The sequence below is a fragment of the Pipistrellus hanaki genome, assembly GCF_964339955.1.
Source record: "Pipistrellus hanaki genome assembly, chromosome: 16".
Lineage (NCBI taxonomy): Eukaryota > Metazoa > Chordata > Mammalia > Chiroptera > Vespertilionidae > Pipistrellus > Pipistrellus hanaki.
This window is the reverse complement of record NC_140518.1, coordinates 4043843-4292980: the sequence shown is the minus strand read 5'-3', so window position 1 is coordinate 4292980 and position 249138 is coordinate 4043843. Positions and strand designations below refer to the sequence as shown.

General features: G+C 53.8%; 6 protein-coding genes and 1 long non-coding RNA gene across 18 annotated transcripts; 4 read left to right on the top strand and 3 right to left on the bottom strand.

Moving 5' to 3' along the window:
- Nucleotides 1-18558: 18558 nt before the first annotated feature.
- Nucleotides 18559-162158, bottom strand: SLC39A11 (solute carrier family 39 member 11). Its single transcript, XM_084862166.1, has 10 exons — nucleotides 162059-162158; nucleotides 159316-159434; nucleotides 156668-156706; nucleotides 135460-135618; nucleotides 108270-108411; nucleotides 68252-68422; nucleotides 49383-49452; nucleotides 21233-21331; nucleotides 20902-21060; nucleotides 18559-20221 (listed from the first exon to the last, which is right to left on the bottom strand). Exons 2-10 carry the CDS (start codon nucleotides 159421-159423, stop codon nucleotides 20143-20145), a joined length of 1026 nt encoding a protein of 341 aa, XP_084718292.1. The 5' UTR covers nucleotides 159424-159434; nucleotides 162059-162158; the 3' UTR covers nucleotides 18559-20142.
- Nucleotides 162159-186457: 24299 nt separating this feature from the next.
- Nucleotides 186458-192881, top strand: SSTR2 (somatostatin receptor 2). 2 transcript variants are annotated; one of them, XM_084862152.1, is made up of 3 exons: nucleotides 186458-187018; nucleotides 191111-192194; nucleotides 192683-192881. In XM_084862152.1, exons 2-3 carry the CDS (start codon nucleotides 191202-191204, stop codon nucleotides 192686-192688), a joined length of 999 nt encoding a protein of 332 aa, XP_084718278.1. In that variant the 5' UTR covers nucleotides 186458-187018; nucleotides 191111-191201; the 3' UTR covers nucleotides 192689-192881. The 2 variants fall into 2 exon arrangements, with proteins under 2 accessions (XP_084718278.1, XP_084718277.1); XM_084862151.1 differs by having other exon boundaries at nucleotides 191111-192881.
- A 9472-nt stretch (nucleotides 192882-202353) lies between these two features.
- COG1 (component of oligomeric golgi complex 1) lies at nucleotides 202354-213752 on the top strand. 2 transcript variants are annotated; one of them, XM_084862130.1, is made up of 15 exons: nucleotides 202354-202724; nucleotides 205717-205958; nucleotides 206100-206281; nucleotides 206394-206564; nucleotides 207409-207565; nucleotides 208070-208280; nucleotides 208580-209365; nucleotides 209843-209989; nucleotides 210438-210599; nucleotides 211273-211400; nucleotides 211837-211945; nucleotides 212284-212393; nucleotides 212474-212549; nucleotides 212996-213029; nucleotides 213571-213752. In XM_084862130.1, the coding sequence occupies exons 1-14, from the start codon at nucleotides 202410-202412 to the stop codon at nucleotides 213008-213010; spliced, it is 2811 nt and encodes a 936-aa protein (XP_084718256.1). In that variant the 5' UTR covers nucleotides 202354-202409; the 3' UTR covers nucleotides 213011-213029; nucleotides 213571-213752. The 2 variants fall into 2 exon arrangements, with proteins under 2 accessions (XP_084718256.1, XP_084718255.1); XM_084862129.1 differs by lacking the exon at nucleotides 212996-213029.
- VCF1 (VCP nuclear cofactor family member 1) lies at nucleotides 212654-230832 on the bottom strand. Of its 3 annotated transcripts, XM_084862167.1 has the most exons (4): nucleotides 230544-230808; nucleotides 226056-226155; nucleotides 218126-218185; nucleotides 212654-214986 (listed from the first exon to the last, which is right to left on the bottom strand). In XM_084862167.1, the coding sequence occupies exons 1-4, from the start codon at nucleotides 230765-230767 to the stop codon at nucleotides 214747-214749; spliced, it is 624 nt and encodes a 207-aa protein (XP_084718293.1). In that variant the 5' UTR covers nucleotides 230768-230808; the 3' UTR covers nucleotides 212654-214746. The 3 variants fall into 3 exon arrangements, with proteins under 3 accessions (XP_084718293.1, XP_084718294.1, XP_084718295.1); XM_084862168.1 differs by lacking the exon at nucleotides 218126-218185 and having other exon boundaries at nucleotides 230544-230832; XM_084862169.1 differs by lacking the exons at nucleotides 218126-218185; nucleotides 226056-226155 and having other exon boundaries at nucleotides 212654-215019; nucleotides 230544-230811.
- LOC311610664 lies at nucleotides 218122-225942 on the top strand. Its single transcript, XR_014793005.1, has 2 exons — nucleotides 218122-218183; nucleotides 223547-225942. It is a non-coding gene; the product is annotated as an uncharacterized lncRNA (long non-coding RNA).
- Nucleotides 230833-230917: 85 nt separating the features above from the next.
- On the top strand, nucleotides 230918-241496 carry MTNAP1 (mitochondrial nucleoid associated protein 1). 8 transcript variants are annotated; one of them, XM_084862136.1, is made up of 6 exons: nucleotides 230918-231025; nucleotides 231671-231750; nucleotides 233097-234638; nucleotides 239753-239860; nucleotides 240396-240500; nucleotides 241350-241496. In XM_084862136.1, exons 3-6 carry the CDS (start codon nucleotides 233123-233125, stop codon nucleotides 241373-241375), a joined length of 1755 nt encoding a protein of 584 aa, XP_084718262.1. In that variant the 5' UTR covers nucleotides 230918-231025; nucleotides 231671-231750; nucleotides 233097-233122; the 3' UTR covers nucleotides 241376-241496. The 8 variants fall into 8 exon arrangements, with proteins under 8 accessions (XP_084718262.1, XP_084718260.1, XP_084718261.1 ...); XM_084862134.1 differs by having other exon boundaries at nucleotides 230920-231025; nucleotides 231639-231750; XM_084862135.1 differs by lacking the exon at nucleotides 230918-231025 and adding an exon at nucleotides 231099-231188 and having other exon boundaries at nucleotides 231639-231750.
- A 2066-nt stretch (nucleotides 241497-243562) lies between these two features.
- On the bottom strand, nucleotides 243563-248929 carry CPSF4L (cleavage and polyadenylation specific factor 4 like; the record flags this gene model as incomplete). Its single annotated transcript, XM_084862170.1, has 5 exons — nucleotides 243563-243660; nucleotides 244201-244296; nucleotides 247264-247416; nucleotides 248328-248378; nucleotides 248827-248929. 5 exons carry the CDS (start codon nucleotides 248927-248929, stop codon nucleotides 243563-243565), a joined length of 501 nt encoding a protein of 166 aa, XP_084718296.1.
- Between the last annotated feature and the right edge of the window lie 209 nt (nucleotides 248930-249138).

Sequence of the window (249138 nt, the reverse complement as noted above, 5' to 3'; positions counted from 1 at the left end):
CTCCACAAACCAGTCGCCACCGTGAGACCCTCCTGGATTAAAATTCTGGTTCGATGTTTCTCTATCTTCGATGTTGCTAAAGCTCTCCCTCTCTTGTCCTCTCCCTCAAAAACAAATCAATGAAGACATATGAAACAATTAAAAAGTAAAAATAAAATAAAAATTTAAAAAAAAAAAAAAAAAAAAAAGGCAAGCCCGGCCGGTGTGGCAATTTGGATCGAGCATTGTTCCATGAACCAAGAGGTTGCTGGTATGATTCCTGGTCTGGGCATATGCCCAGGCTGCCGGCTCCATGCCCCAGTATGGAGCATGCAGGAGGCAGCCAATGGGTGTTTCTTTATCATCGATGTCTCTCTCTCTCTCTCTCTCTCTCTCTCTCTCTCTCTTTCTCTCTCTCTCCCTTTTTGTTTCTCAAAAAAAAAAAAAAAAATCAGGAACATTCTGGAGCTGCCACCGCCCTATTGCAGGTTCCGTTTCTGCAGCCGCCGCCTCATTCATTCACCCCCCAGCACCCGCAACACCCACACACACTGGGAGCAGGAAGGCGACAGAAGTCCTCCCTCAAGGAATTCACAGACCAGTGAGAGGGGGAGGGGCACCTGGTCACTGTGTGGATGTCAGACTGTGGAGACCTGGGACACCTAGCCCTGCCTGGGGACATCAGTCAGGGCATCCTGAGGGTGAGTCTGTGCTGAGTCTGCAGGGGGAGTGGGTAGAGAATAACAACCTAAAAGACACACACACCCAAACCACCACCACCCACAAAGGAGGGCAGAGAGCTGTGTGTGTGTAGGAAACATTGAGGGTATAAAAGAAGGAGAGGGGTCTGGAAGGCGTGGCTCAATGGTTGGGCGTCTACCTATGAACCAGGAGGCCATGGTTCGATTCCTAGTCAGGGTGCATGCCCGGGTTGCAGGCTCAATCCCCGGTGTGGGGTGTGCAGGAGGCAGCCAATCAGTAATTCTCTCTCATCATTGATGTTTCTCTCTCCCTCCCTCTCCCTTCCTCTCTGGCATCAATAAAAGTATCTGTTTAAATGCTATCAGGTAATGAAAGTGAGGGCCTCACCACCAGGAAGTCTAGAAAGGGCCAGCCAGGCCTCAGACTTCCGGCACATCCTGAGTGTGAGCGCTCACAGGTGAGAGCTCAGTGGAGCCTGGGACTCTCTCTTCTTCGCCTCATGAGACGGTGGCTTCCTCTCCAGCAAGCTTGCTTCTCAGCAAAAGATGAGAACGAGAGTCCGTGGAGCACGGACTGGGGGCCCTGTGCCCAGCACCAAAGCAGCGGATGCTCACAGGACCCCTGATGCTCACAGGACCCCTGAGAGGTGGGAAGTGAGATGCCGGATGCTTTCACTCCACCTCAGCCCAGGCCGTCTAGGAGCGAGCATCTTCCCCGCGCACAGTTGCTGCCTCGCCCAATACTCCCTGGCCACCGCCACCCCTGTGGGCCATTCTAGAAAGCGCTGCCTCCTTTCTGGGGCAGCTCTGCCTCCTGCTCTGTCTCGCATGCACCTGGGCCTGTTCCCTCCTCACAGGAGCATCTCAGATGGGCCCGGGGAGTAATCCTCCAAGGACAACCCCAAAACAAACATCCATCCTTTCCAGCCTTACGTTGGCATCGTGTGGGGTGCTGGGGGGGGGGGGGGGGGGACCGGGGTGCATGGGGGGGCCAGAGTTTGGGATGTGCACAGGTTCATCGGAAGCCCTCCCAGCGTGGGCAGGAAGCTCTGTCATGCAAATATCCTCAAAAGCACAGGTCCAGGTGGGCCCACTCTCACCTGAGAGGCCCTCCCTTCTCGACTGGGCCATTTCCTCCATTGCTGGGAGCCAGCCGGCGGGAGGGTGGGAGCTGATGGGAGGGTGGGAGCTGGTGGGAGGGTGGGAGATGGTGGGAGGGTAGGAGATGGTGGGAGGGAGGGAGACGGTGGGAGGGTGGGAGATGGTGGGAAGGAGGGAGGGAGGGAGATGCTGGGAGGGAGGGAGCTGTCGGGAGGGAGGGAGATGGTGGGAGGGTAGGAGATGGTGGGAAGGAGGGAGGGAGGGAGATGCTGGGAGGGTGGGAGACGGTGAGAGGGTGGGAGACAGTGGGAGGGTGGGAGCTGGCGGGAGGGAGGGAGCTGGCGGGAGGGTGGGAGCTGGCGGGAGGGAGGGAGCTGGCGGGAGGGAGGGAGCTGGCGGGAGGGAGGGAGCTGGCGGGAGGGAGGGAGCTGGCGGGAGGGTGGGAGCTGGCGGGAGGGAGGGAGCTGGCGGGAGGGAGGGAGCTGGCGGGAGGGAGGGAGCTGGCGGGAGGGAGGGAGCTGGCGGGAGGGAGGGAGCTGGCGGGAGGGAGGGAGATGGTGGGAGGGTAGGAGATGGTGGGTTGAGCAGGGCTGGGAAAATGCCCGGGCCCCTCCCTCAGCCTCCCCCGCCCACCCCCAGCAAGGAGGAGGCTCACAGCGCTGCCCGAACACTGAGGCTTTGTCTGCGGGACCGCAGCCTCCTGGTTACCTCATCAGTGCTTCTCCTCCTCCTCCTTCCCTGGAGGTGGGAGCAGGAGGGGCAGAGAGGGGCAGAGAGGAGGCCCAGCACACCCATGCCTGTCCCCCACCCCATGAGGCAGAGCCATTATCACCCTCCCTCGCTCCCTGCTTGAACGCTGGCTGAGGGAGGCTGAAGAACTTGACGGAGGTCATGTGGTGAGGAGAAGCCGACCGGTCTTTGAACCTGGTCCAGCTACTCCGATGGCACCACCTGTGGGTTTTCCCTCCACGTCCGCGGGCCCTCGCAGGCCAGCCCTCAACCCGGCGGGGAGGGGCCTGCCCACTGCAAACTCCACACGGTCACAGCCGGGATTTCAACCGGAAAGCACTCCCCATTTCACGTCACAAACTGACCTTTAACCTACCTATCTTCAAAAATTATCCAGGAACTGCGACACCCAACTAGACGTACAGCAAGAAAAGAGATCGAATTAGTAATAAAAATAATAAAAGCCTCCCACAGAGAAAACCCTGGGACCAGATGGCTTCACGCATGAACGCCACTCCACATTCAGAAGAATTAACAGTCATCTTTCACAAAAGCTTCCCCAAAAATATAGAGGAGGAGGCACCACTGCCGGATGCATTCTGTGAGGCCGGTATTCCTCTGGTACCCAGCAATACCCAGTACCGCCTTGTTGCCAAGACAAGACAGACACAGAAAATTACCCATCCACATCCCTGATGAAGGCAGATGCAAAAATCCTCGACACAAATCCGGTAGCAGCTGGAAAGATCAAACACCATGGCCAACTGGGATTGATCCCAGGAATGCAAAGCTGATGTCACATAAGAAAATCAGCCACAGGAACGTACCAGATTACCCAATGTACGTGTTTGCTTACCTGATCCCTTCTGTCTGTTACAGGGGGGACATGCCCCGTGGCGTTTGGGGAGCCCCGGAGTGTCTGCATGGTGGTTCGCTTGTTGCTGGTTTTCAGTAAGTCAGGAGCATTCGTTTGCCTGGTGGCCTCCGTCCTTTGAGAATAGCGCTCCTCCCGCCACATGAAGAAGCAGATGGACGGTGGGAGCAGAGAGCTAACAGGCAGAGAGGAGGCTCCACGTGTGCTCGGGAGATGGACCCGTCTCATTCTTCCATTTGGGGGTTCCCTGTTGCCCCAGAATCCTTCAGCTCAACTCCCCTTCGGGTCCATGCCAGTTCCATCTGGGGGCCTATCACTTGCAATTAGAAGTTCAGGTCCCAAACCACGAGGCAGAGGGCGTGATAAAGAGAGCCACTGCAGCTCTAGCTGGTGTGGCTCAGTGGATAGAGTGTCAGCCTGCAGACGGAAAGGTCCCCAGTTCGATTCCGGTCAAGGGTACATGCTGGAGATGGGGGCTCAATCACCAGGAGGGGGTGTGCAGGAGGCAGCCGATCAATGATTCTCTCTCATCATTGATGTTCCTATCTCTTTCCCTACCTCTCTGAAATCAATAAATATATATATATATATTAAAGAACCTTCTTATTGAGAGAGAGAGAGAGAGAGAAAGAGAGAGAGAGAGAGAGAGAGAGAGAGAGAGAGAGAGAGAGAGAGAGAGAGAGAGAGAAATCGCGCATGCCATGGCAAGTTTTTATGAGACAGAAAAGCAATCGGTGTGCATATGGTCAATGATACTGTCCTGGCGATGAGGGTCAGTTGGCTGGAGTATCATCCCCTACACCAAAAGGTCAAAGGTTCAATTCCAAGTCAGGGGTTCAGTCGTTGGTCTGGGCGTGTGTGAGAGGCAGCTAATCGAAGTTCCTACTCTCTTCCTCTCCCTCCTTCTCTTCCTCTCTCTAAAATCAGGAGAGGATTTTAAAAAATAAATAAATAAATAAATAAAAATAAGAGTGCTGCTTAGCAACGATCTTCCAGCTACATTTCTCTACGTTTTGGCGGGAGACGTCTCAGTAAACCCAGGCACTCGGGGTTGGGAAGAGATGCCGAGAGGGTTACTGGATTCTCAGAGGAACCAGCAAACAAGCAGCCTGGTGTGACTCCGCACAGGGAGAGGGACCAGGGCCCCCAGACGGCCCGAGGTGGCCCCTCGGCCCTCAGCTCCTTGGCATCTACCCCTCGGCGAAAAAGCACCCCGCCAGGGTCTGAGGAGCCAGCCCCCAGGTCCATGGAATCGGCGGGAAGAGTCTGGAAGTCTTAAGTCCCTGTTAATGGGGGGAAGGAGGGGAAGGATGGGGGAGGGCTGTCACAAGTGCAGTGATTGAGTGTCTGTCTCTTTCTTCCTCTCTCCCTCCCTCGCCCGCTCGCTCCCTCCCATCACCCTGCCTCCTGCACAAGGAACTATTGAGAAGGAACAGAACAAACGCTCCCTTATGCGGCTCCTCCAGCGGCTCCGGGTCTGTCCGAGACAGCTGCCTGCAGCACGCAATGGTTACTCATTACCCCGCTCCCCTGCAGGAAAAGGAGCAAACTTAACAGACCCGAACTAACCCCGGGCCCCCATGCTCCGGCCGTAAATAAATAAACAAGTCAGGTGTACGGGGACTCCGCTCAGGGATGGGGGAGGTGGGGAAGGGGAGGCAGTGCAAGCGGCCTGATGGGATAAAAAAAAAAAAAACAACCAACAACCCAGAGTTTCTAGAAGGGGAGGAGGAGGGGCGGGGGACGGAGGAAGGAGAACTCCCTCTGGAGCAAGGACAGAGGGGCGTTTGTGCTGCCGGCTTGTCCTCCGCCTGCAGAGTGGACCCGGTCCCCGCAGGCCGCTCACAGGCCCTGCAGAGAAGGCGGACGCGGATGGGGAGAGAGAAGGAGAGTCTCACTCCTGCAGCCCCCAGGCCCCAGCCCTCCGGGGCAGGGCTTGCTCCTGGAAAGGACCCTGCTAGAGGCGGGGACCCGGGGACACAGGGCAGGGGGCTGCCTCCCTCTGACCTTCCAAGCCAGCGCTTTGGCCCGCGGCCATCACAGGTCCCGCTGGACGGGTGGACAGGGAGAGGTGGGTGCAGGGGGCCGAGGGACTAGGCCAGCGGTCGGCAAACTCATCCGTCCACAGAGCCACATAGCAACAGCACAGCGAGTGACATTTCTTTGGAGAGCCACATTTTTTCAACTTCAACTTCTTCTAACGCCACTTCTTCAAAATAGACTCGCCCAGGCCATGGTATTTTTTGGAAGAGCCACACTCAAGGGACCAAAGAGCCGCATGTGGCTCACGAGCCGCAGTTTGCAAACCATGGGCCTAGGAGGCTAGGCGACAGGCCCATCTGCAGATGTAAACAGACCCCTACGAGGGGTTCTAACCAGGGGTGAGCGCTCCTCCCCAAGGCACGGGCAAGGCAGGAGACTCTGGGTTGTGGCGGCTGGGGTGGGGTGGTGCGGGCCTGTGGTGGGTAGAAGCCAGGATTCTGCTAAACATGCGGCGACGTACAGGACAGCCCCCCACGCCAGAGTGACCCAGCCCCACACGTGGCCATGTCCAAGATCTGTGTGGGAGCCACCGCGAACACTGCCGATGGCACCAGTCCAGGCTCCACAAATGCCCCCGCCTTCCGCGGTGAGGCAGCGAGGAAAGTCCTGGCCCCACCCAAGCATAGTGCACTGGCCTCCCTCTGACCACCCAGGGACAGGGCCCGCAGCAAGAGACACCACGGAGCAGGGGGCACCCACCGAGCCCGCGTTCCTTGGTCACGGCCGGATCCTTTCGCAGGCTGAGCGGGTGGTTTTGGTACCACGGGGTGTGGGCACCTATGCCTCTGGCTCAGAATCTCTGCCAACGCTGGCAGGCTGGGGGCATGCAGCCGAGGTCCCCAGTCACGGTCCCCAGCCCACGGCGAAGTTTAATGGGCGCTGTCAGGCGTGGGAGCCTGCGCTCCCAGAAGGACCCCCTGCAGAGACGGCGCCTGCCCGGGCTGCGGCCACGTGTGCGGTGAGTGTGCACTGAGAGTGCACTGAGTGTGCACTGAGTGTGCACTGAGTGTGCACTGAGTGTGCGGTGAGTGCGCGGTGAGTGTGCACTGAGTGTGCGGTGAGTGTGCGGTGAGTGTGCGGTGAGTGCGCGGTGAGTGTGCGGTGAGTGTGCAGTGAGTGTGCGGTGAGTGTGCGGTGAGTGTGCAGTGAGTGTGCACTGAGAGTGCACTGAGTGTGCACTGAGAGTGCACTGAGAGTGCACTGAGAGTGCACTGAGTGTGCACTGAGTGTGCACTGAGTGTGTGGTGAGTGCGCGGTGAGTGTGCGGTGAGTGTGCGGTGAGTGTGCAGTGAGTGTGCACTGAGTGTGCAGTGAGTGTGCGGTGAGTGTGCAGTGAGTGTGCACTGAGAGTGCACTGAGTGTGCACTGAGAGTGCACTGAGTGTGCACTGAGTGTGCACTGAGTGTGCGGTGAGTGTGTGGTGAGTGCGCGGTGAGTGTGCAGTGAGTGTGCGGTGAGTGTGCGGTGAGTGTGCAGTGAGTGTGCAGTGAGTGTGCGGTGAGTGTGCGGTGAGTGTGCACTGAGTGTGCGGTGAGTGTGCAATGAGTGTGCGGTGAGTGTGCACTGAGTGTGCGGTGAGTGTGCGGTGAGTGTGCAGTGAGTGTGCACTGAGTGTGCAGTGAGTGTGCGGTGAGTGTGCAGTGAGTGTGCACTGAGAGTGCACTGAGTGTGCACTGAGTGTGCACTGAGAGTGCACTGAGTGTGCACTGAGTGTGCACTGAGTGTGCGGTGAGTGCGCGGTGAGTGTGCGGTGAGTGCGCGGTGAGTGTGCGGTGAGTGTGCGGTGAGTGTGCGGTGAGTGTGCACTGAGTGTGCAGTGAGTGTGCGGTGAGTGTGCAGTGAGTGTGCACTGAGAGTGCACTGAGTGTGCACTGAGAGTGCACTGAGTGTGCACTGAGTGTGCACTGAGTGTGCGGTGAGTGTGTGGTGAGTGCGCGGTGAGTGTGCAGTGAGTGTGCGGTGAGTGTGCGGTGAGTGCGCGGTGAGTGTGCAGTGAGTGTGCGGTGAGTGTGCAGTGAGTGTGCACTGAGTGTGCAGTGAGTGTGCGGTGAGTGTGCGGTGAGTGTGCACTGAGTGTGCGGTGAGTGTGCAATGAGTGTGCGGTGAGTGTGCACTGAGTGTGCGGTGAGTGTGCGGTGAGTGTGCACTGAGTGTGCGGTGAGTGTGAAATGAGTGTGCAGTGAGTGTGAAGCTGGCTTGGGGGGCGGCTATGGCCCCCGGGCTGCTCCAGAAAGGCCAGCTGCTGTGGGGAGAGGAACCTGCCATCTGGTCATGGTCTGCTGCAGTCCTGCCAGTTCCTCAAAGGTACCTGTGGGTGGGAGAGGGGGATGTGTGCGCATGTGTGTGGCATGGGTGTGCGGGGCATGTGTGGTGTGTAAGTGCATGTGTGGTGTCTGCATATATACATGCACACGTGTGATTGTGCACGTGTGACATGTGTGCTGCATACACGTGATATGTGACATATATGGTGTCTTGTGTGCATGTGTGTGGTGTATGATTGTGTCGGTGTGTGGTGAGTGCATGTGGCAGATGTGCAGCAGGTGTGATGTGTAAGTGCATGTGTGATGTGTGCGCCTGCATACTTGTACATGTATGTGTGTGGTGTGTGCGTGTATGTGGCATGTGTGTGGCCACACCAGCTGATTAATGCCACAAGAGGACCAAGGAAGACTCCAGAGTTCAGACTGTGCTAAAACATCTGACTGGTGGCACTTGGGGAGACTGGGCACCTGGGCCTAGAGGCTCCTAGAAGAGGTGAGTTCAATTCCAGTCTCTGCTGTGGAGCTCTGGGCGTGAGCATGGTGTATGACCTCTGCCGGACTCGGTCCTCATCTCTACAAACGGACAAGGTCAGCGCCCCCTGTGGTGACAGGGTGGTGACCTCTGGGGGCACCCCTGCTCGGTACACAGGGGCAGTTCTTCCTGGAGTCCAGCCTAGCCCTGCCTGCTCCACCCTTCCCCCAGGGACTCAGTCCCTCTGGCTGACCACCCGGAGTGTCAGGCCTCACACTGCACCATCCCCGTCCACCTGGCCCACAGGAGCCGTCACCCGCTGCCCCTCGAGGACCCCGGCCTTCTGCGGCGCCCAGCGGACTGTGAAGAACCGGCTGGGGCTCCCCCTCCGCTGCAGGGAGCCAGCCTCCCAGGGGCCCGGGTGCCTGATGACAAGGTTATTGCCACAATAAACCCCGATGGCCACTATCAACACCCTATCCGCCTCCCTGCCCTCCGCTGCCGGTGTGCCAAAGCGCCCCTCCCGCTCTCATTGTTGGCTCTCCGCTAGCTTATCTGCTGCTGGAGACAGAAGTCTTGGGCTTAATCGTGGCAAATTAATTATTGAACTCCACGGCCAAGCTCCTCCCCACTGGGATCACGCCCACCAAGGCCCAGGCAGGATCCATGGCCATCGTCACAGACCGCAGCGGGGACCACGCTCAGTCCCTCTGAGCGAGTGATTTTGGAGTCTTGGAGAGGGGCTCGGGGCCACAGCATGACCCCCCTCCTCCATGGAGCCTCTCCCAACCCTTCCATCGTCCCCTTCCATCCGTCCGTCCGTCCGTCCGTCTGTGATACTCCGTGAAAGCCGTCTTTATAACCACACCGCTGCATCACTCCGCCTTCCCTGTAAACCAGTAAGCGGTGCCGGCCACGGAACTCGTCGGCTTATTCCCACAGAGTCACGTTAGCCCTGCTCCTGGCTCAGAGCAGGGGCCTAATCAGTGGAATGAACACAGACCAGCATCTGCTCCAACTCAGTCTAACAGCGGTTTTCAACCTTTCTGACGTGGAGACCCTTTAATACAGCTCATGGTGTGGTGACCCTCCAACCATAAAATTATTTTCGTTGCTACTTCATAGCTGTAATGTTGTTCCTGTTAATGAATCATAATGACCCACAGGTTGGGAACCTAAGGGTCGCCTAAGACCATCGGAAAACACAGATATTTACATTACGATTCATTAACAGTAGCAACATTACAGCTATAAAGCAGCAACGAAAATAGTTTTATGGTTGGGGGTCACCACACCACGAGGAACTGTAGTAAAGGGTCTTGGCATTAGAAAGGCTGACTTACCCGTACCAGTGGGCGTCTAACTTACCCGTACCAGCGGGTGTCTAACCAGTACCAGCGGGTGTCTGCACAACAGCCCACACAACTCCCCCACTGAACCACCACTGATCACACTTGTGTCAGGCGCTGCGTGAACCACTTCCTCCTAAGGATTCCAGAGGTCGCCATCCATCTCTGGGTTACAGATGAGGAAGGAGACGAAGGCATAAGGAGGTGAAGACCTCAGTGAGGGACACACCAAGACGCACACGCAGACTGCGCCCACCCACACTCCTGCGCATGGCATCCTGCTGCTCCCTGAGCGGAGGTTGCCTAAACCCAGGCCCGAACCCTCCACCCTCCTGTGATCTGGGCCTTCAGGAGAGTCCCTGAGCCGATGTACCGGAGCCAGACGCCAGGCCTGCCCTGACTGCAGACTCACTGGCTGTGTGACCTGGGGCAAGCTGGCTGACCTCTCTGGGCCTCAGTTTCCCCGTGTAGGAATGATTCCTGAACTCCCAGCAATCACTGGGAAGGTGATCAAGGGAGCCCCCTAGAGGCAGGAGATGCCATTACAGGTTACTTGGCATTTTTCAGGGATTGCTGAGTCAAATGAGTGGGGAATGTGACCAAGCTCTACTAACTGGAAGGTACACACACACACACACACACACACACACACACGGGAGAGGGGCAGGGAATGGGGACCCCATCTGGCACATCAGTTAAGTGGTGAGTGAACTGATGGGGAAAAGAAACTATAAAGCACCTATGGTTTCCCCAGCTTCCCTCAGAGTCCCGGCTCGGAGGGCTGGACCGCCACTCCTGAATCCCCGTCCCGGATCCTTTCCTCTTCCGAGGGCATCGGGAGGGCAAACACCTTCTGATCGGAATGTTTTCCCAAATACTCGGCATCTGGAAGGACCTGCTACAAAGGCCCCCTCTGTGTAGCCGGGAAATGGGCTGGCAATAAAACAGCCCAGATCCTGCGGAGCTGGGAATGGCGGAGGGAGGGAGGGAGGTGGGCGGACGAGGCCAGGGCGACGGAGGAGAACGTGTGAGAGCAAGGTCAGCGGGAGGTGTGCCCGCTGGTGTAAAACAGCGCATGATGGCCAGCACTTACCTAGGCTTCCTCTGTGCGGGGCGGGGGGAAGGAGGGTGTGGGAGGAGGGGTGTTCTAAGCGCTTTATTTACATAAGAGAACATCTAAGAGACGGTCAGAGAGGGAGACAGCTGTCTGAGAGGGTGTGCGGTGTGCTATACGGAGACCGGACGAAGCAGAGGGCGGTGGGCAGACGGAGGAATCCACACCGCAGCCAGGGCACAGTTTCACCCCTGGACAGGGTGATTGCTGTCAGAACGTGAAGAGGGGACCGCAGCGTCCCAGCTCTCTCTCTGCCCGGCTCAGCTCCCAGGCCCCCGGGTCGTGTGCTCGGAAGGCAGGCACGGATGCGCTGGCAGAAGCTTCCAGTCCTTTCCTCCAGCAGGTGGCTGTGCCTGTGTGTGTGAGCGTGCGCGCCCATGGGGGTGACAGGGACCCGTGGTAACAGACCGGGGATGCGGGGTCCTTCCCGCCCAGCCTGTCCTAAAGGAGCAGCGCTAGCCCTGGTGATTCCTGAAGATTCTTGCCTTGTGGCAGCATCACCCCAATCTCGGCCTCCATCTTCATTCTCAGGGCCTCCTGGCTCTTCATGCTCCATTCTGTCTGCTATATAAACACGCTCCTTGGAGCAGGGCCGCTCTGATCCAATCTGACCTCATCTCCATCCCACCTGCGGGACATACAAAGGCCCTATATGGTCACATTCGAAGGTTCTGGGTTGACTTGAGTTTGGGGGGACACCATTTAACTCACTCCAGACAGGAACATAATTCATGGGGCTGCGAGGGCTCCATAGTAGAAGAACAGAAGGGCGGGAGTATGCTTAATTTCATTAAAAATGTTACCATGGGGTTCGACTTATAAAGCTTTATTCATCTGGTGTGTAATAAGAATAAAATTTTATTTTTTAAAATATATTTTATTGGGAGGAAGGAAGAGGGAAAGAGAGTTAGAAATGCCGATGAAAGAGAAACATGGATCAGCTGCCTCCTGCACACCCCCTACTGAGGATGTGCCCGCAACCAAGGTACATGCCCTTGACCGGAATCGAACCCGGGACCTTTCAGTTCGCAGGCCGACGCTCTATCCACTGAGCCAAACCGGTTTTGGCAAAAATAAAATTTAAATTTTTTTTTTAAATGGGTTGTAGCACTTCCGACAACAACCCAGAAGGCATCGGGAAACGCCCCCTGCTGGGGCGGGTCCAGCTGGGAGGCGTGAAATGGCCCCCCCAGGCGCCCACATGGAGCTCAGCCAGGAGTGCTCTCTCAGCCGCGGCCCAACCTCGTCCCAATCTGCCTTCCCTGGTGAGGAGGCCCAGTGCCCCCACCGCCCCCCAAGCTGAACAGGGCAAGTCGCCAGGACAGGACCCCCTTTGCCATCCCTCACGGGACGCTGTTCTCAGGAGCAGAGCTCAGGGGGAAGAAGAGCCACTGGGCCGCCCCTCTCCGCACATCTGCCCCTCCACACCGGGCCCCGGGGAACCCAGCCAAGATCTTCATCGCCGGCACCGCTCCGGCACGCCGGGTGTGTGATACACCTGTCTCCACCGCCAGGCAAATGAGCGGCTCCGCAGGCAGAGGCCTGCCCCGCCAAACAATGCGGCCCTTGTCCCCGCCCAGGGCTGGGGATCAGCGGGGAAGCCACATCCATCAGCGCTTGTCAGGCCCTGGCTGCACACAATGCGCGTATGATCCACCTTCCCCAGCCCAGCCCCAGGCTCCGGGCAGGCTGCGCTCCTGACACGCAAAGTGTCAGTCAACCTGCTCAGCCCGGGGTGGGGACCCGGGGGGGGGGGGGGGCGGGGGGACCCTGGGCTCCCATTCCGAAAAGCCAACCGGAACCAGAGAAGGTGTCCCTGAAACTCTGACACATACTTTCTTAAAACCGGCCCCGAGAGCTGCTTAAAAAAAAAAAAATCCTTTCTCACATTGGCACCGGGCTCTTCTGGCTCCGTGGGCGAACACGAGGGGCACGTGTGCAGGGCACGCCCCTGGTTCACCGGCCCGCCGCTTACAGTGTTTCCCAAACTTCTCCTGATGAGAATCACCTGGTGGAGAATTTTTGGGAACATATAGGTAAAATTGTATACTTAACTTAGTGCCCTGTTGTATACAATTTTACCTATATGTTCCCAAAAATTCTAGTTTAGCACTTCTTAGTTGGGATTCAGGAATCTGTGTTTTAACAACTCCACCAGGTGATTCTCATCATGGGAGAAGTTTGGGGAACCCTGGTTAGAGGGCTGAGCCCGCCTGAGAAGAGGCGGGATGGAAGCAGAAACTCCCAAAGGAGGTTTGCGACAAATGGGTGTCCTAGGACCGTGGTCGGCAAACTGCGGCTCGCGAGCCACATGCGGCTCTTTGGCCCCTTGAGTGCGGCTCTTCTACAAAATACCACTGCCTGGGCGAGTCCATTTTGATAAAGTGGCATTAGAGAAAGTTTAAGTTTAAAAAATGTGGCTCTCAAAAGGAATTTCAATCGTTGTGCTGTTGGTATTTGGCTCTGTGGGCTGATGAGCTTGCTGACCCCTGGGCTAGGAGAACCCAGAAGTGGCCTCTATGGATGCTGCCATGTTATGTGCATTTCTTTCTTTTTTTAAGAAACATCAATGATGAGGGAGAATCATGGGCCAGCTGCCTCCTGCACGCCCCACACTGGGGATCAAGTTTGCAACCCAGGCCTGTGCCCTGACTGGGGATCAAACTGTGACCTCCTGGTTCATAGGGTGACCTTCAACTATTGAACCACACCAACCGGCCACATGTGTATTCCTTAACAAGTCATGCAAACCATTCCTGGCTGCCCTATTCTGCCCGGTCAGGCCCCTCCCATCCCCGCCTCCACTGACAGGACCACCAGTCACCCAGCACCAGGGAGGGGACGGGAGAAAGGAGCAGGCTCGGGGGGTCTGCTGTCCCTCCAGGGTGGGGCCGCTGGCACCCGCGGCCTCAGCCATGGGTACAAGCACATTCAGAGCTGTGATTCCTGCCGGTTCCGTCTCCTTCCCTGGATTCCCCTCCCCATGCTCACCCCACAGGCGTCTTTGTGGGAATGAAACGAGCTAATGAATGAGTTTGGAGAAAAGCACAAATTCCCTTAGTGATGCAGGATATTTGAGCTGAAGAATATCAGGTAAGATGTTATCTTTTTTTTTTTTCACCGAAGGCCATGGCTCAGTTTAAAGGGAATGAGTTGCGTGCAACATTTAAAGTAAATTACATAATGCCACTTTTTTTTTCTTCTTGGCGTAACAATGTCTTTTCCTTTTTGAGATGTGTACTGACCTGCTTATGAATAAAATGATGCTTCCCCCCCCCCCCAAAAAAATAATAATGAGGAAGAGGGAGGTGAGAGGGCCACGTTGGCAGGGGTTGGGGACTGTGGGAACTGGGTGATGCGTACATGGGGGTTCACGCACCATTCTGTCAACGTGAGTGCGGGTCCGAAATCCTCCGGAATAAAAAGTGGAACAGAAATAACTGTCAGGAACCAAAACAGAATTTATGTCTGCACTGTAATGGCTGTGATCATATCTGGCCTTGCTTTTCACATAGATTCGGTTTTGTGTGTTGTTGTTTTTTTAACCAGACAGTAAAAAGGGTGAGTAAGCACCTGCCGGAGTCAGAGACTAAACCATTCACCACTTGGGCAGGATGCCAGGGCAGCTTGCGTGACACTGACTCCCCGTGAACTTGTACAGGTTTGTCAGGATGGACATCGGGGACCGGAGCCAGTTCCTAAACTCGGGGCACACCGCCATCAAAGCTGTAGGGATGGTTTAAGAGAAGAATGTCAGACACTCCGGGACCAGGAGCAGAGCAGGCTGGCTGGCATCAATCATCCTGAGTCCCCAGTCCTCCAGCAAGCTCAGGCCATTCTCTTCTCAGGAGAATGTTATTAACTGGTACGTTGCTCAAGCAAATGCTATCCCCTGAGGCTTTTCCTCTTGCTACTTTTTACTTATTTTTTTTAAATATATATTTTTATTGATTTCAGAGATGGAAAGAGAGAAACATCAATGATGAGAATCATTGATTGGCTTCCTCCTGCACACCTCCTACTGGGGATTGAGCCCACAACCTGGGTATATGCCCTTGACTGGAATCGAACCTGGAACCCTTCAGTTCCCAGGCCCACACTCCATCCACTGAGTCAAACCTGCCAAGGCTATTTAAAAAATATATATATATTTTAAATTTTGTTTTTATTGATTTCAGGGAAGAAGAGCGAGGGAGAGAAAGACAGAAACATCAATGATGAGAGAGAATCATTGATTGGCTGCCTCCTGCCCGTCCCCTACTGGGAGATGGAGCCCACAGCCTGGGAATGTGCCTTTGACCGAGAATCGAACCGAGACCTCCTAGTTCAGAGGGCGACGGTCAACCACTGAGCCACGCCAGCCAGGCCTGCCCTGACTGCTTTTGTTCTTAGAGATCAGAGAGGTGATATCAGAAAGAACCAGTTCGATCTTGGAATCCTAACAGCCCCATCGGAGTGCGTGTTATCTTCCCGTCTGCTTGGCAAGGCCTGAGCTTCTCAAATCACGTGAGCACCCACCGCCCTGGGCTGGCACCAACCCTCTCGGTACCTATGTGAGGACCAGCCTCTCTGTGAAGGTCAGTGCTGACCAACGCATGGGGCAGGGGCGACCCAGGAAGTCACAGCAAAGAGCATCAGGCGCTATGGGTGATAAACACAGGAGCCCAACAGGTGGGACCAGCCTCCCAGACCAGGAAACGGGAGAAAATGGGATCTGAGCTGGAGCTGGGAGGAGCCTGGGCATGGGTGGTGCTGGCAGCCCCAGCAGGGAAGGGCGTGTTTGCCCCAGAGCCTGTGCCCTACTTGTCGGCCGCACTTTACCAAACCGCAAAGCCCTGCCCGACGCGCCCCTGCCAAGGCTGATTGCAATCCGCCTCGCTATCGGCGCTGTCATCTCCTCCGAGACACGGAGTCAGGGCCTCATCCACGGGCCTCATCTCATCCTGCCTTTTCCCAGAGCCCTCGGCCTCCGGGTGCCAGCGGTGCCAGCCTATATCCCCATTCCTTCCTTCCCTCCTTCTCCCTCAGCGCCCCTCTGACCCCAACCCAAACCTCCCACCCACTGTCCCCCTTATCTTTCTCTGCCCGGAAGTGAATATTCAGGAGGACGGAGCCCACGGAGGCAAAGATCTAACCCCGACCTTCCCTGTAACCTCCGTGGCTGCCTCACCCAGCCAAACTGCCACTGTGCCCGGGGCCTGGACCCACAGGGGCTGAGAGGCGGCTCCGGGTGGAGCTGTGAGGAGGAGGATGGGAAACTGGCATCAGTTTAGAAAAAGAGGGTTTTATTTTCCAGCACCTGCCAGCCTGATAGGTCTGCCAAGGGCTTTACAGTTGCTAAGGATTCTACATTAAACACACACACACACACACACACCACACACACACACACACACACACACACACACACACACACCTGCACCACCCCTCCTGCCAAACAGACGGAACTTACTGGGTGAGCAGCCAGCTCTTAGGAAGGAGGATGAGACGGTTCAGGAACCCTTTGTTTCCAGAGCGTTCTCTGTTCTCATCGCCGCCCGACCACCTGAAACATCTCCCTTTCACTAAAGGCCGGGTCCCAAAGCCAGGGAGCTAAGCCTTGACTTGGACCTACAAGATGTGTGTTGTTGTTTTTCATACACAAGGCGGGCGATCAGACAACTTTTGGATAGATAGGTATGTGTTTTTTTAAAAAAAAATTCTTGGGTCCAGCCCGCATGGCTCAGTGGATGAGCATCAGCCTATAAACCAGGAGGACCCGGTTCCATTCCCGGTCGGGGCACATGTCCAGGTGGCGGGGTCCGTCCCCAGTGTGGGGCATGCTGATCAGTGATTCTCGTCATTGATGTTTTTTGTTTTGTTTTGTTTTGGTTTAATATATTTTATTGATTTTGTACAGAGAGGAAGGGAGAGAGAGAGAGAGAGTTAGAAACATTGATGAGAGAGAGTCATCGATCAGCTGCCTCTTGCACACCCCCTACTGGGGATATGCCCGCAACCAAGGTACATGCCCTTGACCGGAATCGAACCCGGGTCCCTTCAGTCTCCAAGCCGGCGCTCTATCCATTGAGCCAAACCAGTTTCGGCTCATCATTGATGTTTCTCTCTCTCTCTCCTCCTTTCCTCTCTGAAATCAATTATATATATATATATAATTTTTTTTAAGCAGATGGGAAATAGAAGGATGAGGGTGGGACAGACTCAGGGGCGCTGCTGGCCACAGCTCTCATTGGCGGTGGGGGCGGGGGGTGAGGAGAGTGGGGGGTGGAGCCAGCCTCCCTCTGGGAGGAGGATGATGATGCCCCACTAGAGCGCAGGGCGGGCGGCGTTGTGAGTTGCCTCCCCGCTTCTCCCAGCGCCGCGGCGGCTGCGCTGTTAGGAGGATGACCAACCATAAAGTGAATTCACCGCGGACGATGCGGAAGCTGTGGAGGAGCCGCCCCACCCGGGGGGACCAGAAGCAGACTTACCTTAAAGCCCGCCCCGTCCGAAGAACGGAGCCTAAGTCTGTGGGGTTTTCCCCCAAAGGGCGCTCCTGAAACCCTTCACTTCACATCCCCAAAGCCCGCCTGGGAGGGACGGCTGGGAGCCCCGAAAAGCCGGGGTCCTTTGGTGGCATCAGGCGGGCCTGACCTTAGCCAAGGGGGTTACGGAGGATGAGGGGGGAAGGTAAGGGGGGAAGATGCGGGTGTGTCCCTCTCAGGCGGCCCTTGGGCGCTGCACGTTGCGTGCAAAGCTCAGGGCACCTTTGGGAGCCCCGCCCCACCCGGCCCCGCCCTCCTGGGCTCTGAGAGGCTCCTCCACCCTGGAGTGTGGCAGGCGCAGGCAGTCCGGCCTCACAGGCCTAGGTACCAGGCCGCCCCGCCCCCCGCTCCAGCCAGGCAGTGGGCCACACTGGGGCCCTGTGGCTGGGCTCAGCGTGTGTGGCCAGAGTGGTGGGTGAGGTGGGTGAGGTCGGGGAGGGGGGTGGGGGCAGACCCACATGAGCGGGAAGGGTAGGTGGAAATGAGTGTGGTCACAGCGCGATGCCAAAGGGGAAAGGAACAGCCCCTGGTCCCATTGCTCCCAACGTCCACTCACATTTCTTGGGGGTGGAGGGGTGGCCGGGCGCTGCCTGGGGAGAGCTCTGGGGAGGAGGATGGAAGCCGGTTTGTGCACCCTGGCCGCCTGGGCAGGTAAGACTTCCCGCCAGCCCTCACCTTCCTCCCCAGTCAGGGGGTTAACGGCATGGCAGTGGAGGAGGGTTGAGGGAGGTGGTGCGGGTGGTCAGTGTGGGGTTCATGTGCATGGGGTAGAGGGCGCGCGGCAGTGCTTTGAGGGGTGTGTCTTCAGCATCTGGGGGACCAGTTCTGGGGGCCATGGCAGCTGAACCAAGCTGAGTTTGATATGTGATGGGGCCTTGGTGACCCCAGTCCTCTAGCTTTCTTGGATGGAACCGATTTTCCTAAGCCTGGCTGCCCTGTGGGTGCTGGGAGCTCCCTGCCCCCCAGCCTTCCACCGAGTCCCTTGTCTGGTCCGCTGGTGTCTGACGGATTCTGTAACCAGGACTCCCACTCCCTTTGTCCTCCGAGTGCTTTCCTTGGCTTCTGCGGGTGTCGGGCAGGGAGGATGTCAGGACTAATGTTTCATTTTATTTTTTAAAATATATTTTTGTTGATTTCAGAGAGGAAAGGAGAGAGAGAGAGAGAGAAACATCAATGATGAGAGAGAACCATTGATCAGCTGTCTCCTGCCCGCCCCTTATTGGGGATGGAGCCCCCACCCGGGCATGTGCCCTGACCCCGGGAATCGAACCGGGACTTCCTGGTTCATAGGTCGGTGTGAAACCACTGAGCCACAGCGGCTGGGCAGCACCGACGTTCTAGTTGGCTCTTCCACTGACCACCCTGGGAAGAGGCGGCGTTGAGAAGGAATGAGCACAGCCCGGGTCGTCCACACAGAATCCCTTTATTGGCCTGAATCACAGTTATGAGGTCTGGTCCGTCAGAAAGAAGCATCGTGTAGAAAATGACATACGAAGACACCAGCGCACACACACACCCCGGCCACCAGAGCACGTCCTCTCGCCCCTCAGACCCCTGGACGTGTCTTCCGTCTGATCATCGGGGCTTCGGGAGAACGGACACTGACTGGTCCCCGGAGGTTGGCCTCTGGGCGTTCCTTCACCTCGGAAGCAATGGGACATGTAAACGCAGAGGGCAGGGCAGGCGTGGACAACACGCCACCTGGCCGCCGGCCGCCGGGGCCGCCTGCCGTGTCCTCGGGAGAGGCCCGCCCCCCACGGTCCCGTGGGCGCCTGTGACCCATGAGGACGGCGGCCCCTCGCCATGTGCAGAGGCAGCCATGTGCTCACCCCCGCTGGAGAAGCCGCGCGTACGGGGGAGAAGACTGGCTGCTAGTCCAGTTCAAGTCACTGGTTAGGGTCACGTCAGAGACTAGCTGAAACTTGCTTTAAACAGGGAACTGTAAAAATATTCTCTGTTCTTCCCCCCCGTCCTTCCTTTCTCGTTCTGAGCGCTCGGGCCGAACTCCAGCAAAGCTCTCCAGGCTTCGGGCTCCGGGTCAGGTTCCAGGGGACCGATGGCTGGCGGAGTGGGACTCCCCGCAGAGGCCTCAGGCCTGCCCCGCACCTACGTGGGTGCGAGTGGCTCCGCCCACATGTAAACGAAGGGCTGGAGTCCCCGCGGCTGGCGGGTGTCCCGAATCGCTTAGGAAAAGGGAGGCTCTACATGGATCAACATGAATGGCATGGGGACTCGGAAACCATGGCAACTACGGTGCGCGGGGAACACAGGTCTCCGACCAAAGCTACAGCCTCTTCTTTTCACAGGCTGTGTTCGCAGCTGTCGCAATTCCCCGACTCCTTCAATTTCAAAAAGTCTATTTTTGTAGGGGGGCGGGGGAGGGGGGAGAGAGAAAGAGAGAGAGAGAGAGAGAGAGGGAGGGAGAGGAGAGAGAGACTAGCTGATCCTCTCCCCTGTCTGTGCCCCCAGCCCGTTCAGGGTCTCCCTCAGGGAGGCCGGGAAGGGATGTTCCTCCCGGGGCCGCTGGGCCTGTGGGAGGAGGAGGTGGCTCTGTCCGCGATGCTCCAGCCCCAGGTCGGGAGGACAGAGGAGAGGTGTCCTGGCCGCTCTGCTCCGCGTCGCCAGGCGCACGTGCTCGGAGCCTTCTCCCTGGGAGCGTGCCTCCGCAGGTGACCTTGGAGCAGGCCCTGGAGTCTGGTGAGAGCGCCCGGAGGTTCGAGAGCAGACCCGTCCCTGAGCTGCAGTCCCACTCAGAGGCCAACCGGGAGTCCCGCTGACCCCTGGGAATTCCACAAATAACACCAGTCTCCCCTTCGGGAGACAAGGACAGACCGTTTTTGATCAGAATCAATGGGGTAAGGAGATGAGGAGGAGGGAAAGCAAACAGGTTCGGACGGGAAGGAGGAGTCCGTGCTCCCGCGGAAGCCAGGCGTGTCCGTGTCCGTGTCCGTGTCCTTGTGCAGCCTTTCCTGGGCTCAAGGGCAGCTCGGCGCTAGCCCAGGCCCACGTCCAGTGACATCATCACCACAAACCCCAGGATGGAGGCCCAGGACGCCAGCTTCCCGTTCCCGCTAGGAGGGAAGGAGAGGAGAAACGTGAGGCCGCGGTGCCCCCTGGGGGCCACCCCCCACGCAGGACGCATGGGCCAGCTCGGACAGAGAGCACCCCACAGTCAACGATGGGACCGACCAACACTGACAACGGACACTGCCCGCTGACACCGAGCTAGGCCATCGGAGAAACTCCTGTCCGCAGCAGGGACAACCATGGAACCGGTATGTCCACGCTACTGGCGGGGAAACCAAGGCACAGGGACGTTAAAGAACCTGCCAAGAGTCGCCCGTTGCAGCTCTGGAATCCATGCTCCAGTGATGCATGGTGGCCAGGAAGCTCCTGGAGATCTTATGCAACCTGACCGTGAACCACCTCCAAACCATCCCGCCATGAAAAGCAAAATAAACAGAGAGGAAGCCCCTGACGCCTGGTCTGTAGCCAGACAGCGAGGCCTTGGAAGCCCACCTCCCTCCAGTTCCAGGCCCGAGCATCTAGAGAAGGTGGCAGGAAGGGAGGGAGAAAAAGAGGAGGGGCGGGGGCGGGGGCGGGGGCGGGGGCGGGGGCGGGGGCAGGGGCAGGGGAAGGAGCAGGGGCAGGGGCAGGGACAGGGACAGGGGAAGGAGCAGGGGCAGGGGCAGGGGCAGGGGCAGTGGAAGGAGCAGGGACAAGGACCAATGGGGAAGGGCAGCTCTCCCACCTGATCTGCGCCTCGGGGATGATGTCGTCCATGACCACATAGACCATGGCGCCCGCAGCGAAGGCCAGGGCGTAGGGCAGGAGGGGCTCGGCCAGAACCACGGCGAAGGCCCCAAAGAGCCCGGCCAGGGGCTCCACCATGCCGCTCAGCTGCCCGTACCTGAGGGAGGACAGACACGCACCGGTGGGCACACGTGGCTACACACAGAGGTCCTGCCAGGTCCTCGGCGTTCCACCAGAAGCGTCGGATTCCCTTCCGGGTCAGAGGGGTCGCCTGGCAGAAAGAAGCGGCTGGGACCCCGGCCTGGGACCGGACGCTCGGGCGCACTCACCAGAAGGCCCTCCAGGTGGAGAAGCCAGCCCCTCGCAGGGGGAGGCTGACCGCCAGACCCTCGGGGAAGTTCTGGATGCCGATGCCAATGGCCAAGTTCCTGAAAGACCAAGAAGACCCGTGAAGGGGCGTCCGGAACCACACGCCCCGCAGGCAGGGCCCCGGCCTGGGCCCAGGGACTCCTCTGCTGCCAGCGACCCAGAGGCGAGCTGGGGCAGCAGAGGAATGAGGAAGGATAGGGCCCGGGGTTGGAGGAGGGCACAGGAGAGGGAGGGGTGTCATGGATATGCCACCCCTCCCTGCTGCCCGAGTGTTAGGATGGCCCCAGTTCCGCCATGTTAACTATATAGCTCTGCCCAGATCATCCAACGTTCCCAGCTCAGGTCCTGGTCACGTGGAAGGAGCCCCTGGAGCCCCCAGGATGGTCGCTGTGACCCCGTGGACTGATGGTTGCTGCGACTTAGAGGCTAGCACACTCAGGTTCCTTCCCCTCAGTGCCTGGGGGTGGATAGATCACATTTTACGGAGAAGCAGCTTCAGAAGTGGGACGTGAGAGTCCCGACGCAGAAGCGGACAGCGGCCCGGACGGCCTGGGTCTGGGCTCCGCTTCCCCACGGGCTCCCCGTGCGGGTCTGGACCAGGCACCACGCATCCTGGGGCCCCGGGGGTGCTCCCCGCAGTCCTCCCTCCTCCCGCCTCTGCAGGACACGGAGCTGTGCGAGCTGGCCAGCTGGTCGGAGCCAGGCCTTGAGAGCCGGCTTCCTGCGCAGACCAGCCATCGGAGTGCAGAGGGAGGGAGCCCGGGAGGAGACGGACGGGCGCCAATGCAGCGTGCGACCTGGGACAGAGGCACGCGCCTGGGTGAGGAGCCCGCTCCTGCGCACTGGGGGCTCAGAGAAGGGAAAGCGCTGGCCGGTCTGAAGGCAGCGGGAAGGCGGAGCCTGGGCATCGACCCCCGCCGCACAGGTCCGTGGGCAGCCCCTCTGCGGAGGACCCCTCTGAGCACCACAGAGCTCCCGGGCGCGAGAAGAGGTGCCACTTGGCAGGTGCTGCTAGGCACGTGGCCCGGAGGGTGGGGGAGGATTAGGGAGAAAAAGAAGCTCCATCTGCTGTCACTTGTCTTTCCGGCCCATTGGCTCACGTCTGTCCCTCTGCTGCCGGCGGGGATCCACCCGTCAGCTCAGCGACAGGGGGGCACTCCCCCTTCCTCTTGCCCGCTCACCCGCCAGGCTCCTGGGCCGGGGACGCCCTGGCTGCCTGGACGGTCCCGTTAGGCCAGCTCTGGCCACGGCCCCCAGTCCTACCCCCCGGGCAAAGAGCACTGGGGACCGTCCTGAGTCTAACCTTTTTACTTGCAGGCTGGCACCTCAGCTTGTGTTTTCTTTCATCCCCCGGCCCATACACACGTTTCACCGGGGCTCGGAGCCCCAGTCACACACACACACACAGACACACACACACACACACACACACAGACACACACACGGAGGCTCTGGGGTCAATGTTTTCTAAGAGACCCTCTGACCTGGGGGCCGCCCGCCAGGCGAGGAGACACTGAGGAGGAGACCGGCCCTCGCTGAGCCTGGGCCTGATGAACATGGAGCTCTTTTAACGAATTCTCATCCCGTCTCCTGCCGACAGCTTCACGCTTCCCCTCTACACTCACCACCCGCTCAGCAGTGGTGGCGTCTGCAGAGTTATTACTGGTTCTCTAACAAAGGAAGCGTCTGGTGTCCGGGACGAAGGTCACGCCCTGAGGACACCTGTTCACGACATGCAGTGGACAGACAAGAAGACACGTGTTCACGTGGCCCATGGCATGTCCGAGAAGGGCCCTGGCTATGCCGCCGTCTGCTGGCCTCTCTCCTGTGCTCCCGGATCCCTGAGCTCCCTCAGGTCCACCCACCTTATCTCAGACAGCTCTCTCTCTGTTTACTTCTTTTTATTTTAAAATATATTTTTATTGACTTCAGAGAAGAAGGGAGAGGGGGAGAGAGAGAGAGAAACATCCTGAGAGAGAATCACTGATAGGCTGCCTCCTGCACACCGCACACTGGGGATCAAGTCCACAACCCGGGCATGTGCCCTGACCAGGGATCGAACCGTGACCTCCTGGTTCGTAGGTTGATGCTCAACACTGAGCCACGCCAGCCGGGCTCTCTCCATTTATTTCTGCGCGAGGAGAGGCTCAGGCAGGTTCTGACCACCCCCACGACCCATGGGCCACCTCACAGGAAACGACTGTGAGCATTTTAGACTCGGAGGGCCACCGGGTCTCTGTGGCTACTCCTCAGCTCTGCCTTTGCAGTGGGAGAGCAGCCAGTACGTAAGTGAGGGAGTGGGGCTGTGTCCCTTTAAAACTTTATTTACAAAACCAGGTGGTGGACGGAGTAGGCCCGGAGGCTGTGGTTGCTGGTCTCTGCCCTCACATCTCAGCAGCTGCAGAAAGATCTGATCAGGACCCACCACGCCATGAGTGTCTTCCCGTGAGCAAGGTCAAGGGGTCTGACCAGATCTGGGGCCTCGTCGGGCGTGGAAACAGCACTCGGTGGCTCGCTGTCCACGGCCGCCACCTGGCTTCCTGTCCTCATGCCTTACCACAGCCTGACCTTGGAGAGCCGCCAGCCCAATGTCACCAGCGAGTCAAGGTGGGGCTCCCCGGCCACAGTCCTCGCCCTGACGGGGCGCTGCTGCGGCCGGCCGCCGGGCGGGCGGGGGAAGCCTCGCCACATCCTGCCGGAGCCACCGTCCTGATAAGCGGCACAGAAGCGCCATTCTTCTGTCCCGGCACGCCTGGCTGCCCTGCCCTGCCCGGCCGGCACGGGGCGTCCAGCCCAGCCGGGGCCCGCCCTTGGGGTGCTGCCAGGCCGCTCTAGGGTGCTGCCTCGCCGGGTGGTCACGGGCTCTCTTCTGGGGGCTCCTGGCTCCATCAGCCCCGACAGCGAGGGCTGGACCATGGCTTTTCCATCCTCTCCACCTCCACAGATATCCCTTAACACACACGCTTACACATACACATGCACATACACATACACACATACACGCACCCAGCGAGGGCTGGATCATGGCTTTTCATCCTCTCCACCTTCACAGATATCCCTTAACACACACACACACACACACACACACACACACACACACTCACTGGGGCCCCTTGCTCTGCTCCATGCTGTGCATCTGTTAGGGGTGACCCCCTGGAAGGGCTCAGTCCCCCCACACCCTTTGCGCCCCATCCCACTGGCCTCAACTCCGGGCCATGAATTAAACCCAGAGCTCCCAGCCCTGGCTACACACGCCGGTCACCAGGGACCGAAGACGTCACCAAGGGGATGAGGATGAGGATGAGGATGGTGCTGCACCTGCCCCGACTCAGGGCCCCTTCCTGCCATTCCAGGAAACGAACTTAGTCCCCGAGTGAGTGCTGCTTGAGTTTTGTGATGGGAACTCGGGTGCCCAGGTTTGCCCGGGACACTGGGCACTCCGTGGTGAGTCCCGGAGTCCCCCTCGGTCGCCCCGGGGGCACCCAGGAGCCCGGGACATGCAGAGGGAACGCTGGGCCGGGATTCTAATTTGCCACAGAGGACGCTCGCACCATCCTGGAAGCCACGCAGACGCTGTTAAAAGAGGTCCCGCCCACTTTACGTGTGGCCACAGCGTGGCCCGCTCCTGCACCCCCACGTGCTTTCTGCCGCATCATCCCATTTTACAGACGGGAAAGGTGGTGCCCGGGGAGGTTCAGTGACTTGTCCCAAGGTCACCCAGCCACGAAGTGACAGTGGGGACTCTTAACCACGACTCTCTAGCTTCGGCTCCCAGGGCTTGGCACAGAGCCGTCACGCCGTCCCAGAGAGCCGGCCACCGGCTCGCACCCCCCTCGGATAGGCAGCGCTGCCTCGGCCCGCTCAGCCAGGGAGCGGAGGGCCCGGCCCCTTGGGGGCAAGGAGAGCCGAGGGAGAATGGGAACCAGAAGCCCCAGGGTCCACGGGGTTGGGCACCTCCCCTACCCAGGGCTTTTCCGCATGGCACTCCTGGCATTCGGGGCCGGTCCCTCTTTGTCCTGGGGGGGAAGCTTAGCAGCATCTTCGGCTCCACCCACTAGACACACACACACACCCAGCGAGGGCGGGCCCATGACTTTTCCATCCTCTCCACTTTCACAGATATCCTTAACATGCACACACACACACACACACACACACACACACATACACACACACTCACTGGGGCCCCTTGACTGCCCCTTGCCAGTCGCCTCCTTCCAGCTGACAAGGCCCACGAGGTCTCGTGGGGTAAAACCGCCCCTGGCTGAGAACCCCCCCCCCCCGGCCAGGCTAAGCAACAGCGCAGGTGACTTTGCTCTCTGGGCAAACATCCAAACTCCAGAAACTTCCCCTCCAGGCAAGGAAGACATCGCTCTCACGCAGCTCTCCGAGAATTTCCAGGCTCCGGGGAGCTGGGCCTGCCGGGTAGCTTGGCTGTGGCAAGACCGGGTCCTGGGGGTCAAGGTCAACACAACCATCTGCTCCCTCACTCTGAAGGCCGCAGCCTCGGAACCCCAGCACTGCGCACTCCGGGGCTCCTCGCACGTCCTGTCTGCGAACGGCGCCCCCTGGAGCTGTGCAACAGGACACTCCTGCTCGAACCCCAGCCGCAGAGTACTGCTCCGCGCAGGGTCAGCTCTGGGGCCAGCTCTGGGGTAGGAGGTGAGGAGCCCCGGGGAGGTGCTGGACAGCATCCTGGTTCCTCAGAGAACTGGCGAGTGGGCGTCCCTGCGCGCAGGCCCGCTCTCCGGGCTGTGTTCTCGGGCCGGGGGATGGCGAAAGGAGACAGCGTGCTCCGGGCGGGCCGCTCACCGCCTTCAGATCCTCCCTGCGGACGGGCCTGCGTGTGCTTTCTTGCGTGGCGGGCCCCGACACACTGTTTTGATTGTTATCGTGCTGCCGTGAAAGGCCCGATTGTTGGGGCTTGGCGATGACATCACCGGCTACCCACTTGGCGGCCCGGGGAGGCGTCTGATGAGCCGGCAGGTGGGAAGGGGCTGGACGTCCCCCGAAGGGCGGCCCGCCCCACCTGCTCAGCGGGGCCGGCCTGGCACGCAAGGGATCCTCCCCCGGCCCACAGGCGGGAGAGAGGAGATGACCCGCGGGCTCCCTCAGGGTCTGCCACCCTCCCTCCGAGTGGGCGGGGCCGCCCAGGAAGGCACAGGGCGGGTGTGTCTGAGGGTGAGTCAGGCCCTCGCTGCTGCCTCCCCCTGCAGAGAGGTGGAGAGCCTGGCTCCCAGGTACGCCTGGATCTGACTCCCATGGGGTGTCCTGGGGGCCTCTGTCTCCTCGGTTCCCCCTGGCAGCCCCGGGGTGAGACTGCCTGTGTGATGGACAAGGCCCCGGGGGGTGTCTACCCGAGAGCAACGTGCTTCCTGCGTGCGCAGCTGTGAGAAGACGCACACTAGGAGGTCAGGGAAGCGCTGTTCGTGTTAGCTAAGCAAATGCCCGCAGACCGACAAATGAATAAACTGCGTTCCATTCGCACAATGGAACCCCGTGTCCAGCGATGAGAGTGAATGAGGCCCCTCAGAGACACAATTCCGAGTGAAACAGATACAGCAGGCACCGTGGTGTGACTCTTCACACAGAGGCCCGAGGAGGCAGGGCTAAGCTACGCCCCCCGTCCACTGGCTGAGATGCATGCCCATGGCCCATGGCAACAACTTGCTGGTTATTTCTCTGTAAGGTATTTGGCATTTTAAAAAATATATTTTTATTGCTTTTAAAGAGAAAGGAAGGGAAAGGGAGAGAGAGATAGAAACATCAATGATGAGTGAAAATCACTGACCGGCTCCCTCCTGCACACTGCCCTGGGGACCGACCCCGCAAACCAGCATGTGCCCTGCCAGGAATTGAACCGGGACCTCCTGGTTCATAGGTCAAAGCTGAACCTCTGAGCCACACCGACCGACCGGGCAAGGTATTCGGCATTTTAAAAACAATGCCTTTGAGCAGACAAGGAATCTCTAAAGGTGGGAATCAGGTCCTGCCTGGGGAAGAAATAACTTGCCCTTGTCTCTTAAGGAAGGTGTCTTACTGCAGCTGAATGCCGAGCAGAGAAGGGCTCAGACCCTAAGGGTTGTACCTGGTGAATTTTCAGAAACCCGACCCATTTCACAAAACTCACACCCAGATCAAAAAACGGAACCTGGCTGGTGGCCCCAGAGCCCCACCCAGGGCCTCCTGCTCCTCCCTGCCCTGCAGGGCCCTGTCCCGGGGACACCCCCCCCTCACTTCTCAGGCACAGGGGGCCGTGCCTGCCTGGAGCTCACACAGCCAGCCGAGGGTCACGGCAGGGGTGCATGAGGAGGGCTTTGCGTTCTCATCGCCTGCACACTGGCCTGTGGGTGGTTTCCCCTTAGACCACAGGTTTGGCGTTCTGCGTAGGGCATGTACTCAGGATCCCTAAGCTCGCTCCTTCCCCTTCCCCCGACATCTTCTTTCACCCCAGCTCCTTCTTTGCTGAGCGCCACAGCCCGTCCATCTGCAGAATCGACGCTTCAGGGGCAGGGGCTGCCACAAAAACATTTCCTTCTCCAGCAAAATACCACTGCCAACCACCGGAAAATTCCCCGGCACTTTCTTCTGAAGAGCATTAAGTGCCGTCATAAACACTTACTGCTGCCCTCATGCAGGAGGCATGCGTGCCTTCCCCTGGGCGGAGGGAGCCACAGGCCGGCAGAGGGCGGGGGAGGGAGAGCACAGCCAGACCCCTCCCCACAGCTCTCCCCGCCAAACCACGGGAGGCGGGAGGAGGACTGTGAGCTGTGGGGCCATCCTCGGTGGCTACTCCCTCCATCACGCCTCCGCAATCCGACGGGATCCTGTGGATCTCACCTCAAAAGGGGCCCAGCCTGGCCGGCGTGGCTCAGGGGATGAGCACTGTTGACCTATGAACCAGGAGGTCACAGTTCAATTCCGGTCAGGCCACATGCCTAGGTTGTGGGCTCGATCCCAATTTTGGAGTGATTCTCTCTCATCACTAATATTTCTCTCTCTTTCTTCCTCTCCCTTCCTCTCTCTGAAATCAATAAAAACGTGTGTGTGTGTGTGTGTGTGTGTGTGTGTGTGTGTGTCTTTTAAATTGGTCCAGAATCCAGGCGTTCCCTAGCTCCTCCCTCGCCCCGGGCAAGTGGGAGCCTCCCCATCTCCCGCCTGCTTCTCCGTGAAGGCCTCCTGGCCCGTCTCCTGGCTTCTCGCCTTGCCCTGTGGTCTATTGTCGGCACAGCTGTCCTGTCCGCCGTGCTGCTTCTGTGCTCATGGCCTTCCCCTGGCCGGCAGTGACCTCCGGTCCCGCCCTCAGGCCTCCATGCTCTCCCATGAACACTGCTGTCCCTCCCACCAGAGGGCATTTCCCCCGGAGCAGTCCTTCTGGGTTCTGTGTGGCTTGCTTCTTCCCCTCTTTCAAGACTAGGCTGGGTCATGGAAGACACGGGGACTGCCGTCTGTCCCCCTGGACCATGTGCTCTGGGGGGAGGAGGTGCCCAAGCAACAAGGAGCCGAAGCCTCTAGCCAATGGCCATGGGAGGCACCACCTTGGGGGGGGGGCGGGTCCTCCAGCCCCAGTCGGGCCTTCAGATGATGGCCTCCCTGGCTGATCTCCAGAGAGACCCTGAGCAGGGGCCCTCCGCAGAGCCGTGCGTGAGCTCCTCTCCCACAAACAACGTGAGGGAATGCTTACTGGTTGAGGCCATTGAACTTTGAGCTCTTTTGTCCTATGACAGGTGACTAAGATAGTCATTTTCTCAATGAAATCTGCCCTCTCTCACTTAGCTAGAATGGTAAGCCACCACCGCAGTGCCATCCCCCTTAACCCTTAGTTTCATCTCCCCCCTCCCTGCTCTTCCTCCACCTCCCCATTTACCTCCCCCTTCTGTTCTTTTATAGCAATTCCTAAGTGCCAACCTACTATATAAAGTGCCCATTTTCGTGTTTATTGCTCATTCTTTCCCCATCAGAACAAGCTAGGAATCTTTGTTTTCTCACCAACGTGGCTCAGGCACCTGGAGGAAGGCCAGGCGCACAGGGCGCTGGAACTCCGGGAATTCCAGCAAAGCTGGTGTCTTCCCTGCTCCCAGCTGCGGGCCGTCCGTCAGCGGGGAGCATTCACACACCCCGGGGCTCAGTGTCCTCGGCTGTGGAATCAGGAGGTTCAAGGAGCTCGCTGGGATCCCCACACAACGAGCCCATTGTAGCCTCGCCAGATTCCCGGGGCAGGAGACAGGCCCTGCCTTTGCCAGAGCGCATTTCCCCGCCGTGCACATCTGGAACGCCTGAACACAGGACCGCCACACGGCGCACATCTGGACAGCATAAAGCCACCGCTCCGGGAGGAAACGCCGAAACGGCCGCTCTGCGGAAAGCGGGGGGCGGGCCACACGAGGCGGGGTGAAAGGCCCCTTTCTTTTCCACCCGCAAAACCACCTCTGGGCCCGATCGGAGAGGCGGGGGGCCTAGCTGCTGAGCGACACACGCCCCCAGCAGCCCTGGACGGCAGCCCGGGGCCCATCGCTCTCTGCCTGGCTCCCGGCCAACGCAAAACTCACCGGATGCTCCCCCCACGCCCTTAGAGAAGGAACTGCACCTCCCTTTGCCCCCGGGGCACGTGGGCCGAGTTCAAAGCCGCACCACCTGCTCCTCCTCCTGCAGGAGCTCTGGGCTCTGCTGAGAAGCCTCGGCTGTTGGCTTGCGTGAGACCTCACGTGCTCCCTTCCTCCTGAGCTGGGGGGAGAGCGGCCCGTCTGTCTGCAGTCTGTCCGTCTGCAGTCTGTCTGTCTGCAGTCTGTTGTCTACATGCCCCTGGGCTCCCAGGGCAGAGAAGAACGCTACTCCTTTGCAAATGAAACACGTTTCAGGGGCTCTGAACACGCTGCTATCTCTACAGCGAGAAAGGATAGGCCACCAGGAGGGCGAGAGCGTGCAGGGGAATGGGGGGGTTCTACGGAAAATGGGGTGCTACCCACTGGCAGCCTCTCGGCCAGTGATGCCACCGGCGTGACGGCTGAGGCTCCTTGGAGCGCAAGAAGGTGGGTGGAGACCCCGGGCCTTCCTTCCTCGTCATTCCCTAGACCTCTTCTCAGGATGCAGGTGAGGCGGCAGAGCGAGACACAGGAAGGCAGGGCCTCAGAGCCCCTACAGCCTTCCCTGGAGGCACACACTGTTTCTAAAACACAAACACAACGCCAGCACAACACAACACAACTAAAACGCCTGCCTGCCCGCCTGCCCCTCTGCGGGACCAGCACCTGCGAGGGGGACGCTTGCTCGGTCTCTGCATGAGCTTTTCCACGTTTATTCTGCACCGACGGCGGGCGGTCCGGGAAGGGGTGGGCGCTCGACCCTCCGACTGAACATCTACCCCGTGACCAGGTCATCGGCGGCCCCTGCGTAAGGCCCGGGCTGCCCTCCATTCCCATTCGGTGCAAGCAGCTGTTGTCAAGAGACCCAGGCTGGCCTCCCGTGGAGCGAGGGCTCGGTGGGTCCTGGCTGGCAGGAAGGACTCGAGGAGGGGCAGACACTCCCCATGATCGCTTCTCGTCTGCAGCTCCATCATAGTATAAGGACAGAATCTTCACCAACAGCCGTCAGCCCTCCTGCTGAGGCGGAGGAGCATCGGGTGGAAATCCTATCGAGGTCAATATGTTGCCAAGAACCCAAAGAGCAGCCGAGAGTGAGACAAGCTAGGAGAGGCCAAGCCCCCCGAGAGCGCCCAGAGAATCTGCACCCCACCCCAGCATTCTCTCAGAGACGACGGAGCCCAGGGTTCCTTGCGGTGTTCTGGCAGATTGGGGCGCTTCCCAGGCTAAAGCGGGGGGTCCCCCTGCCCAACGGTTCTAACACTGCAATCTGACTGCTGCTGGGGCCCTTCTGGTCCCGCGGGTAGTGCGATTGGAGGGCTCAGCAGATTGCACAATCAGGCTTTCGAGGGCAAATGTTTGCAGTGACTCACAAGGAGGGTTTGCTGCTCTTGTTAGGCCCCCGAGGACCCACAGGGCTATTTCCCGGGCTCGTTAACAGCTCAAGGTGATCCGCAGGCGACACCCAAAGGATCTGTCAGGATCCCGGACAGCTCACCAGGCAGAGCCTGGGTTCCATGACCCGCCCCCCTGCACTCACGGTGCCAGAGGTCACGCCACCACATCTCGGTAAAGTTGATGGTGTGAGCGTCCGGCTCGTGGCCTGGAGGCCATGCCCGGGCCTGTGGGACAGGCAGACGGTTTGTGAGCCAGTAACACATCGTAAAAGTGCGCGGCAAGTGCCACGGAGCCAACCAGCCAGGACAGGAGACCTTCCCCTCTGAGCAGAGAGGCGGACAGCCGTCACCTGCACAGCCCGGCATGACGGTGGCGCAGGGGACCCCTGGGACTTCCCTCCGGGCCCGAGAGAGCTCCTGCCGCCCGGGGCTGCGGCCTCAGCCCCAGGGCCTGACTGTGTCAGCCCGTCTACTGCAGGGGCCTCAGCCCAGGCCACCTGGGATTCCGACGACACTCTAAACGCATGCCACCTTCTATCCAATAAAGCCATGGGTAAAAGCATGACATTTAAAACAGACGGGAGCCACGCCTGGCTGTACACCCCCACCGTGGAAAGGAAAGGTGCGAGCTCCGAGGGAGACGGTCTGAGACTGTGAGCGGGGCAGGCACGGCCCGTGGGGTGGAGGGTGAGGAGGAAAAGGGGCAGCAGGCAGCGCTGGGGACGCGGGCAAGAGGACAGCAGCTTGTCACCGTGAATAAACGGCTAAGTGCAGGAGGGGAAGCAGAGGCTCAGCTGTTTGTGTGGGAAATAATTGATAGTTAATAAATAGCAACGCAAGAATAAGCTCTATCCCGTCTGTACTCGTAGCTGGAAACCTCCTTCTGCCCCACCCTGGCTGTTATTTACATAAATATTTAAAATATTCTAATAATACCTTACTAAAGAGTATCTTAATGATGCCTTAAAAATACTTTAATGCCTTTTAAAATAATATTTATACCTTTTAAAATGCATTTTAATACCTTTTAAAGTATTTTAATACCTTTTAAAATATTTAAAAACTTTTAATAATGCCTTTTACTAAGCAAGTATATGCTCAGGCTGAGCTACATACTCCCTACAGTCTGTTGCTGAACCTCCAGAGTCTTTGCCAAGGGGTACGATCATTCCACTTTTACAGGAGCAGAAGCGGAGGCTCTGGGAGGCTGGGGTAAACCCCAAGACCAGCTGAGTCCCAGAGGGCACGGAGCCTGAGTGTGCCCTGCTGTCACACAGCAGAGGCGTGTGTGTAAGGACCTCGTGGCCTGCACTGAGCTCTGCTTTCTCAGAGGAGACCAGCTGGCCCAGAAGTGCTGGCGGGACACCCACTCGGGGGCCACCCAGCTCTAGAGAAGAATATCCACCCCGTCAGCATTCCGAGGCTTTTATCGGATGCCAAACGTCTTCCTATAAAGCCAATGTCTGGATCCAGGTTGAATTAGCAAGTCCCCCCATGAAAATGGGGAGAAGCAAAAAGGAAACCAGGAATGTTAACATTCCAAGGTGTCCCCCTGATCAGGGCCGCCTCTCCCCGCCCCCCCCCACCCCCCCGCCCCGGGGTACCCCACCCCCACGTCCTCTCTGCCCAGGAGGATGTGGGAGGAGCACCTGGCTCTCCCCAGGCCCCACGTCCCCAAAGCCGCTCTGGCCTGGGACCATCCTCCCCTCCTCCTCGCCCCCTCCTCCCGCTAATCAAAACAGACGTGGAGCCTGGCAGAGCTGCCCGCAGAGAGCGCGTTACCCAGTCAGCTGCCTCGATGCCAGGTGGGCCTTGGCTGGGAACGAGCTTGCGAGCCTCGTAAACGTTGTCCAAGTCTTCTATTTTAAAATTAGATCAATAAGCCGTCCGTGCCTTGGGTGGTCCCAGCGCAGCAAGCATCTTGCTTTCCGGGGGGAGGTGGGGGGGCGGGGGCAGACGCCTCATTATCTCGGGAAAACCGCACTCAGCAGCAGAGTCCGCGGCCCTTGTCCCCCCACCCTGAGCAAAGGGGCTCCGGTCTCTCCTGCCCCCGCAGTGTCAGTCATCTCCCCGGAGATGGGCACGCGGTCCCCCTGCTCAAGAACACTCCATGGCTCCCCTCTCTGCAGCAGGCGTGGCAAGCTGGCCGTGGCCGGACCGCCCCCCCCCCCCCCCGCCCCCGTCCTGTTTGGGCAGATAGAGAGTTACCGGAGCCCAGACCCCAGGCCACACAGGGGTTGTTTACGGCTGCTTCGGAGCTGCAAGGGCAGAGCTGAGGAGCTGCTACAGAGTCTAAAAGCTTACGGTCTGGCTCTTTGGAGAGAAAGATGAGGCTCGATGAGCCCTCATTTGGAAAAGGGGTCTCTGAGGATGTAACTGGGGGTCTGAACAGGACACCCTCCCCTGTTATCCCGGAGGGCTCCTCACCAATGGCGGGAGTCCTCACACGGGACGGACAGAGGAGACAGGCAGAGCAGGAGGCTTGGGGACGACGGAGGCAGATGGGCCTTATGCTGCTGATGCCCACAAGGCTCGGGGCTACCGAGGCCGGAAGAGGCGGAAGGACTCTCCCTCAGTGTCGCACTGCAGGCCCCAGACCCGGGAGAGAATCTTCCCTGTGGTTTTAAGCCGCCCAGTTTGGGATAATTTGTAAAAGCAGCCACAAGACACACATACAGAGGGGAGTGGGCATCTGTAACACCTGCACGCCGGGCGGGCGTGGCGAGACAGACCCCGGTGTGGGGCGGAGAGTCTGCGAGGGGAGACACTTGCTAATTAAGCCAAGAGCAAAGTATATGTATTTAGGAAACAGGCTGGCTGGTGGGATGAGAGTCAGTGGGGGCGGGGTGGGGCGGAGGGGAGGGAGGCAGGGCCTCTCAGGGGCGCTGGCATGTCCACTGGGGGCTCCGGGACGGGAGGGGCACGGGCTCAGGCCTGCACCTGGCCCTCCCCTGGATCTGAGCCTGGCCTCTGCTTCTTCCTTCCATCTGCCCCCACCCCACGCCCCACTCACCGACGACCTTTCTAGAGCAGAAAACAGTCGCCGTTGCCAAGGTGCCTGCCCGGTGAGCCGCAGGACGGGAGCTGGCTGCTATTAATGCCCATTCTCCGATCGGAGGCCCGGGGTGGGGGGCAGGGGACACTGCAAGGTTACATCAAGGTCAGGCTCCCAGGTCGGCTCCCCTTTCTGCTGAGCTTCCGGGAAACTCCTCGCTGTCCTTGTATAATTTTGTAAAATTAACTTTTAAAATATGTTCTTATTGGTTTCAGAGAGGAAAGAAGAGCGGGGAGAGAAGGGGGGGGGGGGAAGGAAACATCAATGATGAGAGAGAATCATCCATCAGCTGCCTACTGGAGATGGAGCCCACAACCCGGGCATGTGCCCTGACCGAGAATCAAACCGTGACCTTCTGGTTTATAGGTCGGTGCTCAACCACTGAGCAACACCGGCCTGGCCTTGTCGTCTGTCTTGTTTAGAAGCCTCCAGCGGGTGCCCACTGCCTCACACAAAACCCCGCCTCCTTAGAGGAGTGGGCAGTGCCCCTAAGTCTCTGATTTCCGCCTCAACTTCCCTCTAACCCACTGCCACCGCCCCTCAGGGGCCTTCCAGCCCACCATACGGGCCTGCTCGCCTTTTAGGCACGATGACCACGCTGCAAGGGACCTGGAAGGTGACTGTCATCACGGCCCTCTCTCGGCGAGGCCTGCTCTGCGTTCTGCACTGTGTACACGCTTTAAACATGTCGAAGCATAGAACGACGACAGCCCCAGAGACACGGTCTGGCCATGCGTTCCGTGCCCAGGACTTAGGACCTGGCCAGGGGCACTGCAGCAGGACTTAGACTCAGGGCCTTGGCCCAGGCTGGCGATGCCCACTGCGCCCAGGGTGCCCACTCTACTTCGCCCACGGCCTTTCGTTCCTCTCTGCGGATAACAATCGCATCAGCTTTCATGCAGCCTGCTGTGGTGTTGCCAAGCCCTTCGGTAGGTGTCACTTTACGGCTAAAACGTCCCCGATCACCCCCGGATGGAGGCGCCTCCCTTCAATCTGCTCCCAGGCAGGACCCACGGCGTGAGGTTGGGGGAGAGGGGAGCCAGGGAGAGGCCCCCAAATCCGAGCGACCGGAACAATGAGTGAGTTATCCCACAGGGCAAACCCCCCTCAGGTCACCTCGGCTAAGCTCTCCCTGGAAGGAACACGGGGATGGGGGTGGGGGGTGAGGGAGGGAGACACGCCCCAGAGCAGAACCCACCTTCCCCCGACCCCAGGGGCTCGGCAAACGCCCTTCTGTCTGGTTTGACCTCTGCGTGGCCCTCGGGATGGAGGGGAAGACCCGGCACAGGCCGCCAAGGCCCCGGCCGCCACCCCGGGCCCGCGGTTTATTAGCCGACGGGAGCCACACAGCGCCCTTATCACAGGCGCAGCTTTGTCCAGAGACAATGTTGCCTTTCAGACGGGGTTCCGCCCCGGACAGCGGATTTATAAACTGAACTGCTGACCGGGAACAGAAGCCCGGCTGCAAAGACTACACGCCTTGTTCTCCGTGGGCCCGGGCAGTGGTGTCCTGATAAGATAAACACAGATAATGAGCCGGGAGGGGCGCGAGGGTGTGTACATAAACGTATACACATCCCCATCGTCTCCACGTCTGCGTGCAGGGAGCACAGGCTGGGGGTGGGGGCTGCTCCTCAGATCAGAAGGAGGAGAAGCCTGACCCGTGTGGCTCAGTGGTTGAGCATCGGCCTATGAACCAGGAGGTCACGGTTCCATTCCCAGTCAGGGCACATACCCAGATTGCGGGCTCGATCCCCGGTGTGGGTGTGCAAGAGGCAGTTGATCGATGATGATTCTTTCTCATCATTGATGTTCCCCCCCTCTGTCCCCCTTTCTCTCTGACATCAATGAAAGCATTTTCTTTAAAAAGAAAAAAAGAAGAAAAAAACACATTTTTTTTTCTGGGTATCTTTCCAGAAAGGAAGCTGAATGTCATCCTAAGATGTTCCTTTGGTCTCTCTGAACAGCTCAGAAATACACTGACGTGGTCACCTCTAAAAGGTGGCCCTGGGCCTGCCCCCCGGCCCCAACCCCGGGTGCCCATGTCGGGTAAGCAGGGCTCCTAATGTCGAAGCCGGCAATGACGAGTTTGTGATAACTGTCTTTTGTTTGTGTGTATGTTTACAAGTATCTACAATAATAAAAGGATAATATGCTCATTAGACCGGACGTCCTTCTGGACAAAGCCGGGCTGCGAGGAAAGCCCGGGTCCCGGGTGCCGGAGGGAAGCCCGGGTCCCGGGTGCCGGAGGAAAGCCGGTGCCGGCAGCCAGAGGAAGGAAGACCCACTCGCGCACGGATTTCACGCATCAGGCCTCTAGTCCACAATGAAAGCAGGAAGGGAGGGAGGAAGGGAACATTAGACTGGGTGATTACTGGAGCTGGGTGGTGGGCACATGCCTTTCATTGCTGTAGCGTTCTCCTTCCTGTATTTCTGCACAAAATGTTCCATGGTAAAAGGAGAGACTGGCTGAGAGGCAATGGCTTCAAACCCCCTCCTCTCATCCATCCATGCATCCATCCATCCATCCAACAAATGCTGCTTGTATCACATGCTGTCCTAGGTGCTGGGAACGGTGTCGGGCAGGACAGACGGGGTCCCTGGCCCCCAACGCTGACATTATCCCCGTAGTTCAAACAGTCGGCCCATATGAACACCGGGCCGGGCTGCCTCATCCATGAGGGCACCTCCGGGGTTTGGACTTGGGGGAAGAAGAGGGCGCAGTACTGGGCTGGCCTCTGAGATTCCATCCAGTCTGTTCCTCCCGAAACCCCAGAGCAGGAGGGAGGAGAGGAACCCCAGAAGTGCGAGCCGGGACCTGCTTGTCCGTGTCCGTCACTAACACAGCCGCCCCCCAGACTGGAAGGTATTTCCAGGGAGGGCCCGGCCCGCCACGCACCTCGGGGCACACAGCTGCTTTGCAGGTCTCTGGGGTCGGGGACCAGGGCGAGGCTGGTCTTCGAGGCCAGTGCTGGGAACACGGCCAGCGAGGGGCCGGGGACAAAGCCCCCGTGCTGCCCTCCGCTGTGTGAACTGCGCTGCATGTCGCGTCCTGATTGGGGGGGGGGGGGGGGGGGGGAGGGGGGCGGGGAGGCGGAGGAAACCCTGTCGCAGCGTTCAGGCTGATACTTGTGTTCACCCTCAGAAGGCCGAGACTGCATTCTGAGCTCCAGGGTGCGGGCTGTGACCTTACTCCGGACAATGGGTGCAATTCCATCCCTGGAGCCAGTAAGGGACTCAAGGGGGGAGTATGTGATATACGTTTGTCTAAGCAGACCCCAGGGGAGCAATGGAGAAGAGACGGCCTGTCTCTGTTGGGCTTGAACCTGGGAGGACAGAGAGCTGGAGCCGTCAGCGCGGAGCCGGCCATTGTGCCGCCACAGAGAACCTGCGGGTCGAGCCTACACTGAAGACGGCAGAGCTGAGGGAAAGCAAGCAGAGGCCCGATGAGAGGATCTGGGCCTCTGGATCCAGCCGTGCCTGAAGCCAGCTCCCTGGGCTCTTCAGCTCTGTTTAGCCTGGGACAGTGGGAACTGTGGTTCTGTTTCTTACACGTGTTTATACATGAAGATTATCTCATTACAACGGCTGCAAAAGGCCACTATGCCCGTCAGAAACAGAGAGAGGAAAAGGTGGGCCCCTATCTCTGAGCCTTGACCTCCGAGGTGAATGTGCGCTTCAGGCTAGTGTGGGCCATGTGGTCGGCTTCCCGGACACGGTATCGCTGAGCACAGCAGATCACCTGCGAATACCGCGGCGCGTTCACGGAACGTGCTCTCCTGTGTGAGTCCCTGTGGAGCCGCACGGACGCGCATTCGGTCACACAGTGCCTGACCCGCCACGTGGGGGCCTGCGTGACAGACCCGGCGGGTGAGAGTGGGCACGTCGGCCCTTCTTCCTCACCTGAGGGTCAGCATCGAGGTGCGGCCTCCCGGTGGACAGAGGGCTCCAGGCTCAGCGGCCAAGGCTGGGCCAGGCAGAAAGCCGGGGCCTGGGCCGCCGGTTCCTTCCTCACCGATTCCTGATTGGAACCCCCCCGCACGCAGTACAAATCACGCAAGTATCCGGATGATCCTCTTCTCCACAGACAGTTCCCTGAGCTCACAGCCCTGAGTTCAGGAGCCCTCGGCGGTTTTCTGTGGCCGGAGCCGCCTGGTCCCGTGCCAGCCCGGGGAAGTGCCCTCTCCGCGGGAGGCACCCGGCAGCCGGGGCCCAGGTGTCCGTGAGCGGCTGGGACTGGCACCTGGGTCTCGGCGGTGGGGCACCACCCTGTTCGTTTCCCTGTGGATTGAATGACTCAGGCCTCGCCCGTCCACTTCCCCGAAACAACGTAGACGCGTCCGGAAACCCGAATCCCCGCGGTCTGCCTGGACCGGTTTCTATTTGCGGAGAAGGAGGGTCCGCCTGTGGCGAGGTGTGCAGAAGTCACGGCGCCCTGGGGTTGGGTTCACTGCCGTCCCCGGGACCCAAGTTCCCCGTGGAATCCTTTCGATCCCCTTGGGAGCTCCCGATGGGACACGGGGTGGGGGAGGGGGAGGGGGGTCTTGCTAAAGCTGCTGTGTTTTTAAACCATCCTCAGCTCCCGGAGAACCAGAGACACATCGCAGGCTTAAAGGGCAGCGGCAAAACAAACCGTTGCTGAGCCTGTTGGTAAACAGACCAGAGAAGACGAGCGCGTCAGCTTGTTGGCTCTTGCCTGTCAGACGGAGCCTAATGCCACGCCGTGTCTGCTGCCCTCCACCCAGGGCCCAAGCCCGAGCTTGCTTCACGTCTGTTTACAGCAAGGCTCACGGGAGGGGAGGGAACACGCCCGCAGACCAGCGCCGCTCACCCTGAGAGGTGCGATGGTCCCTGCAGAGACCGCCCAGCCCAGCGACCCTGCAGGGAGGACCTGGGCAGCGTGTCTTAAAGCTCCCGGTGATTCCCAAGTGCAGGGAGGTTGGGCACCGCTGCCCGAGAGCTACACTATCCGACAGGGCAGCCTCGAGCCACACGTGGCTACTGAGCACCTGCAACGTGGGAAATCCAAACTAGATGGGCTACCAATGGGAAATACACACCACGCTTCCAAGAATTAGCATAAAGAATAGAATGCAAAGCATATCAATGCCTATTTTATGATATATATCTATATAAATATAGATGTATATATATATTTATATAGATACATATAGATATGTATATAGATATACACACATATGTATTTGTAAAAGAACATTTTTATTGATTTCAGAGAGGAAGGGAGAGGAAGAGGGAGAGAGAGGGATAGATAGAAACATCAATGATGAGAAAGAATCATTGATCGGCTGCCTTCTGCATGCCCCCTAGTGGGGATCAAGCCTGCAACCCAGGCATGGCCCTTGGCCAGAATCGAACCCGAGACCCTTCAGTCCGAATGGATAGAGCTATGGGGTAGATCAGAAATCAGTAAGGAATCAAGAAAGAGAAAGACAGAAGAAAAACCTACACTTCTTCAAGCACCTCTTAAGACCTCATCATTTCCCTTTATAAGGAGCACAAATCCCCAGTCGGCCCCCTGGCACAACCACACCACACCCACACCACACCCACAGGGACACGCATGCATCATCAGTAACTCATGGCTCACTGTCTTCCCACCAAAGAGAACGTGATTGGGGAGGCCGAGGCTAAGCCGTAGCTGTTAACTGCCAAGTAAAAGTCAAAGTTCAACCAGGAAGCTTCTTTATATCCATTGTACTCGAGCATGGCAAAATATCCCCCAAGTGTAACCAACAATAAAGGTTCATCATCAAGAAGCAAGTCAACAGAAGGTAAAAATGGACGCATAATCAATGACAGTTTTTGCAGAACAGCAACTACAAGATGATAATCTTGTACGAGACATGATGCTCAATTTGCTTGCTACATCCAGAGCACTAGACCAGTCTGCTGCCCCCCTGCCCGGTGCCCAAACCAGACACAGACATTGCAAGAAAACAAGACGAAAGGCCAATACCTCCTATGAATGGAGGTGCAAAACTTCTCAATCAAGTTCTAGCAACTAAATCCAGCAACCTACCAAATAATAATAATGATAATAAAAGATCCTAAATCATAGCCAAGGGGGATCCAACACTGGAATGCAAGGTTGGTTTACCATCTGAAAACCCGTGCAATATTCCCCATCAACATATAAAAGATAAAAGCCACACAATTGTCTCAATAGATGCAGGGGAAGCATGTGACAGAACTCAACACCCGTTCCTGACGAACACCCTCCACCAGCAGAAACAACGGGAAACGTGCCTGACTGATGGAAGAAGCATCCATGAGAAGCTCACAGCTAACCTCCGGCCTCCTACTGACGGTGAGAGGCCAGAGAGAGATGAGGAACGGAACAAGGTGCCTTCCTCTCGTTATCCTGGAGGTTCCCACCAACAATTCGGTGTGAAAAGTAAAACGTGGCGTCTAGATTGGAAAGGAAGAAGTTAAAACCAAAACTCTTTGACGATAACATGAGTTTCAGCATAGAAAATCCCAAGGAATCCACAAAAGAAATTATTAGAGCTAACACATGAGTTCAGCAAGGCTTCAGGGTACAAGATAAATATAACCACCTTCCCCCCCAAAAAAAATCAACTGCATTTCTACATACGAACAATGAGCAATCCGAAAAGGAAATGAAGGAAACAACTCTACTTGTAATAGCGTTTGAAAACACACACACACACACACACACACACACACACACACAGCATGGACTAAATTAAGCCCAGGAGGCGGAAGACTTATACGTGGCAAACCCCAGAACATTACGAAAGGGGTGCCTCCCCCAACCTAGAGCGGCATGGGGCTTGGGAAGCATTCATTCCCTCCAGAAGGGACACGGAAACTGGGTGGGGGGTCCCCTCTTCTCTACTTTCCTTCCAGATCCGTGGTTCTCCCGCCCGGGGGCCTGACCCTGAGGTCCGAGGGGCAGACCTGGGCTCAGGTATGGTCCCCCAACCCCAGGCTCAGGTATAGTCCCCCCCTCTCCATCTGCCGGCCCTCTCCCACGCCGCCTGCGACGTGGGCCTTGCCCAGGCCAGCTGAGCAGCTGCTGGGGATGTTAACCCAATGCGGGAAAGGACGGTGGAGGGCAGCAGCTGGCTGAGAGGGGGCTGAGGGCCCTTAGCCGAGGAGAAGGCTCTGGGCCTCAGCGGTCGGTTCCCAAGGGCCACGCTGGGTCAGGTGGCATTTTGACTGCGGGGCCTGGGCGGGCGGGCACGGTCTGAGGTGCGTGAACACTTACTGCCACTTGTCTCCTGCCTAAAACCGAGGCTCCCTGAGGTCTCTCCCGGTGGAATGCAAAGTTATAAAAATCCTTCCGCTGACGGGCTTAGGCCTTTGTCACAAGGCCTGGTGGGCTTCTCCCTTCCCCAAGGGGTCCCTGAGCGCCCCGTGGGCCCTCCGACTCCCCGGCCCGCGGGCTGGCAGGCTGGCGGGCATGAGGCAATGGGACCGGGGGGGTGGGGTGGGGGGGCAGGTGCAGCCACAGCTGGTGCAGGAGGGCCGGGCCCCGGGTTCTGCACAGAATTGAAACCTGACGACCTGGCTGATGGAATTACCCCGAAGAAAGGAAATTTGTCTTTTAAGAACAAGCGAGAGGCTGATGACTGAAGTCCCAAAGAATTCTGTGGTTGAAGCTTTTTTTTCCCCTCTCGGTTGTTTGTTTTCTGGCACAATCTGTCTCTGTTTCGGAGCCGAGGGCCCGCCGCGGTGACAAAGGCCTCTTTCTTAGGACAGTTTAATGGCTCCGACGCGGGACAGCGCTGCCGCTCCCGGGCCGGCGTCTGCAGGCGGCCGCGGGAGGAGGAGCAGCCAGGGCTTCTCTCCCGCTCGGTCCACACTGAACACAGAGCGACGTGGGGGTGGGAGGCCGGGGGGCGGGGGGGGAGGGTATGGAGGAGAGAAGAAGGAACAACGAAACCTCCACCTCCTCCTGAAATACAAAATGAAAGGATGGGAAAACAGCGTGTGTCAGGATAGGAAAGAAGGTGGATTCCACAGTGATGCTCAGGGCTCGGGGTCCATGTGGGGGGAGATGAAGGAAGCCACGCCGGAGGGCGGGGGGAGAGGGGGAGGCTGGAGACCTTACTGTGAGTTCACTGTGGCCGCAGGAACAAGGGACCGCCAGCTGGGAGGCCGGGACAACAGAGACGGAGCCTCAGCGTTCCGGAGGCTGGAAGTCCAGTATCCAGGGGCCAGGGGGCGGGCTCCGGGGAAGGCCCCCACCTCACCGCCCGCTCCCGGGGGCAGCTGGCAGCCCTCCAACCTCCGCCTGTCCCGCCGGGGCGGGAGGTCCCTCCCTCCGTGTGTCCGTGTGTCTGTCGCACGGCATTGTCCCCTGTGAGTGTGTCTGTTCTCCTGGACGCATCAGGACACCGGCCACAGGGATGTAGGACCCGCCTGCTCCAGCACGACCTCACCTCCTGGTTACATCCGCGGAGACCCTGCCGCCCAGGGGCCGGCCGGGGTCAGGACTCCAACGTGCCTTTCTGGGGCGGGGTGATTCAACCGCAACACCTTCGTGCTAAAAACCCGGGCTCCTGCTCGGCCAACCGCCCCGTCTTCCCCCACCTGCAGCCCAGGCCGCTCTGGCTCTGGCGCTCTCCCCTCCCGATGACCCGGCCTGTCCGTCCGTCCATCCATCTGCTCCCCAGGAGCGTGAGGCCCCAACAGTGGCCGCCGGACCATCTCCACCCTGTCTCTCAGGAGATCGGCCCTCCCTGCCCTCTATCTCACCCATTCACGGGCAACGCATCGGAGGGACCTCAGGTAAACCCCGACTCCGGGGGGCAGAGGCCAAAGCGAGGCCTGGAAACAGCCTGAATGGCAGCTTTCCCAGCAGCCTTCCCCGGCTCCCCGCGAAGCAGACACCCCCAGCCCCCGGGCCACGCCCGGGCTCCTCAGGGCCTGCGCTCCCTGCCGTGGGCTGCCCGTCACAGCCATGCAGGAGGGTGGCGAGGGCAGCGATGGAACCCGGGAGAGAAGGGCGTGTGCGGCCCCCGGCGCCGGGAAAGCCACAGAGGAGCCTCACTCCCTCTCACAGGGCCCGCGGGGCCGAGCCTCCCCCGCGGCTCCGGCTGAACAGAGCCACCTTGTGCGGAGATGCGTCCCCTGCCAAGATGTCAGGCCCTGTCGCCAGGGACTTGGGTGGGGGCGGCCGGACAGCATGGCGGAGGGAGGTGGGGGCCCAGCATAAACACCCCCTTGTGCGGCTGACGGGGGAGGGGGAGTGAGGCGGGGTTCCCCATACAGAGGAGGCAGGATTCGAGGCCTCTCTGTCCCTCTGCTGGTGGAGAGTGCTTCCTGCCCCTCCTCCGCCCGCTTCCCCTCAGCCCCTCCTCTCTGCAGGGCACGCACGCTCTGTGCTCTTCTCCGACGCCGGGAGATAAATGAGATGGTGATGGACACTGTTAAGTGCTGAATTCAGTGATGGGTGAAACACCGGGGTCAAAAGAGCTGGAACGGGAAGATGCTACTTTTTTGAAAACGCACAGAGCATTTTTACAAACTTGTATACATTGAGTGGCCAGATTATGATGATCTCTGAACGCATAATAATCTGGTCACTCAGTGTATAGCCTATATAATAAAAGGCTGATATGCAAATTGTCCCCTCAACCAGGAGTTCGATCAGCAGGCAGGACGGCCAAATGCTCATGTCCCCTACTCTCCCCCTGGCCAGACTGGCCGGACCCCACCCATGCACAAATTCATGTACCGTCATAACAATCTGGCCACTCAGTGTATACACATGCACAGTCCTGAGCACCTGCAGGTTTGACTTCTGGGTAAGTCCCACACTGTCTCCACTGCCTTCTGCACCTACCTTTGTCATTCATCCTAAGTCACCTACCAAGCGATGACACAGAACTACCACGTGGTGGCGCTGTGTGCCAACCACTGTTTGCCTGCCAACACTCCCGACTCCCACCATCCCTTAATGATGCAGGGGAAGGCCACGGGTGCGTGGGACGACTGGAAAGAGACTTCAGAGGAGCTGCCTACAGACCAAATCCCAAGCAAGGTAGTCTGATGGGTTCAAGAGAAGGGCTTGTTTGCATACAATACGAGAGCTCAATCTGCTATTGCAAACAAACAACCGCACAAGAGTTTACTTCTAATCCTGCCAAAGTGACTGACAGGCGGGTGGGGCAGGGGAAAGGGGACGAGGAGAGTGAGTGTGTGTGTGTGTGTGTGTGTGTGTGTGTGCTATTCTGCAGGGAAAGGCGTGGGAGTGGCGGGATCCTCCGCTAGGCACCTCCCCGACTCCCCACGCTAGTGGGGGGAGGGGGGGTTTCCACCACTTCTCGGGCCCAAGGCCACGCTTCAGGGAGACCAGGCTGGACTCTGGCTGCCCTGGGGAGGGGTGAGACCCAATTCAGTGGGCAGGGAGGCAGTCAAGAAGGGCAGCCTTGAGGGAGTCTCCCCGGAACTCTCCAGAAGCCAGAGAACTGGTCCCTGCTGCAGGCAGGTGCGGGGGGCGCCCTCAGTGGGGCGTGGAGGCATCTCCTTACAAGATGCTTGAGTAAAGAGTAAAGAAAATATCTTATTTTAGTTCCCTAAGGCCCCTCCCCCCTTCAACAAGTCTGCCCTTCAACGTGTCTGCGCGTATGCAACGTGCACACCTGTTTTCACAAGCACACCGGAACCAAATCAAAAGAGGAGTCTCTTTAGACAGAGGCACCTAGGGGGTCACAGGTCTCATGTGTGCAGGAACACACATCACTGGCCAACATGGTCCAATGACCAGTAAACTGTGTCTGCTGTTATCTTTGTCTTTAAGCAAACAGCTGCTTAGTTGACTAATGGCTGCTGTCTTAAATGACTGTTGATATATTAACATACATATTGGTTTTTGAGTCGGGCCAATGGATGTGTCTGACTTACTCTTGGATCTGGGAGGCAAACGTGCACTTTAAAATTTAAAGTATAAAATGCAATGCCCGTCTGATGTGGCCCAGTGGCTGAACATTGACCTATGAACCATGAGGTCACGGTTTGATTCCCGGGTCAGGGCACAGGCCCCAGGTTGCGGCTCGATCCCCAGTGGGAGGCAGCCATTCGAGGATTCTCTCTCACCACCGCTGTTTCTATCCCTCTCTCCCTCTCCCTTCCTCTCTGAAGTCAATTTTTTAAAAAATATAATAGAAAAGTATTTTAAGGTCTCCACACATAACGAAGGAGCTATCGTGGGCCCAAATGCAGGCTGGTCTACCCGCCCTCTTCCTGGAGTGTCTGTTACCGTGAGCATGCGCTGGCGGGGCCCCGGGCAGGATACATGCCCAGGCGTGTGGTGGCGGCGTGCTTTGTGAATTATCCGCGGCACGCGGCGAGATCGCAGCCCCTCGGTGACACGCAGCCTGCGCCAGGGCACGGCCACGGACCACAAACGCTCAGTGAAAGCCTAAACGGGCAGTGGCATGTGAAGCCAGGTGACTCGGCACCAGTGGCCTGGCCCTCCCCTGTGGGTGTGGGTTGTGCCCACCGCCGAGCCAAGCGAGAGCTGAGGGCACACTTCCTTTCTGGGAAACATGTCCTCCGGGGGCAACAACCCTTCAGGAGGGAAATGTCTCTGCAGCAGCCAACTCCCCGGGACGTGCGGTCTGAAGCAGCTCTTTGAAGTGAGACCAAAGGAGCGTGCGAGGGCCCAGGCCAGAGAGAAGGAAGCTGTGTCCCCCGCGCACTGCGGCTGCCCTTGGCTGGCTGAGCACCTTCATCACTCAGGGGCGGTGGCCTTGGGAACCCAGGGCCTCGGGAAAGCTCTCTAATGAGGAAGGAAGGTGGCGGGAGAGGGGAGGAAGAAGATGTTGGAGAGAGCTCCAGAAAGGTGACATAACAGCATCTGGCCACTAGATGGCAGCAGACACACACACACACACACACACACACACACACACACACACACACACACACAGTATCTGCTAGGGGCCTGTCTGTCCTCGTGCCCTCCTAGAGGATGTACTGGCTACTTTCTCTTCTCTTGCGAGCGGGTCTGATGCCACAGGTGAGGGAAGAGCCCCTCCTGATCCCAGAGGCACAGGAAACAAGGATTTTGCAGAAAATGCTCACGCTGCCAGCCGCATCCGCGGATTAGGGGTCTCCACGCGCTTTCTGTAAAGGGCCAGAGAGCAGCTCTCTGGCTCCAGCCTTGAGAGGCGGTTATGCAACCCGACCATCGCCGCACACGGGGGACAGAGGGGGCTGGGGGAGCTGCAGACCACGGGGGAATGATGGGTGTGGCTGTGTGTTAACAAACTTCATTGACAGAGACGGTGCTGGGCCGACGGCAGCCCACGGCCACGGAAGGAACAGGACCATCTAACCAGCCCCGCTGGTTGGTCCACGTGGAGCCCAGGCACCTGCTGGGCAGCCCTTTTCTTTTCCCAAAGCCACACAAGTCAGTGTCCTCTCCTCTCAGCCCTTCCACGGCGCCACGAGATCGCCCTTGTTACCCAGATGCCTGAACGTGACTTCTCCCTTCTCCTTCTGCACAAAAGCAGTTGGCAAAGGCCACCAGCAGGTTCTGCGCTTACACCCTCTTCCTGCCTCCAGTCCCTCCTGTTCCCACCCTCCTCGCACCCATTTCCTATGGAGCTAAGACACCGTGGGTGGTGGTAACTGTTCCTGCTGAGCTTCTCCGAGCTGGCCCATGTCCCTCTCCTCCCCCAATCTACCCCACGGGAGTCAACGTCTAAATCATCTCTTGGGCTTTGTCATTTCCCGAGTCAGCCCCATCACCGATTCCAACCCTCCCCCACCTCCCACCTTCCTTCCCACAAGGCACTGTGGGAATTCCGTCTCAGTGACACGTCTATACACGGGCTCTGGCAATGCCTTCGGGCCTCCCTGCTCACCCAGTACCTGCCCTCAGCAGTGACTGCCCCAGCGGACTGCCCCCCCACTCCTGACGAAACACCTCTCCCCCCCTCTGTGAGGCGCCCCCGAGGCGAGGCGAGAGCTTGCCCGGGGTCCACTGGCTTCGCAGATGACTTGGTTTCAGACCCTCCCTTGAAGCTTAAGCTGCGCTGATCTGGGGGTGCCTGTGGGGCAGGCTGCCCCTGACAGCTCATTCAGGCTATCTCATGTTATCCACGTTCAGCTCTGTCGCAGGAAATCAGAGGCGGTGCCTGGCACGTCATGCCTGGGGCTCTTCTGACTTCCTCTGGGGCTCGCTCTCCGATCCATTTGGAAAGCACGCACACGTGTGCGAAGAGGAGGGCCGTTCCCCCGCTCGGTACATCGTGTTCGTTTTCCTCAGTCTGACGGAGCGCGAGGGGGGCACAGCGCTCGGCCCCCCTGACGGAGACGCTTCCTGCCGGTCTTCTGGCTGCTCCGAGGGTCCCTCTCCAGCCGTCGGAGCGCGTTGCTAGGCGCTCACAGTGTCATTATGCCAGCCCCGCCGCGTCTCCGTCTCCGTCAGCGAGGACTGACCTGTGCTCTGCAGCTGGCTCTCCGCCCCCAGGTCTGGTCTGTCTGATGCTAAAATTGCGACGCCTGCTTCCTCCGCATCAGCGTTCACCTGGCACCTTCTCCGTCCCTCTATTTTTAACCTTCCCGGCTCGAGGCGGAGGGCACCACCTCCTCGGTCCGAAGTAAAACCCATCGTCTCCGATGACTTCGTTTCTGCACCCCTTCCCCAGCAGCTAGTCTGTCTTCCTTTCCTCTCCTTTCTTTCCCTCCCCTCCCCCTCCCACCTACCTCCTCTCCCATTCCTCCTCCCTCCCCTTCTCCTTCCCTCCCTCCCGCCTACCCTGCAGTCCCCATCCCCCCACGAAACCAGGCCTGTAGCTTGAGCTGAGGGCAGAGCGATCTTACTGACCAAGAGTAAGAGCACAAATCACCAGCCTGACATGGCTTATAAGTGAGGCAAATGGGCTGAGGGGTGGACTGCCTGGGGGAGGCCTCTCTCTCGGTCTGCGCCTGTGTTACAGGGAGGCCCCCTACCCCCCCCCCCCCCAATTCCTCAGATACAGTGAGGAGAGGGACATCGGCGTTGATGTCTCGATGTCACGGGAAGTGAGGTGCCACCGACTAGAAGCCCGGCCTGAGCACAATGGTGTGGCTCCTCACCGTCCCCCTCCCCCGGACACTGCCTGACGCTGAAGCTCACCCCGTTCTAACAGAAGCCAACATCACAGGCCGTGCCTCGGGACAAGGACCCTAACTCCTGCTCCCCCCGCAACCCAATCCCCCACGCCTGGTGCTGGGAAACCGCCACAGGCGCCACGTTTCCCCACGCTGACGGGCTCGCCCACTCCCGTCTCCTCCTCCGGCACCAGGTTAAGGGCCGGAGCTGGCGGTGAGGGGAGGACCGCGCTGGGAGTCCCACAGGCAGAACGGGAAGCTGAGGACAGAAACCTCCAACCCAGGACGCATGGCGCACACGTCTGGGGCTTCGTGGAGCGGCTGGGAATGCCCCTCAGCGGCTCGGGGTGCCCGTCAGCGGCTCGGGGTGCCCCTCAGCGGCTCGGGGTGCCCGTCAGCGGCTCGGGGTGCCCGTCAGCGGCTCGGGGTGCCCGTCAGCAGCTCGGGGTGCCCGTCAGCGGCTCAGGGTGCCCCTCAGCGGCTCGGGGAGCCCCTCAGCGGCTCGGGGTGTCCCTCAGCGGCTCGGGGTGCCCCTCAGCGGCTCGGGGTGCCCGACAGCGGCTCGGGGTGCCCCTCAGCGGATCGGGGTGCCCGTCAGCGGCTCGGGGTGCCCGTCAGCGGCTCGGGGTGACCCTCAGCGGCTCGGGGTGCCCGTCAGCAGCTCGAGGTGCCCATCAGCGGCTCGGGGTGCCCGTGAGCGGCTCGGGGAGCCCCTCAGCGGCTCGGGGTGCCCGTTAGCGGCTCGGGGTGCCCGTCAGCGGCTCGGGGTGCCCGTCAGCAGCTCGAGGTGCCCCTCAGCAGCTCAGGGTGCCCCTCAGCGGCTCGGGGAGCCCCTCAGCGGCTCGGGGTGCCCGTCAGCAGCTCGGGGTGCCCGTCAGCGGCTCGGGGTGCCCCTCAGCGGCTCAGGGGGCCCCTCAGCGGCTCGGGGTGCCCCTCAGCGGCTCGGGGTGCGGGGCCGGGAGCCAGGGCAGCGGGGCAAACCTACCTGGCGCTCTCAAAGGTGGCGGACGCCGTCTTCTCCACCGCTCCGAACCCGACGCCCACAGCGAGGCCCTCTGGAACAGACAGGAGAGCGTGCGGGGTTAGGGGTGGTCTTCCCCTCCTCCCGTGCTCGCTGCCCCCACTGTCCGCTCCCGTGGCACAGTGGCTGGGGTCCAGCGTGAAGCACGGGGATGGACAAGCCGACGTGCTGAGTCCTGCCCAGTGAAACCTGTGCGCCTGCCGAGCTCACCATCATCCTGGCGGGGACAAACATGGAGCAGGCTCCTGATGGAGGGCAGAGGCCATGGGGAAGCGGGGCCCATCCCAGGGGCCTGGGGCCAGTGGGTAGAACGCACGTGAGGACACTTCTTGACCCCACAGGGAGCGCCACCTCCATCCAACAGGAAGCAGGGTCACCAGCGCGGGGCAGGCTCCAGGCCAAGGGCGCAGGGGTCGAGGGGGACCTTGTAGTGAAGAGGGGGGAGGGCAAAAGCTACTGCGTGAGCATCTCCCCTTCGGATCCAGGTCCGAGGGCAGGGACGGGGCTCGGAGAGCCTAGGGGGCTGTGAGTCTGAGGCCTGGCTCTGTGCTCTCCACAGCTGGTTGTCCTTCCCCTTTTTGTCCAGAAATGTCTGCAAAGGGAGGAGCCATGACTCCAGGGGTTGGGGGTGGATACCTGATCAACATGCTCCGGTTTGCCCGATGCACCTGACGAGCTTCAGAAAGGGGTGGGCAAGAAGAGAGCCCCAGGGAGGAGCCGGACGGGGTGAGAGTCGGATTCAAGGGGGGCTGCGCTGGGCAGGTCTAAGGGTTGCAGGCACCCGCTCCATGAGGAGGAGGAGGCCTCTGTGCCTGCAACCCCGGAGCCTTGGGCACTGCCCACGCCCACGGTCATGAGAATACAGTCAGAGGACATCGGAGATGCCTCCCATGGCCCCTGCTACCTTCAGGATGGGGTGGGGGGGGTGGGGAAATCCAGTGCTTACAAACCAACTGTCCTCAACACAGCGGAGACCACAGCCCCCTCCCCCAGGGCAGAGGTGTCAGAAGCTGGAGAGGCACTAAGCTTTGACCTGACATAAGCAGGGCCATCCCCTCCTTTGAAAAAAATCTGTGGGATCCAACTCCCTTTCCCTATACCAAGCATGTGAAACTCATGGCCCGGAACGAATATTTTTGCGAGCCAGCCAATATAACGGTACGCAAGAAACGTTTTCATAAAAATTTGTAACTTAATTTTTACAACACCCTGCCGTACATAAATATTAATAACGAACTACAATGTTCACTAATGGCTGATTGCTATCATCGTGTTGCATTCATTTCCCTTCTGCACCTTACGCATCATTTCTCTCCACTAAAACCAGCAGCGAATGTTTAGCAGCCCATGGCCATGTCGTTAGTCTTGGACTGACTTGTTTGGTGTGTGCAACAGGAAATGTTTCGCTTTCAGAGAACAAGAAAGATAGGTTTATTTGCATTACGCTTATTAATTTGTGCTTTTATTCAGTGTCTGGTACATTAATGTTCAAGAAAAATATCAACTTTTATTAAAGTGTTCTATTGTTTTACGTTAACCATGACTCATTTATTTCAGCCCTTTGTATTCAGCATGTCTCTATAGAATAAACGTACATTCCTGTGAAAATGGGAGCTATTTGCCAAAACTGGTTTGGCTCAATGGAAAGAGCGTCCGCTTGGGGACCGAAGGGTCCCCAGGTTCGATTCTGGTCAAGGACATGTACCTTGGTTGTGGGCATATCTCCAGTAGGGGGTGTGCAAGAGGCAGCTGATCGATGACTCTCTCTCATCAATGTTTCTAACTATCTCTCTCCCTTCCTCTCTGTACAAAATCAATAAAATATATTTTTTAAAAAAGAAAAGAAAAAAAGAAAAAGAAAATGGAAGCTATTTTATTCTGTGGCCCACATCCACTTACCCTTGTTAACGTGGCCCGTGGGAGCCCTTGGGTTTGACACGCTGCCCTAAGCCATGAACAACAGCTGGTTGGCTCTTTTGTTGGAGATTTTGCTCCAATTAGGGGTTTAATCTACATGGTAGTGCAGCCCGGAGCAATAGGACCCAGGGTGATTCGAAGACCGACCCTTTCCGCTTATTTAGCGTGTAGCCAGCACAGGGATTTACATTCATGCTCCACACAGCTCTGGGCCTGTCCAGCATGAACAGGCGTAGGCTGATCCTGAACCCTGTGAAAGTCGCTTACACACTTGCCATCTGCATCCTGAGAGGACGTGAGTAGCCTTGGGGGTCAGCTACATGCTCTGCAGACCCTCCACGAAGAGCCGTGTGTGCGAGAGTCAGGTGCATCTACTGGGGTGTGGCACGTGGAGAACTGAGCCCCAGACCTTGGGGGGACTATACCAGCCATGGCTGGGACGCTTTCCCTTCCAGGGAAATGGCCAGCGATGTTCCCCTGCAGACACAGACTTACGGAAGCAGGTCGCGGCACGCCGGCTATTCTTTAAGCGAGTAATGATGTATCTGTCAGTTTTATCTTCACCCTGGTGTCTGAGGTTTCCCCTCGGAGAGATTTTTTTTTTTTTTATCCCCCTCCATTCCACAAAGAGAAGTCTGACTCAGAGCGTGACCCAGGGCTGGGAGAGAGAACGTGGGAAGTTTTTCATTGGTCTCCACGGAACAGACAGAGCCCTGGACACCAGCTGGCCCGGCTCCCCCACCGCCGGTTACAGCGGCACATTTTATAGGATGCACAATTTCAGCACATTAGAAAATACAGTGCAGCAAAACATGAAAAGTCAATGACAACCATGAGTGTCTGCTCAGAACATAAAAACTTAAACCATATCTAAGATTATTGGAAAGTTTAAGACAAATTAACTCCTTGAGTAACAACACACCAAGGAAATAAGGCAGGGGCCTGCTTTCTTCCCAGATACCACCCCAACTCTTGATCTCCATGGAGAATCCTTGTATAGATGAGACAGGCAGGCTACAGTGAAAATGGTGGGCACAGCGGCCAGGGGTCTGCTCTCAGCGCCTCGGCCATTCCCGATGACCTGGAGCATGGTGCCCACCCTCGTGTGCTGTTGAGTAACTCACTCAGCACATTCCTTAGGAAGTTGGGGTGCAAGTCCAGGTGCTCAGATCTCAAGGCACAAAACAACCACATCCCACAAGGTGCCTGAGATGGGCCACTCGCCAGGAAACCAGCGGTGAGTTCTCAGGTCTGGCCACGAGCGAAATGGTGATGGTGGTGATGGAGGTGGGGTTAGCTGTATCCCTCTGTCTTAGCTTCATTTTCCTAATCTGGCAAAGGATTTCGGCAAATGTGTCCCGTGTTTTCCTGGGAGGCCAATCCTCCTAGGAAGCAGCTGGCTCCCCACATAACTAGCTGTCTATCAGAATTCAGCACCGGGGCTGCTGGACAGCGCCTCACAATCCATCCAGGAGGGCCCCTTATCTGACCTCTAACTCCCTCTTCCCCCCACTCACCCCATCCACCCCTATCCACCCTCATCCACCCCTATCCACACCCATCCACCCTCATCCACCCTCATCTACCTCCAGGAATGCCCAGGCTCCTGCTTCCTCCCAAGTAAACCTCAGTGAGGACACCAAGAGCTGTGACCGCCATTTCAATGGCAACGAGTGGTCCTGGCTGCTGCTCTGCGGGACCCATCACCATGACCCTCTGTGCCCAGGGGCTCCCAGCCAGTGGCTGAACATGGGGGGGAGGGGGGATGGATGGATTATCGTTAAAGTGCCGGCACCGTGTTTCATGGATGGATTATCGTTAAAGTACCAGCGCAGGACATGCGTCTCTTCTTAGAAACACCTTGGGCACCAGGACCTCCCTCCAACCTGAGCGAACATTCTCAGAGGAACTGTGCTGTGGTGGGAGGTCCCTCCTCCCGCCCCCTCCCTTTCCCAGGTGCCAGGTTTGCAGCGCAGGCGGAGGCTCTCCCTGCCACCTCTACTCCCTCCTCTACATCCAAATAGGCTCGTCCCTGAGCAAATCTCTTGCACATCGAATCCCTTCCTGGCTCCTGCCTCTCAGAGGCCCTGAGCTCACTCGCCATCCCATTGGCCACAAGAGCGGAACGCCCAACTAACGCCCTGGGGGCAACCTGCGCCTTACAGACCTTATAGCTCACGGTCCACAGGATCCATTCCCTAAGTGCGGACTGACCCCTGCTGATAGCAAACAGGTGCACACCCCACACGTCCGAGGCAGGCTGGCGTTCTTGGCCATACTCTGCATGCGAGTAAACCAACAGGGGTCGTCGTAAATGTACAACGTGGTTATGGTTAGTGAAGATGAAGATAACAGTAAATATCATGTAGCATTCACTCCATGTCAGGTACTGTTCCATGCTTCCATGTGCTGCTCATTTACAGAGTCCTGAGCCCGGCTGGGGTGGCTCAGTGAGTTGAGTGTTGCCCCATGCACCCGGAGATCACTGGTTCAATCCCTGGGGAGGGCACATGCCAGGGCTGCAGGCTCCATCTCCAGTGGGGAACATGCAAGAGACAAGTGATTGATATTCTCTCTCTCTCTCTCTCTCTCTCTCTCTCTCTCTCTCTCTCTCTCTCTCTCTTCCCCTCCCATCATCATTCTATAAATAAAAATATATTACAAAAAAAAAAAAGAATTCTGAAAACAGCCCTATCCTTTCTACCTTTCGGGATTTCGAGGAACCAGCACAACGCACCATGAGCCATCACTCGGGCGTTGACTGATGGGAGCTGACCTGGCGCAGGAGACGGGGAAGCCGACCACAGCTGGCCCTGCAGGCTCCCGTGTCCCAGAGCCAGCCTTGCCTGGAGGACAGAGCCTCTGGCTGAGAGGCTCCGTGTTTGATGGATGGATTATCGTTAAAGTGCCGGCAGCCACCGCTGGTTTCGCCCCCAGACACGATCAGGGACGAGACATGGCATCGGTAATAAAGCTCAGGACGGGGACTCCTAATGGAACCGACAGAGCTGTAATGTGTCCATCAGCCGCGGCAGAGGCCAACTGCAATATAGAAGCGGGGAAAATCAATGTGTGATTTACAGAGAGAGTGAGTTTTATCTCAGATGCCAAGCCACCGGGGAAAAGTTAACATCTCACACTGCGTTAATTTTAAAAAGGCAATAAACTAGTCATTAGAAAAAGGAACAAAGACCGTGTCAAAGGCCTGGGAGGACCAAAAAAACGGGCAAAAGCCTGCTCTCACCCTCACTCCCACTCTCTCCAAAAAAGGGGGGTTATCTTCCCATCCAGCACCCCTTCTCCTGCAGGGAGTGCTTTCTTCCCTCACACACACACACACACACACACCCACTCCCCTCCCCACCCTTCTCATTGAAATAAAGAATGTCCAGACACTTCTTTCTTCCTCCCGGTCGTTCACTCCCCTGGCCAGGCTCACACCGGAGATGCAAAGCTGTTGCCTGGACACCCTCCTCTCTGCGCCCTGGGCCCTGGGAGGGGCAGGCTGCGCGGTCCTGCACTGCCAGCCCCCCTCCGGGCGGCTGAGCGGGACTGGGTGCAGCAGCCACTTGGAAGGGGGGTACTTTACTCCTCACCCCCGCCTGCGCCTGCTGCCACCCCTCCGCCCAGTGAGGGCAGTGGTCAGGGTTCCCGCTCTTCACACTCACTGGTCCCTTCCTCGTTACCCCTGAGCACTGTCCAAGGTCAGGACCAGCACGTCCAAGGTCAGGACCTTCCAGTCACCAGCGCCCCAGGTTCAGCACAACGACACACATCTCTGCCCTTCCTTTTCCTTTGCGTTTATACACAACTCTCCTCACCACCACCCCCGCCTCCCCCGGTCCCAGGTCTCCGAGCTGCCTCGGGTGGGGGACCACAGCTCTACAGCCCTGCCTTGGGGATCTCCTGCGTCTCCGTGGCTCTGGGATCCATGTGTAGAAGGACGGACCCTGCTCGAGAAGATGCAGCCTGAGGCTCTGGTGGAGTGATGGGAACCAGCCCCCTCTCGTGGGGGCTCGGCTTGGGGGAGAGACAGAGAAGGCAAGCGTGGGCAAGTCGCACACTTCCCGCATGGGGGCTGGTGTTCCTCAGCCACACTGATGTCCTGCTGGTGTCAGGGCGCAGAGCCAGGCTCGTGCTGGGCGAAGGCATGAATGAAACAATGAGTGAGATGAATAGAAGAAATGAGCAGAAGAACAGAGAAGGCCCTAGTCAGTTTGGCTCAGTGGGTAGAGCATCGGCCCTTGGCCTGAAGGGGCTCAGGTGTGATTCCGGCTGCAGGCTCGATTCCCGGCACCCTGTCTCTCCCCGCCCTTCCACTCTCTCTCTAAAATACCATCGGGTGAGGATCAACAGAACAAAACAAACAGAAGACAGAGAAGAAGGAGGTGAGAGGAAAAGCACAGGTGTTCTTGAGTCACAGAGACTTGGGCAGAGACCGAGGCCCCGGCACAGCTGCTGTGTCCGGAGAGGCAGGCTTTAGCCCTGGGCTGCCCGCTGCTTCGGAATGCACCTTCCAAACGGGGGGCTCTTTCTCCGTCACCCACGTGGGATACCACGGCGTTCTGGCCGCCGCTGTGCAGCTGAGAGCACCGGTTCTGACCTGGCACCAGAGCCCTGAGCCCTCAGAACCATGGCAGCAGGACCCGGGCAGTGTTACCGCCGCGGGCCCTCGGACCCCGGAGAACCTCAGGGTTGGCCACGGACAAGGGAGACGTTTCTCCAAGGAGGGGCGGGGGCTGGAGCGCCCGGGCCCTCCCGTGGAGCCTGCCTGGGAGGCACCGCCACCTCCCATCAGCCTGGACGAGTGCTTAACACGTTTAGCCCAAGAGCAAGCGATGATGTTCACAAGGCCAGACGGGCCGGTGGGGCCAACCCGGAGCCAGAGCCCTGGGCTTCCCACGCACCTCCCTGGGCGGCCGAGCGTCTTCGGTCGCAGGACATCACAGAGTCACTGCTGGCTGCCGCTGGCCTGGATCCTGGCCGGTCCTCACGCTGCGTGGCCGCCTGGCCCGTGGGGACGCAGACGAACAAGGTGCTCGTGTAACGGGCAGCGGAGCGGAGGACAGGCCGGGCGGGGTTTTTGCAGGGGCTCGGCTGTCTGCAGGCGGACGGTCGCCACTGAAACCCCCATCTTCATGCTCTCCCGCGCTGTGCCTGGCTCCGAGGAAATTTATGACTTGGGAGCGCGGCTGGCAGCCCACCTCGCCTCGCCAGAAGGGCTTGGGGACGCCTCTGGGTAGTAAAAGCACTCGTTTCCAGGCAACCAAACGGCAGCTCTTCCGTGATAGCTCCTCGTTCGGCATAAACGGCTGCTCCGGAGCAGCCTGTCATTAAATGGGTTGAGGCTGCGTCTCCCGGGAATGACGCGATCCCGCTCAGACCCCTTGTCACCAGACAAAGGTAAACAGGCCAGTCTGAAGTCGTGCCTCGCCGGGGACCACCACGATCGCCATAATGGGGAGTGTCAGTTGACCTTACGAATCCAATCAGCAAGGCAGTGGCCCCATCGCCGGCGGACCAACAGGCCATTCTGTGGGCCCCGGTCCTTCATTTAGAAAATCTAAAAGCTTCTCTGAACAGCAAACAGCGGTCCCCGGTCTGAACATCTCCCAGCTGTCTGCATCTGGCCCTGTACCCTCGCCATTTAGGCTGGACTGCTTCCTTCCTCTTTCTAAGCCGAAGGCAGGGTCTGGCCCACGAGTCCAGGCTGGCTTGGAGCTGAGAGAATACCATCTTCTCCTCTCTCTCTCTCTCTCTCTCTCTCTCTCCTCCCCACCAGGCCTCGCACGGAAACATCTCCCCCTTTTATCCATTTCACGCTGGTTGCACCGTCTTCTGATTCCTGTCCAACTGTCAGGCATTCATCGTCCAGGGAGTAATGGAGTCTGGCTCACAGCAACCACTGACTCTGGCTAATGCTGTGTCTGTTCCTCCCCTCCCCTCACCCCAGCCCTGCTCTTCGCCCCTTTCTTTCAACAGCTCCATCCCAGCCCCGAGACCCACCTCTATAAAGCGCACCCCCACAGCACCTTGGTCTCTCCGACACCTTCTGTGGTTCTGGGCTCCACCCAAGACCCAGCCTCTTGCAGCCCAGTTTCCAGGTGGCCGAGGTGCCCCCTGGCCAGCGCCCTTCAGATGGTCCTTGGACGGCCGAGAGGAAGGCGGTCAGGATGATTCTAGCTGCCTCCAGGAGGCACTGGGGCCCAGGCCCGGGGGCCAACTAGGCGAGGTACAAAGGCGAGCTCTCTGAGCTGGGGTCCAATCAGCCCGGCAGGAAGAGCTCGGGAGACAGTTTTTCCCAAGGGCAACCTGGTGACCCGGGGCCAACCCAGTAACTTCCTGGACAGCTGCAGGGAGCCGGCTGCGAGGTCCCTGCTCATGCCAGTGGGTGACCCTCGGCTCTCCCCACATAGGAATCGCCCAGCCCTGAGCTCAAGGCCACACTCTGCCTTGAAGGACAAGCGGACTCCCTCTCTGGGTACCAGTGATGGGAGCGCCCACCCCAGAGACGGGCTAGAAATGACGGCTGAGGCTTTAGCCCGGGCTCTTGCGCTAAGGAGCATGCGATGCTTTGTATCGGCGCTGACTTCTGAACGACCCTGGCTGTCGCCACAGAACCCCTGCCCCAGCCCTTCCCCAGGCTCTAGGGCAGGTGTCGGCAACCTACGGCTCCAGAGCCGCATGCGGCTCTTTTGAAGCTTTACCGCGGCTCTGACAACTTGCAAGCCTGTGTGAAAATGAAGGTAACGTCTTATAGCCCTGATGTGCTGACACTGTGCACTGAGATTCAGGAGCAAAAATCCCATTAACCAGGTTAATTAAATATTTTAATTAGCTATTAATTTGCAAAAATATATTTTACATTGTTAAGTGAAAAAGTCATTTTTTTCTTCAGATTGACAGCTAACTGCACGATCCGGTATATAGCATTAAGGTAAGAAACAATATATGCAGTGTTATATTTGTTTTAAATGTTGCAATGGTTTTGTGGCTCCCAGGTTTTTTTTTCCTTTGGAAACGGGTCCAAGTGGCTCTTTATGTCTTAAAGGTTGCAGACCCCTGTTCTAGGGGATCTGTTACTCACGGAGCCCTGTGTTCCAGCAGATTCCGCGGGGCTGCCGGGTCTCCCCGGACCAGGCTAGTCAGAGAACTGGAAATACAGAGGGCAGGCCGCCTGCTTGGGGAGATGTGATTACAAACAGCGGGACAGGAACGCACACTTGCAAATGACAGGTGGCAGAAGAGATGACACTCAGAATCCGAGAGCCGAGGGCCGTGTCCACACAGCTCTGCAGACACAGCGGGGTTCTCAGCCTGGCCAGCTGGCCCTGGTCGCGGTCATCGGGCCGGCCACACTGACGTGGAGGCCAGTTCCGCCTCCTCAGAGCCGGCCACCAAGGTCAGTACACACACCCTGCAGGATGCACACTCTGTGCTCACACCCGCAGGGGAGCCAGCCTCATTAACATGGTTTTCCCTATCGCTCAGAGTCTGTCCAGAAGCTCTGACACTTCCCCCCCTCCCCTTCTTCTTCTTTTTTTTTTTTTTAAATATGTTCTTATTGATTTCAGAGAGGAAGGAAGAGAGAGAGAGAGAGAGAAACAGAATATCAATGAGTTGGCTGCCTCCTGCACGCCCCCTACTGGGGATCGACCCCACAACCCAGGCATGGGCCCTTGACAGGAATGGAACCTGGGACCTCCTGGTTCACAAGTCGAAGCTCAGCCACTGAACCACGCCCTCTGGGCGATGTTTTCCTTTGTTTTGACAGAAGTTGTTCTCCAGGGCAAGCCGCGTTCCCTGCATCCTTCATGGAATTTCTGCAGCGGGGACGCAGAGTCGTCAGCTCAGAAACATCATTACTGCACGAGGTCACGGCGCAGGAGGGACTCGGACAGCTGGCGGTGGGAGGGGGTGCGGGGCCTCGTGGCAGCCGCCCCATCTGGCCCGCTTATAGCGGCGGCGGCAGGATGAGTGACATATGGTCTTCGATTTTATGTCCGACTCATTGTCACTGCGGCATCTGCTTCCCCACCTCACAGCTGCCAGGAGGCTGGTGCAGCCAGACCCTTCCTCTTTGCATTCCATGTGGGTTTTCTTCCTCTCGGAGAGGAGGGTGAGGAGCAGAGGCTGGCGATACGTAGCGTTCTGGACTAAGGTGCCTGTTACAGTCCCACCCACGTGCTGCAGGGTGGTCCCGGCGTCTCCCGTGGAACGCAGAGGCCCTGGACCCCTAACGTCCTGTCACCCAGCGGTGTGTATGCTGCCCGAGCCTTCTACCCTCCTCCCTCACTTTGAACTGTATCACCGCCCACTCTCCAGACAGAACAAGAATAATATCAGGCTCCCGGCTCTAAGATCAGCTGATCACCTAGCGCCCATCTATTTTGTTTTGGCAACTGGTAGGCTGGTCCTCAAAGGCATGTTTGCCATTTTAGGAAGATAATGCTAGAGACAGAGTAAAAGCTAGAATGAGGATGTACTCACAGCAAGGCTTCCAGATAAGGGCTGTCGCACAGCCTGGGGGAGGGAAGTGAGATGATTGTCAATCAGACGGAGCCACAGGCTCCCAGGGTGCCAGCCACACGGGGGCCACGCTCAGGAGGCTCACTTTAAGAAGTCCTGTACGGAGCAAGCGTCTCCCGTTAGCCGCAGGCCCCACTCCTCCCTATCGCCTTTCACCAGCTGCCGAGCCTTAGTTACATGAGCTTGCCCGGTCCACGAAGGCATTTCTTTTTCTAACCCTGGGACTGAACAAACTTTTTCTTTAACAGAATACAGAGGATTTGAGGACAGAATGGACTGTGGAAACAGCTAAGGGAGGGAAGGGATTAAAGATAACAGATTTCTGGCTTTTCAGGAGGAAGTGCCTGTCGGGCAATGTGCTCACGGTTCTGTCTGAACGAATGTGTACAGGAAGGGGTAAGCAGCCGTGGTAGCCACGCTGTGCTTCTCAGTCTGAATCCCACATCCTTTCCGAACCTCCCAAGGGCGGGGCCAGCAGAAGCAACACCGGCTGCTCTGCAAACGTGAATCAGGCCTGGCCGTTCCCCAAACTGAGCCCCACCCCCGGCGAGCTGTGCAGGCCGCACAGGGATCCAGACAGAGCCTGGGGCCGGGGAGCGAGCTTGAGAGACCACGTCTTGCCTCCGCCTGGTGACAGCAGCTTTCAAATCTAGGTCGCGGTGAGCACCGGCTGGGCCTGCATGCGTGGCCGTCTCCCAGGGCGCCGCGCCCACGTGGGGAGATGGGATGGCCCCTTGGCGCTCATGGCCCCTGGGAACAGTCATCACACGCCGCTCACGGCGGGTCTCAGCGCCTCCGTTCACCCAGAAAGAGGAAATTCAAACTCCTGCTTCTAACGAAGCGTGACTAACACCCCGTCTGCCTCCCACTGCTCTCGAGATGAAACACGGAATACTGAGGGGGTCCCAGGGGGCCCTGGGGCCTCAGCTCCGGCTGCAGCTTCATCTCCAGCCCCTCTGCTCGCTCCTCCGCACCCAGCTGCCGGGGCCTTGCTTCCGTTATCTCCAGATTAGCTTTCGGTATTTCTCTTTCTCCGGGAAGGCATCTCTCAGGAGGTGAGGGATCTGGGCTGATCAGTCGGATTGACTCGCAGGCTTTACCAAGCTCACTGGCAGCCCCTGGAGATGCGGCTGGGGTGGTGGGAGAGCCCGGGGAACTGCGCATCCGTCACCTTTGCGGGGTGGGCTCCAAAGGTCGGCGTCTGGAGGCCATTTATCAGGGAGCCTCCGGTTTCTCCAGCGGAGGTCCTTCCTTTCTTCCCCGAGGACATGACACCCTCACTCTTGGCTTCACTAGTCCCTGTCCACTGGGACCACCACCTTCCATTCCTCCCGCCCCCCGCGCCGGCCCTCTCCTGCGATGCACTAGCCAGATGAGCCCGGTTCCTTTACCCGGAAAATAAAGGAATGTCCCGCTGTGTCCCAGAGATGTGACTGTCCAGGTGTTGGGTGTGGGATAAAGATCTAAACACTCCTGAAACAGGTGACTGTCAGCTGTCCTGCTGGCTGTCCCATCACATCCAAGCTTCCAAGCTACTTCCAGCTTCCAAGCTACTCCTATCCTCCATGCTACTCCCAGCCTCCACGCTACTTCCAGCCTCCACACTACTCCCAGCCTCCAAGCTACTCCCAGCCTCCATGCTACTCCCAGCCTCCACACTACTCCCAGCCTCCAAGCCTCCACACTACTCCCAACCTCTAGGCTACACACACACACACACACACACACACACACACACACTAGTCCAAACGTTCATTGGGGTTTCCTCCTGAGAGCCCCTAACTGGAAAACCACAGTATCCATCTACAGCAGATGGCATACATGGCGGCATGCAAACACAACAGAATGCTACATAGCTCATCATCGTCATCATCATCAACTAACATAACAACCCCGAGGTAAATCTCGGAGCCAAAGAAGCCAGATACAGACCGGAACATTTGGTGTGATTCCATTAAATGATATTCAAGACCAGGCAAAACCTATCCATGCGAAGCCAGTTAGGATAGCTGTTACCTCTTAGGGGCAGCAGTGCTTGGGAAAGGCTCTGAGAAATATTTTGCATCTTGGTCTGAATAGCGGTCCCAGAGACGTAGAGATATAAAAATCCTTTGAGATGTGTTTAGGATTTGTCTGACTGTACATGTGTGATAACCTGATTTCAGAAATAAGAAGAAAATGAAGCGTCCCTGCATGTCATCTTAAAGCTTTGTTGGAAAGGTTTTCTGGGGGTGGAAAAGATCGATTATCTTTTTAGAAGCCTGCCTGGACCTTAGGGTCAGGGGCGGGCCGGGCGTCTCTGCATATCCCAGCTGCCGCGTTTGAGATGTCGGACCTAAAATACAAAGCTCAGCCCTCCTTTGTCCCCAGCTCTGCTGTGAGGCGGGGCCTCTGCCAGGTCACATTCCTATGAGCTTCAATTCCTCTTAAAACTCGGAGGTCCATCCCAATTCTAAAATTCTTTGACTACTGGGGAAAAAATGAGATTAAAAAAAAACCACACAAACAAAACAAAAATACAAAACACCACAGGTAATGTCTCTCTCCTCCCTGTCAGACACACACTTTCCGGCTCCGACCCGCCCACCGCTGACTGGACGATACGCTCTGGGGGCCGGAGACCTCACCATCTCCTCTTGTTCTCCACTCGCTCGGGGAGGCGAATGCAGCCGGCGCTGTTAGATGAAAAGAGCCTTATTTTTGCCATAAAATACATCAGATCTAGAGCAAAGCCTTATATCTATAAAGCGACGAAATTGCACCCACAATAGAAATTCTGTCAGCAAAGCTGTGTAACAGTCCCAGGCTTTGGAGAGAGTTAATATTTCCACCAGCCAGCTTAATGGGCCCCGGATAAACTGCCTTCCCCCCACAGTCCAGACTTCGGCCAGGAAAAAACAAGACTACACGTAAGATGTTTGGAGAGAAAACTGCTTCCCAAGGTCATCTTATTAAACCGGTGACCCGACCGGGGTCATCTTATTCAACCAAGACCAAGGTCATCTTATTAAACCGGTGACCGGGGTCATCTTATTTAACCATGGCCAAGGCCATCTTATTTAACCATGGCCAAGCCATCTTATTTAACCATGGCCAAGGTCATCTTATTTAACCATGGCCAAGGTCATCTTATTTAACCATGGCCAAGGTCATCTTATTTAACCAATGGCCAAGGTCATCTTATTTAACCATGGCCAAGGCCATCTTATTTAACCAATGACCAAGGCCATCTTATTTAACCATGGCCGAGGCCATCTCATTTAGCTGGAGCCACTTCTTAGGGAAGACAAGCATCGGGTCATCTTATTTAACCAAGGCCAAGGTCATCTTATTAAACCGGTGACCGGGGTCATCTTATTTAACCATGGCCAAGGCCATCTTATTTAACCAGTGACTGAGGTCATCTTATTTAACCATGGCCGAGGCCATCTTATTTAGCTGGAGCCACTTCTTAGGGAAGACAAGCATTGGGCCATCAATCTGATGGCTGGCAGCCGTTTGCCTTCAGCACAGCATCCTCAAGATGAGGAATTATCACCACTGCACCCGGACACTTTGGATGCTGCTTCAAATCACAGCAACAGTAAAAATTCATGAGAATATGAAGGGCTTAGAATCTAGAGGGGAGGGTTGGATACGATCTGTTGTGACGATGCCTGCGCAATTTAATTGCATCTGTAAGATGGAAAACGGGGTGAGGAAGCACACGAGACGGTAACGTGCTTTCGAGCCGCCAGTGAGGGGCCGAGCCAGGATCAAACCCGGGCGCGCTCTGACCCCCGACTCGGCCCTCCCGCAGGGACAGGCGCTGAGGGGGCCCCTTTCCCAGAGGTTTCTAGGGTGCATCCCTACTTCGGAGCCTCTCAGGCCGGCCACGTGGGGGGACAGAGGCTGCTGTCGTCTTCCACTGTCCCTTCTCCCCCTTTCCTTAGCGAGGGAACGCTGTGCGCTGGAACTTTCCAGAAGGCGAAGCAGGATTTGGAGCCGTCCTCCTCGGGGCTATCTGAGGAAGGAGTGATGGCTGAAGGTCCGATGGGGACCTGGACTAGGAGGAGTAGAGTCATTGGCAAAGCAGAAATCAAACAGGGGCCCGTGTCCCGCGGCTGCCATCCCTGTGCTGGGCTTTTCCTTCCTCACCCGAGGCCATGTTTTTACTGATTTTAGAGAGAGAAGAAGGGAGAGAGCGAGAGAGGGGAGAGAGGAAGGACAGAGTTCTGTGGCCAACAGAAGAGCTGGCTTCCAGTCAACTGATAAGGAATCAGTTCCCTCCCGAGGCGGCACGGGCTGGGTTACAAGCTTTTCTGACTCCTGGGGTCTTGGGAGCCAGGCGGTCTCTCCAGGGTGGGTCGGGACGGGTGATAGCACGCAGCCTGGGGTCTGCTTCCCGGGAGAGTGTTAGGGCGGGTTGGCACACACGTGTGTGCTCCACAGACGGGAGTAGAAACCGGCCAGGTCAAGGGTGGGCCCGAAACGGGAAGGCAGAGGGAAGGGAGGGAGGGAGTGGGGGTGTGGGAGCCTCTGGGGGCAGGGGAGGAGGCGGGGGGGGGGGGGGCCTGAGCATCCTTGTTGGGGCCAGAGTGTAAGAATGACAGAGCAGGTGTCAGACGGGAGGAGGGGCCATGGGGAAAGCATGAAGAGACACAGCCGGGCACCACATTGGAGCTCAAAACAAAACAGTGCTCCCCACATGAGGGAGAGCTTAGCCAAGAACAACTCAGGTGATGGGCTCTGGAAAGACCCGGGTCCCTCCCCTCTCCCCTTTTCCCTTCATCAAAACCCTAGGCAGCCCGTACTGTGCAGCCAGGCCGCTTCCTGCCCAGCTCCCCCGCCCCTAAAAAAGAGAAATTGGGGCAGCACATGGAAACTCGGAATTCATAAAGCTAAGTCCCACACTGGGGAGGGGCTGCATCCTGGGGCCTCACCTCTGAAAATAAATCAGGATTAAAAGGCTGCTTACTTCCGTCTGCATCAGAAGGTGCTCCCTGATATTAAAACAACAACAACAATAACAACACACACACACAAAATGCAAAACTCAACTCCCTGCTTTTGTCAACTCGGGAACTGGCTCGGCTGTGTCTTGGACGACACGTCAGTTTGTTTCAAGCACACACAGGGAGATGTTCCTTCCAGCTGTCAGAAAACTCCTTTGCTCTTCCGCCCGTCCAGTATCCCCAAGAAAAACAAGGGAATTTGTGGCTTGGTTTCCCTGGCAACCTTATCTTCACTCCAGGCCCATCTCCTGTCTCTAAGCAACAGGGCGCTCTTCAGAATCACCCCGAGGTGAAATCCAGGCTTCTGGGAGTCCTCGCGGACCACACGGGTCAGGGGAGAGCACCTGGCCCCCGCAGGGCAGGGCCCGGGGCCCAGGCAATCTCACGGCCCCTCGGTCCTCCCCAAACCCACACGCACCCCGTCTTTCTTGTGCCTGGACTCCCGCCTGCCCACTCTCCGCCCCGGGCTGATGTCTCTGCTGCAGAGGGGCCGGTGACTCAGTTTATCAGCCAGTGCCTCCCATAAGGCCCCCACAGCTCCAGCAGGAGAGGGAAGCTGACCCGGAGACCGGGGCACACAGGGAGCACTGAGATGCCACGGGGACACACAGGGAGCACTGAGATGCCACCGGGACACACAGGGAGCACTGAGATGCCACCAGGACACACAGGGAGCACTGAGATGCCACGGGGACACACAGGGAGCACTGAGATGCCACGGGGCCACGGATTGCATAAGCAAGTGGCTCTGCTGGGGTAAGCGCGTGGTTACGAGAGCGTGAGACAAGCTGCCCTGTGGCTGCACTGACACGGAGGAGGAGTTGCTCAGCAAAGGGGATTCGGGGATAAGTTTCCCTGTCAGCGTGACCCCGCCTCTCCCCTGACATCTCCGAGCCAGGAAGGGTTTCTGAGGACATACAGAAGGGGAACATACGGAAGGGGACAAACACACAAGGTATCTGGACTTCAATCAGAGTGAACGAGGGCTGAGGAGTGTTTGGGGGGGGGGGGGGCGCTGTCTCTCGGGAGCAGAGGGAGCAGGGTGGTGAACTGGGCAGCGTCCCTGGGGCACAGACTTCACAGTGAGGTCCCCAGAACAGCGGACGTCCTGTCTGCAAAGCCCAGGCTGAGTGGGGAGAAGCTGTTCTGAGGGGCTGTGTGGACACGGACCAGCTACGTGGCCTGGCACGTGTGTGGGGGGCATGTCTCTGCAGATGACACAGCACCCAGAGGAGTGGACGAGGAGCCGTCCTCGGAGCAGCTCCCCCCAACCTGCCCTGCACCCCAACATCAGACACGACGACGGGCCTGCTGAGCCATCCCCAATATCTGCCTCCCCGTTGCTAGGAAGACATCTGTAAGTTACTGGAAACGTTGAATCCTAGGACAGAAGTGTGTTCAAACCCCCGGCTTTCGTTTCTTCCTGGATTTACGTAACAGGTAGAGGATGGCAGACTGGTAGACGTGGGCTGAGTCTGGATGGGAGCCCAATCCCGGGGCAGACACAGAATGTGGCTTCTTGGATCGGAAGGCCCGCAGGGCACGGCGTCTGTCCGGCCGTGTGTCCGGCCTGTGGCGGGAGGTGACACCATCCCCAAGCTGCCCATCACTTTTCCTGTGTCTCCACTCTCAAGGCGCCAGGCGATTCTCACGCTCCCACCTCGGTGCACGCCCAGGGACATGCCACGCCGAGCGAAGCATCACCCAGACGGGAGCCCGCGCTAATGACAGTGTCAGGCTTCCCGCCAAGACGGAGACACAGCTGATTAGAGGAGCGTGTGGCAGTGTTTCCAAACCCTGGAGGAGGTGGAAGCGCCTTCCACAGGAACCACCTGCCGGGGTGAAAACTCACCTGGGATGGCCGAGACCAGGGTCGGGCGGTCTGGGAGGGTCCAGACGCTGCCCCCGCTGTCCTGCTGGGGAAACTGAGGCTTCCCCGGGTGCAATAAGGCTACCCTGCTAGCCGAGCATTGCGTGGCTCCTTAGAGAACGTGGGGGAGGGCGTGTTAGTGGTCCCCGTGGCCCCTTCAGCCTGGCATTCGGTGATGTCATGAGCAGTCACGCAGACAGTACATCATTCATCTCATCTATTTAACGACGTTAATCACCTCGACAGGGTCCGCACCCCACCCCGGCGGGCCAGGGCAGTCCCATCTGCAGCTCACGGGCTCTGGGCTGGTGGTGGCGTGAGCCTGAGCGTCCTCTTTCCCCGCCCGGTCCCCGTGAGCCGCCGGCAGCTCAGACTGCGCAGGGAGGAGCCAGTGGCCAGAGAGGACTGATGGACTCGTTTTCCAGGACGAGGACCGGACAGGACGCGTTTGGATGAGATTCCTTCGCATCCCTTTAAGCTCTCCGGGTACCTTCCTCGCATACAAAGCAACGGCAGCGCCCTGTGGGGACCATAAGCTCCTGGAGAAAAGGGATTAGAAGGAGCTCCATTGCTGCCTGATGCTCACTTCCCCTCCGGTACAGAAAGGGAGCCGCGGTCGTGGGGGGGTGGTTCTGGGTATGCACAGACCCCTGGGGGCTATCTGTCCACAGCTCTAGAGCAGGAGAGAACCCCCTTTAGAGAAACAGGTGTGAGGGGTGCAGTGGTTTACCTGGTTGTGACTAATGGAGGCTGCGGCTGCCAGCCCCCTTGGCACCTGCCCCCCTTATCCCCTGGCACACGGAAGGCTGCCCATGCTCCATATGTGGCAGTGCCCCTCTCGGCTGGCTGCTCTCGTCCTTTGGAGAGTGATGCCCCGGGGAAAGGACGTGCCTCCGTGACAGCGACCCCAGACTGAACACCTGCCCCGTCAAGTGCTTTTCAGGCGGCAGATGACACTCGAGCTCTGAGCCGTCGGGATTCCCGGCCCGAGGGGAACAGGCTCCCTTTCGGCGTCGGTGTCCAGTGCCGCTAAATAACGCGAGTGTCGTTTTTGGAGACAGAACACCAACACCTTATTTTTCTCAATTAAAATAAATCCAAAGACACAAAACCAATTCCTCCGAAGTGCTAACAGGGGAAGGACTGGCAAGGCCATTTCAGGAAGCTGCCACAGGCAGGACCAACGGCAAGGCTGATCGCTGAACTCGGCACTTTCAGACCAGGAAGCGGAACGAGACATCGAGTGTTTACAGGAATCAGGTGACAGTTGGGAGAGGGGCTCCAAAGGACTCAGATACACGAAGAGAGGAGCTGACCGAGGGAAAAGGGGTGACGCTGTTCGAAGTGACTGGAAGGGGAAGCTTTATCCCAAAGGGACCCATCGAGAAGAAGTGACCCCAGAAATATAGACAAGAAACATCTGCACACCCCTCTAAAGAGGACCCACACCCCACTGCCAGGCCCTTTCCCAGCCAGGCAGCTGGGCCGGCGGCAGTGCCTGCCCGTGGCGGGCAGGGCCTCACCTGGGATGTTGTGGATGGTGATGGCCAGGATGAGCAGCGTGATCCTCCTCCAGCTGCTGCTGCTGGGCGGGGCCGGGGGCCCTGGAGCAGACTCTGGGACGGCGGGGCCCTCGGGGTGGTGGGGGGCCGCGGCCCTCTTCCTCTGGTACGCCTCGCCATTCTCGCTCTTGTCTGGGCAGAAAGAGGGACGGGAAGAGAGGACTGTGAACAGGAGGAAGTGCTTTGGACGTGGGCAAGCGGCGCCGGAGGGGGCTTTCAGATGGGGACGGGAGACGCTTCCTAACTTGCAGATGAACCAACCGTGCGTTCTCCCCGTGTTCCTTCACTTCCTCATCCCTCCGCTTCTTCATGCACTCACGCATCCACTCACTCTGCAAGCACTCACTGAGCGGACGCTCGGCGCCCAATGGGAAGGCACTAAGAGGGGAAGGAAGGTGAAAACAGGATGCACTGGCCATGCCCCCTTCAGAGATGTGAAGTGGGGCAGGGGCAAGAGCGGAGCAGGGGGGAGAAGTGCAGATTCTAGAACCAGACTGCGGCCTGCAAGCTGCTAAGCCTCTTTGTGCCTCAGTTTCCTGATTATCTCGAGGCGGGATAACAGTGCCTGCTGCGTTGGGCTTTGTGAGGATAAAAGGAGAGGCTGCACGGAAATCCCGAGACTGTCCTAAGTGCTGTGTGTGGGGAAGTGGTGCTGTCACATGCCCTGCTCGTCCACAGCCCCCAGAGCTCTACCCCGTGACTCTCCCTGGTCACACCGACTCCTGGGGACCCATTCAAGTGTGTGTGTGTGTGTGTGTGTGTGTGTGTGTGTGTCAGCGCATCCGAGTGCCACCCGGTCCCAGCTTTTCCTGTCAGGCAGCCCCAGTGCACGTTTGCACGTGGGTGGGTGTCTGTGCACACCTGGGGGAAGGCTGTTGTACATTCTGACAACATCTAAGGACTCAGGCTGTCGAGGCTGGATTGGAAACTGAACTACATATCTGGGATTTTTAAATAGATAGATAGATAGATAGATTGATTGATTACTGAGAGGGAGCAGGAATTAGAGAGAGAGAGAGAGAGAGAGAGAGAGAGAGAGAGGAAAGAGAAACATCAATGATGAGAGAGAATCATTGATTGGCTGCCTCCTGCTCGCCCCCTACTGGGGATTGAGCGTGCAACCCGGGCATGTGCCCTGATGAGAAATGGAACCATGACCTCCTGGTTCATAGGTCAACGTTCAACCTCTGAGCCACCCCAGCTGGGCTAAGTATCTGGGATGCTAAGCCCAGGAACACTGACACGAGCAAGCAGACCGGAGTGCAGGCAGGAAGAGGAAGCAGGAAGTAGGCCGCACGCTGGCAGAGGTGGCCCAATGCCCGTGGGACTAGCCGGCGGACACCACGCACTCCCTGGGCCTCCTCAGAGCGTGGGAGGCGATAAGGGGGGAAAACAACCCCAGATCCAAACTCTTCCTTTTAGAATTTTATAACTTTAGAGTGCGAGGCAGGGAAGATGTGAGTAAACCCCTTTGAATCCAAGGGGCAGGCCTGCGTCTCTGCCCAGCACTGAAGACGGCGCTCGCTGCTGTGAGCGACAAGGGGGAGCAGGCCCTGTGTCTCCTGCAATGACACTTAAGAGCCAGAGTCGTGACGGCGCCAGCAAACTGCAGCCGGGAGCGTGGGTCTCCCGGGAAGGTCGTGAGGCAGAGTCGTGAGCCCGGGAAAGAAGCCAGACCCTGGGGTCCCAGGTGGGGGGCACAGAGCCTGGGAACAGACGCAGGAACCTTAAATAAGCCGCCACTAATGAGCCCTCATCAATCAGGGGCGCGGAGGACCCTGAGCAATGCATCTTCCTGCCTCTCCCGCTTCGGGCTCGTTAAACCGTCACGCGCCACCGAGTAAGACAAATGCCAAGCGCCGCGCCTGCGCCGCGGGCAGAGGGACCGCCTTGGGGGCTGCCGCCACGCCTGGGGGCAGCGGACGCAGAGCGAGACCCAGGAGACTTCTTGAAAGAGGAGAGGTTCTGACTGACACCTCTGAAGCAGGCCTGGGCCAAGAGGAAGGGCACTCAGGCATGGAACAGCTGAGGCCAAGTTCAAAGACCGGAAACATCAATGGCCCTGGCTGGCAGGCGATGCTGAGGAGTTATTTTAATAACCCGAGTCCTTACAAAAGCCCTGTGAAGGGGTCACTCCCTCTCACAAATGAGCAGAGAGGGGGAGTGACTGTCCCGGGTCCCACGCCCTCCTCCACCTCCTCCAGATCAGGGGCCCACACCTGGATCAGCCCCTGCTTCCGGAAGCTGCCATCTTCTCTCCGGCAAATAACAAAAACAAAAACATCGACATGATTTTAAAATGATTTTTTTGGAACCCTCACGGATTCAAGGCCCTCGGATGAGAACATCTAGGTAAATGCCAGATTAGCCTTTGTTTCCAGAGCCCCGGGCCCAGTGCCACCAGGAACACAGGAAGCTTACTGTCGTGTGATGGAGCCCCATCTCCCGGGCCGAGGCTCAGGCCCCGGTGAATACGGCGGCACTAATGACCAGATTGCCAGCCACAGGGGCCTGAAACATGTCCCCAGACACCACTGGGCGCGATCTGGTTGAATTAGTACAAACGGGCAAATCCTCGGCTGCTTCAGGCAGAAATTTTCAAATCCCTGGAGAAACACCTTCTCTGAAAGCTAAACCCGTTAGGAAACATAAATGGACGGTGTATGTTTTCCTGGTGGGTGAGCCCCGTAAGCACGAACAAAATGGAAAGGCCGCCCTGAAGCAGGGAGCCCGAGGGGCCGCTGACTAATGTTTTCCCTCTTTTCTGGTTTCCCAGGGCATCACGGTAATTGGGGGAAGAAAGCCAATTAGCCAGGAGTGTGGCAAGGCTTGCTAAGGAATTGGGTTTTGTTTCCCTAATCATTCATGGGATTAGCATGACTTCCTTTATGTAATTTACACTGAACTTGAACATGAAATAATTACTCAACGTTGGCATCAACACTGACAGACAGAGGTCCACGGGGAGCCCTTCTGACAGTCACGTGGGGATTTCCGAAAGAGCCTTGGCAGCGGGCCCCTCGGCCCCGAGACATCAAAACCAATGCCTCTGACCGTCTCCAAACCTATCGGCAGCTCTCCCAGTGTCTCCTTTCTGTAAAACTACAAGCACAACCACATTAGAGAGCACTGCCCCCAAAAAGACCGCTGCCCAAGGACAGGGGTCGGGCATCCCTGACACGACAGCTGTCATTTGTCCCTCATCTGTGCCTAGTTTTTGTACGCTGATGCTTTGTATGTTGGCAGGGAGTATGGTGACGGAACAGATGCTGGATCACACTGGCTGTGGTGGGATCACGGCTCTGCCAACCATGGGATCATGGCTCTGTCAACCACAGGATCATGGCTCTGTCAACCACAGGATCATGGCTCTGCCAACCACAGGATCATGGCTCCGTCACTCATTACTCTGTGCCACTGTGGTAAAGTGGGTTGTTTAATAATCATATCTCCTTATAAGGTTGCTATGAGAACTAAAGTCTACGCAGAGCTCTCAGCACAGTGCCTGGCACGGGACATCTACAGCCAATAGCTATTCTATTACTATTGATTCTATGCTTTAACGTACAGTTTCACATCCCACTTGTTTCACTTGAAATTTCAGAAATAGTTTCTAGATTTCTGAGTCTCGCTGCCTCTCGTTTTTAATGGCTGGAGGGCATTCTGCTTATTTCTAAGCCTGTCCTTTGCGGAACCATTTCCTCTTTATCAGCGTTTGAAGGGTCACACTTGTCCAGAGGCTAAAAGGTGCAGTGCCTGGATCTTACCACACGGGGGCAAACTCCTCCTGCTCCCTCCCACCCAGAATGGGCGCCTCCCCTTCTCACAAAGGCTCCTGCCTTGACTCCACGCAGGAAATCTTTGTTGTATGGCGTCATGGCTCATGTGCCACTGGAGGTGTGCAAAGGGGCTGAGCTGCCCCGAGAAACAGCTGAGCATGTGAGGGGACGCTCCTGTTGCAAGCCAGGGGGTCTGCACAGCATCCTAACCTTCCGGGTGCTTGCCTGAGACTATGGCTGCCCCACAACCGTTTCCCTACAACTGGACACAGTGGAGCTGCGTCACATGTGCATTTTACAAACGCAAATGCAGGCATAGGTGCCCGAAGATAAAAGAGAGAAAATTCCCTTCGTCTACCCAACACTCCCTCCCACTTTTTACTACTACGTCTTCAAAGTAATTTTGGCTTCAATGTCCCCAAAGAGGGGAGGCATCTGTTGAGATCTGGGGTTTGGGGGCAGCGGGGGAGAAGCTAATTCTTGGCTTTTGATCTTTGGGGACGGGAGGGCACAGCCTGGCGGTTTTTTGGGGGGGGGGGAGGGAGGGGAGTCTGATTCTCGACATTTCTGTACTAAATGCTGTCTTTAGAAGCCACTGAGCATGGAGACATGGCTCAGTGTCAGGAACTGGTGAGGGGGTGCTGAGACAGGCTCTAAGTGACCTAACAAGAGTTGAAGGGAAGAAAGAAAAAAAGAAGAGTTGAAGGGAAGAAGGAAGGGAAATAACGCCCGAGTGCCTTTCATGGAGAAATGCCTTTGCTTCCCTGAGCCGTCCAAGGCTGTGCACTCCGCAGTGTCCTTAGATCCCCCGCGAAACCTCAACATACAGGCTGCAAATGGGAAGTCCTGGCATGAAACAAGCATGGACATCCATCCAACACTCAACATAATAGGTTTAATGGGTATAAGTGGTAGAGGGAGGGAAGGCAGAAGGGCTGGCCGGCCATCACATCCATCTTGCCCCTGGGAAAGTGCCCCAAATAAAATACTGCTGCCAATAACCTCGCTTCCGATTATCTTAATGATAGACAAGCATGTAAGTTGACCATACCTCCACTACGCCACCAGCCAATCAGGAGTGATATGCAAATTAACCCAACAAAGATGGCGGCTAATTTGCATACACGGGCACCGAGTGACAGGGGTGGGACTCTTGCTTGTCTCTCAGGGCCTCTGGGCAGCGTGGGAAGGCGGGGCCTGAGCGGAAAGGGGTGGGGCCGGAGTGGAAAGGCGGTGGGGGCCGCCAGGGAAAGGACAGCCCATTCTAGCACGAATCTCCGTGCATCGGGCTTCCAGTAAAGCTATGAAATGCATCTTGAAGCGACCTAGGACAACCTCAGAGCTTGTGGGAGAAAAGGTAAGCCACACACAATCACGTCACGGGAAACAAAGGCTGGAGAATGGCGTCCCTTCCTTCCACGCTTTTCCAGGCGGAGGCACACAACGCGGACTTACTGTATGACCGCAGACTTGGCCCTAGACGTGACACAGGCACCTCCCCCCACCCCCCACGATGAAAAGCCTTTGCAAGCACTTCACACAACCAAGTTATTATTCCCATAACCTTGACCACTGGGCAGGCAGGCTATTTCTAAGTCCCTTTTTCTATAAAGATCACTGCAAAACCTTTGCCGACATACACATCAGAAATGTGGACAAAGCTGCCGGAAGCTGACCTCTTGATCAGAGGGCCTTGATGCGTTTGTCTAAGTAATTTCCGGAAAGGCCACGCCATTGATCCTCCCGGCCACGGAATGTGCCAGTGCCCACCGGCGGTTGCCGAGTCGACCTGGGTATTTCTCATTTGGAAATAAATGTATTCACTGAAGGGGGTTAGGCTATTTCTCTTTATTTGTATTGCTTTGACTACAAGGAAAGTTGAATATTTTTCATAGTTTCAGGCATATCTCTCCCCTGGTGTGTGAAAGGTCTTCTCTCCCAATGAGGCCTTTTAAAGCCACGCTAATGGGATTAGCTGCCTCCTCGCACACACGGGTCACTGTCCTGCGACCCGCTGAGGTTCAGCCCGTGACTAATGAGACCTGGCTGGGAGCCGCGGGTACGGTTCCTCGGCTGTGTCCCCCTGCCCGGGGTGGCGTGTCAGCCTCCGTTTTTAAATTCCGTCCTGAGGTTCCTCCAGATGGCATAGTGCCTTCTTTAAAAACCACGTCACCCGAGTCATCTATGCCACTGCCTGGTGCGGTCCCGAAAGCTCCTTTTCTCCCTCAATATCCAAACACCCCTGTTTTCAAGAGGGTCTAGGACAGCCTTCCTTGCCTCCCCATCTTCTTCCTCCCCACAGGCCTGGGATTCTTGCAAACCACACGGCAGTCCTTCAGCCAGAACACAGAGCAGGAAGAGGAGCTCCCGGATTCAGCAAATTACAAAAAAATAACGACAGGGTGCTCAGCTGTATGTGCGTCTCAGATAGAAGAAGAATTTTTAGTGTAAGTCCCAAGTAAGGGGTGGACTGTACTTTTCCTAAAGAGCATTCACTGTTCATTTGGAATTTGAGTTTAACTGGGCATCCGGTGTCTTATCTGACGGTCCTATTTGCACCTAATTTGGGGTCCAAGTTCTGGGCATGGAGAAGTGTGCTGGACGGCAGCCCCCACTCGCGTCAGGGTGAAGCCTTCCGTGGATGGGCGGCGTGGGTCACGCATGACCCGGGCGGGGCTGGGAGAGATTCCATCGGAGACCAAGGAGGCTGTGGGCGGGGGCGGTGAGTATCTGTTGTGCTTCGTTACCATCCTTTAGGGCAGGCAGTGGAGCATCTGGGACCTAAGAAACATGATGAGAACCTCACCATGTTCGTAACTATCACAGGCGTCCCATTGGTCACTCCGATGACCATGGCCCCGTGACTATCAGAGCGGCCCGGGCTGCCTGTGTGAGAGGCCGGTTCGAATCCCCCGTCTTTGCCGTCCGTACATGTTTCCAGGCACCACAAGCAATCCACGCCTCGCCTTTGCCGCTGATGAATAAGCAGTTGCTTAGTGACAACACAGACACAAATAGACCTGCCTAATTGGTAAAAATTAAACGTGCATCACAGGGAGCGACGGGTTCGCTCTTACCTCTCATCCCTGAAGAAGCCACCCACGCACACGGGGCCCGTTCCAGACATCCCAGTGAGGTGATGGCTCCTACTCTCCGTCGACTGGGCCAAAATGTCCAGACGATCAAAACCCATCTACCAGGTCCGCTCTTCCAGTTCACGGGCACAAAAGAACATTCTATCAACATGAACGCACTCCCAATCAAGGGACTTAAGTCTGAGAACGAACCCAGGGCTGTGTCTATAGTTCTCAGCTCATCCTGCACGTGTGTGTGCAGCCCACCAGCACAGCGGGGAAAAGACCACCGGGCCCCTGGGAGGGGGTGGGGAATCCACCAGCAGAAAGTGGCATTGACTTCAAAAGAGTCTAACACTCATTTCCAAGAGGGCATCATGCCCGGCCAGTGTGGCTCAGTGGCACTCTCGCATTTTCCTACGTCTACAGAGTCTATATAGGGTCTAAACCTGCAGAATCCCCCTCTCCCTCTATGTCTCCTGTTTCCACAAAACAGGACTGCGTCAATGAACTGCTTAGTTGTTACAGTACATATTGTCAACATTAACACGGAGCTTTCTATCCTGCAAATGGCACCAGGAAAACAACATCTGTCTTTTGTCACAGGCCACATAACTGGAAGGAAAACGAGGCGCAGAAAATCAGGTTTAAGTGAGACTGATGTCCCATAAACATTTCCTGGCTTATTTTCTTACTTTTCAGGATGTGAACAATTGATGCATTTGTTTACAAAAAACAAATAAAGATAAGCATGTGCCTGAAGATGTAGGCGTTGCTTTCCATCTCTGTGACAAGAAGGGAAGAGTGTGGAAGCTGTACTGGAGGCACAGCAAAACAGGCATCCATGCCCAGCGCCCGTAGAATTTAACCTGCACAGTCCCCAGTGGCGGGCAACCAAGACCAACTCATTCACCAGAAGGGCATTGAGGAACGGGGGGACCAACCCAGGAGGCCACAGAACCCATCTTGGAACCCAAAATAAGGTCAAGGAGACCAGGGATTCCTGCTCTACCAACCAAATGCCACCACATCACCCTCATGGGGACAGCACCTCTACCCCAATACTGGAAACCAAATGCCCAGCGTAGGCCTCTGGCGCTGAACGCGGGCCACTCCTGCTGGAACCACTGCCCCTTTGCTATCAGGTCCATCCGACTAGTCAGACCATGGTCACCTCTAGCTGCAAGAGAGGCGGGTAATGCGATTGCTCTCCTCCTACAAGGCAGACTCTGCCTTCCACCAATATCCCCAAGGTGGGGGTGGAAAGGTGAGTCCCAAACTTGGTCAAGGGATTTGGGAGCTAAGCAGCTAGAGGGGGAGGAGGTGGAAGAGAGAAAAAGAAGGAAAGAACAGGGCAAAGCTTTATTCCTGCCCTCAAGACACCCGTGCCTTCAATGCCTTCAACTCGACATCACATTTGCATCAGAGTTTCCCCTCCCTGTAGAAAGACAATCAAGTGAAGGAAACCCATGGCTAAGATTTCTCAGGCCAACTCCTGTCTTCGTCTTCTGTGCTCAGCCCTGGGAAGATCTCGACCTCTGAAGGTCTCGCTTCCTCTGGCTGTAAATGAGCTGAGCTGGGCTGACGTCAGGGGGCCCTCCGGCACGCACAGTCTCTGCTGCCAGGGACAGCCTCGGACACAGGTAGCCGACATGACCGCCCGTCCCCGGTGAGCAGGAGCGCGTGGCTGTTTCCGGTGCCCGAGCTGACGGAACGCCGTGACGAAGTCCCCAGGATGAGCCGCGGGGACAGCACATTCTGACTGTTCATGGAACAAGAGACGTCCGAGAGTGAGGAACAAATTCATTAGCCCCGCGTAATGAGCATCTCGTTGTGTCCTCCATTAAAAGGCGTGATTGTCCCTTAAAACGGGTTAAAATATTTCCTGACAACATACAAATTTGCATACGCTGTAAGAAAAAGGGGAAGATATTAATTTGCACAAAGAAAAGGTGAAAATCATTCACCACCAGGGATAACCACCTGTAAAGAATACTGGCAATCTTTTGTATATGTGTTCTGTACATATAGATGGAAACACACACACACACACACACACACACACACACTCACACACACATTTCCATTTGATCACGCTGTTTTGAAACACCAGTTTAAATAGCAACAAAGCCTGATACAGCCCACATTTTATATGTTATCTAGACCAATAGTACACCGGTTTAAATAGCAATGAAGCCTGAAGATAGCCCACATTTTATATATTCCCTAGATCAGTTGTCGCCAACCAGTGGTCCGCAGACTACTGGTGGTCGGTGAGGTCCGCAAGGTTGGCGACCGCTGTCCTAGATCAATGGTTCTCTGACTTCCTTTAGCTAACACAGGGTGGGGAACCTCCGGCCCAAGGGCCGTATAGGCACACAGGATCATTTAGTCTGGCCCTGCCAAGGCATTAGGGTGAGTTGATTAAACGTTTAACCCAATGCAGCAGGCTAATTTTTAAATCGACAAGTCTGTATGGCCTGCGAATGGTGTCATACATATCCTAACGGGCTTTGGCAGAAAAAAAGGTTCCCCATGCTGAGAACAGTTCAGAAAGGACACCATATAGAATTTCCAGCAGCCAAACAGGGAACTAAGAAAACACACTCAAGCTTTGTCTCCTTCTCTCTGTCAGAAGAAGAAAAGATACGTTTATTGTCCAAATCATTTCAAGGTCAGGCACGACCAGTTACTAGCCAGGCCCCCAGAGAGCTCTGGTGTTTAGAATAATAAAAGCTAGCTGGGAAGAATGATAAATCACCACTTAAAACTGGCCAAATGTTGGCGGAACTTCAAAGGGCCAATGTTTCTTGCTCTGTGACCTCGGTGACGTAAACGTGATCTCTGTGGGTGGTCTCTGAGCCCTTTCTCCTTCAGGCTCAATTTACATGCTGTGTCCGGAAGGCTGACTCCCCGGCCTTGCCTAGCCCTGGTGTCTGGACGAACCCCGTAATTGCAGAGTAAGTGGCCAACCTCAGGTGGCTGTAGTTCTGCAGGCTTCACCCCTCACGGCAGAACAACACAGACATCTGAGGGCCAGGAGGACTTGAACTTGGCCTTCGGGCCCACACCAGCATCCCATCTTCTCACCCAAGGCCGGAGGCCCATGCACATCCCCGTTCCTTACAGGAGCCTCCTGGCCACGAGTTCCTGCCAGATTAACCGCTCTGCCCAGGAAAGCAGCCAGTCTTCTTGACCTTGAAAGCAGCCAGTCCTGGTCCTTGGATGCCTGCAGGTCAACCCTGCCTATAAAAGCCTATGGAGAGAGGACAGGCTCAGGAGGGAGGGGCCGGAGGAGCCTGCGAGAGGCTCATGGGCGCTGGTCTCCGCCTCTGCCTTCCCCTTCTTTTCAAGCACAGGCCAGACCCCAGAAAACCACGTGAAGAATAACGGGAGATGAGGTGGGGTGGGCCAGGTGGTTTCAGATGAGCTTACAGCCTGGAAGAAGCTCCCCTGGAAAATGGAGGTGGTGGGGAGAGGATGTGGGGTCGGCCGCAGAGAACCTGCAAGGGGCACAGGCACCCGGGTCCCTTCGACCACATCCAGACCCCTGGGGGCTCTCCTGGGTGAGGTGGGCTCATTTCCAGTCCGCCTGGGCTTACAGCTAACCCCCCCCTTAGCGTATCATTGAGATTCAAATACCTTGTGCATTATGTAAATGCAGCTAAATGTTTGTTTCTCAAAGTCTGTTTTCTTAATCAGCTAAGTATTTCCCCAGCAGTGTGTTCCAGCTATTAAACTGTTCAAGAAACAAGAGTGCGAAGGTCCTGTTCAACGCAGCCCACAGAGGAAACCACTCCACAAGAATGGGGCCCTGGGAATAAAGAAAAAGCCCTCTCCCAGCCTGTGTCCCCGTGAGAGAGACCACAGGTCCCACCGCGTCTCACTCCGGCCGACGCCCGTCTGGGTTTCACTCGCCGGTTCCTGCCTGCCGGAGGGTCAGCCACCTGGGGTCCCTGTCCATCGACCCACAAACCCGAGACATGGGAAGTCAGGGCAGGCTCCCGGGCACTCTCCGCCCCGCCTGCCTCTTCAGCTTCTCTTTCCCTTTTTCTTCCAGGTGGTGACACAAGGGACTCCCCATGTCACTGCCCAGCAGGGAGCAGGGGAGGGTGGGTCTAGGGGGTAAGGGAACCTGGGTTCACCCATTTGCACGCAGCTGTTTTCCTGTCCACCTCACCATTTCCTGATTGGAGGTGTCACCTGATAGCCCTGTGCCTCAGTTTCCCCGCTTGTCAAGTGGGGGGTGGTGGTGACATTACCCACTCTGTGGGACTCTGGTGGGGAGTCGATGAGAGGGGGGTGTGGGGCCTCCCTGGCTGGCACATGCCGAGCCCTACAAAACCACGTTCCGGCAGTTCCCACAGGGAACTCGGGTTCATAAAACAGAAAGCAAAGGTCCCCAGTGTCTAGCGCACCCAATCCATTCTCCAGTTAAATCCGAAAGGGCAGGAGGCCCTGGCGGAGGAGAGGAAATCGGATCATGACGGGCTCCGGTGCAGAATTTCCAATACCGTCAAACCCAACGCCCCGGGGGCGGCGTGGAGCCCCGCCTTGTCTGTAAAGTGACCGGATCTCACCGTCACGCTGACATTTCCACTCTCAGAAAGCAGCGCCTGCTGCTCGAGGGGACGGAGACTTTCTGTCACCAAGAGGCGAGGGCCGTGCCCTCTGAGGTCACCGGTTTGGCTTTGGGACACAGGTAACTTCCTGTCCCCCTTTCCTTTTCTTCCACAGCACGTTTACGCGCCCAGTGTCGTTACTTGGCTGAAACGCATCCCCCTTGGCAGGCCCCCAAAAATGGTCCCACCAGGGAGATGGGGACATAACAGGTCCCCAGCATCCCTGCAGAGGGCCCATTGTCCAGACAAAACCATGCCAGATAGATGGATAAAGGGAGTACGTGCACACATCTACACACAGGAGTACATGGATGATCTGTACACTACGCATATTTTATATATCTATGCTGTTTCATTAAGCCATTATATTTCCATGTTCAGGTTTAATATTTTTAATTATATACGTACACACACACACACACACACACACACACACACACGATTTTTAGAGATCACCGTGGCAACAGAAACTTAACAGCTTAATGAAATAGCACCAGACAGCCACTGCGGGAGGACTAAGCACCACTCCTTTCTCCCAAGATCTGGCCGTAACACAGCAAGAAGGGAGATGGCCAGAAAGAAAATGGGCTTCGGAAAACTGATCGACCCGTCAGGACGCAGCCCCAGCAAGAGAAGCCCCACCTTTCGCTTGGTAATGATTTGGGGGCCCCCTCGTCTTCACAGGGGAGCTGTCTTTGTGCATCAGACGGAGCGGGATGCCTGGAGTTGCCTGGCCGCCTGGCGCGTGCGCTCTGCCCTCTGCTCTGTGGGAGGAGCGCTGGCAGAGGGAGGTGACAGGTGCCGTGCTGACCTGAGGCGGCCGGGCTCTGAGACAGCAGGGAGAAAAGAAAAGAAATGGGAAATTAAACGGAGCGGGCCTTATCGGAGCGATCGGCGCTGGGACTGAGGAGGCCCTGCCTGGCGCGGTGCAGGGTTTAATGGGGCAGAGCAGAGCCGGCTGCCAGGCAGGGAACACACGTTCTCATACATATGGCTCCTATTCAGACAGCGACCACCAGGGACACGTGAAGAATGGCTTGGCTCCTGGTGGGAACACAAACGCCCCCCGGCAGGGGCTGGGAGGAGAGCTCGGTGCCTTTTGGCTTCAGGAGAGCGGACAGGCTTGGCTGAAAATGAGGGCCTCGGAGGCGTGGGCCTCCGAGTGATGTTGAGGATGTTACCGACTGACCGTGGGTGCGGAAAAGGGGCGTGGGGCTGGCAGAGGGGCAGCTACCCTCACCCACACCGAGTGCTCTACACAGGAGGGTGGGGGAGCCCAGCAGGCGTGGCTCGGCAGTTGAGCGTGGACCCAGGCACCCAGAGGTCCCTGGCAGACTCCCGGTCAGGGCACATGCCCAGGTTGTGGCTAAATCCCCAGGAGGGGGGTGTGCAGGAGGCAGCCGATCCATGTCTCTCTCTCTCCCCCTCCCTTCCACTCTCTCTAAAAAAATCAATGAAAATATGTTCGTGGGTGAGGATTAACGACAACTAAAGAATGGACTCCTGCATCTAGTCCAGACCTCCTTTGACTGTTTCTTTGGGGGCTGTCTTCACGTGGGGGCATTCTGTTCGTCTGGAACCAAATGGAACACATCACCTTTCGCCTGGACCGTGTTTCTTCTTCTGCGGCCTCTCTCAGGATGACCGAGCCCACCGTCTCCTCCAGGCACCAGCCCAGACCCCTGAGGACAGGTGTCAGTGTAGAAGGCCCCGGGAGGCGGCCCTGGGAGGACCGAGGACTCAAGGGAAACACGGAGAGGCGCTGGGGGAGTGAGAACCCTGGGGAGGAGCACGGATGACCTGAGACTCCTCCTCTCAGGCGATGCCTGAATCTGGGTCAAAGCACGTGAGCAGGAACAGCCCAGCCCGGAAGAGCGGCCTGGCACGTTTCTAGGAGTTATCAGGGTGTGGCCTTCACCCACCATAAACCAGCTGACGTGGCAAGCTGTCACCTCCCCCATCAAAACCTGCCCGGCCTTAAGCCACTGCCGCCCCACACCTGCTAAGAAGTTGGGTCTGGGCTCCGTGGAGCCTGTCGGGCTGCTGGTGCCAGACGGGGGTGGTGGGGTGGGCTACAGATAGCAATGAGTCTGCTGCCATGGCAACCAGGGATGGGGAGGAAGGTGCTCTGCTTAATTAAAACCCAAGCAACGTTTTAACGCAAACCCCGAGGAATCGAAAGCTCAGATTTTCTACAGTCCTCTCCCCCTCCCAGTTTCTTTTGATCTCACCATCCCTTCCCTTCCCTCCAAAAAAATTACCCCCAAAAATGAGGCTTTTGATAAACGCCTGAGCCAAATATCCCTCCCTCCACACCACGACCAAGCACAAAGCAATTAACACACCCTCCTGCCCCGATTCTATGTCTGTAGTCCAGGCATGTCAAACTCAAAGGCTAACACAGGCCAAATAAATGAGGGATGGGGCATATGGGCCCCGAGTTTGACATGCTTGCTGCAGTATTCCACTCCAAGGAAATTCTGTTAGCCCCAAAAGGCTTAGGAATGCCTGGCTTCACCATCAGCACCTCGCTGCGGGCACCAAGACCAATATTCCCCACTGCGCGACGACTGAGCATCACCGGGGATTTTAAAAGACAGATTCCCACCGGGGCAGCGTGGCTCAGTGGTTGAGCGTTGATGTATGAATCAGGAGGTTACAGTCCAATCCCAGTCAGGGAACAAGCCCGGGATGGGGGCTGGATCCCCAGTAGGGGGCATGCAGGCATCAGAGATTCTCTCTCGTCATTGCTGTTTCTCTCTCTCTCTCTTTCTCTCTCCCCCTTTTCTGAAATCAATAAAAAATATATTTAAAAATAAAATAAAGGACAGATTCCCTGGCCCCACCCCCAGAGCATTGACTCGGGGCCAATCAGAGGCGGAGCACAGGCAAATCCTGATGCAACAGATCAAGACCCACTGTGTGAGAGATCAAGACCCACTGTGTGAGAGACTTGGGCCCACAGGCGTGGGCTTTCCCCGTAGATGTGTCCTTTTCGGGGCGGGCCGAGCTCCAAGGAAGCTGGCCAAACGAGCTGCGGACGGTGACAGGGTTCACAGGAGCCCCCCTGCCGCCCCACGGCCAAGTTCCCCAGCACACGGTTCTGAAAGTGTCCGGTGCTCACGGACCACGCCTGCTAGGGTCCGGGTGTCTCAGCCATGCCTTCTCCGAGTTGCAAGGAGGAACGGGAAAGCGAACGTGGGGTGATGAAACCCCACAGGGTTCGTGAACGGACTCACCGCTCAAAAATCCCCTGCCTGCCCAACAGCTTCGCTGAAGTCCCAACCCGCCCTTCCCAGGCGTGGCGATCAGGATCGTGTGTGTGTGTTTTCACTGCATTGTCAAGTCTATGGAAACGCCAAGCCGTGAGTCTGGAAACAGACACGCTCGTGGAATATCAGGAAGTGAGTGGCACTGAAGAACGGCTTGTTGCCTGGCAGACTGGGACATGGGGGACTTGGCAAACGACTGAAGAAAAGATGCGAGCACCACTGTTTCTGCAAATCTAAGTTTCTCCGAGAGATACATCAGTTCCTAGCAAGATTAAAGATTAAACCGGTTTGGCTCAGTGGATAGAGCATCGGTCTGCAGACTGAAAGGTCCCGGGTTCGATTCCGGTCAAGGGCATATACAATGGTTGCGGGCACATCCCCAGTATGGGGTATGCAAGAGGCAGCTGATCAATGTTTCTTTCTCATCGATGTTTCTAGCTCTCTATCCCTCTCCCTTCCTCTCTGTGGAAAATCAATGAGATATATTAAAAGAAAAGAAAAAAAAAGATTAAAGATGGAGATAAAACCAGAATTTCCCTCCACAAACACCCAGATGTGATGAGGAAATTCACAAACGGAAGGTGTAAAACGCAGAGCCGAGCTCACAGCTAAGACGGATTGTCGTTGGTGAGGAAGCGGTAGGTCACAGCCTGCACTCCAGCTCGGAAGCTGCCTGAGGGTCAGCGGGTTCTGGGGGTCGCTGCCCACGTGGGGCAAAGGGAAGGCCTTGGGCCACCGACAAAGAATGCAACATCCTACGGATGTGAGATTCCTGAAATTCTGTCCCTACCTGGAAGGGCAGACTAGAAAGAAAGAAGTCCACCCAGCATCTCAGACAAAAAGGATAATCCTCTGTTCCTGCCTGGTCTCCGGAGGGAAGAGGAAAGCGGTCTGAAGAATAAAAACCACACAGGCTTTCTCCTCGGCCAGAGTTCTGAGTCTGAACCTTCTGGGTGAGCGAGGAAAATGCCAACTGAAAACCACACAACGTCGAAGCGACTTCCTGCGGACTCGATGGGGTTCTGAAATGAGCTCCCAGGCTGTTACTGCGTTTCCAGCTCCTGCTTCCTCTCCGCCGCCACAGTCAATCGCTGGTTACGGAGCTTAGTTTGCCGCTGGTTCCGGCATGCCCAGCTCAAGCTGCCTATTTATCCCCAAGCTGGCTTCACGTCCACAGCCTCGGGCCCAGGAGGAAACGCCGGCGGAGATGGCGTGCACTCCTCTGGAGGGGGTTGCACACCTGCCCCTCCACCCGCACCCCCCTCCCCACGCCCATGTGCACGGCGGGTGGGTGGCTCTGGGCAGCAGAGGGCGATGGTGCGTGCGGAGCTGGGCCCCTCCCGATGCCTCAGTAGCTCCCCTTCTGCCTCCAGGAGGAGAGCAGTTGCCGATGCATCTGTCATGTCCCGTTTAGGTACCATCCTCCTTGCATGCTGAGAGCACAGCCTCTTTCCAGAGATGGATGTAAAAGATGGCTTCTCTCTAATCACGTGGCAGGCACTCGGGGAATTCAAAGAGGAGAGAACATGTCGGGACCAATTTACAAATTGTGGTTATTGCCATGCCTGCTTGCCAGGATGACAGCAAATATAGAAAGAGGAAAAAAATCCTCATTAAAAATACCCGCGCTCCTCAGCAGGTCGCTGCTTCCACGTGCTCTTTCCGTTCTCACTAGATGCGAACCTAAGCCCTCCTGTGCATGTGCTGGGGGTGGGGGAGGGGGGTCATTCTTCCCTCTTTGTTGATGGTTTGAAGTGGGAGTTTAGAAACTCAGCTTCCCCTAATTGCTCCCTTCTCGCCTTGAAAACTCTCTCGCCCTGCACCCAAATCAGCATTTCTAATAACATACTTTTTTTTCCCCCCTCTGTCTGTGTTAACTGAACCATCTCAAGAGCTGGTGAATTCGTCCTGGAGTCAGGATCAAGTGATTATCCCATGGTCACTGAGACCAAGACATGGTGTGAGACGGGAGAGCTCCACGCTCATCTCAAGACGGAGAGTAGATGTCTTTTCTCCAACATGGGAACTCCGCTAAATGACGGGGTGCAGGAAGGCGTCCAATCTGCCTCCTGATTCTTTGTTTCTTTTTAATCCTCACCTGAGGATATTCTTTCCATTGATTTTTAGAGATAGTGGGAGGGAGGGAGGAGGGGGAGAGAGAGAAACATTGATGTGAGAGAGAGAGACATCGACAGGTTGCCTCTCACACAGAGGAGAGGCTGCTGAAGTGAGAACGAGGCCCCAGGAAGAGCACGCCAAGCACAGTCCACAGGGAAGCTGAACAGCAGTGGGGGGGAGACTGCTATGTGTTCACCAAATTTCATTTCCTCTTCCTCCCGGCCATCCAGGTAGACTGCACTTCCCAGCAACCCTTGCAGCTGATGTGGCGGGGGGGGGGGGGGGGGGAGTGGGCCTTGTGACTTGGTACTGGCCAATGAACTGTGGGCGGAAAAGATAGATAGTATTTCTAGACTTGACAGCTAAGAGAGTTCTCCAAAATCCTCCTTGCTAATGCTCTTTCCTCGTCTGCAGGCCAAATGCAGAGGATCTAGGGGAGAACTCCCAGACTCTGGGAACCATGAAATGAATGGAGTGTGGGTGTCAGAATACAGCAAGAAGCAGGGCATGGAGCAGAACACCCGAATGGGACTGTGGCTTGAGCAAGAAATAATCCCCTATTGGGGTCACAGGGGATGTTTGTTACAGCTGTTAGCCTGTGCTGATTGATATAACCATGCAAAAAGCAGACAACAATAGCCTAATAAGAAAGGGCTTTTAATTACAAGTTAAAACAAGGGTAATATGAACCCTGCTTCTTGAATGCATGGCAAGAGGGGCTGAGAGAAGGAGCCTCAGCTTGGACAGGAAAGCTCAATAAAGATTTGTTGAACAAATGCTGTAAAGGACCAGATGAGATCTTGATTTTTACCAACAGCTGCTCAGGATGACAGGAGCTTCCATGGCAATATAAGGAAAGGCATTTCTAATTTTCTTTTCTAATTATAAAAGTTATTGGGAGACCAGAATAGCTGACAGAGAAAAATACAGAATCTCCTTCACTTGAGAGTCTTAGGAAGGAAAAAAAAATTGAGATAATCACCTTCCTGGGGGCAGAAAAAGGATGAAGAGAAATAGTTTAATAATGTTGTACGTTCCGTCCAGACTGAGGAGTCGATTTCCCCGTTGATTTGAGGTGATTGTTTTCCTCTCTATCTTTTCTCAGTGAGCAGCAGACTAAATTGAATCTCTTGGTTCATGGGCTAAAAGGGTTATAAATTTCTGTGTATTCAAGGTGTGCTGACCCCATGGCAAAAGCAATTGGTCCGCAAACCAAGCGCTGGGCCGAGTTGCATACAATTTTGGAGTCAGAAAAAGCCTAGTGTGCCCAGCTGGCGTGGCTCGGTGGTTGAGTGTCGACCTATGAACCAGGAGGTCATAGTTTGATTCCCGACAGAGCATGTGCCTAGGCCGCAGGCTTGGTCTCCTGTGTCGGGCGTGCAGGAGGCATCTGATCAATGATTCTCTCTCATCATTGATGTTTCTCTCTCTTCTCTCTCTCTCTCTCTCTCTCTCTCTCTCTCTCTCTTTCTCTTTCTGTCTCCCTCTCCCTTTTCCTCTCCCTCTCCTTTCTCTAAAATCAATAAAAAATGCATTTAAAAAAGAAAAAAAGAAAGAGCTCAGCGTGCTGCAGTTCAGGGAGGGTTCCTGGCCAATGCTCACCAAACTCCGTCCTCTGACAAACGGACTCGTTGGATCCCAGAGACAAGCTGAGGGGAGGGAGGGGAACCGCAGTAGCGCGTTGCTCACTGCCCACGCTGATGTCTTTTCCAGATCTTTTTCCAGGGGAAGTTCTCCAGGAGGGAGGCAATTCTATTAAGTCAATCACCAGGAAATGAGGCCCTCGTAAAGATCCCTATGGCTTTGATTTCAAATGCGGTGCCAATCAGAATGAGGGCTCTTGTTCCCTTGTTAAAATGATTGTTTATTTAACGTTCTAAGAAAACAATACCTCCTACCACCACCACCTGCCCCCCATAGAAAGAGAAAGGGGGGAGGGGCGTAAGGAAAAAGAAACCCAAGGCCACTGAGGAAAGACACATGGACCACAGGGGTGCAATGTAACTGTAAGTCCCTGGCCATCTGGACTGCATGTTGTTCTTTAAATCTCATTCCCGCTGGACTGCCCAAGAATCTCACGCCGAAAGAGCAAGGAGTAAGGAAAGGGGTGGTGGAGGGAACTTCAATTAGCTACTACCAAAAGCCACAATGTGACTCCCAATACAGGGCTGCGGGCTCAATCCCCAGGAGGGGGCATGCAGGAGGCAGCCAATCAATGATTCTCTCTCATCATTGATGTTTCCATCTCTCTCTCCTTCTCCCTTTCTCTCTGAAATCAACAAAATACATTTAAAAAAAATACTGTCCTTTTACATAGTTCCTGAACACCGGCACACGCCACGCACTGGGCATTCAGACAGGACACGGCATCTGGACGTAACGGAGCGAGCAGGGAGTGAGCTCCCGTGTAGGTTCATGAAGTGCGAGAGGAAATAGCCAATGCTAACGATCAATACATGAGCGCACGTGTACAGGGAACCTGGAAGGAGGCGATCTACCTAAGCCTGAGCGAGGTGACAAGGCTTCGTCCAGAAGGGAAGAGGTCAGCAGAGTCTAGAAGAATGACAGGCGGTGGGGACACCTGCCCGGCAGAGAGAGGGTGAGTCAGCGCAGCGTGGTGGGGGGTGCGGCAGGAGGTGCACCTGGGGGTGGGTTGAAGGAGGACTGGGACGGCCTCCTGCACAGTGCACAGAGCCAGGGTTTGAACTTGATCTTGTGTGGGGGCACAGTTCACGCCGCTGGCCACTGTTTCCCAGAAACAAGCATGGTGACCCGTATCTTTGCCTGATTGATGACCCTGCCCCGGAAGAACGCCGCGGGTGGGGGAGCTGGGAGGGAGGGAGGGAGGGAGGGAGGGACTTCCTCTTCCCTCTCTACTGACTGTGCTTCCGAGTCCGTGCCCCCCGGGTTAGCTCTGAATTCAAGGGCAGACACTTCCACCTTAACGTTACCTTCAGCAAAGCCGCGTGGAGAAGGTTCAATAAACGCTCTGTGGGAAGAATGGCTGGAAAGGGATATTTCATTTCAGCAAATACGACTTCAGTTAAATGAAAATTGCTCGTATAGATCATACACAAATTGCCACTTCTGAAAGAACTAGTGCTTAATGAAGTGTACCTACTCCCGGAGGGCTGGTAACGATTATTTTCATCTTTTTTTACGGCGTGTTTTTATGCATGATTCAGTATCTTACAATCAACTGTCTTCCACGAATCCCGCTTGTTTTAAGGTGCTCAGTTCTCAGTTCTCAAGTTACATGGTTTTTCAAGAGGAGCGATTTTTACGAATTATCAGAAGCGTGCACTGTCAGCCAGAGCCAAGGGTCCACGCTGGAGGGCTTCGCTGCTTCCCCTTCCGTTTGCGCAGCGAACCCTGTGCCCCTCCCGGGGCAATGGTCAGTGAGGCATACCAAGCTGCCCCTTCCTCAGAGGTCACGGAGGGACACACACCTATTTCCAACCACACTGGGGACCCGATTGTTACCTGTCGTGACAGAAGGAGGAAAAGTGACCACGAAGCGGCAGTGCTCGGCTCTGCCTGCTCATGGAACGGGAAGGAAGCTTTCCCTGGGAAGTGATGGAAGGAAAGTGCTAGGAGGTGAGCGGCTGCCCTCCAGGAACCCAGAATGGGAAGGGCCAGCGCATGGAGACCAAGCTGGATGGTCCTGGGATCCTTCCCGGGAGAGAGACTCCAAAGCTCGGAGCTCATCAAAAAAGGAACACTCAGGCATGCACGCACATACCACACATGCATGCATACATGTACACCCACAAATCCATGTGTTGGAAAACTGTACACCACATATACACAGGGACAGGTGCCCGTGCACAAGTCTGCCTGCATATGCACGTGTATGTACAGACATGTCCATGTACATCTGCACACTGCATGCATGCACTCACTCTTTCTCGTGTGTGCATGCTCCCGGATCTGCAGGCTCCTGACCCAGTGGTCTCTCCTCCACTCAGGGAAGGTCCTGCCAGGGAACGCAGTCTCCCGCTGGGCGAGAGTGACACTTCGAGGGCCGCGGTGCCCAGGCACAAGCGGTGCGCTAGGCGCACAGAACTGCTTAAATAAAAGCCCCTTCACTGACCCCCATCAGCTGAGTAACTAACTGGGCTGCACTCGTGGGCTTCGTCTGGGAACAGTAATGGCTTTTTACAAACCCAGACGGAAACAGTGACCGCCTGAGTGGGCATTAGCTGGCCGCACTTAGTGGTGCCTGCGCTAAGCTGCCCTGCCCAGTCCCAGCTCAGCCATGGCCCTGGCAGTCCTGCCCACCGGGTGCCCCCTCCCTGCTAACAGCGAATCAGGGAAGAGACCCGCCTCGCGGTCTGCCTCCTAACCCTGCATCAGCTTTCTGACCCGCAAACCCAACAATCACGCCATCTAAGTCATTTTTCCTAAAGCCCGTGCGCTTTGTGCCGAATCCTCACTTGAGGAGGAGAGTGGGTGTTAGGGAAAGGCAGGGTGGACAGACTCGATGATCCCTCATTCGCCGCCATTACCCCCACACTGGGCCCCTGCACTGACTCTCACCACCTATAAAGTGCCGCTCTCATCACCGGATCGTGGCGATGGGAGAAACGGGGAGATTCCAAACTCTAGTGGAACCAACATTCGGGAGGGAGACGGGCAACAAAGAAGTGCGCATATAACAAGAGGCCTGCCTGAGACACTGAGGGATTTGTGTGTGTGTGTGTGTGTGTGTGTGTGTGTGTGTGTGTATGCAGCAGGGCGAGGGACCACGTGTGAGCTGAGCCAGGAGGACAGTAAAGGAGGGACCCGCCTGTGGACACCAGAGGAAAGAGCAGCACAAAGGCTCTGAGAAGGAAAGCAGCAGGGGCGGGGATGGGGGATGGAGGGACATGTGTCTGAGGACCTCAAGGTCAGGATGAGATGGAAGGACAGCGGTGGGGGGCAACTGGGAGCCTGTAGCCTAGGTCCCTCTGGTGGCCGGGCAGGGCACCAAGGGCGGGAAGGGAGGGTGGGGACAGAAGGGCCTCAGAGGCAGGCACAGCCCTCCAGGCACAAAGGTGGGTGCTGAGTCCCTGGGAGCTGCCCTACAGAGCGAGTGCCCGTCTGCAGTTCATGCCACCGGAAGCAGCAGCACCCCTGTGCAGGCGGCCCCGGCACGGTGTCACCTGCCACCGAGCTGGGGGTGAGCACTAGGCATGGAGCCTCAGCCGTGAGAGGGCCTGGCAGCCGCCAGCAGCAGCACAGGGGGCCTTGTGCTAAGCATCCCCTTCCCTTCCCTTCAAACGACCGCCTCCCTGTCCGTGCCTCCCAAGCAAAGAGGTCATGAAACCAGAGACACCATGCGAGTATCCACAACGCTGATACTGGGGAAACTGGGTTTAAACCGAGATGGAGAGAGAGATTCCTTCTTGGGGATGTATGAGGACGAAGGCTGAAGCCAGCGGGTGGCCTGCGAGCCCAGATTGCAGCTGGCGGGTAGGGGACCTTCCTCGCCCACCATCCATCCGCCCTCTGCTCAGAAGGCCCACGGCATCCTGAAGGCGGCCAGTGCGTGGCTCAGGGTCCGAGCTCAGACAGTTAGAGGCGTGGGCTGCGGGGGAGGCAGGAACAGGCCACAGGACCTGTTGCATTGGGGGCCGTGGCCGTGGGGGGCCTGCGCCGGCCCCACAGCACGAAAGGGCTGCCAGCCTCCGAGTAATGAGCGGAGCCGAGACTTCTGGGAGCCGGGGAGCAACACATCATTTATCTTCCTTTCCCCCCCCCCATTACACTGCGAGGGGAGGAGGGGGAGAAGATAATGGAGGGAAACAATCAGCATTTTTTAAAGTAATTGGGTCTGATTGGTCTTTTCATTTGTCTGGGAAGATCTGTCTGCCGGGAGGAACAGGAGACAAAGGATCCGGAGGTCTCGCTATCCAGCCCCATCCCATAATCCGTCAACTGGGCCGCTCTCTCCCCCTACAACCACCGCCCTGCCTCCTCTCCGCTCCTGCCAGCGGCACTGGGAGCCCTGAGCTCCGGGCAGGGACGCTGCCGGCCGCACATCCTGCCACTGTGACTACGGGGATGGGTGCCGGCAGGCCCTGTGCTGGGCACAGCTCAGGCCGCACTGGGGAGAGGCGGTCACACACCAGTCGTCACCAACAGCAGTTCTGGCGGGAGGGGAAGAGGACAAGGAAGAGCGGAGGCTGGGAAGGCTCCATCGAGAGAAGCAACTCCTGCGAAGGGCTTTTCCAGGAATGAGTGTGCTACAGAACGGAAGCTCATGTCCCCAGGAAGTTCACCCGCTGAAACCTGACGGCACCGGGAAGGCGGTGAGGCCCCATCCTCGGGAACGGAAGCCGTGTCCCCGTGAGGGACCCCAGGGGGCACTCTGGCCGCTTCCACCCTGCGAGGACCCTGCCAGTAGGCGCTGCCTGTGAGGGCGGAAGCAGGCTCTCCCCGGACGCCGCGTGCGCCAGCACTTTGATCTTGGCCTTCCAGCCTCCAGAGCCGTGAGAAATGAGTGAACGCGCTGAGACTGAGGGCACGTCAGGCAGGAAAACCCGGACCTTCTGTGTCCGCTGGACTTTCCCAGCCAGTGCCCAGGCCGGGGAAAAGTCAGCCGAAGTGACCTCCGTTAGCTGGAGGTCAGTGGGGGGAGGAGCTTGGTCAGACAGCAGGAGAAGGGGGAGTCTTGCTGAACTGGCTCAAGGGGATTCTTGCCAAGGGCAGGCCGAGGTGACGAGATAACCAGGGTGAGTGGGTTCTCCAGGAAGCAAAGCAGCGGAGCCTTTGCTGTACTGGGGCCCAGCAGGCCAAGGTCAAGGTCAAGGGCGGTCAATTACAACTGACTACCTTGGGGTCCGGGAGGGAGTCTCTGCTGCTGGTCTTTAGGCCTTCAGCGGTCGCCAACCGGTGGTCCACAGACCGCTGGTGGTCCATGAGGTCCCAAAAGTTGGGGACCGCTGCTCTGGAAGACTTAGACTGAAACCTGGGGAGAAGGAACACTCGCTGCAGAGAGCAGGCTGCGGGAGCAGAGGCCGGAGGCAGGCATCTGCCAACGGAATGTCAGCCGCCTGTTGTGCGGCAAGAACGCCCCGAACCCTCCTGCTCCGGCTGAGCACAGAAGGCGACGCATCTGAAACAGACCTTGCCTGCGGACACGTGGCTACAGCAGACGCTCAGACGAATGCCCTGGCCCAGCTCCCTTACAGAAATCTCATTAAAGGCCAAGAACCAAAATCCAGTTCCGACTCAGATAATCCCTGGCCTCGGAGGCAAACTCTCCGGATCATTACAGCATTTCTTCTCTGCCACCTGGTTGGCTGTCTGATTGGCAACGGACCGTGTAATCATGAGAGTAAACCCAGACCGTCCCCCTCAGGCTGTGGTCGGCACTCACTCGTCAACAGAGCCAAATACCAACGGTTCAACGATCGAAATTCCTTCTGAGGGCCACAGTTTTTAAACTTAAACTTCTTCTAATGCCACTTCTTCAAAACAGACTCGCCCAGGCCAGTATTTTGTGAAAGAGCCACACTCCAGGGGCCAAAGAGCCGCAGTCTGCCGACCATGGCCCTAAGGGACCAACCCCGCCCACACCTAGAGCCCATGCCCAAAGGCCTGCTCCCACCTGCCCAGCTCCCACGGCCAAGGCCACAGTGCGTAAGAGAAAATGAGAAAACGAGGAAACGAGACGGCTGGCTGCACGGCCCACGCTGGCAGCAGGAGAGCCGTGGGCAGGATGAGCAGGCGGGCACCGGGAAGCGGCGACAGTTCCCCCGTTTCCATCCGGGCGGCGCCTCCTGCTCACAGGGCCCTGGGAGGGTGTGAAGGAAACACCTTCAGGAGAGAATGAGTCAGGAAGATGGCGTTCGATCTGCTCCCACACGGAGCCGGCAGAGCCCCCGAGGAGATGGCACCGGTGCTCCTGCCTGACAAACGTTCTGAAGTAGCGGTTCTCTCCCCCCTCATCCCCTAAAATGGAGACAGGTCCTCCCGCCCCCACCCGCCGCTCCAGCTCCGGCCCTCTGCATGGGCACGTCCTCCACCACGGGTAACACCACAGATAAGGACGGCAGCCCAAGCACTCTCCCCCCGGAAGTGCACCCACAGGACCGGGTCCCAGCATGGGTGGTCACGGAAGAACGGGGTGGGGGTGGGGGGCTGCACTACACGCAGGTCCTACGCTGCTGCCCCTACTGGGGATGGAGCCCATAACTTGGCCATGGGCCCTGGCTGGGAATAGAACCGTGACTCGCTGGTTCACAGGTTGGTGCTCAACCACTGAGCCACACCGGCTGTTTTCTACATCTTTTGATGTTGTACATTTCGGGGGCCTTATAGGTTGGGAGAGGCTGTCCCTCCCAGGACTAGCTAATTCCTAAACGGAGTCAACACTTGTGAGCCAACCGTGGCCTTATCAAACCCTCACACCAGGCCGGGCCTTCCCCCGCTGTCATCCGGGGCCGGGCACTGGACAACTGAGGACAGTGACTCTCCCTGAAGCCAGAGGTTTCCCATGGAAAGGCTCTGGCCTGGGGGCCCCTCACTCCGGTCCTCAGCTCCTGATCACCCCGATGTTTCCCTGTGTCCTGTGCGGCCTAGCCCGCCCCCTCCTCATGAGAAATGTAAGTGATAAACTCTTCTTTCAATGGCGCTGGCCTCTCCGAGACATCACTCAGCCACCTCTATCAGTTAAAAGCTCATGGGTACGCTCCCCTGCCCGCCCTGAACCAGCCTTTTTCCAGCCACCGCCCTGTTCCAGGTCCCCGCACACTCAACTCACACGCTGGCATCTGAGGATGCTGGTGGCGGGCGGAGCTGAGTCAGTGCGACAAGAAGCCACGCACCAGGCCCAGATGGTCCCTGGTCACCAGCCTGGAGCCGCTTACACCACGGGGGCTCCTTACGCCTCGGGGACATTTAACTGAAATGTCCCTGAATTCAGTGTTGTTATTAAGTTTGCTAAGGAGACATTTTTAACAAACCTCCACTTTGTTTGTGCAAACACAAACCAGCCCCCTACACCCTTTTAGCCTAATGACCAAGTCCAGTGCGGCCGCCTGAGCCCGCGTCTGCACATCTAGGCGTACCCTGGATTTCTCTCGCGCACGCAGCCGGACTGGCCTGTTTTTCAAAAGGGGAACGGCATGCTGTGAGCTGCACTCACAGTGGTGAAATGCACACACATGCATGTACGTGCACACAAAACATACATACACAAAACTTGTGTAACACAAACATGCACATGCATAAACATGTAGACGCAGAAACATGTGCACACGCAAATATATATACACACAAACATGTGCACACACACAAACTTGAAACCTTGTAACAGGAGGAGTAAAAACAAGAAGACACCACAGGATCGCCCTAAACAAATATAACCTTATGTCACTAACTCCTGTCACACGGGCTACAGCGGGCCTCCAGGCTCCTGGAGGTTCTTCCGGAAGTGCCCAGCCCATTTCTCAGGACTCCGCCGATGCCCCAGGCTCTGCAGACAGCACGTGCTGCGCCTCCCCTTTCCGTCTCGTCCTCCCCTCGGGCCTCCTACCCGGGGTGCAGGCCCGGCTGTGTCCGCCCCAGCAGCTTCGCTGGGCCCGGCCACCGCGGACAGGTCCTTTGAGCTGGGTCTCCAGCCATCGCACCTGGCTGGTGTGGGCAGCGATGCTTCCGCCCCGCTTCCCGATGCCCAGCGCCCAGAGTCACGTTTATTATTCTCAGCAGCCTCTGCTCTTCATCAACGTCACAGCCCCTCTCACTTCAATAAACATCGGCTGAAGTGGAAGTTAACGATCCGGAACAGGCAGGGCTCTGGGGTGAGGGGCGGGTTTAGAAACAAAAGGCACATGCTTCCCCTTAGTCAGTCTCAAAACACACCTCCCGGCATCGGAGAACCACCCTCGGAAGGTCTCAGAAGGTGACATGTGTCACCTCACGGTACAGGGTGAGGGGACAGGTGCTGAGAAACAGGCCCCGTCCCATCAGGTATCCTCCCAGACAGGGCGTGCTGTCACCCCCCCTCAGGGGCTTGTAGGACTGAGTAATACCATCAGGAGGGAACCGGAAGGAAATCTCTGGAGCACACCACCCCAACACACACCCTCTCCCACGTCCTGCTTTGTTTGGTCGCTTTATCTTTTCCTCCGGGGTCGTCATTCACCTTTTCCCTATGATTCTGAGTCTAGTGCGGCTGGTAGACTGACATTTCTATTCACCATTACTCGACACTCCCCTCCACTGTGGGCGAATTATGCATCCTTGCTCGGTGTCACCTGGTGTGTGGGGCTGCACACTGTCTACACATCCCTCTCTGCCCAGTGTCATGTGAGTTGCAGGGCCAACGGAAGCGGAAGTTGTAGGAGGCATCACACACAGAGCTCTCAAAGGACTCCGCAGGTTCCTGCCGGATGGCCCGTTCCGCCCTCGGTCATGCCACAGGCTTTTCCTCACAGGGGCTGCTTCTCCATCCCGGGAGCCATGAGAAGACAAACGGAGCGAAGGCATGGCCAACCTGCAGCCTGATGCCGCTTGAAAGCAACATCCACCTGTGTGGCTGCAAGTACATGAGTTATGTGACCTGCTTGTTACACAGCAGAGCTGACTCATACAGCCTGTTGCGCACGGGTATGTGATGTCAATGTTAAAGCTCTTGGAAGCACACACTTTAATGCAAGGAATGGGCCTGGGGTCCCATGTGAGCCCTCAGGCCTGTGAATCCTCCTCTTTCTGGGAAGAACCCTTAGAGCTTCAACTCTGGGAAAATGCCAGCATCATTGTGAGTCATCTGTGGAACTTAATAAAGTAAGTGAGTGTGTGTGTGTGTGTGTGTGTGTGTGTGTGTGTGTGCATGCTTTGGACAACAAATTGTATCTAGAGGGTGTACTCGTCTCTGTTGTCACGGCACATTTTTGCTGTACCCTCTCATGGGAGCAGGCCAGCTCCAGCCACGGAGGCCAAAGAGACGTGAGAACATGTCCTGAAGGCAGCACCAGGGACCGGGTGTGCCTTGGGAAGCCCAGTCCCTCCTCCGGGGGAGCAGCAGGGCCAAATGGGTGGAGGCCCCTCTGGCTTCAGAATCACTGTTTTGGGGGAAGAAGGCTGTTCTGAGAATGTTGATGCTGTTGCTAAAATGATGCCCATCCACACACAAAACAAGACCACTTATGATTTTTAAAGGTGAGTTGTAAATCAAACCTGAAAAGCCTTCTAGGGCACTTCCAAACGTCTCCCGAATGAGGCCATCGTCCCGAGGTGGCCCCCTCCAGGGGCCCCCGACTCATGTGCCTGAATGAGGCTGAACTGGGTGTGCTCAAAGAGCACCCACTGGTCCAGACAGATTGACAGAATTCCTGCAGAGAGAGAGGACCCCGGGCCCGACAAGCCAGTCCACCAGGACGGACTGGATGGTCAGAACTCGCCTGGTGCAGGCTCTGCATTCGGAATTTCAAAGGCGCTTCCGGAGCTCCATGGCTTCCCAGCGGCAGCGGCGGGAGCCCAGAGCAGCTCATTAGTTCTGGGAGAGCTGGCTCCATGTCATCCTAGCGGTGGCCTGTCCTGGTCCCTCCCTTCATGGGAAGCAATTAATCTGCCCGCAGAGGTTTCACTCCGGAAGCCTGATCCTGAAAACTGGCAGAAAATGGAACTGCTTAATCTAGCCACTAGCAACACTGGGCTTTGAGGTCTTGGCCGGATCCTGTTAGGTGTCAACGTGGAGTCTCCCTCCCACAGCCCCTCTCCAGCGAGACCAGCAGACGGCAGCGAGGGGACGGGTGCGGTGCAATTAGACCCCTCGGGGGGAGCAGTGTTGCAACACAAGACCCTGCAAGAAAGAAAATTAATACGGCAAATCTTCTTGGCGCCCTGGCTGCGGGAGACGCGGGGAAGCAGGCGCAATCTGACAGTCCATGGCTTATAACTCTACGTGCGGCTGCATGATAGGCAGGTTGAAGGTGGATCCCTGAGACACTGAGAAGAAATACTTGAAGGAGAAGCTCAGATGGATGGCAGGGACCCGAACAACAGGCCGCATGGGTGAGTTTAATTAGCACTGCAGGTTAGCGGGGTGCCACTGTGTGAAGCCAAACCAAGCAAAGGCGGGAGCAACTTTACCCGGTTCTGTTTTCCCAGAAAGAGTGTAATCTACCCACACGAATCTCCGTGCAGAGAGGGAAGGAAGGGCTTCTGAAGAGCTAGTTCTCTAATCACTGCACCCCAGGAACGCCGCTCTGGGGCTGCAAAGGGCACCCCAGGGCCCAACAGACCCCAAGAGAATTTTCCAAGGTCTGTCCATTTGCAGGCAGATTACCTGCAAAGGCACAATATCGAGGTAGAGAGACAGATGTAAAGAGGCAAGTGAGAAAGACCAGGAGAGATGGAGAGACAGAGGAGATGAAACCAGACAAGGGAGACAGCTTGAGAACCAAGCTGACTGTGGCAAAGAAGGGGAAATGTTACCATGGTAACACCTTCCCCAAAGCACAGGCTGTGTAGCTGAGCCCAGAGGCGACACTTGCAGCCCCTGGTGTGATGGCCACCCCTGTCACTACTGCTCACCTGTGAGACTGTGTCTGCAAGCCTGTGTCCTCGCACCCACTCTCAACTCCAAGGCCTCCGATCAGAACCCACTGCTCCCGATTGTAAGTTCAATGAGCACTTCTCCCACAGGCCCATGGGAGAGGAAACACGGAGCAGAAAGAGCACCCCACATGGCACAGAAACAGACGCCCTCACCATTCCTATTCAACTTCATAGGAGAAGTCCTAGCCAGTGCAATAAGGCAAGAAAAAGAAATAAAAGGAAGAAATAAAACTGTCACTGTTCACAGACATGACACAGAAAACCCCAAAGAATCTTCCAAAAAACTCTTAGACCTAATAAATGGCTTTAGCCAGGTTGCAGGATACAAGACAAACACACAAAAATCAATTACATTTCTGTATACTAGCAATGAACAATTAGAAACTGAAATTCAAGATACAATAACATTTGGAAAATCACCCTAAAAGGAAATACTTTAGGTAAAAATTTAACCAAGTACATGTAGGATATATATATGGATATATATATGGATATATATATATATGCTGAAAACCACAAAACACTAATAAAATAAAAGAAAGATGACTTAAATAAATAGATATACCATGTTCATGAAATAGGAAACAATATTAAGATGTGAAACTTTCCCAAACTGATTTATGGATTCAATACAATTCTGACCAAAAGCCCAACAGAACTATCTGTCTATTTTAACAAGCTAACCCTAAAATTTGCATATATAAGCAGAGGAACTAGAATAACCAAAACCCTTTTTAGAAAGAATAAAGTGGGAGGACACACGATATCTGATCTCAAGACTTAAGATAAAGCTATTGTAATTCAGAGAGTGTGATACCAGCGAAAGGACAGACACTTAAACCAATGCAGCAGAACAGAGTCCAAAAAATAGACCCAAGTATGGTCCATGATTTGTTTTACAAAAGCACAAGGAGAGTGGATGGACAAAGGTCCGTCTTGCCAACTGACGGTGCTACAGTTGTACATCCATAGGAAAAAGAACTAAACCTCACACTCCACCTCTCTCCTTATCCAAAAAGAACTCAAAATAGCCCTAACTGCTTTGGCTCAGTGGAAAGAGCATTGGCCTACAGACTGAGGGGTCCCAGGTTCGATTCCGGCCAAGGGCATGTACCTTGGTTGCGGGCACATCCCCAGCAGGGGCTGTACAGGAGGCGGCTGATGGATGTTTCTCTCTCATCCATGTTTCTGACTATCCCTCTCCTTTCCTCTCTATAAAAAAAAAAAAAACCAATAAAATATATTTTAAAAAAAGAAGAATTCAAATTAGAGGGTTCTGCGTGGGAACAGCCAGGACATTCAAGACCCACTTAAGAGGCTGGCGTATGTTAACAGTGAAACGTATAAAATGGAGATGCACGGAATGGGCCATTTGTTTCCCGAGAAGATCTGAATCTCCTTGGGGAAAAGTGCCTCCCAATAGCTTTCCCCACCGGAAAGAACGCTGAGATTGACGTGCGTAAGTCTTGTGGAGGATCGGTGCTGTGAAATCCCGGGGAGCCTGCAGTGTGAGGAACGAGAGCAGAGACTTCTACCCACCCCCTCCCCGCCCCCCACATCCAAGAGCTGTGAGGACATCTTGTGCACTCTTTCCTGCCATCGACTCCGAACACCTCTGCCTCCCCTACCAGCTCATGATGAGTTTGGGGTGATCCAGGAGTCAGGAGTCCTGAGCGTTAGTTCGTGTGGGGTAACCAACTGGAAGTGGCTGACACATCCCGTTAACGTCTCCAGCTCCTGAATGCTACCACCATCAGCATCACGTCTCATTGAGGCGGCTTATTTCCTTGGAAGCTACTTGGAGCTATTTTCTTTCGTCCCCGGAGGGAAAAGGCACTGGAGACAAGAAGGCAGAACAAGGCACTAGAATGCACACAATGGGAAGAGGCCGCGGGAGGGAGAACAGCCGTGCATGCTGACAAAAACCGCCCGTGTTGAATGGAGCGTAGCCCACACTCCTTTTCTCTACGGCAGGACTGTACCAACCCCGTCCCAGGTGCTAGAGATGTTGATGCCACATCTACAGCACACAGGTTCAGACCCCAAGGCTGAACAGTCCCCCTCGGCCTGCTCCTTCTCCGAGGCTGTCTCTCTCAGGGGCATCAATGTCCCCCCTTCTTAGGCACTTTCCACATGAAGCAAAAGGAACAAAAAAGAAGTAAAGAACTGTGGTCTTGCCTGGCCAGTGTTGCTCAGGAGTTGATCAAGAACCTATGAATCAGGAAGTCACAGTTTAATTGCTGGTCAGGACACATGCCTGGGTTGCGGGCTTGATCCCCAATTGGGGACCAGCAGGAGGCAGCCAATCAATGATTCTCATCACTGATGTTTCTATCTCTCTTTCCCTTTCCCTTTCTCTCTCTCTCTCTCTCTCTGTGTGTGTGTGTGTGTGTGTGTGTGTATATATATATATATATATATATATATATATATATTTAAAAAGAATTGTGGTCTTAAATACTTGAAGCCAAAGTACCGCTTGTGTTTCTCCAGCTTAAAGAAATTCTTCAAATAATAATAATAATAATAATAATAATAACATCTGGAAAAAAAACAAAATGATCTGAGAAGAGCCCCGATGGCCCGGCTTTGGCAGCAGCCCCTACATCTCTGGGTAATATCCTACCAGGGGCTGGCACTGCCCGAGCCACTTGCCTGCTCTGATTCCCCAAAAGCACATTAAAAAACAAAACAAAACAACAACATCCACACTTCCTGGTTTAACAGACTTAGGAGCAGAAATGAATGTGTCAGAACTCTCACGGAGACGATAGAACCCGCTGGCCCAGCAAATGTTCCGTTTTGCATAAGGAGACAGGATCCCCAACTCCTCATGAGGCACGTAATGAATATTTCAGAGCCCACGGGCAGCTGCTCCAAAGGCTCCCGATGAATTAAAGTCGGTATTTTTTTCATTACTGTCGGCATTAGCCTCCTCTTGTTCCCTCCCCCTCCTTCACTTGGACATCAGAAACGAATCCCTCCAGACTAACCCAGTCACCCGGTCAGCATATTGGCTGAAAAATGTCCCCCAAAATTCATGTCCGCCCAGAACCTCGGAATGTGACCCTACTTGGAAATAGGTTCTTTGCAGAAGTCGTTAGTTAAGAAGCGCACATATTAGATAGATGGTCCTCAAACCCATGGCTGGGTCTTTATGAGAAAAAGGAGAGAGAGATCCGGACACAGACACGTGGGGAAGACACACTGGTGATCCGTGAGGTCCGAGAGGTTGGCTTAGAGCCATTGGAGAACACGTGGCCCCGGTGACACTTTCATTGGAGACTTGTGGCCTCTGGGACTGTGAGGGCCTAAGTTTCTATTGTTTCCAGCCGCCCAGTTTGTGTGCACTGTCATGGCAGCCCTAGAACATGAACACAGTCAGGAGAATGTGTCTATACACGCAGGCATGTAACAATATTAAGCTCCTCACAAGTTACCTGAGCCCATCCTCTCAGACTTCCTTTCCCGGCACTGACATCGCTCAGCTCCTGTCCCTACTGCTTCCTCTGCGCCCCCATTCTGGTATGAGATGGAGAGACAGTGAGAGAACCCCCAAAGTAGAAGGATTCAGAGAAAACCAAGTCCTCTGGCCCCCCGGCATTCCTCTGGGTTGATGGCCATCCATGGAAAGACAGCTTTCCAAAAAATGGTTTAATGCTATTATGAACTGTGTCCCCCTCCAATTCTCTGTTCAAGGCCTCATGCCCAGCACCCCAAAATGGAACCCTTTGGAGAGACAATCTTTACAGAGGTAATTAGGTTGAAATGAGGTCTCTCGGGTGGGCCCTAGTCCATTAGGACTAGCCAGAAGAGGGATGGGGACATAGGCAGGCAGAGGGAAGACCCCGTGAGAACACGGGAAGAAGGCAGCCGTCTGCGAGCCAAGGAGGGAGGCCTCAGGAGAAACCGAACCCGCCAACACCTTGATCTCGGACTTCCAGCCTTCACATCTGCTGCATACACCGCCCAGCGTGGGGGGCTTCGTTCTGGCAGCTGTCCCCAACTCACAGAGATGCCAGATGGCCTCCGGGCCTGGGCCTTGTACAAAGGCGCCCCGAAATGACTGCCTCGCCCAGACAATCAGGACTCGGAAAAAAAAAAAAAAAACCCACAAAAAACAATCCCAGTAATCAAAGGGCAAGGGAGAGGAAACCTGCTACATGCCAGCCAGGCGAAAACATAATGCTCTTCAGAAGCAAAGGAATCTGGGAAATGCACCCACCCCGGGGAGCTCCCAGGAGCGGGGACGCACCGCCAGTCGCTCAAGCCGCCCACGCCGCGCGCAGCACCCCGCTCCAGACGGGATTGCGGTACATTTAACACCCGTGATGCTAAAGAGCTCCTGGTAATTATCATTATTGAACACTCTGCTCTTCATCTTTCAGCCAAATATTTTTGTATTAAAAGGTGGCACATTTTAACAGCCTCCGTGTGCTGACAAGCTCGGCTCACTCCCCGCCTCTGAAGGCAGAAAAGCCCAGGTCATAGAGAGGAGGCGGCGGTGCCAGCACCTGCCTGTTTCCGTCCCCACACGGCTCCTCTCATTAGGCCAGGAGATTGTAGAGCTAACCAGTTGCAAGGGGGAGGGGAGGAGGAGAGAAGGGGGGAGGGGGAGAGAGGAAAGTCTAATTGCTAACCCACATGCCAAGACATTAAATCTATAAAAATAAACTGGAAAATTCATCGTTCATCTTTAGAGATCTTACCGGTAAAAAGTCAAAATGACTAACGTGTCAGAGACTTCCCTAACTGCACCATTTTGGAGGCCTGGTTATGAAGAAACACGGAGAATGTCTCCTAGGAGCTGCATTGAACTCTTGATCAAATTCAAGTTCACCAAACTGCGCTGGATATATCGGTGCCGGAAGGGGCATCTCCTTCCGGGGAGACTCGGAAAGTTAGAAAACACGGAAGAAGGAAACAGTGACGGTCTCAGGAGCCCTGGAGCCGCTGCACTGGGTCCCCTTTGGTTCCCTAAGACTGGGCTGTGCCAGGGGACTTAGTGCCAAGGCAACCCAGAGGTGGGTAGTCTTCCAGAGAGAACAGGATGTCCCTTACCCCAACCTCCAGACCCCACACATTCATCCAAATGTAAACCTCCAAAGACCAACCGGCATGAAAATCCATCTGCTGGGTCCACCAGGAGAGACTGCCACTCCTCAGAGGCAAACACAAAACTAGGCACAGAACGTGGCCAAAGGTGAGGACCCCCTAGGTCCTCAGATCATCAGATCTCTCCCCAGAGGCACCTCGGGGAGGATGGTTATTGGGGAGGACAGGGAAGCGTGATTCCAAGCACAAGATGGAAAGAGGGCAGTAAATATGATGCCTGCGGGAGAAATGAGGGTGCCTCGAGGAGGGAGAACGACATCCGAGGACACCTGGGCTTCAGGGTGGTTCTGAATGGGACAAGCCCGGCGGGTGCTGCCCTGCGGGCTGGGGCAGGTGGGAACCTGAGTGGGAAAAGGCCAGTTCTCTCCACCACAATCGGTTCATCTCCACAGGAGGATGCCACCCAGCCTATCAGCAGCATAACCCATAAGGAGCTCAAGTTTAGACTCAGATACAAACAAGGGTTGCTAATGGGCTGGAGACGGAAGTTTATCCAAAACCGTATCTGGCTAGGTCTGTACCATTTTCATTTGACCAATCATGGTTTTTCACCTGCCAGGCTGTCTAGGAAGAATGATGATTGCCAAGTGAATGCTCCGATTATAAAAGAACTAGAAGCCCAGTGCACAAAATTCATGCATGGGTAGGGTCCCTAGTGGCCGCCGCTTGCTGGCCTAGGGCCTCCCTTCGTTCCACGCTGCCCCCTGGTGGTCAGCACACGTCATAATGAGTGATTGAACTCCTAGTAGGTCAAACTCCTGAGGGGACATTTTGCATATTAGGCTTTAGTATACATAGACAGGACATTAAGGAAAGATTGGGCCCCGGCTAGGTAGCTCAGTTGGTTAGAGCATCATCTCTATACACCAAGGCTGCAGGTTCAATCCCTAGTCAGGGCACATGCAAGAATCAAGCAATGAATGCATAAGTAAGTTGAACAGCACACCTCTCTCTCTCTCTCTCTCTCTCTCTCTCTCTCTCTCTCTCTCTCTTCCTCTTTCAAATCAATAAATAAAACAAATTTAGGGGAGCATTGGATTCTAAGCACAGCTTCTTACAGCTTATGTTCTCCTGACTTCAGGGCCCATTCACCTTCCCCCCCAACAAGCTCTGGAATGACTTGAGGAAAATAAACAGCCACTTCACAACTAAATAATTGCCTAAATTAAATCCACCTCTCTCTGCTGGAAAAATAATGCTGGCTGCTGTTCTTTCCACATTTCTACAGAATTACAGACCATCCTCCATCTGCCGTGCTAATGGATCAATAAACAAAAAGCCCTCCCCCTTGAGGAGCTTTCACTGCCTCTCTCAAGACAAACACACTGAAATAGGACAGTTAATTAGAGGAAGAATGGACTGATTCACTGTTTGCTTCCCTGTAGGAGCCAAAAGAGTGCGAGTGAGAAAGAAACCGTCCAATTGGGCAGCGGAATGGGGAGGCAGGCAGAGTGCAGTTCGAGACCTAGACAAACTCGGGGGCGTGGGCCCACGTGCTGGAAGTCTGGGAACCCTGCCTTCCAAACCACATTAAAAAAACAAAAAACAAAAAGCTTTTATTGATTCCTTTTAGAGAGAGGGGAAGGGAAAGGGACAGAGAGATAGAAACACTGATGAGGGAGAAACATCATCGATCGGCTGCCCCCTGCACACCCCATACCAGGGATCGAGCTCACAACCTGGGCATGTGCTCTGGCTGGGGATCCAACAGGGGACCTCCTCGTTCACAAGTCAATGCTCAACCACTGAGCAACACCAACCAGGCCACATTGATTTGGGGGGGAGGAAGGGGGAGCATAAAATTGTCAAGAGATTCATCCTTTGGTGCCTGCTCATGGACCCCAGGTGTACAGAACCTCTGGCCTCACAGCGAGGTGCGTCTAAAATGCTCTGTGACACGTGCTCTATAATAGCCAATGATGGGAAACAACCTGAAGGGCCCTCGAGGGGGGACCCAATTAGCAAAGATCGCGGCCAGTAACAAGATCTTAATGGGATGAACCGACGAGTGTCCCAGAAAACAAAGACCGAAGCGCGCGGGTAAGGGGAAAATTTGAGGTCCAGACCGAGGGGCCGAGCAGAGCTGGGCCACATAGTATCCCTGGGAGGCTGCAGAAGAGACTGGAAGCGTGTTTGTGTCCGAGACGGGAGCCCGGACCATGAGGAACGTGAAGTCGGAAGAACTATTACTTTTTAATTTTTAATCTGGGTTATTATTTTTTAATCAAAAGAAAACTGGTTGTAGATAGATTAATAGTCGAAGGGAAAGAGATGGATGGGGGGGGGGGGGAGAAAGGAGAGAGAGAGGAGAGGAGAGACTGGTGGTTTTAGAACTTCTGGTCTAGCCAAGTCCCAGAGCGGCCCTAGCCCTGAGAACAGTGGGTAATGAGACACGCTGGGCACAGAGACATAAAGGGGCAAACATCTCGTAAACGCTGCGCCCGGCTCGGCGGCTGCCGGGCTGAGAGCAGCTGGGCCTTCTCTCGCTCGGCGTGGGGCTCTGCTGGCTTGTCCTCCCGCCGAGCCAATCCCGGGACATCATCGCGGCAACGCCAATATTATTTTTTAAAGGCTTCTGTTGTTCACTAAACACCCATTAAACCAATCTCCTCGCCCATTTACAGCAAGCTGAAGGGCAAATCCAGATGGCACACATAATGCACACTCGGGCCTGAGCTGCAGGAGGCCGGTCATCAAACAGCCATTATGCAGCTTAGAGGCCGCCAATGCCTGCCACCTGCGTGTGTCCAGGTGAGAACAGACCTTTCCAGAGCCGGCTGGGCTGGCTCTCTCTTGGCAAACCATCTTTGAGCTCTCCACCCCGCCTTCTCTCCCCACCCCCGCACCACCACCACGCCGCCCCTGCTGGGGGGGAGGAGGGGACTGAATTTGCTTTTTGTATCTAAACAGCAACAGCAGCTGAGGGTTGCCTGGTAACCTGGGAAGGCGCTTTGTCTGGGTGTCCCTGAGCAGAGGACAGACTGCCGCCCCCTCCCACACGGCTCTGGTGGCCACGCCGATCCCGCAGTCCCAGCTCCCACTGGCCTCTATGCCCGCGGCGCCCTGGAAAGGGTCCATGGGAGGGATACCCCTGTTTACCTGTTCTGATTGACAGGCATTCCCCCTCTGGCCTTCGGACAAAGAAAAACAAAAGAAACAGAACGCAATCTACTGGCTGAGTTTTCCATCCTCGAGAGGCTCGGGACCAGGGCCGGAGCCTCCCGGGGGGCACACAGGATGGCTAGCCCACCCGGTGCGGCCGCTGAGAAGGAACAGGAAGCCCTCGGTCCCCGAGTTCCCACCGCTCACCATGAAAAATGCACGCTTTCAAAACAACAATGCGGTACCATCTCACACCTGTCAGAATGGCCAACATCAACAGATCAACAAACGACAAGTGCTGGCGAGGTTGTGGAGAAAAAGGAACCCTCGTGCACTGCTGGTGGGAATGCAGACTGGTGCAGCCACTGTGGAGAACAGTGTGGAGTTTCCTCAAAAAACTGAAAATGGAACTGCCATTTGACCCAGTGATCCCACTCCTAGGAATATATCCCAAGAAACCAGAAACACCAATCAGAAAGGATATATGCACCCCTATGTTCATAGCTGCACAATCTACAATAGCTAGAATCTGGAAACTGCCTAGGTGCCCGTCAGCAGATGATTGGATCAAAAAATTATGGTACATCTATACAATGGAATACTATGCTGCCATAAAAAAGAAGGGATTCTCATCATTTGCAGCAACCTGGATGGAATTGGAGAACATCATGCTGAGTGAAATAAGCCAGTCAATGAAAGAGAAATACCACATGGCCTCACTCATTTGTGGATAATAAAGAACATTATAAACTGATGAACCAAAAGATAGATATAGAGACAGTAAAGCAACAAGCAGACTGTCAAATTACAGCGGGGAGGGGAGGGAGATTTGGGGGAGATAAGAGATCAACTGAAGGACTTGTGTACATGCATATAAGTACAACCAATGGACACAAAACTCTGGGGAGGGAGGGTATGTATGGGAGGGGGGGCAATGCTAAAATATGTACACAGATAATAATTTAATAAAATAAATAAAAAATAAAATAAAATAAATAGAGAGTTTTTCTGAAATAAAAAAAGAAAAGCGAGCGCTTTCCTGGAGCCCGCTGGCCCGTCTTAGCCACCAGCCGGTCTGGATGCTCAAGACGAGAACGGCAGACGGCACCCATGTCGTCGGAGCCTGAGCGGCATGTGTGATGGGAGGCAGGGGCAGGCTCTTCCCGCTGAGCCTCTCGTCCCTGAGCTCCCATGAGAGGACTTTTTATTTTCTGACTGTATCCTGCGTGAGAAGTGGTGGGAGGCGGCGAGGATCGGCCCACGAGGAGAACATATCCCGGTTCTCCATGAATCATTCACGCAGGACGCACACAGAACATAGATCCGTGAGGGCTGGCTGTGGCACCGCTGTGACTGTTTTGCACGCGGCCTGCCCCCTAGGTTTGGAGGTCACCGAGCCCGCACATGATGCAAACATCAAACTGCAGTGACTGCACGGAGCAGGGGAGGCCCCTGGTGTGACGGCGGTGACTGGGCACCCAGCCGCTCCTCCCTGGTCCGCTCCGGAGAAGCCCGGGCAAGGGGAGGTGCCCGCCCCCAGCACCATCTGCCCGGTGTCCAGTCCTGAGTTCACGGCCCACGGAAGAGTGGGGAGGGCGAGGGTCGCCCGGGGCTTACAGGTTAAACGTGGGACTTAAATTCAACCGAAAAGAAAGGCATCCGCCTCTCCTCACGCTAATTGGCCCTTAATCAGTCCAATGCCGAGTGAACGACGGTGCACCATGGGGGTGGGGGGGTCTCACAGGGAGCCTGGAAAGCAATGCCACCTTCCTAGTTCACCTGCAACTCCCGCTCCGTGGGCCTCGGCCAGTCTGCCGTCCCCTGACCCTCCCCCCCCCCCCCCCCCCCCCCCCCCGAGACTCGAGACTCGGGGACGGCTATGTTATTCCCCTCAAGGGAAGCACACCCTCCAGCCAGAAGGCGTGACTTTGTGGCATTTTTTTTCGGTTTTCTGGCTCCAAAACACTGAGCCCGTGAGGGAAATGGCCAGTTCCCCCGACGAATCAGAAAGAGGAAAGTCATGTATTCAGGAAGGATCATTCAGGGTCCGTCCGAGAGGGGGCGACACAGGGACAAAGGGCCTCACGCTCTGACTCAGACCAGCCCGGTCCCACCGAGGCGTCCGTGTCCGCTGTCCCGATCGGAAAGACCATCAGGAGGCGCGGTGACCTCCCATGCAGCAAGCAGGTGGTTTGGAGAGTAAGTGAGACAGGAAGGCCCTGTGCGTGGTGGGGTGAGTCCCGTGGAGGGGTGGGCCAGAGCCCCTGGAATTTCCCGCCATTCCTCCTGCCCCCAGGCCCCGGCCCGCCCTGCCCAGCTCAGCCCGGGGGCCGCAGCGGGGAGCTTGCCTGGAAGGGGCCCAGCGCCCCCGATCCGGATGGACAGTTCGCTCGCGGGGAGGAGCAGCCTGGGACTCTCGGCATCCGACTTCTTCATCCACGCGGGGTCCAAGTTCAGGGCCAGGGCCGTGTGGGGGTCTTCCGCCACGCCCTGAAACAAGAAGCAGTCGCTGTGACACCTCTCCGAGCGTCAGCCCCCACACCCTCCTGCTCAGAGCTGCCCGGCAGCTGCCAATCTCTACCGAGGGCGCAGGGCCACCGAGCCAGGCCCCGGCCAGACCCAGCTGTGGGCAGGCGGGGTCGTTAGGAGGAGGATGAGCTTTCTGGTTGTGGAACTTTTGGGGGTGACAGAAATGGGATGTGCGGGGTCCGTGCCGATCCTGGAAACGGGCAGTACACAGCCAAATCCCAGCCCGCCGGGGAGAGGGCGCCGCCGGCTCCGCCCGGGCTCCGGCCAGGAAGCCCATCCGGCAGGTTCGCTTGGATGGCGGCATGGCCACCACTTCCCAGACATTCGCCACCTTCACGGTTCTCACGAGCTCAGAAGAAAAGGCCGTCCGAGCTACACCCCTGGAAGGAGGGGGACGGAGAGCGCCACGGAGGTCCCAAAAGCAACCACGCCACCTGCTGCTTCGCCCGTCACCAATTAATTCGACCTTGTGCGTCAACCAGGCAACGTCCTCATTTCAATCCCCACATTTACTCCACAAACACTGACTGACCACCAGTTCTGTGGCTACTTTGGTGAACAAAACAAGACAACGTCTCAGCTCCCAGGTTCCAGTTAAGAGCAAACAGATGGCCCTGGCTGGGTGGCTCAGTTGCTAGAGCATCGTCCCTATACGCCAAGGTTGCAGGTTCGATCCCTGGTTAGGGCACATACAAAAAGTAACCAATGAATGTGTCAAAAAGTGTGATAATAAATCAATGTCTCTCTCTCTCTCTCTCAAATCAATATATAAAAAGTAAAAGAAGAGCAGATAGATGAATCCACAATGAGCTTCTACTCCCACAGCATCGGCCGAAACTCCCTGGCCCTGCTGACAGCTTACAAATGCACAGGATTTCGAGGGGAGTGAGGAAGAGGGGTGACTCCACCAACACACACACGTCCGCTTTCACCCCAACACCTACACGCCAAGGGAAGGTGAGTGGAATCATCTCGATGAGCATAAAAGCAGTAGCTACTGACTGAAAACCGGGCAATAACAGCTCCAGACAAACAGAAGCTGCCCTTAAAGACGTGCCTCTCTGACATGGAGAGGAGGGGGTTGCTGACCCAGTCCCTGAGTGCAGCCGTTCATGAGCAAACACTGGAACCATTTTCTCCGGTGAGTTTCTTTCATGACAAGAATCTCATGAAAATGGTGCTTGGCTGCATCTTACACACACACACAGGGATAAGAAAGAGAATTGAGTGATCCAGACATTTTATTTCATTATTTCTTTCCAAAGAAAAGCTACAAGCGAAAACATCAACCCTTCTGTCTACATCTTCTCCTTCGTCCCACATCGGTATCACCCCCATCGTTTCTTTGCAATGTCCTCTATTATGCATAGAAGGGTGCTGACACCTCATTGAAGTTTGTTTTAAAAGGCGGGGGCGGGGAGGGTTTGTGTGGGGGGGGACCCTTGTAGCTCCCGGTCCTTCCGTAGAATCCTAGGGGCTGCAGGACGTCACCTGCTACCTGCTCTGTCCCCGGAAGAAGCACAGAGGGACGGCCTGCCACACTGGGCGACACTCAAGGCTGACGCCACAGATGGACGGAATCCTGGGGACAGAAGGGACGTGGGGAAGGCCCGTCTCCCCCTGCGGACGCCCCCCTCCCCACTGAGTGACAGCTGGCGCCGGTGCCATGCGCCATGTGCCAGAGCTGCAGCTCTTTGTTTATGGGTTTAATTATTTCTAATCCTACATCTCCCGCTGACATCGGAGGGATCTCGGCGGCGGCAATAAAAGACGTGCCTCTCGGGGGCCGGAGGCGGGCGCTGACCTTGCTGTGTCTTCCTTCTGTTTAGAAGGGGATGGATGCGTGGCTGCGAGGGGGCTGCGGGAGAGAACCGCTTCATTACGGCGAGGCGAGGCACGGCACCATGGAGGCACGCCAGGCTGCTTACGAAGGAGCGGCCCGGAGAGCGCCGTTTTAATTGGGAACAGTGGTTTTCCAGGGGCGATTTCCCCCCACCCCGCCACCACCTGGGGGCCCTTGGCCATGGGCATCTTTGTATGTGGGGGAGGGAGAGAGGGGTGGGGCTGGCACCCTACAGGGCACCCTACAGTCCCACCACAAATGACCCGGCCGAGCGTCCACAGTGCTGAGGCTGAGTGCTCAGGACCCCAAAGCTCCCTAGTTATTGGAAACCCTGGGCACCCACACACCCTCTCTTTACTATACGGATAAGGTGTCAGCCACTTCCTCCAGGAAGCCTGTCCCTTGCAAAGCACAACTAGGTAAGTGCCATCAGGTGCCAAAGCCCTGGCGGGCCCCCACCCCCAAAAGTCACTCCCTCGCCCCCAAATGTCACGGCGAGCAGCCCCCCCTCTGTGTCCACCTGTCCCTGTTGCTCCCCCCGCTGGGATGTGTCCCCGCTCGCAGGAGAAGCACAGCCGCCCCCTCTCGTGGACTGTGGCAGCCTGACCTCACCGACCCCACGCCACCGCCTGTCACGTCACTGCGGGCTGAGCTTCCCGGCCCCGTGGCAGGTAATCTATCTAATGGAGGTCTGTCAGCGGGTCAAACTGCCTGATGAAGGGCCCAGGGAAAGGGCAGAGAGCTAATTGTGTTCCCCGCCAGCCACAGCCAATCCAGGCCCACTGCCCCCCACGGCCGAGGGAAGAAGGATCTGAAGACCAGCCACCGCTGCCCTCAGGGACTCCGAGGCTGCAGGAGGCCGGGAGCTCTGCGGGCTCTGCCTCCTCCTCCGCCCCCACCAGCCTCCCGCGTCCCTCCTCGCCATCCCCGCCTAACCCAGACACTTCAGGTGACATTAAATAATTGATGCTGTTTTTATTACTGAGGGATTGCAATAATGATGACATCCGTAAGACAGCCTTAAAGTATTCCACATGATGGAAAAAACTAAAGATCCCCCCTGCCACCAGCCCGAATATGGATGAAGCTGACATAACAGGTGACCTTCTCTCCCCGGGGAGCCGGGCAGCGGCCTGCTGCCCAGGGCCAGGCTGGCTCAGGGGGGCAGGGACCGGCCTCAGAGCAAACAGGAGCACAGGGTGGCCGAGACTCTGAGGCAGCGGGTGCATGACTCTGAGGCAGCAGGCTCCGTCAGCAGGTCACTGCCGTCTTCCTGGTCTCAGTTTGCCTGTATGTTCCAGGTCATGGGTCGTAGCCAAGAAGCCTCAAGATATGTTGTTTCAAAATACGAGGTCCCTACTGGTTTCAAGGGCACCAGGATTGTACCTGAAACTCCATGGGAGATCCTGTCCTGACAACAAAATAGCACCTGGTCTCCAGCTCCTCATTTCCTATACTCGATGCTCTTAAAATCCTGGCTGAAGAAGCCCAAGCTCCCTCCTCCAAGAAGCCTTCCTAGATTAGCCCAGCCTTGTCCGGGTTACGGATGCCTCCTCGCTGTGCTGCCCTGACATCCCACACGCGCTTCTGTTGTCACGTTTGCAAAACTGCACAGTAAACTTCCCGTTTCCTTGGCTCCTGAGATGCTGAGAGCAGGAGATGTGGCTTCCAGCTCGACTGTCAGGCCCAGCACAGTGTCAGTGTTTAATAACCAAGTTCAATAACTGACATGAACAATATCACAGAAAATCCAAAATGATGTACAGCAAGCATGTCAGACTCGTGGCCCTCAGGCCACACGCGGTCCACAACGAATATTTTTGCTATTATATTCGTCCCGGCTAATATAACGGTATGCAAGAAATGTTTTAATAAAAAATGTAATAACTTCCTTTTTACAATATCCTGTTATACATAATTATTAGTAACGAACTAAAATGTTAGCTAATCCCTGATTTCTATAATCGTGTTGCATTCATTTCCCTTATGTGCCTTACACACAGGCACACCATTTCTCTCCCCTAATACTAGCAGCGAATATTTTAGCAGCCGATGGCCACATCGTTAGTCTTGTACTGACTTACTTGGTGTGCGCAATAGGAAATATTTCACTTTTGGAGAACAAAAAAAAAATAGGGTTATCTATGTTATGCTTATTAATTTGTGCAGTTATTCAGTGTCTGGTAAGTTAATGTTCAAGAAAAAAATCTTAATTTTTATTAATATGTTCTATTGTTTTATGTTAATGATGACTCATTTATTTCAGCCCTTCGTACTCAGCATGTCTCTGTTGAATAAACCTACGTTTCCATGAAAATTGAAGCTTTGTTTTTTTGCGGCCCACATGAACTTAAACCTTGTTTAGTTGGCCCGTGTTAGCCTTTGAGTTTGACATGCTTGCTGTACAACATAAAAAGCAAAGACCCAGGGAAGCACCATGGTTAGGCCTCGAGAAGGAAGGAGAGGGAGATTAGTGCAGAGCGGGAGAGAAAAGGCCTTAAAAGTATGACAAACTGCCTGGCTGGCATGGCTCAATGATTGAGCATCGACCTATGAACCAGGAGGCCAGAGTTCGATTCCCGGTCAGGGCACATGTCCCAATTTTGGGCTCAATCCCCAGTGGGGGGCATTGGCAGCCAACCAATGATTCCCTCTCATCACTGATGTTTCTATCTCCCTCTCCCCCTCTTTGAAATCAATAAAAATATTGATGGCAAACGCATCATGACTTTCTACCCCCCTACCAGCTCCTGTCCCCTTGATGACTGTGGAAGAGCCTCAAGATCAGTCCTGAGCCCCATGAGGATGGGCAGCTAGTGACTCTCAGCCCACAGGTTCTCACTCCACTTCCTTCCGGGCAGAAGCAGAGCGGGGCAGCCCAGCTCACTCTCCCGAGGTGAGTCATTCCCACCCTGAAGCCCGTGACCCCCCCAGGGCACACCTTCCAGCTTCCTCCCCGGCTCCTGGCCTAAAGCTTCCCACGGGGGAAATGAATTGCGAACGTCTAGCTCAATATAAGCCAGAGGAGGCTGCTGCTACTCACACTGTCTTTGCTGGGACAAAGGCTTCTCCTGTCGCTGCTGCCAAATTACTATTCATAATCAAGCGTATTGAGGCCTCTGAGACAGAGCTGAAAGCACCCACAGCGCGGCAGAGACTCAGCCCTCCAGCAGGTGCGCCAGGTGAGCAGCTCATGCTGGCATCCGAAGAGCCAGGGCTCCCAGCAGCCGGGCTGGCAGAGAGCGGGCCTGGCGGAGTTCCCCAAACCACCGTGCTTTTTCCTGTTTGATCTATAACGTCTCCTTAAAACAATCCAGATCTAAAGGAAGGCAGGCACCTAAGCAGAATGAGGCATTCTCTTCCTAATCCTCAAGGATTCTCCACCACTCTGAAGCTACTCCTGGACTAATCCTAGAATTCATTAAAATGCACCCACCTAATCCACCCTGAGCCTTCCTGCCTTTTCAAAAGGTTTGAGAACCCCCAGCGGGTCTTCTTCAGGCAGCTTTTTCTGACCTACGGCATCCTTTTGAAGAATACCAGGTGTCTCCCCCAACCCCGCCCCCCGAACCTGCTCAAAGTCAAGATTGCTCCTCCCAGGAGCAAATGCATGTCTATCACACTTGTTGCTAGGTAACAAAACACCCCAACACTCAGCGGCCTCAAACAGCAGCCACTGATTACTGCTCCTAAGTCTCCATCCGTGTGGACGCTGCTGAGGACCTGCCGAGGCCCCGTGAACAAACCAGGCCTCACCTGCGCATCTGTGGTTAGTGTGCGGCTCGCCCAGGATTAGACGGTCTAGGCCAGTGGTCGGCAAACTCATTAGCCATCAGAGCCAAGTATCAACAGGACAACAATTGAAATTTCTTTGGAGAGCCAAAATTTTTAAACTTAAACTTCTAATGTCACTTCTTCAAAATAGACTCGCCCAGGCCCTGGTATTTTGTGGAAGAGCCACACTCAAGGGGCCAAAAGCCGCATGTGGTTCACGAGCCACAGTTTGCCGACCGCGGGTCTAGGACAGCACGTGCTCTGGCAGCCGGCGGGCTGTGGGCCAGCAGCCGGCTGACTCGTGGCTGGGAAAGTGGGATTCCTCTCCGTGGGGCCGGCCATCCTCCCGCGGGTGAGGCTGGGCTCAGTCGTGGGGTGAACCCAGGCTTTCGGGAGCAGCGAGAAAGGCAACATCGAAGGGCTGTTCAAACCTCTGCCTGCATCACACTCTCCACCACCCACTGACCCCAGAGGTCCATGGCCATCCAGAGCGATGGGGCGGATACATCCGTCAACTGTGCCTCTTGCTGGGAGGATTGATGTCACCAGAGTGTGAATGACAGCAGCGGAGGGATCGGTGGCCATCCCTGCAATACTCCGCAGCACATTCACACGTCATGATGGTGGCGCGTGAAGTATCGGGGAGCCCCTAAACTCCGAGCGGTCCTCCGGGGCTTAGCCGGCAAACAGCTGCTCTGGATTACACCCACAAACTCAACCTCCTCCGCCTGAAGCAGCGCTTCTCCAATGGGGACTCGGGGACCCATTCGCACCGGTCTGAAAGTTTTATGTGAAAAAATTTTTAATTTTGTATTTCTAGGTACATGATCATAAAGGAAAGAAACAAGGCCAGCCCAGCGGGTATGGCTCAGTAGCTGAATGTCAGCCTAGGAAGTAGGAGGTCACGGGTTCCATTTCCGATCAGGGCACATGCCAGGGTTGTGGGCTCTAACACCAGTAGGGGATGCTCAAGAGAAAGCCGATCTTTCATTGTTGATGTCTCTCTCTCTCTCTCTCTCTCCCCCCCCCCTCTTCTTTTCTGAAATCAATAAATATCTTATATAATAAAAGCATAATGTACAAATTGTCCCCTCGACTAGGAGTTTGTCCAGGAGTCTGACCAGGGGGGCGGGGCTGGCTGGGGGAAGGGAGGGAGGCCCTGGCCGGCAGCCGCTAGGGACCCTGCCAGTGCACCGGGCCTCTAGTATATAAAATACAAGGCCAGCAATCTGACTCACGGCAGTGACCGCTTCCTAACCAAAGCCCACTCACTGCTCCATTGCAGGGCCTTTATTTGCAGCTGTGTTTCCCGCCGAGTTGGAACCAAGCAGCCCTGCCCTAATTGCTGAGGGCTAACTGCCCAAGGCAGGCTCAAGGGATGGCTGATGGGTTCTGAGCCACGCTCGGGCCAAATTCCTTCGTGGAGGTTTCCAAGTGCTCCTGGAACAGCTGTGGGGAGAGCCGACTCCATGTGGCGGCTTTCGAGGGACGCGCCAATCTGCCGGAACCAAAAGGAGCCAGTCCCGGCCGGCCGTGTCACTGGCGCTTGTCATTGGTGCTTATTTTTAGCAAAAGATCACCTGCCACAGCACACAGAAACTTTGCCGGTTTAGACTTTATGGATTTGGGTGCTTTGAGGTGAACTTGTACCTAACTGTGCGTGTGCATATGTGTGCTCATAAACTTGTAGATAACGGTCAACGCCCCATCAACTCCTCGGTCTCCGGCCCCTGCTCACAGCATCCATCCTCTGGGGCCTGGACCACGAGGGTCTGAAACCTCAAAGCGTTTCTGAAAACAGTCCTTGTGCCTCCGGATGAACTCCTCCTGCAAGGCCGAGACACGGCCTCCTGCACAGAAGCACTGACCGGGCGTAGAGCCCATCAGAGCTGCCGGGAAAGGGGGCAGGCAGGGGAGAGGAGCCCCTTCAGAGGAGGGTGGAAACCCCTGTGCACGTTCTCACGAAGGAAAGAGTGTGCAAGTGGCACGCAGACCACTTCCGAACGGGAGCTCGGCCTTGAAGAACTCACTTGGTTGTTGGTTGTTTTTTATGGCGGGGCTTTATCCGAGCGTCACTCCGCCCGAGGCAGCATCAATTATTCAGCTTCTTGGGGCTGGATGAGGGGCTGGCTCGGAGGAGGAGGCTGCTGCTGGCTTCTCCGGAATGTTGTTTTGCTTCCCGCTGTGGGTACGTGGGGACCGACATCTTCCCTTTCCTCTCTTCTCTAAGCCTGAGCTCCGAAGCAAACCCGCACACCGAGGCTCACGCCTGCCCGGGTGAGGCTCCTGCTGCTGAGGGACAAGCTGCCGCCCATGCGGGCGGAAAGCAACGCTCGCTCCTCTCCCTCCGCTTCGGGAATCCAGCTAACGGTTAACGGAGTCCGGGGTCCTCAGCTCGGGGCCTCGCCGGGCTGTGACCTCGGCGGAGGCTCGGGGCCCTCTGCCACGCGCACTGATGTGGGCAGAATTCAGTTCCTGGCAGACGAAGGTCGGAGGTCCCCTTCCTTCTTGCTGGCTGCCGGCCGGGACTGCTCAGCTCCGGGAGGGCACCCTCGGGGCCCTGCCATGAGGCCCCGCCAGAGGCAACTCACAGCGTGGCCGCGGCTCTTTCCAGGCTGGCAGGAAATGACTCCCGCAGGGCACGGCCATGGGTTATGGCCAAGTGCAGGGCTCCACCCATTTTTAGTAGCAGGAACTCTTCCTTGAAGTCCCAACCTCACAGGGCAAAGCCTGTGTCCTGCCTCACAGTCACCTCCAGGGGAGGGCGAGGAGGGGGTGCTGCAGGGGGCAGCCAGGCAGAGGCTCCGGCTCAGCCACCGTGGAAGAGACCTGTGGTGGCCGCAGGCCCCACCGATCCATCAGGCACAGGAAGCACAGTGGTCCAAGGTTAGGGTCCCCGAAAATGTCTTAATTTCTCTTACAATCGGAAGGGGGAAAAATGAATAATAATGAATACCTAATCATGAAGCCAGCCTGGGTGGCAGCCATTTTTTTACCGTCATAGCTGTAAAATACAATTTTTCTTTCACCTTTCGGGGGGAGAGGAAGGGGACCATAAAGACAAAAGCTCAGACAACCCACCAATGTCCAAAGGTGGGCCGGGCAGGGCGCCCTCTCACGGGCCACGGAGGGGTCCCTGCCCAGGGCGGCGGCGGCGATGCCAGAGGGCACCTGAGCCCGTCTCGGAGAGAGGAGCCAGCCAAGCCTGGGCTTCTTCGATGCTGGCCGGGGACTAGGTGAACCGAGAGAGAAGAGTGACACCTCAGGACAGTCCCCAGGCCGCCGCAGGACAGGGCATCGATGCTAATCAGTCTGATGGGAACACAGGCGCCGGAGTGACAAACACAGGGCTCCTCGGGCCACGCTGGGTGAGTCCATGGTCAGGTGGACGGCCTCCAGGGGCGGGGGCACGGGGGGCAGATAAATAAAGCGATTAAATCCTCCTCAAAGACCAGTAAACGGGCATCAAACTATTATCAACAGTGTCAAGAGGATCCTCATGCCGTTAAAGAAAAGAAGCAAGAAGGAACTGAGCGTGTCACGTGGCGGTCGGAGGTGAGGATGAGTGGGGAAACACCTGGGCATGCGCACGGAAGGGGGTAGGAACACGCTAACGAGCGTTGCGGGGGACAAGGATGGAAAGCCGCCGAGGCGGGTAAAAGCACAGGGGAGAGGAAGAGGCCTAACGGTGGGTGGAAAACCAAAATGAACGACAGCAGGACGATCGGAGAGACACGGGGGTCACGCCACCCCAAGAGCTGCGAAGCCCGGATGGAGAGGAAGGTCTGTGAATAACAGCCTTCAACTGTTGTTTGTACAAGATCCACGCTGGACAAGCCCCAAGGCCTGTTCTACACTGGCCTCCTATAAATCCACACATTTCTGGCTCCAACCAAAGGGCTGATGTGTCCCCAGGTACCCGGGGAGGTAAACTAATTTAGGAGAGGAAAATCACAGGCACCCTTCCCAACTGGAAAGATAAATGACCACAGACAGCGCCGACAGCCGGAGGAAAGAGCCCTTTGCAAAGAGCTCAGGCCTGTCAGGACAGGCTCTGATTGCTTTTCTCCGCCGCGTAGCCGCGGGAGGATCAATATATTCCCACTGTCCGCCTTCCGAGCGGAAGCAGGAGGCCAGCAAATCAGCCTCGAATTAGCCAGAGGCCCGGAGGGCTGCCGGAGAGAAGGGCATGGCCCGGATACGTGAGCTCCGCCAGGGAGGCCAACACCGGGGCTACTGCATCTAAATCCATTAAAAATACCTTTTCAGCCCTAGCCAGTTTGGCTCAGTGGATAGTGTCAGCCTATGGATTAAAAGGTCCTAGGTTCGATTCCAGGCCAGGGCACATGCCCGGGTTCTCGACTTGATCGCCAGTAAGGGGCGAGCATGAGCCGAAACCGGTTTGGCTCCGTGGTAGAGCGTCGGTCTGCGGACTGAGAGGTCCCAGGTTCGATTCCGGTCAAGGGCATGTACATTGGTTGCAGGCACATCCCCGGTGGAGAGGGTGCAGGAGGCAGCTGGTCGATGTTTCTCTCTCATTGACGTTTCTGGCTCTCTGTCCCTCTCTCCTCCTCTCTGTAAAAAATCAATAAAATATATTTAAAAAAAAAAGGGGGGGGTGAGCATGAGGCAGCCGATCAATGATTCTCTGTCATCATTGATGTTTTTTTTTTCTCTCTCTCTCTCCCTCTCTGAAATCAATAAAAATATATTTAAAAAATACATTTTTAAAAATATAAGAAGGAAAAACTATTACATAGTAAGCCAGAGTCATTTCTGGGGTCACTGGGAAGATATCAGCAGAGGACATCTCTGCCCCCACTCCCATCCCCCCCCCCCCAACAAAAAGGCATCCAATTGTCCCTCTGAACCAGGCACCACACGCCTAGCTTGCACCTTTCTGCTCCCTGAGGCCTCCCCTTCGCCTCTGCAGTGCTGCTGGTTTGGGCTGGGAGACAGCTGATGACAGGTGACAAGCCCTGCATCACAGCGCCCACCGGGAGCCAGCCACACGGGTAATTCAGGGTTCCCCTTTCCGCCTGACACAAAGCAAATCCTGTAGACTTGCCGGAGACACGGGGACAAGCCGCCGCTAACTGCAACAGCCCCGGCAGCTTGATGTCTACGTGACAGATCAAGCTTCTGACAGCAGGCTCGGGGTAAACCCACTGATGGGAATTAAGTCGGCTGCCTTACACCAGGACGTGGCCCTAAAGGCTCTCGGCGGTTCTGACTATTAAAAAGGGGGCTGGAGGATTATTTAAAAGAACAGTAATCCGGGGGACGGGGGCTGAGTCAAAGGATCCATGATTCCAGGGGTCACACGAGGCATCCAACCTCCTTAGGAGGTGAGAGTGCCCCCCACCCCTCCCCACCCCAGGAGAAGCAAAGCAGAGAACCAATGGAAATGATTTCCTCTGGGCAGACTCTGCAAGCTCGCCTCCGCGGCCTGTGTCCTCAGAGCCCAGCTCAGCAGGCCCTCCCTACGCTCCCCCTTCCCCACGTCCCTGCCGGGGTTTGGGACTCAGTGTCCGGGACACAGACGGACCATCACCTCCCCCGTGCTGCCGGCTGATCCAACTACAGCCTGATTATCCCTCCTCCGAATCACCCAGACCTCCCGGCTGGCTCTTGCATCCGTGCCTTCTGATCAATGCCTGCTTACCAAAGAGGGAGGGAGGGAGGGGAAGGGAGAAAGTAAAACACAGAGCAGTCGGATTTAGGAATGGTTGAGAACTTGAGTTAAAATGAGAATTGTTTTTTTGTTTTGTTTTGTTTTATTGCTTTCAGAGAGAGGAAGGGAGCGGGAGATATAGAAACATCAATGATAAGAGAGAATCATTGACTGGCTGCCTCCTGCACACTCCCTACTGAGGATCGAGCCTGCAACCCAGGCATATGCCCTTGACTGGGAATTGAACCATGGCCTCCTGCTTCATAAGTTGATGCTAAACCGCTGAGCCACCCTGGCCCGGCTAAAATGAGATTTTTGGTAGCGAGTTATCTCTAGAATCTGCTTGCTTACAGAAATCAAGAAGGTTTGTGTTCCCCATCCCCCACCCAACAGACACACACACACACACACACACACACACACACACTCACTCTCTCGGTCTCATTTTCTCTTTCTGAAAATCACTTGATTTCTCAGGTGGCAAGAAAGTAGCCCGCGGTGGGTTATTCAGCTCTGCTTCCCCCTGTTTTCATGAAAACCTCACTCGGTCCTTTATCTCCAAACCCCTCCTGGGCGAGAACGCGTTTTCTCCCATCTCCCAACCAGATGGAGCGCAAACATAAAAACCACGCGAGTGAGACCCCCGTCTGTCCTGATGACGAACAGCTCGGCAAGGACAATTGCCAGAGAGGAGATTCGAAGAGGCTCTGAGCGGCTGGCTCCCTTCGGGGCTGGGGCCGGGCGGGCGCGAGGGCTGTGCCTCGGGGTTAGGGCGCTTCCTTCCCGGGAGGATGACCCCCAGGAGACTGCTGTGCGGAGCCCAGGGCTCCCGGCCTGCCTCCACCCAGTACAGCTGGGTGCCCACACCTACCCTGGCTTGCGGTTTGTGTAATGGAAGAAGAGAAGCCCCGGGCAGGGCAGCCCGCAGACCTCCCTGAGCCATCTGGGAGGAAGGGACATGCACAAAGCACCTGGGGTTTGCACAAAGGGGCCGGCATTCCGGCTCGGGGACAAAGCATGCTCGCAGCCTGCTGGGACTGAGCGGCTCCCCTAGGATGAGAATAAAGACGTTTCTGTGACGAGTTCGGCAGGACCCCGGGCATGGAACACGCCCTCCCTGAGTGTCAGCTGTGATTTTCAGCACGATTCTCATTAGACGGAAAGTAGGACTGGGCCCGTCTCAGCCGTGAAAGCGGCAGGGGAGGCGGGGAGGGGAGAGAAAGTGGGACTCGGTGTCGCTGTAACAGGAACTCCGGGCTGAGCCGGGGGGCGGGGGTGGGGGGGTGGGGGGGGGGTGAGGGGAGCACATCACACAGGAGGAGAGGAGGAGGCAGAGGCGTTTCCCGGCGGGGAGGTGAAGAACAGCACAGGAAACAGAGTCAATATCATGACAACTGTACACGGTGCCCAGTGGGTAATGGGAACATCAGGGAAACCACTTTGTAAGGTATGTGACTGTCTAGCCATCGTCGGTACACCTGACACAAAATAACATTCCATGTAAACGGTAACTGAAAAAGAAATTAAAAGACATTTTAAAATATATATATATATATATATATATATATATTTTTTTTTTTTTTTTTTTTTTTTTTTTTATTGATTTTAGAGAGGGAGAGGGAGAGGGAGAGAGTGTGGGAGTTTGGGGGAGAGAAAGAAACATCGATCAGCTACCTCCTGCACACCCCCCCCCCCCCCCCCGCCTCCTCACTGGGGATCAAGCCTGAGACTCAGGCATGTGTCCCAATCGGGAATCGAACCAGCAATCTCAGTGCACAGAACGATGCCCAGCCAACCGCCAACTGAGCCCCAGCGGTCAAGGCTAAATATTTTTTAAGTGACATTTTGTGCTCTCAGGCCCTCCGCCATGTAGCCAGGGCAGCCTGTCACTTTAGGGAAGCGGAGGGTAGGAATCAGTGGGAAGTAGGGGGGAAGGGGGAGGAGAGAGGGTTCACAGGCTTGGGCATCCTGATCGCTCCCTCTCACCGTTCCATTTGACAGATTCGCGCTGCCGGCTCCCCATCCAGTCACTGGCCTAATGTTTACCCAGTGGCCGCTGGATCTGTGTGCGTTGCCACCTCGAACCCAGGGAGTCTGGAGACGGAGAAGAGGCTGCCTGCATACGAGCCACAAGGACAAACACAGCCCGGTCTTTAAAGAGCCATTGAGCGGATCAATACCCGCTCCCATGCCCGCTCAGGGGCCCAGGCCGACCGAGATGGAACAATTATTTTCCAGCGTTACATCCCTCGGGAGAGCTCAGAAAAGGTCGCTGTTTCTTGCTTTGTTCCCCTGGACAGCCAGACACAGATTATTTTCTGGGGCCCTGAGGCTCCACCCCAGACTGCGCCACCCAGACAGTCCTAAGAGCTGACTCCAGAAGCGGGACACTGTCCTCCCCAGAAAAATCTGGTGTGGCTCAGTGGCTCAGTGGCAACCTATGAACCAGGAGGTCCCGGTTGTGGGCTCGATCCCCAGAATGGGGCAGACAGGAAGCAGCCAATTGATGATTCTCTCTCATCATTGATGTTTCTCTCTCTCTCCCTCTCCCTTCTTTTCTGAAACAATAAAAATATATTTAAAAAGGCCGAAACTGGTTTGGCTCAGTGGTAGAGCGTCGGTCTGCGGACTGGAAGGTCCCAGGTTCGATTCCGGTCAAGGGCATGTACATTGGTTGCGGGCACATCCCCGGTGGGGGGTGTGCAAGAGGCAGCTGGTCGATGTTTCTCTCTCACCGACGTTTCTAGCTATCTCCCTCCCTCTCTGTAAAAAATCAATAAAATGTATTTAAACATATATATATATATATATATATATATATATATATATATATATATTTAAAAAGAAAAAAGAGACTCATCAGCTTAGTTGCCTCACCTCCTGCCCCCATCCTCTCTGCTGGGGTCAGGTTTCGGTGAGACCTCCTGCTGGGCATTCTTCTTCTGGGTCTAGAACTCTGTGGGAGGGCGGGCAGGAAGCAGGGGCGTGCTGTGGGCTGCCGGACACCAGGACCGGCTCCTTCACCCTGACTCATCCCTCTGCAGAGACCGCACGGGCTTCCGGCTGAGCCCTCGTGCCCACCATGGGCACGTGAGGCCCACCAAGGGCACCTCCAAGCAGGGGGCCCGGGACGGGGCAGAGCCGCTGGAGGCATCGGTGGGAGATGGAGCAGCAGGCCCCGAGGCCGGAGCTGGGACAGGCGGGCGGCAGAGCTGGGGAAGGTGCCCGGGGAGGAACAGGAGCCAGCCATGGCACAGGTGACGGATGGGGAGCCAGGCTGTGGGGTGACGTCTGTCCTTAGCAGTAAGCACAAAGGAGTCTGTCAGAGGCTCTGAGCAGGGAGCGGCCTGCGGTGATGTATGCATATTCAAGAGGCTGGTTGCTGTGCAGACACGGCTGGATGGGGAGGACGGGGCGGCAGGGGCAGCAGGAGGAGCTGTGGGGAGGCTCCGGCGGAGGGAATTCCAGGAAAGAGCAGAGTGGGGGTTGGGATGTCGGCCCAGGAGAAGGAAAGGGGGAATGGGTGCCGGAGACCTGCAGGGGACAGGGCCAGTCACCCTCGTTCACGAGAACGAGATGAAATGACAGCGGTCTTTGTTCGCATCAGCGCTCACCGAATGCAGACGCTGGGCACGGCACTGCCCTTGGCCCGGAATACAGGGAGGTGGGGGCCCTGGTTCTTGCCTTCAGACAGTGACCATCAGGCCAGCACCATCACAATGAAGCTTTAAAAAAAAGAGGGACCCACCGAAACCGGTTTGGCTCAGTGGATAGAGCGTCGGTCTGCGGACTGAAAGGTCCCAGGTTCGATTCCGGACAAGGGCATGTTGCGGTCACATCCCCCGTGGGGGGTGTGCAAGAGGCAGCTGGTCAATGTTTTTCTCTCATCGATGTTTCTAGCTCTCTATCTCTCCCTTCCTCTCTGTGGAAAATCAATAAAATATATTTTTTTAAAAAGAGGGACCCAATCAATGCCGCTGATGACTCGGGCACGGGAGAGCCAGAGAGGGAGGAGTGTGAACTCCAAGAGCAACTTCATCCGTCCTCACTGGCTCTTGAGAAGCAGCGGGAGGACAGGAGGATAGTCCAGGGAAGGGGCCTGGGAAGATGTGGAAACACTGTAAATCCTTCCAGAACCATCAGCCGCCTCCCTACTCCGTGGACTGCAAAGAGGCCATTCAACAGAGCCAACTCCAGCAGCAGACTGAACAGGTGGCATGCCAGGAAACTAAGGCCCCAGACCAACCAACGGGCAGAGGCTCAGCCCAGTGCTGCTGCCCAGGGCAGCCGCTCACGCCCTGTGACCTGTGCCCGGCACCTGGACCCACGGGCCTGCACACCAGCCGGCCTGCTGGGACAGCAGCACTTCCTGCCCCCAGCCGGCCTGCTCTGTGGGCCGTGGCATCCGACTGTATCCGTAACTCTCCAGCCCTCCAGGGCGAGAGTGCGGACATCGAGCCTTCGTGCGTTAGAGCCAAGGTCTCAGGGTCCTGGGAGTGGACTGGCCTTTGCAAGCTAGTTATTCTTCAGTTCTTAATTAGTCCCTGCTGTCTTCCACTGGTAGTTAACAGTCTTTAAAAATGTTAGCCTATGCTCCTCAGTGGGGGGGGTGCAGAAGGCAGCCCATCAATGTCTGTCTCTCATCATTGATGTTTCTCTCCCCTCCCTCCCCACCCCCGTTCCTCTCTCTGAATCGATGTCAGCTTATGTCAGCAAAGAACAAGAGTCGGGGACCTGGGTCCACGCTTTAGCATTAAAGAGAGAGTGGAATTAATCGAAAGCGAAGTCTGGGGGGAAAGTTGGATTTCGTTAAGTGCTTGGAACGGAGCGTCCCTCCTATCTAGAATGTCAAGGCTCAAGAGTTTTGCTTAGATAAGCAGCCAGTTTTTGCTAAACGAATCTCACTTAAGAGGATAATAGCAGCTAATGTTAACCGAACGTCAGGCACTGCGATTCTTGCTTTAAGTGGATATTTTATTTAATCCTCTCAAACAAAATTCAGCAAGTGATATTTTTATCCTTTTACCGATGAGAACACTAAGACGTGGAGATGTGATCTAACGTCAAGGACACACGGTGAATCTTGGAGGAACCAGGAAATAAAACCAGCAATCTGACTCCAGACCTGTGCTCTTCTGACCTGCACCCACGCCACCTGCCACCACCCAAAATGCCATAACAATCATGACTCTGTTGCCAACATTCACTTAGTTTTTGGGGTGTGTGTGTGTGTGTGTGTTCCTTTTATTGATTTTGAGAGAGGAAGGGAGAGGGACAGAGAGATATAATAGAAACATCAATGAGAATGAGACATCATTGATTGGCTGCCTCCTGAATGCCCCTTACTGGAGATCGAACCAGTGACCTCTTGGTTTCTGGGTTAGTGTTCAACCACTGAGCCATACCAGCCAGAGTCCAACATTCACTTTGAAGTAACAGGAAGAGAGGGAGTGAGGTGCATAGAGAAGACCTGGTCACCAACTCTGTCAGGAGCCCTCGGAGAAGGGCCAAGCCCAGGAGTCCCCACAGCTCCCAGCACAGCCACTCTGGGAGACATTTTGGATTCTGAATGAGCTTGCATCCCGGTCAACCCCTGATGTCCCAAGCACAGCTCCTTCTTCCTGTCTGCATGTCAGGAGTGTCTACTCAGGCTTCCCGGAGGCCTGGAGACCCACTCTCTAAGGGGCCCCCCATCACTAAATGAACCATGACTCATGGTACCCCTTTCTGTCTACACTGGGCATCCTATTCCAGTGGCAACCCGGCGAGTCTCTGCCAAATGAGTCCACGAATTTTAAAACAACTGGGACTCCAAAAGAAAGGCAGTATTACTGTTCCTTTGATACTCAAGCTCAGGCTAAGTCCGAGAAAAGCATGTCAAATGGCTGATTTCTCTGCATGAACCATCGTCACTCCGACTCAAGAAGGCTGCAGTCCGGATGGCGTTTGAGACACTTCCGCAGTCCTGGTCTCTTATCTGCACACAAGCTGCTGAGTTTGCTAAGAGCCACTGACATCTTCAATGGCCACAAATCCTGAGCTCTGTATCCCAGCTGGCAAAACGTCTCTGTCCCTCAAGAGACTCAGAAAGCAAGTGGCCAAGGGAGGTCACTGCTTAAGTCAGGAAAACCTCGAGGGGGAGGAGAGGAGGGCCGGAGGGAAATCAAAGAGGCAAAGTCCTCACCAACATCTATTTCCCCATAAGCACATGGAGTCCCACCTCCAGCCACAGAGCTCGGGGCAGCAGCGTGGGCAGAAACTGGATCCCACAGGAACCGAATGGAAGGGAAATAATTTTCCCTCTCGGCACCAGCTTTCCTCTGACCTCCGAGTGGCTAACCACAGAGCTTGTTCCCACCACGGAGACTAGGATATTCAGCAGAAGTTCAACCTGGGAACTTGACTGCCAAACTGCTCTAAAGAGCTCTCAGGTCCGGCTGCTGTTGCTCAGTGGTTGAGCATCGACTCATGAACCAGAAGGTCACGGTTCGATACCTGGTCGGGGCACATGCAGGAGGACAGAATGCAGAGTTGTGGAATGGGGACTTCATGGAATATCAGATCTGCAAGGGGAAAAAGTTCCCGAGATGGCGTGAATATACTGAACACTACGGAACTGTGCAATGAAAAAGGGTTAAGAGGGTGAATTTTATGTTAGGTATTTTTTTCCCTTTTTCTTCTTTTGTTATTTTTTTTATTTAAATTGTTTCTTGTTTAAAGTAGTACATATTTATGTTACATTTTTTTAACCACAATAAACAAATAAATAAGCAAACAAACAAACAAAAAAAACCGTCGGCCATCCTCACTGAATCTGGTGGCTGGAGCTCAGCAGAGCCAGATTTTCGGCAGCTCTGTACCGTGTTTTCCTACCGCTGGTATCGCCTTTCCTCTAAATGTTTAATCCTCCTACTTGCAATGAAATGATTTTGCCGGGATAACGAGGAGCCTGCGGTGCAGGCTTCTCTTAAATCGCTTGGAGCAGCTATCATGCCTTCTAACACGATAATGGCGAAGGATATAAATATTCCATTTGTGTCAAATCATTCTGTTTACACCGGCCCAAGACATGTCTTCGGGATACAGATTACCTTTAAACAGCCTGGCTGTCTTGTCTTTGTTTTTTCCCCTTTCAGTCGAATTTTTAAAGGGCACCTACGGTTCTGAGAAATTACCATGCTATCATGGGAAGCATGCTATCATAACGATGACAATTTGTCATTCATCCCCACCTCCCGGAGGGTCACCAAGCCAGGCTCCGAGTGAGGACAGTTCCTCTCCTCCCACTGCTCCGAGGTGGAGAGCTTTGCATTCGTTTAGAGAAAAGCAGTAAGTCCTCGTCTTGAAAATTAAAACACAGGCCACTGCCTAGGGTGTCCACCCATCAGCGTTGGGGCTTCACATATGGATACCATAAACTTAATTATCTGGGGACATTACTGTCATCTGGATAAAATGAATGTTCCTTTAAGGGGCTCTCCCTTATTTTCTTCTGTCTTGATCAGTCGAGCCATCTTCCCTTTTGATGAGAAGTCCTGGAAATTACACAGCGTGAAAAAGGATAATGCTGCTCGCATATCTGACTGTGGGCAGACGGCGCTGTAAGTGGCTTCTCTCTCTCGTTACGTGAAAGGCATAACATGGCAAACGGGAAGCGGGCGTCGGGCTGAAAGTGTAACTGAGCGAAATAAGAATCAGTGGCCTGCGCTGCCCTGGCCTCCTGTTGGGATTCACGGTTAGAATGCTGAAATTCAGCACATTGACTGCGAAAAACCCTTCCCCCCAGCGACAGACCCAGCGACTGCCACGTTTAGACAACGTGATGATGGGAAGTTATCGAAATTAGAAATGTAATAACATTTCTACAAAATGACCAGTAAAAACAAAAAACAAAAAACAAAAAAAAAAAAAAAAAAAAGGAGGCTTTCCCGAAAAATGGTGTGAATAAATTCAAAGTAGGCACGTCCTTTTAATATGGAGATTTCATAGTAATCCTCCCCTCCCCCAACACATACACAAACATACACACACACACACACACACACACACACACCAAAATCTCATCCATTTTGTTTATAGCCCGTGTGTAAGGTTTTAGAGCACTTAAGTTATATGACTAGCCAAGGCTACGGGCGATTACTCCAAGATGTGGAAGAGATGCTTTAGTTCCCGTTACCTGAAAACATAAAGTCCACAGTTCCAGGATCAAACACAATTTTTTTTTCACTCTGATGTCGTTTATTTTTATTACTGACAACCTGATCTATATGTAGCTTTTAAGACGCCTTCTTTAAAGAACTGTCAGAGATACAGGAAAGTACAGGCCAGAGGATAACAAGGTCAAAGTCCATGTGCCCCGCACTCAGATGTCATGAAGGCTGGCCACGTTTACCATACTCGAGGCAGATGTTTAAAACCACCGAATGCGAGGACAGCACAGGGGATGGAAGGAGACGTCGCTGATCTGTGCTGAGCTTCCGGATGGGCAGCAGGCATTCACCACGGGCAGGGAGGCGGCCGTGGGAGGAAGGGCTCTCTCTGGCCAAGCCCCGCCCTGGCACAGAGCCACGCCAGCTCCCCGAAGTGGCCGGAGGAATGAAGGAGCAAATTGCACTCCATTTCCTGCGGCTGCTCAACAAATGGCTCAGAACAACCGAAATCCACTCTCACAGTTCCGGAGGCCAGAAGTCCAGCATCAGCGTGGTCACTGGGCTAATCCAGGTCTGGCAGGCTGCACCCCCTCTGTAGGCTCCTGATTCGGGGGTGTCATCACCCCAACCTCTGCCTCTATGGTCACGGCATCTCTCTTCTGTGCCAGAGCTCCTGGGCCCCTATCCTGAGGACACCGGTGACCACATTTAGGCTGCGCCCAGACAACACAGCCCTTATCTCATGGCCCTCAGCCGCATCACCTCTGCAAAGACCCTTTCCCCATCCAAAGGAGCATGCAGAGGGTCCAGGCACCGGAACCTCACCACACACACCAAAGCTGCAGCACGCGCCGGGGCCTAACAGATGGGGCCACGTGGTTGGAACGTTCTACTCATTTCCAATTTCCCAAACTCGTGATGGAAGGTCACCTTGAGGCAAAATATTGGCAAAGATCGCCCCAACTTGGATGTTCCTGGAATAGTGACGCTAGCAATTGGGGGTCGTTTTCCAGTAACTTAGACAGGTTTGACTGGCCCCACGGAGCAGAGTGCTGGGGGGAACAGACGGAAACGCAGACCCCTTACAGAGAACCGGAGGGTCACAGGCAAGGATGGGGGGGGACTGACCCTGTTTTAGAGAAGGCAGACCCAGAAGAAGGCAGGGAACCCCCCTGACCCCGCATTAGGAGTGTGAGGACACTCCCCAATGATGTCCTGGGGTGGAGTCCTGGACCGGCAATGCCAGGACCAATGAAGGATCGAGGCTCCCAAGATCTGGCAATAGCTATCGATTTCACTGCAGTGTTAGCTCCGGCTGCTGTAACAAAACATCCCAGTGGGTGTAACAATACACCATACACAATAGAAACCCATCTCTCACTGTCTCTGGAGGCTGGCATCGGGCACGGAGCTCTTCACACCCCTGGAATGTCCTAAGTGACAAGAGCAATAAAGGTGTCCCGATACCCCTAGCAAACCCCCTTCCCCACACCTGAGCTCGCCACAGGGGGGGCCCTTTGAGAAACACCTTAAGGGTGGGGGCAGGATGCCAAGCAACCAACCATGCAATCAGAGCAGTGGTCGGCAAACTGTGGCTCGAGAGCCACATGCGGCTCTTTGGCCCCTTGAGATTTTAGCAAAGGCCAGCTTAGGAGTACCCTAGTTAAGTTAATAACAATGTACCTACCTATATAGTTTAAGTTTAAGAAATTTGGCTCTCAAAAGAAATTTCTCCTGACCAGTTTTGGCTCAGTGGATAGAGCGTCGGCCTGCGGACTGAAAGGTCCCAGGTTTGATTCCGGTCAAGGGCATGTACCTTGGTTGTGGGCACATCCCCAGTTGGGGGTGTGCAGGAGGCAGCTGATCAATATTTCTAGCTCTCTATTTCTCTCCCTTGCTCTCTCTCTAAAAAAAAACAAATATATATATATATATATATATATATATATATATATATATATATATATATCAATAAAATACATATTTTTTTAAAAAGAAATTTCAATCGTTGTACTGTTGATATTTGGCTCTGTTGACTTATGAGTTTGCCGGCACTGAATTAGAGGGTCGGAAAGTTCAGCCCCACCCACCGTGGAGGTGGGGTCAATCTCCAAGGTCATGAAGCCTCCACAGATCCCAAAAGTTCGGGGTTCAGACAGCTTCCGGGCTGGTGAGCAAAGGGAGGTCTGGGGAGAGAGGTGCCCTGGGAGAGGGTGTGGGAGTCTGAGCCCTGTCCCCACGTCTGCCCAGGCGTCCCTTCCGTCTGGCTATTCCTCAGTCGTAGCCTTTTATAATAACCAGTAGCCAGTGAGTAGGCTGTTTCCCGGAGTTAAGTGAGCCATTCTGGGAAATTAATCAAGCCCAAGGACGGAGGGCGGATGGCGTGGGAACCTCTGACTGACAGCTGGTAGGTCAGAAGTACAGGGCCAGCCTGGCCTTGGGACCGGAGCTGAAGGAGGGAGGCATCTGGTGGCCAGGGCCCTCAGCCTGTGGGGTGTGACAGGGTCTCCGGGTGGAGAGTGTCCTGGGCTGTGGGACATGCGGCTGGTGCTGGAGCACTGCTTCCTGTACCCACGGTCCAGCCCTGCACCGCTTCGGCCGCTGCCTCAGAGGAACGCTGGACCTCATCCATGAGCCAGTCTCCTGGGACTCGCCACAGCCCCACGCCCTACCGTATGGCAGCCTGAGATGCAAACAGCTCCTAGGAAAATGGGGAGGGGTGAGCAGAGTCAGGATTGGGGTGCCAGATGGAACGGGCTGGCAGAATAAGAGGAGGAAGGCAGTGAAAAGGTGCCAAGAGGAACCTGGAGCCCCTCGGACCGGGAAGAGGTGCACACCCTCACCCACCCGGAGGCTGGGTCCTTCAGACGCAGCCCCCCCGCTCCCCAGCGCCCGGGCCTCCTCCGGGCTGTCCTTGCGATGATGCTCTAGGCTTGGTGAGCGCCGGAACCCCCAGGCACCTGCGTTCTTTAAGTCTCCGGGTGATTCTGGTGCGTCCCAGGTCTGCCACCCAGTTCCTCCCCCTCCTAATCCTGAGCCCATCCCCTTGGCATGAGCAGGGAAGTCCCTTTTTCCCTCTTTTCTGAGTCTTTTGCAATAATAAGGCTTTGGCTTCCAAGGGGAAAAATAGGACACTTGAATTGTTGTGAGTCATTAAAAAAAAAACAGCCACCGCCCAAACAAACAAAACACACACACACACACACACACACACCACCTGAACAAAAGCGAGTTGTAAGGAGCCTGCAGTGGGCAGTCAGCAGCCGTGGACAGCAGCGCCTTTGTGGGGATGTTTTGTTTAGAAAGCCAGGCCTCACCTTGGACACAATGAATCAGAACCTCCAGAGGGAGGTCCAGGTGTCAACATCTCTCTAAAGCCCCAGAAATGACCTCCCAGATCCTCCCCACTCCCGCCCCCCACCCCCCCACCTCCCGTCCCCGCCTGACACACTTCCCAATTGCCTTGCTCTGAAAATGCTCCTTAATGGCCGTATGAGTCTCCAGCTTTGTAGGCAAACAGAATTAAGAAAGCAAATAACGCATAAAAAAATCATACAACACAATCAGATCCAGCCTTTCTGTGTTCTGCCTGCAGGTTTAATTATCTGCGCCTCCTGTTTGTGGTCGACTGCGAAGGCATGATCTGTGTCCGGACAATAACTCACGTGTGTAAAGCACTTTCAGCTTAAAAGCTGTAAGGAGTTTTCAAAAAGAGGGTCTCATTTGCCCAGCTGGCATGGCTCAGTTCCATTCCCGGTCAGGGCACATGCCCAGGTTGTGGGCTCCATCCCCAGTAGGGGGCGTGCAGGAGGCAGCCAGTCAATGATTCTCTCTCATCAGTGATGTTTCTCTCCCTCCCTCCCTATATATGTAAATATCTGTGCTTTCCGATGGTCTTAGGCTCTACAGCAGCGGTTCCCAACCTGTGGGTCTCAACAGATATTTACATAACGATGCATAGCAGTAGCGAAATGACAGTTATGAAGTAGCAACGAAAATAGTTTTATGGTTGGGGGTCACCACGACATGAGGAGCTGTATTAAGGGTCTCGGCATTAGGAAGGCTGAGAACCACTGCTCAGCCATCCAGTCCCGTCAGTCATCTCTGCCAACCACCCACCGGGGTAGTGCAGCGCCACAGTACGCTTCTCAGGGACACGTTTCCTGGCTCAGCAGAGGGCCAGAGGGGACGCGTATTCAGTCACAGCTCTGTGGTCCAAATGTGGAGGAGGAGATCTAAGCCCCGGAGGTGCCAACCATGCCTATCTGCCTTTGCCAGTTCCTGCCACGTTGGTACAGTAACAAGAACCGTTCAGTGCCTGGGGAGCCCACTTCAGCAAGCCAGCCTATATGAAATGGTGTGTGTGTGTGTGTGTGTGTGTGCATGTGCCCATGCCCGACCCACTGAGGGTGCTCCAGGAAGCCACCTCCCCAACAGCAGGCACTCTCAGATGCTCTGTATCTCTGGCTGCACAGCCGCAGATATTTTTCCTGCAGACACATGGGGGGGAGGGGGCTGAGGGGGAGGCAGTACCCTACCACCTGCTAACGTGCCCTGGAGCCGATCTGGAAAGGAATACCAGCCAGGCTCTCTGAGGAGAGCCTCAGACAGAGCCCCCAACACCCACTCCCCTCCCAGCCTCCGCAGACCTGGGCAGCCTCCCTGAGATGCCAGATCCCAGATCCCAGGAGAGGGAGGGGCTGAGGAGAACGCATTTCCCAGGGCAGACGGCGAAGACGCAGAGCACGCCGAGGAGAGCACGGAGCAACAGCGCAGACCGTGTGCTGCCATCTGTTCTTCTGAACACAGAACAGGATTGCATTTCCAAACGCACACAGACACACATGGACCAGCCCGGAGCCATCGAACCACACCACGATGGGGGACGGCCTAGCAGAGGACCCGAGACGGCCGGGGCTGCACAGGTCTGAGGCAGGGCGCGTACAGCTAGCGAGTTGATGTGAAACGCACTGCACAATACAGGCAAACGGGGGAAGGGGTTATGTTTCAAGATCTAAAAGGGCTGAGACCGGTTTGGCTCAGTGGATAGAGCGTCGGCCTGCGGACTAAAAGGTCCCAAGTTCGATTCTGGTCAAGGCATGTACCTTGGTTGCGGGCACATCCCCGGTAGGGGGTATGCAAGAGGCAGCTGATCGATGATTCTCTCTCATTGATGTTTCTAACTCTCTATCCCTCTCTCTTCCTCTCTGTAAAAAAATTAAAAAAGAAAAAAAGAAAAAAAGATCTAAAAGGCACTTCATTTGTTTTCCCAAAGAAAGAGAAAAAATCTGGAAGAATGCCCACTAAACCAATGAAAATAGTTGGCTGGGGAGAGAATGGGAAAAGGAGAGTGTCTCAGAGGACTATCACAAGTGACCCCAGTCTGGGTGGAGTACAAACCACAGAAATGCGTTTCTCACGGATCTGCAGACCAAGTCCAACGTCAAACTCTGCCAGATTCGGTGCCTGATGAGGGCCTCCTTCCTGGCTCACTGGCGGTGTCTTCCTGCTGTGTTCTCACATGGCGGAAGCGAGCTCTGGGGGCTCTTGTAAAGGGCACTAACCCCACTCACGGGGGCTCCACCCTCATAGCCTTACCACCTGCAGGAGGGCCCCACCTCCCAGTACCGTCACCCTGGGGATTAGGTTCAACATGAATTTTGGAGGGACACAGTCTATAACAGGAAGGCATTTTCACAGGAATGTCTTATTTGGTAATGAGGTGTTTGCATTGTACTGATGTAATTCTATGATAATAAGATGACTAACAGGAAGGAGGAGAGGCCTTGGGGAAGTATACCTTGCCCTCCTTCCCCACCCCACCCCCTTTAAACTGAAGGTGAAGGCTCCCGCCTACCACCATCCTCAGCTTCACAGAGAAGCAAGACTGCAAAGATCATCAAATGTCAACATCTTTGACATATTTTTCATCAAAATGTCAACATCAATTGCTGTTCGGCGTCCATTCTGTTTCTCCCTCGGGTCGTCCTTAGGGAGGGACCCTGGTCTGGGGCTGGTCCAGGCCTCACCCCCATCCCGGCCTCTTGCCAGCTGCTTCCCAGGCCACGCAGGGTGCACACTCCCTGCCCACCCCCTGTCCCCCTTTCATAAAGACTCCATTTGGCAAAGCCGCTGCAAATCCCTGCCAACTCATTTCCCACTAACTGTTACTGCGGAGCCGCCTCTGCTTTGTTCCCCGATAAATAAATAAAAACCAGCACCAGCTCAGAGAGACGTTTGATGCCACAGTGGCTTGCACGGACAGGCTGTGATGAGTAAGACCCTGAGCCATATTTTGCTTCGGCTCCAAAAGGGAGACAAATAAACCCGAAAGGCTGAGTGAAGGGCAGGGGGGTCAGAGGACAGAGTCCCCTGTTAACCACGTCCTTCCCGGACGTCAGGGCCAGAATCTACGAAGATACCCAGGGTCAGCGGCCCGGACAGGCAGTGGGACCAGTGAACGGCCAAGGTCAAGGGCTCCAGCCACCCCTCCGCCCTGCTGGACCCGGCGTGCTCACTTCTCCGAGGGAAGCCACACAAAGGCCAACCACTTCCTCTCGCCCACCCAACCCCGTGCACTGGGTGCTCGCTGCTGTCTACCAACGGCAGCTCTAGCCAATGGCCTGTCACAATCTCATGGCCTGGCCTCGACTCTCTCTTCGGGGATCCCAGACAGACTTCAGGCTGTGGTTCTAACTGTGCTTCTCCTTTTGTTCCTTTCTTTCAATATATTTTTATTGATTTCAGAGAGAAGAACAGAGAGGGAAAGAGAGATCGAAACACCAGTGATGATACAGAATCATGGATCAGCTGCCTCCTGCACGCCCCACCCTGGGGGTCGAGCCTGCAACCCAGGCATGTGCACTAATGTGGAATCGAACTGTGACCTCCTGGTTCACAGGTCAACGCTCAACCACTGAACCACCCTGGCCAGGCGTTACTATGCTTCTTTATACACACACTCATTCTCCAGATCCAACCCACCAGCCCTATTACAGCACGTTATCAGATTGTTAAGTTTTGACTTTGCAGCCACTAAAGGGAGTTAGCCTTGGGTGACAGGAAGGAGAAAGGGAGCTAAGAGGCACACCACCAGTGATTGGCAGAAGTGAGCCCTCCCGCCTCCCAGAGCCCGGCTGGCTAGCCTCCCCACCTCGTCCTCCTATTCATAAGCCCTGTGGATGCGACGCTGTCACCGGTCTTACGTTATGGCCAGGTGTGTTGTCATCTCCCCGGTGACATCATAAGCCCCTGATGGGTCGGGACCCTGATCCTGGTCCCTCACTTCTCCCCGTTTGTGGGTCCGCTCATATAGACGGTGCTGCACGGTGGATTGTCAGCTGCTCTCTATATTTATAACGAAGTCTGACATTTGAAATCCGAACTTCGCGAAACGTAACCAAGGGGATGATGAGTCATGTTACCGAGAGCTCATTTCCTTTTAGGGGAAACGTCAGATCCAATTCCCCCACAGAAAAGCCCTCAACGGCCCGCGGCGTCTATTCCGGAATCACGGCTCCCGAGCAGAGGCCGTGGCGGGGACGTCGCGTCTCCGGGGCGGTACTCACCAGCTGAGGCATCAGGGCGTCGGCCAGGTAGACGAACGCAGCGCCCAGGGTGAAGCCTGCGGCCACGGGGAGGAAGGCAAAGGCCCCGAAGTTCCCGGAGGACGTGGCCATCTCCACCGCGGGGGCCAGCAGGGACCAGTAGGAGGCTGCCAGCATGACCTGCAGAACCACAGTGAGCACAGACCGTTAGCCCGGCCAGGTGCCCCCCGAGGGCGGCTTCGCTTGCTCTCTACAGCCCAAACTCACCCTGCGATGCCACATGGGGTAGGCCTGCGATCCTCCATGGCCAGCCCCATCCCAAACCAGAAAACCACCTCCAGAACGCCTGGAAGTGGTGCTGGAAGAACTCAACTCGGGGCAGACATGGCACGGGCCTTGGAAGGACCATGTGGTTTGCTGCCATTGAACCTCTATTTCAATGAATCTCAACCAAGGGCCACTTTGCCCTCCAGGTGGCATCGGGCAGTGTCTGGAGACATCTCTGGTTGTCATATGAGGGACATCTAGTGACCAGAGGGCACAGGTGCTTGTAAACATACTGTGTGCACAGCCCCTGGCAACAAAGCTTTCCCTGGCCCCAGTGTCATTGGCACATTGCCCTGTCCTCGCTGAATCCCCCAGGACCCTGCATAGTTAGACAGAAGTCTTCCTTATGTTCAGTGGAAACCTCTCTCCTTCTGTGGTTACCCACTAGCTCTAGGCCTGCTCTCTGGAGCACCAGAGAATGGTCTTTCCTCCCTGAGGGGTGACGGCCTTTGAAATATCTGGGGACAACCAGTGAGTCGATGCCAGCGTGGTCCCATCAATCTCCCTATCGCTGAAAAGGAAGAAGGGAATGAACATTTTTATTGACTTCAGAGAGGAAAGGAGAGGGAGAGGGAGAGAGAGATTGAAATATCAATGATGAGAATCCTTGATTGGCTGCTTTCTGCACGCCCGCTCCTGGGGATTGAGCCCAAAATCCGGACATGAGCTCTGACCCGGGAATCAAACCGTGGGCCATTTATTGATCACCTACTATTTCCAGAAAGCAAGCCTCACAGTGGAGGTCTTCCTTTATTGTCACAAAAACCTTGAGAGGCAGGTACTGTTCCCTCTAGCTAGTGGTAGATGAAGAAATAGAATCTCGAGGTAGTAAGATAATCTGCCCCAGGTCACAGAGCCAGGAAGTGGCCGGTCCAGGGAGCTCAGCAAGCAAGGACCACGATCACCTCAATGAGGGGACGGACATGAGCGAAGAGGGAAACGAGGCTGGAGCCAAATCTCCGTGAGGGCAACGCAACCAAGGAGTCTCCGGTGTTGAGCACCCAGCCGTCTACGCCTATAGGTGCAGGACACCTCGGCTGGGGTACTCCCACCACCCCTGACAGTCATCACCGACGTGCAAAACGCTGAATGGGTTTCTAAAAGCGACTTAATTATGCCTTGTCTTGAAGAGAGACATCTGCATCATCCGCCTCCCGAAAACCACACGGAGTGACGGAGCCCAGTGTCACCAGCGTGACAATGGAGGACAGATCCCTCCTGCCAGCCTCATCCACACGCGCAGCCTCCATGCCACTCCCAGAAAACTGCCAACGCGCCAGGAGCCCCCAAAAGGGAGGAGCGTGTCTTAGCAGGTCAGCTCCCGAGACCATGGGAGGAGGCCATGGGCTCGTTCTCCGGGCTGCGGCTGCTCCATCCCTTTCCCAGGCTGTAGTCCCACCAGCTTCAGCGCCCCAGCGGCAGCCGCCGTTCATGGTAAACTCCCCACTGAAGACAACTTGCTAGCTACCTCTCTCCTGTGCTGCATGGGAGTGACCCCCGTGCTCTCACATCTCAGCCCAGCCTCTGCCCCAGCCCCATCCATCCCTCACCACAGCCCTCCCTCCTGGAGGGCTCCTAGGGAGGGCGAATGGCAGAGCCCTGAGAGGACCCGGTGTGGGACAGGAATCTGCACTTCCGGTGGAAGACTGGTAACTGGGGTTCCGTGAAAGTGGGGAAAGCAGAGATACCTTTACTAACTCTGGGAAACACAACAATTGCACAAGAAAGGAAACAAAGAAATGATATTTACAGTCTTAATCATGTAAGCTGTTTTATTAGTTAATTTGATTATTTATTATGGATATTTGTATACACACACACACACACACACATCACATACAATTGCCATTTTGAAGCCTACAGTTCAGTGGCATTAGTTACATTCAGACTGTTGTACGAACATCACTATTTCCTAACCTTTCTCACCACCCCAAACAGAAGCCCAGGAACCGTTAAGCAAGAGCACTCCATCCTCCCCTCCCCCCGGCTCCCGGGAACCTCTAAGCTACTCTCTGTGGAGAGTTCTTGTAAGTGGAATCACGGTATCCGTCCCTTTGTGTCTGGGTCATCCCGCGGATGCGATGCTTTCGAGGCTGACCCACGTTGTAATGTGCGTCGGGACGTCAGAAAATCACCGGGGGCGTCTGCAGCTGAAAGGTCGTGAGGCGGCGAAGCTGTGCCTACAGTGGAGGCTTGTGGAGACCAAACGCTGAAGGAACAGTTAAAGCAGCCGCTCCTGTTTATCCCGAGAGGCCAGAACCGGGTGGGGAAGGTCAGCAGACTCTGGCTTCTGTTATAAACCCGGCAGAACCACCTGACTTTTTAAACTATACAAGCATATATCTTTGGGTGAGGGGTAGGGGTGAGGGTTGTTAAATAAACGGATACTATAATTTGAAAATATACAAATATAGATTAGTAAATATTATTGGGAAATTTTAAATACAATTTTTTTAAATATGTATTTTTATTGATTTCAGAGAGGAAGGGAGAGGGAGAGACAGACAGAAACATCAATGATGAGAGAGAATCATTGATTGGCTGCCTCCTGCACGCCCAGGCACTGGGGATGGAGCCCATAACCCAAGCATGTGCCCTTGACCAGAATCAAACCTGAGATCCTTCAGGCTGCAGGCCGACGCTCTACCCACTGAGCCAAACCAGCTAGGGCTGTAATATAACTTTTAAATGGTTACAAGACGCTGATTTCACAGTGAAAATTCAAAGGGGGAAACACTGCCACGTACAAGAACTCAATTTCCAGAAATGTTTCTGCCTGATAATGAGACACCCACCTGAACGGCGTGTTTTCCGTTTTTTGTTTGTTTGTGGCTGTTCTTTTAATTCTTTATGGTTGAAAGTATGAACATGTCTCCTTTTCCCCCCATTGACCTCTCCCAGCCCGCTCCCACCCCACAGCACAAGCCTGCACCAAATGGTGTGTTTTTGGTAAAACTGCCTAAATCGCAGCAGTGACACCAGAATACCGAAAGGGACTGGAGGAGACACTTAAAATCAGCAGACATTTGAAAGCTCTGAGAGAAAATCCCCCATTCCCTTTGGCAGCTCCCCAAACCTAGCACAACTCATATGCTCCCTTTTCTCAAAATACCGTGCAAAATACCACAGGGATCCATACTTCAAAATGCTAGTAACTTCCCTCTGGGGTCAGAGGTACCAGCACAGAACATTCAGAGCCGATCAGCGAACTCCCTAGCCCATGGCCCGCAAAGCTCCTCATTTCTGCTGAAGTGCTCATTCTGGGGCGATTTCAGCTCTGCAAATACAAATGAATTGGTGAAGGGTTCCTTAAGGAATACATCCTAATGTTCGCGCACCAGGGGGCAGTTAAGCATTTCTTTTATGAGTCATGACAGCGTAAAAGCAGAAAACCCAAGCCACAAAAACAAAATTTCCCTCCTAATAAAACCGGGAGAGAAACGCACTGCACTCTGATCACTGGCAGCGCACTGAGCACCAGTACCCGTGCCTCAATGCCACCGTCTCTGCGGCCAAGGTGCGAGCCAGTCTCCAGAGACAGGAACACGGAGTTCAAATCAGCAGCACCCAACTCGGGCTGCCCGGGCGGGTCCTCCGTCAATGTTGGTTGAAGCAAATGGCCGCGGACTCTACCCCCAAGGCCACTGTATACTTGGGAGGAGGCGCACGCTTGCAATCCATACAAATCAAGGCAATAATTACTCCAAGTACAGAAGCCAAGTAATGTATCTAATTTGGCCTCCAAATCAGATATAAAATTAACTTGTTGGAGTCAATTAAAAGGAAGCGAATTTGTGACTACTGCACGGTCAACATGATGTTGCATTCTAGGGGGAGGAGAGGGAGGAAGAGGGATACAGAGGCTGATCTGGGCCTGTCTGCCCACCATGATAAGAGAGACTATATGGATGTGTGATGTGACCAACAGAGAAGGCACCGGAAGCCACAGATGAGAAGGGCCGTGGTCATTCCACCTAAGGAGATGGCAACGCTGTGAAAAAAGAACATGGAACAAAACACGGGGAAGAGCTCTTGACAGCTGCACGTGATCCAGAAGGAAAGGAGCAGAGAGTCAGGCCATCCTTAAATGCTAGGTGCCTGCGGTGTTAGACAAGCATGGAAATCCTGTGCAAAAGGACCTCAGCAGCCACTGTCAGTGGCCACGGGTCGTGGCTGGTGAGGCCCCCGACTGCACTAAGTTCCCTGAAGAAAGGACCATCACCCAAGGCTTCAGACACAGACTGACCAACAAGCTAATACTGACTCCCTTTGTGAAAACCAAGGAAAAGGCTAAAAAACGAGTCAGCCATCAAGTCCTGCCCAGCTCTGGCCCTGACTTCCCTTTCCCAGTGCAACTCAACTCAGGGAGCATCTCCTCAGCGGCTCTGGGTGTGAGGGGCCCACCTGAACTGGGGCACCCACTGGCAGTAACGACAGCTACACCTAAGGTAAGAACACGGAGCTCTAAAGCCAAATGCCATTCAGACTCTGTTGGAGTTCGCCATTCCTCTTCCAAAGACCCGCTATCTGAATGATGGAGAGGGGCGGTATATTGATTACAATGCCTTCAGTCCTTTCGGGGTAGGTTCACGCTAGCTAGATGCCAAAACCATTAACTCCATATAGATTAAAAAAAAGGGGGGGGGGCATCCTTTTCACAGCTGGTCACCAAGCGAGTGAGCACATGATATTGCCCAGAGCAACCTCGCCGTGGCACCCAGCCACCAACCTATCAGCACCCTCTCAACTTCGGCCTGTGGACAGACAACTGCACCAGCTGGTCAAGCCCTCCCGCCCATCACCACCACCCACTCATGCTGATCCAATCTGTCCCGGATCTGGCTGCTAATGAAACAGCCCTGCTGGCACGTGGAGGAGGAGAGGGGAGTGAGCCCATCGAGAAGAAACTCAAACACCTCGCAGGAGCGATGTGGACCCCGCTTCGCTGGCCTCCCTCCAGAGAGGTGACAAACCAGCAATCCACTCGTTTTGTGACTCTTTCCGTTAAGGAGCTCTATGGTCAAGGAGAAGGAAAACGTCACCCCTTATTCCAGATAAAATCATGTTTCATTTTTACCCTCCTGAAAACGGGTTGGCAGTGTTTTCTGTCCTCACTCGCCTGAGGGACATGGGAGACACCATTGTGGTGGCAGTGATCCTTGGGAGATGGAGGGCAAGAGGTCAGAGTGATGGGACAGGATCTCAACAAGGAACTGCAGCCTGGCCAGCATGGCTCCGTGATGACACATCACAATTGGTAGCAGACATCAGATCTAAGCTCCCCCACTTCAGGCTCCCAGCAGGAGACCCTGAGTGAGAGAATCATCTCTCCATGGCTGTTATCCTATATAATAAAAGCATAATATGTTAAGGGTCTGGTCATCTGGTGGGCTGTTCAACCAATCAAAGTGTAATATGCTAATGATATGCTAAGGCTGTTCAATTGCTCACTATGATATGCACTGACCACCAGGGGGCAGATGCTCCAACTGGTAGGTTAGCATGCTGCTGGGGCCCTGCGGATCTGAAGTGAGTGAGATGAACCGGACATGCCCTGGAGCCCTCCTGTGGCCCCTTCCTGGTCCCAATCGTACACCGGTGGGGTCCCCAAGCCTCGCAATCCTGGACCCCTTGGAGGACATTGGAGAGCCAGTTTCAACCCAATCCCACAGGCCAGGCCGAGGGACCCCACCGGTGCATGAATTCGTGCACCGGGCCTCTGGTTTCTTCATAAGGAAAATGGGAATAATAATAGAAACAGGGGCACTCATACGTAAAATTGAAGTTAGTAACAATAATAACCTTTACGTAAAGACTAGCCATGTACCAAAACTTCCTTAATCCTTCTAACATTAAGGGTCAGGTATGTTACCCCTGCTTCACTTATGGGGAAACTGAGACACGGAGCGGTTAGGTAATTCACCAAGCCATGCAGTTAGTAAGCGGCAGAGCCAAGATCCAATCCCAGCCAAGGTGGCTCGTGAGTCCCTGCTCTTGACCTTCTGGCCTTCCCAAGGTGGTGCTCACTTCCTAGAGTCCTTACAAGGACAGGGTGCATATAAAATACTTAGCACAAAAACTGGCCTGAAGACTCTATAAATGCCAGATGCTAACCGTCTCTAGCTTCTCACTATTATTAGAGCAAATGCTATGAGAGAAAATAACCAACAGGAAAAATGAAGGGTTTCGAAAGGAACCCCAGGAATTCAGGGAGGGAACGCTTATAAAGAAAAAAAAAAACAACAGTTATTAATGTGAGAGGGATAGGGATGCATGGAATAAATGTATGGAAAAGGCCAGAATGCTGGAGGGGGGGAAACAGGGAAAACAAGACTTTTCAAAAACTGAAACCATGAAAACAACAAAGAAAAGAAACCTTGGCTCTTTTTATGGAGTTAAAGCAATGCCATTTCCCACCAGGCAGAACGAAACAGCGGAGAGATTATGAAATAACAAGCGAAAGGGGAGGAAAATGAGAGCTCGGGCCAGGAAGTCCGGGAGCCAACTAATAAGTCTAATAAAGAGAGCACAGCGGGTCCGCGGGGGAGACCATTAAAGGGACATAAAACAGCACTCACCAGAGCCGAAGGGCACCGGTTTCCAAATCAAGGGATTGCAGAATAAACTTATTTAGAAATGTGGGGGGAATTTTCTCAATAAACGGACAAATGGATGCTTCTAGAAAAGAGGATGGGACCATGGGGGTGGAGGGGCCCTTTTTCTTTTTTCCTGTATAAGCCTTTTATGAACATCTGTTCTTTCTAGAATCTAGATGGTCTATCTCTTACTCTGATAAAAATAGCCGATTCCAAATACAGAGCCCAACTTAAGTGCCCAAGAAGTCGTTAGTGAAAAGCATCCCAGTCACGGTGCGGCTCAGTGTGACCCAGAGCTGTAGGGAGCGGGTTAAGCCTCGGATTGATCTGCTGGCAAAGTCGCAAACAAGTCCCAGCTTGGACGGCACAGCCCTCTAAGCATAATTAAGCTTGATCTTGTGACTGCTCCCCAGATCTTTCCTGGGTAGCTAATGTGCCTTGGGAGGGGCAGCAAGTGCTGCCAAAACAAGTGAAACTTAGAAGAACATTGTAAATTGCCTTGTTTGCCCCTGACTATAAATAAAGCATTAGCTTTGCAGTCTGGATCTGTTCTGTGGCCTCCGCCAGGCACAGAAGATCCACCTGGACCCAGCTTATTCTCCTGTCTGTCTCTTTCTTCATCCTTCACCGCCCTCCCTCAGGCTCGCCGAACTCTTGGCTGTGCTGGCGCGGCCCACAGTGCCACCTTAAGTAAAGTAAAAACCAGTATTGTGGCCAGTTTGTGAGATGAAGTGCCACGCGGCCACCAAATAAGAAAGAGTTCAGGACCTAGGAAGGAAAGGGACACATTTGCAAGCATGATGTGCGGTGCGATTCCATTTATTTATAAATTATACATAAACAAGGAAGTACCTAGAAGGTCATGTGGAAAAGCTTATCAATTGGGGAGGAGGAGGATCTAAAACCATAAGTTCACTGACCTACACAAACCCCAAAGTCCTCATGTGTCCTACACCATATTCCCCTTAATGTCAGAGAATAATCAAGGTGTATCAGGGGCCTTGGCTGGTCTGGCTCAGTGGATAGAGCATCGGCCTGCGGACTGAAGGGTCCCAGATTCAATTCCTGGTCAAAGGCACATGCCCGGGGTTGTGGGCTCAATTCCCAGTGTGGGGCGTGCAGGAGGCAGCAGATCAATGATTCTCTCATCACTGATATTTTTCTCTCTCCATCTCCCTTCCTCTCTGAAATCAATGAAAAGATAGTTTAAAGAAAAAAGATGTATCGGCATTTACTAAGTGCCAACCACTATGCTAAATGCTCCAAATAGACTTACTTATTCGTCTACACAACAACTCTGAAAAGGAGACAATTACCTCCACTTTACAGATGAGGAAACTGAGGCTTACACAGTCTACATAACGAGCCCCTGCTCACCCAACTAATCAGCTGAGAAACCGGGATCAAACCCAGGCAAGGTGCTCCAGGGCTCATCAGAACAGCAGAGCAGGGGATGCACCAGAAAAAGGCCCCGCCCCTGGGTGCCCAATGCCCCTGCCCTTGGCTCACCCCGGCCGCTGACAGATTGAGACATTTCCTGGCATGACCACATCCTGAGAAGTTCATCATAATTGGGAAAATTATGCTTCAGGGATGTAACGAGCTTACATTCAATTAGTTCCTTCCTTCATTGGGAGGACCAGAAGGGCCGACTTCCTATGGACTGGAGGGGGAGAGCTTTCTGGCTGCCTGTTTGCTGAGGGGGAGGGGAATGTGAAAATATTTAGGTATACTAAGGCTCTCAGAGAAAGCACAGACTTATAGAGTAGAACTCATCCTCCTCTTCCTTCCATCAAATATATCCTTCCACCCATCATCCATCCATATCCATGCATCCATCTCTATTCATACATTTACATACATCCATCCATATCCTTCCACCCATCATCCATCCATCCATCCATCCATCCATATCAACCATCTATCCATCCACTCATATCCACCCATCCAACTATACTCATCCATCCATATCTATCCATCCATCTCCATCCATCCATCCATATCCATCCTTCCATCTCTATTCATACATTTACATACATCCATCCATATCCTTCCACCCATCATCCATCCATCCATATCAACCATCCATCCATCCACTCATATCCACCCATCCAACTATACTCATCCATCCATATCTATCCATCCATCTCCATCCATCCATCCATATCCATCCTTCCATCTCTATTCATACATTTACATACATCCATCCATATCCTTCCACCCATCATCCATCCATCCATATCAGCCATCTATCCATCCATTCATATCCTCCCATCCATCTATGCATCTATATCCATCCATATCTATCCATCCATCCATCTCCATTCATCCATCCATATCTATCCATCCATCCACCATATCAATTCATCCATTTCCATTCATCCACCTATATCCATTCATCCATATCAATCCTTCCATACATCCATATCTATTCATCCACCCACCCATCCATTCATATCTACCCATCCATCATCCATCCTTCTCCATTCATCCATCCATATCCACCCATTCATCCTCCACTCATCCATCCATGTTTATTTGTTCACTATATAAAAAAAATAAATAAATAAGTATTGTCAGCATCCCACATGTCAAGAGTGCCTTCCTAGCATCTTTACTGAGTGACTCCTCTTAAGATTGCAATACCCAGAACTCCCACCCCTGCCAGGACACTCTCTCTCCTCCTCCTTCCCTTTATGGTTCTCCATCACACTTACCTCTGTCTGACATGCTGTGTGTTTTATTGTACAGGTTGCTTATCATGTGACTCTCTGCTAGAATGGCAGTCCCTCGAGGACAGGAACCTCTGTGCGTTGTTTACAGCGTTTTAGCTCGGTGTCTAAAACAGTGCCTGCCACCGAGAGGGGTGGGGGAGGGTGCAAGAGGACCCCTGGGGCCCTGGCTGCCCTACACTCCACGATCAGGTCAGACAAAGGAGTCCATCCCGGAACACGGCTCGGCCTTCGTCTATCATATGCAAATAATAAAGCCTCCGGGACCATGCTGAGGCTCAGGTGAGGTCGTGGGTGGCAGTGTGCTTTGGAAAATATAAAGCAATAAACCAATGTCACCTAATAATGTTTGGGGCTCCTGCAGTCCACTTACGGACGCCCCTGCCCATGGATTTCTTCATGCATGATTGCAAAGGGCTCCGCGAATTCAAACTGGTAATGTATTTACAGCCTGTACACGGGTAATGGCTCTTTGCCCCTTCCTCCTGCCTCAGATACGATACTAATCCATTTTCCCCTTGTTTGTGTGTTGAACAAATATAATTTTTTTTTCCCCACCGTTCCGGGGAACTAACTCACTCAGCCCCAGAGCTGTCGTGGTTTATTTCTTCACACGAAGACCAGAGCTTCAGAAATATGCCAGGGAGGCTGCGTGACTGTCTGCCGCAGGCTGCCACCTCGCCCCACTGCTCGCTCTTGCTTCCAGAAGAGCACGGCTCTGGCACGGAGAGGAGGTCAGCCTGGAGAGGGACCAGGACGCCTAGGACTACTCTGGGCCCAGGAAGGCTTTGCTTCTGGCTGCTTCCAGAAAACAAATACAGCTCCGCTGGCCGTGGGACTCCTCCTCGGGTGTTTGAGTCAGGAAACGGGACAGACACCTACAGAGCCAGCGTGCCTCTCAGTGGGTGGGAAGCCGAGAGGCAGGGTGGAGAAGAGAGGAAGGGAGAGGCTGGGAGGTGGTGGCCTGTGATGGCTGGCAGTGGCCACAGTGAAGGAACAGGATTCTGTAAGGATGTCAGCAGGCATCACCTCGGCAGGGAAGTGGCAGGTGCTGGGGCAGAGCCAGGCCATGTTGCAGGCTCCTCCCACCCAGATCTGGAGAGCATTTCCCCACCCAATGAATTCAGGTGGGCCTCGTCACTTGCTGTGGCCAACCAAGTGTGACAGGAGTGGTTTTCTATCAGCTCAAGGGTCCAGGCCTCCTGAGACCTTGTTTTCCACAGTCGTGTAAGGAAGCCTGCGCTCCACCACGGACCCGTGAGCCACCGTGCGGACAGAGGCCCAGCCAGCAGGCAGCACCACGGCCCAGACCTGTGCGTGAGGCCCTCGAACAGCTCCCGGCCGAGGCGAGCTGCCAGATGTCTGCAGCCTCATGACTGACCTCAGAAGAACCACCCAGCTGAGCCCAGCCAAGCCAGAATCATAAGAAATGACCCGCTATTGTTGACGTAACTCCCCAAGTTTGGGGTGGTTTCCAACTGACACAGAAGTGCAGGGGGTGTTGGCTGTATATTGGCTACTGAATATCTATTCATCTCTTCCTCCACTCTTAGTCATGTTATCTAATAGGGGGTGGGGTAGAGGGAGTTGGTAGCCCAGACCTGGCCAGTTGACACATCACATCCCCATGGCAACAAGGATTAGCATTCAGGGAAGAGCACATAACCCAAGTTGGCCCAGTTACTCCCTGCCCGTGAAACTCAATCCCAAGACGGTCTGAACCAGCAGTCGCCAACCTTTCCCACCCAGACCACCAGTGGTCCGCTGGTCTGAACCATGAAAGGAAGACCTCCTTCCTCCAGACTTGAGCGTGAGAGGATGGGACTGACTGTCTGAGGTTGGAGTCACGCAGAAGAGAGAAGAGCCACGAGACGGAGAAACCAGGCCCCGGTGACATCCTCTGACCCACAGAGGGTACCAGGGTCTGAGGACCCCTCCACGTCTGGATTTTTCAACTGAACCGGCTCCTCCATTCACTCTCTTGCTTAGGCCAGACTGAGTACGTTTTTCAGTCAACCATAAACCTGGCTGATGCAGAGAGATGGAGACCACGGGCTCGCCCCTGGGGCAAAGCAATGAGCAAACAAGGGGCCTGGATCCCCAGGGACTCCTATGTTCCCAGCCTGCAGCTCTGCGTTTCTTCTACCCGAGAAAAGGCTTTCTAATGGCAGCCACTGTTTTCCTCGTCTCAGTTACTCTCAGCCAAGCCTAATCCTAAGCAGAGCAGCAGGAAACAACCCCATCAGTACAACTAGCTGTAGGTACCCAGTTGCCATGGAGACCACCCCAACACACAGAATCCAAAGTACTCAAATGAGAAAGGTCTGATATAGCCGAAACCGGTTTGGCTCAGTGGTAGAGCGTCGGTCTGCGGACTGAAGGGTCCCGGGTTCGATTCCGGTCAAGGGCATGTACATTGGTTGCGGGCACGTCCCCAGTGGGGGGTGTGCAAGAGGCAGCTGGTCGATGTTTCTCTCTCATCGACGTTTCTGGCTCTCTATCTCTCTCTCTCTTCCTCTCTGTAAAAAATCAATAAAATATATATTAAAAAAAAAAAAAAAAGAAAGGTCTGATATAAACCTAAGAGACTCCCCTGCCCCCCAACCCCTGGCCTCCCCATTTCTGGTGGAGTCCCACCCTCAGTCCGTATTCCCCAATATCCCAGGGGAAGCAGCCCCCAGAACCCGGCACCCGTGATGGGCTTAAACCTCTTTGGCTGCCATCACCATCAAAGGGCTGCCAATTCCTCCCAGTTCTCCAGCAGGAGTGTGCTTTGCTCTCTCCCTTCCTAACTCCCTCTGCCTCTCCCCAAGGTCAAGGCCTCTAATGAGTCAAGGCATCCCCTGAAGTAACACCTGAGCCTCCAGCCTGCCTTTCCATCATCAGGCCTCCACACACACACACACACACACACACACACACACACTCCCAATGGCTGCGCTACTTGCTAACAACGGAACTCGCTTCCTGGAAGTACAGCTCTGATGGTGTCACCCTCTCAAACCTCCAGCATCCCCCCACCAATCTAGAGAACAAAGCAGAAATGTTCTTCCATGGGACCCCAGGTTGTCCATACCCAGCCCCCAACCAACTTCTCTGGCCTCTCCTCCCAACCAAACCACCGGCCGTTCCTTCAATAGCCCTGTATCCTCCACGCTTGTGCTTCCAGTTTGAGGTTCTTTCTGCCTATAGGTCACCTCCTTCCCCTGCTCCCTCCCGACATCCTCAGTGTCTCCTGTTCCTCCAACCTGAGCTTCCTCCATGAAGACCTCTTACTTCCCCACCTAGAAGTGCCCTCCCAGGGCCTGGGTCCCCGTCATCGTTGGCCCATCACCTTCTCACAACCACCTGCTGACCCGTCTCATGATTACAGGTGAAGGCCCTACCTCAAGCTCCCTGCGGGGAGGGACTATACCTTTCTTCTTTGCATACCCCGCACAATGCCTTGCACACAGTAGGTGCTCACTGAGTTGGCCTGAAGACAATGCTCTCCCTGCTCCCACATTCTGGGCAGGCCCTCTCCAAGGGAAAAAACATGGCTATTCTGCGAACAGAACACACATTTGGCCATTTCTAAAATTGCATAGACCCTTGACAAAGCTTTTTTTTAAAATATATTTTTACTGATTTCAGAGAGGAAGGGAGAGGGAGAGATAGAGAGAAACATCAATGATGAGAGAGAATCATCGATGGACTGCCTCCTGCACACCCCACACTGGGGATGGAGCCCACAACCCCGGCATGTGCCCTAACTGGGAACCAAACTGAGACCGCCTAGTTCAGAGATCAACACTCAGCCACTGAGCCACTCCAGCCGGGGACAAAGCTTTGATCCCTGGTTCTTCTCCCTCCCTGTGTTCAAGCCACTGAACTAAAGCTTTGCAGGCAGCCCTCACCCACAGGGATACACCCAAGACCCCCAGCGGACACCCAGAACCTCGAATGGCGGGTGCATACACATTATGTTTTTTCCTACACGTACAAACCTGTAATAAAGTTTAACTTGTAAATCAGGCACAGGAGGAGATGAGCAATAGTAATTACTAATAAAATGGGACAATTATAACAATATGCTGGCATAAAAGTTACGTGAATGTGTCCCTCGGTTCAGGGGGACCCCTGTTGATGTCTTCAGAGGCTCCGTGCTCTCTGGTGCGGCACGTGGCCATCATTGAACACGTCTTCTGTTCACGTCTTGCCCCACAAACTTAATGCCTTTTCCATCTTAACTAAGCACTTCCCAAGCCCTGTGGCTGGAACGTCTGCCGTTTGAGCTGAGCCTGCATAACCCACCCAAAGCTCCTCACAATTTCACGGATGGAGACTCGTTCTCACTGCCGATCTCAGCGTCCAATTGTGTCCTTTCCTTAGGAAGCCCAGAACTTTCCTCTCCGGGAGGAGAGGAAGCACTTTCCGGCTTCTCTTTGGCATATCGGAGCACCACCATCACTAGCCTGTGCTTCGGGGCCGTGACTGGGTAAAACAGAGATGACTCGCACACAAGCACTGCGACGCCACGATAGACAGTCGATCGGAGCACCCAGGCGGCACGCCACTCAGTGACGGACAGGCAGGGAGCGCCTACAGCGCGGAGACCCCGGACAAAGGGAGGACCCGCGTCCCGAGCAGGATGGAGCCGGATGCGAGATTTCATCACGTTACTCAGAACGGCGTGCAATGTAAAAACAGATGAAATTGTTTACTTCTGGAATTTTCCATGTAACATTTTCGGGCTGCGGTTGACTAAAACCGTGGAAAATGGAACTGCGGATGATGAGAACCTACTGCATTTGCAGAAAACAGGTGGTGGGCCAGATGTGCACACTGGTGAGGTGCCCACCGCGTGTCCAGATCGGACTGAAAGCGGCTCCAAATCCTCGGCACTCACACGGCGCCTGGCACACAGCAGGTTCTCATGGACGGACGGACGGAAGGAAGGAAGGAAGGAAGGAAGGAAGGAAGGAAGGAAGGAAGGAAGGAAAATGTGTCAATCATCTTTAAAGCATATCTATTAAACGTCAACCTTCAGAGAGAGGTGACTGTGATTGTGGGGCTCTCAACTCTGACTAGTTAATCTCTAGGCCCTTTGCAACCTCCTGCTCTTCTACAGACCTCCCGCCTTTCTCTCCTTCACGGAAATGGGGCAGAAAGGAGGAGCAGACCTTCCCAAGGGGAATGCAGAGGTCTGATCCTCATGGAGGCCAGGCCTGGGAGGAGGCAGAGGGAAGGACGGGGAGGAGGTCTCCAGCCTGGGGGCGGGAGGGCGGGGTGAAGGCAGCCTGAGGATGCCCAGGGGAAGGAAGGACCGTCCCTGGGCCTCAGGGCAGGCCTCGGGGCCACAGCACCCCGATGGTCAGCGGAGACAAGAGAACACAGGCGAGCGCTTCCGCCAAGACGAATGCTGTTTTTCCATCAGCGGGGACAGAGGGCGAGCTGTGTCATTTCCTGCCCCTGCACGGTGCATAATGACATTGGAAATCTGAAGCATGAAATTGGAAAGAAAAATACAATAATAAAATCATCATCATCCGTCTCCCTCCTGCATGGTTTTCGTCCCTTTCTCCTACCTCCCTCTCTCCCTCGCCACCCCGTCGTGCAACAAGACTGCCTTCCACCCAGTGCGGAGCCCGCGGTCAGGACACACATGGAGGGAAGGTCCCCGCCTCGCTGGCCCACGCTGCCAGGGGACAGAGCTGTCACCACGCCACTCCTGTGCTCACGAGAGCCACCGGTGTTGGGGTGCCAGGAGCGCTGGGCGTGTCTCCTGCCCGTGCCTGGCGCGGCCGGAGGACATTCACGTTAGCTGAGACAGCCTCCCACGGGAACTGGCCATGGAGGCCTTCACAAATGAAGGGCCTCGGCACACAAGCCTTGCGGGTTCCAGCCTCGATCACGGAGCATTTCAGGTGTCAGTGTCTTTGCGCATCGCCATGCAAAAAGCAAAGGTGGCAGGAGTGGCAGGTGCCCCTTCACCACTGTGCCAGGAGGCCTGGGGCAAGGCTGAGACAGGCACGGCCTGGAGAAGGGCCCTACCCCACACGGCCTCCACGCACCCGGCCACACTGAGCTTGTCACGTGACAGCCCTGGGACAGGCAGCTGTAGATCCCACTGAGCTAACCTGGTCCACCTCCCCACTCCCGCACTGAGTGCCCACTGAGAGGGCAGCCTTGCCCAAAAACACACAATTAGCACCTCCCAGGCCACTGCATCCCCGTGCAGAACAAGAAATGTGCAGAGACTAGAATCCAGGAGGCCCTGGGCAGTGACCTCGGGGCCCTTTCCTCTCTCCGCCTTACAAAGAGGAAAATCTAGGCTCGGGAACAGAGAAGCAGCTTAGCACACGCCTTCCCCACTGTCCTGGCACTCTGGCTGAGGCCCGGCCCATGACAGTGTGTTCCAAAAGCAAAAGACCTCATATTCAAGACCTCCACCAGGCCCATCAGCCTGGCTCAGTGGTTCAGCATCAACCTATAAACCAGGAGCTCACGGTTTGATTACGGGTCAGGGCACACGTCCGGGTTGCGAGCTGGATCCCCAGAATAGGGCATGCAGGAGGCAGCCAATCAATAATTCTCTCTCATCATTGATGTTTCTCTCTCTCCCTCTCCCTTCCTCTCTGAAATCAATTTTTTTTTTTTTTTTTTTTTTTTTTTTTTTTTTTTTTAGCCGAAACCGGTTTGGCTCAGTGGATAGAGCATCAGCCTGTGGACTGAAAGTTCCCAGGTTCAATTCCAGTCAAGGGCATGTACCTTGGTTGCGGGCACTCCCCAGTAGGGAGTGTGCAAGAGGCAGCTGATCGATGATTCTCTCTCATCGATGTTTCTAGCCTCTATCCCTCTCCCTTCCTCTCTGTAAAAACTCAATAAAATATATATTTTTTTAAATTTTTTTAAAGAGGGGGAGCTCTACAGTGAGACTGTGGGTTGAAATCCCAGCTCTGCTCACCATGTAATCCTGAACCATCCTACCGAATAAAAGAGAAACATGCAAACTGACAGCACCTTCGCTATGCCCACAAGCCCTGCCTACCAGCCAAACAGGGTGAGTATACAAATTAACCCAAGATGGCGATTAATTTGCATATCTAGGCCAGAGCGCAAGGCTGAAGACAGCGTAGAAAGAAGCTAAGTGCTGCAGAAGGGAGCGAAGCTTCGGAGAAACAAGCAAGCTGGGTGGGGGAGAAGGAAGGGAAGCAGGTGGGGCAGTGACCACAGCAGGAAGCCCTATTGCAGGAATCTTCCTGCAACGGGCCTCTGGTTTATTAATAGTCACTGTGCCTCGGTTTCCTCATCTGCAGAATGGGGGTACATAGTCACCCCTGGTACGCGCTTCACAGGGCCGTTGGGAACATTAAATGAGATGATCTCAGTGCTTGCCGGAGCACCTTGTCCGTAGTGAGGACGCGACAAACAATATTAGCTTTCTTCGTCATTAAAGCCTCCTCCGGCTTTCAGGCTGCGTTGCTGGGGGACTCTAATGGGAAATAATGACCATCCTCTTGTGTCTAATGGCAGCCTCCCTCCCCACTGATTCCAGGCCTCAGGCAAACATCCAGGCCAGGCCCGGGCACTGGGAAGGAAAAGATAGTGATTACTAGAGGCTTGGACGGTAATTTAAGGAGTCAGGAGACAAACAAGCAAATGGCTTTGAAGAACAGTCATTTAAGGAGGACTGGTCATGCTCCCAAGATCCTGCTAATGCGAAAAGCAAACAAACTGTAAGGCATGTTGTGAAGCCCGTTTCAAATGCTCAGGACGCTTATGCCAGGAATTTCTCTTACAGAAACCCTTGCTCCAGGGCATAGTTCAATACTGTGCAAATATGTCACCGCCGCATCGTATTAGATAGATATGTCCATGCACATTCGACACATACATAACCGTATGCACAACTGACCCTAGAATCATGTCACCCCTATGCAAGGTGCCAAGGGACCCCAGGCAACTGACGGATGGCTGGTTTTCGCTTTTCTGAGACGTGTACTCGAGGCGTCCTGGGGATGCAGAGTCCTTCGGACCCAGGCACCATGGCCCGGTGAGCCGCCCTGACGCTCTGTAAGTGAACAATAAAAACTCTCCAAGGAGCACGCTCGGGGAACACTGCTGACCTCTGGGAAGCGAGGGGCTTTCTTCTTCTTTTAAACGTGGAAAACACCTGAATTTTTAGACGTGCCACACTGACTGGACATGACACATCGGAATGCTCCAGACCAGGGCTGCTCAGCTTGGCACACTCACACTAGGAGCTGGGTGATTCTTTGGGGGGGGGGGGGGGGGGCTGTGTACCGTGGGGTGTGCAGCAGCATTCCTGGCCTCTATCCACTAGATGCCAGTTGTGACAACCTAACACGCCAACCGTCCCCTGGGGAGCAACATGGGCCCCGGTTGAGAACCGCTGTTCTGCCCCACAGATCAGCTACATTAAACACACGTGATTCCATGATGAGCACACGCAGTCCTCACAGCTCGGGCCACCCGGCCCCGCCGCCTTTCCCGAGCTCGGGAAGCATCTGTGAGAACCACGCCCATCGCCAGGGCCTCTGAGGGGTCCTGAGCCCACCCCACCCCGCTGCCTCCATAAGGCGCTCCGCCTCTCCGCTGTGCATCCGGTGGCCTGCAGGGGCGCCTTTGTGCAGCGGGCTCACATTCAGGGTCAATTTTAGAAAAAGAAATGACTCCTATGCTGAGTTTTTTAAAAACATATAAATAACTTTCAGAATCTCTCCCCCCCCCCCCCAACTACTTTAAAAATCAAAAGTAAAACTGTTTTAGCCCTGGCCGGGTGGCTCATTTGGTTGGAGCATCATCCCATACACCAGAAGGTTGCGGGTTCAATCCCCGATCAGGGCACACGTGGGAGACAACTGAGGTTTCTCTTTCACATCGATGTCTGTCTGTCTCTCTCTCTCTCTTTCTCTCTCTCTCTCTCTCTCTTTCTCTCCTTCCTCTCTCAGGTAAGGATTGGAGAAGAAAAAGAAAAGTAAAATTTTTTAGATGCTCACAGCTAAGTGAACACAGTAATACACCGGTCTGATGATGGTTTGAAGGAAGCTACATCTTAAGTGTTTGCATTTTATTGCTCCCACATCCGTTCCTCCATGTCCTGAAGACACATGCTCTCTGGTTTTGGTTCTTTGTTTCCTGCTGTTTTATGTCTTTGGCCACGAGAACCGTAGAGTGTGCCTGACCTAAAGGAGTGAAGCAGAATAGGACCCCTGGTGCCTGGGCAGAAGCATGAAGACTGTCTGTGTGGCCCCTGCAAGGATGCTGACATACTAGGTACCCCCGTCGCTCACCTGAGATTGACATTTAAAAGGCTTTCACCTGTGTTTACGGAGTTGCAAAGGACATCATTTCTGGGGCACAAATATTGGTGCGTTTACACAAAACCGTTTGACCAGCCCTGCATCTGTATCTAAACAGCACCGGGACCTGAGTCCCGCTGTGATCCCCCTAAAAATTCATACGACAAAGCTGTGCGCTTCCGTTCCATACTACATTCCTGTTCGCGGGTTCTACTCTACGCGCACCCCAAGCACGGGCGAGCTTTTCAAAAGCGAAAAATTGGCGTCATTTCCTCTGGCTTGGATTTAATTACATTTCCCCACAGACTTTTACCTGCGAGCACCTCAGATTTTAGGCGAGAGAGTCTATTATTGAGGTCTTTATCACACCTCTCCCAATATATTTACATATATTTCAATTCCTTTTTTTTTAAATTTCCTGTGAGCCTTAGGGCTCTATCTGCTTAGACGACAATTTCCTGGATTGAGTTACCATTACCACCACTAGAGAACAGATTCATAACAACAACAATGTAACACATGATTTACCGTTATTAAAGAAAAATATGCTTGAAAATGCACATTTTCCCCGGATGAGACTTTTTCCTTGTCTTTTTTTTTTTTTTTTCAACTGTTCCTCTACTCGTGGATAAATACTAAGTAGCCATTGCTATAAGACAGTGAGGCATCCATTTATTTCTAGTTTACTTCGTCTTATCCCTTATTTAACGGAAGATGGGGAGAGTAGGTATTTTGTTATAATAATGTCATTTTGTTCTCTGAACTCCTTCCAAGTTACAGCCCCAAATCTCATTGTGGCCCATCACGGACATTGCCTCTGGGGGCCGCTCTGCCAACAATTGGATTAGACTCCCATCAAAGGGCAGGACGGCGGCGGAACTGCTCCCGGACCCGCGGGCGGCGGGCGGCGACAGCATCCCGCACTGTCTCCTCGCCAGCCCTCGGGGTCCCTGTTTCTCTGCGGAGACCGAGCCACCCAGAGACACGGAAATCAGGCGAGGACGCGTCTTTCTTTTGTGAAATGGGAGGGGGGCGACTGAGCAAGGGGGGCTGGGAAGGGAGCACCAGCCGTCAGTCAGGGCCTCTCTGGCCGGGCAGCGCTGAGAAAGAGGACAAAACTGGGAGCCGAGGGCCCGGATCTGACTCTGTTAACACTCTGGGGGCACCTGTGTAACTCCGGGCGTGTCTCCACGTGCCCTCAGCGGAGCTGCTGACTCAGAGGACCTCTGAAAGGGGGGAAGGCAGGTACGAGGGGGTTCCACCTCAGGCTAGTGTTTGCAGATCACAGGACTATTAAAGACAGGAGAAAGGACTACATCCCGATCAACCAAAGGGGAAACCGCAGGTCACACGTCTCATGATGGGACTCACACGGCTGGAACACACAGCACCACCATGGCCTGCTCAGGCCCGGAAATCGGAATCCCAATTCATCCAGCCTCTAGGTCTCCCCGGGGACTCAGCTTGCAGGAGATGTGGGCTGGGTGTATTATTGTTAAAATAGTAATGAGTTATTGTTCAAGCCTTGGTGACTGTGCTTACAAAAATACAAGGCAGCCTGGACGGTGTGGCTCAGTGGTGGAGTATGTCGACCTAGGAACCAGGAAGTCACGGTTTGATTCCCAGTCAGGGCACCTGCCTGGGTTGTGGGCTCGATCCCCAGTAGGGGCTGTGCAGGCGGCAGCCAGTCAATGATTCCCTCATCGTTGATGTTTCTCTCTCTCTCTCTCTCCCGCTCCCTTCCTCTATGAAATCGATAAAAATATATTTTTAAAGAAATACAAGGCGTTCTGGGCGCACTAGATTTACAGGTGCTATTACTCGCTGTTACAAACAATTTCCACCTCCCAAGAAAGTTGGGGGAAGACAGATGAAATGAGATCAGCAAAATGTTAATAACGACTGAAGCTGGCTGACGGGTACCTGGCTTGCATCACAGAATTCTCTCCACTTTCCTGCATGTTTGAAAACGGCTATGCCAAAAGGCCTTTTCCAGGGAAGGGGAGGAGAGAAAGAGATGTTTAATTAGTGCCCTTCCTAAATGCTAGTCCTCGGCCAGCTGCCCAACAAGCTCCTTTCGCTGTCTAAAGAGAGGCGGGGCCCTAAACACACACCGGGAATAAACCGGATTGGCGATAAGAGGGAGCCCCGGCACCCGGACCTCTGAGATGCATCCTGGTCACACGGGGAGAGACCGGAACAGCCCGTCAGCAGAGAAATGTCAGTAAACGAGCCTCAGTCTACATTCCTCCTGTAACGGGCCACTTACCCCTGCAGCGAAGCCGAGACTTCCATCCAGGATCCGCCTCTGCAAATGCAAACAGGACGTTTCAGTTTCTAAGGGATAATTCCTGGGACGATGGGGAACCATAACCCCGAAGGGAGCCAGCCACGTGAATCCAGACCGGCCCACACCTGGATCAAATCCTCCGGAATCGGAGCCTTTATAAAATGGGCCAAAAATCAGCTGGCGGAAATGTTTACCCTCCACCCCGCGGCCAATCAAGAGTCTTCTTTCAGGGCGGCCCGCTTGCACTGGCCCACGTGCTGCCTCTTTCTGTGAATTACGACTGGGAGCCTTCAGGGAGCCGCTGGCCTCAAAGATGGACTTTGACAAGCGCTGGTGAGGAGCATGCACACACGCTGCCGGTGGGGGTACACACTGGCACAGCCGCTGGCAGTGACCACGTGACTCGGGGATGCCATTCCTGAGTCACTGCCTAACAGGAACACACACTCGAAGTCACCAAGCTCGTGTACAGAAACGCTCCTGGCAGCGCTGTTTGTGAGAGCCGGAAACTAAAAACTACCCAAGCGGGTAGTACATCATTAGGATATATTCATACAACAGAATACCATTTGGTAACGAGAACACAAAATGCATATGGATGGGAGTGCACAGTCAGGGGCAGCCAGGAAACCGGGAAATAAATGGAGTGAAATCAGCCAGACACCAAGAGAACATACCACATACTGTATTTTTCCAATCCAAAATTAATAAATCAATATTTTGAACATTTTGCTGGTTTTCCTCTGAAGGCCTTCTTTTTTGGCATCCTAAGGAGCTGTTCTTCCTGTTTTCCCCACTGTTTGATCACACAGGGAGTGGGAGGAGGTCCAAATGGTCTCTCTGCAGCTCTCTGTCCATGCTCTTTTGCACAGCAGATTGCATTCAGTTTCAATTTTGCAGATATTTATCATTTTTTATTTTTGGGGTATTTATCGTTTTTTACGGGTATTTATCGTTTTTTATTTTTTGACATCTTTATGGGGTGAGAACGCTCCGGTCCTGTTGCATCTGCACACTCTCCTCCTCCACCTTCAATGACGGCATCAGCTGGCGTCAGTAACAATAAGGCTCGTGATTGGAGGAAGCCCTTTTGACAAGGCCTGGGCAGCTATGCACCGGCACAGCTCCCTCCTCGCTGACTTCCGTGTATAAGACGCCTTGTCAAACTGAATGCAATCTGCCTGCCTTTCCCTCGCTGAGCCTGCTGAGTGTCCTTTCGCTGCGTGTCCTGTCCCGGGGCATTAGCCACGGGGACAACTACATGGCGAGCCGGGCGGGTCCTTCTAGTGAGTCAGCGGACGGGTGGGTGGTCTTGGGAATGGCCTATATGCCTCCGCACCAGGAAAGGTCTCAGCAATTCCTCCTCCTGACCAGCTCCCAAGGGGAAGGGGCCCCTCTGGGATGGCTCCCCACTTCTGAAGAGCCCACAGCGTTGGCCCAGGCCACACGGGGCTGCGAGGTCCTCATCACAGTGCTGCATTGAACTCGGACCCATGGCCAACGAGACCCAGTGCGCAGGTCTCAGCTTCTCAAAGCAAAAGGAGCTGGTAGAAGGGACAACCTGAGCTGCTCTGCCCCCGGGGCCCAGGCGCAGGACCGGGAGGGGTCAGGTAACCTGGTTCCCGGTCCTCGGGCGGTCCTCGGACGGCCGGACTGGCATTGGAATGTTTCACTATCTGAGGACAGTGACCTGGGAGCCAGGCTGTGTGCGGGCCTCCAGGCCTCCCTGGGGAGGGAGGAGGTGGGGCGCAGGGGGAGGTCTGATCTTATCGCTGACATCAATACCCGCTGAACTGGTCTCTGACACCACCATGACTTGCTCGCCAACTTCCCAGACACGGTGTGGTTTCCAGATCGGCCGCACAGCGTGTTTAACTAGATCTGAGATCACTGACGCCTTAGCACGCCTTCCATTTCGAAGATCATCACGCGATCAGGGGCTGGAGGGAGTAGAGGGCTGAAGAAGGTAAGGAATTCAGGCCCAGGAGGTGGGCATGGGCTGGGGAGGAGAGAGGTGGGACACGGGGAGTGGGGGTGGGGCAGAGTGTGCTCTGGATGAGGGTGCGGTGAAAGGGGTATGTGTGGAGCGGTGGGAGTGTAGGAGGGAGAGAAGGTAAGGGGGGGAAGACAGATGGGAAGGTACAGGGGATACAGGGTGCATGAGTGGGTAGGGGCATAAGGCTGAGTAAAAACGGGTGGGGGTGAGGTGGGTTTGAGTGTATTTATCCCAAAGTTTTGGAGGGAATGAGGAGTCCTGGATTTGGAGAGAGAGGGGATGGGTACCCATCCTCTCCCCAAGGTCTCTCCAATCAACCCCGATAACTCAAGGCCACAGGGCAGGGCAGTCACCCCCTCCCCCAACCTATTGCCCCAGACTCCGAGGGACTTATGACGGACAGAAACAGGCCAGGGGCTCCAGGAGGCTGAATGCCCGGCCCCTCCCTCCCCGCTCAGCGAGTGAGGCAGGGTCACCTGCTCCCCAGGCTGGGAGGGAAAAGGAGACCATGAGAGGAGAGAGCGAGCACCACCCACAGCCTGGAGGCGTGGCCACCCTGTGTGTGGGAGCCGGCGCTCCAGAGCCTGCTGAGAGTCCCACGGCCTCCCAGAACCCACCCAGGACAACTCACCTGCCCACTAGAGAAGATGAACACGAGAGCCGCCCCGGCTGCCGTCAGCCCCCAGGTGAAGAGGGTCCCCAGCAAGGCCTGGAACACGGCGCTGTGGCCTCGGAGCATGCTGGACGCGGCTGTGTGCAGAGGAGCAACAGGGTCAGTGCCTGCGGCGCCCACGGTCCCTTTTGGTGACTCGCACGTGTTCTGAGCTCTGACCCCCTCCACCTGGGCTGGCGTGACTGGGTTGGTGTATGCACCTGTCCACCACGCACCCCTCTGTGAAATCATCTAACTCTGGGAGGAGAGATGGGATGACCTTGGGAAATAGCTCCCAGGAAGAAGCTCCAAGAATGCGGATTATGAGCTGGAGGAAGGGAGGGTCTGAGGGCAGCCTTCCCGCCCAGTCTGCCTGCCCCTCCTGCTCTTGCAATCTAATCAAGGTTCAAGTATTTCCATCTAGCTCCCAGGAAGTCTGGGCCCCATGGTTGGGTCTGCGTGGACCTTGATTAGAATCATCGGTTCTCTCTTCTCCAAATACAGGAGTAGCCCAGGTTCCTTCTAGAAAGTCGTCCACTTAGCCCTGATCCAACCTTCAGCAGCTCCCCATGGGAGCTCCCGTGGCCTGCCACGGGCATTCTCCACCAAATGACTTCCAAGGAGCCCACTGACAATTCAAGCCTGCGTTGCCATCACCAGCATGCCCTGGATGGGCACCAGTTCAACTGAATCATTGATGGCACCTGGGACAAGCCCCCCATGGTCCTGCCCCACGTCTCTCTCCACATGGTTCCTTCCCAGAACCCCTTCTTTCCCAGCCTCCAGCCATCGCATCCAGGGTGCCCTGTTTGCCCACTACTGCCAACTTCGATTCAACGCATGGCGATCCTCGCCACTCCCGTCCCTGCCTCCTTCACCGTTCACATCATCCGCTGCCTAAGAACAGGAATGATGCTTTTCCACAGTTGGCACCCCTGTACACACCAGTCAGGCTCTCTGGCACCCGAAAAACGCCTGCCGAATTATTTGTGGCACCTTGGACAAGCTTATCTTGATAGGACACGCAATGAGGAGGACCAGGAAAGGGAACCGTACGTGACACGGCCCCCAGCCAACCGCAGAAGCTGTGGTTCCACCACTGCCCACCGAGGGACGGAAGGGAAGGACCCTCCGCTCTGGTTTTTGCTCAGGGAACCTCCTCTCGACTTGAGGATGTCAGTCCCAGCTCTGGACTCTCGCTGTGGAAAGTTACAGGCGGAGAAACCCACGTGTGAAAAGCCCAGTGTTCTGTACACAAACATCGGGGCCAGCGCCACCCCTTCTCAAAGGGCCCATTCAGCTCCTCCTGGTCTGCCAGCTCCCACACGGCTGGGCCCGGCCCACTGGGCTCGGCCGCCAGGCCCGGCAACCCTGGGTCAAGACGCTGCCTCTCTCTACTGACCCTGAAAGGAAACCCTGATGGAGGGTGTAAGGGCCCTTAGGCCCCGGGGCTCAGCAGCATAACCAGATTCAAACCCAGGAAGGAGTGGGTCCAGGTGAGGAAGCCGGTGCCAGGCAACCTCCACATCAGTCAGCACCTATAGATCCAGGCTGTGTGTGTGTGTGTGTGTGTGTGTGTCCCGGTCTAATGGAACTCAGGCTAGCGACTGCACCAAACATAAAAAGAAACTAGAACCCTGGTCTGCTAACTGCGGCTCGCGAGCCACAGGCGGCTCTTTGGCCCCTTGAGTGTGGCTCTTCCACAAAACACCATGGCCTGGGCGAGTCTATGTTGAAGAAGTGGCGTTAGAAGAAATTTAAGTTTAAAAAAACTTGGCTCTCCAAAGACATTTCAATCGTTGCACTGTTGATACTTGGCTCTGTGGACTGATGAGTTTGCCGACCGCTGGCCTAGAACAACTTCAAGACCCAGAGCTAAGGAAGCGATGCTCCTGCGCCGGGAGGGCTGGCAGGATTACAGAGTCCCAAGGGAACTAAGAGTCTGTTTCTCCAGCAGGTAGACCAGGAGCACTGCGGGGGACAGGGCGTGTCAAACGCAGCTTGCACAACGGGGCTCAGTCTCCCTGGGAGCTGGATGCCATACGTGAACCTTGATTAGATGGCAAGGGGAGATCTTCTCTGCCCACCACAACTTGAAAGGTGCCTACCACCACCCCATGGATCCACTCGACCACAGGGTGAGGGTTGGGCTGACCCCGGATTTTTCTCTCTCCCTCCTGTTGCTCTGCTTCCCAGAGTGGTTGCAAGATGCTGGCCAGGCTGAGTGCACACACAGCCCGGACTCCACGGGGCGGTCCACAGAGATGGCTCGGGGTGGGCTGCTGGGACTGTGGGACCCTGTGGTCCGCAGAGCAGCTGACCCCGGGGAGCGGGTCGGAAATGCACAACCCCGGGCCTGCGGCACCTGCACCAGGGTCCCGGCCAAGTTCAGGAGGCGCGCTGACCTCCGGGGCCGACGACTGGGGCGCCGAGCAGCCGGAATCCCAGCCGCCTGGGCTCCCAGGGCTGCAGGGTCCCCGCCGTGAAGCTGGACGAGGAGGGTCCTGGGGAACCACCGGCCCAGGGAGGCGGGTCCACACCCCCCGGCTCGGCCCCCTGCTCCCTCCTCCGCCACCTGCCACAGCCGCCCCGCCTCCCTCCGGCCCCTCCGGCCCCGGGGCACTCCGCTCCAAACTCCGGGGGGCCCTTCCAGGCCCCGAGCGCCGGCCCCGAGGCCCCGGCCCCCGCCCGCCGGCGCCGAAGGAGGGAGAAGCCGACTCACTGGGCTGCCCTCTCACGCCCCCTCTCCACGGCCATCGGCCCGCCGCCGCTCGCCGGCTCCCGAGTCACTTCCTGCTTCCCGCGCACACGTGGCCGCCGCCGGCCCCGCCCCGCGCCGTGATTGGCAGCTCCGGGGAGAGTAGATTCTCTGGTTCTCGGGCTCCTGCAGGCCCCGGGACGAATCGGGCGGGCGGGCGGCTAGAGCAGCGCCCTGAGGCCCAGCGCCAAGGGCGTTCTGCACGTACAAGCCACTGCCATCGTGTCGGAAGCCACAGAATCCCAAAGAAACAGACTCTTAAGCATCCCTGATTATCGTGTGTGTCACAGCGCAGTCCCATGCCCTGAGGGAGCAGATCAAATGTGTTGGAGAGGGTTTGGGGGTAGGAGTGGGGAGGGGGAGGGGAAAGGGGCAGCCTGGAATCTCCCACCATCAGCATCATTCTCTAAGTCCCTGGCCCTCAAACCACAGCTCCCAGCAGTCACCAGGAGCGATGTTAAAAGGCAGAAAGTTATCCCCGCCGATACGGCTCAGCGGTTGAGCATCGACCTATGAACCAGGAGGTCACACTTAGATTCCCGATCAGGGCACATGTGCCGGTTGTGGGCATGATCCCCAGTAGGGGACTTGCAGGAAGCAGCTGATCAATGATTCTTTCTCATCACTGATGTTTATCTCTTTCTCTCTGAAATCAATAAAAAAAAAAAAAAAGACATTAAAAAAAGAACAACTAGGCAGAAAGCTAGCACCCTGAGAGGCTCCGGTTCTGGAAGTGTGGGTGTGTCTGGAAGTGTGGGTGTGTCCGAACTAGGGTCACTCTGAGAACCAGGGTCCAGGTGAAGAGCGTTGCTCTCAGAGCCTTCTATAAAAAGACCAAAGGGCACCGCTGTTAGATTTAGCCAAAAATCAAAAAGGGCTGCTTGGCTAAATTTGCATTCAGATCAACAACAACAAATAATGTTTTCGTGTCTGTGTGTGCTGTGCAGTATTTGTGACATACTGTGCTAAAAAAAAAAAAAAAAAAAAAAAAAAAAAAAAAAGTCATATTTGCTGTCCAGGAGAAATTCGGATTGAGCGTGGCATCCTGTGTTTCCTCTGACGGCCCTACCAGCGGGTAACATGGGCAGAAGTATGGCCCCTGATCACGGTGGCAGTGACCGGAGGGTCCACTAGACCCTTGTCCAGTCGTTCACGCTGATGATGGTGCCACATCCATATACTGAGTCAGGATGATGGCGCGGGGACCGTCGGGTGCTCCCTGCCCTCAGGAGCCCTCAGACCTGGGAGAGAACCAGACAGGCTGTGCTGGTCAGCTGTGGCCACCGTGAGAAATTTGTTGGGTACAAACAACCCAGTCTGCGGATTTGGGTACTGCCAGCCCCAGGAGGGACAGACACAGCAGATACCTGCTGGGGAGCTGAGGGTTTGGGAAGGAGAAATTCCAACTCGTCGTGGGAAGGAGCGACTAGGCAAGGAAGAAAGCAGGACCTTCTCAGGAATCAGAAACCAGTGGGCCAGTACCTGGGGTTTCTGGTTTTCCAGGGGCCCAGGAAATGATTAAGAATTGAAAACGATAACAAATATTGGATCTTTGGACTTAAAAAAAAGAAGAAGCTGTGGCAATTTAAATTAATAAATGTTTAACTCAATGCCTATTAAACCTTGTTAATTGTTGACTTAGGTATTCATAAAATTTTAATTATGTTCGGAAAACAATCTGAGGCTTAGCTTTTCTCACTTCAAGGGAACTCCTTAGTATGCATACTAATGGCCAAGAAACGCTGCCACTCGTAAATTAAACAAGCTTAGAGCCAAATCATTTCAAAAGCAAAATTATTAAAACCTGATTATTTTTATGGGAGGAGGGAGGACTGGATGTGGCATGAGAGAGTGTTTTAACATGCTTGGTGCACTCTGGGGTGAGATCTCCAAAAAGCAGGGGTTCTTCAGGGACCTTCCGAGATCCTAAGAGGCCCCAGGGAACCCTCAGAGGGCAGGGTGGTGGGGAGGGAAGCCCCCCCTCCCCCAGGTAGAGAAGAGAAGGCAGGGACGTGGTCCCTCAACGACCGATAGTCAAAAAGAGCAGCAGGTCATCCTCAGAAATATGCGCTCCAAGCCTCATAATCCAGCTGTTTATCTTGGGTCGAAGGACAAAGATTACATGGGAAGTGAGAATTACAGGCATGGGGAAGTAAGCTAGGGCTACAGGCAATGTGGGTGGGGTTCCACATTGGGGGGGCAGGGGAGGGAGGCAGGCGTTGGCAAAGGGTGGGTGCTCCAGGACCAGACTGCTTAGCAACAAGATTGCTAATCTTTCCATGGGGATAGGCAGCTTTAGGGAAAGGAGAAAGGAGGATGGACTGCCTGCCTCTGAGGTTAACTCCTGTGTCCTGGGCTCACAGCTCTCCGCCAGGTTAGAATGCGCTTTCTCCAATCAGAACAGGACAATCGCCGTGAACAGAGCTCACGATTCATATTTCTTGTAATTATAGCTAGTCCCCTATTCTATTTCTGCCCCTAGTACTTCCATAGGTTGAACCGTATCCCCCACAAAATTCACATGTTATAGAGTGTCCTAACCCCCAATACCGCAGAGTGTGACCTGCGTGGAGACAGGTCTTTACAGAGGTGAACAGTTACAGTGAGGTCATTAGGGCGATCCCTAATCCATTATGACGGGTGACCTTGTAAAAAGGGGAGGCGTGGACAGAGGCATGCGGAGAGGGGAGGTGATGAGAAGGGACACAGGGCGAAGACAGCCGCCTCCAGGCCCAGGAGCGGGGGCCCGGACAGATCACGGCCTCAGGAGGAACCGGCCCTGCCGGCACCTGGAGTTAGGGCTTCCCGCCTCCGGGACTGTGAGCTGGTGTGTTCCTGTTGGTGAAGCCACTCCGGGCTGTGGTATTTTGTTTGGCAGCCTTACCAATGCAATCGAGGGCTGAAGGTCAATGTAGCTTACATCATAAAACGTAGTGCTCCGAATAACTTCCACAAGCTTCCGGCCCAAGGATCTCCCGTCACAGATGGTGCAGAGCGTGGCAGGTGCCGGAGTGGGGCTGGAACCCACACCTCCCACTAGCCCCACTTCTCCCACGTGTCACACATCAGTGAGTCCCTAATCATCCCAAACTGCCGGACAACCATGACAATGATTGCTTACGAAAGGCTATCAGCACCAACGCTCACATGAATGTTCTGAGTGCTTTCCAGGCACACCCACTAACAGACAACCAACGTTCCCATTCCACGTCGAAATGCATCTTTTTTTTAAATATATTTTTATTGACTTCAGAGAGGAAGGGAGGAGAGAGAGAGAAATATCCATGATGAGAGAGAATCACTGATGGGCTGCCTCCTGCACGCCCCATACTGGGAACCCAGCCCACAACCTGGGCATGTGCCCTGACTGGGAATTTACCCCGGGCTTCCTAGTTCATAGGTCAACATTCAACCACTGAGCCAGGCCAGCCAGGCATCATCTTGAAACAAGAAGCAGGAATACCACATGATTTTCATGATGAACCTACCGCTCTTGTAAAATGATTTGTCATTGAGACTCTGCACAGATTCACACTGACCTTTCACCTAACATCGCCGGAATTGGTAAGTCTCCATAGTCTTCCCACGTGGCCAGGAAGCCCCAGTGGGGGACCTGCGAGGGAGAATAACACACAAAGCCTCACACTCACACAGTCATTGATCTAATTGAAAGGAATGATGGAGTCTCCAAATCACATGGTGCCCTCTGAGCTTGCTGATGGGGTTGGCCCGTCAGGGTGATTTCCCAGGGACCTGCCTAATATGATGATTTAAAGATGGGTTGGAAAGATATTGATCCCTCTAACGCTGCTCAACAGGATAATTCAACAAATTGCAGAACATAAATGCAGTGGGCTTCACACAGTGCGTCAAAATGATAAATACCCTACCAGCATAGGAAATACCAGTATTAATGATATCGTATTTTGTGGAGAAAGCAATAAACAAAATGCCATTTGTTATTACAATGGTAAAAAATGCACGTCGCCAAAGAATGAAAGGGAATTCTAGAAGCTAACGCAGTTGAGACACGGGGAGATGAGAGTGTAGAGGTTTTTCCTTTTCGATAATATTACATCCCTTGCATAATTTTAAAGTATGTAAATGAGGTGTAAAAGAAGGTGAATATAGAAAACAAGGCTCATTGGGCTGAAAAAGACTTCAAGTCAGTATTGAAACTCCTGACTCTCAGCCTAAGACTCAGTTAATAAAAGAAATGTCCATCCTGTTTGGCTCAGTGGATAGAGTGACACCCTATGGACCAAAGGGTCCCAGATTCTATTCCGGTCAAGGGCATGTACCCTGGTTAGGTCTCGTGCAGGAGGCAACCCATCAATGTGTTTCTCTCATATTGATATTTTTCTCTGTGTTTCCCTCTCTCTTCCACTCTCCCTAAAAAAATCAATGAAAAATATCCTCGGGTGAGGATTAACAAAACAAAACAAAACAAACAAAAAAAAATTTTAAAATAAAGAAATAAAAGAGATGCCCTGCTTATATCCAGAGCCACTTGGATGTGTCAAACACCCGGCTCTTTAGAATGTCAGGTTCCCTTGAAAACTTCCACGATTTGTTTTAATCAATCATCTCCCCGGCGTTTGCTGCGCCTCATTAGCTCTCCCACAGGCAGCTGCAGAATGGGGTAGGCAGTCTCCATGTGGCGGGACCAGAGCCTCCCTCCCGCTCCCACGTGCTCCCCCAGGAGCCTCTGGGCCTGCCTGTCATGTCGCTTGCCTCCCAGTTTCACAGACAGATGGTTGGCGGGCCTTTGGTTCAGGCAGGACATCTGAGCCCTGAGATCCCGCAGATGTGTGGCCCCATCACCTACCAGAGCGTCTCAAATGCTCCCCGATACGACCTGGGAGCCACAGGCTCCTCTTCGCCCTGTCAGCCCCAGAAAAACACAAACACAGGGCCCTGGACGCCGGCCCAGCTGTCGTCAGGGGGACACCTGACAGGTTAGAATGTTGTCTCCTGAGATGCCTGGTTCTTCCAGAACCTTCTATAGCCGTGGAGAAGCACTACAACTTGTTATTACTAAAATCTACTTTGTATTCATTTTAACAAGCATCATTTATCTAATAGGTAATCTCTCTGCTCACTATAAGTCACCTATTGTTATTTCTCTAATGATGATAACATTTCTCCAAAAATAATCGTTTGCATTTTTTCAAATAAACTACGTTAAGTAAGAATTAATTCTTGGCCTTGGTCAAGTAGCCCAGTTGGTTAGAGCATCGTCCCACTATGTCAAGGTTGTGGGTTCAATCCCCAGTCAGGATGCACATAAGAATCAACCAATGATTGAATAAATAGGTGGAACATCAGATCAGGGTTTCTCTCTCTCCCCCTTTCCTCTCTCTCTCAAAAACAAATCAATAAATAAAAGAACTAATTGTTTTCCCCATTTTTGATAAAAAAAAGACACGCACGTGTAAGTACCAACCAGAGCTCCTGATCAGCACGAGCCGCCAGCTACTGACCCGAGAGGCTGGCACTCCGGCCCGGAGCAGACACTGACTGAACCTGCCTTTGCCTCATTTGTTCTTGGAAACATTAGGAACTGGTGAACACAATACCAGGTGGTCCCTCAAGCTCCGGAACCCCACGCTGGGCTCCCGGCTGCAGAGGGTGGAGAATAAGAGAAACACACAGTCCTTGGCTCTGAGAAACCAGGAAAACAATCATGACGGCACATCACACAAACAAGGTAACTGTGTGAGTAGCTCCCAACGCTGGCCATTGCTGTTCAAACAGGAACGCATATTACGTTTTCCAACCTAAAGGGAATTATAACAAATGTTTGCTCTCTCTCTGGTGAGCAGAAAAGACAATAAATATTTGTCAAATAAATGAGCGCTGACCTAGATTTTTTGAGACTTACTTTCTCCCAGGCAAGACCTCTGGCACATGATCTCACTAAAACCCCTAAACACAGAAGTCACCAAGGAAGTGAGTGCAGCTGCTGCCCCAGGAGGCTGCTGCGCCTGGGGTGACAGGGCCAGAGGCAGCCAGTCAATGATTCTCTCATCATTGATGTTTCTCTCTCTTTCCCTCTCCCTTCCTCTCTGAAATCAATACATACATACATAGTTAAACACACACACACACACACACACAAAAAAAAAAAAAAAAAAAAACACACACACACACACAAAAACAAACACAGAGACATAGACAAAGGTGAACGCACTCCTGGTCTGTTGCCATAATCTCCCCTCTGTGTTTTTCCAAAATCGTGCTCAGCAAATGCACACCGTCATCTACACGTCACCAGGCAGCAGGTTCACCTGGGATGGAAGCGCAGAAGTCCAGCTCTTCCGTGACCTCTGGAGGTGACTGCATCCCTATCTCCTGTCCCCACCCCCACCTTAGCCTGCACTGCCATAGGTAAGGATCGGCAATGAGAGTCACACCCGTTGTTATCCAATTGCAACCCCCATCCCTCACCTCCATCCCCAAATCCAGGCGGCGCAGTTAGCCACCTGCAGAGCAGGCTCGGGAGGAGTTGCTGTTGGAATGGAACAGGACCATCGCGGCTTCAGGATGATTCTCCCTCTGGGCGCAGTGACCTTTCGTGCCGTGTTTATTTGGTAATGACCTTTAGAGAGCAACCAACGCAAATGAAATGCTTCAAAGGAATAAATTAGATCATGCAGATGCTCCCCAGTGGGGAGGGACGCCCAAGGAATACAGGGGCCCCATAAAAGCAGCCTGGCCCCGGGAGGCCACCATCGAGTGTGCCCATCAGACTAATAACACGTGGATGCGAGCTCTCCAAAGCCTTTTCAAACCCACGCTGAGGCCCCGGAGCCAGGCCGGCCGGGCAGCAAAGATGATCATCTCCTGAATGGAGCCCACGTGGCCAGTTGACATTTCACGTGGGTTCCCGCTGGAGCAGAGGTACCCTGCATCCCTTGGGTGCCCCACAAGTGATTTACAGGGTTGGGGAGGGGAGAGGGTCCCAAAGGTTTGGGTCCAGCGGCAGCCTGATGAGACCCGCGTTCCAACGAAAGACACATTCATGCAAAGCAGCCATTTTCAACGGGGGTGCCCCAAGTTCTGTTAAAACATGCAACACCTCCATCTCCAGCCCCCACCCCCACCCCCATCTCTGAAGAAGGGGCAGGCGGGCTGAAAATTCCAAGCTTCTAATCAGGGCTTGGTCTTTCTGGAGACCACCCCTGTCCCTGAGTCACCCAGAGTCGTCCCATCAGAACAAGAGCTGCGCTTGTCACACAAGTCACAGGGGTAGGGGGTCTGTGGCAGGAATTGGGGTGGGGGGCTGGGCAGGGACCATTCTGTGCATTTTCTAGTACCCCACAGATGGCAAATGTTGCATTATATTTTTTTTACCACAATTTTTAAACCACGCACGGATGAATGTGTGATTACGTGTCTGTAATCTTCATTAGTGGCTCCGGGCGAGGGCGGCCGCACCCACGGGAGCCCTGTCCTGGTTTGGAGTGGGGGCCGCCCTGCTGGGGAGGGTGGGGCGGTAGCGCCCCTGAAGAGCCATCCGGGCTCCATCTCCCGTCCCCAGGAACCCATCGGCACAGATTGGAAAGCGTTCCATAGCCGGAGGCAGAGGCAGGGGGACCATCCACTCGGGCTTATGAAACAGGAGTCGTTAACAAGAAAAGGCAACTGGAGCCTTCTTTGCCAAGAACTGGGCTGCACCAAACGTGGCCAAGACGCGATCCGGATGGATTTCCAATCAGAGGGGGCTCTCCTAGAAGGCCAGGGGACCCCCGGGGGGACTGCGTGAAGGTGTGGGGCTGGCTCCCCTGCACCGCTGGAATCCTTCCCAGGAAGAGAGGAAGCAGGAGAGCGCTGGGCTTCCGAACTGTCATTCAAGGGGACACACTAGCTCCTGGGCCGAATCTGTTCACCGCCTGCCTGCTCTTTGGAAATAAAGCTGTTTTGGAGCACAGCCACAGCACTCTTATGACCGGCCTGGGCCATTCTGCTACCAAGGGAGAGGCGGGTGATGACAAGAATGAGGCCACAAACCAAACATGTTTTCTCTCCAGCTGTGGGCAGAGGAGGTCTGCCAGAGTCAAAGAGCATCCCACTGCACAGGAGGGCAGAAGGCTTTGCTCCTGGCTCTAGGGCCAGGGCCCCTCAACAGCCATTGGGTGACATCGGAAGTGGGTCACGCCCCTCAAATAGGATATGGGTACCGCTTATGAGGATGGAAGCGGGTCCCACCCTCAAATCCATTAAGTAGAGCACAGGTGTCAAACACAAGGCCCTCGGGCCAAATCCAGCCCGCCAGGCCTTGCAATGTGGCCCGCACCGCGCTGTCATCACTGCACTCCGCTGTCAGTTTATGACATTGTCAGTTTATGACTGTTCAGTAAACCATTCGGCCCGCGATTTAGGCTGGATTTTAGATTTTGGCCCCTTCTCTGATTGAGTTCGACACCCCTAAAGTAGAGGTTGGAGGTTGGTCCCGCCCCTCAACAACAATTGGGTGAGGTTGGAAGTCCGTCACACCGCTCAACTACCATTGGGTGAGATTGGCAGTGGATCACCCATCTCAACAAACATTGGGTGAGGTTGAAAGTGGGTCACACCCCTCAAATACCATTGGGTGAGTCTGGCTGTGAACAACAGGAGAGATTAGCTATGCAGCCCTGTGTGCAGGAGCCCTGTACTCATTATGCAATTGTGGGGTAAATCTAGAATCATTCCAAAATAAAAAAATGTATTTTTCAAAAATGTAATTAACTGCTCTGGCCAATTATGTTCAGTGGTAAGAGCATCAGCCCAAGGAATGGTTTGTGGGTCCCACCCCTCAACAACCATTGGGTAAGTTTGGAAGTTGGTCCCACCCATCAACTACCATTGGGTGAGGTTAGAAGAGGGACTGGCCACTCAACAACCATTGGGTGAGGTTCCAAATGAGTCACACTTTCCACAACCATTGGGTGAGGTTGGAGGTTGGTCCCGCCCCTGAACAATCATTGGTTGTGGTTGGATGTGGGTCCCGCCTCTCAACAACCATTGGCTGAGGGTAGTAGTTGAGGGTTCAAGCAAGGCACCTATTGGGTCAGGTTCAAAGTCCCACCCCTCAACAACCATTGGGTGAAATAGGAAGTGGGCCCCACCCCTCAACTACCATTGGGTGAGGTTCAACGTGGTCCCACTCCTAAACAACCACTGGGTGAGGTTGCAAGTAGGTACACAAGGCAGGTCACAAATTAATTACAGAAGTACAGATCTCTGTGAATAACCCCAACTTTAGGCCCAGCCCCTGAGGGCTTGCTTTGTGTTTTTTCTGCTTTTCCACACCCTGGTGCAGCCAGCTCCCGGCTGTGTGTGCCAGGGCACAGGACTCCCGAGCTGTGGATAACGGGTTTTCGGTGCTAATAGGAGTCGCCCCTCTCCCTCTGCTCCCTGAGCAGATCTGCCTTCCTTGTCATGTGTGTCTCAGGCTAATGGCAGGATGCACCCACACTCTCAGAGCACCCCCATTGCCTACTGAGTGCAAGGTGGCCAGGCCAAGGGGAACTCGGAAATGATCTAAAGTAGTTGTTCCCAATCTTTTTTGGCCAGGCTCCCCCTAATCATCTCTAAAATCCTAATGCTCCCTCCCCCGCCATGATATATAATTCTTATTATCCAAACAGTGAGCTCCTATTCACCTGGAGCAAGCCTAAAAGGCCATTAGCTTGGTCTAAACAAGCTTCCGAAGAACATGGCATCCATGAAAGAGAGAAATAAAGGAATGAAAGGACAGGTGAAGTACTGAGGGGGCAACCACTAAGAGACTGTTAAAAAATAATAATATGAGGTGATACAAAAAATTAGCAAATAAACATCACAGAGAACTGAAATGCATACATGTCACAATGTATAGTTATATACTGTATGTGAGGCCCCTAGAACCATAAGAAATGCAAAATAGTCACTGTTAATAACTCATTCTCGAATTGCCCCTCTTAAAAATCAAATTGCCCCATGTCGGGAACCACTGAACTGAAGGGAGCTGAACTCCAAGGAGACAGGCTGGGCCCCACTGTGAGGGGACAGAGGGCCTCACTAGCATCCATAGCTGTCGTCCCTAGAATAACACTTGTCAACTTAGACACTCTTTTGAAAGCTGACAAAAATTACGGAGGAGTTCCCTCCAGAGTAAAGCAAGAGTATATACATAACCCAACTTTGCGTATAAATTCATGGGGTTCGCAATGCCTTGAAACATGGATAGACACCAGGTTGCTAACCCTACATCTAGAACAGAGGCTTTAACTGTTCTTCTTCTTCTTCTTCTTCTTCTTCTTTTTTTTAATATGTATTCTTTTTATTTCAGAGAGGGAGAGGGAGATAGAAACATCAGTGATGAGAGAGAATCATGGATCCGCTGCCTGCCTCCTGCATGCCCCCCACTGGGGATCAAACCCGAAACCCAAGCATTGAACCATGGAATTGAACCGTGACCTCCTGGTTCCTAGGTCGATGCTCAACCACTGTGCCACACTGGCCAGGCTTTAACTGTTTGTGTGTGTGTGTGTGTGTGTGTGTGTGTGTGTGTGTGTTTTGTTTGTTTGTTTTTGATGCAGTCAAATAAGATCTCACAGAGAGGCCCAATATTCAAAGTATCTTAAAGCAGGGCTGCTGTCGCGGGCACTCCTCCTTCTGTCACAGTGGCAGCTCCGAGGGCCATCCTTGCAGAGCCCTCCAGTGGGCTGACAGCCCTGTGGCTGGTGGTCTGACTCTAGACCAGGTTCGATGGACCTCTACCACACTGCCTCTACCTTCCAATAGCCTTTTGGCTTTGTCACTAGTAACACATTTAATACACTGCCTGGTATTTAACAACCATGCATGTTGATTTCCTCCCTCAGAAAATAAAATCTTATTCCTTGTAACTGCTTGGGGTTGACACAGCTAGTTGTCTTTAGGAAATCCTTCTCCTCTTCATCTCCAATTAAAGAAACCCCACTCTTAGCTGGGGAACAAGGCCACCTGGGATAAAGACTCTATTTCCCAGGCTCCCTTGCAGCTATGCAAGGTCATGTGACTATGCTCTAACCTGAGAGTGTCCTAAAAGGAGAAAGCAAACCCTCCTTCTCTGCTTCCTCTCCTTTTGGCAAGAATGCTATGCAATGGCTGTCCCTGTAGCAGCCCTCTTGGACCACAAGGGACCTCGGGAATGAAAGCAACAAGACAGGAGGAAACTGGGTCACTGACACTATGGAACACAATACCAGCTCTGGACTACTTATAGACTTTTTCTACTTAATGTAAGCCGCTGTTCTTTTGGATTTTCTATTGGAGCTTAATGTAATTGTAGGTAATTCATGGCCTCAGCACCTAGACCAATGAGGCTGCACTTCAGAAGGATCCAGGGAAAGCTTGCAAAAGGATCCTGGCTGCGTATGTGAACACGTCCCTGCATTCTATGTTATAGAATGTTATAGACTGTAAACCTCCCTCGCCAGCCTCATACAAAACCCCAATAACATACATGGTCAAAAAAAATGAAAAAATCCTTGACCTAAGTGCACCTATATGTCGTTTGATCCTTTTGTAGGGAGCAGGGAAGGGTGTCTGGAAAAAGAATATTTTCTTTTTCTTTGGATATGCCCCAAAACTGAGATTTCAATAGTGCGCGAGGGTAAGTTATTAATAAAGTAATATTGGACTAAATGGGTTAGAACTGCAGTGACAAAGAAAATCAAAAGTCTTTGGCATAAAACTCCTACAATTATGTAAATGAACCACCAGTTGGGAAAATGACTAAGTATGAAATTCATTATAAGTAATGTTTTCATCCCAACCTTCATGGCCCTTGGAAACTTTGGATCTATGACCCAATTTACTAGCTCAAAAAAAATTTTTAAAAAAGATCCCTCTATAATACTGTACTGTGCGTTCCATGAAATGTAATCTTAAATCACTCATAAATTATGAATCATGCAAATATCTTGTATTAATTTTTAAAGCCCTGAAACTCTGAAAATCTCTCTTGATCTTTAATGCATTTCCTGGACCTCTTATCCTTCTATTGCTTAAAGAAATTACTGGGTTAAAGATATACACGGTAAATATATGGAAACAAATGGTATCGCATGTGCATCCATCAGGTTTTAGTTGCATCTAATAGAAGCTAACTCTGATTTATTTAAATAGAAATACAATTTCCTAAATGGTTATTGAGTCGCTTGCAGAACACTCAGGAGGGACGGAGGAAAACAGCCAGGTACCACCCTGTCATTACCCCACAGAGCCAGCCCGGTGAGGACAGGGGTGCTGCTGCAAGCTGCCTCACCAGCACCCCGGGCTCCTGGACATCATTTCCGTAACCACAGCCACAGAACCTTCTGGAACCTGGACATGATCATCGCCGTAGCTGTTACCCCCATAGGAATGGACTCAGCATGTTCCCTGCTTCTGCCTGTCCCTGGCTTCCCATCCAAAGCCCTGTGTAGGCACAGAGTAGCAGTATGGCGCCCACGCCCAGTGTTGATGGAGGCCAGGAAACCCCGCAGGTTATTCCACACACGAGCTTTGTCTCATCAGGGGAAATCCCCCGCACAGAAGCCAGTTCCCAGGCGGGCAGCCACGGGGAGGAGGATGGGGCACAATGCCATTTGTTGGAATAGCATTCTCTCGGGATGACAATCCGATCCCCGACGACTGTCCCAATGCTCCCCCCAGGCATTCGTAGTTCTGGAACATTCTGGGTGGTTGTATAACACTTTATCTCATCTATTGATCTCACTCTGTTCTAACTTGTGGTTTTTACTTCGGATTTTTGTCAATCAACTATCTCCAGCTCTGTGCAAGTGAGAAGGGACCTCGAGGTCCATCGGCTCATTATAATGAATTAGGGCGCATTACAAAGGAACACAGATACCAACCTACAACAGGAATACATACTTGGCGACGTTAACGACTTGGCAAATGCTTTCCATTGGCAAGGCACCAACTGTGGAGCAGGAATAATGAGATGAAAGTGGGTTGGAAATTTTTAAAACTCTCTGCATTCTAAAAAAACATTCAGACTTTGATCTGATTCCTTCATCTTTATATAGTTTGGGATGGGTTTTTTTTTAACGTGCAAAAGCAATGTGTACACGTTAAAAGTAGGAAAATACAGACGATAAAATGAATATAAAAACACCAGCAATCTCACCGCCCACCACCAACCCTGTGAGTGCCAGGCCAGGCCAGTGGCTGTAAGCTCTGACTTCAGGTGTAAATGGTCCGGGCTCCAACCCCCAGGACCCTCCTCAATTTCCTGGGCCTCTCCAGCCTCTGCTCTCGAATTTATAAGGAGAGGATGTGAAGGGCCTTTCCCTCCTCCGGCTATTCGTGGGTTACATGAAACAAGCCTTGAGCAGACGCCTGGGATAGCTGAGCTCCGAAACACTGGCTGTTTTTCAGAGCTTGGTCCCTGCCTGGATCTCGTTATTTTTAATATATTTTATTGATTTTCCACAGAGAGGAAGGGAGAGGGATAGAGAGCTAGAAACGTCGATGAGAGAGAAACATCGACCAGCTGCCTCTTGCACACCCCCGCACTGGGGATGTGCCCGCAACCAATGTACATGCCCTTGACCGGAATCGAACCTGGGACCTTTCAGTCCGCAGACCGATGCTCTACCACTGAGCCAAACTGGCTTCGGCGGATCTCGTTATTTTTAGAAAAATGGCACATCTCACCCACGTCAAACCCAGGTGGTCTCCAAATGTAACGACTGCCAGTACGTAGCAGGAATTACTTGCAAAAAAAAAAAAAAAAGCACAGGAAATTTTTAAAGAGGGAGGAAGTCATCTAAAGGAAAAGAAACTGAAAAACAAAAACTCCTTTTCAAAATATTTGAAAAATAGTGTGAAACTAGAGGCCCGATGCACAAAATGTGTGCGAGAGTAGGCCTCCCTCTGGCACCCAGCCCCAGCTTCCCTCTGGCACCGGGACCCGGGCTTCCCTCGCAGGCTTTGTCCGTAAGGTCGTCCGGAAGGATGTCCGGTCTAATTGGCATATTATGCTTTTATTATTAGAGATGGTCCACAAGAATGTTCAATTCGAACAGGTACTGTGTATGTCACAAACACAATGCTTGACCCAGCCGGTATGGCTCAGTGAACCAGGACGTTAGGATTCGATTCCCAGTTAGGGCACATGCCCTGGTTGGGGTCCTGATCCCCAATAGGGGACATGCCAGAGGCAGCCAATCAATGATTCCCTCTCATCATTGATATTTCTATCTCTCCCTCTCCCTTTCCCTCTGAAGTCAATAAAAATAGATATTTTTTTATCTTATCTTTTTAAAACATATTTTATTGATTTCTTACAGAGAGGAAGGGAAAGGGATAGAGTTAGAAACATCAATCAGCTGCCTCCTGCACACCCCCTACTGGGGATGTGCCAGCAACCAAGGTACATGCCTTTGACCGGAATCGAACCTGGGACCTTTCAGTCTGCAGGCCGGCGCTCTATCCACTGAGCCAAACCGGTTTCGGCTAAATACTAGCTATTTTTTAAAACCACAAAAATAATTGTCCTCTCAACCGCTCATATTGTGGAGGCCCTGACACGGACCTGACATAGAAAATGCTGGAAGTGCACTGGGCACAGCCTGGCTGTGCGAGGAGCTCAGGGCTGACGTCGATCTGTGGGGAACTCCTCCAGCGCTGCCCAGCAATGCGGCCGTCAGGCCGGCTGCCCTGTGGGTCCAGCCGCTGGCTCCCTGCCCAGCACCCGCTCGGCAAACACGGGCCTGGCACAGATGGACCGCAGGGGATGGCCGAGGGGTGGGGCCGCCGTGATGCAAACTAATCACCGCCGGGAGATGCACCCGGCGCCCCGCGAGCCGACACCTGGCCGGCCCGGAAGGCTGTCTGCTCCAAGAAGACCACCCTTGTCTGGAAATGGGGGGCGGGGGAGGAGAATGAGAAATAAAAAAAGCTCTGGCCCCAGCCGGGTGGCTCAGTTGGTTGGAGTGTCGTCCCATACGCCCAAAAGGCTGCGGTTTCGGCTCCCAGGCAGGGCACATCCCTAGGATAAAGGTTTGGTCCCTGGTTGGGTGGGGTGCACTGGGGAGGCCACTAACCAATGTTCCTCTCTCGCATTCATGTTTCTCTCCATCCCTCTCTCTCTCTCTCAAATCAATAAACATAGCCTCAGGTAGGATTAAAAATAATAATAAAAGTAAATTCAAAAGCTCTGAGCCTGATTTTTCTCCCTCCGTTCTCTGGCTCCTTCCCAGCCTGGGGCACACTTTCCCGGTGACAGCTGGGCAGGAAGATTGAAATGACTCCTCGGCCATCTGTTCCAGCCACCCCCCAACCACCGCCCTCCTCTTCCGGGGACCCCTCCTCCAAACCACCTCTGGCCTCTCCCAGGCCCTGGGGGTGGCGCGGGCGGGGAGGCGGGTCCTCTTTCACTCTGCTTCCGGGACCTGTGTCTGTCTGGTATGTCTGTCTGACCATCAGTATCGCGATGACCACAATCTCCCTGGACCTCGGGAGGACCTCGAGTCTCTCCACGTGGGCTCCCTCAGCGACGGGGTGGGGAGGGAGGGATGCGGGGGGGGGGTGTGAGCTGGAGCCCAGGAAAGTGGCTCCAATTCCGCATTGATTCCCGGGGAGGCCTGAAGGACGTCACTGAGACGGCTGAGTGGGGATGGGAATTGTTTTCCCAGGAAGATCACTCTGCATCCAGAGTTGTGGAGGGCTGGGCGGGATTCTGAAGCAACATAAGCAACATCCCTGGGTAAGGAGCAGAGAGACAGGGCAGATACTTGTCCTACGCTCTGGCAGGACTATTTTTTAAAAATATATATTTTTATTGATATCAGAGAGGAAGGAAGAGATAGAAACGTCAATGATGAGAGAGAATCATTGATCGGCTGCCTCCTGCACACCCCACACTGGGATTGAGCCTGCAACCCAGGCATGGGCCCTGGCCGGTAATCGAACCATAACCTCTAGATTCATAGGATGATGCTCAACCACTGAGCCACACCAGCCGGGCAAGGTTTTGGGTTTGATTTTTGGTCAGGGCACACACAAGAATCAACCCATGAATGCATAAATAAGTAGAATAACAAATCGATGTCTCTCTCGCTCTCTCTCCAATCATTTTTTTTTTAAAGAGGTAATCATTAACTCCAGTGAAAACAGAAGGCTCTGTCAGAACAAGAGGCCAGCGGAGAATAGTGCTGGGCTCAGCTTTGCGTCCTGTTTACATAGCTGCAATAATGCAGACTGACCCCTGACCTGACCAAAAAGGACGCAACTGCATGGAGGGGATTGGGGCGGGGAGGCTCACCGTGCAAATGGTGAGCTGGGGATTTGTTCTAGAAGAAAGTGCAAGGAATCTAAAACTGAAAAATGAAGAAATAGAAGAAGTGTGTCATTGTAAATAAGGGGAAAAACAGCCACAGGAATGGGCGTGTTTGCCCTTAAGGAATGGATCAGACATGAAGAGGGTGTGCCCTCGCCGGTTTGGCTCAGTGGATAGAGCCTCAGCCCACGGACTGATGGGCCACAGATTAGATTCCCGTCAAGAGAGCACTCATCTCCATCTCTCCCTCGTAGGTTCGATCCCCCATCCAGGGTTGGGGCACATGCCGGAGGCAACCAATAGATGTGTCTCTCTCACATCCATGTTTCTCTCCCTCTGTCATTCCACCTCCCTCCCACTATCTCTAAAAATCAACAGAAAAGCATCCTTGAGTGAGGGGAAAGCAAGCAAGCAAGCAAGGAAGGAAGGAAGGAAGGAAGGAAGGAAGGAAGGAAGGAAAGAAAGAAAGGAAGGAAGGAAAGAAGGGAGGGAGAATGGTATATTTTGCTATTTTTTAAAATATATTTTATTGATTTTTAACAGAGAGAAAGGGAGAGAGATAGAGAGCTAGAAATGTCGATGAGAGAGAAACATCGACCAGCTGCCTCTTGCACACCCCCTTCCGGGGATGTGCACGCAACCAATGTACATGCCCTTTACCAGAATCGAACCTGGGACCTTTCAGTCTGCAGGCCAACGCTCTACCACTGAGCCAAACCGGCTTCGGCTATTTTGCTATTTTTCATTAGAAGCTTAGTCCTACTATTTGACTTTTTGGAGATATATATATCACTGGATAAAAATTAAATTAAAAATAAAAATAATTCGCTGGCCAAAGAGCCTTCTACCAGCTTATACTAAATAAAGCTCAGCATAGCCGGGACCGGTTTGGTTCAGTGGATAGAGCGTCGGCCTGCGGACTGAGGGGTCCCGGGTTCGATTCCGGGCAAGGGCATGTACCTTGGTTGCGGGCACATCCCCAGTAGGGGGTGTGCAAGAGGCAGCTGATCGATGATTCTCTCTCATCGATGTTTCTAACTCTCTGTCTCTCTCTTCCTCTCTGTGAAAAATCAATAAAATATATTTAAAAAATAAATAAATAAATAAAAATAAATAAATAAAGCTCAGCATGTATTATCGGCATCTCGTTTACTACCTGGACTTCACATGACAGAGAATGGCACCCAGTCGGAGGACATTTACCAGGCTGAGTGCCTGGAGCCTGCCAGGCAGCCTCTGTCCGCTCAGGGCCCAGGGCTGCCCTTCCCACTAAAGAAATGCACCAGTGCTTAGCGACGGGCACCACTAATTGCTTTTTGATGGAGCGCCAGCTTGGTGGCAAGATACCAAAAACAGGGACAAAGACCGTTTCGGAGCTGACAACCCTTCGGAGCCTCTCTGCAGCGTGGATGTGAGAGGCTAGGAAAGAAACATCTGCCTCCGCACGGTCCAAGCACTGCCCTGCCCGCGGCTGGAGCCCTTGCTGAGGATTTAGGACCTGAGGTGGGCAAGCTGAGGTCCCGCCCCCTGAGAGGACACTGTCAGAGTTTTCTGATACCCCTCTTTTCGCTTATTGGATGGGTGGGAGGGTGGGTGGGTGGGTGGGTGGATGGATGGGTGGGTGGGTGGATGGATGGGTGGATGGATGGGTGGGTAGGTGGGTGGGTGGGTGGGTAGGTGGATGGGTGGGTAGGTGGATGGATGGGTGGATGGATGGGTGGGTAGGTGGGTGGGTGGGTGGATGGATGGGTGGATGGATGGATAGGTGGGTGGGTGCATGGATGGGTGGGTAGATGGGTGGGTGGGTGGGTGGATGGATGGGTGGATGGATGGATGGGTAGGTGGGTGGGTGGGTGGGTGGATGGGTGGGTGGATGGATGGGTGGGTGGGTGGATGGATGGGTAGGTGGGTGGGTGGGTGGGTGGGTGGATGGATGGGTGGATGGATGGGTGGGTAGGTGGGTGGGTGGGTGGATGGATGGGTGGATGGATGGATAGGTGGGTGGGTGCATGGATGGGTGGGTAGATGGGTGGGTGGGTGGATGGATGGGTGGATGGATGGATGGGTAGGTGGGTGGGTAGGTGGGTGGGTGGATGGATGGGTGGGTGGATGGATGGATGGGTAGGTGGGTGGGTGGATGGATGGGTGGATGGATGGGTGGGTGGATGAATGAAGGTTGCATCCTTCAGTAAGAGCGTCAGGTACACACGCAATCTTCAGAAGCACAAGCCCATTGTCAGGTGCCTGTTTTCCATTTCTGGCCTGTTTCTTTGTGCCAAAAGCATCAGAATTTACATCAAAGTGAGTCCGGGCTGTTTCTAAATAGCCTCACCGATTTCTCACAGCGCTCGAAAGTGCTCATCGTGGAGTCCTGCATATGCATTCAGCATCCCGGTGCCAGGTCATTTTTAGAACTCCTCTTTGAAAATTTCACTTTGGAGTCCAGAGCAGAATGTTTAGAATAGACGCGTCGGTGCCAAATCATCGTTTTTCAGGGATGAGTCTGATGTTTAGAACCAGCCATATTCTAGGGAGTGGTTTAAAATGTGTATATGCCATGTGCACGTAAAAAAGTGGCGTGGAAAGAAATTAAGCTCTGCTGAAATGAGTTTATCATTAAACTAAAGTGAGTCCTCCTGCCATGTCCCTCAGATACCCAGCCCCACCTCGGTCCCTGCTCCGCCTGGTCAGTCAGGGCCCCACAGTGAGCTTCCGCTCTTCTCTTAGGAGCAAGCATACCTCCTGGCCCTGAGTCCAATTATCCAAAAAGGGTCCCACGTTCCAGCAGGCTGGAAACCAAGCCCAGGGGGTTGCCAGGGAGAGAGAGTGGGTGATCTGAAGTGGCAGAGAAACAGCCGTGGGGCCAATGTGTTAGAGAAGAGGTCAGGCTGCAGGAGAGATGGGTGGGCGTGAGGGAGGAGGCACGGAGGAAGAGGAAGAGGAGGAGGAGGAGGAGGAGGAGGAGGAGGAGGAGGAGAGCAGCAGCAGCGTTGGGGGCTGTGAGAAGAAGGGGAGACACATGATTGACTTTTGGGGCCTGGAGGCCTCCGCTCCCGCTCCCCTGTCCAGCCACCTGCTCTGGGGCGGGTGGGCAGGCATTGCGAAGCTTGAAGCTTGGGGGCTGGCAGCTGAATCAGAGCCGACAGGCTGACTCCCCACGAGGGAGAAGGCAGAAGCCACCCCCCTACTCCCATTTCATCCTCTCATCGCTGGGGCCGCGCCTGGCCCAGTGAAGCCCCGCCCGGCACTGCGGCTGAAACCGGCATCAAGGCCATGGGTCTCCACTTCCAGAAAAGGAGGAGCTCTGTCCTCTTTACCTTCCAGACACGCTGTCCCGCTCAGCGACAGCCTCCCTAGGACCCAGCACACAGCCCCCTGAGACAGCCTTCAAGGCCCCCCGAAAAGCAATAGTAGTAATAATAACGGCCTGCACGGCAACGGCTGAGGGGACTCAATGAGACAACCAGCGCCCCTCGCGCAGAGAGGATGCTTAACGCTGTACAGTCCGTCTGGCTGCAAAACCCCTTTGCAGAACTTGCATCTGCCCTCAGCCCCCCACCCCTTCATCTCAGCCCAGGAAAGGCTGCGGGAAGCTGCGGCTGCCTCATTCCCGTAAGACCACCCTGATGGCCCTGAGGGGCCCGGGGAAAAGCGATGCCAGAGCGGACACACGTCCTGTGGAAGGGAGGGAGCACAGGCAGGCCCGCTCTGCCTCTCCCCGGAGACTTCCGAGTCAGCTGCAAACGGCAGGGTCCCGGGCGCTGTGATCCATGTGATTCTCCGGGGCTGTAGCCCAGCCCCAGATCGGCAGGAGGATGGGGAGGGAAGAAGAAGAAGAAAGGAAATTTTCGGAGATTTGGCACTGAGGGGTGGACTGCTGGGCCCCGTCCTGCTGGGCCTGGTGCCCGAGGCGGCAGAGGCCTAACGGGGCGGTGAGTTCTGTGCGCTCACCCCACCCTGGGGCCGGCAAAGGAACTGCAGCCTCTGCGGAACCCCTGGAAATCAGCTGCAGCTTCTGGGTGAACCCCGGCTTTAGTTTCTTGGGGGACAGAGGCCCTTCCGCTGCAGGAATTCCTGACGCTCTGCACCAGCACCAGGCCGGCATCGCCGCTGAAGAGCCTCTCCTGCAGCTTATGCCTCCCCAGACCCTTTCACAGTAACGACACTCTGTCTCCTCAATGGTGGGCCGTCACTGTGGCCACGGAGGAGAGTGTCCTGAGCCAGAGGAGCGATCAGCAGAGAAAGGACGGGTGGGACTCCTCACCCAGGTCCCGGGCTGCTGGGATAAACTGAAAAGAGCGAGGAAAGAGCTTAAAAAAAAATTAAAAGGCTGTTCATGGGGACGAGTCCAGATAAATAGGTTTCTTTCACTGTAAGACTTCCCCAAACAGCCGAAACCGGTTTGGCTCAGTGGATAGAGCGTCGGCCTGCGGACTGAAGGGTCTCGGGTTCGATTCTGGTCAAGAGCATCTGCTTTGGTTGTGGGCACATCCCCGGTGGGAGGGGGGGGGCTGCAGGAGGCAGCTGATCGATGATTCTCTTTCATCGATGTTTCTGACTCTCTATCCCTCTCTCTTCCGCTCTGTAAAAAATCAATTATATTAAAAAAAAAAAAAAAAAGACTTCCCAAAATAATGATGTTTATAATGAGAACGGTACGCATGGCACAGGCTAAGGCCTCTGTGAGGTAAGGGGTGTGTGGAACCAGCTCCCCACGCACAGAGCAGGATCTTAAATGCTTCCTGCGAGTGGGATCAGGAAGCCTGGGGGATCTCTGGGGGCAGGAAGGCACGGGCCGAGTCTCCAGACCCCTCTGCTGAGCGGCTGTGGATCAGCGCTCCAGGAAGCACGTTCTGGAAAAGATCGCGGAGGGGTGGCCACTGGGTTCCGACTCCTTGTCAAGGGCGGTGAGACAGGACAGAGGCCAGCAGGAGAGCAGTTGACCACCCAGCTCCACACCCCCCCGGGGGCGCTGTCCCTGGGGAAGGGGCAGGTGTCTGTGGCCCCGGAAGAGCTGATTCAACCTCCAGGCTGTCCCAGCCTTCCGCTGGGCGACCTTGGGCAGCTCACCGGGCCTCTCTGTGTCCGGTGTCTCCGCCTGCAAACTGATGGGATGGGGGCCGTAAACCTGAGACTTTCTGGCTCCTAGACTCTCTGTTGATGACATTTCTGTGAAAATGAGGAAAGGAAAAGAGAAAGGGGATAACACCGAAGCCCTGGTGTCCTCCGACCATGAGCATGAGCCCTGACTCTAGGCTAGTTTGGGGCCGTTTCGGGAGGGAGTCTGAGGCTGTTCACCCTCTGAGCCCGTGTGTTCCCCCGGGCGCCCAGGATGCGAACAGAGAGAAACGGTGACGTGCCCAGCCAGACTCCTACCTGCCAGGGGAGAGGGAGAGAGAAGCGAGGGAAGGTCCCACATTAACCTCTGCTGCCTCTGAAGAGACCACCAAATCCGCTCCGCCTAATGGCCAGAAATTTTTTTTAAACGTCGAATATTCCACATTTTCCAAACTCAGCGTCAGGACCCACGATGTCGGAAAGGATTGTGCACGCCACCAGCTTCTAGACCTAGTCCTGGAGACAGCACGCGGGAGTGGATTTCTCGGTGTCGGTCAAATGCAGATGGCCGGTGGGTGGGCATAGGAGTGTCCCAGGAAGGCCAGGGGATGTGTTCACCATGCCAGGGACCTTCTCTCCCTCTGCCCATCTGTACACTCTGCCCACCGCGATGGCCAGCGCCATCCAGGCATTCCCCAGGAGACGCCGAAAACCACACTGGCTGCTGGGATGGGTGCTCGCAGTCCCAGCCCGGTCGAGCCCATGCCTGGCTCTCCGGCTTCCTCCAGGCGGTATGGCCAGGCTGGCTTCCAGGAAACCGGCGGCAGCGCAACCATCTCCCCATCTGACTGACGAAGCCACCGCCGAGGGACCCACTGACCCACGGCCTGGGCGCTCCTCGGCTGGGACCTCGCCCAGGGCGGCCTGGGAGCACTGTCTCCCTGCGCGGGGCTGAGCACCAGCCCGGCCCTTTGTCCCGCTCCTGTTCTTAATTTCCTGCCGTCTATTGCTTCTTTGATAACCGCTGGAAGAGGGAAGGGTGTTATTTAATTGCCTCAAAGATAGCGAACAAGCCGGTGTGGAGGTTATCTGCTCCGCAACCCCTCGATTTTTCTGGCTCAAGGTTTGGTTACTTAGTTACCAGCGGAGCGGCAGGGAAGGAGCGGCCGGGGCCGGTGCTGGTGTGGCCGCACAGACTCCATCCGCAGGTGAGGGACAGCCCGAAGAGGAGCCCTTAGGAGGCAAGAAGGAAGGGGCCGAGGGTGGCTGCTGAGTACAGGGGCGGCACAGTCAGATCTTCTAAGGCTGTGGTCGGCAAACTGTGCCTCGAGAGCCACATGTGGCTCTTTGGCCCCTTGAGTGTGGCTCTTCCACAAAATACCACCGTCTGGGTGAGTCTATGTTGAGGAAGTGGCATTAGAAGAAGTTGAAGCTTAAAAAATGTGGCTCTCAAAAGAAATGTCAATCGTTGTCCTGTTGATAGTTGGCTCTGTTGGCTACTGAGTTTGCCGACCACTGGCCTAAGGCGTTCTGGGGGCGGGGAGGCCTATGTCACCTGTACAGGATCAACAGTTGTTCTCACTGTCTACTTCCTGTCGTCAAGGTCAACGCTGCGCAGACCCCATTGGTCCAGCCCTGCAGCAGAGACGGTGAGCGTGAGGTGGCTGGGGCCAGCACTTTTGCCAGGGTGGCCCGCCCACCCTGACTCCTGGGGGGATGGAGGGGGAGAAGAGAGAGGCTTTGAAGGGGGACTTCACCATCGGTTCATCCAAGGTAAGAGCTTTGCTGGAGGAGATCACTGAGAAGACGTGACCACCAGGCGACCGAGAGCTAGACCCAGAGGTCAGAGCCTCCCACCGCGCTCTCTGTCCTCGGGCTGCATGTTCCACACACGGTTCCCTGGTTCCCACACTAGAAGCCGCTTCAAGGACTCAGCCTGAGAGCGCATATCCTTCCCCCTCTCCCCGGAGGGTCCCACAACATAACGGAGCTCGGGAAGGACTCTACCTAAACCTCTAAGATGCCCATCGGCAGGGTAGAGATTACTCACCTTATGGCCGCCCAACAGCTTCCTGTGAAGGGCTCCCCGCTCAGAGAACCACCCCCCCACCGCCCCCCAACCAGAGCTCTCTGCTTTCCTGCCGGCTCTCCTGGCCCTTCAAGTACGGTGGGCGGGTGGGGGGAGGGGGTTCAAATTTCACCCGGAGAACTCCTGAGGTTGCAAACCAATACCTCAGAGAGGAGAGCCCATAAAAACCCCTGATGTCCACCCTCACATGGGGACCCCAGGACACAGCGGGCCCAGCTGACTGCTCCCATCCCTGGAGGTCCCCTCCCCCGGTCACTCGCCCATCTGGGACTAGGACCTTCTCTGGCGAATTGGAAATCAGGGAATAGGATGGGCAGGCGAAGGCAACCCAGCCCACTAGAGAAAACCAGCTGGTGTTTGCTTTCTCTGTAAGTGTCCTCAGGAGGGTGTGTGTGTGTGTGTGTGTGTGTGTCCCCGTGTCCGTGTCCGTGGAGGGCGGTGAGAACAGAGAGGCTGCGAACTGATTATGACTTATTAAACTATTGGAACAGAGGCTGAATCATCGCAGTCAAAAAATAAACAGCTGCAACTTGATGCGCCATGCCTCCCACTTCTTGCTGCTTTCCCTGTGCTCCCTCTCAGCGGGGGGGAGGAGGAGGGACCGTGCTGCTGGGACCAGCGGGTGCCGCCGAGGGGACAGCTGTGCGGTCACCGCCTGCAGGCCGTGTGGAGCCTGAGCCGGACAGGCCCTGTGGAGGCGGGACGGCCGGATGAGCCTGAGCCCCGCCTGCAGCATGGGAGCTGAGTGCCCGCACACGGCAGAGAGGCGCTGGCCACTGCAGGGAGGAGAGCTTCCCCCGGGACCCGCGTATCCCTGTCCTTCCCGGGCCTGGCGCCAGGGCCCAGGGATGGCCCGCAGTGGACACAGCTCTGCACACTGGTCCGGCGGAGAGGTGCCCGGGCGCTCCTGGGTTACCCCGGTGCCACCCAGCTGCCTGGAACAGGCTGGCGACACAGCACAGGTTCTGTGAAATCGGAGGGAAGGCAGAGCCTTGGGGAGGCCAGCTGACGTCGCTGGACCTTCCCCTCTCACCCTGCATGCAGCCCCCCTGCCCCCTCCCCAGCCCGCGCCCCATGCCTATGAGCTGTGCCAGCCTGCCACCTCCACCGCCACCGGCAGATCCTCGGCTCGGCTCACCCCCGTCCTCCCACAGGACCCGACGGGCGGGGCGAAGCCGCATGACGTCAGGGGGGCGTGGGGACTGTGCGAGGGGCTCCGGCTCCGGCTCCGCAGGCCAGTCCCGGCCACACAGCCGCCGGCGCCCGAGCGGAGCGGAGCGGAGCAGCGCTCGAGGTCTGCGCCCCGCTAGCAGCTCCCCTTGGAGCGAGGTGGGAGCGGGAGCCTGCAGGTGGGGCGCCCGGTGCGGGGTGCCCGCTGAGCTGCGGCGCGCTCGGGCCCCGCTGGGCTGGGGACAGCCGCTAGGTGCCAGCAAGCCGAGCTGGCGGATTGCAGGATTGCAGCGGGAAAGCAAAGGTGAGGTTTTCCTGTGTGTGTGTGTGTGTGTGTGTGTGTGTGTGAGAGAGAGAGAGAGAGAGAGAGAGAGAGAGAGAGAGAGCGCGAGAGCCGCTAGCACTGGGGCAGCGGGTGCATCTGCGCTGCGTGCAGTGCGCACCTGGATGGCCGGCGTGCGGGTCCCAGTGCGCAGCACCCGGCAGCTCCCGTCCGGGGGCCACTTAGGGCGGGTGGAGGGGAACGAACGCCTGCGAGTGTCCCCGGTGTGAGTGCGGGGCCGGGACCGCCAGTGCTGGAACCGACGTGGCTGCCCAGCAGCCAGTAAGTGTGGCGTGTGCCCCGGTCCAGCCTCTGTCCCCGGCCGAGCGTCCAGGTAGTGGGTGCGATGGGACAACTTGCCTCCCAGCGCCTTTAAAAGGATCGGAAAGGAGGAAGGCAAGCTAGCGGCAGGGGTGGGGACACTGCCGGGGCGCCTGTGGGCATGCACCCCAAGATCCGAGCCCATGAGGACAGCTGGCAGAGCAGAGGGGGGCTGCTCTCTGGGCTCCTCTCTCAGCCTGGCCGATGCACCCCTGATGGTCTGGGGCCTCTCCCCTGGCGGAGAGCGCTCCCTGCTCCTCCCCGCTTCGCAGACAGACCTGGGGGCTCCCAGCAGGACCGTCCTCAGTTCCCCTGTCCCCCTGGAAACACAGGGGATCCTCTAGGAAACCGGGGGACTGAGGTCAGCGCAGGGGCGGGGGGGGCGCGGATGATTTTCTGGGCGAGCTCCAGAACCAGCCTCTGTCCCTAGACGCGCTCTCCCAGCCCTTCAGCCAGCGCCCTCCCCTAGCGTGGCCGGGCAGCACGCTCTTGGCACTTGGGGATAGTCTCCCCCTGTGAGGCCCCAGCCAACCCGGATCCACGGGGGTTTAGCAGGCCCCAGGGGAATTGGGGTGGGGCTGAATGAAGAAACGATATTGGTGAGAAAGAAAAAACTGAAGCTCAGTAGAATTGGGGATCACACCCACACACACACACACGCACACGCACACGCACACGCACACGCACGCACACACATGCTGGTCTCCATTCCAATGGCCAGCTCCTAGCTGGTAACTGGGGAAGGGGAGGGGAGGCCTGAGGCCATTCTAACCTGCCCCCCAACAGAGCCAGGACTCGGTGTCCGAGGAAACCAGCAGCCAGCCATTTCCAGCGTCTCAGGATTCTGAGCTGGAAACATCAGAAAGCACCAAATCAAACTTCCTGTGCGTTTGGCTGGAGCACAAAGCCCCGGGCGCTGCCTGCCTGGCCCTGGACTCCACCTGCAGTGACGCAGCCGGCACTCGGAGGCTGCAGGCCAGGGGCTTTACTGTCCCCGAAGTGAGAGTCACGGTGATTTAAACCCTTGTCTTCTTTGGAGGCGCTCTCCCACCCTGGCCCAGCTCCCCGGCTCTCTGCCACCTCTCCAGGCTCTGCGCCCTGCCCACTGCTCTCCCTCACAGGTAGAGAAAGGCTACGTCTCAGTCCATTTCAGAAACAAAACAAAAAACTGCCCCGTCCTGAGGGAGACGGTGCCCACAAAGGCATTGGGGCTGGAAGGCAGCACTCCCCTCCCTCGCACGCCTGCACCAGCAGCACCCCTGTCCCAAAGCACCAGGCCTTCGGTCTGACCCAGACGTGGGGGCGTGACTGGGCACGTGACGCAGACGGGACCCTGGACGTGCTAGTGATTAATGACGCTCCAAGGCCGGCCGGTACACAGGGTCTGTGGAATTAAAATACCTGACAAGGAGATTAGAAATGACGGTGGAGCCGAGGCCAGTTTGGCTCAGTGGTAGAGCGTCGGTCTGCGGACTGAAAGGTCCCAGGTTCGATTCCGGTCAAGGGCATGTACATTGGTTGCGGGCACATCCCCGGTAGGGGGTGTGCAAGAGGCAGCTGGCCGATGTTTCTCTCTCATCGACGTTTCTAGCTCTCTATCTCTCTCTCCCTTCCTCTCTGTAAAAAATCAATAAAATATATTTAAAAAAAAAAAAAAAAAAAAGAAATGACGGTGGAAATAACCCACGTTTGTCCAGGGATAGGAAAATGGGTTCTTCACAGCTCCCGTGTTTAATGCTGATGCTTTTTACCCAATGCAGACACGACATCCAAGGTCGTCCCCCCAGGTACTGGGCAGAGAGGCCAGCCACGAAGCCCAGACCACGGCTTAGAGAGTTGTGTGGTAGGGACATGAGCACAGGACAGAGACGCAATGCGCCTGGACCGCACGGAGGGTCCGCGGCAGAAGTGGACAGGGTCCCCCAACTACTTGTGGCTACGTCCCCTTTAAGTCATCATGATGACTTACTCCTTTAAGTCATCAAAGGAGTAAGCTTTCTCTTCAGTATATATATATTTTTAATTTCAGCGAGAAGGGAGAGGGAGAGGGATAGAAACATCAATGATGAGAGAGAATCACTGACTGGCTGCCTCCTGCACGCCCCCTACTGGGGATGGAGCCCACAACCCAGGCCTGTGGCCTGACCGGGAATGGAACAGTCCCCTCCTGGTTCATAGATCAACGCTCAGCCACTGAGTCATGCCAGCCGGGCAAAGGAGCAATCTTCAGTCTTCACTCAGGCAGGAAAAGTGCCCTGCTCAGTGGAGATGTGTCCACCAAGTGAACTATTCCCACTCAGTGCTAAACAATGCCATCCTTTTACCACCTTCCCTCCCTCTTCATATATCCAGGACCCCACGCAAGCATTCTCCTTACACAGCCCCCTCGGAACTCTCCAGGAGCAGAAGGCATTCTTCAATCCTTTGTTCCTACCTCAATTCAAGTCTCACCCTGTATGAGCTGGCTTCTTTCCCTGTCTCCCCTCCTAAATGATCACCTCCTAGAGGCACCAGCCATGTCCTGTTCAACCCTGGTGTCCAGAATAAAGAAGCCCCCAGTGGTGGTTTCTGAATGACTGCAGATAGATTGTTGAATTATGTGATGAGCTATGGTTTATACCTTAGGCCAAGCCAATCGTTACATTTCCTCAGCTTGGAGAGGGCAAAGAGGAGTAGAAGTGCAGAAGACATGGGTATCCTATGTTCAGCCCCAACCGATTATGCGAGCAAGTCACTTAAACTCTCTAAGTCTCAGTTTCCTCATCTGTAAAGTGGAATGAATACCCCCCACCTCCAAGGATGGCTGGGAAGATCAAGGGGGTGTGAACGATCTACATCAGTGTTTGGAACCTCCTCTTCAAGTCTGAGAATGAACGTGGCTCCTGTTTTTGGCAAATTCTCTGGGGTTTGAGAAGGCAAGCATTCTGGAACATTCCATGGGGGAGAACTTTAGAAAAGAGTTCTCCTAGGCATAGGGTATTGGAGAAACAAAAATAAACTAAAGCATACATTTTTAAAAGGGAAGCCAGCCAGATTTTTATTTAACACTTAAGACTATACATGGGTTCATGATGGAGGCAGATTTCAACACATTAGAGATAAATGAGATGATAGAGGGGAAGTGGGGCGGGGGGAGATAACAATTACTGAGCTCCCATTATAAGCCCAGCACAATGCTAGGCGTTTTCACATCCATTTCATCCTTTAACCTTCATGGCACCCCCATTTTAACAAATGAGAGTTCGAGCAGTTAAGTACAAGGCAGGGGGTCCCATGGGCTCCGTGGTGGAACCCTGGTTTGTTTTACCTCCAAAGGCTGGGATTTTTCCACACTGGGTTGTCAGAATGGAAAAACTCCGAATAAGTCAGCAGGTCCGGGTAGATTTCCTCGTAGGAAAAGGCCAAGAGCGCCAGGGTCTGACCTCTCTGCCTTCTCCCAGTTTGGACCAGTTAACTTTTCTTAGGGATCAAAGGACATTCGTTTGCAGCCACAGTCATCCCCCACATGTGCGTCACCAGAGATGACAAGATAAACTAGGATAGCTTAACCCCAGCTCCTCGTCACTACTGGAAAAGCTCGAACATCTCATCTGCACCCCGATGAGACGGCGCTGGTAGCTCTGTGCCGATGGGGAAAAAGAATGCGCCTTTCGGCTGAAGGGTGTGTCTGCAAGGGTAAACCAGAACTCGGGAAGCGGGTGAGCGTTTCTGTGGCCTCTGACTGATGAGCCAATCTTCCCTTTTCCCCTGCAGATGCCACAGTGGACCCTCTGCCTCCAGGACCCATTAAGGTGAGAGTAAGATCTCTGGCTGGTTGGAAGGAGCGTAAGCCTGCAAGGCAGCCATGGATACGGCCTATGACCTGCTCAATGGCAGCCAACCACTGCTTTCCTCTCAATTCGACCTCGACGGCTCAGTGGCAGTGGCCAACGGCTCAAACCAGACGGAGCCGTACTACGATCTGACCAGCAACGCAGTCCTCACATTCATCTATTTCGTGGTCTGCATCGTTGGCTTGTGTGGCAACACGCTGGTCATTTACGTCATCCTCCGCTACGCCAAGATGAAGACCATCACCAACATTTACATCCTCAACCTGGCCATCGCCGATGAGCTCTTCATGCTGGGCCTGCCCTTCTTGGCCATGCAGGTGGCGCTGGTCCACTGGCCCTTTGGCAAGGCCATCTGCCGGGTGGTCATGACTGTGGATGGCATCAACCAGTTCACCAGCATCTTCTGCCTGACGGTCATGAGCATCGACCGGTACCTGGCTGTGGTCCACCCCATCAAGTCGGCCAAGTGGAGGAGACCCCGGACGGCCAAGATGATCAACGTGGCTGTGTGGGGACTCTCTCTGCTGGTCATCTTGCCCATCATGATCTACGCGGGGCTCCGGAGCAACCAGTGGGGGAAGAGCAGCTGCACCATTAACTGGCCGGGCGAATCCGGGGCGTGGTACACGGGCTTCATCATCTACGCCTTCATCTTGGGGTTCCTGGTGCCCCTCACCATCATCTGTCTTTGCTACCTGTTCATCATCATCAAGGTGAAGTCCTCGGGGATCCGCGTGGGCTCCTCCAAGAGGAAGAAGTCGGAGAAGAAGGTCACCCGGATGGTGTCCATCGTGGTGGCCGTCTTCATCTTCTGCTGGCTCCCCTTCTACATCTTCAACGTCTCCTCCGTGTCCGTGGCCATCGACCCCACGCCGGCCCTCAAGGGCATGTTTGACTTCGTGGTGATCCTCACCTACGCCAACAGCTGCGCCAACCCCATCTTGTACGCCTTCCTGTCCGACAACTTCAAGAAGAGCTTCCAGAACGTCCTCTGCTTGGTCAAGGTGAGCGGCACGGACGACGGGGAGCGGAGTGACAGTAAGCAGGACAAGTCCCGGCTGAATGAGACCACGGAGACCCAGAGAACCCTCCTCAATGGAGACCTCCAGACCAGTATCTGAGCCGCCCGAAAAAATCAATGTATGGCTGAGCTCTGCCCACTGGCACTGGGCTCCCTCCCCCCTCCCACTTCCTTCCTGCCCCCCATCACACCTGGCTTCTAGAATAGGGAATTGTTCAGTCTGAGTCCAATTCAGAGACCAGTGCTTGAGTCAGCTGGTCTGAATGAATGATTTGTATTCAGTTGACTGACTCCCTCTTAAAGGGAACTTTTCAGTGCAAACCGGCAATTCAAGAGGCGAGCAGGCCTTTGAAATGTGGAAGTTCGACAAAGGCAGAAAGCTGTATTTGCGTGTTTGTGTGTTTGAGACCCACAATGTAATCTTGTGTTCTCACACTGATACCTGTATATTCCCATCTGGTTCCTGTACAGTCGTGACCTGTATTTCCTGTGCTCATATACGCGAGTAGCAAATTCACACGTGTACAGTACAGATGGACACAGGACAACCTGGGACCCGCAGCCATGGACGACCTGAGAAGCCAATAAAGTGTAAGCGTCAGGGATCGCGCTGGCGTGGGTGGTATATTCACGTGACCGTATGTTTTTATAAAAAAGCGATAAAGGAAGACATGTTTGCATTCTTGTTCTTACATGGCTCCTTTAGCCTCCAGTCTCACAAAACGTACCTGCCGTGGGCAGCGGCTTCGTTCACTTCCTGTGTATTAGACCCACGGGAGAAGGTATCTGAGGACCCATAATTTCAGGTTTCTTCCTCTTAGATATAATCAGACAAGTATTCATTGACCCAAAAGGACTTCAACGATTATGGTCATCAGCCATTGCATTTATAGGCGAGGCCTGCTTTGTTATAACGTTGCATTCTTTTTTCTTGTCAAATCGCTTACATTTTCCCTTTTTTTAAAAAAAAAAAATGCTTTTATTGCTTTTTAAACAGAGGAAGGAAAGGGAAAGAGAGAGAGAAACAAGGATGAAAGAGGAACATCATCCATCAGCTGCCTCCTGCACGACCCCTTCTGGTGATCCAGCTGCAACCTGGGCATGTGCCCCGACAGGGAATCGAACCTGAGACCTCTTGGTTCCTGGGTCAATGCCTAACCCCTGAGCCACATCGGCTGGGCGCTCACATTTTTCTTAGGGAGCCAAGAAAAAGGAGGGGTGGGGATCGCTAACATGAGAGGCAAAAAATAGACTCTAATTCTTACGGGGAAGTGATTTTAGCCTCTCCACCATGAAAACGAATGAATGAGAATGAAACAAGACCCCATCTTTACGGGAAACAGAGAAATTGCGCCTTTTGTTTGTTGCTGTTTTTGTGCCAGACATGGCTTCCTAATAAAAGAAAATGGAATTGCCATTCCGCCTCTCCTCCAAGGAGTGTTTTAGGAACGCCACACAAAGCTGGGCACAGGGAATCCCAGGCCGGCGGAAGCCCTGAAGACACCGTTTTTCCCGGGTAGGAACCCAGGCGCCAGCCCACAAGCAGGCAGCCTACAGGTGCCAGGGCTGGAGGGAGCCCCTCCTGGCAGGTATGGCCACCCCCCTCCCCGCCCACCGCCCCACAATCAGCATCTGGCCTTCACTGCCACAGACTCCGCCATCCCTCAAAGCACTGTCATAGGCGCTTCACACCATCAATGGCTTTTTTTTTGGGGGGGGGGGTTGGGGGGAGAAGGGGGTTGAAGTTGTCGCTGGGCTCATATACAAGTGCCAAGAAATGAAACGATGCCCACGTCAGGGGCTGGTCCCAACTGCCAGGGTGTGAAGACGTATACAGTCGGGCGTGTGTCAGGATGCCATCCTCTTGGGCGAGCCGCGTGCCCGGGTGGCACCCCGTGTACACAGGAGCCTTCCTCCCCTCGCAGGGCGGCTCGGCTGTGCGGGTGACGGAGGACCCCTCTGTGGCCGCGGCGGCGGCTCACGCGCGGCCTCCGTTCCAGCTTCACATTACTCACCCCCCTCCTTCCCAGAAGCGCTCGCTGTGGCCTGGAAAAACATGTTCACTGAGACTTACGAGAGCGAAATCCATGTAAAAATAAAGAGATCTTTCTGAGCCGAGCCCACAGGGGGAACGTGTTACATACATTTCGGGCGGGGAAATCCCACACGGTGGCTGCAGGAAAGCCGGCGGCAAGTTCAGCGCGGGATCCCCGGGCCGAGCCTGCTCCGGGGCGGGGGCGGGAAGAGCTGTGCTGCTTAGAGATCGTGTCTCCCTGTCCTCCGGGAAAGGCCTGTTGCGTGAGCATCATGATAGATCCTCCCTTCCCCCAGCTGATGGACAGATGTAAACCCCACCTGCGGCCGGACATTCCTGAGCGCTGAACCACCCATCAGCACCTGCCAAACACCCTAAGCCCCCGATTCCTAAGTCCCTAGGTCCCTCATCATAGGCCTTACAGGAAACCACCCATCAGCGCGTGCTGAGTTCCCTAAGCCCCGTCCCCTTTCCTCCCCTTAAAAAGTGCTTGTACCCCGGCCCTCGCTCTCTTCCGCTCTCTCTCTCCGGGAGCAGCCGGCAGTGGTACTCTTCTCTTCAATAAAGCCTGTGTCCTGCCATCCCGGTCTCCGCCCTTCTCTATTTCATCTTTCACATCAGGCCCGCTTAGAAGAACTGGGACATGGCTTCCCGCCCTGGCCGCTCCAGCTGCTCGATGCCTGGGGCCTCCGGTGGCCTAAGCAGCAGTGACGGTCCCTGGACAGAGAAAGGGGGCGCACCATGGACCCCCAAGGAAGACTGGGTCAGCCCTGGGACAGGAGACACAGGTGTGCCAGGTCCCGACAGAGAAGAGATTATGAAAAGGGCGGCAGGGGAGGCCTGAGGGGAAACTGCCAGTTTCAAAGGGGAAGAGCCTGCTCAGCTCCCCACGACGCCCTGGGACACCACCAGGCACCGCCGCGGTGCGGTGTGTCACTCGGGGCTGTGCCCCCTACCTGGCAGGTGGCGGCGCACCTGGGTGGGTTCCTGTCCCCAGGCCAAGGACTGCGGTCAGTACTGAGAGAGCTGGCATTTCCCGCATGGGTATCATTTCCTAACAAGAAACCCAAATGGTTCTCGTAGGACATAACACAAGGCTTAGCTGCTTTTTAAACATTAATTAGCATCACACAATTAGGAGAATGGACCCGACGTCTCAATCTCTCAAGTTATCCTTCATTTTCCTCGCAGCTGGTGCCCTCAAACACAAACACACACACACACACACACACACACACACACACACGATGCAAGGCATACGTGTGAGGCAACAGAGCCCATGTTTGATTTCAGAAAAGGGAGAGGGAGAGAGAGAGAGACACCAATGATGAGAGAGACTCGTTGATCGGCTGCCTCCTGCACGCCCCACACCAGGGATTGAGCCTGCAACCCAGGCCTGTGCCCCGACCGGGAATCGAGCTGTGACCTCCTGGTTCATAGGTTGATGCTCAACCACTGAGCCATGCTTGCTGGACTCAATCTATCTTTTAAAACAGGCTCTCTCATATTTACAGTTAAAATCTGCAACTTACAAAAATGCCTTCTCTTTTTGAGAAGTTCACGATGCCCCACGTTTGAACAATGAAGAGGGAAGCTTGGTTTTCAAAAAATCTGGATGGGAGCCGACGGTGAAGGACACAGCCGGCAGAGGCCCGGGGTCCTGCGGGGATGACCCAGAGCCAGGCCTTCTCTCCCTCTCTTTCCCCCACGGACACTGCGCAGCTCCGGCTCCGTGAGAGGCTCCGGCTCCGGCTCCCAGCTGGACAGGCCGCTCAGGAAGCCTGGCTCCTGGGGCTGCAGGAGGAAATCAGCTGCCAGCCACACACAGGGCGCCCCAATTCCCCAGCCACACACAGGGGCGCCCCAGCAGCTCCAGCCACACACAGGGGCGCCCCACATCCCCCAGCCACACACAGGGGTGCCCCAGCAGCCCCCCAGCCACACACAGGGGCGCCCCAGCAGCCCCCAGCCACACACAGGGCGCCCCAGCAGCCACCCAGCTCGCCCTGCTCGTGCTGAACTAAGTGACAGCAGACAGGTCAACTCCCCGAGCCGTTCAGAAGCCTCATCCCCGGGAAAAGTCTGCAGGCGAGTGTCCAGGGGCCCGAGAGCCGGCCCGGCTGGAAAGGTCAGAGTGTGCCTGTGCGCAGGTGACTTCTGGAGCCCTGTTAGAGACAGTTTAATGTGCACGGTGCATTTTTGCTGAAGAACATTTACTTGAGATTTCATAGTCTCCCATCCCTCTGGCTGTCAGTCACCGATAAACAACAGTGGGTTTTTACAAACAATACATCAATCATATCCAAGGAGAAGGAAAACTCCCTTCCCCCGCCCTAGCTCTCTCCCCCATGGCATTTCACCCGCCCCCCCCCCCCCATACACACACCCCTGGCCCTGTCTGAGGTGGTGGGGGTCACAGCATGGCAGCCTTTGGGTGCTTTGCCACCGTCTCCGAAGCTTTGGTGGCGTCTTCTTTATCCTCCTGTGCCCCGTGGAACCAGGAAACCCGGGACATCCTGTAGAAGCCGCCAGCGGCCCCAGCTGCAAACACACTGTCAATTACGTGCCGTGATGGATGGCTTTAATATGTCAGGAATATGTGCACGTAACACGATGTTCTTGTTATTCTCACGGTACTTGTTAACACGCATTCCTGCATGTCCGGCGCTGAGAGAACAGCAGCTACAACTGCTTTTGCTTTCAAATAAGCTGCAGCTGACTTGGAGTCTGCTTGTTTCCCTGTCAGCCAATGTACCTTTGCTGTTCTAATGGATGGTATGTACCTGGAAGCATAACGCAAACATTTCTTCTCAGCGACTTTTTCCTTTTGCAAGTGTCCTGTTTTATAAACCACCTTCTCATGAAACCGTACGCTCGACGGGAGGGACTCAGACGAAAGCTGGCTCCTTAGGCAGCGACGCGAACTCGCCTGTGAAAAGACCCCACGTGTTCGGGAAAAGGGGAGAGTCTGAGATGACATAACCCACACTTTCCAGGTTTCCTAAGACACTGGCCTGGAAACTTAGAATTTTACAATTTGTTTTAATATCTAAGCCCTACGAAATGTCTTCTAGATGTGTTAGCAATCACTGGTTTGGTAGCAAAATAAAAAATAGATAAATAAATAATAATAAAAAAATAATAATAATAATAGTAAACTTAAAAACTGACAACCACTGATGAGTTCTATTATGTCCATAGACTGATTTTTAAAAATGGATCTCTTTATTAAAAACTAGAGGCCTGGTGCATGAATTCAAGCATGGGTGGGGTCAGGCCGGTCTGCCCCGATCAGAGCTGATTGGGGCCGGCCGGCCAGAGGGAGGGGCTGCAGGAGGCTGGCCAGCTGGCCCCACCCATGATCAGGGCCAACTGGGGTCTGGCCAGGTGGGAGGGCTGGGTGAAGCCTCGGAGGTTAGCCAGCCCTGCCCCTGATAGGGGGACCAATCGGAGCCAGGGCCAGCCAGGAGAGGGGACGTGGGTAGTTGGTCAGCTGGATGGGTGGGGCCAGCCAGGGAAAGGGGCAGTGGGAGGTTGCCGGCTGGTCCTGCCTCCATCAGGCTGGCTGGCCAGCTGCAGTGTGTGTCATAGCGACCAGTTGTTCTGATCCTTCTGTTCTGATCCTTCTGGTTGCTTGGCTTTTATATATATAGATTTTTTATTTTATATATATATTTCTAGTTCAGAGAAGAAGGGACAGGGAGAGAGAAAAACATCAATGATGAGAATCACTGATCAGCTGCCTCCTGCATACCCCCTACTGGGGACTGAGCCCATACATGCCCTGACCCAAAATCAAACCATGACCTTCTGATTCATAGGTCAACACTCAACCATGAGCCAAACCAGCCCAATTTTTAATGGCCCTGTCTGATTTCTTCTCAATTTTGTAACCTTGATCAAATAGTACAGCTCAATCACTGTAAAGCAGATGATGAAACTGTCTGAAAATGCTACAGAGACCTGCCAGGTCTGGCTGACAGCAAATCCGGTCAGAGAAAAATGTCAAGATTTTTCAAATTAGGTCAAAGAAAACAACTATTTTTAAAAATCATCTTCTCATTTTCCTTTCACTCAAAATAAAAATGTAACAGAAATGTCCAAATGTTTACAATGGAGTCTTAACCACAAATTCGACTGCTAAAATCCAAAAAGAGAATTGGTACATTGTTTGAGTGCTCAGGGTGTACCAAGCCCTGTTGGAAATACTTTATACATGCCCTCTGCCCCCAGGCTCCTGGAGAGCCACCCCAGCTTGAGTCCCCAAATGCAATACCTTTATTTTTTAACATATATTTTATTGATTTCAGAGAGGAAGGGAGAGAGAGAAACATCAATGATGAGACTCACTGATCAGTTGCCTCCTGCACGCCCCACACTGGGGATCAAGCCCACAACTCGGGCATGTGCTCTGACTAGGAATCGAACCATAACCTCCTGGTTCATAGGTCGATGCTCAACCACTGAGCCACACCAGCAGGGCAGCAGAGACCCACCTTTAGGCAAAGGGTAGGAAGCAGTGTGGGAACCATCTCAATATTGCTCAGAATCGTTTGGCCCCTCTGATGGTCTCTTGGTGTCCTCAAGTTTTCTTTGACAAGGCAGAAAGACCAAGGACTTTAGAGTCAGATTGGCCAGGGCCTGAGGACAGACTCAGCTGTGACTACCTGCGTAATCTCAGACAGGTTCCTTGGTCCTCCTGAACCTGTTTTTACCAATCGAGTGAGGGTAAGACCACCTTGGTTGCGGGATTATTGCAAGAATTAAAGATGAGCCGAAACCGGTTTGGCTCATTGGATAGAGCGTCGGCTGGGGACGCAAGGGTCCCAGGTTCGAATCCGGTCAAGGGCATGTACGTTGGTTGCGGGCACATCCCCAGTGGGGGGTGTGCAGGAGGAAGCTGGTCGATGTTTCTCTCATCATCGATGTTTCTAACTCTCTCTTCCTCTCTGTAAAAAAAAAATCAATAAAATATATTATTCAAAAAAAAGATGATATATGCAAAGTGCCTAGGTGGAGCCCAAAATCACAGCTGGTATAATTGGCGGAATGCCTAGGTTGGATTTCAGGGGCCCATGAGGGCCTAAATATAATCTCTTGAATTCACACATTAGATGTTTAAAATTCTGCCCTTAAAGATTTAAGATGAAAAGGAGAAAACGTGACATCAAGAGTCACCACACAATACACACACACACACACACACACACACACACACTCATCCTTAAAGCAAAACAAACGATGGCAATAAAATGGGGGGGGGACTTTACTCATATATCTCCAAGAGAAAAAAGCAAACTTTAGCTCTCATCTCTGCCGTCTGTCCCTAGCACAGCACCCAGCCCGGCTGCTGAAGCTGAGCTCCTTGCCCAATCCTGCTCTGGCAGGGCAGAGGACAGGGCTACCGAGAAGGCAGAGGACAGGGCTGCTGCCTCTAACTTAGAAAGAGTATCAAGTCCAAGCCCGTTCATTAGAGGCTGTTAGATGCTGGGTTCTGCAGGCAAGAAGAGCAACAGCGGCATCTACAGGACAGCAGGTGAACTTGGCCGGGGACGTAGAGAGGAAGGTTAGGGAAAGTGCGGCCTTCAAAACACGCCCCCACAGTGGAGTCATCAGCTGCCGAGGCTGCCTCTTCTCTATACACCTGTAATGGCAAACCCGTAGGTCCCCACACCCGCCTAACTGATGTGTTGACATTCCTTGCTCTGGCTGTTAGAAATACATCAGGCAGCCCAGCCAGTATGGCTCAGGGGTTGAGCATTGACCCATGAGCCAAGAGGTCACTGGTTCCATTCCCAGTCTCTCATCGCTGTTTTTATCTCTCTATCTCTCTCCCTTCCTCTGTCTCTAAAAAACAAAACAAAACAACAAAAACATTTTTTTAAAAAAAAGACATCAGACAAACTCATGGAGCTGGAAACTTGGGGAGTGTGTCAGCAAAGTCTCTAGGGCTTTGACAAATTTCAGAGAAATGAAGTTTGTCATTAAGATGTTAGACAACTCATAGAATCTCTGGGCTCAGCGGGCAGAGAGGAACCAAGGGAGCTAAGCATTCAGAACCCAGTCAAGGCATGCCGCAGGGCGGTTCTGGTGAGGATATCATTGCGTCACCTGCTGTCACCCGCCGTCACCCACCGCTGCCGCCAGCGCTGGAGGCTGGGCCCTGCGGCTGGGTGTCTGAGAATGGCTGCTTCCTCTGCCAACAGTGAGGTCTGCTTTGTCCCTGCTTCTGGCACCACTAGCTCTTCATTTAAAGTCCTAGGTCAGTGGTCGGCAAACTCATTAATCAACAGAGCCAAATATCAACAGTACAACAATTGAAATTTCTTTTGAGAGCCAAATTTTTAAAACTTAAACTTCTAAAGCCACTTTTTCAAGATAGACTCACCCAGGCCGTGGTATTTTGTGGAAGAGCCACACTCAAGGGGCCAAAGAGCTGCATGTGGCTCGAGAGCCGCAGTTTGCCAACCACTGTCCTAGGTGGTTGTGTCTGATTGGCTGATAGCACAGTACCTCCAAGGGGAAAAGATCTTGCCATCCAGGCGACTTCCCCAGACACAGAAGAGATGCTCCGAAGATGCTGGGCAGTCAAGCAGACAAGGGCCCCCTACAGAGCGGGATGCAGTGACAGCAAATTGCAGGTCCATCATCAGGGAGTGTTTTTTGAGTTTGTGAGAAGTTGTGTGACAAAGTGGGAGAGGAATGAGCCAGGAATTCAAAATTCTAGGACCAAGGGCTGATTCTGTCACTTATCATCTAGTATCGTGGGCAGGTATAAGGTGGGCAGGTATAAATAAGCTTTCCGGGTTTTCGTCATGCATAGAATAATTATTCCTACCTGCCTTGAAGACCAGATCATTTTGTTCAACAGGCTTTGAAAATTATACTACTACTGAGTAAATCCATTTGTCTCTGAGGTTCGGTCCCAGATTATCCATTTGTAAAATGAGAACATTCCCTACATTGTAGGGCTACTGTGAGCTAAAGTAGAATATTATAAACGAATGGCTTTACAGATTGAAACTATTTTATGATTGGGGTTTGCATCAAAATAATGGAGGTGGTGGGTGAGAGAGGAAGTGGGCAGCAATATAGATAAGACTGACCTTGAGTTATTACACCTAGCTGGTGGGCACATTATGCCATATTCTCTACATTAGTAATCTCCAGTAAATGGTGTGTGTGTGTGTGTGTGTGTGTGTTTAATGAAGTGTCTTGGAAATATCTAGAAGAAACAGGCCACACTCTCCAAATTTCATTATTGAGTCGGTGTCCAGTGACACCTCCACCATCACCACCCTCCTCTACATTGTTTTCTCAGGATTGTGGTCTTCCCTCTCTCCCATCCCCTCCTCCCCGGACAGGTGGTGCCAAGGAAAGCCTGTGTCAGGGAAACATCTCCAGTGGCCAAACACTAGTCTGAAACGAAAACGAAAAACCCCAAAGAACTAACCAACGTATTCATCAGCAAGAGAAAAACAAGCAAAACGAGCGCGCACACAAGCCTTTGAGGAGGGCAGCCCGTCCCTGCGCCCCGTCCCGGTTCAGGGCACCAGGGAAGTTACTCTTTCCACAGAACAAAAGCGGCCTCACACTCCCCTTTTCCCACAGTAGCGTTAGGCCCGGGACCGCGGGGAAGGAATCGCGAAGACGCCGCGGCAGGGAGCAGTGTCCGCGCTGCACGCCAGGCGCAGTGCAGGGCCAGCGGTCGGCTCGGGCGTCCCCCGGGCCCCGGAGGGCCCAGGACCCCGGGAGCATGTGGGTTCCGAGGGAAAGGGACCGGCCAAGGGTCGAGCGCCTCGCCGCAGGGGAAAGACCACTGTCCGGGGTCCTGAAAGGCCCAGGAAGGGACGGAAGCATCCCGAGACTTCACAACAGGGCGGCGGGTGTTTGATTTCGATCTTTCACTCCGACGAGGAAAGGCTCCGCCTGCGCTGGGAAGGGCTTCAGATCGCCGTGAGGCTGGGCCCGCACACAGCCGGTCAGCCTCGGCGATCTAACCTAACCGCGTGGTCTCCCCTTTTTAAAAACGCCGCTCAGCGCCCGCCGGAAACAGGCCTTGCTGCCAGCGGGGCGGAAGTGCTTCCGCCCCCAACCAAGATGGCGCCCGCGGCGGGGGGCCGCCGGGCGGAAGTGACCTGAGGGGCTGCTGACGGGTCCATCATGGCGGCCACGGCCACCTCCGCCGCGTTCAAGCGGCTGGATCTGCGGGACCCCGCGGCGCTTTTCGAGACCCACGGGGCGGAGGAGATCCGAGGGCTGGAGCGCCAGGTTCGGGCCGAGATCGAGCACAAGAAAGAGGAGCTGCGGCAGATGGTGGGCGAGCGGTACCGCGACCTGATCGAGGCGGCCGACACCATCGGCCAGATGCGCCGCTGCGCCGAGGGGCTGGTGGACGCCGTGCGGGCCACCGACCAGTACTGCGCGCGGCTCCGCCAGGCGGGCTCGGCCGCGCCCCGGCCGCCGCGGGCCCCGCAGGTCAGTCCGGGCCCCGCAGCCCCCGCGCGCGGCCTCACCTGCTTCCGGGGGGAGCGGGCGCCACCTCGGGGGCTCCTCTGCTCGGGGACGCGGCCCGCAGGCCTCCCGCTGGCTGCTGACCGCTGACCCACCCGCCGGGCCACCGGGCTCCTCCTGCGGGACCCTCCGCGACTTCCGGCCGGGAAGCCCTCGCCTTCCCTGGGCTCCCACGTCCGACGTTAGCGGGAAACACCTGGGGTCTCCCTGGCCTGACAGCGCGGCCTTCTCCCTGTGACATTTCCCGACGTTCTCCTTAGCACACATTTCGCCACGTTGACATGGTCCCCCTAGCCGTTCATGCCTCATACCTGCCTTCCCCACCCAGTTCCCCAGAATCACGCCCACAACCCCAAGGAGCTAGGTCATCCGTGGCTGGAGGGTCGCCCCGGACTCCAGCATCAAGCCGGCCCTGTAATAGCGGAACATGTCCACGGCAGTGAGTTCAGGTTATCCAGTCAGGTGATCCCGAGTGTTCTCTCCTCCGACCGCCAATGATCCGGCCTGAGGTGGAGGCATGCAGCCCCGAGCACACCCTCAGACTGGAGCAGCGTTTGGGTTCTGTGTTTGGAGGACAGTGTTGACTTGGGGACAGTGACAGCTTGAAAAGAAAAGGGCTCGAGAGCGGGAAAGGTCAACATGGATTTGTTCTTAAAAACCTGGGATGAGAACCTTACAGCGACGTGCAAGGAGAAACTGCAAAAGTACCACTTAGCTCCGTTTTGGAAGTTTTTAATACATCCCGGGTTTTAGAGGAAGTCAGGTCAGTAGGCAGGGCTCCCACAATAGAAGGTTGGGGCGGCCGGTGTTGCTCAGTGGTTGAGCGTCGACCCCTGAACCAGGAGGTCACCATTCGATTCTTTTTGGTTCTGGGTCAGGGCATTCACCTGGGTTGCAGGCTCAATCCGAAGTAGAGGTGTGCAGGAGGCTGCTGATCAATGATTCTCATCATTGATATTTCTATCCTTCTCTCCCTCTCTCTGAAATCAATTTTAAAAAAAAGTTAAGAAAATGGGAAATAGCTGATTTTTGAAATGAGTACATGTCCCTCCTTAAGTGGCCAGTCTTTGTTACAACTAAGTCATGCTTCAAGATTGATTAGTAAATGAACTTGTACTCTTGCTTGCTTTTAGAAATGCATTTATTTTTACAGTTGCTATAATATATCTGACTTAAACCCATCAAACGCTGCCTTTCTTTAGGGCACAAAGAAATAGAAGTCCCCCAGTTCCTGCTCTGACAGAGCTTACAATCTATTCCAGCTATTACATCCAAGAAAAATGTAATAATGCACAGTAGCAGAAAACATTTTAGCATTCTGGTGATCAGTTTCCAAAATAATTGTGCACACTTGCCATAAGAATTCCGAAGGAAGTTGTTTCAGACTCAGTCCTTCCTTCTCAGCAGAGAGGGGCCTTAAGGACAGATGAGGCCTGGGATGTGGGTCTGAAGTATGTAAAGACAATTAAAACTGGAAATGAGTTTAATTAAAGCAGGGTTCCTCACCCTCGGTGTGTTGACATTTGGGGCCGGGTCATTCTTTGTGGGTGTGGCTGTCCTGTGGAAGTGTAGAAGCACATTCCTGGCCTCCATCTGTCAGCAACACCCTCCCTCTCCCCACCGTGATCATCACAGACGTCTCCAGATACTGCTGGACATTCCTTGGGAGATGACATGGTCCCTCTGCCCCACACATGCAAACCAATGGATTCAAGGGCCCCTGGAAAAAGTGGTGGAGGATGGGAACCATTGACTACCAGGCTGATAGGAAGCAGTGAGGAGCCTTTAAAACCAAGCCAAGATAATATCTAAGTAGCTGCTGAAGAAGGCAAACTTTTTTTTTCCTTTTTAATTATACAGATTTATTAATAATACAATCAAGTACAATGACTCAAAGGGGGCATTTTTTTTTTCCCGGCTACTGTTATTTATTTTTTCTTTTTATTTATTTATTTATTTATTTATTTTTAATATATTTTGATTTTTTTTTGCCCCCCTCCCTCCCCAGAGTTTTATGTCCATTGGTTGTACTTATATGCATGTATACAAGTCTGAAGAAGGCAAACTTGACAGTAAAGGAAAAGGATTGACTGGAGGATTAGAATGAATGCAGCACAGGCTACATAAATGTTTTTGGATGAATCTGAGTGCGAGGTGATATGATGATGACCTGCATTAGAGTCGTGGAAGTGCAACAGAAACTTAGAGGGTAAATATATCAAGAGAGCCCATCAGAAGGACGAGTCTTTGGGGAATTTAGCAGTAGAGTGTGCTAAGATAGATAGGGAGGAGATGCCAAGATTTTTGTGAGGGAGATGGAGTTAGTTTGAAGTGGACTGATAATGGAAGGCAGTGACACCTAGCAGGCAGCAGCACAAAAGGCTGGACTGGGATTCAGAGTCGTGACAGGACTATAGATAAAGATGTGGTAGTGGTCTGCTTAGAGGTGATGCTTGAGGGAAGAGACTCCTGAAGTGAAAGGACAGACTGACAGGGGTGGAGGCATGAGGACTGAGACAAGTGAAGATTCGGTGGAGGGCTAGTGAATAGAACAGCCAGCAAGGAAGTCTATGATGCACTGGAAGCAGGAGAATGTGTAAGAGGCTGAACATCTGGAAAGGGAAGGAAAAGTGTACTCAGGAGGGGTCCATAGGGCTCGGCGCCATTGAGGCATCACAGGAGCAGTGGTAACCAGTCGGTGCCATGACCAGGGTAGCATGCCTCTCCCTGGGCCTGAGCGGAGCTGCTCGCCACAGCTAGGAGAAACTGGTGGGATTGCGCAGCACGCCCCCTCCAGGCACTCCACCGCACTGCGCTTTGATGCCTTGCTGAAGGCCACTGGCTCCTTGTATCCGGCTCCTTGAGAGCTGTGAACCCTAAAGTGCCCCCACGCTTCAGCCTGCCCAGCACTCCCCTGCTTGTGTTTCCTCCTCTGACCCTGTGCCTTTCCCTGTAGCCACAGCCGTCCCGGGAGAAGTTCTACAGCATGGCTGCCCAGATCAAGCTCCTCCTAGAAATTCCTGAGAAGATCTGGAGCTCCATGGAAGCCTCTCAGCACCTCCACGCCACACAGCTCTACCTGCTCTGCTGCCACCTGCACAGCCTGCTCCAGCTGGATTCTTCCGGCTCGCGCTACAGCCCCGTCCTCTCCCGCTTCCCCATACTCATCCGGCAGGTGGCAGCGGCCAGCCACTTCCGGTAGGTGGGCCCAGCACGATGATCTCTGGCGAGGGCTGCGCCTCACCACTGCAGCTTTGTGGAGCTGTCTCCTCTCCTGGGCACCAAGGCTCTTGCCTCAAAATGTGCAAAATCCCCTGGTGACCTCTGTCATCTCTCTAGGACAACCATTCTGCAGGAAAGCAAGATGCTGCTCAAATGCCAGGCCGTGTCGGACCAAGCAGTAGCGGAGGCCCTGTGCTCTATCATGCTCTTAGAAGAGAGTTCTCCTCGCCAGGCCCTGGCAGACTTCCTGTTGGCCAGAAAGGCAGCTATTCAGAAACTTCTCAACCAGCCGCACCATGGTGGGACCACGGGAATGGGCGAGGATGCGTGGGGGAGACGGAAGCATGCAGAGCATTTCCTGTTACAAACGTTCCTAGAGGAGAGTGTTTACAGGGATGGTTTCTTCCGTAGGTGCTGGTATCAAGGCTCAGATCTGCTCGTTAGTGGAGTTGCTGGCCACCACTTTGAACCAAGCTCATGCTCTCTTCTACACTTTACCAGAAGGGCTGCTGCCAGACCCTTCCCTGCCATGCGGCTTGCTCTTCTCAACTCTGGAGACCATCACAGGCCAGCATCCTACCGGTAAGCGCGTAGCCAACCTTTCTTATCTTCTGTTTCATTCAAATGATGGTTATTGAGCATCTACCATCTGCCAGCTACTATACTAGGCTCTGGGGATACAGCAGTGAGCTGGACAAATACGGAACCCACCTTCGTAGAGGTATCAGTCTAGTGGTAGAGGCAGATTTTGAAGTCAAATGCACACATACCTGTTTGATAGCAATATTGGACTTTGCTCTGAAGGTGGAGTAGAAGTTGGCTTGGGAGCATTGACATGAGGGACCTTACCAATGTTACTTCTTACTAGAAGTTGAATAAGACTTAGTCAGGTGAGGAAGGCAAGGAAAAGAGTGCCAGGCAAAGGGAAAAGGATGTGCAAAGGCCCCGAGGCACAGTGAGGGGCCTTCCAGAGTCACACAGCGTGGCCTGTGCCCTGCTGGAGGGAGCGGTCACCTCTGAAGAGTTACAACTCCTGATCAGGATGAGTGGCCATCAGTTCTTCCCTCAGATCTTCAAGGGAGGTTGGAGGACGGTGAGAAACAGGAAGCATCACCTTTTTGACAACTTGAGTTCTACTTTGCAAATGCCGAGGACTGCACAGCACCAGGACTTCTTCCTCTCCTCCCCTTGCTTTCCCTGCCTTCTCAACCAATAGGATGACCGGAGTTGGAGGGAGATGCCAGCTCCCTGATGACGGAGCCCTGGACATATTCTGTGCTTCCCTTCCTCCCCTCCCCCCATTTTTTCAGGGCTCCTGTCTGCCCTGCCCAGAGGGAGACTAGATGGTCTGGAAATTCCTAGGTCCATTGTTTAATATGCTGTTCAGAGGATGGCCCGGGTCCTTCTCATTTGGCCTTCTCTTTAGAAAAGGGCGTCGGTGTTCTCCAGGAAGAGATGAAGCTCTGCAGCTGGTTCAAGCACCTGCCAGCATCCATTGTCGAGTTCCGGCCGGCTCTGCGGACCCTCGCACATCCCATCAGCCAGGAGTACCTCACCGACACGCTGCAGAAGTGGATCCACATGTGAGTAGGCAGAGCTTTCCCGAGCCGCAGACACCGCCCTGGCAGCCTCGTGTGTGGCCATAGGGCCAGTGATGAGTGAGGGACAAGCCTGACCTCCTGGATGATGCTCTGCGCACCGCTCACTAGGTCACGTCGGCTCCTCACTCGGCCACCTGTCGCCAGCTTCATGGCGGGATAGCCCCTACTGTAGGGAACTAAGAAGGAATCTGTCTTTCAAAATACTACGTAGAGGATTTAAAATTCTCTATGGAAGAGTTCTGTCACCATAAACTTTTCTTTAGTTCCTAACACTCAATAGGGCTCTCAACTTCCCTGCAGATGCCTCAGAGAAGCAAGGCTAGGTCCGGTGGACAGGCCACAGGCTGTGCTTATGCACATTTGTACCTGCTCTGAGATAGCATGTTTATGTGTTAGGAGGTTTGCAGAGGGAGGCCTGCTCTCTCTCTTAACAAAGGTGTGGGATCAGGAATCCGGTGAGGCCTAAGGAAAACGATTGTGTTGCAGGTGCAAGGAAGACATTAAGAAGGGGATCACCAGCCTGCTCATGTTCGTGAAGAGCATGAAGGGCCTGGCGGGCATCCGGGACGCGGTGTGGGAGCTCCTTGCCAGCGAGGCCACCAGCCGCAGCTGGGACGTGGTGTGCCGGCGGCTTCTGGAGAGGCCCCTCCTGTTGTGGGAGGACCTGATGCAGCAGCTGTTCCTCGACCGGTTACAGGTACCGTGGGCAGTGGGCTTTAGGGCCAGTCCTGGTGTGACCTGTGACTGTCTGCAGTGTGTTCTTTCCCTGCTGACTCACTTCAGGGAGTCCTAGCATGCCTTCCGGGGGGCTCTTCCGGATCTGCACAGAGACCCCGGGCCTCTGTCAGGTGGTCAGGAACGTGTCTGTGTCCATCAGGGATGACTTTGTCCCCTGCCAGCGTCATGCCATCTGAGCCTGATGGAGAGCCTGCAGGACTGCCACTTGGTCCTCTTGTGTTGAGATTTCTGAAAGGAATTGTTCTCGTTCTGTTGTAGACACTGACAAAAGAGGGCTTTGACTCCATCTCCACCAGCTCCAGGCAGCTCCTCACCTCCGCCTTGCAGGAGCTCGAGAGCAGCAAGTCTGCTTCCAACAAGCACATCCACTTCGAGCACAACATGTCCCTCTTCCTCTGGTCCGAGAGTCCCGGGGACCTGCCTTCCGATGCCGCCTGGGTCAGTGTGGCGAGCCGGGGCCCGTTTGGCGGCAGTGGGCTCTCCATGAAAGCTCAAGCCGTCAGCCCTTGCGTACAGAACTTCTGCGCTGCCCTAGACGCTAAACTGAAGGTGAAACTGGATGACCTCCTGGCTTACCTTCCCTCTGACGACTCGTCACTGTCCAAGGAGGTCACCCCCGTGCAAGCCAAGACCTGTGCCTTCGACAGGTACGCAGACGCCGGGACCGTGCAGGAGATGCTGCGGACTCACTCGGTGGCCTGCATCAAGCACATCACGGACTGCGTCCGGGCAGAGCTGCAGAGCATCGAGGAAGCTGTGCGAGGCCAGCAGGATGCCCGGGGCCATGACAAGCTGTATGCGGTCCTTTTCATGGCCAGGCTCTGCCAGTCCCTGGGAGAGCTGTGTCCTCACCTGAAGCAGTGCATCCTGGGAAAATCTGGGAGCTCTGAGAAACCAGCAAAGGATTCCAGGGCTCTGAAAAAACAAGGAAAGGGGAAAACGGAGAAAGTCCCACCTACGCAGGCCCAGTGGCAGGAGGTTAAGGAGCTCCTCCTGCAGCAGAGCGTGATGGGCTACCGGGTCTGGAGCTCGGCGGTTGTGCAGGTGAGTGCAGGCGGCATGGCCGCGTTCTTCTCTCGCTCCCCACTCCTGGTCTCCTTTCACGACAGCCCAGTCTTGCCGGCTTGATCTTTTAACAGAAAGAGAAAAACCATTCTTACTCCACACAGAGCAAATGTCAAGCCTCTTCCATTCACTGTTAGTCTGGGCCTGGGCAGAAACCCTGGTGACTTTTCCCTTCCATCTCATGAGAAAGACCACCTCTCTGGATAAGGATCTGTTATTTCCTGCTCTTCACCCTAAACATCATGTTCCCTCTAGTCTCTACTGCTGTCTTAAGAGCTGACATTTGCAGAGTAATTAGCAACAACATCCCCATTGCCGACACCAATAATTAGCCAAGAGAAGGGTGATGTCTGCCACTTGCCACCCCACGTGCCCTAAGCAGCAGGAGCTCTGGAGTCTGAAACAAGCTCTGCAGGATCTGAGTGGCCTCTCTGGGCACCTGCGTTTTATTACCAGGTTTTAGCTCATGGATTCGCCCAGTCATTACTTCTAGATGATGCTGGTTCGGTCCTGGCCGCGGCCACCAGCTGGGACGAACTAGAAATCCAGGAGGAAGCGGAGTCCGGTAGCAGCATCACATCCAAGATCCGACTCCCTACCCAGGTAAGCCAGGGCCCCTGTCAGAGCCAGGCCGAGACCTGCTCTGAGGGAAGGAGAGCTTAGAAAGCCACTAATTGTCAGCTGCAGAGGGCGAGCTGCAAGTGTAGTTACCACTTTCTGCAGGGAGTGGGGGCGGCAGAGTGGCCCTGGGGCCAAGTAGAGAGACTGCTCCAGAGACAGTTATGATTCTCCCCTTTTGTAGCACAGGCTCTGCTAATCTGAGAACTTACCCTTTAGTGAAAACAGCAACGTAAGACAGTGCCACCAGCCAGCCGACCCAGGCCACCAAGGGAATGACAGCAGATGTCACTCGGATCTGTTAGCTGGTCTGTAAAAGGGCTGATCGGAAAGGTGAAGGTCTTGGTGTGAAGCCAGGATAGATGGACCCATATTGACTGCGTCTCATTTAATTGGTGCAAGTCGGCGACTCGGTGCTCCTTTGCTGTTTCAGCCGTCCTGGTATGTGCAGTCCTTCCTGTTCAGCCTGTGCCAGGAAATTAACCGGGTTGGAGGCCATGCCTTGCCCAAGGTGACGCTGCAGGAGATGCTGAAAAACTGTGTGGCTCAAGTAGTAGCCGCCTATGAGAAACTCTCAGAAGGAAAAGAGGTGAAGGTAGGTGTTTGAAGTTTTCTCCATTTGACACTGAAATGAGCCTTAGCTTTTTCTGGGGCCTGGGCAGCGCACAGCAAGGACTCTGGGTGTTGAGGGTCACTGAGCCCAGGCTATCGAGTTGGTAGTGGCCTACAACCCTGCAAGTGTAATTACACCGTTCTCAGGGGTCAGGCAGGTCTTCATAGAAAAGCAGGCAGTACAGTGGGAGGAGGAAGGCCTCAGTAACAAAACCCCTCCTGACCAGGCAGTCACACTCCGGGGTTTGGGGCCAATCGTTTGGGGCGAATCATTTACGTCTCAGTTTCCTTAGGATCAAATGTGGTCTCTTAAACTAAACGGCTCTGGGGCTGGGAGGGGGTGGGAAGGATTACAATGCACAGCCGTGGCGAGGTATTGAAGAGTCCCTGCCTCCCAGCCCTCCTCTCCCCTCCCCCATGGTCTGGAAGCATTCTGCCCTCATGGCATACTCCCATTTCATTAGTACCGTAACCCTTTAAGACAGGCCCACCTCCCAATGTGGGGAGAATTCAGTAAGCCTTCTCAGCTTGCTCACAGGCCTCTCCTTCATGAAGGGGTTTTCCCTTTAAATAAGCTGGGACTCGGTCAACCCGTGACACTGCCTATTCCGTGCACGGAAGTCATCTCCCTTAATGGGCGGGGCATTCGTTTGCAGAGAGAAGGTGCATTCCCAATGACCCAGAACCGGGCCCTGCAGCTGCTTTACGACCTGCGGTACCTCAGCACTGTGCTCGCAGCCAAGGGTGAAGAGGTGAAAAGTGGCCGCAGCAAACAGGACTCCAGGTAGCCTCAGCCCAGCTCTCACAATACAGCCTCTGCCAAATGCAAGCAGCCCTGGCCCCTTTCCCAGGGAGCCACCAGTAGCTGTGCTTGTTTTAAACAGGCAAGATAAACACTGACCACCTGCTGGACAATTGTATGGCCAGGCGGACTAAGTGGGCTCTCATTCCTCTTCTCGCGAGTCAGCCTACCAGCTGTTGGGTATAATTGGAGGCTCCAGTGCTCTCCCTAAACACAGCATGGGAAAAAATGAACTTGACTTAGACATACCATCAGCTCAAAACTCTTGAGGATTATTAAGCACAACAATTAGTAACAAGTGGTAATGAGCCAGCCATTAATAAATCCAGCTCCAGGATTTCCATAGCATTCAAGTACCAGAAAATGGGTTTTTGTCTTAAAAACTGTGGAGACTCATCATCCTAATCCTTTTTTTCAGAATCGAGAAAGTGACTGACTACTTGGAAGCACTCATTGATCCTTTTGACCTGGATGTGTTCACACCACACCTCAACAGCAACCTCGCGCGCCTGGTGCAGCGAACCTCTGTAAGCCAGTCCCCAGGACAAATTAAAGCTCCAGGAGGCAGGCTGGGAGGGGCAGGACCCGAGCTGAGGTTAGTTATAGAGACTGAGAGAGGATTAGGTAAGATCTTTCTGCTGAGATTTGACCCCTCTCATGGTAGATAAGGGTTATTCAGGTTTATCAGGCCTTAGAAAAGAATAAAGGAGCCATGTGACAGATTCTGACAGGTAGTAATTTTTAAGCATTAATACACTGAAAACAATGTTCCCCAAAATGATGGCGATCACAAAGTAATTACTTACACAGAGGTTTTAACTGGCCAATAAACCCATGGTTTTATACCCCCTTTCTTGTCTGTCAGGTTCTATTTGGACTGGTTACTGGTACAGAGAATCAGTTCACCCCCAGGAGCAGTACATTCAACTCGCAGGAACCCCATAACATACTGCCGCTGGCATCGAGTCAGATCAGGTACCGATTCCACCACCAGGCTTCTGCTGGCCCCCAGCTTCCTGTTCATGCCACTGACATGCCTTCGTCTTGTCTTGGAGGTTTGGACTTCTTCCCCTGAGCATGACAAGCACGCGAAAGGCCAAATCAACCAGAAGCATCGAGTCCAAAGTCCAGGTGAGTGCAGACATCAAGTTCTTCCCTATGGATCCTGCCCCATCTCCCACCAAACCATCCCATCGGCTCCCCTTAAAGAATCGATAAAGAACTGAATGACAAAATGCACTAATGCTGCTTTTAATGGCGACGCAATATAGAAGTACAGGTTTTACTAGCTTGAGCTGGTACTTAAAAGATGCTCATTTACACTATTGAGCAGCCTCATAAACAAACAGGTTTCAGGCTGCGAGGCTGGAGAACAGCTGCAGGACAGGAAGGTTGCTCTTGGGTTTTGTAGGATGAGAGTGAACTGCTAACCCAGCACTATCGTTATACTTGTTTGGGGAAAAAATGGTTGTTTTGGTGACGGTTTCATCTTCCATTTCTTTTACTTGGGTGATAGATAAAAGGAAATTTGCTTTCTTGAGTTTTACATTTTCTTAATACACGTTTTGTTTCAGTAGGTTGCCATCCATTAGCCTGCAGGAGGAGTCCTGGGTATTTCTGCATTGTGTTGTATACTTGTGTGTTTGAGCTCAAATGCTGGCTTCTTATAGCATTTAGTCGTTTACTTTATTGCTAGACAAAACATGAGCAATGAATCCTTTCCACATTCCCTGCCACAAACGCATTAAGATCCAAAATCTTTGTCAAACATCTGGTTTTAAAACTTGGGAGATGGTAGTAAAAAAAAATTCTTGCACAAACCATCCATCCATAAGCATTGGCTGTGCAGTAACTTCCCTCCATAATTCTAAATCTCTACTTCAAGTAACCGACCTTTCAATTCCGTCCATAGAGGAACCACCGCGGAAAGAGGTGTAGATTTACCCTTTCCCACAGTGGTTCCACCTGCAGAGTTTAGTCGTCCCCATGTCCTCTTCAGTCCCCTGAACTAGAGCTGTCCGTGCTTCTCGGGTCTGTGTGTGCTGTGTGCACTCCGAGTGGGGCGGGGCGGGTGGGGCGGGCGGGGCGGAGGGTGAGCAGGCAGGAGGATCTGGGTGGACTCTAAGGCACTTTCCTCTCCATGCCACGGCAGGTCCCCCCGGCACTCTCGCGAGCAGATGACCCGACGCATCCCGGCTCCTTATTCAGACAGTTTGTCAGTGAGGACGAAGACTCTACACCTTCATTGTTCAAACTCAGCTGGCTCTCTAGTATGACTAAATAACATGGGGCATGGCCATCACTCTCTAAATAAATACTACTTCATCATTTCTACTCACGGTGCCTCTGCTCATCCGTTTCTAAGCCACACTAGTCTGTCCAGTCTCAGTGGTGGAGTGTGGCCCTAGTTACTGGGGGGGGGGGGCGGACGAACTTCAATTCTAAAGGGAATCCTTGGCCAACTGTCTCACAGCACTGTGACTTCAGACATCAGTTTAGATGGCTTAACTCTGTCAGCTTTCAACAGCGCTGCAATTCTCGACACTACGGGGTAGAATTCTCAACAAGATCACATAAGCTGCAGAGAGAACAAGTTTGTAAGACAAAAAAATCATTACATATTTCTTGACTGCCGGAACTGCAATGTTTTCTACCAAATCGGAGATATAGGCTCTGAGCAATGAGGTGGCAGTTATCTGTGTAGACAAGAACCTCAAAGACATTCTCTCTGGAAATACAAATACACACAGAGAGGAGACAGTTCCGGGGGAGGGTGCTTCGCATACACAGCCGCCCTTGGATCTGACTCTGTGACAAAGGAGAGCACAGCACAGCTACATACTAAGAGGTAGTATGGCAATTTCAGTGCAAGACTGAATCAAGGTCTCTATTTTGGAAAAAATGTATGTTTCTTCATGGAAACTATATACTCTTTACTAGTTTATTGAATTTAAAAAATTGGAGATCCCGCATTTTTAAAAGGCCTTTTTACATAAAGTAGAATTTCTAATTGACAGATTTGGAAATCAGTCTGAACTGGACAAACTATGGACTCAACACGCAGATGAGATTTCCTCATACCATTACCTTGACATGGATTTGATACCCACCCTCAAAAGAATCCTATAAAAAAATTGCTTCAAAGCCCCTTTAAAATTGCAATAGTGCAGCAAAACCACAAGTAAACAACTGCCTGTTAACCTGTTATTTCAAATATAGACTGAAAAGCCAACAGGCATTTTTTGTGCAATTTTTTAAAACATCGTAAGATGAAATATCCAATCTGCACAGCGCTGTCCCTTCACAGAAGGCAGAAACGGCCAGCCCGTCATGTTGGAGGCCGGCCCCGGTGCTGTAGGCTATGGAAGTGGGCCTCCCGCAGGGTCTGGTTGATGTGGAAGTAAAGGCCTTGGCATAGTGCAGACTGCTCGGGGGCGGGCTGAGGGGTGTTGGGGCTGGACCCGGGGACGATGTGGTTCAAGCTGCTCTCTGGCCCGCTGGCCCTGTCCGGGCTGTTGATGCTGCTGCTGCTGCTGCTGCTGCTCCCGCCACTGTCACTGCTTGAAGACTGGAAAGAAAAAGGAACAGTTTCACGACGAGGCTAGTCGTTTCTTAAGAACTTCATTGTGGCTTAAGAATATTCTTCCTCCCTAATCTGAGAAGTACCAGCATCAAAACATATACTGAGCTAGCCCGGCTGGTGTGGCTCAGTAGCTGAGTGTCGACCTATGAACCAGAAGGTCACAATTCGATTCCCAGTCCAGGCACATGCCTGGGTTGCAGGCTCCATCCCCAGTAGGGTGCATGCAGGAAGCAAACGATCAATGATTTATCATTGATGTTTCTCACTCCCTCTCCCTTTCTCTCTGAAATCAATAAAAATATACTTAAAAAAAAAAAAAAAAAATATATATATATATATATATATATATATATACACACACACACACACACACATACACACACATAAATTTTAAAGTGTATATATATATACATTTGGCCCACAGACTGAATCTGGTCAAGGACACATACCTCGGTTGCAGGCTTGATCCCTGGCCCCAGTCGGGGTGTAATGGGGAGACAATCAATATGTCTCCCTCTCTCTCTGTCTCTCCCTCCCAGTCTCTCTAAAAAAATTAATGGAAAAGAAATATCCTTGGGTGAGTATTAATACCAACAATAAAAATAACATATACTTGACTTTACAGTTTATAAGTTACGAAATAAAAATAACATATACCCGTATTTTCCGGCGCATAAGATGACTTTTGAAACGAAAAAAAGTCAACCGAAAATTGGGGGCAAAAGACCAAAATTGCACAAAAATTACCTGCAGATCTTGACGGCAAAGTCAGTCTTTTCTTTGAAGTGGGGGGTAGTCTTATACAGCGAACATAGGCCTAAACCTATGTTTTAACTGTAAAATTAGGGGTCGTCTCATACGCCGGAAAATATGGTGCTTGACTTTACAGTTTATAAGTTACGTTCACCTAAGATATTTCATTCTATCCTCACAACTATCCTGTAAGGCCAAGTGGGATTACTGTCCCCATTACATCCCTAAGTGGCAGGGTCCAGACTGAAGCACAGGCCTTCTCCTGCAAACCCCTTCAACCACATCTTAACTCCTTTACATGTCTTCTCTAGTCCTTCATTCCAATAATTTCCAATAGTCAAGGGAACAAGTGCTCAGCCTGTAAGGCAGGGGTGGGGAATGTCTGGCCCGGAGGCCAAATAAGGCCTCTGAAATCATTTGGTCTGGCCCAGCCCAGGCATCAGGGGTGAGCTAATTAAATGTTTGGACAAGCCGAAACCGGTTTGGCTCAGTGGTAGAGCGTCGGTCTGCGGACTGAAAGGTCCCAGGTTCGATTCCGGTCAAGGGCATGTACATTGGTTGTGGGCACATCCCCGGTAGGGGGTGTGCAGGAGGCAGCTGGTCGATGTTTCTCTCTCATCAACGTTCCTGGCTCTCTATCTCTCTCCCTTCCTCTCTGTAAAAAATCAATAAAATATATATTTTTTAAAAAGTTTGAACAAATGAAGCAGGCTAATCTTTAAGTTGATGATTTTGAATGACCCTCAAATGATGTTATAAAAATCCAAAAGGCCATCAGCAGAAAAAAGGTTCCCCACCCCTGCTCTGAGGTATCACTCATTGGTACAGGATGTAAGAGAGGTATCCTCATAACAAATAAGAGGGCTTCTGGGAACAAGTTAAAATAAAAAATAAAAACTTGTGACAATCTGTGATTATCTCAAGGACGGGAATGGTGTTCTCTGAATGCAGAACACACATCCTGAGAATTTAATATACTTCTTGTAAAGTTATAATAGCATTTTTGCAGTTCGATGTGCATGTGCATGAACCCGTCTAATATTTTAATGCAACTAACATGACTGGTGTCTTAGTCTTGAAGAAGCTACTCAGAGATCCCTAAAAAAGAGTCACTCAGAAATCTCCTCTCTTACACTAGTAGGGGTCTCAAAAGAGAAGGCACTGGTAAGGATCCTTTCAGAACTATAGCATTACACAATTTAATACTGCATTTCTAATAAAGAATGGCAATCATTTAATTAGCACTCTCCTCTATTTACAACTCAATACAATATTGTACTAGAAGGAATAATACATGAGCAAGTTAGAATTCTAGTAATTGATGATTTGGTGTGAAATTTGTTCTCATTAGCCTTTTGATACATCTAAATTTTGATACATCTTAAAGATACTGGTTTTGAAATGTCCGCTTTCAACAATGTAAAATCTACACATAAGAAAAAAGCCTGGAAAAAAATAGCCCGTAGTACTAATGTTAAAATAGAGGGGTTATAGATCTTATTTTTTCAACCCTTTATTATACATTTTTCGCAATGTGGTTATTACATATTTTACATTATCAAAATAAATGTATAAATAAAATAAAATGTTATTTCAAGATAGATACTTTAAAAGTCACTTTTAAAATACCAAAAGTTATACCTAACAATACATCTATAATAATAAGTGTAATATGCTAATTAGATATGACATTCCAGAGGACCTTCTGAACGAAGACGATGGGGTACCGGGTGCCTGTTGGTGACCAGAGGGAAGCTGGTGCTAGCAACTGGGAGAGGGAAGGCCTACTCTTGCATGAATTCCGTGCACCAGGCCTCTAGTATATTATAATACACACGGATATATAGGAATCACATGAGTCCTTTCGGAGAAATTACAGTCCTAACTGTAATTTACAATGATGAAGGGACACTGGGTTGATTCTACTACTTAAAAATGTACATGTATATAAACATGCATGAAACAGCAAAGAAAGCATGTTCACCAAATGCACCCATCATTAATAAGGCTTAAACCAAGAGCTGTCATGGTCCATGGGTCACCTGGAGCTGCTGAACATAGGTCACATATCTTATTGCCCATAGGGAGTAGGAGACAACCTAGCTTGCTTTCTACAATTAAAAAAATTCCATGAAAACATAACTGGGCTGAGTGGCATCAGACAGCAGTGTTAACAACAACAATTACATTTACTTGAAGACTGAAGAAGTCAAAGCCAATTTAAATTAAGAAACAAGCACCTCGCTTTCCATAGCAGCCTCTCCTGACCTAGAGTGTAACGACCTGGAACTAACTGCCTGCGCTGGTACACCTCACAAGGCCGTGCATGTTTAACGAGCAGGGAAGGTACTACACTAGGGGAGAAACCCACCGCACAGAAAACTTTGTTTCCTCTTAGTCTGTGTTCTTTGTTTTTCGTTACAGGTAGTGTCTGAAAATTAAGGCAAGAACTAGAATCAGTTTCTAATAAGTCAAGTTTCTGTTTCAAATTATATTTATTTCACAACTTAACAGCAAAGATGATACTACTCTGAGAAAAGGTAAAAGTTCTTTAAAATAAACAGGTTAGAAAAACTTCTGTACAGTGACCATTAAAAGGAGGGAGGGGGACACAAATACACCAGCAGCAATTCCCAGGCCAGTGGTTGGCAAACTGTGGCTCGAAAGCCACATGCAGCTCTTTGGCCCCTTTTTAGCAAAGGCCAGCTTAGGAGTACCCTAGTTAAGTTAATAACAATGTGCCTACCTATATAGTTTAAGTTTAAAAAATTTGGCTCTCAAAAGAAATTTCAATCGTTGTACTGCTGATATTTGGCTCTGTTGACTAATGAATTTGCCAACCACTGTCTTAGGCCATTTAAAAATTTTTGTAATGTAACTTTATAAAGACATATAAAAATGTTTAGTGTGCCTGGCCTATATGGCTCAGTGGCTGAGCATCGATCCATGAATCAGGACGTCACAGCTCGATTCCTGGTCCAGCCACATACCTGGATTTCAGGCTCTATCCCTGATGTAGGGCGTGCAGGAGGCAGCCGATCAATGATTCTCTCTTATCATTGATATTTCTATCCCTCTCTTCCGCTCCCTTCCTCTCTGAAATCAATAAAAAATATATATTTTTAAAAAGTTTAGTGTGGCCTTGTTTAATTAAACAGCTAAAGTCTACAAACAACCAAAATGGTAACAATAGAAAAATTGGTTAAATTATAATATCCTATATAATAAAAGCCTAATATGCTAAGTGATTCATTTGACCTGTCGCTATGACATGCACTGACCACCAGGGGGGTGATGCTCTGACCAGTAGGTTAGCTTGCTGCTAAGGTCCAGCTGATCGGGACTGGGCAAGAAGGGCTGGACATGCCCTAAAGCCCTCCCACGATCCCTCCCCAGCCCCGCCAATCAGGACTGAGACAGGCAGGACACGCCCTGGATGAATCTGTGCACCGGGCCTCTAGTATGTATATAAGGTTCAATACATGAATTATAATTCGTAACAATGAAACTGTATTCAGGTATTAAAAATCACATACACACACACACATAAACACACCAACATAAAAAGAAGCCTTCAACATCTTTTTTATAGGTTACAAAACAGTGTATATAGTATGTCAGCTGGTTTTAAAATGATTTTCTTTAAATGTAAATATATACTAAAAATATTCTGGAAGGATATATATGCCAAAATATTTAGAATCTGGAACTTCTATTTTTTTTTTACTATATTTTCTATAGCTTCTACAAAAAGAGATTTCTTTTGTGGGAAAAATGATCATGAGTGAGAATACTGCTACAAAAGAGAGGTCTTTAGTTAATTCTAAGACTTAAATATACAGATCAGAAGTTTGCAATCTTTTTTGGCCATGCCCCTCCTGAGCATCTCTAAAATCCTGATGGCTCCCCTCAAGACCATAATTCTTCTTATTCAAAAAGTGAACTCCTATTCACACGGAGGAAGCCTAAAAGGCCATTAACTTGGGCTAAATAAGCTTCCAAAGAACATGGCATCCATGAAAGAGAAAAATGAAAGAACAAAAGGACAGCTGAAGTACTGAGGAAGAAATCACTAAGAAATTGTTAATAAATAAATAAATAAATAAAATAATATGAAGTGATACAAAAAATTAGCAAATAAAGTTTCAAAACATATAACAGAGAACTGAAATGCATAAATGTCACTATACACTTATATACTGTATATGAAGTCCCTAGAACCATAAGAAATGCAAAAAATTCACTGTGAATAACGCATCCTCAAATTACTCCCCTTAAAAATCAAAGCAAAACAAGGGAAGTGGTCAACATGTTTACAATGTTCTTGTGAGTTTCACCTTGTTTTGGCAGCATCTGCTGCACCTCCCACAGCCCATTAGCTACCTAGGAAGGAACTGGGGAGGGCTACAAGGTCAAGCTTAATTTAGCTGGGACTTGTTTGTGGCCCTGACACAGGTCAGACCCAGGCCTGACCCTAGAGCGCTCCCTACAATCTTTCCCATTGCTTATAAACAATCGGAAATTATTTGCTGAGCAACATTTAATGTTTCTGCAAGTTGTTTTTTAGTTTGACACACATCTTCATCCAATAATGCTTGTAATTGTTGGTCTTCAAACTTTTTCGGTTGGCCTGGACTTTCTGTCTTTCACATCGAAATCATCACTTTTAAAGTGTTTAAACCAGCGTTCACAAGTATCTTGAGATCGACCATGATCACCATAAGCTTCCCGAAGTATCCAGCAGCACTTTTCTTCAAAATAATGAATTAAAACTTCCCACAAATGCTCTTCTTTTGGCACGAAATTCGACAGTTTTATAAGTATAAAAATATCTATGATGTTAACACCTTCAGAAAATTTGACATATGAAGTTTTACAAAAAAGTAGTATACATATCAAATAGCATATACATCAACATGTATGTAACTCTGTCTACTGAAAGAGATCCACATATTAACTGATACACCTAGTACTACTGTCATCCAAGGTAAAAATGCCTATCTTTCAAGATCCTTTGGCTCTATTTTCTGCCAATTCAAGTCTTCTCGCTCTCCATGAGGCTTTCTCAAGTACCTCACAAACTGATGAGTGTTTTTCAAATGGATGGAGAAACCCATTGGTGGAGAGCAACCAGCACATAAAAAGAAAACAGTGCAACAAGGTGAGGGTAACTGTGAAATTTTTTTTCGATTATTCACAAATATATTTGGTATGTACTGGGACACAAGATAAAAGCATTTCTATGGGGCAGGGTCAAAAATGTTTAAAGTCGCCAAAACCGGTTTGGCTCAGTGGATAGAGTGTCGGCCTGCGGACTGAAAGGTCTCGGGTTCGATTCCGGTCAAGGGCATGTACCTTGGTTGCGGGCACATCCTGGTGGAGGGTATGCAAGAGGCAGCTGGTCAATGTTTCTCTCTCATCGACGTTCCTAGCTCTCTATCTCTCTCCCTTCCTCTCTGTAAAAAATCAATAAAATATACTTTTAAAAAATGTTTAAAGTCATTGTAAGTGGTCTTATTAAGACTCAGCCATCAAAGTGTTCGACTTGATACGATCAAGACCATTTACTTTTAACCCTAAAGGCATAAAATGAAATTTTAACTCTATCAGTGCTTTAAGATATAGAGATAAAATCGTCTTATTAAAAAAAAAACAAAAAAAACCCCACACTTGAAATAGGGGGGAAAAAATTATTTCCCCCACTGAGTGGCACTTTTTCATATCAAATCCTTGGGGTATCAGGTGGGGGGCACTACTCGACAGCATGGCTTTGAGAACTGGTACAGTTTGTACCTTGTTACTATTCCTGCTTTGAAAGACTTGAACACATTCTGTACTGAGAGTCCAGAAACTTTGGGAGTGAGAAAGATTCACCAACTAGGATTCCTGTTCCCAGGCTCCTGACTCCTTATAGACCATCTATCCAAATCCACAGTTACAAAGCGCATTTCTTTTCTCTGAATTTTCAATTTGGGCTGAGTGCTGACTCTGACCAGGTTACTTTCAATGACAACTTTTTATTACAAATCAAAAGACAGTAAGGTCCTGATCTGTGAATTGCAAATCCAGACATACAAGTACAAAGTTAAGTTTATGAAGATTCTGATCGAGAGTCTCTCTTTCTAAATACACAAAGGCAGCTCACAAGAGCCCAGTGGCAAAGAACTATGTGAAAAGGGAGGATTCTAAAACCTGCTTGTGCACCCTGGTAACTGCAGATAAGACCGGAAGAATGCAGTCCATTTTAGAGTCACTTGCAGGCTTTTGAAAACATGCCAGGGCCCCACCTCGGGAGGCAGTGCCCCTGGGCTCCCTGGTCATTTATTTACTGAGCTCCATCAAGAATGTGCTAACAATACAGCCACTGCTGAGGACAGTACACAGCCACTGTGGCGACAGGAAATCTAGCAATAGGTGCGTATGAGGGAGCGAGGAGAGCAGGCCAGCATGAGGACTGTGACAATGTCAATGAAGAGGTTATGTATCATACCCCAGAGGGAGATGGAAGGGACACGGGAAAAAATAGAGGCATCCAAGTTGACACCAACCACTCAGGACAATGCTTGCCAAATACAGTTGATCCTTGAACATGAGGGTTAGTGGTGCTGACCACTGCACAGTTAAAAATCTGCATATAACTTCTGACTCCCCCAAAACTTAACCACTAATAACCCACTGTTGACCTGAAGACAAATAACATAAACAGCCAATTAACACACGTATTGTATTTATTGTATATTAAATTATACTAGAGGCCCAATGTACGAAATTAGTGTGTGTGGGGGGGGTCCTTCAGCCTGGCCTGCACCCTCTCACAGTCTGGAGCCCTCGGGGATGTCCGCTGAGGGCTAAGCCAGCCATGACCCTGGCTTCTGGCAGAGTGAAGCTCCCATGGGAGTGTACTTACCACCAGGGGACAGCTCCTGTGTTGAGTGTCTGCCGCTGATGGTCAGTGCGGATCATAGTGACTGGTTGTTCTGCCATTCTATTTGCATATTAGCCTTTTATTATATAGGATTATATTTTATATTATATTATATTATATTATATTCTGAAATCCTATAGGGTAAGCTACAGAAAGGATATTAAAAAATTACAAGGCAAACACATTTACAGTACTGTACATATTTACTTAAAAAAAAGAAAAAGAACGTATACTAGTAAATGGACCCACATAGTTCAAACCCATGTTGTTCGAGGGTATAGTGATAAATCATTTTACTTCTTGCTCATCAAGAGAAAAGCAAGCCTAACTTCGCCACTGCTAACATGATTCATACAGAATGGCTTTACAGAAAAATTTTATTCCTATAGTAAAAATACGCATCTCAATTTAAAAAATAGCACCCAAAGGCTCACAAATCACTAAATCTAGGTCACTGGAGTTAAAATTCAAGTTCTTCAAACATCAATTATATTTTTGAAAAAACAAAACAAACAGCCACAAAAAATACTAGACCCCGAAGTCTCCATTTATTCTACGCAGATAGAAATCGAAATGGCTTCTTGCTAACACCGTGTTATAGCACTGACTGGGGAACACGGTCCAGCTTCTCTTCTGTGTCTCTGATTCTGCCAAGTCGAGGACCTCGCTGCCCTGGATGCTAGCACAGCTTCCCAGAACCTCCACCCGCCCTTCTGGGAGACGGCACGCCCATGGCGAGCAGCAGGCTGCTCAGCAGTCACGCTCTGGGCTCACTGGCCCTGCCTCTTGCTAGCTGTGTATCTCTGGGCAAGTGACTTTATATTTTTCTGTGCCCCAAAATTTCCATCTGACAAGTAGAAATAACAGTACCTGCTAAATGGCAGGAAGAAAATGCACAAGCAGAGTGAAAGTTTCTATATCACTCAGCTGGCAAGTCAGTGCACATTCTTTGGCTCCAAGGGTGTAGGAAGAAAGAGGCATGAACTGGTTCCAATTTTCAGGCAATTACCATTTTCTTATGGCACAGTTTAATAGTTTAACAGAAATCAAACAGCTCAAAAAAAACCCTAACAAACCACCTCACATCTTATTTCACAGTGCTTGCCAATATTATTACATTTAGGAGAAAAAAGATAACTTTTGGGAATTTTAAATCTCTCTTAGAATTAAAATTTCCTTCCAAATGGAAGTTCTTCAAGGAACACACACACACACACACAAAAAAAACGAATTCTAAAGTTATTTAAGTATTTCAGGAATGACAAAGGAAACCATTTCTCTTAATTGAGTTAGTCTTAAGAAAACTTACCTCTGCCCTACCTTAGAATTAAAAAGTAACCTTTTCATCAATAAGATGTCATGTAAATTAATAAAATAACCCATTTATAAGGAACCATTTTAGTGCTTTCCCTTTTATATGTCAAAAAGCAGCCAAATAACCCTAACCTTGCTATTTTCGTGCTACAAGCATACTGATCTATTCCAGTGGTGACCGTTCAATTATTCAGGGCTTAACTTTCCGCTTTGAAGACTTTCCCCTGCCTTCTGCCTCTCTAGCTCTCCCTGGGTTCGCAGGCCTCATTACTTGTTAATGCCACCGCTGGGGGAGCATAGCACCACAGGCCACCCGCTCAGGCGGCTGGTGGACGTCCAGCCAGCACAGCTGAGACAGGGGTCCAAGTTACCACTGCCCGAGAGGGCTCCTGGTGCGTGCAGATACCATGACAGATAAGGAGTATCTGCACTGACTGTAATTATAACACAGACAACCTAGTCCACCCCCAGCCTAATGATTTACATAGCTGCTTAACCACTGAATTTCTTTGGACAAGTAAGAACAAGACATAGGAACCTACAGGTTGAACAACCACACACGATTTTCTTCTGTGATACCATTATACGGGTTTTAGAAAGGGAGTACAGGTCATTTTCTACCAACAGCAATGAAAACAAAACGAAAACAAATCCTAAGGAGTTTCTCTAAAAATAAGAGATCAGAAATGTTTAATTTTTTTTAAACGTAACAATTTATATTCCTGTTCTCAGACATTAAAAGTGAGGGTATCAGGGGAAAAGGCCAATACAAAGAGTTAGACTTACTACTATACCTTCAAACAACTGTGAATATCATACAGCGGATTTACATACAGATTCATGCCAACACCATGAAAGTAATCACTGCATCCTCTTTTAAGGAATAGCCTTATAATTCAAAAGATTAATGGTGCTCTCCCTCCCGGGAGGAGCACACCCCTGCTTTCCCCCTGCCCCCCAGACCCTTACCATTAGAAAAAAGGAAGGAAGGAAGGAAGGAAGGAAGGAAGGAAGGAAGGAAGGAAGGAAGGAAGGAAGGAAGGAAGGAAGGAAGGAAGGAGACTCAATTAGTTAGTGTTTTATCATCAGATGCTCACGGTAGCCTCTAAAGGCTGGTTTCCTTCATCCCTGAGATTCCCCAATTACCATTTTAAACAAAGGCCGATAACTTTTTTTCCTCCTTTTTTAAAAAGGAAGAAAAAGTGTAATAGGAAAAAATTTAACAGGGATAAAAGTTATAGAAACTCAAATCTCCATGTAGAACAAGCATGTCAAACTCAATTGCTAACTCAAATAAATGAGGCATGTGGCCTATGAGTCGTGGGCTGGGAGTTTGACATGCTTGCCGTAGCTACACTTTCATTAGTTGTTCCTGAATGAGTCTTTCCCACATGACAGTTACAGACCCCCACCCTGGGGGGAGTTACGGACTTTGGATATAAGTCAAGTCCTAACATCAAGAACTGATTAAAATGCAATTATCTGGCTGTGCAAAAATTGTGATAAACAGAATTCTGCTTGAAGTTCTGAGGCTTAGGAGTCTTTGCTGTTGAGATTCTGTTGGGTGGTACCCGTCCTTAGGCACCTAACTTATAGCAGCATCACTCCAATGTGAGCCTCCCTGCGGCCCTGTGGCCCGCCTTCCGAGGACCTCTCCCCACACGCCGAGGAGGCCCTCTCAAGAAGCCAGAACCCTGGGGCTCTCCCTCTCCACGCTACTCTGCCTCCTGAAACAGCTTCCTGAACAACACAGTGAAAGGGGGAAACACTGAAAAACAGGGCTCTGTGAACGTGTACATTACATATTCTTAAAGCTATGTGCACTGAAGCAACAAGATATGCTTGCCTTAAAGACAATAATGGTTCATAAACTATTAGAAAATAAGTTGGTTTGTGAAATATCAAACAGGGGGTTCAAAGAAGGGCTTGCAAAGGTCCATGAAACTTATGGGGCGGGGGCGTGCCTGACTAGGGCAGACACAGACTCTTTTGCTGGGGAGGAGATAAAGCTTCCTCAGAGGGGCCATGACTCAAAAAAAGGCGGGAATGCTGCGGTTCCTACCTCTGTGTCCCAGGAATCGTGAAAGTCAGGGTTTCTGCTACTCCTTTTGGTCTGTGGGGGGAGATGGTGGTCCTCTTCACTGCCATTCCTTCTCCTTTTCCTGAAATTAAATCAAGAGGGGGGAAATCCAACAATTCACCTTTCAGACTTAAAATTGTAAACCATGACAACATACAAATTTGTCCTTTTGCCTGAAAAAATAGAACTCGGCGTATGACAGATAGCCCAATAGGTTAAAACTGGAAGCACACCCTCACTAGGCATGTGAAGAGTAAAAACATAAAACAGCAGCAGGAAGGTGGGGCTCAAACTTGGTGTGACCGATTTTGCAAAAGCAGCCTTTTAAATGCCTACTGTGAATAAATAAGCGCAGGAAGACAGTAATGATTGCGCTTTTTAAACTCCACCTAATTAAAGTTATGGTCTTTCTACATTTCCTGAAATTCCAAGTTACTTCATTTTGTTTCCTTCTATGTAACAAGGCCTATTTTATCCTTAAAATCCTTATGATAATGGTGCTACCCAGGAATATCCACAAAGGTTCATGGCAGCCGCTCATGTTTAGTTTTTCTTCATCCCTGATTTTCTCCCATTTGTCACATTAAACAAAAGCTCTATGCCCTCCCAAGTATTAAATTACTTTTCTGGACAAACCCTGGAAAAGCTGCTCTTGAACACAAACTTGATTATTCTGGCGATAGCACCGAATGTTATGATATAAATTACTTGACCAGATTGTTTCTTTGAGACTATGGCATACGCTGGTTAAAACGTACAAATTTAACCGGGACCGGTTTGGCTCAGGGGATAGAGCGTCGGCTTGGGGACTGAAGGGCCCCGGGTTCGGTTCCGGTCAAGGGCATGTACCTTGGTTGTGGGCATGTCCCCGGTGGGGGGTGTGCAAGAGGCAGCTGATCGATGACTCTCTCTCATTGATGTTTCTAGCTCTCTACCTCTCTCCCTTCCTCTCTGTACAAAAAAAATAAAATATATTTTTTTTAAAAACGAACAAATTTAAAGAAAAATCAGATACCTTTCTCAGTTCACTGTGTTCTAAGATGTGCAACAGAGACACAATTTGTATGCTTTCTATGCAAGAACCAAGTGTCGTCAGAACAACTTCCAAACCCCAGTTAGAAAAGAGAAATAAATTATAGGAGGTGTAATTTTAAGTCAAATTGCCTGGAACTGTGCTGTCCAATATGGCAGCCACTAACACATGTGGCTATTTAAATTTTAATTAATTACAATAAAAAATCCAGTCCCTAGGTCGCACTAGCCACATTTCAGCTAGTGGCAACTGTACTGGACAGCAGTCAGAGAAGGTTCCCAGCACTGCAGGCAATGCTGCAGGACAGAGCTGCCTGGAGGCCATGTTACACAAAGCAGCAGCACCTACTGAGCGAAAACTCTTAAAGGTCCAAGTTTTTAGAGCTAGAGGAAAATCAGCTTTTGGGAAAGTACTGAATCTGAGCTTATAGTATCTTCTTATATAAGAGGTGGGCTTACTGAGTCAGGCCCTTCATCCTAAAGTTTTGAGTTGAACTTTGAACACTGAAGAAACTTTATCCTCCTGCACTGAGTTCCCGTACTCTGCAGCATTCTGAGTCCCTCTAACAGCGTGATGAATGAGTTTGAATCCAGTTTAGGGTAAATAGTGGGTGTGTGGTTCTGATAAAGCATGAACCAACCAACAGGCAGAGGGCTCCGTCACTTATCTCATTCTAAGGCTCGGCTGTTTGTAAAGTAAGATCATCGCTTCTGCTTCCTACCTTTCTCCCAGGAGTCTGGGTCATATCTACACAGTATTTTGAAGTATTCGGAAGCTAAAGACCAGATGAATACCAGGTTTTAATAGTCATTAAAGATGTTATTAACATAGATTTGAGCCAAGAAGTTGCTACTTCCATCCTCATATGACCAGAGTGTTCACAGGAATAGGAAGAAGTTACAGAGCGATGTCCAATGGAAGGCCAGTGGACACCCAAAGAAACTCATGAAACGGCAGTATGTTGGTCCCAAACTCTACTTTTATCTGTGACAACAGCTGATTGTGCTTTGGGCTGCTGAGTCACTCTTACCAAACGTAGGAGCCTGACCAAAACTTTCCGGTTTCCTCATTTTTAACAGGGAATGCATCTTCCCAGCGACAAGAATCCGAATGTCAAGAGTGTAAGGACAGAGGCTGGGCTGGCTTTGCCGATCTCACTAAACTCTGGGAAGGTCACAGGAAACAGCCCTGCCCATTCATCTTCAGCCCATTTCTCAAACGACCAGAACCCTCTTCACCTGGCGGGGGCCTCTCTTTGGATGGAACCGGGTTAAGAATGAGCCCTACTTGTTCTTCAATTCACTTGTCTCTGCTCTGTGCACATTCTGTCCCTGAAACACTCTTCTTTCCACATTATCGTTAATAACTGGAAAGATTACAGCTTCATGCCCACACCTACCCACACAATCAGTCAGGTGATAACTTTCAACATTAAGGCACAGACCAGGTTATAATTTTAGCAGCCACACTGTCATTGGTCATATTCTCCCTAGCCATCTAGTTAACAGATCATTGTTTAGCGTCTACTATTTCTAAGGACGGCTGATTCCATCCTTTTTCATCATTTCATATCTCCCCAGTCTTCCTGCCATACTGGGCCCAGAAGTAGAACTCTCCCTTCCTCCGGTAAAAAAAATAACTACACAAATAAATCCCTCAACACGTGAGACAAAGGATCGGTACTGGTGAAAGGAAGGGCTTCCTTGTGGGTATTTCACTTCAATACCCACTCCTCTTCCGCCGCCCCCGTATGTATGCCACCATCTTTGACCAATGCTTCACCAGCACGGTGAACTAACTTGGAGATACCAAGACAGCTGGGGCTGGCAGAACTGGTCCCTCGTGCACCGTGGGGCTTGGGGTGAAGAGAAAAGCAGGGGAGAAACCCCTGTCCACACTTCTTTTATGGTAGTTAGTGACCGGTAGTCATGTTGGCCTTCCTTGCGTACCAGAAGAAAGAAAATCTGCTCCCAGCATAAACACAGCCATCTGTGCACAGTTTTGGATAAGAGAGACCCTTGAGTAGGAAATATTTTGACTCTTCCCCATACGTGAAACAGCCCAAGACAGGATCCAAAAGCCACACACTGGATTTGGGAAGGGAAAGAAAATAGCAATCGGACCATGCTGGCGCTAGGGAAGGGCTCTGCGCCTAAGCCCGCCAGGCCAGCGGTCACCGGGCCCCTAAAGCCAAACTGGGGGCATCTTGTTTCCCATACAGAGGCGCGTGATGCCTCCCGCCCTGCAGGGCCCAACTCAACAAGCCCGAGGAGCCACAGCTTCTCACTCCTGGACCACCGGACCCCAGGAGGCCTTCCAGAATGTCAGCTCCGCGAACCAGCTATTCCCCGGAGCGGGGTCCTCGGGGGAAGACAGCGGATCCCATGCCGAGCCCGTGAACACATGGAACAAGAAGACAAACAGCATCACGTGCCCGGGCGATCCGACCCGTGAACCTGAAGGACGCGGGCCCCGCAGCCGGCCTCCCCGCGTTGGCCTCCGCAGGAAAATGGAAGAGCTGGGCTGGGTGACCCATCGGTGTTTTTTTTTTTTTCACCTCAAACTCCGCAAGGAAGGCCTTTTCTCATCTGGAAGCGAAGCGGGTCCCCTTCATCCCGGGGTTCCCAACCCCCGTTTGCTCCTCTCCACATGGTGACAGGGGGGAACTCAGAAGACGACGAAGAAGAAAGGATCGCGGCCGAGTCCGGCCTCGAGCGAGCGCGTCCAGCAGCCCAACCCCCCTCCCCAGGCCTGAGGCCAGGCTCCGGGGGACGCAGGGCGTCGCGGTGCGATCCTCCCTCCCTCCGGCCTCCGGGCACAAACGGCTCCGCCTCCGAACAGTTGAGAACGCGCTCAGTTCTCCCCGGGCTCCGGCCAGAGGGACCCCCACCAGCCACTGTGGTCACCCGCCCTTCCGCCTTCACAGCCGCCGTCCGGGACCCAAATCCTTCCGTCAACACAACCCCTCCGGGCCGCAGGGCTAACCAACCCCAGTCCTTCTTCCTGACCTTGGGGCGCCCGCAGCCCCGCACCCCGTTCCCCGCCCCCCTCCCCGATGCTCCAGGAGCTCCCACTCCGACATCAGACATTCCTCCCCTCCCCCCACCCTCCTAAATTTAGGACGGGGACGCTGTGGGGCCGGCGTCTCTCTTCCGGGACCGACCAGACTTCATTCCCGACAGAGGGCGATGGGGGAGGGGGGAGAGGGGGAGACGTGGGCCCTGGGAGTCACTCCGCCAGCACCCTCAGGGGTCAGGTGCCGAGACACCCGCCCAGCCCGCGCCCCTCCTCCCCGGCCCCGACCGTAACACCCGCAGGGCCCGCGCCGGCTCGGACCCCGCTTCGAGCGTCCGGTCGACTCCACCCGCCGAGAAAGCGGAGAGGGGCTGGGAAGGAATGGGGGGTAATGAGGGGGGGGGTGGTCCCTGTGGTCTCACCTGGGGCGGAGGCGCTCGCTCATGGCAGCCGGTGGAGGGGAGCGACGCGGAGGCGCTCGGCGAGAAGAGGGGGCCGAGGGTGTGGTGTTTTGGCGGCCGCCACGCCCACCCCGTCGGGCCTTGGCTCTCGCCGCGGCGGCACGGGTGGACCCTGCCGGTGGTAAGTACCCCTCGGTGGGACCCGTACCACTGCTACTTCCGGCGTCCGCTCCGCGCCCCCCCATGTCGCCGCCGCCGTGGTTCCGCCCTCTCGCGGCTGCGCAGTGACGCGTCCCGGCCGCCGCGCCGACCCGTAGCCCCGCCCACGGGGGAGGGGAAGAGGCGGGCTTGGAGGGGGGAGGAGCTACGGAGAACCTCTGGGAGGGGGGGGAAGGACCTCCTTAGAGGTGTCTGGAGCTTTCGCCTGTTCGCAGCCTAAGCGAGGGCAGAGTAAAAGTCGAGCCGGCGTTGAATGGAATTAACGTATGTCGTAATAATACGAAGTAAGTATTTGAGTGTAGGTCCCTGTGAGGTAACAATTTTTTTAAAAAATAGCTTAGATGCGTCAGGCAGTTGTGTAGACGCGACCGGGAGTTGGGAAGCGGCTCGTGGGATGCTCTGGGGGGTTTGGTCGCGGGGGGTTCCAGGACTTTAAAGTCTAAGGAGGTGAGGACGCTGGTCTGGGGGAGTCTCGGCGGCGGGGTGCCTATCTAAGAGCGAGTGTCCTGAGCCCAGATGGGTGTCGATCGGGTGGCGGGACAAACGGAGGGCTTTCCCGAGCCGCAGGATGAGTCCCCTCCGGCGTCCCGGCGGCTCCGGCGCCGCGGGCCAGGGCTGCGGGGCGGCCGGCCTGGGACCTCGGACCCCGCCCCCTCGGCTGGAAGCTGTCTGACAGCTTTCTGAAAAGTCCGGGAGCCGGGACGGGGGACGGGGAAGGAAAGGTCCGCCGGAGAGCGCCGCCAGGAGGTGAGGGCGAAGATGAGGGTAACCTTGAGATGGGCTGGGGAAGTCTTAAACTTTCGGTTTCCCGGAATACAGAAGGAGAACTGCCGCACCGATCACCCCGGCATTTGTGTGCGGTTCAGTCGACTGACTCTCTGATTGTGTCTTGCACAGGCTGACGTTAAAACCTAATTTGATTCTGCCAGGATCGGCGATCGGGAAGCATGGAGGTCCAGGGGAAACCACCGCTGAATTAGCTAGCGCCCTGGTACAGAAGAAAGCTCGGGTAAGGAAGCCGTCGTTAACTCAAGATAAGAGACGAAGAGATTGTTCTAGCCACGTTAATTGTGAGAGTGGAGTAGTGTAGAGGCGGCTGTGTGACTAGAGGCCTCGAAAAGTGATTAGTCTAAGGCCCTAAGGCGCTGGGACTGGCCTCACGGGTGTGTTTTTGTAAATAAATGCCCCGCCCGTAGCTTTCATTGTATTGTAAAAGGGGTTGCCTCCAACTGTAAGTCTGCGGACGGAAGACAGCTTTGCCTGACTTCACGTGGGACACGGTGGGTTGGTTACTTTGATACACGCCAGGGCCAAGGTTATACCTACTTATTTTGTAAGCGGCTTCCGAGTCACACTCTTTGACCTTCGTGGTTAGAAGACATTCATACTTACAGTACTTGATAAATAATACTTGTGTGTTTATGGGCCGAGAAAGTTTTCACTGAGCAAGTATCCCATCCAGGCTCAGTGCGAGGCTTTGAGAGCACGGCTGTGAGCAGACTAGAGATGCCCTTGCCCTCTGGAACTTGCCAATAGGTTAAGTGTTAGTGGAGCTTCATTTCTCATGCTTAGACAGTGGGAGTTGTAATATTTCTTTCTTGCACCTGTGATTCTTCCATGTATTTCACTTTAGAAACCGCTACTATAATCAACCACCTTCAAATCCAGGCCTGAGTTTTTTTTATTCTTCACCATTATTTGCTTGAATGATGTGTTTAAGGGATTTGACAGATTTTTTTTTTTTTTACAGTCATGTGATATCCAGTTGACTTGCTACAACCTTTAATAGCAAACCTTTTATTCTGTTATTTGGACATCTCTTCATACACTAACCATTAATTCATTAGCTGGAAGTTGGTCTTCCTTACCTCCTTCCTAGTCAGGGATGTGGATTGGATTGTCTTCTGCGACAGTTGCTTCCTAGAAGCCTTCTTAATGTAAATTAAGTGGTCTGAAAACCAACCTGTGTCTTCTATTTTCTAACTTCCTCAGACAGTGAGTGGTCGGCAAACTCATTAGTCAGCAGAGCCAAATATCCACAGTACGACAATTGAAATTTCTTTTGAGAGCCAATTTTTTTAAACTTAAATTTCAAAAAATTCTAACACACTTCTTCAAAATAGACCCACCCAGGCCGTGGTATTTTGTGGAAGAGCCACACTCAATTAGCCAAAGAGCCGCATGTGGCTCGAGAGCCAAGGTTTGCCAACTACTGTCCTAAGAAAAAGAATAAATCAAAATGAACTTTAAAAACTTATCTTTAACTTAGGTAAATTATCTTTAACCAAATGAATTTAAAAGGTATGAAATAAGTGAAATTTGTGCTCCTCATCATCTCATATGTACCTTTTTCAGGAATAGGAGAGTGAGAGGCCACCAGAATGGAAGTGTGTCCTTACTGTAAGAAGCCGTTTAAACGATTAAAATCCCATTTGCCACACTGTAAGATGATAAAACTAGCTATACCTGCCGGTCAAGATGTTTGTCAGTCTGAGCAGGCTACACTCCCACATGCTAAGAAAAGGAAAAGTTCAATCAAAGACTTCACTAAAGCTAAAGAGAGAGAGTTGGGGACAAAGAGTGAGAAAAGAAATAGTACGTTGATGAAGGACGAAACGGAACAGACTGTTGAGCCCTTTCCACTACCAGCTATCCGTTTGGAAAGAGCAGGTGATTCAAAGGCAAGTGATGATGACACCAAGAATCAAATTCAACTCTCCCTCAAAATGGTGAAAAATCCTGAACCAAAGATTACTTTGAAGGAAGACACGAAGGCTCAGTTTTATGCTTTAAAGAACGCTACTCCTAAAAGGGAGCTTGCGAAAGATTTGCCTCAATCAGGGGAGAGCAGAAGTTATCCTTCACCAACGAAAGCATCTGTACCTGTTGGCCCAGTGGAACCTTCTTTGTCAAATCAAGATAGAAAATATTCTCCAGCCTTACCTAATGATGCACAAGCCACTTCTACTAAGTCAAACTTGGACACAATTGATCCCTCAAAACAGAAGTTTGTAATAAAATTAGTAGATACGCCTACTGGTAATAATCATAGTTCTCCCGTGAATCTCAATTATGGAGATAAAAGAGAAAGAACTTCGTATTCGAGTGGTGAGCGAGATTCCAAGGCCAAGGACCGCCTCTCAGAACTGTACACTGATGTTAGAGACGCTGCGAAGGAGAAAAAGAACATGGAATCACAAATTCTAGATTTTCAAGTCAGCGCTTTAGATAAAGTCCAAGTCAAGGAGAACCCGGGAAAAGGACTTGACCTTGGAGTGGAGGCATGTGGGAGCAGAGCACACACAAAGGAACGTGTGTCTGTGATGGAAATGCAGGAGTGCCCTTCCAGGAGCCACAGCTCCAAGAGCCTCACTATGGATGCACCAACCACAGAGAAGAAATCTGGAGGGGAAGGTCCCCATTTAGGTTTGTTCACGCCAACACAGATGATGTGCAATGAGTTAATTTCTGTATCAGAGCCATGTAATCAAAGTCTCGCCTCTCTGGCTATAAAATTTCTACCAGAAGAGAAAGCAGAAGCCCGCGATCCTAATCCAGCCCCTGATGGCAAGGCATTGATGGGAAGTGAGGGGCAAGCCTTTCTGGAGCCCAGATCTGGCTGTGGGCCCCCAGCCTTATACCCAGAGTGCCAGCGGCCTTTACCTGCAACCCAGCATGGGACTTCTCAAACTCTCTTCACCGGGCAGGGGGCAATTGCCGGACAGATGGCAATCGCCGACAGGAAGACCCTTCCTGGCTCCCTGGGGCTGGAGTGGTTTCCAGAACTCTATTCCGGTTACCTTGGACTAGGCGTGTTGCCAGGAAAGCCTCAGTATTGGAATTCAATGGCCCAGAGGCCTCAGCTCATCAGTCCCCAGGGGGAAAGACTGTCACAAGGTAAATATGCTCCTTTTCCAGGGCCATCCAGCTCACACAGACCACCGTGCCTTTTGAAGTAAGATTAGAATACTAATATTTGCCCTCGGTTAGCTTATTTTTGCCTGGGCATTTAAGTGCACTGGACTTAGTGTTGCTTTGAACATAATACTTCTTTCTCCAAGGGTAACTGGTTTATCACTCTCCCTTCCGCTCCACCAGCAGTTGAAAGCCAGGCTGGCTGGTGATGTGGATAGTTGAATTTCTGCATTAGGGAGAGGCAGGGCCAGAAGAAGAAATGGGTGGGTATTCAAGCCAAACAGACTCCAGCGCAAAGACTTCAGAGTCCATCTAGGAAGAAGCACTGTTCAGATTTCAGTCACAAAATGGGTTCCTGGGAACTTAGAATAGCAAAGAAGGTACAACAGACACTATTTTTGGATTTGGGGGCAGGGTGGTATTAAAACTGTTCAGGGAGGCACTCCAGTCCAGGCAGATACAGGGGAAGTGAAGGTTGAGAGAAGATCACCAGGAAAAGAGGGTGTGTGCAAGTCCGTGCCCTAGAAAAATGAGTCCACAGAGAATAGGACCCAAGAAAGTCTCTTCATTTTCCTCATCAGGAGACTCTGGGTCTTTTTCTCTTTTTTAGGTTTTCTACAGGCAGAGTTAAATGTAGCTTCCATCTCTTTGGTACATTCTATAAATAATCACATATTCACGAAACACCAATGTATCTGGTCTCAAAAGCATTTTTTTTGTATTTTAAATGATCCCTTTCTAAGGATTTTTAAATGGAAGAACATTATTAGGTAAGGAGGGTTAGCGAAAGCTCCAGTTTCTTCAGCTGCCTCAGCAGTGACTGGTTTTTCTACAGTCTAACATTTAGGCTCTCTTTATAGAGTTGTAGTCTCAAGCCCCTTCCTCATATTAAATGTGGAATGAATATTAACATTTGTGTTGTTTGGTGGGTTTCAGAGTACCTATTTTGGCCTCATTGCTCTGAGAAGTGGGCAGTGATTTTATCTGTTTTGCACAGAGAGGATAAGGGATTTGTCCAAGGCCATGCCATCAGTAAATGGTAGAGTTGCATGTAGAACCGGTCTCATGAAGCCTAGTTCATTTCTTCCCACTAAACCATGTTGTTGAGAACATACCATCACTAGACACATAGGTGTTCATTATATCTCTGTACTTCTCTGATTTTCAGTTGCATAAACACAGCACAGAGCAAATCTCTCTAGCGTGTAGGATTTGTTTACTTTCTGTTCTGCCTTTGATAGCACTAAGGAGTGTCCTTGAAATATCCCCTTTTCATTTAAGAGAAAGGGAGGAACTGGTGTTTGTCAAGTGATGCCTATTTCAGTCCTTGTGCTCGGTTAGGTCCGGTACATTATTATCTCAACTAACCTCATAAGGACTCTGCTGTGATGTCACTGACCCGCCCTCTTTAGCAGGTGAAGAATCTGAGACTTGCCCATACTCATTCACAGTAAGTGGCCATTAATTCATACCCAGGTCCATCTCACTTGTACATCCATGGTCCTTAAACTGCCTCAGGCTACTCTTTGGGGCACTTAGTGGTTGATGTCATGGCTGATATAAGTTATTAGATGACACACTCACTTTAATGGGTCCCAAGAATACAGTAGTAATAGGGTTAAGAGATACAGTAACATGTCATCAAATCACGAGGCTTATGAGATTAAATATGATGGAGAAATACAATCCTTCCTTCAACAATAACTTCCTCCACATGTGGTTAGGAACCGTTTTGTTTTTTCTTACTGGTGCCAATCTATAATAAGTGATTAGTTTGATTTCTATCAGACAGTGTGTAGCCGTCCCAGGGCCTCTAGTTCTAAGTTGAGAAACTAGAACTTAATTTCACAACTAATGTTCAGAGTTTGATGCTGCCACTGAATGAGACCCTAGGACCTTACACCTCAGTTGGCCAAGGACTTCAGCAAGGCCATCTGTATCTACAGGAATTAAAAGGCAGTGTGGCTTCTCAGCTTTGTTATTTTACCAGACCCTGGCTACCTCCAGGGACTGCAAATTAAAATGGAATTTTCATGGAATCTTTGCAGCAGTGTGAACCATACTCCCTTGCTCAGGCAAGACCTTTGGTAGACCATGGCCTTGATCTCAGGAAGCCAACTCATTTCTTTGCTGCAGGCGGGGCCAGTGAGCTAACAATGACTGAGTTTACCCTCTGTCAGCCATAATGCCTGCATATCTACCAGTCCTGGGAGACTGGTCTTAACCCCTTTTATAGACAAGGAGGCTGAGTTCCAGAGAGGAAATAACTTGCCCAACATCAAGTTTCAGTTGGTGGTTGTTATCACGTTTCAGTTGATGGTCTTTGCCAAGCTTTTCCAGGCAGCATTTCTTCTGTTGGACGTCGGGCTTCAAGTGGTGTCCGATCTGCTTTCCTGCACAGGGAAACCTGGAACAGCAGTTAGTCCTTCCACACAGGACACCTGGGTGAAGCTAGGGAAACTGATTCCACCAGATGAATTGGTACCCAGGGCCTTCAGAGGCATCAAAGGCTACCTTATCATTTTGATGACGCAAGGTAGAACCTAAAGCTCTCAGACCTGATGGAAAATGGGTATATTTTGGTGGCTGGGGCTAGGAGGTCCCAATGCAGACTGGTAGTTCTGAGAATGCCATAGAGTTTTAATAAGTCAGGAATAAGAATTTGGCTTATGAATTCAGCAATAACTACCAAAAGCAAAGCTTGTCTGTTGAGGGCACCAGAGGTAAAAGTGAGGAAACCAGATAGGATTATAGGTTTTTAAAGGCAAGGAACAGCTAACTAGAGGCCCTTCTCTAATCTTCAAACAGCATTTCCATCAATAGGGTATCCATGTGCCATGTCTGAAATGGGGCAAATGTGGGAAAGGACTCAGAACCCAAGCAGGAATATGAAAAGATACTTATATTTTATCTGTGCCTGTCTACAGCCAGGATTAGGTCCCCTGTTAGCCAGAGGAATCTATGAAAAGGGGGTGTTTTAGACAAAGGAGCATGCGAATAATCAACAGCCAGAGATTTAAGGGGCAAGTCAAATCCTAGGTCTGGGATTCCAGAGGGATGATGGGAAATGTTAGAGGTTTAGAGGGTGGCTGAGGGTTTTCCATGGTTGTATTAGAGAGTGGGGCCAGTGTCACTGAGAGGTTAACCATATTCATTGGGCTTAAATATAAGGACATGGACACTAGTGGGTAAAAGACAGTGTCTAGGAGATGAGATGGCAAAGGCAGTGGATCTTAGCAGCCCCAGGCCCAAAGGGATGGAAATCAGAACCCAGAGTAGCTGGGCAGCAAGAAGACATAGAAGAAAACTGTCAAAGGACTGTGGATTCTGAACTGATTCCTCCTGGGCTCTGTATCCCAGCTCAGGGCCTGAGCTGATATCATGCACATAAGTCTGGCAGCCTGCAAGGAAGTCAGTAGGCTCAGCTGGTTGGAGAAAAGAACAGAGTAGAGGAGCCACCCTTACCTGCTCAGAAAGTTGTACAGTTGCAATTTCATGAAGTTGCTTCACCCCATCTTTTCAAAATTTTTCCAAGATGAATGGATTATACCCTGCTTTGTTTTTTGGTTTGTTTTTTTTTAAGACTCTAGTCTTCATCTTACAAGAGAGTTATATTCTGTATCATTTCTTGGAAGCTAGCACTGTTCTTTTCATTGTTATTTAACATAAATTGACTAGTGGCCCAGTGCACAAATTTGTGCACATTGAAAGGAAATTATTTGGAAGAAATATTTTAATATTGCTATTCACCCTTTGTAATAGAAGCATCAACCAAATTCACAATCAACAATGATGGGTGGAAACACGCATGCGATTGGTGCCAGCAAGAGCTTTATATGTATCGCTCATGCACGAGTCAACTTAGCCTTTTATATATAATTAAGCAAGTTGAATATATATATAAAATAAGCTTGCTTAATTAGTCCTGCTCTCTGATTTAGCTAAACTTTTTCCAGCCTAGTGAAGCATCCCATTCTCTTTCAGGTAATTGTTAGCAACACAGCAATAAATATCAACACCAATCAGAACATTACTGTAGATCATGCAGGGAAAACAAAGGGTAAAATATTTAACTGCAGCAATGTTTGACTATATTTTGTGCAGTGAGAAAACCTGAAATCATTTTCAAGGTCCACCATTTCTTTCTTCTATTCAGTTGGGTCAAGTTTCTAAGCTTTTTAAATCTCCCTTTTCCAGCTAATGAAAAGAAAATAGAATTCCACCAAGTCTCCTATCTACCTACTCTAGGACTTGTGTAAGGATCAAATGAGATGAGGCCCGGGAAAACGCTTCACAGACATTTGGTTACAGTGTAAAGTGGTTAAAATGCTATAAGCAAGTCGTGTTCCTGGGCTGAAGAAACTGCAAGGAGGCTACTCATTAGGGAGAGGAAGCCGGGGTTGCTATGTGACATCCTTACCCGGATGGTTGGACACTTAGCATATTAGCCTTTTATATATATAGATGACCATTTAGGTAGTATTTTTACATCCATATCACCTTTTGCCATGCCTGCTAAATTGGTCATAAATATTTGCTTACATTGTCCTTTATCCTGATGAACCAAACCAAGACCAGAGAACCAACCATAGAAGAGATTCCCTGTCCGTCATTAAAAGTGAAACACAGGAACAGAAAAAATGTAAATGCATAGTGTAAACCCTCCTTGCCGTTCTCCTTTAGTTAGCCGTGTACTGAACATACATAAGAAACATTTGCTGTCAGCAGTAGCGATGGGCTGCTGGAACAGACCTGTTGACTGCAGATACAGTGACAAGTAGCTGTAGTTAATCTGAGTGTAGACAGTCATGGTTTTTGCTCACATGTTTTAGCAGATGATGGAAAATAAGAGAGATTTATTTCATTCAGCACATACACATAGGTCATCTGGGCAGAATACTCATCAGATCAGAAGGGGGCCCTTTTCTGACCTGCCAGGGGCTGCTTTGACTTGGAGCACTTAGCGTGGCTGCAGCCACACGCACCTCTTTAGGATACGCGTTTCCGGAGGCCTAGCCCTGGAACCGTGGGTAGAGTGCTGGGGAAGAGGGTGAATTCGGATGAACTATCACTGTGACTTCTGTTTGGGACTGCAGTTCCTTTGTTGGAAAGAAGTTCGACTGCTCTGTGGAGTTGGGAACCCCCGGCCAGGCTTACCACCTCCAACGTCGCTCTAATGCGGCTCTTGGGAGCTGTACACAAAGGTGAGGCGCGGCCGTCGCTTGTTGGGTTGTGTTGCTGGTTCCAAGCTTTGGGCGACTCTCCTTTCTTTAGCTGTGACTGTTACTTAACACGCGGCTAACGAAAAATGTGCCTTCTTCCTGCTCCTCCGTTTGCTTTCATCCTGGAGTCTGACATCAGCAAAAGCACCAGAGTTAATAAAGTAGTAGCTGCCATTTATGGAGCAGCTTTCGGTTTTTAATGCCTACCCCGCCTCTCTGCCACCTGCACCATGTCTCCCTCGCCCACGTTGATCGTCCCCAAGCCAGGAGGACTCTAAGCCTTAGGTTAACCAATCAGTGGTATTAGTCTCCTCCTCGGTAAGGATTTTAACCAAAATCCCAGAAGAGTGAAAATTTTTTAAAACAGGTCTTCTAGGCTCTAGCCTTTTCATCTGTTTACACATATACCCAGTGCTGTGTAAATTCTCTGAGTTACGGTTCCATGGCCCCAGCTAACGGAGAGCCCGCAGGTAAACCTCAGTCACAGGTCCCGGCATCACCGTTTCTCTCTTAACAGGCTGGATCAAGTGCAGCACCACCGTGAAGAGTGGAGTTGGTGGCGTCACGATGCTCTTCACTGGATACTTCCTTCTTTGTTGTAGCTGGAGCTTCAAGCATCTGAGTGAGCCTTTCTATATTTTTAGCCTCAATTACGGGTCACATCCCATTCCGGGGACCTCCAAGGGATCCTCTGACTGCTTTTTATAGCATTACAGCTTGGCACTATCTAATGCCCTGGTGAATGAGGTAGTGCCCGAGGCCCTGAGGTTCTTTTTATTAAGAGCTTTGGGTTACAAAAAAAAAAGAGAGAGAGAGAGAGAGAAAGAGAGAGAGAGAGTGAGAGAGAGCAAGAGCAGCTTTGGGTTACAGTGGCCTTTGTAAGACTTGACTAGATTTACATAATTGCTTTTGTGCTCAGTTAAGGTTGTCATAGAGATCTGTTTGCCTCCTGGAAGATGGGGCTCGTCTCAGGGGCGCTTTTTTATTCCCTACCTGAGCACTTTTTAGGATGAAACCGAGCTTTCTGCCCCAAAAGAGAGAAGGAGAAACAGGATATAGCTGTCAGTCACCAGCTTGTAGCTGTCGCAGGCACTTCCCGCTGGATAGGCACTTCTACTTGTGCCAAAACTTACCAGGAGGAAATGCTTGGTTCATTTCTCTTTGAGCTTAAGATGGCTTTTGCTCATTTTTTAATGTATTATTTTATTAAAACATATGTTTATAGTTAAAAGTTTAAAAAACAAAACAAAAAAACATGGAAAGAGCCCAGTATTTTTCCACAATTAAAAACAGAAGAGACCCATCATTTTCAGATGGAAACTTTTGGTGTAAAGTACAAGGTAACCATTAACACTAATAGCCAGTAGAATTTCCAAACATCTCAGCTTAACAGCATGATCTGTAGAGATGAGAGATAAAGAGTCAATTCAAGTGGCCTCCCAGATCCTTACATTTATCTCTTTATCCAAAGAGCTTGGCTGGCGGAAGCAACGCTGACCGAGCGCCACGGAGAGTGCGCTGGAGAGGACTCTGGAGACGACTGCAGGCACGGTTCACAAGTTCCAGTTGTGTCGGGACATAAGAGGGAGGGAAAGAATAAAGTATTGAATGGAAAGCAGTCATTTAGGAGTATGTCTTTTTACATGTGAACAGATCTGGTTCTGTCTGGATATTTCTTTGGCTTGCTCTCAAAAGTCACTGAAAGTTACTGGGAAAAGTCAATTTATTTGTTCATAAAGGCTGATGTCATTTATCCTTTTTTATATAAAGTCTGTGTTTAGTGTGTATATGTGCAAGGAAGACGAGGGTTTGCCCTTACCTCTCACGCTGGCAGAACAGAGAGGTCAGAGTTCAGCAAGGACAGCAAAAACAAAACAAAACAAAGAAACCCAGAGAATTTGTAGGCCACAAAATAAGACTGGAAACTTACTAGCCCTTTTAAATATATATATTTTGTATTGATTTTTACAGAGCGGAAGGGAAGGAATACAGAGATAGAAACCAATGAAAGAAACTGCTGCCTTCTGCACGCCCCTACTGGGGATCGAGCCTGCAACCGAGGTACATGCCCTTGGCTGAAATCGAACCCGGGACCCTTCAATCCATGGGCCAACATTCTGTCCACTGAGACAACCCAGCCCGGGCCTGACTAGCCTTTTAAAGAAACGTGTCTGACGGCAAGCATAAGATTGGGAGGTTGCCACGTCCCTGTGGTACATTTGGTGTACCAATAGTCCCCCTCCCTCACGCCCACTCCCTCGCCCAGGAGCGGGTTTCTTAATCTGTGGCAGGAAAGGAGTCTCTGTGCAGCTAATCACCCGCCCTCCAGCCCTGGACAGAAAACAGCCCGAACCCCTAACCCCTCATCCTGCTGAAGGCCCTGCTCCTGCGCCCTGACCCCCAGGCAGGAGGAGAGCAGCTGCTCCTGGGGCGACATCGGAAGGGGGAGAGGCAGGCACCCCATCGGGAAAGGCGCTTTCGAGGTGGCCAGGTAGAAGCAGGAGGTGCTGAGCCCCAGGGCCAGGTGAGCTGCAGATACAGGGGACGCGGGGGGCACAAGGAGCTCCCACCGACGGTCCTCTGTGCAGACGCAGCCCCTTCTCACCGAGGCCGGGGCCCTGGCCAGGCGTTCAGGCAGAAGCCAGGCTTTGCAATGCCTTCATTTACCTTTCTCATTGCTGAAAACAACATTTGGCCAGAGTTAGAAATGGGCTTATGACTAACCCACCTTCTAGGCTAGGGGAGATGCCACTGAGAACCAGCAGGTGGCGCCCTCCTCCCGCCCCATTGCCATCCAGCCGGGCCAGCTAGTGAGCGGGAGTTCAGCAGCAATTATTCCTGGGACCAGGCTGTGCAAAAAACGGGGCGGAGTGGCAGCCAAGGTTTACTGACCCTCCTGTGACCCTCATCGGCACCTGGTGGCTGTAGGGAGTTCTGTTCCCACAGGGACCCCCCCAGGGCCCAATTCACAGTGACTGGGCCACAAGTTCTTGAATGCCACCACGCCTGTGTGAGGAGTGAAGGGGAGGGGGAGGTGTGTGTGGGCTGAGAGCTGGGAAGTCCCACCTGAAGCAGAGGTGACAGAGCTTGGAGGGGCCTGGGAGGAACCGCCACACGTATGTGCCACTCATGCAAAGGCGTGTGCCTTCCCCAGGATGGGGAGATGGCAGATGGCGTGAGAGTGAGGGCAGTGGGGCAGGCAGTGCTGGGGGCTCCGAGGTCCCCGGCACACGTGCAGTACCCGGCGTGAGACACACGGCCCTTCCCGCCCGCACTCACCTCGGGGCGTTGGGTTGAATACAGGGACCATCTTGGGACTGAGGAAGCAGAGAGAGACATTACAGCCGGGCCGCTCCCCGTCGACGGCCTGCTCTAATGTGAGGCCCGTTCCGTGTGAGGGCCCAGGAAGGAGCCCAGACCCTGTCCGGGGGCGGAGGGAGGGCTGCAGTCTGCCCTTCTTTCTAGAACAGTCTATGAAGAGCTACATGCCCGTCCCCGGCACGAACATACGTGCACAGCCCGGGGCAGAGCTCAGCGTGGCCGAGGCAGGGGTGGGTGTCCAGGGAGCGATGCCCGGGAAGCATCAGGCACACGCTCCCAGGCACCTCACCCCACCTGGGCCAGAGCCACGGAAGGATCTAGATGGGAACCCGGAGAGTGGGCCCAGCGCTCAGGGGATCACACTCACTGTGCGTACTGGCACTCGGGTCCCAGGGGGCAGAAGCCCCCTAAGTAGTTGATGCACATGACCCTCCTGACGTGGCGGTATTTACACAGGGGACCTGCCGGGCGGAGGGAAACGGCATCTGCATTAGCAAAGGAGGAACACGGACAGGGATGGCACAGCAGTCCGCGGCCCGGGTGTGTGACTTCCTGCCCTGTCCCCGCCCTGAAGCACCCGATGTGGCCCCTGTCCCTCAGCAGCTGACTGTCATGGAGCAGGAAGAACACGCTTAAGTGACAGGGTACCTCCCAGGTGGGTAAAGTGTGCGCCCTACAAGCCCGGCTCCCCGGGGGCCCCCCCATGGGAGCGGCCCGGCCACCCTACGATGGAGCGTCTTCTGTTTCCATAAGTGAGGAAGCCGTTCAAGGTTGTGCAGCTGACAAGCCCTGAAGCCATGGGGGTTGCACCCGCGCCCGCCAGCCCACACGTCACCCTGACAGGCTCTCCTGGGAGCAGGCTGAGAGCCGTGGAAAGGACGTCTGCTGGGAGTAGGGAGTTCTGACCCTCCTGTGGACCTCACCCCAACATGCCACCTCCCAGTTGTGAGACCATCCATCTGGCCCCCTTGTCCCCTTTGCTCCCTCTGCCGAGGCCTCACCGTCTTTGCAGAAACCCTGGTCATACGAAGGACAGTCCTGGGCCTCAGAAGGGGTCTTCAGGTGAAGAAAGTCGCATTCCTTGTTGCTGCACTCACCTGAAAACCCCAGCATCCTCTGAAGACAAGCGGGCCCGTGGTCATGGTTACCTCTCCTCTCCGCCCCCACTCACACCACATTGACCTTGGCCATCCAAATAGAAGCCCCTCGCCTTCCTCTGGTCGTCAGCAGCTTTTGAAGACGGGGAGGTGTTTCTAATCCTCCCTGCACTCTAGGAAGGGCGGACCCCAACAGTACTCGTACTTGCTAAGCAGGGCTTGGGGTGATTGCACACACTGGGAGCGGTTGGATGGGACAGGCCCGGTGCCCAGGATGCCATCAGGGAGGCAGGAAGCAGGCAAGGTGGGACCCGGGGCTGGCAGCTAAAGACCAAGGCGACATAAGGCGCTGAAGGAGACCTGGCTGTGACCAAGGCCACCGTTCCTCTCCGCAGTGAGGAGTCACGCCTGGAGTCTGGGTGCAGCTCTGTGCGGTGACATTGCCAAGAAGAGCAGGGCCTGCCTCAGAGCTGGCCCAGGGACGGAGACTGGGAGAGACAGGCCCCTGGCTCCCCGGGGTTTGCACGCACTACTCGAGGGTCACTGGTGAGGACCCTCAGATGCCTCAGCGACCCAGAGGCTCTGAAGGCACCGCAGGGTAGGGGGTGGCGGGGATTCAGCCCATCTCCAGCCTCACTCAAGAGCTGGAGTTTCCAATCTCATCCTCCTTAAAGGTCTACAACTGCCTTTTGGCACCAAAAGGCACTCTGTGGTGCCTGTGCCATTGGGGTTCAAACTGCTTCTGCAAAGCCAGGGTTCGCCGGACGGAGACCCCATCGGCTCCTGAGAGGCCTAAGCCTCTGTTTGTGCCCAGCCCCCTCCTTTTACAAACCTGCTAGGGACCAGGCAGGGCAGGTGGGATGTCCGTTGTCACAGGCTCCTCACATCGTAAGGGGGTTAGCTGTCTCATGCCAGTGTGCATCTGACTCTGGGCTTGGGCCTCTTAAGGCATCCAAGGGGCATCCGCCCTCCCCCATCCAACCCCCTGCAGGGACTGGTGAACACCGGATGGATGGAGACAGCGGGCAGTCACCCTATGCCCTGGGGTTGCCTTTCCGTCCTGGATTCACGACGCTGCATTCCTCTCATGGCCAGCAGGTGGCGCCCGCACCTCACCCTCCAGAGGCAGCAGGTACCTTTTTGATGGGCACAGCCAGGAACAGGGTCCAGAGACCAGGATTTCCTCACCCCTCCCCACTCCTACACGCCCCAACAATCCCTTTAAAAATAAAACGACTTACTTCCAACAAGAATGGTAATTACTTTGGCATGCGACGAGAAAGAGATATTCGTTCATTTACTCTCAGAGCAAAAACATACATTACGTAGTATTGCAATCACCGATTTACATGCCTGCCCCTCACAATGGGAGCCGAGGGCAGAAGGGGACCTGGGCCTATTCCTCTACCCACGACCAGCACCGTATCCCCAAAGGAAAACCAGGGCTATGGAAGGAGCCAATAGCGGCACTTCAAAAGGAGAGAGGTCCATGCGATGACCGAGCGGATCCAGGCCCCAGATAAACTTTGTCCTGACCTTGAAGGCACACGGGCCACAGCTCTCAACTCCGAGGGCCAGGTAGGAAACGGATTGGGCCTGGGAGGACCTCTCGCCAGGACCTCCCCACCTGCCCCCAATGCTGGCTCGGTTTCAAAGCCACGGCCACCGCCAGACACACCCCTGGAGGCTGTCCCAGCCCTCTCCCCTCAGGGTCACTCTTCTCAGAACACACTTTCCACACCCCTGGACTAGATCATCCCTAAGGCTCCTTCTGTTCTGGAAAGCACTGAGCCGTAGGATCCGAGGGAGAAGGAAATTCTCCCAGAGTCCACGCCGAAACGAGGCAGCGGGAAGCGGCCGTGACTCCCCGCCCCGCAGCCCCTGGGTGGACAAACAGGAGGACGTGAGGCCCAGACCGGACCACACAAGACAATTTTAGGGGCCGTGACTCCTGAGCCCCAAGGCTGTTTGTTTGTGGTTGCCTTCTATGGCCAACGAGTGATGCTAGCTTTCCATTTATGGAAGAATACCAAGCTTTCTTCCAGAGTGAGAGTTTAAAATAGTGAAGCAGTTGGAAAATTATAGGATGGCGCCGGTCAAAGGACAAGCGCTCGGTGAGAGTGGCGAGCCCGGGGACGCGGCCCCCACGCGCCTGCTGCCGGAGAACCACTGGCCTGGCCCCCCTCCCCGACCCCCGGGCCCAGAGATGGGCTGTTTCCAGACAGTGAGCCTGGGCGTGACTTTACCAAGACTGCGGAGGGGAACGGCTCTGCCTCTGATCCAGCAGCACCCTCCCTCCCTTGGGTGGGCAGCGGGTGCCCAAGCCTGGCAGGGCCAGATAAACCAGGGCCAGAGTGCAATTCCACTGTCTCTAGGCCTGTGGTAGGCAAACCGCGGCTCGCGACCCACCCGCGGCTCTTTGGCCCCTTGAGTATGGCTCTACCACAGAATTCCACGGCCTGGGCAAGTCTATTTTGAAGAAGTAAAGTTAGAAGAAGTTTTTTTTTAAAAAAAATTGGCTCTCTCTCAAGCCAAAACCCGTTTGGCTCAGTGGATAGAGCCTCGGCCTGAGGACTAAAAGGTCCCAGGTTTGATTCCGGTCAAGGGCATGTACCTTGGTTGCGGGCACATCCCTAGTAGATCAATGTTTCTCTCTCATTGATGTTTCTGTCCCTTTCCCTTCCTCTCTGTAAAATAATCAATAAAATATATTTTTAAAAAATTGGCTCTCGAAAGAAATTTCAACTGCTGTACTGTTGATATAGTTGGCTCTTTGACTAATGAGTTTGCCGACCACTGCTCTAGGGCCTCGGAGAGGCAGGTGTCTGAGGCCCAGGCAGGCCTGATCTGCCCCCCCACCGCTGAGACAGTGAGGCCTCCTTTGGGGGTCCCTCCCCAGCATCCTGCCCCGCAGCCACAGCTGCCACCCTGCGTGCGGGGCGCGGGCGGGAGCCAGGCGGGCATTACCGAACTTGGAGAAGAAGTAGCACTCGGGCATCCGGGAGAGGTCGTACTGGTGCAGGAACCGGCACTGGTCGCCCTTCTTGCACAGCCCGCGCAGCCAGTGCTTGCACACCACCGTCTTCTCCCCGTGGTCGTGCCGGAACGGGCACAGCCGAGCTGGGGACCAGAGCGCCCGGCTGGGAGCCCCCGCCCGCCCCCAGCCCGGGCCCCCTCAGCCCCAGGCTCAGACCCAGCTGCCCCTCCAATCCCCTCCCCTGCACCCTGATGGTGGCTAGAACCAGAGGCAACAGGGGGACCTGCTTATGGTCTGAAGAGATGGCTGTGCCCACACCTTTGCCCGGACTTTCCTCTCTGCCTGGCGTGGTGCCCGTCAAACCCCAGGAAGCCCCCAGACTGTCGGGACACCCCCCTGACACCTGACACACCCCCTCCTCCAGGCTTCCAGTGGGGCTCCCACCGGCGAGCAGAGGCACGATCCCCGGGGCCTGCCCTCTGCCCCCCACAGCACCGTCCCCGTCAGAGCACGCGCTCACTAAGGGCCTATTGGACCCACGTCTTTAAAAAAAAAAAAAAAAAAATGGTGCTTCCTGATGCCAGAGGCCGTGAGTGAGGGGGGGCTCAGGTGGCTCAGAGCCGGCTCTGACAGGGCTCAGAAGGAAACCAGAGTGAGAGCTAACTCTATCGCCTTCATCAGCTCGCTGCTGCCATCAGCAGGAGGGACACCCCGGTTCCCACATGTCTGAGGGGGTCTGGTCTCCCGCCTCTGGAGGGAACGGCTGGGCGGGGCCCCTCACCATCGGAGGACAAGCGTGGGCAGAAGGCAACCAGTTGATGTGTCTCTCCCATAACTGTTTCTCTCACTCTCGCTCTCTTCTCTCCTCCCCTTTCTCTCTCCCTTCTACTCTCAAAAAGAAAAGAATCAGTGGGAAAAAATAACATCGGGTGAGAATTAAAAACAAAACACTCTACCCCATCCCTACGGCCCCTCCCCAGGTGCGAATGCAACACCCAATTTGAGGCCACATGGGCCCGGAGCAGCCTAGCCCCTCGGCCCGCCTGCCACCCACCTTTCTCACAGAGCCCCCTGGCGTAGAAGGTGCACACCGCCGAGCTGGACTCTGGGAGGGAGGGGAGAAGGAAACAGGCTGCAGCTTCCCCGAGGGCCCTGCCTCGGTCAGCAGCTTCCCCCCCCCCCCCTCCCCAAAGGCTCCCTGAGTCCTGCCTTCGGATGCTGGGCCCCAGAACCAGCCTCCAAACCCAACACCTGAGCCCCCCAGTCTGCAAGCGAGGCCACGGAGGGGCCTGAGGCCGGCCTGGGAGCTGGGAAGCCAGCCCTATTTTCTGGGGAACCCCAAGCAGGATGTAGGAGGGGGGGGGCCGAGCCCCTGGGAAGAGAGGGGCTACACCAGGGAATCCAGGCTGTGGGGCCCCCAGCTCAGCCCCCTGGTGAGCAGCAGAGCAGGGAGCTGCCCAGCAGAGGCCTGCAGAGCGGCGGGTGGGGGGGGTGAGCGTGGGGGAGGGAGGGGAGCACCGGTGGGCGGGATGGCTGGCGCCCTCCTCACTCACTGTCCATGCCCAGGAAAGGCAGGGGCTCGATGCCCCTTTGCATCTCTACATCCTCCTCCAAGGTGAAGGTGAGCCGCTCCAGCCCCGCAATGACCTCCTCCATCCTCCGACTCCCGCGGGGGCTGCAGGTGGGCCCTATAATGCTCCAGGGCCCTTAAAGGGCCAGGGTCCGACCCCGGGGCCAGGTGGCTGCTGCCAGGCTCCCCGCGGGCCCAGCTGTGCAGGAGCGGCCCCAGCTGTGTCCCCCTCCGCCCCCTGCAGGTGCAGCCGCCCCAGCACCCTCACCCCCACCCGGTGTGAGCTGGGGAGGGA

Coding starts and splice junctions, on each gene's coding strand:
- SLC39A11 (XM_084862166.1), bottom strand. CDS start 159,423: ATGCTCCGAGGCCACAGCGCCGTGTTCCAGGCCTTGCTGGGGACCCTC. Junction 135,619..156,667: donor GTCTCGGCTTCGCTGCAGGG/GTAAGTGGCCCG, acceptor GTGGTTCTGCAG/GTCATGCTGGCAGCCTCCTA. Junction 68,423..108,269: donor GGGCGCTGGGCCCCTTCCAG/GCAAGCTCCCCG, acceptor CTTTCTGCCCAG/ACAAGAGCGAGAATGGCGAG.
- SSTR2 (XM_084862151.1), top strand. CDS start 191,202: ATGGATACGGCCTATGACCTGCTCAATGGCAGCCAACCACTGCTTTCC.
- COG1 (XM_084862129.1), top strand. CDS start 202,410: ATGGCGGCCACGGCCACCTCCGCCGCGTTCAAGCGGCTGGATCTGCGG. Junction 206,282..206,393: donor TCTCAACCAGCCGCACCATG/GTGGGACCACGG, acceptor TTTCTTCCGTAG/GTGCTGGTATCAAGGCTCAG. Junction 206,565..207,408: donor CACAGGCCAGCATCCTACCG/GTAAGCGCGTAG, acceptor CCTTCTCTTTAG/AAAAGGGCGTCGGTGTTCTC.
- VCF1 (XM_084862167.1), bottom strand. CDS start 230,767: ATGGGGGGGCGCGGAGCGGACGCCGGAAGTAGCAGTGGTACGGGTCCC. Junction 218,186..226,055: donor ACGATTCCTGGGACACAGAG/GTAGGAACCGCA, acceptor CTTAATTTTCAG/ACACTACCTGTAACGAAAAA. Junction 214,987..218,125: donor GAAACAAAGTTTTCTGTGCG/GTGGGTTTCTCC, acceptor TTTTCTTTCCAG/TCTTCAAGCAGTGACAGTGG.
- MTNAP1 (XM_084862136.1), top strand. CDS start 233,123: ATGGAAGTGTGTCCTTACTGTAAGAAGCCGTTTAAACGATTAAAATCC. Junction 234,639..239,752: donor GGGGGAAAGACTGTCACAAG/GTAAATATGCTC, acceptor TTGGGACTGCAG/TTCCTTTGTTGGAAAGAAGT. Junction 239,861..240,395: donor CTTGGGAGCTGTACACAAAG/GTGAGGCGCGGC, acceptor CTCTCTTAACAG/GCTGGATCAAGTGCAGCACC.